Here is a 287,683-nt window from a genome sequence, read left to right as displayed (position 1 = left end):
AAAACATTAAGACAAATATTTAGAACTGCCCTTGCCTGTTGGCGTTCAGTCATACTCCTTTTAGCTTTGGCCTGAGATGGCAGCCTCTATGTACTTTCTGTCCGGCCTGATTATAGGTTGTATGCAGTAACTACTGTCATTTTTAAACAGAAAAGGGGAGACTATCTACCCAAAGAGAGGAATTTCCTTCTAACTCACCAAAGAAATTATAGGTGAGGACTTTTATAATGCGGTAGTGGCCTCAGGTGTTAGTTTCACCAAGTGCAGACCTTATACCTAGAGAACCCACAGGCTTTTCTTTGGCCATTCTCAACATATAATCTACTTATGAGAGTCTTAACCCTGCCCTGCCCTGCCCCATTTAACCTCATGGTCCTTTTCTTAGCTACTTGCAGTTAATATTCGGTTAAACAAAGGCATGGCCAGTGATGCAAGCTACTCCCAGTCTCTGAGAAAGAGAACTGAAATTCAGCATTTGTAAATTGACAGTCTAACAGACCCGGGATTTTGAGTGAACTTAACACACAATTCTGAACATGTATTTGCATGTGGATTGGGAAGGAAATAAATGGGACCTTGGAAATAATGGGACTATTTTTCCTCAGAAAGCATTTTTTCATCAAAAATGTGTTTCTGATAGAATCTTTCTGTTGGCCAGCTTTAATTTTTTTCCACTCCTTTTCTGATCCCACACTCCTTTAGGAACCAAATGAATATAACCCGACTCCTCATTCATCGGGGATGTCTGTTTAATATTAAACAATATCTAACTGACTCTGCAAATGCGGGAACTGAGATAATCACTTCCATGTGCACACTTCTGTGTTCAAGTAGACAATAATAGCGAGGAGCATTTACTGCCACATAATACAGTCACACTTGCAATATAAACTTACAGAAGCCGGTTAGTGCCCTCAGAGTCTCCTTTGGAAGCTGCCATCAGGTGAATGCTATCCCATAATACCAGTAGAAGGCAGGTACCGTGTTCACCTGATTTAGGACCTACGAGGAAATCAACAGCAATTAGAGAGAATCAGTCAGATGTAGTGGAAGAAGTACTAGCCTAGAAGTAAGGATACCTGGATTCTAATAAAGGCTCTATTCCTAACTTTCCTGTGTGACCTTGGGCAAGTCACTTAACCATGTTATGGCTGTTTCCTTATCTATAAAATAAGGGTATTGGACTAGATCTCCAAGGCTTTCCAAAAGCTACAACATTCTGTGGTACTGTAGATTGCCTTGCTAATTCATGCTGCTAAAGTGATAGCAAATACCACATGCTTCAGCCTGGGTCTCTTATGTTGCAGTTAAACAATAGAACTATGTAAGATGATGCCAAAAAAAAGAAGAAGAAAACCCTCGAACAAATGAAGCGAATAATACTAGGGAATGTTGATAAAACTTGTGGCAGCCTTCCAATTCCTTCACAGTTGTTTTGTTTTTGTTCTAATGTTCCTTTTCTGTTGCATATTCCCAGTTTTCATCTTCCATACACTCTGTATGTAAAGTTTGGTTTTCATTAAGCTGTGGCCAGTATTTGCTACTAGAACAGAAATACACTGTCACACTTGCTAGAATAGAACTGTACTTGGGCCTCTTCTTTCCTACGAAGTGGTGTTGGGCTTTATAGAGTTTACTTCATAAATGGCACAAGATGTCAGAACCCATGCATTTTAATGGCTGGGACTACTGAGTGGGCCTAAGCATTTGCAGGTTGCAGAGAGAAAAAGGCAAAAGTGATTACATGCTATTAGCATTAAGGAGTGTTGGCCAATCCACTTGTTGGGAACCAAAGATAGCATTTCTGGTGACAACTCCCACAGGGATTGGCCAGTTGAATGAGCATGCTACTGGAAAGAGGATAAACTGGTAGTGGACAGTCCCAATGCCCTGACCACAGCAGTGCCAACCAGCCCTGAGTGTGAAATTCAAGTTCGGTGTGTGTGCTTGTGTGTGGTGTGTTTTACGGACCCGCATATACTATATTCATTAGTGATGATAAGACCTTTCACAGAATTCTGTAACCATTAGTGGGTTGAGTTTTAAATCTCAGTACATCAGCAAGGAAGAGACAGATCACAGGGTAGTGATGGCTACTGGGATTATACTCATAATATCCAGACGAAACAAGTTAAGGAGGATCTGCATTTTCATTGTTTATCAGAATTGTTTCTCATTTGGCTGTGCTTTTGTTAAAATGTGTTATCTGTAAACCCATGTGTAGTGAACTTCTTATGTAACTTTGGATTAAAGGTATTTATGGTCTTTCTGTTTGTTTGATTTTTAAGTAAGTTATTTCTTTTGTAAACCTGCTGATGGTACGGTTCCATCCTTCTGACCTCAGCATCCGATCTTTTTAAGGACTTTTGTTTCCAATATTGTTATTTTAAATTGTGGTTGAAGCAATAGAAAATTGAAATATGGATTGTGCATGACTGTGTCTTGAGTGTAAAAATATTGCAGTTTGAAACTTGGACCTAAAGTATTGCAAATAAAAATGACAAACATCACTGAGCTGGTGCTCCTCTCTTCTGTCACCTTTCCACCCACCCCCTTGGCATTGGCATTTACCTGCTTTACGGGTTGGAGGGTAGCATTCTCCCGCAGGTATCAAGACAGGGAAACGTCCAGCCTTGTGAGCAATATGGGAAATGTCCTGCAGATCCTACCACTAAATAACTCAGGTCCAGAGTCTCCATCTGGTTTCTACATAGAATAGCTCAGAGAGACAAATGTGTAAACTCAATGCAGGGCAAAAGGTAGATGAAGGGAAACTGCCGAAAGAAACCGTATGTAATAAATAATTTGTTTTTGCTCATCTTTCTGCTTGGAAAATTCGGAACAAGTAAAGCCATCTCCATAATGTTTAGTTTTTATCTTACATGTAGAAATCAAGGGCCACAGTTCACAGGAGAAGTTCCAAAACCATGTTACTGAGAACATTCATTCATTCATTCACTCTTTCATTCAAAAAGGATTTATTGAGCTCCTGCTGTAGGTCAGGCCCTGTGGACTTTTCTGAGAAAGATAACTTTTCTTTTAAAAACAACCTCCAAGTGTGACTAAATGACAGTAAAGTTCATTGAAAGCAGCTAAATGAACATATTGGAGTCAGGTTTGTCAGAAACTGAGTCCCCCCGACAAGCTAAAAACACCAGGGGTTTAGCAACCTGGAGGTTTGTTACCCTGGTAGTACTTGTACAGTGGGGCTAGTGTTCCTTCTGGAGCTTGTGTATATAATTTGATACCTTTGTGTAAGTGGACACCCAGTGGTACTATATTTCCTTCGAACGTTTTATATATCTTACCAAATGCTATTTGGTTGTTTTCAGTTCACTGGATTTACACGCAAGCTTTATTTCTCTCACTGACTCTCTCCATGTTGAAAGCAAAAGCGACATTTCTGTACATGTGAATGGGCAACTAAGCGAGAATCCCAGTCGTTGGCCTTTAGCCAAGCTCTCTACTGCCCATGCGCATGAATTCCTATGTTGCCTCTCCCACTATTAGCCTCATGGCCTTCCAACTTGGATTGACAGATTTCCTCCATTTTTCTATCCCTATTAAAGTAGAAATACTTTTTACGTGTTAGCAGGTTAGCAGTATCTTCCATCAGAAGAGAAAATTTCAAAGGCATTTCCCGTTTTCACAACAACTTAGAGGAACAGTGTCCCAAACAATGATAAATGTCTTACTCTGCAGCTCAGCCCTACTAGCTCAGTTGCTGGAACTCTAGCCTCATCTAAGTCCCTGACCTCCTAGTGAAGGGGGAGGGGTAATACCCGAAGAGCCTCCCACATCGTGGGTGTTCTCTACATCCCACGCAGCCCTGGCCTCCAGACACCTGGGTGGTATCTGGTGGCTTTCCACATACCTGCGTCAAGCACCACTGCTGTCACTGCCTTCTGCTAATCCTGTACCCATGCCACTTTCCCATTGCTACTGTGCTTGCCACTCTGCTGATCTATATCTTCAATAGCCACACCAGTCCCTGGTGCTAAGAGCCTCTGGGGAGGGCACTGGGGCGACTCATCGACTTACTTGCAGTTTCATAGCAGGTTGCTTTTTACTGGGTTTCTTTTTTTAATTTTTATTGAAATATAGTTGATTTACAGTGTGTTAGTTTCAGGTGTACAGCAAAGTGATTCAGATATATATATATATAATATATACATATATTCTTTTTTTTACATTCTGTTTCAATATAGGTCATTACAAGATACTGAGTATAGTTCCCTGTGCTATACAGTAGGTCCTTATTGGTTATCTATTTTATAACTTGTTTTCTTTTCTATACCTGACAGCAGAAGCCCTTCCCATGAAATCAGCTGATTCTGCTACATCTTCGGACCCCTTTGGGTGGTTCTTTTTCCATTTCTGTCGCCTCACTGAACCAGGGAACAAGTCTGGCCTTCGTTTCCCCCCTCCCTTCTTGGGGCTCGTCAGGTCAACCTGTGCATAGCCTGGCCCCTTTCAGGCCCACCGCTTTCCATGGAAGTTAATTCACAGCATCTGCTGGAGACATTCCTTTATAAATTCACCATTTTCTTCCAAGCAGCCCTCCTTGGAATAAAAAGGAAATTGGCAGTTTGGTTCCATTCTACGTGTACTTTAATGTTTTCACTAGAGTACCCTCGTCCTGTTTCCTAGGGATATACATTCCCACAAAGTATGAAGCAACAGACTCTGTTACCATTGGGGGAAAATGGGTAAAGCGTGCATAGGAATCTCTCTGTTTTAGTTCTTACAGCTCCACGTGGATCTGCAATTATCTCAAAGTTTCCAACAAGAAAAGCAACAAGCTGCGTGATACCTCCCCCGTGACATTTCAGAGGTCATGGCAAGGAGATAGGTTGCTGGCTGGATATCATGTCCCAATCCATTTCCGCCACCAGCTGCTAATTACCCTGGTATCAAGAAGTTCCTCCCTAACTTAATTCCACCTGTCCCTAGTCCTGCCCATCTGAGGTAGTGAGAATTCCCACTTTCTCTTCAGGCACTTCCGAGGCCTCCCTGGGGAAGCAGGGAACTCAAATCTAATTGCCTGTGAGTTCTTTTCTGTGAGCATGGGTTGACCGGCTCCTCAGCCTACGGTGTCCCACGAGAACAAAATTCATAATGAGAAACTTTTAATTCTACAACAAGTAAAACTGAATTGCTGTGCTTTAAAATACAGGATGGGAATGTTATGTTCCAACAGTGTTATAGGACAGAATAAACCCTTGATGTGTCCTGAAACCCTGCTGTAGGCACAAATGAGAAGCCCTGCTATGTTTCCCACAGACTTTAGGTGGTTAAAATCTCCTTCATATTTAAATGGCTGTGTGACATAATTCCTAAAAAATTTGAATCTCACTTGAATGAGATACAGTTATTCCTCTAGCTATTCAAGTAGAGAGAAGGGATTACCAAAGTAGTCCCCTTCAAGACGATCTTAATCTCTGGTCATATCGGTCCATTGCTACCTTCAGCAATGATTGTTCTTCTAATTTTGGGTGTATTGTGTTTGGGAAGGTGTTTTTCACCTGAAGCACAAGTGCGTATGTCCTAATCTGCTTTCGGGGTATTCCTAGCATAAGACTTGACTGTGGAAAAGACAATATTGTCCCAGTTTGCAATATAGCCTTCTAAATCCTTTGGATAAATACTGTCTAGATTCCATACGTTATCATCAATCTCACCAACACGTCTAGCATCAAAACGATGCGGCTACCACACAGTGTGCAGACCCCCGTTACCAAATCCCGAACAATAAAGGTTTTACCTGCCACACTGGGAGACAATCTATCTCAAGAGGTTCATGTAAGAAGCTACATTCATGAATTTTTAAAATTCCATCAAAGATACCTCTCCCGTGACAGTTACATGGATGATGTAACTCTGATGTAACTCTTAGAGTGATGTGTTTATTGATAACACAGGCGTGTGTATTAATATCAGAGTAGCCTATGGTACCAGGATAAACATCTGGAATCTAAAACATTTCCCTTTCATAAGATGATGCTCGTAAGAGGATCAAAAACATCAATTCCAGAATCAGTGAAACTCTTCGTTTAGCTCCACGGTACACTCCTATGATCTTTTCTAACTCATTGTATCATTTTGAAGGTTATTAACACCTACCTTAAGCCCTCCTTCAAACTGTGTATGGATCATAGCATTTTATAGGCTATTAAAGAAGTCAAAACCTTGATGTCATCTGCACTAACATCTGTACTATAAAGGAGGCATTGTTGGCTGTGCTGGGCCTTTGCACTCTCTATGACCTTCTAGGAATCACTGTTCCTCAGATGGGAAAGCTGAGGCTCAACACATGGCCACAGGCTTAATGAGCCATAAGGTGCCACGTGCCCACTTTAGTTGGCCTCACTTTCTCAGGCCTTCAGGTTTTCCACCATCTTTTCTTTCACCATCTTGGCCTCACAATCAGAGGCTCCCCACCACACACACACACACACACACACACACACACCACACACTATAAAGAATAATTCCCAATCACACACACACACACACTATAAAGAATAATTCCCAATCACACACACACACACACACACACTATAATGAATAATTCCCAATCTCACACACACACACACACACACTATAATGAATAATTCCCAATCTCACACACACACACACACACACCACACACTATAAAGAATAATTCCCAATCACACACACACACACTCTATAAAGAATAATTCCCAATCACACACACACACACACACACACTATAATGAATAATTCCCAACCATGTTGTTCTTCGTCATTGTCATGGGTGCCTGGCTACACCTGACGTGGCCCGTCCAGACCGAGTACAAGTTTTGCTCCTCAGACTCGAAGTGTTTAAGAAGTAAAGGAATGAACCCTGCCTGGAGGGGCACTTACTTTTCCGGCCGGCATGTGGACAGTGGCCCAGTGGCTTTCCCTTAATTACCTATTGGCTGGAGTACACACTGTGACCCACTGTGATAGGTTCACCCCATTTTTCTCCCTGTCTATGGATAGGGCAACCATTTGGGGCTCACCAGGGAGGCCCCCGATTCTTCAACATCACTCAGCATCCCTTCCTGCAGCTCCTGTCATCATACTTCAACATTGCTCTGGTGCTTCTTCCATTCAAGGTTGCTGCAAAATGCCTTGGGGGGTGGTAATCTGCGTGTTTCTAGTAGTTTCTACTTTAGTCTAGATCTATATTATATCAGCTTCCTAAATTTCCATACCTTCCACTTCCTCCCCCATAGAAGTCTCTGGGTAGTGGGTTTCCCACCAAAAATAAAATAATGAGAGTAACATCATCACTCCTAGTAGGGTAGCACCCCAGTACCAAGAATGCTCCATCCTGGCCCCCACCATGTCTTTTGCTCTTGCCGCAAATAGACTGGACCAGGTGCTGTCAATTCACTCGAATCTTGTAAATTATGGATCTCCCTGAGGTTGACATGGGATTATGAATTTAGATTTCAGGGCTACAATTGCATTTCACTTTTCTTATCTAAGTGTTAGTAGCAATTATAAAAATAGGATAAATACACATGATGGGGCTGTGAAGAATGAAGAAGTTGACATATCACAATGCTCATTTGGTCACAAAGTAGGTACTCAACAAATGGTAGTTATTATTATTATTATCCTTTTAAAATATCCTGGCCAATTGGAGCACCTTCAAGAGTAACCACTGCCCTATCTTCTTTATCTGAACCTAGGGGCAGGACAGGAATAAAGACGCAGATGTAGAGAATGGACTTGAGGACACAGGGAGGGGGAAGGGTAAGCTGGGACGAAGTGAGAGAGTGGCATGGACATATATACACTACCAAATGTAAAATAGATAGCTAGTGGGAAGCAGCCGCATAGCACAGGGAGATCAGCTCGGTGCTTTGTGACCACCTAGAGGGGTGGGATAGGGAGGGTGGGAGGGAGACGCAAGAGGGAGGGGATATGGGGATATATGTGTACATATAGCTGATTCACTTTGTCGTACAGCAGAAACTAACACACCATTGTAAAGCAATTATACTCCGATAAAGATGTTTAAAAAAAGTAATTAATAAATATTTTGTGGGGACACAATTTGAGATTATATAAATACCTGTTTCCCCACCAAACTTTCCCCTATTAGTTAAAAAAAAAAAAAAAAAAAAAGAGTAGCCACTGCCCTGAGTGAATTTCAGCCGGCAGTCCAAATGCGGAGAAGTGTTTCTTCCATAGTGCAGTAGCCATTGTTAGAGACCTTCTAGTCCTACGTAGGACCAGACTGGGAGGGCCCTGGTTGGTGAAGTGTGTAGACGGTGTGAGCATGCACCCCATTTTTTCCCCATCTCCATCCAAAAGCAAGAAATCTTTGCTAACACTGGTGGCTTGCGTCTGGGGATGGCATCCAGCTGTGTGCCTCACATTTGTATTTCCAGTCCTTATCCATCTTTAGCTGAAATAACCAGTTCTTTAATAGTTACCAAATCTTTTCCCTTCCTATATTGCCAAATCCATTCCGTAATACTCTTAAAGCCATAAGACAATACTCTTGGGGAAAATCCAGCTATTTCGATTTATTTTTAGCCGGAGGCATTACAGCATCCATATAATGCATTGCTGACCCATAACTGAACCATGCAGTTAAAATTGGGCAATCTCATTGTATTTAAGTTATACTTCAATGAAACTGACTAAAAAGAAACAACAGATCTTCCTCGACTTATAATGGGGTTACATCCCCATAAACCATTGTAAGTTGAAAGCATTTTAAGCTGTAAGCTGAAAGAGCATTTAATACACCTAACCTACCAAATATCATAGCTTAGCCTAACCTACCTTAAACGTGCTCAGAACATTTACATGAGCCTACAGTTGGGCAAAACCACCTAACACAAAGTCTATTTGATAATAAAGTGTTCCAGGTCTCATGTAATTGATTGAATACTGCACTAAAAGTGAAAAACAGGGGGCTTCTCTGGTGGCGCAGTGGTTGAGCGTCCGCCTGCTGATGCAGGGGACACGGGTTCGTGCCCCGGTCCGGGACGATCCCACATGCCACGGAGCGGCTGGGCCCGTGAGCCATGGCCGCTGAGCCTGCGCGTCCGGAGCCCGTGCTCCACCAAAAAAAAAAAAAAAGTGAAAAACAGAATGGTTGTCCGGGTAAAGAATGGTTGTCAGTGTATCAATAGTTTACCTTCACGATCGCATGGCTGACTGGGAGCTGCAGCTCACTGCCACTACCCAGCATCACAAGAGACTAGCCTGGGAAGAGATCAAAATTCAAAATTCAAAGTATGATTTCTACTGAATGCATATTGCTTTTGCACCATCGTGAAGTCGAAAAATTGTAAGTGGAAACATCATAAGTCAGGTACCATCTGTATATGATTTTGAGTGTGAGAGTGTGTGTGTGTGTGTGTGTGTGTGTGTATTTGTGAATATATGTATATAAAATCCGACCACCTTTACCACAACCAACCTGATCCAAGGCATCTTCATCTCTTGCTTGGACTGTTACAGTGGCCTCTTAACTGGTCTCCTTGCTTCTATGCTTGCCTAACTATAGTCTCAACGGGACATTCAACATAAATCAGAACTCGCCAATGGTTTCATATTCCTCTCAAAGTAAAGACAAAGTCCTTATAATGACTTACAAGGCCCTCCACTGTGTGTACCCCCCCCCACTTTTCATCCCCTTCTATTCTCCCCTTCACACGTTCTGCTCCAGGAACACTGGTTCCTTGCTAGTTCCCAAACATTTCAGCCATGTGTTTGCCTCAGAGCCTCTGTGATGACTGTTCCTTCTTATTGGAAAACACTTCCCTCAGGTAGCCACACATCTCATGTCTCACTTCCTTTAGGTCTTTGCTCAAATATTTCTTTTTCAACGAGGTCTACCTGATTACCCCATTTCAACTGCTTCCACCCCCCCACCCAGGATTCCTGATATGCTTCCCCTGGTCCTTTTCCTCATAATATCTATCAACTTCTTTCATGCTCTACCATTTCATCTATTTCTTCTATCTGTTGTCTGACTCTTCTCAGTTGAATGTAAGCTCCACCAGGGCAAATATCTTTTTTTTAATTCCCTGAGGCATCCCCAGGCACACAGCAGTCATTCTGTAAACCTTAGTTGACTCAGTGAATGTTGGCTGTTCCTTTCTTCTCGAAACCCTATCTTGTCTTGGTACTGTGACCACTCTTTCCCGATCATTCTCTTACTTCTCTGTTTTCCACTTCTCCAGTTCCCTTTTCAGAGTCCTACTTCCAACCATCCTTCACAGGTAGGTGTTTTCCCAGGATTCTTTCATGGTTTATTTTATTCACACCCAAGTCTCCTATCCCCACCTATATCATAACTCCCAAATTAATATCTCCAGCCCATATGTCTCCTCTACACTTCAGATCCTAATTGTAAATACATCTACCTACTTGAAATCTCCATTAATGTGTCCCAAAGTCACTCGATACTCAAACTGTTGCAAACTGAATGCATTAGCTCGTAGTCACCATATCAGAGCCTCTCCCTGTGTTCTGTCTCCCATAACTACCCAAGTCAGAAATCTAGGCATAATCCTTGAGCTTCTCTTCATTTTTATTTACCCCTACTGTCTCCTCAGTTACCACGTTCTTATGATTCCTCCGATTAAATATCTTTTAAACTACCCCTTACTCTTTATCCCCAGTATTTGGGGAATATTGCAGCAAAATAAATAAGGAAGGCCTGAAGGAACCAGTCTCCTAGTTTCCATTCTTGGCACTCTTCTGATTCACACTGTGCTAGTGTTTGTTCAGAAAAGCAAACCTGACCATGTCATGACCCTTCTTAAATCCTTTGCATAGACTCTCTGGCACCATCAGCATGGACCCCTTGCTCTCCATTATATGCCCTTCATGTGGATCCTCATATCAAGTTCAAAAGCTTGTCTAATACTTTCTAAACAGAAGCCATGACCCCTGCTTATAGATCCATGGAGAGATATGGGAACCACATAACAAAGTCACATCAATAAATCAAAATTAATGATCCCTATGCCAGTAGGGAGTGGAAAAAAATGCTGAAGAACATTGACTGTAGTTCGTGATTGCAAACTCTCCCTGTATGATGATCCCATAGGAGAAGCATATGAGGCCAATGATATAATTAGTTCTGAGGCTGAGAATGCACAGACTGATAAAGAGGGGAGGGCAGCTTTGTACTGGGCAACATTCAGAAGAAATCACACCGTGTTCTCTATTTTGTAGTGTTTGGATTTGCCCTTCCAATTGCTGCAAGCCAGCCTCCATCCAGGAAAGTAAGCTGATTCTCCTCTCTCCTTGATGCTCAAGAAGGTATAGTCCTTCAGGGAGAACAGACTTGTGGTTGCCAAGGGGGTGGGGGTGGGGGGAGGGATAGAGTAGGAGGTTAGGGTTATCAGATGTAAGTTATTATATATAGAATGGATAAACAACAAGGTCCTACTGTATAGCACAGGGAACTATAGTCAATATCCTGTAATAAACCATAATGGAAAAGAATATTAAAAATAGAATGTGTATATGTATAACTGAATCACTTCGCTATACAGCAGAAATTAACACAACATTGTAAATCAGCTATACTTCAATTAAAAAATAAATAAAAAAATTTTTTAAGAAAGAAGGTATGGTCCTTGGCCAATAACCTGGATGGGTTCAATATATTCAGAATCCTTGGAAATGGCCTTATAGTGGTCTAGAGATAGACACACAGAAATTTTCCATTATGGAGTAAAATGGGTTCTTTACACAATTGTCACTGAGACCTTTATCCCAAAGGTTTTACCAGGTGAGAGGTTTACCCTAAAATCCAAAAGTATGAGTGTTGTTGGTTTGTCTATAAGTCCAGCCCTGGGACAAAAGGCAATGCCCATCTCTGGGCAGAGCTCTTCTGGAGAGTTGTACTGTGCCAGACAGAGTCCAGGTTAGCTGGGATAAGAACCCTGGCACAGACTACAGACTTCCCTTGTGACCCTTGACATCTGTAAGGAGAATGTGGGAGCAACTCAACAGCTTAAGAAGGTCCAGAGAAAGGAGGTGAGACCCCTCTGCTAGGTCTGGGAAGCAGGTTTAAAAGGGGTTTGGACAGATGTTTTCATACTCTCAGTGGTCTCAGGGCATGGGAGCACTGGGACTATCAGAGGCTCTGGAGTTAGAACAACTTTGTTTCAAATCCCACCTCTGCCACCTAATAGCCCTATGAGTTTGATCCAATTTCTTAACCTCCCAAGGCTTTCACTTCATCATCTGTAAAACTGGAATTGTTATACCCATGTAAAGTGTCATGGTAAAGATCGAATGAGACCATGTTGTGGGGAAATGCAGGGCACTGGACTTGGCAGACAATATGCTCTTGATAAATGATAGTTTTCCTCTACCCTTGCACAGCATGGGACTATACAACAGGGAGTCTGCAAAGCCAAGAATTCTCAGGGTCAGAACTGCCTCTTTTTGATATGCCCCACTTCTAATAGCAAGGTCTTTGTTTCTGTTTCTAAAGAACCAGTTAGAAACAACACGGGGCTTCCCTGGTGGCGCAGTGGTTGAGAGTCCGCCTGCCGATGCAGGGGACGCGGGTTCGTGCCCCGGTCCGGGAGGATCCCATGTGCCACGGAGTGGCTGGGCCCGTGGGCCATGGCCGCTGAGCCTGCGCGTCCGGAGCCTGTGCTCCGCAACGGGAGGGGCCACAACAGTGAGAGGCCCGCGTACCGCAAAAAAAAAAAAAAAGTAAAAAAAAAGAAACGCCACAAGAGGGAGATGGGGCACTTGCTGAGAGGGGACCTTAAATGAGGTTAGTGCACCATTTTGTAGACAAATAATATTAGTTTTACTTTAATCTAAAAAGTAATGCATGTCCCATGTTCATTTTGATGTTGTTCAATTAAATGCTATTTAACATTGTTAGATGGCAATATTACCCAATTTGATCTACACGTTCAAAGCAATCCTTGACAAAATACCAGCTGGCTCTTTGCAGAAATTACAAGCTTACCCTAAAATTTATATGGAAGTGCAAGAGAGCCAGAATAGCCAAGACAATTTTGAAATGGAAGTACAAAATTGGAGGTCTCCCATTCCTGATTTCAAAACTTACTACAGAACTACAGTAGTCAAGACAGTCTAGTATTGGCATAAAGACAGACTTATAGATCAATGGAATAGAATTGAGAGCTCAGAAATAAACCCATACATTTGTGGTCAACTGGTTTTCAGTAAGAGTGCCAAAACTATACAATGGTGGAAAGAATAGTCTTTTCAAGAAATGGTGCTAAGACAACTGGATACCCATACGCAAAAGGATGAATTTGGACCCTTGCCATACATCAACATACAAAAATTAACTCAAAATGGGTCAAAAATGTACATGAAAGAGCTGACACTACAAAACTCTTAGACGAGGACATAGGCATAAATCTTGTGACATTCGATTAGACAGTGGTTCCTTAGATATCACACCAAAACCATAAACAACAAAAGATACAAAAATAGATACATTGGACATCACCAAAATTAAAAACTTTTTTGCTTCAAAGAACACCATCAAGAAATAGAAAAGACAACCCACAGAATGGGAGGAACTATTTGCAAATCACATATCTATTAAATGGATTAGATCCAGAATATATAAAGAGAAACTATAACTCAATAATAAAAAGACAACCCAATTAAAAATGGACAAAGGATTTGAATAGACATTTTTCAAAAAAATATGTACAAATAGCCAATAAGCACATAAAAAGATGCTCAACAGGCTTCCCTGGTGGCGCAGTGGTTGAGAGTCAGCCTGCCGATGCAGGGGATGAGGGTTCGTGCCCCAGTCTGGGAGGATCCCACATGCTGCAGAGCGGCTGGGCCCATGAGCCATGGCCGCTGGGCCTGCGCGTCTGGAGCCTGTGCTCCACAGCGGGAGAGGCCACAGCAGTGAGAGGCCCACGTACCGAAAAAAAAAAAAAGATGCTCAACATTCTTAGCTATTAGAGAAATGCAATCAAAACCACAATGAGATATCAACTTCACACCCACTAGGATGGAAATAATTAAGAAGACGGATAATAGCAAGTATTGGCAAGGATGTAGAGAAATTGGAAACTTTATACACTGCTGGTGGGAATGCAAAATGGTGCAGCTGCTTTAGAACACAATCTGTCAGTTACTCAAACAGTTAAGCATACAGTTACTGTGTGATCCAGCAATTCCACTCGTAGCTACATACCCAAGAGAATTGAAAATATATGTCCCCACAAAGACATGTACACAAATGTTCACAGCAGCATTATTCACAATAGCCAAAAAGGGGAAGCAACCCAAATTTCCATCACCTGGTGAATGAATAAATAAAATGTGGTATGTCCATACGATGGAATATTATCTGGAGATAAAAAGAAATGAAGTACTGATCCATGCTACAGTACAGATGAACCTTGAAAATATTGTGCTAAATAAAAGAAGCCAGGGGCTTCCCTGGTGGTGCAGTGGTTGAGAGTCTGCCTGCCGATGCAGGGGACATGGGTTCGTGCCCCGGTCCGAGAAGATCCCACATGGCGCGGAGCGGCTGGGCCCGTGAGCCATGGCCGCTGAGCCTGCGTGTCCGGAGCCTGTGCTCCGCAACGGGAGAGGCCACAACAGTGAGAGGCCCGCGTAACGCAAAAAAAAAAAAAAAAAAAAAGAAGAAGCCAAACACAAAAAGCGACACTTTGTATAACCCTATTTACATGAAATGTCCAGGATAGGCAAATCCATAGACACAGAAGGTAGATTAGTGGTTTCCTAAAGCGGAGGAGAAGGGGATTAGGAGGAAGTGGGGAGTACAGGGTTTCTTTTTTGGAAGTGATGTAATTGTTCTAAAATTGATTGTGGTAACGGTTGCTCAACTCTATAAATAAACCAAAAACCATTGAATTGTACACTTTAAATTGGTGAGTTGTATGATATGTGAATTATATTTTTACTAAAGCTGTTATGATAAAAAATGATACATGTCCAATATAAAAACACGAGAAAATTCAGAAAAGAAACTCCATTCACATTAAAAAAAATTTTTTCTGTTTCCCAGTTGTCCTCAGGATTGGTTAAGTCAAAAATGCCTATCCTGAAATATAAGACCTCTCATGATTCGTTCCGTTTACTGCTTGAACGTCATCTTTCATCACTCCCACATTGGCACCATATGTTTCAACCGCAACGAATTGTTTTTCTCCAAACATTCCATGCTCCCTTGCAAGTCCCTGCACTTGCACACGTCATTCTCATTGCCTGTCACTGTTGGTCCCTCCCTCCTTCATTTAGCCAATTGTATTCATCCATCAGGTTTCGGCTTAGACATCACCTCTTCCAGAAGGCTTTCCCTGACCCCAGGGATTGGGTGTACCTCCTTGGTGTCTAACAGTTCTCTGTGCTTATTTCTATCAAATCATTCACCCCATGTACATTTTTTTAATTAAAGTTAAATTATGAACAAAGCTTCCAAGATCTCTGGGGCAATATAAAAATGTCTAATAGTCATGTCACTAAAGGTCCAGAGGGAACAGAAAAAGAAATTGGTGCAGTAAGTAATTTTTGAATAAATAATTACTGAAAACTTCCCCAAATTTGATCAAAGACATATATTTACACATTCAAGAACTCAGTGAACTCCAAACTGTATAAACATAAAGAAAATCACTCCTAGACAGTTAATAGTACTGCTGAACACTAAAGATAAAGAAAAATTTTGCAAGAAGATAGAGCAAAATGAAACATAATATATATAAAACAAGAATTTGAATACTGTGGATTTCTCAGCAGAAACCACAGAGGGCAGAAGAGAAAGGAATAATGTCTTTAAATCGCTTAAAGGGAAGAACTGCCAAACCTGAATTCTATATCCAGCAAAAATATTCTTCAGGAATGAAAGCAAAATAAAGATATTCTCAGATGAAGAAAAACTAAGAGAATTCATCAACAGATCTAAAAGAAATGCTAATGGGAGTTCTTCAGGGTGAATATAAATGATACCAAAGAGAATCTTGGAACTTCAGAAATAAAGACACAAAACAGAAATAGTAAGTATAAAATACTATTTTCCTCCCCTTAAGTTCTTTAAAATATGTAGGACTGTTGAAAGAAAAAATTATAACATTGTCTGGAGGAATTTTTAATCTATTCAGATATAATACCTATGAGAATGTAAAAGATTAGAAGGGGATGGTAAAGTGGTTATAAGGCTCCACTTCTTAAAAATTTATTTATAGTAAAATTCAGTTGAGTTTTGAGAAATGCATACAGTCGTGTAACCAACGAGACAACTAAGATACACAATAGTTCCAAAATTATGAACCTAATCATTACTCCCCAAATGTTCCTCTGGTCACTTTGTATTTCTTTCCTCTCTCCCCTCCCCACCTCCCCAGGCAACCAATGAGAAGTTTTATGTCACTACAGAGTAGTTCACATTTTCGAGGTTTTATGTGAACAGAACCAGGCAGGATGCACCCTTTTTTTTCTGCCTTCTTTCAGCCAGCATAATTATTTTGAGAGTCATTTATGCTGTTATCAGATAATACATATTGATACGTATTAGTGCACTGGATTCCTTTTGGGAAGACGAAGTCTACTGACACTTTATATGTGTGCATACGTACATATACGCATGCGTATGTAAGTTAGAGAGGTAAAGATTCTGAGAGAAACGTTTGGTATTTGTACAGTTCTTGGTACAATATTATGGATACACAGCTGGTACAGATGTAGCGAAGATGTTACCACTTTCTGGGGGACAGCATATTTTTATGGAAAAGTTCAAGGTTTAGGAGTCGAATAGACATTATTATCTGATTAATAATCATTATATGATTACTGACTAACAACCTTGAGTTGTTACTTATTTGTTATTTATCCTCTCTGATATGTGTGATAAATGTTATTTATCCTCTCTGTTATAAGTGTGATAAATATTATTTATCCTCTCTGTTCCTTCATTTCCTTATTTTTCAAAAATAGAGATAATAACAACACTTCATATGGTTATGCGAATTAAAATGAGATTACATATATAAAGCATTGAGCATGGAGTCTGACACATAGCAGACAATCAAAAACGTGTTAGTTCTTTTTCTTTTCTACTTTTTTTTTACATCTTTATTGGAGCATAATTGCTTCACAATGGTGTGTTAGTTTCTGCTGTATAACAAAGTGAATCAGCTATACATAACATATATCCCCATATCCCCTCCCTCTTGAGCCTCGCTCCCACCCTCCCTATCCCACCCCTCTAGGTGGTCACAAAGCACCGAGCTGATCTCCCTGTGCTATGCGGCCGCTTCCCACTAGCTATCGGTTTTACATTCAGTAGTGTATATATGTCCATGCCACTCTCTCACTTTGTCCCAGATTACCCTTCCCCTTCCCCGTGCCCTCAAGTCCATTCTCTACGTCTGTGTCTTTATTCTTATCTGGGGAGAAAATTTCTCATCCTTAAAAAGTGGCAGAGCGTTTGAGCTTAATCATAATATCATAGTGCCATCTGGTGACCATATAGAACTATTACATTATCTGCATCAGAGACTTCATTTCTGAAAAAGTTCTACCACACCTAAATGCCTGTCTTTAAGATGTCATCTCTAGTGTGTTCTGGCTTAGTATTGCAGGGACAGGGAATGAGGACTGTGCTTGAGGTCAGTTCTGCTGAGCTTGGAGATGCCTCCCCTGTCTGGGCATCCTGTCCTGTCAGGAGGAAGAGCTCAAGGAAAAAGGAGAGGAGTTTCCCTCCTAGTCTAACCCTAAAATGGGCAGATGACAAATTAAGTGTGGAAGCAAGTGAATGAAGTCTTCACATCCGTTCTGCTCTCAGGGATATGGTGGGAGGGAGGATGATATCGTCTCCTGTTGGAAGGCCTGCCCTTGAACGATCTGGCCACTGTAGCTTTGGCCTTGAGTCCAATCTCAGAGGGGTTTCAAAATCATGTAACCCCTGATATCACACAAATACCCCTAAATATGGACTAGAAAAGGACCCCCTCTCCATTCTACCAGCCCCTCCCCCCCCCCGGATGAATACAGCCAAGGGCTCTGCATCCATCAGACTTAAGCCTGGGCTCCGGTTGCAGGAAGTACCCCTCCTCCCACCCCCACCTCTAACCGCTCGCAAAGGAGTCTCAGCAGACAGCCACTCTTGCCATCTCTCCTGTGCCACCAAATCAAGTCAAGACTGGTCAATTTATTAAACGTGAACTTTATTGTGGTTTGGATTATGTAAGGCAGTGTGGTGAAGGCACTGCAGAAGTTAGACTGAAAAACATGGTAGGAAATGGAGCGAGCTAAGAAAACTACAAAATTTTTTAAATGATCGCGTGCTGGACTAGACTAAGTATACTACAACTATGTCATTTTATTCATCATTGCAGAAGCGTTGAAATATTCTAGGAGGTGGAGCTTGGGGGATGGGGAAAGGCTTCATGGAGGAGGTGGCATTTATGCTGGGCCTTGAAGGAGGGGTAGAATGTTGACAGAGGAGATGGAGGGAAGAACATTTCAGAATGACTGACTCTAGAGAAAATTCTATAGAAGGACTGAAAAAACAAGAGGGCAAACAAACACCCCCAGGGAGTGAACGCTCCCAACTGGGAGAAAAGCCTGAGGGGTCTCAAGCCCCCCAGGTGGGGTCTTCAGTACCAATGATATTAGGAGGCACAGGACAACGGGCTTGTTTGTAAACCTAGCAGCAGCAGGAGGTTTCACATTTGCAGTCAGGGGCCCCAAACTGGCGAGACTCTGCCTGGATGGAGTCTCTCGTCCTTTTATCCTGCGTGGTCCTCATTCATCCTTCCTCTTGCCCGCTGACTGCCTGAACGGTAGTTCGTGCGCGCCCACGTGCGCGTGTGTGAGTGTAGGTGTGTGTGGATGCGTGGGGGACGGAGGCTTTGTCTCCCACTGCAGCTTCTTCCACTTTTCCCTCTTGTGGCACACAGCTGGCTTCCATGGAGCTGGAGCTTGGGCCCTTCCCACTGTCTGAGCCTCACGGAACTCCAGCTCTTGATTAAGCACCTAGGAAGCTTCCTCAACATGAAGGTAAAACCTACTGTGGGGGGTGACTTGGGTCAGGGCAGGACTACGCTTTCCAGAGGTGGTGGTTGGTGGTGGTGGTGATGGCGGTGCCGGCGGTAAGGGCTGGGGATGTATAAACAGGCTGTGGCTGCTGGGTAAAAGGCTGCTGGGACACCTGTAGTGTTCAGTCAGGAGCTGGGATGTCAGGCTAGACCTGCTTGGCCTTGATCACCCCTCCGCCTTCCTCAACATGCCCTACAGGGGAGACATTTTGGGCACCTGAAAACAGCTAAGACATCGGTAGGGTATCCAGGCTGTTGTCGTTGTCCTGCATGAATCTCACCCCCGGAAGCCCCAGAGATCTTTCCTTGGCCAACATCTGTCTGATCTCCAGATAGGACTGTCACCTCCCCCTGTCCAGCTGCTGGAGGTATATAGGTTACGTAGCTACTTACGCTACTCGGATGGGGAGGTATGGGGAACTTATCAGAAGAAAGGCAAAGTTAATTACTGTGAATTTCTTTCTTTCAAAAGATTATGAATCCTAGATAAGATCTAGCATCTGACAGAAAATAAAAGGATGGGAAAGCTCTGTCAGGATTCCCTGGAGCTGGAGACTTAGAGCTCAGTGAGATCATCACTGGAAATAACCTTGAAGCTGATGTGGCCTTGTTTAACTTTGGCAGTTGGGCCACCCTTCTTACGCAGGTACAGGGACTTCAGATCACGGCAGTCACTGGGGTCAGCATCCAGAGTGACCTGCCCCAAGAACTGATCACAGAACTTTCGTCTGTTCCAGACCTGGAGAGACAAGTCAAGAAAGTGAAGATGAGCAACCTTCCGTAACATTGGACTTTGCCGAGTGGCATCTAGAACCTAATGCCGGGCTTTGAAAGGTCTGTGTAAAAACCAAGGGACTGTATTTCCTGATACCTCTCTGGCTAAGGGGAAAGTACCTCAAAGAGGAGAGACGAAAAGCCACCAGTCAGAGTTCAGAATCAACCTTGATCTATGAGATGGCCGCCGAAAGGCAGCTGGTCAGAAGCATTAAGTCAGAAAAACGGCCAAACCACAGTGCTCCATTCTGAGCCGCAGGGCGAGGGTCGTGTGAATTGGCATATACTTCCCCACATGGGATTTACAGTACCTGTGTCAACATGTGTATCTGCCAGCATGCGGGCTTCTGCCCACAATGAAAGAACAGAGGAGAGGAGATTTAGGATGGAGATTCATGAGGAAGCCAGTGATTGTGCCTGGTGGGAGGTGTCTTCCAGTACAAAACAAACAGACAAAAAACCAGGATAGGGCTTCCCTGGTGGCGCAGTGGTTGGGAGTCCGCCTGCCGATGCAGGGGACGCGGGTTTGTGCCCCGGTCCGGGAAGATCCCACATGCCGCGGAGCGGCTGGGCCCGTGAGCTATGGCCGCTGAGCCTGCGCGTCCGGAGCCTGTGCTCCGCAGCGGGAGAGGCCACAGCAGTGAGAGGCCCACGTACCGCAAAAAAAAAAAAACCAAAACAAACAAACAAAACAGGATAAGCCTTGCTCCGTATCCTAGACATCTGTGAGGCACTTGGGATCATCCAGTATCTGGTACTGAATATGAGCCACGTGAGGGTCCCTGTTCACATCCTTACCTGCACTATAATAGGAATGTCAGTGGTCCTTCTGTAGAAAATGGCCTGGGTGTCAAAAATGGCATGAACAGTATTCTTTTGGACAGGAGAACGGACTTCCTCCTTTCCACACTTGATGACCAAATATGGGTTTACAGCTGGAACAAAGTAACATTTATTTTTAACACAGTGATTAAAAGTCCTCTTTCTAGATAGTCAAGACACTATTTCACTAAGTCTATTCTGGGACTTTTAGCATCACACCTGGGTACTAGAATGACCTAGGACTTTGGTTCCTATTTCCCTTTTCTTTTCTATACTTTATATAGGGATATAGAAATGAATATTAGATAGGCCCTTGCCCCAAGACTTTTATATCCCATTTTCTCTTTTTTTAAATTGAAGTACAGCTGATTTACAACATGGTGTTAATTTCTGCTGTACAGCAAAGTGATTCAGTTATACACATATACATTCTTTTTAAAATATTCTTTTCCATTATGGTTTATCACAGGATATTGAATATAGTTCCCTGTGCTATAGAGTAGGCCCTTGTTGTTTATATATATCCCATTTTCCTATCACGGTTGACAGCCATTCTGACTTTTCTACACGGAAAACGCCACTGGAGAGAATCATGTGTGACCATCTTTTCTAACCATATATGCAATAAATGAAACTGATTTTGCTTTCCCAGACACCCCTGCAGTTCTTACTTTCATTGGCATACTTCTTCTCCAGGCCCTCGGCACTGTGCACTGTGATCTGGGTGACAACCTTGGGGTAGCCACGAGCCAGATTCCAGCAGGACATCTTGGGCATGTCCAGAGTCAGCTCCCTGGAACATCAAAAAGAAGACACGTCATCCATGACGAATGCCCTTTGATGAGGAGATAGGCTCGCCAAAGCAGACCCTGTTGTTGAAAAACACGAAATGCCAAGTGACCTAGCCCATTCCTCCTCCGACATGGCTTATATTTTATGAGTATGTTTTCCTTTCCCCTTGCTTTAAGGCCCAGCAGATAAAGATCAGAGTAGGCAGGGCTGGGGTGAAAAGGTAGCTTTGGTGACCCAGCACTCAGAACGTAATAGAGGAGCAGTGAGGAGTGCCAGCTGTTTAAGAGAAGAGTCAGCCAGAGAACAGAAGATAAAATATAAGTGGAAAAGCTTAGGCTATAGGCCTGTTCTCCTTAAATGGCAGCTCAAAGCGCTGAAGCTCTGACCTCCGCAGGGAACTTCTCACAACCCACACCACTTTGAGAAATCTTTCTCCTGCCATCACTGCAGTTAAATCTGACTTGCATAAGTTGTCCCTTTGAGTGTCCACCTAGGGGGAGAGGGCCAAGAGGGTTAGGACTGGAGGCAAAGCACAGAATGGGAGTTGGCAGGGCTGGCCAAGGAAAGGGCACCTGAGCTGGACGGGCACTTCAGAGAAGATTCTCAAGAGAAACTCGCTGGTGCGGCCATGCTGGAACATAGTTGGGACAAGCACGTAGTTGCCCTTCTTCAGGTACTTGCTCAGAAACACGGTGCGCGTGTCAATGTAAGTGGAGGTCCCCGCACGCTCCTGGATGTACAGGTGGTGGAGGCGGAATTTGCGATTCATCTCCACCTGGAAATGCAAGAGAAGGAGATGCTCTATTGCGCTCAGATCATAGTTTTTGCGTTTGAAGAGCCTAGCTCTTCTACTTTCTTTATCCCTCGACCTTTCTTGATTCCCCTAACCCCAAGCCGTCCTAATTTTGACACTGTTTGCCATCATTCTCTCTGCTCCAAAGGCCCATTCTTACCTTGAAGAGCTCAAAGCCGATGATGTAATTGTCGGGTCTTCCCATGCGGCGGTAACTGCGCAGGTCTTTTTGCTGCAGAGACATGATGACCTTGTGCCCATCCTCGGGCACAGTGAAGATGTACTAAGGGAAAGAGGCCAGCAAGGAGCTTAGTTAGCACTTCTGTTTCAGACGAGCCAGCTCAAATTTCAGGGAAGAAAACTCTACCTTGCGAAGCAGAGACTTGGGTCATGTTCTGGGCTTCGCCATTGACTTGCTAAATGCAGATCCTAATGTTTGCTTCTCCCTATGGCATTCAGCATGTGTTGAGAGAGCCAACTTCATACCTAGGCCTTTGATGCCAAAGGGGGTATGCTTTGTTTTAATAAGTTCTTGGGAGGATCTTGGGTTTTTTAAAATTGTCCCCTTGTGGGCTTCCCTGGTGGCACAGTGGTTAAGAATCCGCCTGCCAATGCAGGGGACACGGGTTCGAGCCCTGGTCTGGGAAGATCCCACATGCCATGGAGCAGCTGGGCCCGTGTGCCACAACTACTGAGCCTGCGCTCTAGAGCCCGCAAGCCACAACTACTGAAGCCCGCATGCCTAGAGCCCATGCTCCGCAACAAGAGATGCCACCGCAATGAGAAGCCCGCGCACCACAAAGAAGAGTAGCCCCAGCTCGCCGCAACTAGAGAAAGCCCGCACACAGCAACGAAGACCCAACGCAGCCGAAAATAAATAAATACATAAAATTTTTTTAAATCTTATAAACTGTCCCCTTGTTTTTAAAAGCTGTACACAGGAAAATTTGAGAATCAACAAAGACAGAAAGCATCCTTGCTTGACTTCACCTGACACTGCAGCATTCCCCTAGGCTAGCCTCCTATTGCCAGCCCAGATGTGTGACTTGTGGAAGGGGCCGGATCCATTTCCTTGGTGAATTGATGCTTTGCTATCACCATTTTAAGGATGCCGCACTCCTTTTCTAGAGACTTCCCAAACATCATCTGCGGAATCATGGTGCCATTGGGAAGTAAGACTAAAAGACATCAGATTTCTCTCGCTCTCCCCCAAACCTCCCACCAAGAAACAGGAAACAGATGCAGAAACATGAGCTCACGAGGCCCCCATCAGTTCATCCTGCACAGACACTTAAACAGTGAAGCCAAACAGCCCATTTCCCCAGTTTGGTATATGTTCCTGATAGTTAAAGCATTTCTAGGGCTGTAAATGAAGGGGGGTGGCAATAGGAGCTTTCTTTTCTTTAGGGGCAATTAAGGTGGAAGGAATGGAGAAAACTATGAGTTAAGTAAATCAGCCCACCAGCTTTAGTATCCTTCAAAGTGGCTGGCCAATGAAGCTCATGGAAAGAAAAGACACACTCGTGTAAGGCTGCAATACAGTCAGAAGTCTTGTCTCCTGTGGTTAGCTCATCAGCACATTTGCAGATAAAACCATCAAGGTTATTATAGGTTCAGGCTTTGGATGTTCGGATTTTTTGCTTTGGGGTGTGCCTGGGCTTGACCTCTAATGTGTCATCTGGAATAGCATTGTAATGGGAGATGGATGGAACGGGGTCGTTGACAGGGTAGCGATTCAAATCCTGAGAAGAATGACCTGGTATTCTAGATGAGAAAAGGGAGGCCTAATGATGGGGTTCAGAAGAATCACCTGCATGAGAAAGAGGACACATATAGTACATGCGTACCCAAGAGAGCAATTAGGCAGTAAAGAAATGAAAAGAATTGAGAAAACGTCAGGGAGCAGGTCCTTTCTCTCTAATGTGGGACCATCACAAGGAAGCAGGGAGTGTCAAAGCATACCCAGCAATATGGTCAGGAGAGAGGCAGCCAGAGGAGATGGCTTGGATTTGATAATGTCACCAAGTCACGTCTCTACAGAGACACAGTCTGCTTTACAGGCATCTGAGCCAATCCCTATGCATCTTGGTTGATGAATATTACACAATAGCTGCAAATGGGAGAACTGATGTCAAAGAAATACTCCAAGGTGAGACCTGGCTTCCTATTGCCTTGATAACTTGAAGGCAAAGAAAAAGAATTTGATTTAAACCTGGGGATTCTGCAGGAAGGTATCACGGTTGTTATAGCAGCCTCCTGAACGGTTCATCAGCGGGTCATCATCCACAGTCCAGCATCCCACCACCGATTCCAGCTCCTTGCGGCCAAAAATAGGGTTGTTCACATTGCGGCAGACATTCAGTTCATGGAAGTTGCGGCAAAAGTCCTCCAGGCTCATCCTGAATGGAAGGAAAGAAATGAAGATGATACTTAATACCTACCCCTGCAGTTCCATGTGGAAGCCCCAATTCCCTTTAGCACAGAAAAACCCTACTCACCAAAACTCTCCATCATCAGACATAACAAGCCCCAGGTTCTTGCGATCTGCTGCAGTCAGTTGCTGCCACTCTTCAGAACTAAAGGCAAATGAACAAAGGGATAAGCCATTATGTTTGCCATTGACTTCCTACAGTAAGCAGGATGCCAAAGGAACAGAATACATGAGGACTGGGACAGTTTTGTCTCACCACCAGCTAAGTCACAGGCCCCATGTCACTAAGTATTGACAGCCCACTAGCGGTCTGGAGGGATGGGATTGGGAGAACGTATAGGGCTTTGGGGATGCAGCAATCAAAGTGGAAAGCCGCTCACATCTCACTCCAGGGCCCACTCCATTCTTGTCTTCCCAAGGGGTTCCTCAGACGAATCATGTACAGCTTCTCCGTACTGAAGACCTCCACGAGTCTTTCTCCAAGACGAATCTTGCGAATATCAGTCATGGTGTACGTATGGCCCTTCAGTAGACCCCAATCAGTTTCGACTTCTTGTTCCTCCTGACTGGGAAACTGAGAGCAAAGAAAGATACATAAGGGCACAAGAATTGGGAGATCCAAGGCTTGGCTCTCCCTCTTCTTTGACTGGTTTACCCGAGTATGGTTGAAACTAGTTCTCTTATGCAGATAGAAATTTGATCCTGCCGCCTAACTTGACACAAAGCAAGCCAAGGAAAGGAAATAAAGAATTTAATATAACAACTCAAACAATTCAAATGACCCACGGTAGTACATTGATGTGAAGAGCATTGAAATTTGTTGGGGTTGGGGTTGGTTAATTCTTTGAGCAAACAGCTATAACTGCCACACCCAGGAGCAGAGGCAGGAGGAATCATTTAGCAGAGACTATTTCCATCAGCTCGGATGCTACATCGGCCTCCAGTGGGATGACTGGTACAAAAGGAAAATAGGTTAAATCTCCTTAGCCTCTGCGCCAGGGCTCAGTGCCTATCGTTAGCTTTCCGAGTTTCATAATGACTTGTCCTGGATCTCCAGGGTAAGGGTGATGTTCTCCACTAAATGTCACGGTCTCCTCTGCCGGAAGTGAGCGAAGAGTGGTTTGGGTGAGTACAAACCTCAATGGAGCAACAGATCAGACCTCCTTTGGTAAATGTTTTGTACAGTTCTCCAAACAGCTTGTACTTCTCCTCAACGAGCTCAGTGTATCTTCCCTTCTGCATGTCAACAGTTTCAGCCAATGTGCCAGTGAAGTCCACGATGATATCAGTAGTGGTCAGACCATCGAGGGCTTCATAACACCCAAGCAGCCTGGGGGCAAATATGCAAAGTTATCTTTGCAAAAGTATTTTTCCAGGTCAAGGACATCTTGTCCCCCCAAGTTAAAACAGTCCTTGCCCAGCCAGCCTTTACTGGCTAGCTTTCCTCTAGGTACAAAATGAGAGATATTTTGAGAATATAGTCACATTTCTAGGTTTAGGCTATGTTATCTAGGACGGTCCATGCAGAAACTTCTTTCTACAGGTAAATATTAGACACGGAGAAAATCTGCGGCCATAATGCCATGTGATCTGTAGATCAGCAGCAGGAAGAGGGCACCTGGGAGCAGTAAGGGCTTAATGGAAACTGGGACAGCTGATTTCTTTCTCATCTAGAATTAGGGAGGGCCATTCCCAGGTGCAAAGCAATGCCTTGGATCTGATTGATATCCTACCCAATTTAAAGCCCAAGGCTAAGCTGGGAGAGCATGAGTTCCCAAGGATGAATGTGACCTTCCTTTCCTTGTGTAGCCTGACCGCTGACTGGCCAACACCCCTCCTTACTTGGCATAAGCTTTTTCCAACAGAGCATTCCAAAACTCATTCATGGAGGTGGAGAAGGAGAAAACGAGATCTCCATTGATGGTGGGCAGCAAGTCATCAATCACCACCTCGGTCCATTCTCCAAAATGCCAGAAACGGAAGCGAAATATCCCAGCATATTTATCTAGTTTTCGAGGGTCCCATTCCTGTTCCTTATGGTTGGGAATTGTCTGGAAGTATAAGAACATTCAATCAACTGTTATTCACCAGACCATATCCAAATATTGAGATTACAATTGACTTCTGACAAATCCCATGTGGCGACAGGAAGCACACCAAATACATTTGGTTTGGGTCTAGGTAGGAAGTCCCTGGTAGGGCATTTTTTTCTGCAATTTTTGCTCCCCGAGTTCAGTTTTGCTGAGGATAGTATTACCATGCTTGCCCTGAATACACACAGGGTGACTGGGGGCAGCAAGTTATGGGTTAAATTATTTACCACAGTTAATCTACAAACTCGATCATGAGAAACTGTCTACACAAACATATTCGTGGTTGCATACTTAACCACATAAACAAAGGCATTTTAAAAAGCAAAATCAATCAAAACACAAGGTCCCCTGTGGTTTCAGTTTTCAAAGGTCCATCCTAGAGAGTTCGTGCAGATTCTATAGACTATAGATTTTATTCACACCTTGAATAAAATTATATTTGGGAAAGTCTCCTTTTTAAATACAATTACACATTCATCTTCGAAAATTGTTATTTTCTGAAGAAAATGCTCTAATTTTTCCCAGGTCAACACTTCATTGCCTTGAACTCTGCCTAAATGCCAAAGGGATTTTTGTACTCTTATAATTTATTAGAACCTTTTCAAGCATCTAGTTCCACCTTTCTCACCTTTTCTTTTGTTCACATCTGTCAGTGACTTCCTGGCCCCCAGTGGCTTTTTACCCCAGTAGGTACTGAGAATGCAAGTATGCAGAGCTACTGAGTCAAAGTACTGCAAGTGACAAAAGATCACCTAATATGTGCGACAAAGCAAATAGGGTAAAATGTTAATGGTAGAATCTAGGTGAGTAAATGGGTGTTGACTGTAAAATTCTTTCAACTTTCTGTATTTGTGAAAATTCTCATAATAAAATTGAGGGAAATCACCTTCAATCATGAATACTTCTGACTTCAGGGATTAAACAATCTGAGACAGTTACGAGCTGACTTTTCCTAAAGTTACTAAAGAAGACAAGAAGGTGGAAACCGAGGGAGGTCGGTACCTTTGTCCAGTGAGACTCCTGAACAGCCAGACAGGAAAACGCAGAGACCATTGGCTTGTGCCCCAGTCTCCCTTGGGTCAGCTGGTGGTTACTGATATTGCCCACAATCAGACGGGGGTCATCGCAGATGTCCTGTGGATACAACAGTTGGTTCTAAGAGCCTGGGAAGTGTTCCCCATGGGTCAGTGTGAGCCCAGCTAGGCAGGACAGACTTCACAGATGAGGTAAGGTGGAAAGATTACCAGGACTTCCACAGGTAGGAGAAAGGAAAGGTTGGGGGGTTGTGGAAACAAACACAAAGCAGTAGCTCATCAGGACACAGGAAAAAGGGTCACGTGGGAAGGCGGCAGGAGAAATGGAAGGAGAGGATGCGACTGAGACAGGATGAGACGTGCTGGTGGGAGCCCTCAGACATAGCTATCATTGAGGTTTAGAGAGTTTTCACTGCAGCAGTGAGTTTGTAAAGAGAGAACGAGGGATTAGCACATTACATTCTGAACCTATTTGTCAGGATGAGATTTTCTGAAGCGCCTGTGCTCAGATGGGTGATTGCACTTAAAAGACAAGACCTGATAGAGGTGGACATTAATGCTTCTCCCTCTCCAGAAAAATGAGTTAGGAGACCTTATACATGAAGCCCTTTCCTAACATAAAGCAAAGGCAACAGCGGTGTCCACGCAACAAGATTTCCCCACATCTTTGGATGAATACAGATGGCAGCAGCACTAACAGCAGGTGGTAATAGACCGCGTCTAGGAGCACTTCAACAGATACTCTTTTCCCACAGGGGATGTTCAGAACCTGGACAGAGTGGAGCAAGTATTTGTTTGAGGCGTATGTGTGTGTCTTTCCCCAACATATCATTAGCTGTGCCATTCCCACTGCAAGTAGGAAAATGAGGCCCAAATAATACAATTCCAGCACAATGTAATGGAGGAATTTTCAAAGTATAATCAGTGCCTAAAGGAAGGATCCCCAAAATTTCCCTGGTGGTAGACAAAATAATTTGAATAGTGGTGGTAATGTTCACGCTGAAGGCTTAAGAATGACTAGAGTTAGCAGTTGGACAAGGGAGAGGGATGGAGGCGTAAGGAGTAGAGAGACAGTCATGGACAGAGGTATAGTCACATACATGACACCACATAATTGAAGACACGTTTGCGTGACTCAGAGTATCAGCCCTTGCAGAGTTCAAAGGCAGGAAATACCAATGAAGTCTTGGGTAGATGGAGACAGCTTCGTGGAGGAGGCCGTTGGCCAGTACCTTGACATTTTGCTTACCCAGCAGAAATAAATCCTAGTCTCAAATGGAAAGAAAATCTAGACATATATCCTTTAAAAAATTATTAAATAGAGACAGCTATATTTTTCTGGTTCTCAAACCTCTTTTTTTTAATGGACATAATTCTCCTTGATGAAGGGTCTGGTCTACAGAATGAAACATTCCATATATTCTTTAAAAGCCAAAATAACTCTGGAAAGGAATAGGCATTCTGGGCAAGGACAATTCCAAACTGAAGATTAATTGGTCATTCCTTCGCCAAAAGGAGAGTTAGGTGGGTTGCCGTCAGCTTTGGTTTTCTGGTCTTTTTTTTTTTTTTTTTTTAGATGCATGTCTGGTGTCTCATTACTTTTTTGTCTTAGTAGAAGACTTCTATCTTACTAAATTTTTTCATGCGTTGGGAGCTGCCTGTTTTTTCATTTATTGAACATAAAGCAGGTGTGTTGGGTGGATTCAGTCCTGATATCCTTTCTCTTCTGATTGTTTCTTTGCCCTTTCTAAGATGAGACGAAATACAGTTTTTCCTTTCTGAGTCAGGCGTTACCATTTTATTTGTAGCAAGATGTAAAGTTATACAGTGATTTCTGGGACTTAGATGATGCATCTAATAGTTTCCAAGCATGAAAAAACAATAAAGTGAACATTGATATGTGGAAAAGTGTGTTTTTAGATTATTGAGGCAAATTATTTGCTGGTTTTATGTAGAGTTATTAGTGGTTGGAGTTACATAAGTGTCTTGATTTTCCACAAGGCTTTAATTCACAGCAGGGATCTAGGCTCAGCAAACACTTTTGGCATGTCAACTTCTATTTAAGACCTAAAGGATCATGTAAATAAGCAAAAAGACATGGAAACAGAACTCAAATTGAGGAACTGGATAATTATTCTCCTGTCGACTAACGTGAATGTGATTTTATATATATATATAGTGTGTGTGTGTGTGTGTGTGTGTGTGTGTGTAAAGCTGTGTGTAATCATGGGAGAATATACATTTGGGCAAAAAAACACCTTATTTTCCATTTCCTCTCATAAACTGGCCCATGCCCCAGTTTTACTTCACCACTCTTCATACATGATAGATGGCTATTTAACAATGTGTTTTTAAAAATGAGTTAACAGTCCATAGACTGTCAAACCTGGAAGGAATTTAGAGACTATTTTGTCAACCTGTTTATTTCACAAATGAGGAAACAGGCACAGAGAAGGGCAGTAACTTGCCTCTCCTGTCATTTAGCTAGTTAGTAGACCTAGGACTAAAGTTTTAGGTTCTTCAGTTAGAGAAGGAACCTCTAGACATCAGCTGGTTCATCCTTTTGCCTTTAAGTTGATCAATGGTCACCATGCAAAGGATAATACCGTGAAGCTCTTCAGGGGTGGAGATGCAACTCATTGTCTCAGTCATCCATCCCAGTGTTTTATGTCTCTTTGCTTAATGCTCACCTAAAAGCTCTCCATCATTCTGGAAGACTGGCTTAACTCATGTCTTAGCTTTTGGTTCTAGGCTAGATATCACCAATGTGCTTTAATCTCCTCAGTTTCATCCACTAAATATGAATCAAACTCTTATGTATGTCAGCACCGTGATGTGAAGCACGGGAGAACATTTTTATTAAGCCACATTTTTTTTTTTACCTCTTTAAGGAAGTGAAAGACTAGAAATAGCTAAGGAGGTAGAAAGGGTAACGGGTAATGAGCCAATGCAAATCTAACAGCCAAATGGACTTTTTGGTGACAAATTTGAAAACAATGAAATGGATATTTATTGAATTTTCCCCTAGATTTAGACAACTGGCTATAATTCCTGCAGGGGTGAGGAAGCAAGGCTGGAGACATTTTCCTGTAAGTCAAAGCTGGGATGCAGAGTGCAGATGGGACACTTCAGCCCAAGCTCTGCTGAAATGGTAGGGAGTGGAGTTGGAGGAGAAGTCACAGCTCACATAGTCACATATTTGGGTGGCTTGAGAGGTAGGGAAGATTGCTGAACCTCTAATGGTTCCCAGCTGTGTTGGCCTAGTCGACGTGATCCTTAAACTGGGCTGTTTGTCAAGGCAAAATAATTTCTTGGGGGAAAACACACAACTAGGAAGTCAAGCACCAAGAGTAAATCCAGGAATGGTCTCTGCAGACCCCTATTCCTGAGCCAAAGCCTTCTGCTGATACAAGCAAAGCAGCATCTCTAGGAAGTATGTTCTCTTAGCTGAGCATTGAGAGATCCTCCTATTGTCCTTACCTCATCTCCTTTCCCAGAGACCTCTGGGTGGGGGGAGGGAGGCATACAGTTATAAGTCTTGGAGCCCCACGCATGTCACTCTATGTGGCTCTCTTCGCACCTACCACATCACGTATTTAGCAATTTTTTTTTTTTACACAGGTGAAATTTGCTGACAATAAACATTGAGGTCCAGGGTAAACCTCAAGAACCACAGTAAAATGAAAGGCTGCCTAGAAAACCAGCAGCCGGAAGAGTGGAGGCATTTCAAAAGTGCTATGGGCAGTCTAGCAGTCCCATGGGGATGAGGACAGTGTGGACACTTACAAGTGAGGCCAGCCCTGCAGTAGGTACATTAGGACTAAGTCCAAGGCTCTAAGTCGTCCCAGAAGGCCCAGGGCTGCCATCCAGGGCCTGAGGGCTTTAACAGCTAGTCCAAGCAACCATTATCTTATCCTTAGAAAATCGTACCATCTCCAGACACGGCATTTATAGGTGGACCTCGGCTCAGGGACCGATGTTGAACCACCTGCACAAGGAGTCAACTTTACTTGCTGGGGAGTTTTGCTTCTGCATGACGATCTTGTCATTGGTAAAACATTCTCTTCCTTCCTAACCCCTCCAAGGAAAACTCAATATGGAACCATAGAATAATATCTTAAGCCCAACTTCCACTTCCAAACTGGACAAGCAAGTCACTACAGAATTATCTTCTTCTTTAAACCTTCAGACTTCTGCAAGGGGACTCCAGGTGTAAATCCCAAACTGCTTTATTGGGAAAAATGTGTATATCCGTGCAATGGAATACAGTTCAGCGATAAAAAGAAACATACATGCTGCCACATGGATGGTCCTTGAAAATCATGCTAACCTAAAGAAGCCAGTTACTTTTATGATTCCATTTTAAGTGAAATGTCCAGAATAAGCGAATCTAGACAGAAACCGAAAGTACATTACTGGTTGCCTGCGACTGGGGGGAGGAGGGGTTTACTCCCTGCAAATGTGTACAAGGGGTTGTATTGGGATGATGCAACTGGTCTAAAACTGGATTGTGGGGATGTTTGCACAACTCGGTAAATTTATTTTAAAAAATCATTGCTTTGTATACTTAAAGCAGCTGAATTTTATGGTGTATAAATTGTACTTCGATAAAGCTGCTAGCGTTTTTTAAATTCAGAATCTAAAATAAATAGGACAGATGGCAAGAGTATTGGCCTATTCAACTCTTTTCGATTGTGTCAACAGAGAAAAACACTTAGGACCATTCACGTGGAGGCACATGATCTCTGGGAAGAAAAAGAAATTCATGAACAGTCTAGGCCAAAACTACTCTACAGAGGTGTCCCATTCAGCTGGGTGTTGGAAATTTCTATTCGCACAAAGAGAGAAATATTTTCTCCTTTAACGGGGTCCCTCATATGCAATCTCTCTCTGCTTCTAATGTCCCCTCTCAACCGATCCCTCCCATTCCTCCCACCTTTGCTTTAATCCAGAACCTCATCGGCCTCTTCTCACCCAAGGTAGTGAAAAGACCTGGGCAAGGGCCATGGTAGTGGAGGCTGAACTCAGAACTTGACCAGGAGAGCTGCCAGATCTTGTGCAGGTGCCCTGGCTTCCTCCACAGCTGGCCGTGCAATCCCCAAAAGGCCTTGCTCCATTTTAGCAGGAGAATAGCTGTGTCTGACTCGAAGACACGATTGTAGCTGGGTACGACTCAGTCAGGAAAAAAGCCAGAGGCGGGTAGGAGGGGAGAGTCACTGGAGAAGAGATTTTCTGTGGGAATTTGGTGGCTAGATTTCAGCCTAAAAATCCTACCTGCCGTCTTAGGATCACACTGTAACTCAGGGGAACTCAGCTCTTAGAATCTGCTAAGACTTTATATGTTGAAGGTCCAGGAGGACAGGAAAGCTCAGGAGGACAGGTATCAGGCAATATAGCTGTGTACCCAGGAAGCTAGGCCGGTAGCTGGGGTCATTGGACCAATGGAGGTGTTAAGGAGAAGGATCTTCCTCTGAAAGGTATGGGCAGATGAAGGGGCACCAAACAATTGCAAAACACCCTCACAATCCCTGCCCATCTAAAGCAGCTCCTTAGGGTGCAGCAGGGAAGTGGCAAGTGGGAAGAGGGGAGCTCGATCCTGCCCTAGGATGGTGGCGCTGGACCGCAGTTGGTTGGTTTGATTAGCAGTGGTGTTTACAGACACGGAGGCTTTGCAACCCAGGAGGGAAAGAGACAGAAAATATCTGGTTAATCGTGCTTCTTCCATTTTAGAGACTTCAGAAACGAACCCTGTTTGAGTATGAGGCGAGGTGGCATGCCAAGGGACAAGATGTCTGTAAGCTTCCCTGAAGATGAGGATCTCAACCTTGCCAATGAGGCAGGTGAGTCCAACGACCCATCTGGTCTTCCTGAGCCAATTTAGAGAGGCCGTCTCTTGGCTTTACTGATGGGAGGCCAGAGAACTTTGACGTGGTTCTTGCCCCTAGGCTTGGCCTCCACTCTGGCTGGAGAGGAATCTCCGGCTTTTAGAAGAGACTCAGATGGTGGTCCGGAACGTTGTTTTTCCCCCTACTCCCCACAAGAGTCCCCCGCCCCAACTGCTCCAATCCACCATGATCTCCTTTTCTTCAAAACCCTCTATGATTTACTGGCTATATGCCTGAAAATAGCATTTCCTCTGTGGAGCAGTAATTTCTTATTTAACTCTTCGACAGCTCAATATCCATCTCGTCAGCTGGAATGGGAATCCCTCACCCCAGGCCTCGTCTGTATCTTGCACAGAGGCTGGCATAGAGTAAGCGCTCGATGAATGCTTCTCAACTGACTCTCTCTTTGGGCCTAATTAAGACTAAGCTCAGAGTATGCTCGCAAAAGGGAGAGTCTGGATCAATTAATGGGTGTACAGCATCAACACAGTGAGGGGGAATGTGAGAACTTACTGGAGGGAAGCTACCTATTTTACCAAAAGAGACACGAGCAAATCTATCTCCCTGACATGGCAGCATGGTAGAGTAAAAACTAATACAGGCTTTGGAGTCAAACCTGGATTCAAATCCCAGCTTGTTAGTAGTCTGACCCTGGGAAAATTCTTACCTTCCCTCTGAGACACAGTTTCCTCATCAATAAAATGAACATAGTATCTACCTTTATTTTTCACACCAGGATAAAAGAATTACATCAAAGTGGTTTTTAAAGATACCTACCTTACTAAGCTATAGCAAATTAGGATGAAATGAAAAAATGTATAGAAAACTCCAGACACAGTATCTGGGCCCATCGTAGGCATGCTCTAAATGCCTCTGCCTCGTTCTACCCCATTCACTCTCTCTTTCTGACACTCCCTCACCTTGGAAGGGGTATCGCTTGCCTCAGAGGCAAGATGGATTATTGCAGTGGTTACTAAGTTTTTTTCCTTCCCTGCTAATTCATCTAGGACTCAATCCACAGAATTTGGAAGATGAAGGCAAAGACAAAGGACGGAGCCAAGATGGGGGAGGGAGGATGTGTCTAAAGGCGGGCCAATACAGGAAGCACTGTCGGCTTGGTTCACATCAGGAGAATGGCTTCACGTTGGCTTGCGATTTTACTGCCCGTCAGATCTCCTGCCACCTCGTCCAGGACCTCACCCCCATCCATTATTCCTTCTTTCTTCTGTGTCTTTAACCTCTCCTTTACTATTTCCTCCTTAGCCTATAAATATGTCCTATTTGTAAAAGACACCCTCCCCCAGAAAACCTCCCTCGATTCCCTGCCTTCTTTTCAGCTACTTCTGCCCTATCGATCTCCTTTCTTTCATAACCAACCATCAACAAAGAGTGGCGGCCCTCATTATCACCATCCATTCAGAAGAGTGGCTCCCAAACAGCATATTTCTATTTTCTCCATGCATTTGTTTTCCAGATTTGTATTGCAGGTCAGTGATCTACAGGGATGTCAACGACTGGAGGCACAGAAACTGAGCAGCAGTGTAATCTTCCTTCTGATGGAGAGAACTTCTGCAGCTCTTATATTCTCAGCGACTATCATACTTTATGGGCAAAAATGGAGACATGCCCTCTGAGTCACATAGAAAACAAGAGCCTTGACGCGACCCATGTATCTTGGCACCCCCTGGTGGCAACCTACATAAACCGAAGTAGCTCTTGTAAGAACTCCCTTCAGGAGTTCAAGCTGTGGAAATTGTTCATTGAAGAAAGCGAACCTTGAGTTGCTGACTGAGATGGTTAATAGTGCATAAAAAAGGTACATCGTGAAATAGGATCAGAAGGTTTTCAGGATATGGTGAAAGTCCAAGAATTTGCATTTCATAACAGCCCTTGATGGCTTATATACCTGGTCACCCACTTTGGGAAGGAGCCCAGGTTGAATATCCTTCTATCTAGTCGTACCCTTTAGATATAACCAGGTTACTGTTTATTCTCCAGATTCCAACATCCTATCATTTTGTACATTGACCTCCCACTCATGTAGGACTTGTAAAGGGCTTCTGAGACTTGCTTTAGAGACACAACATACAGATGTTCCACAGAGAACCATAGTAACTATGAATAGGCGGTGAAAGATATACGATCTTACTTGGATCCCACTTTGCTAATTGTGGGAGAATACAGACGATGGTATCCAAAGAGCAGCAAAGAAGTCTCCCTCCCCCAACTCAAACTCCATCTTGTTGAGTTTATTTCATTTATGCTCACCATATAAGTTTTTCTCTTCAGTGGTCTGAGATTATCTTGAAGTTGCTGTCATAGGTAACTCAGTAAAGAAACAAGAGTATAGTTGCTTTCTGAGTCACCGTATTTACTCAAATGAACTTCCAAAAGAAAACAAGCATGGTATATCTCTTTTTTGTTCTTTCTAAATGACTAAATCTGATAAAATGTGACTAAAATTCAAGATTCCTCAAGTTAGAGCCAGAAGCACAAATCCATAAAACTTCCCAATTTTAAAGCTGTCTGCTGGGAATTCTTAGGGCAGTGAAAATATTCGGATACTATAATTATGGTTATATGTCATTATACATTTGTCCAAACCCATAGAATGTACAACACTAGGAGTGAACTCTAATGTAAATTCTGAACTTTGTGTGATTATGATGTGTCAGTGTAAATTCACCAGTTGTAACAGAGGTACCACGCTGAGAGGTGGCATTTGATAATGGGAGAGGCTCTGTATGTCTGGGGACAGGGAATACATGGGAAATCTCTATACCTTCCTCTTAATTTTGCTGTGCTCTAAAAATATAAAAAGGATATTATGCTATAAAAAAATAAATAAAGTTGTCTGCTAAACGGGTCTATACGCAGTGGGCTGTGTGAGTGAAGTAGTGGACCAAGTAGATTTATGATGAAAGAGATCAAGAGGGAAACAGAAATTGAAACAACGAAGTTACCTGGGGACGTTTCCACACCACCTTCCCAGGAAGCAGTCGGTTGTAGAAAAGTGAATCATTCTCAGGCAAAAAGGTTGGATCACAGAAAAGTCTACCATCCCTGATGCATTCCTGCTTCAGTTCCTGGTACTTCTGGTTTTTGAAGAGCTTCAGAGGAGGACCCATAATGTCAAACTATGTCTAGAATGAGAAAATTGTTGTTATTGAAGGAAGAAGTTCTCAAGTCTTTTAAAGATTCCCTGAGATTAGACAAACAGTTGTCATCCCAGTGATTTATTCCCAGAGCTGGGCACCTCAGTTTTAGCTTTAAAGGAAAAGTCACCATTTTCAGGGAAAGAAGGGCCCAGGGTCTGCAGCAAATTCGTCTGGGGGTTGGGATAAGGCATCTAAACCATTTCTGGGTCTCAGTTTCCTCATCTGCCAAATGGGGTAATATGGGCCTTAACAATCTTATTGGAAAAATAGATAACAAACGTTAAGATTGCTAGTTAAACGTGAGTCATTATAATTTAAAGGGCAATCTTCCATCTTCCACTGGCAGGGAGGAGTTCAAGCACAGAAAAATTCTAAATTTGAAGAGAAAGGGGGAAAATCGCTTTACTACATTCAGAATAATTTGGTGCCCTGAAGGGCCACACACTTTGTGCTTGAGGAGAGAAGCAGCCCCTTTCACTTCTAACAAGCCCTTTTACACAATTCCTTCCCTTTTATCATTAAAGAGGTTTGCGTTTTTATTACTGGCCAGGAAGACTAATGCAAGAAACAGAGCTCAGCAGATGGCCTCCGAAGACAAGGAAAGATAGAAAGATTGTATGTGTCTGTCTTCTTCAAAGTCTAGTGTGCAATCATTGGCCCACTATAAAAGGCAGACTCCGAAATTCAGTTACACCAATTAGGTGGATTCTTATCCCATGTCAATACACTGTTGCTTTCTTTTCTTAAAAAAAAACACAACGAAACAACTCTCACACGGCTATACAGAGAATTAATATAGTGGCTCTTCAGGCAATGTCTATCAGAGTGCCCCACACTCAAATGCCCCTGACAACTGGTTTTTATGAGGATAATTTGAAAGGTAAATTTGATTTTAAACAGCTTTGGGGTGATAATAGGGTTTTCAGTGACTTTGCTTGATTCACAAAGATAGATTTGTAATGATTTTAATGATCTTCTGATGACAGTCAATGGTAAATAGAAGGGTGCTGTAAAATCTATATGCACCAAGTATATCAAAAATATATTCTAAGGATAACGGTGTCTATATTCTATGATTACATGAGGGTTGAAACAAAAAATCTGGCTAAGGTCAGAGTGTCTGCTAAAAAATGGATGAAATTTGAAAAAAAAGGCTAATTAATTAGCACTTTAAAGAATATCTGTGTAGGTAACACAGCTCAAAACTCAGTTAATAATGAGGCAGTTGTTATTTTATAAAAAGTGTAATATTAATCAGACCTGTCTACTATCTTACTTCCTGTTCCTTTAGTATTACATTGAAATGCCTTACCGGTAAAGAAGTCTCCCCATTTGAAAACCATAAAAAAATTTAATTCGATGTTATTTGCAACCTACAATATATGTAAACAAACTTACCCTTTCTCTGAATCCAAGGAATAAGAAGCTGAAAATAACCAGTTTTTCCATAGCCTTGTTTATTGGCAATTGTTTTTCAAATGGAAGGCTACAGGAAACTGCAAGTACTGAAATGCTTTCAGTCATCAGATTTAAGTCTGTCCACGGGTTTTAAATATTAACGTGTATTTCACTGTGTTTGAAGTCGTGGACAGTATCAGTAATAGTTTTCCATTAAGCAGCATCAGAGCCAATCTGAATGTATGCCCAGGCTCCTTTCTGGGGCCTTTTACAAATGGACCCCAATTTTTACATGTGCTCAAACTTACAACAAATCCTACCGTGTCTCTTGCTTTTCCTGGAAGGTTGGGTGGATTGCCAGAGGCTGGGGACTGCAAATGGGGGATCGTCTGGGACAATTAGGATATTTAGTTTCCCAGAGCCTCCTAGTTCCTGAACATTTTGGATAAGTGAGCATGTCCTGTTCTTGGGAAGGCCCGCTGCTGCTGCCAGTCTACCTTGTTACCTAGTCAAATGCCTGCAAAGGGAATCCCTATTATATAAAGAGGCCTGTCTACAGGTAGAAACAGCATCAATTGAGAAGAAAATCAAGTTTGATTTTCAAAACCGGTATGATTCCAGTCGACTTTATCAGAGACAGAATGTACAGCTGGTGCAGATAATTCAAGCTTTTCGGGTGAGGGCACACGCATTTTGGGGGCACACAGAAAATAAGGAATAGCGAGCAATAGCCTCAACTTTGACAGGCATTCGTTAGAGCACAATTGCAGTCCCACGCCCCGTCGGACTTGCAGAGTAGAATTGCCCCCGATTTCTGACTGGGTAGCAGAAAACTATATTCCATTTGCTGTGACCTTGGTTTCTTTGCGCCTCAATTTTCTCAACAGGGGAGTGGGGTTATTTATCTTGCCCTCCTTACACTGTGGCTCTCCCTAATGAGATGGTTAGTGTACAGGTGTTTCGAATAAGCAGAAAGGGCTCCATAAGTGCAAGGTACACACTGTAAGCCCTCGCACTGCCTGGCACAGAGCTAGGTACCCAGCAGTGGTACCATTGTGGTACCATAGTGGTACCATTGTGGAATGGATGAATGTCTTATGTAGAAAATGAATGTTTGTGTAGCAATTTATTGTTTGAAGGGTGCATTTCAGCTCATGTTCCCTTCATGGCAGCCACGTTCTGTAGATGTTATCTGTGCCCTTCATTTTGTATCTCCAGAAACGGCAGCTCAGACAAGGGGCAGCTAGAAAATGGCGGAGCTGACTCAAAGCCTGGTCTGTGTTAACACCCGATTTAGTGTACAGCTTTCTATCACACCACACTGCTTCTTTTGCTCACTGCCTTCTTAAAGAAGGGATTTTTTTTTTTTAGCTCAAATGAGGAAAACCCTCCAAAGCAAACATGATACCTAACTTGGAGGCATTCTGCCTAGAATTCATTGCCGTGGTAGATATTGAAAAGGTTCTTTATTTCCATGGTTTGATGAGCATGGGAGAATCCAAACACTTCACATCTCAGGATTCATCAGTTAAGTCTCAGAAAACTTTTGGAAACTCAGAAATTTGTCTTGAGTTTGTCATCAACAACTTGCCCTGTCAGGGTATAGGAGAGTGGAGAAGGGAATGTTCCTTCTTTGCTATCTTACTGTACCCAGCTGTGAAGACAAGAGAGCCTTTAGGTTAAAGACCACATATAGGAAAGTCAGTAAACAGAAGCAAAGCTGGGGTTTTGAGTATCAACCAAAGAAGGCCTCCAGCTAACAAAGGGAACGTGCACATTTAAGAAGGGGGACCTTGTGTCCTGAGGGCTAGTATTATGGGTGGTTGGGTGAAAAAGAGTGTGCAGTTTTGTATTGAGACAATGGTCTTAAGAAGTACTGTTTGAGTGGGGATCCTTCATCCAGAGAGAATGAAGAAGGCCGTGTGAACCAAAGCTAGTGGGAGGGGTGGCTCCAGGGTGTGGTGAGTTAGGAGTTGCCAGGGAAAGTTGAGGGAGCCTGCCACGTGGAACACGAGGCCACAGTTAGGAGAGGGGGCTTTTGCTACTCACCGGACTAGAAAGTTTGGGAAGCTGGACAAAGTCTTAAGAGGAAAATCACTTGTTCTTTGCCTGTGGGTCAGCCTTAGAGTAGAAACCAGATTTTGCTCTTAAAAATGAAATCTGCCTCAGTTTACTCAAGAGAATTATGATCTGATAAGAGGAAATCCAGTCTGTGGTTTACAACCTGCTTTCCATTGCGGTGAGTGGGAGGGCAGGGGACGGCATTTAAGGGGGAGAGAGGGAGAGAACAGGGCCCCCGAGAGTGTTGTTCCTGGCTGGTTTCTCCTTTTCCCCAGTTTCCCCCTTGTATTCTACTTGGGACAAAATCGGACGTCAAAGCAATTGGGAGTTTGCAGAGCAAAGTGAATACAGAAGACTTAACTCTGCCCCGGCATGACGTAGCAGCCACTTTCACCACAATCGGGGGTCTCTATCCTCACCCCTGGGGGTGGTGTGAGGAGAGAAACGGGGCTTGGAGAAGGAGAAGTAATCAAAATTCAGCATCCACATTTTACCCAGAGAAGAGTTGCTTTCCACGTCTACACAGGTAGAAGCATGGCCACACCTTAGAGAATGCATCTACCAACGAACGTATGGTTCTTCAGATTCAAATTGTTGGCCAGATATTCTGAGGTCCGAAAGGGACCACAAAAGTCCTCTGATCCAGCCTTATATAGAACACATCTACTCTGCCCAGAGAGAAGACCCTGTTCAAAGAAATTCCAAGAAAAAGAGTGCACAATTTCCTTTAATTCCATTGTTGCAGAACTCTATCAAAAAATGAAAAGCAATTCAAAATCATGAAAAGAGCACACATAGTCAGGAGATCCAATCCCAAATACCATCATTTAGTGTAGATAACATCTCTGTCCCTCAGTTTCCCCATAAGAGCAATGGGAATAAAATGGCTGCCCCATATACACCTCAGGGTGTTACTGGGGAGAGCTAACAAAATTAGGAATGTGAACATGCTTTTTAACTATTAAGGATAAGACCAATATAGGGCAGTAGTATTAGGAAGCGCTCGTTCTAAGCAAGTTAAATCCCTTTTCTGTCCTTAGTGGAAAATGAGGAGATTTGATCACATACTTTAAGTAAGACACACACAAACATTTGAAAGACCAATATAAAATGGCCCCTCTGCCATTCAGTACCTCCTCTCTCTTCCACCTCTCCATTTTGGCTGACTTGCCCCACTACCCCTTTTATTTTTCCCTCTTGGCTGGAATAAGCCCATCCTATAGGTCTAATTTTATAGCCCTGCGAAAATCTAATTCCAGTTTTTCTAGAATGTTACATTGGACGGACTCTTAGAGATAGATCACTTAGTCCAATTCCTTGCTTTTACAGGAAGGTGAAGGGACTTGTCCAAGGTTGCACAGTTAATGACAGAGCTAGCACTAAAACCTGGACCTCCTGACTCGTTTTACCACAATTAAAAAAAAAAGCTGGGGGAGCATGCCAACACAAAACCTCAAGACATTGCTTTTGAAAATTCTTATTGTCCTCTTCTTACAAGAATGCACTTAGGAGTTTTGTTTTTGAATTGCTGTCAGAAGGTGAGATGATTTCAAATCAAGGCTAATCAAAGAAACACTGTTTTGGGGTCACAAAGGGGCTTTTTCTGCTTTTAATTTAGGGACTGAAAACTCCCAAGGATACGGAAAGCCTGCTTTTTAACCTATTCCTGACTACACAAGTGTTTAGACTTCTGCCTCGCCTGCTAAGGACTCTAAGGATAAATAAAGAATGCTATTCAAATCCAAAGTATTCATAAACGCACATGCGCGTCTGTGCACACACACTCACATACACACAAACTGCAAGAGGAATGCAAGTTAATTAGCCGTCCCCCGTAGAATCTTTTCCTAAATTCCTTCAGACTATAAAATGTCCTTAATTTCACAACAAATATTAGCAAATGAGGCATTAGTCAAATTTCAATAAAAACATTAATTACAAACCAGGATGCTTTATCCTGAAGCCAGAAGTGACTGTCAGGATGGCAGAATTTGTTTAATTTTCCTATGTGCTTGTCACCATATTTCAAGCTCCAAATCCTCAGAACCAATTTTTAAGTGCAATGCTCCAATCCTTTTGCCACCGCGTTCTCACCCCAGCCTGCTCTGGTCAAGTAGTCCAGCTAAGCCCCCAGAACAATGTAGTTGCGGTAGGGACGGATAGAGCCCCCAGCTGCAAATCTAAGTTTACACCAATGCAAGAATCAGAGAAAAACAAAACCAGGCCAGCCAGGGGCTGATCATGAAATAGCCAAGATCAACCTGTCACCAGGACAGGAAGATCCCGGCTCTGCAGACAGGACAGACTCTGCTGCCATTCCCTCCTGTGCAACAGTGTACCACTTATGGACCCCACTTCCAGGGCTTAAAGACCTTTTGCACACAGTGTGGCTCCAAGATTCTGCCTGCATTTCAACAATTTGCCTACAATTGCGGGTCAGCAGAAGCTAGAATAAAGCCCTGAAAATGGGGATTCTCCCCCCCTCACACTCGCCTCCCAGGTTTGTCCTTCCTTACCAGGTATTTTAAGTAACAGGAGACCAAAAAACAAAACAAAACAAAACCCTAGCAGATATCACCAGAAAAGTCTCATGGCCAGACAACCACAATTACCCCTTGCCCCCCCCCCAAATAAGCAATCCAAAATTCCATTAGTTTCGAAGTTTCCAAACTGCTATTACGCACACACATTCTATCCAGACAAACCATAAAATGATAGCTGCGGAGTTTACCTATAAAGTGCAAGTTCCTTCATTTCATTTAGACTCTAAGTTATCCAGCAAATAAAATTGCAGGATGAGTTTGCGAATGTCCTCTCTCCTCACCTGAGTTATCCAAGGAGCCTTGTTGCTGCTGCTGCTGCTGCCGCCGCTGCCGCTGCCGCTGCTCTTAGCCAGGTAACCCCTACAAAGTCTGTTCAGTCAGTGCGGCTGAACAAAGATTCTGGCTTTCTTAACCTGAAAACTATTTGGGCTGTACCAAGCTCTGCTCACAGGGGGAGGTGCCTTGCAGAAAATTCAGGAGTCTTTGCCCCGCCTAGCAGTCAGAAACTGATCCAGAGTCATGAGGAAAATCTGGAAAGCACCCCTACCAGATGTGCAGACGGGATGCCCACTCCAGACCCACCCACCAGCAAACTGAAAAACCCAGGAAAACACGTTCCAAAGCTCTTTCTGTTCCAAGGAGAAATAGGACTTTTCAGGGAGGGGTCTGAGAGATTTCTGACTTTTCTGTCCCAGAGTTAATAGGGCAGACCTGAGCATGACTCGAGAGAGGACGTGGAGAGAAAACTCTTGAAGCGCTGGCAGAGTTCTTGTGGGCTCGGCCCTGTACACGGATCTACACTGGTGATGAGGACTTCAGCGAGTGGGTGGGTGTGAAAGAGGAGACGGTGGGGCACAGGCAAGAAAAGGTTGCTTCGTGAAGCAACAGGTTACATCTGGCCAAGGGCAGAGAGAAGGGAGCAGTAAGAGGAAAGTGAATGGAGTTTGATTGCACGGCAGCTGTAAGAAACCTAATTTCTAGCGATGGGGCTGTGACGAGTCTGCCTGACGATGTTAGGTGAAAAGCAGAACACGTAACTGGGTGTGCACTGAACAGCCGACCAAGGGGCTTCAGCGAGATACTCAGACCCCTGGGAATACTATGCCGCACCCCCATCACGGTCCTGTTCCCTGAGACATTCCCTGGGACACAGTTCCAGGGACTAGATTCTCAAGTTGTTTTTTTTGTTTCAATTTTCAGAAACGGTGAGGACTCCCATGGTCTCATTCCCCAGCTCTCCCAACCAATGTGGTGGTAACCTTTGACCTGAAATTACCACCCTCTGCCCCATCCCTGCGCCAAATCTGCTGCTGGCTAGTTGAGGAGAGAGACAGAGGGAGAGAAAGAGAGACTTAGAAGGAAAAGAAGTGTGCTTGCCCTACTCACTGGCCCCAATATTTTCATGAAACAGATCTGAGCAGTTCTCTTAACTCTGATCTCTACGACCTCCTCCTTGGCACTGCACCACAACTCCCTCTGTGCCTTCTCGCCCTCTATGCCAAGATGGAAACTGAGCAACAGGTAGGGGGCAACACAAAACACCAGAACCCGGGAGAATGAGGGCTCTCAGTATTGGCACCTGATTTGGTTCCTGAGTGACAGATTTCTCAAGCAAGTATGCCCCGTATTGTGGGCTTTTGGCTTTGAAACCAAGGGAGGGTGTTTTGTCTGGGTTCATCAGCCATCTTTTCCACGTCCATAACTTTCAAATGAGTCGGGCATCGTTGAATCTGAGATTTAGAAGAAACTTTAGAGGTTATATCTACCCTCCCGCTCAGTGCAGGAATATCATCCCGATAATCTGGAAAGCCCATCCCTCTGTAAAGCAGCTTGTTCCACGTTTGGACATCCCCTAATTGTTAAAAAAAAAAAAAAAAAAAAAAGTATTCCTGGGCGTCCCTGGTGGCGCAGTGGTTGAGAGTCCGCCTGCCGACGCAGGGGACACGGGTTCATGCCCCGGTCTGGGAAGATCCCACATGCCGCGGAGCAGCTGGGCCCGTGAGCCACGGCCGCTGACCCTGCGCGTCCGGAGCCTGTGCTCCGCAACGGGAGAGGCCACAACAGTGAGAGGCCCGCGTACCGCCAAAAAAACCAAAAACAACAACAACAAAAAAAACGTATTCCTTAGGTTGAGCAAAAAGTTAGCTTTGCATAAACTATTTCTAATTCCTCTTTCACATGACAGATATCTGTCATGTCAGCCCACGTCTTTTGTCCTTCAGGCCAAATATCCTCAGTTCATTTAAATCATGCCTCATGGGACATGGTTTCCAGATCTTCCATTCGGGTTGTCTGCTCAACGTGGAGCTTGTAGCTCAATTAAGACCCTCTTCTGTTTCTTGCACGAACTACTATTATTTGCCTGATTCTATGCTTATACAATTGACTTTTATTTTAGCCTAGGTGCCGGGCCTTACATGCATCCTCCATAACCATCACCTTGTTTATTTGTCGTATTTATTTTTAAATTAAATTAAATTTTATTTTATTGTTTTGGCCACGCACCAGGGATCTTAGCTCCCCGACCAGGGATCGAAATTGCGCCCCCTGCAGTGGAACCACAGAGTCTTAACCACTGGACTACCAGGGAAGTCCCACTTTGTTTATTTTTGTATTTGAATTTACCTCTCTTATGATTTTTCTAGATCTTGAGTCTCTCATCTAAAATACCATATTCTTTATACCAATGTTTCTCAACCTTTTTTTTTTCCATTTTTACACCTCTAAGGAGCCTTCTAAGACATTTTTCTCTAATCTCTGCCTGTGAAATTTTAATAATACTGATATGCTGTGTATATGTTTATTTACTCTCTACAGGTCTGGGCTCTATGTGTAAAGGGTTTTTTTCACTCCTCAAGAAGCAATTTTGCCCTCTTGGGGGCGATATCGCCTCCATTGAAAGTGCAGCTCTGTATCACCAAGTTTCTTTTATCTGCATATTTGATCAACTCGACTAATAAAAATATTGAATGAGAGAGAGTCCAGGACAGAAGACTGCAGCATGACCTTAGAGCCCTCCCCTTATTAAAAATCATTTTTAATAAGGTTGTTCAAACTTGAAGCAATCCATATAACTTCTGCTACCAACCAGCTCCAATTTTTCCACCTTCTCCACGAGGATACCGTAAGACTTTTTCAAACGTCTCACTGAAATCCAGATACATTACACTATGGTATCCCCTTCATCTACCCTTTTAGATATCCATTCAAAAAAGGAAATGGGCTTAGTTAAGCATGACTTGCTTTTAGTGAGCTCATGCTTACCCCTAGTGATTTCCGCTCCCTTTCTAAAGCCTCAAAAATGATCTGCTTAATAGTGCATTCTATGCTTTTGCCAAAGACCAATGCCATGCTCACTGGTCTGCAGTTTCCAGGATAGACATTTTGCACTCTGCAACACCAGCCCCCTCCCCTTCAATCAAACTTGGAACAACGTTTGCCTGCCTCTTTGCGTCTCTTACCTATTCCCTTTGCCATAATTTCTCAAAGGTTACTAAGACTGGCTCTGTGATCACATCTGCACATTCTCTCAGTAGCCTCGGATGTAATTTGTCCGGGCCTGGAAACTTGAACTCATTGAAGGCAACTAAGTACTCCCTTATTATCTCCTCATCTATCTTGGGCTTTAATTCTCTTTCCAGTTCAAAGATCATGCTCTTTGATGGAGAGGTTAAGTAACTTGTCCACAGTCACACACCTAGTAAATTGGCAGAGCTGGAATTTAAATCCAACCGTGTCCAACTTTAAACTCTGGCTCTTAACTGGCATGCTATCTAGCTTCCAAGTATCAAATGAGTGGTATGGCCCACGAGTGCCATAGGAGTTCCAAAGTGGGAGAGAGCTCTTCCAGCAAGAGTAGTCAGCACAGGCTTGGTAAAAGAGGTGAAATTTGAACTGCATCTTTAAGCATGAGTGGGATTCTAATAGGAAGAAAGGAGTGATGTGTGCATTTGTGGTAGGGTGATACAGGAGACTGAGGAGAGCATCCCAGGCAGGGGAAATAATAAATAATCGCCACTTTGCGTCTGCCTCATAGTACATTTGGTTGATCATTATGAACACTGAGTGACCACAAGTGGTCAAGAGATAGCCAGGGTGCCCCTGCCTTCTCTCAGTAAGTAACGATTCAAGCTCTGTTGCTTACTAGTCGTCCTATACCCTCGGGCAAGGAACCATCCTCCTGTGCCTTGCTTTCCTGCTCTATAAAATGGGAATAATAATGAGCCTACTTTATAGAGGGCTGCTGTGAGGATCCAATCAGCTAGTTAACACATGTAAATTACTTAGAGCACTGCCTGGGGTACAATTGGGGCTCAATACATATTTATTACTGTCATTGCTATTATTACTGTGATTCATTTATTCATTCAACAAGCACTTACTGAGCTTCTACTATGTGCCAGATACTATGTTAGGTCCTGGGGATATAATGGAGAGCAATAAGAAACATGATCTCAGCCCTCAATGAGTTAAAGACCAGCCATTCATTTATTTTGTGGAAGTTTTCAGTCTGTGCTATTTTTTTTTGTTTGTTTCACATTCCGGGTAAAGTGGTACATTTGACTTATTCTTTTTTTTTTTTTTTTTTTTGCGGTGCGCGGGCCTCTCACTGCTGTGGCCTCTCCCGTTGCGGAGCACAGGCTCTGGACGTGCAGGCTCAGCGGCCATGGCTCACGGGCCCAGCTGCTCCGTGGCATGTGGGATCTTCCCGGACCAGGGCACGAACCCGCATCCCCTGCATCGGCAGGCGGACTCTCAACCTCCTTCAAAAGTTTGCGGGGATAGTTGTAAGAATCGTTTTGATTCAGTAGCCCAGGATTGGTAGAGCACATTGGTGGCTACTCTGTCCAAGATGCTATAAGATTCTGGTTAATTCCATCTCAACACACACCCAGGTCTTGGAGTCTGTCCTTTTGCATCCTCCAGCTGCATTCCTCGCCCGATCTCCTCTCCCATCTCGGGCATTTTCCACCCCTAGGTTGTAAAATCGACTTCCCCTATGGGGAAAATCCAGCTGCACCCGGTGTGGAGTGTGGTACGGCCGTGGTGTGGGGCAGCATTTGGTTTTGGCCAGCTGACTGCAGTCCCTGCTTCTTTTGACTTTACAATCCCCCAAGGCCAGTGAGAGTGTGAACAGAAGCCACGGAAGAGGTTGGACTGTCAGCTTCCAAACCAAATAGCCTTGGGCCAGTGTGGGGTGGAGTTCAACCAAGACTTTGGGAGGGGGTAAATTGGATGTCTTCCCTGTTGGCCTGGTTAACACAAAAATAGTCTTCACTGGGCTGTCGGCAGAATTTCCTTTAATTAGGGGAAACAGCTCATTTTCCCTGTCAACTAAAGGGCTCTAGTTTCTTAATATTAGTCAAAGGAAACCTCTGTCCCTAGTAATAGAAATAAATGGTTACGGTGGTTCCTAATCTTTGACTATATCACATCTGTACCCCTCTGTTTGGTTACCAAGGCCCTTCCTCCACCATGGGATGTCATTTTAGCCATTTCCTGTGATTGATTTCCCCACTACTCCTTGGTGCTGGTCTAGCTGGCCTTTGTGTTCCAAATCTCACGGCTGGACGTTTTCAGGAACATCACCACCACTGATGGGCGCTGGGGTAGGGAACTCAGGGTTGGGAAGGTTGGGTGGGGATGATTCTTTGGATGCAGCTGGCATTCAAAACTTAAGCATACATTGTAGCTGAGTGTCTGCCCCAGAGAACTGAGCACTGGGTACCAGGTGAGGGTGGGCGAGGCCATAAGCAGAAGGCAAGACAAGAAGTCAGGAACTGAGGCAACCCAGAACTCAGGTCAGGAAGCATGGTTCAAGCCTCCCCCTGCCCCCATGTTTTTACTCAAGATGTCCCCCTACTGGGACTGTCCTTTCTCACTCCTCCATCTATCCAAGTCTGGCTTATCCTTTGAGCCTCCAACCTTACTTTCTCCATGAAGCCTTCTTCCTCCCTCACTGATCTCCAACCTCTCTGACCAATCATCTCACTTTGAGTCCGTGTCCTATCCCACAGGGTTCTTCGTAATCATTCTCCAACTGTTTCATGTGTGTACTTGGGTTTCCTCAAACTGCAAACCCCTTGAGGACAACAGCTCTGGCTTTTGCACTCCCCACAGTGTGGAGCACAGGGCAAGGCCCCAGGTAGATGTGCAGTGAATACTTGGCGATGGATTCCAGAGACACTCGGAATGCAAGTCAGTAGCAACTTAGCAAGGCTCCCTGAGATGGACCCATCACGCACTCACAGAAAGTGCTTAGAAAATCAAGCAGAACTGTCTTCTGGGATTTCAAAACTTGAGAAGCGGGGGCAGTCTGAGGGGAATGATAGTATTGGGCTGGCCAAAAATTTTGTTCAGGGTTTTCCATGAGATGGTCCAGTAAAACACGAACGAACTTTTTGGCCAACCCAATATCTCTTTGGCAAAACTACGTATCCATCAACAGCCCTTTGAGTGCCGGGGAAAAGCTCATAGAATTAGAACAAAAAGGGTGGAGGCAGCCTTGAGCCGTCATTGAGCCAGAGAGTGAAGGAAAGATTGGGAGGGGGTTAAAACCAAACAGAATTATGAAAGTTTTCCAACATGGGGTAAAGGACTCTTTTTCAATCCCAATAAAACGTCATTCATCTGGGCTCTACTAATCTAGAATTTTTGCAAAATTGGACTAAGGGAGACTATAGCTTGTTATAGGCAGATCTTGAAAGAAAAGAGCTGCTAAACTAATTAAGCCTCCCCAGTGTTGGGAGAGGGCGTGAGGGACGGGACAGGGTCCTGTTTGACTTAGTTTAAAGAAGTCTTCCCAGTTCCCTCCTAGAGCTCTTTAGAAGTTAAGCTAATTATAAGTCCCAGTTGTACACTCATTCTTGTCCTATTTTCCCCTTGTTGCAAATACTTAGGAGTATTCAAACTGCACTATTAAAATGTACAGTTTCAACTTTTCACTATTTTCGATTCATTCCCCCTCCTCAGCTGGTGTCAAGAAAGAAGGGACTCTGGAAAGCCCCAAAATACTGGGAGCTTTCATGTGCTATCTCATTTAATCTTCACAAAAGCAACTCTGCACAGAGGTTTCGCTTTTCCTGGTAAACAAAGATAGTGGAGATGCTGAGTGGAGGGTGGGGTGATGATGGTGGAGGTGATGGCTGTGGAGTGTTAAGTAACCAGCCCCAGGCCACGCAGGAGGGAAATAATGGAGCCCTGTTATTATTAAAAAAAACAATTCTCCCAACTCCAAAGCCCTATAGCTTTCTCCTGGCCTGTGTTGCCTCTAAATTGAAAAATAAAACCATTGACTGATAGGAGATTCAAAGACTTTTCCTGACAAATCTTGCTTTAGTAACTCATTTAAAGTGACCATGAATTCATAAGAACACACAGTCAAAAACAGAGGTGACATTCATAATAGCCGAAACCTGCAACCAGCCCAGATGTCCTAATTTTAGAACTGGAGAACAGATTAGTGTTTGCCACTGGTGGGGAAGAGGGTTGCAGGAGGGATGTGGGTGCAGTCACAAAGGGTAATACCACGAAAGATCCTTGAGGTGATGGCACTGTTCAGTATTTTGACTGTGGTGGAGAATACATGAACCCACGTGTGATAAAATTGTAGAGAACTAAATGCACACACAGATGGGTATAAGTGAAACAGGAAATCTGAATAAGATCTGTGAATTGTATCAACATCAATATCCTAGTGGTGATATAGTAGAGTTTTGCAAAATGTTATCATTAGAAAAAGCTGGGGAGAGGGGAAACGGAATCTCTCTGTACTATTTGTTAAAACTGCAGGAGACTCTTCAACTATCTCAAACATTTCAATTTTAAAAACAAAAGGAGTGAAATCATACGGTATTTGCCTTTCTCCATCTGACTTATTTCACTTAGCATAGTACTGTTAAAGTCCATCCATGTTGTTGCAAATGATAAGAATTCACCTTTTTTATGGCTGAGTAGTATTCCACATCTTTTTTTTAACATCTTTATTGGAGTATAATTGCTTTACAATGGTGTGTTAGTTTCTGCTTTATAACAAAGTGAACCAGTTATACATAAACATATGTTCCCATATCTCTTCCCTCTTGCGTCTCCCTCCCTCCCACCCTCCCTATCCCACCCCTCTAGGTGGTCACAGAGCACTGAGCTGATCTCCCTGTGCCATGCAGCTGCTTCCCACTAGCTACCTATTTTACATTTGGTAGTGTGTATATGTCCATGCCACTCTCTCACTTCATCCCAGCTTACCCTTCCCCCTCCCCATGTCCTCAAGTCCATTCTCTAGTAGGTCTGCGTCTTTATTCCCGTCCTGCCCCTAGGTTCTTCATGACTTTTTTTTTTCTTTTTTTTTTTTAGATTCCATATATATGTGTCAGCATACAGTATTTGTTTTTCTCTTTCTGACTTACTTCACTCTGTATGACAGACTCTAGGTCCATCCACCTCACTACACATAACTCAATTTCATTTCTTTTCATGGCTGAGTAATATTCCATTGTATATATGTGCCACATCTTGTTTATCCATTCATCTGTCGATGGACACTTAGGTTGCTTCCATGTCCTGGCTATTGTAAATAGAGCTGCAATGAACATTGTGGTACATGACTCTTTTTGAACTATGGTTTTCTCAGGGTATATGCCCAGTAGTCCCACATCTTCTTTATCCATTCACCCGTTGATGAGCACTTTGGTTGTTTCCATATCTTGGCTACTGTAAATAATGCTGCAATAAACCAGGGGGTGCATATATCTTTTCAAATTTGTGTCTTCATATTCTTCGGATATATACCCAGAAGTGGAATAACTGGATCGGATATGCTAGTTCTATTTTTAGTTTTTCAGGAATCTCCATACTATTTTCCATACTAGCTGTACCAATTTATTCCCACCGACAGTGTATGAGGGTTCCCTTTTCTCCATATCCTCTCCAGCATTCTAAAATTTTTTTCCTCTTTGATTATAGCCATTCTGACAGGTGTGAGGTGATATCTCATCGTGGTTTTGATTTGCATTTTCCTAATAATTAGAGATGTTGAACATCTTTTCATGTGCCTGTTGGCCATCTGCATATATTATGCTGAGTGAAATAAGCATATATTGTGCTAAGTGAAATAAGTCAGAGAAAGACAATTACTGTATGATTTCACCCTTAAGTGGAATTTTAAAAAGTAAAATAAATGAACAAACCAAACCAAGCAAAAACAAACATATAGATACAGAGAACAGAATAGTGGTTCCCACAGGGGAAAGGGGTGTGGGGAGGGCTAAAGGAGTGAAGGGGGTCAACTGCGTGGTGACGGATGGAAACTAAACTCTGAGTGGCGAGCACACTGTAGTGTATACAGAAGTAGAAATACGGTGTCGTACACATGAAACTTATGTAACGTTATAAATCAATATTACCTCGATTTTTTTAAAAAGAGATTATATGTAGTGGGGAGGTTTATATATGCATCAGATATATTCTGTCTAATCAGAAACCATTTTTGAGAGATGGAGTACCAGTCGTCTGGTAGAGCTGAGCAATGTAGCCAAGACTTGGAGGTGGCAGGGCTCTCTCGGCTCAGGGAGAAAGTTCACACAGGTCACTGAGCCTGACTGACTACAAAAGAATGGGAGTGTGGTGTGAAATTCACAGGAACAGATTTCATGCTTGGGGGCCTTTCATTCAAGGCCATAACTTTGCAGGTTCCTCTGCTCTTTTCTGGGAGACTGAACCCTGCTCCCAGAGAGGTGACTAGGTTGGGCCTCAGCCCCAAACGGCTACATCATTTGTGAGGCCCAGTGCAAAATGAAAATGCAGGGCCGCTTGTTCAAATTTATAAGTCATTTCGCGATGGTGATGGCAGAGCATTAAGCCAGGCCCGGGACCTCTCGAAGCACAGGGCCTTGTGTGACTGCACAAGTCCTGGCCCCAGCTAACATTTCTGCTAAATCCCCCAGCTGCAATGTCTAGAGAATACGGACGAGCTCCCACTGGCCAGCCCCTCCCTGCTGGTCTGGATTGACTGGGATGACTGAGGTCTAAGTGGCCCTTTGGAACCTATTACTGTGAAGCCACAGTGCTGGGCACTTGTAAAATCCCTGCTGACTGATCTAGAGCAAAAGAGGGAGGAGGGTGGAGTCCAGGGGGGGAAGGCAGGCTGGAAAACCCTGGGTGCCCTAAGGGTAGCTGGTGGGTGAGAGGTAGATCAGGCTGGTAACCTGTACGATGAAGGGAGCCCTAAACTAGGGCCTGGAGGCCTGGGCTCAAATGTCAGCTCTGCCACCCCTGGGCAAATTAACTGATCTCTGAGTGTGTCCGTTTCCTCATTGATAAAATGGAGATACTAACAATAGTACCTACCTCATTGGATTGTCATGAAGATCAAATGAAATCCTGGATAAAAGCACTGGGAAAACTCTCACGGTGTATAGAGATGCAAGACATGTTTATTACACACACATCGCAAAACCTCTCCTAGCAGGTGGTGACTGACTTGCTCTAATGCCTAAAATGAGACATAAGGTTAAAATTCATGGCCCAGACTTCTGGCTTTGGCCAAAATAGAATAATACCGTTCTCCCCTCCTTCCCTCCCAGGTCCTCCCTCCTACAACTAAAAAACACTGGACCTACCACAACAAACAAACATAGGAAGACTGAAAGGTGAGAAGAAGGCAGGCAACCTAAGGACCTCAGGACTTGAGGAACAACACAGCCTTGAGTCCCCTGGGTTTTCTTATTTCCTCCCCATATATTCCAGATAGGACTCTGCAGAAACCCCAACCCAAAACTTCCAACAGGCACCAACCAAAAATAGTTCTAAGGAAAGCCCATTCCTCCTAGTCAAAGGCCTAGGAAAAGGGTCATCTAATAATATAACACCTTTTGGGGGGCACTTCCCACCCTACTCCAACTAAACATCAATGGAACAACGGCACACCACTCCCCTGGGGTTTCAGTGGAGCTGAGTGGGGAGCTGATCTTCTATGCCCTGCTACCAGCCTAGTCTAGCTGTGCTGAGTCTCCACGCCCATCCTGCAGGGAGAAGACTGAACAAGGCAATGTGAGGCGGGGTTAGTTGGCCTCAACGAGCAATTACAAATTCTTCTGAAACAAATGAAAAACATGGGAAATCCCAGGAAAGAAATAGAAAATGTAAAGAAGAACTAAAGGTAAATTATAGAACTGAAAAATACAATAACAGAAACAACAAAAATACTTACTGGATGGGCTCAATAGTAGAGTGGAGATAACAGGATAGAATCAGTGAATGTGAAGACAGATGAATAGAACTTACCCAATCTGAAAAGCAGAGAGGAAATAGACTGAAAAAAAATGTGAACAGGGCCTCAGGGATCTGTGGGACAATAGCAGAAGAATTAATGTTTGTATCATTGGAATCTCAGAAGGAGAGAATAAAGAGTGTGGGGCTGAAAAAATATTTGAAGAAATAGTGGCTAAAAATTTTCCAAATTTGTCAAAAGATATAAGCCTACAAATTAAAGAAGCTGAGTGAACCCCAAACAGAATAAGCCTAAAAATATCCAAGACACACGATAATTAAACTTCTGAAAACTGGAAGTCATGGTCCAAAGGACAGAGTAGGTTTGGGGAAATTCAGTACAGAAGATCTTCAGGACTGTCAGTCTCCCCTTTCTGCCTCTTGCCAGGAAAGGAGAAATCTCAATTACTTCAAACCCTAGCTTCCTCTGGTCTCTATCCCCAGCCCCACTCATCAGATCTACCATTCAGTGATTCAACAAACATGTATGAGCACCTAATAGTTGCCAGCCACTCACCTAACTGCTGGGGAGACAACAGTGAACCAGCCAGAGTCCATGCCCTCATGGAACTACAATCGAATAGATGGAGACAGACACACAGAGAATGTGTTGGGAAAGAGAGTAATTAAATAGAGCAGTAGCTATTTAGATATACACTTTTCCCAGAAAAGGATCTGGGACATTCAGATCATTCATTCAATGTTTATTAAGCACTCGAGCACTCACAGTATCTGAGAACCTGCTGGACCTTGAAGAGAGAGACCATAGTCATTCTTGTAGGACAGGATTTCTCATCTTTGGTACAATTGACATTAGGGACTGGGCAGTTCTTTGTTGTGGGGGCTGTTCAGTATGTCGTACCATGTTCAGCAATATTCCTGGCCCCCTACTGACAGGATGCCAGTAGCATCTTCCAAGTTATGACAACTAAAAATGCCCACAGACCTGCCCAAAGTTCTCGTAGAGGGCAAAACCAGCCCTGGGTGAGAAACAGTGCTGGAGGAAAAACTGACAAGTGGACAGAGAGTTGATATAAAATATGTTCACTGCTAGCATAGAGAAAGCTCCCTCAGCTCCCATTGCTTACAGGATATGATTGAGATTCTTTAGCTTCAAAAACCAGGCCCTTCAGAGGTGGCCTCACTCTCCATCTCCAGCCATGTTTCCTGTTGTGTGGCCAAAGTTTGCACTACACGGTGCTCTAATCATCCTCAGAACATGGCATGACTTTCCCTTTCCCCAGGTCTCTCCAAGTGCCCTTTTCTCTACCTTGAATACCTGACCCCGGCCAGCGACCTCAAATGGCACAGCACTCATCTTAAGCCTTTCTCCGAGGTGTTTACCCCACTTTGAGGATAGGGACTGTGTCTAGTTCACCTCTAGCCCCAGAGCCTGGCATAATGCTTGCTCCTTGAAGGCATGCAAGGATATGGAAAAGAGAGAAGATTTGACTGGCCCTAGTTCTCAGATCGCCTCCATGCTTCCTGGAAACGAAACAGTCACATTCGTACAACCAGGCTTGTTAAGGGTGAATATGTGTGGGATGTATTCACGATGATAGAGCATGGGAGGAGGATTCATGGGACGAGGAATTTGAATTGGGCCTTGAAGGATAAGTATGGCTTTGATAAGATGAAGGGGAGGAAGGAACAGCTAAGGGATGGGGGTGGGAAAAGATAGTGGAGCACAGCACACTGACCGGACTGTGAGAAAACCAAAGCCCAGAGAGTACAGGCCTGAGACCTGCCTCGTGGTGCGCAAGAGGTCTTCTCCCACCTTGAGGTCTGGCTAAATCTTGGCTCCTTTAAGCGGGCAGCAAAGGGAGAGGGTTATAAGAGTGGTGGGAGTTCTGGACTAGTGGAAAACATTGGGAGTAACAGGTTTAGAGAATGAACACGAGCACACTGCCCCCCAAATGAGCTGATATTCCAAGCACAGGAAGCAAATTCTTCCTTAGCACCTCTGCTTCAGCTGATTTTGACGGAACGTGTGTCATGCACAGTGTGCTTCCTGTATATCATCATGCTTAGTTTTCACAACACTAAGATGGGTCTTTCTGTGGCAGAGCTGAGATTCAAATCCCGGCTTTTGGGTGGAAGGCCTGGCTACTTCCATCGTGCCATACTGCCATGGTTAGCTGGGCCCAAGTTTGGGGTCTGGAGGCAATCTTAGTGAACTTCTTCCTTCATTCCTTCCCTTTCACCCTCTATAGAGCTCTAATCCTAAGTAAGACACCCTCTTCAGAAGAGCATACATACCCTCAGGAACAGGGCATGCACAAACACTTCCAAGATTGGTGAGGGAATTATACGCAGATACAAGGATTCCTCTGGAAGATTTCCAGGCTGGTGCCTCATCCCTTTGGAGCCCCTTGCCCTAAGTGAAGTTCAACTGTGAGCTGTCAGACAAAGGCCTATGCCTGGTAGCTTTCTTCATGCCTTGGTGCCACTTGGCGGCTCTGCCCCAGCACAGGGACCATGGGAGACGTCAAGTTGGAGATGTCAACAGTGGGTGACGTTGCTGCTCCCTCTGACAGAAAGATAGTATAGTTTTTCCTATTTAACAGAATCCTACTTGGAGAGTGAAACTTCCTAAAGCTAGAGAACCATGGGAAGAAGGTCAGTAGCCAAGACACAAGAGCACTAAAAAAGCCAAACACTTATAGTGAGGATATCAGTTTTTGAAGGCATCTAAGGTGCTTACTCCAAGTCTTGGTGAAGGTTCCTGTGGTCCTGAACTTAGAATTACTCTTCTGAAGGCTGACTTTTCATACAACTGAACCCATCAGCTCTTGGGAGGAGGCAAGTGTGGTGGGAATGAAAGGGGGCACCAGGGGCTTCCTAAGCGGCCAAGAGGAAATGTGATCTGGGGACTCTCTTGTCATGCGGACCCCCAGCAATGAGCTCTTGCTTCCCTTGAGGCGAGGGGCAGCGCCTGTCCCTCAGTAGGGAAGACCCTAAGCCTTCTGTAGTTTGTGACTCACAGAATGTGGGTGCAGGTGGTGGGGTGCATTTCTCCTTCTCTCTCCCCTTTCCAGAAGCTGAGGAGTGATTGCTGTCTACCAAGTGGTACTTTGTCCAGCTTGGCCTTCAACCAAGATAGTGCTTCCACTTTTCATTTCCAAACAGCCCCTGCAGTCTGGCCTCCACCAGGAAGTCAGACCTCTTCCTTTCCCAACACTCCTACAGACATTCACTCTTCTCCTCCACCCCAGGGGCACTTTGCTTAAGCTGCGTATTTCTGCTTCTCTGTCAAAGCTTTTCCCTATAGAATCTTCAGCCCAAAGAAACAGGGACAAACCCTCCATCAGCCCTTAATGCCTCTTGGATCATGTCTAAGGCCCTGGAACAGAAGGGAGCAGCCCTGTGCCAGGTACCTTACATGCATTATTTAATTCAATTTCTCCATTAGCCCAATGAGGTAAGTACTGTTCATTTCCCCATTTTAGATGAGGAGACTGAGGTTCAAAGAAGTTGAATGATTCAACCATAATTATGCAGCTAGTAAGTAGCAGGACCAGGATTTGAACCTACATGCTTCATTCATCACACTTTTACTATAATTGTCTATTTTATTTTCTACATCCTCCAGTAGATTGTGCGTTTGTAATTTTTGTTTTCATTTTGCAGAATTTAGAATTGTCTGGAACTTCTTCAGCAGTAGATGAGACTTGAGCTGGGCCCGAAAGGATCATAGTGTTTTGAGAGAAAGTAGGCATTTGGGGAATGGGGTAGAGAGATCTGCAGCGTTTCAGGCCCGGAGTCAGCCAGATGGAAATGTGGTGTGTGTTGGGGATGAGCTCCAGGAAAGAACAGTGAGGTGGATTGGCGGGGCTGGGTTTCAGAGTTCATGTTGGCAAATAATGGGAGATCACACTGGGGATAGCCTAAATCTGGAGGAGTGAGGAGTTTACGTGAGTTCCCCAAGCTGGTATTTGTAGACACAGGAGGCTGCCTCGCCAAATATAGTCGTAGACAGTCATGGATTAGTTGACTGGGGCAGCTGGGAAGGCTTCCACTGAGAATGGGTATAATAGAAACTTCTTTCGTACCAAGCTCCTCTGGGATGGAGACAGTGAGCAAGGGCCCACCTAGGGCAAAATGGCGTGCCACGGGTCTCCTCGCCTGCACACTTTGCCCTCCTCCCTTCTCTCTCTCTCTCTCTTTTTTTTTTTTTTTTGGCAACACCGTGTGGGTTTGTGGGATCTTAGTTCCCAGACCGGGGATCGAACTCGGGTCCAGAGCAGTGAAAGCCGAAGTCTTAACTGCTGGACCACCAGGGAATTCCCATCACCATCCTTTCTCTTTGGATGGCAATAGAGCCATCCTGCCTTCTCCATGCAGAACTCTCACCTTCTATCACTGGCAAAGTCTCACCCAGGACCGCCTTCTCTATGCAGTATCTTTTTCTCTTACTTTCCTCCATCCAAACCATATCGTTTTTTTCTTCTGGGCTCTATCATGTTACAAGCGTAAATCTGAAAGGAAAATGCTCAGTAGATGTTAACGGTTGGTAATGTCTTAATCAGGTTTTAATTTGAATGGGAGCTTACAATGCTTTTGCTAGAAGCAGGGGTTATCAGGGGACTTCGGGCTGAGAGAAAAGGGCGATGGGGATGGGGTGAGGATGGGGGTAGAGGTGGGAATTTGAGAAGGGGGTATTTGGGTGACCTTTGCATAAGGATAGTCCTGGTTATTTCTTAAATATTTGAAAAGAGGCTCTCCCCATTCCCCTCCCTGCCCCCTCCACGTTCTTCCCACCTTGTTCCTGCATTCCAGTATCCTGCCAGGAATAACTGTATTAATTAAAACAACCCTTAGATGCAGAGAAAATGTCCAATTTGGTTTGGGGATAGAAACTCTTCCTGAGTTGTCAAGGACCCCACAGAACTGAAGCTGCTGCTATGAGAGCTCATGTTCACAGCTCCCTTGGACACTAAATTTAACAGATGGGACACTTCAATCCAGGCCACAGTTGTCAAAAACCACAGTTTAAATCAGTCACAGACAACTGTTTCATTCCCCACACTTGCCTGGGTGTAACAACTGCAGGAATGCCTCTGCTTAAATTACACCCAGTGACACCACAGGGAGAGACATGTCTCGGCCGCATTCATTCTCTGTCCTTTCTGAGCTTCTTTTATAGTAGGGGTCAGTGCCCTTTCCAAAATGGGGTGCCAGGGCTCTGAACCATGCTCTTTTATCGGCCCGGTGCATGTTGGTGTATATATTCAATCATGCCAAGGTGGGAGGGTGATGAGGTGGGAGGGTGATGAGGTAGGAGGGAGAGGACAGAGCTATACTGAGTGTTGCAGAAGGGAGTGGTTAGCCAAGGGTTAGCCAGAGACATGGCAGCCCCGGGTGATGGCTTACAAAAATAAATGGTGAGAAGCGGTTCTACCTGTGGCCCGTGACCTGTGTGCCTATAATAACCAGTCCATGCTTCATCACCGGGTGTCCAGCCGCAGGGTACCAGCTCCTGCATTATGGAATCCATTCATGCGTGCATCCACCCAGGCATTTACTGAGTAACTGCTCTGTGCCATATGGTGTGCCAGGCACTGGGAACACAGACATGAATAAGATAGTGTCTGCCCTTAAGGAGCTCACAGTCTAGTTCCCAAGAGTTCAACTATTTACTCAGCCTAGAATTCACTGTAGTTCATTCCACTAGCACTTGCCGGTGCCGGACACTGCACTGCGCTGGTTGGTGGAGATGTAGAGTTACAGAGAAAAATAGGACCAAGTGGTTGACCTCAAGAGGATTCCAGTATAGTAGCGTAGACAGGCACATAGACGTGTCCACTTGTATTCCATGTGGGAAGGGACGTTTGGCTTAGATGACGCCCTCTGACCAAAGATCCTCAATCCAGAGGGAGCGTGACTTAGAACTGGGGAGCAGAGGATCTGGGGGAGGCAGACTTTGTCTGCGACTTGTCCTGTCACAGTACCAGACATCTAGGTAGCGGCTTGGTAAACATTTGTTATTTTTGTTTGGGGAACAATCTCTTTCATCACTCCCTCTGCATGGGGAAAAAAAAAAACGGAACACTTAAGCTAGTGAAATAAAACAGAGAGGCCTCCTGATGAACAGATTCTGTTCTTCTTGTGGTTCATGGGATGTGGAGCCTCTTCAGCTGATAGCCATCCTGTCAGAGCTTCCACTACCTTGTACCGGCAGTTCTCAATCTGCAGGTCTCTAAAGGGAGTAACTGGTGTTCTTAAGCTATTTTTTGAAATATTTTTTAAAAAGTCTCCTAGAAATTGCACATACAGCCAAGACAAAGCCACAGAGAGCTAAGTACAATATCACGTTTCTTTGCTTTTGACTGCTTGGTGTGGTTATCTCACGCGGATCAGAAGCACCGAGTGAGTCAAAAATTGGGAAAATGAATTATTCCATAATAAATATAGCTTTGCTAGATAAAAATTTTTCCAAATGTGAGGCCCACAGGGGAAAAAGTAATAAAAGGGATCCTTGGTGGTGAAAAGGTTGGAAATCACTGGCCTCTACGTCTGGATGCCAAAGTTTGGCTGCAGATTCAAAGCCTATGACCACAGAATCCTGGGATTATTGGCATCTGACACCCCTGATGTGGTTCCTGTTGGAAAAGCAAACATGCTCCCTGCCCAGCTTTCTAAAGTGTTATACATTAACCAGCTTACAAAGCACCATTCACGGGTGGACAGGGTTTTTTTGGATCGTGGTTTACTGTGTTTTTGTACCTGCAGTGAAAGAACATTTCAGAGGAAGCATAGGCTTGCCTGAAATCTACAAAGCTATGCTATTGCTGGACAAGCCCAGAGCTCCTTGTAACTTACAGGGCTGGAACAAGCTGTCCACACCTTTCTCCTCGTCAACAGCCTTCATCCAGTACCTCTGAGAATGCACATTCCACGAACACACTGGAAACAGGCTAAGAACATCCATCGGGTGTAAGCGAAAGAGGAGGGACTCTGCAGGCTGGGGAGGGAGGGAGGAGATTTGGAAGTGGCCTGGTCAGAGAATCATTCCCACTCTTCCCATTGTCTGAAAAAGTTTTCTGGAAGAGGCTCAGAAAAACAGGGGAAAGTGGAGCTGAGGTTTCTACAGAGAGAAGGAACTCCCCGAAATATCGATTCCAGCCCACATTTAATATTTTTTAAAGACTGTAATTGTGATAAAATATACTTAACATAATATTTACCACCTTAATCATTTTTAAGTACAGTTGGCCCTTGAACAACACAGGGGTTAAGGGGTGCTGACCCTCCGGGCAGTTGAAAATCCACCCTCCATATCCACAGTTCTGCACCACAGATTCAACCAACTGAGAATCATAATACTATAATATGTATCTATTGAAAAAAGAATCCATGTATTAAGTAGACCTGACAGTTCAAACCCATGTTGTTCAAGGGTCAACCGTATAGGATTCAGTAGTATTAAGTATATTTACGTTGTTCTGAAACAGGTATCCAGAAATTTTTATCTTTGCATGACTGCAATTCTAGACCCATTACACAACTCCCCTTTTCTCCTGCCCCCAGCCCCTGGTAACCACCGTTCTACCTTCTGTTTCTATGAATATGATTATTTTAGATATTTCATAGAGATGAAGCACACAGCATTTGCCTTTTCATCACTGGCCTCTTTCCCTTAGCATAACGCCCTCCAGGTTCATCCATATTGTAGCATATGTCAGAATTTTCTTCTTTTTTAAGGTTGAATAATATTCCGTTCTATGTTTATGCCACATTTTGTTTATCCATTTGTCTGTCTGTGGACACTTGGGTTGCTTCCACCTTTTGGCTCTTTTGAATAATGCTGCTATGAACATAGGCATGAAAATATCTCACTGAGGCCCTGCTTTCAATTCTTGTGGACATATACTCATAAATGGGGTTATGCATCATATGGTAATCCTATTTTTAATTTTTTGAGGAACTGCCATACGGTTTACCATAGTGGCTGCAGCATTCCCAGCAGTGAGGCACAAGGGTTCCAATTTCTCCACATCTTTGCCAACACTTGTTATTTTCTGGGTGTTTTTTTTCATAGCAGCCATCCTAATGGGTGTGAAGGGGTATCTCACTGTGGTTTTGATTAATAATTAGTGACGTTGAGCATCTTTTCATGTGCTTCCTGCCCATTTGTATATCTTCTTTGGAGAAATGTCTATTCAAGTCCTTTGCCCATATTTTAATTGGGTTATTTGGTTGTTGTTGAAGTGTAAGAGTTCTTTATGTATCCCGCATATTAACCCCATATCAGATATATGATTTGCAAATATTTTCTCCCATGCCATATGTTGCCTTTTCACTTTGCTGACTGTGCCCTTTGATACTCCAGCCCACATTTTTAAAAACAAGGAAAATATGATAAAATGAAGAAAGAACCCAGCAGGAATGATGCCTGGGGGCCTCATTAGGTGATTTCTCCAAGTCCTTTGAACTCTGTGTTCTTGAATTCCAGTCCTCCTGGTGATGTTCCCCCCAAGCTCTTTGTACACTGCTTTGCCTTTACCCCGTTAGCTCCAAACTGCTTCCAGAGAGAACGTGCCCCATTCTAAGTACCACCTGTCTTCAACACCCCATAACTTTCTTGCTGCTTCCTCCATGCCTGTGAGATGTGCCTTTTCATCCTGCAGCATCTTCAGCCTTGGGTCTTGTAATACAGCATCCTCAAATACACTTGCAACCTCTCCTGCCCTCCCAGGCAGAGACGAGTTTAAACTCTGCTTTTGTGGCAGCCATAGTGGTGGGACTGAGCGTAGAGGCCATTTGATGGAGGTATCAAAATTTCTCTGAGAAACAAGGTCTAATGGAAAGACCATCAAACCATCACTTCCTGGCCGTGTGACTGTTGACAGGTCACTTCACCTCTCTGAGCCCCCATTTCCTATCTGTAGGCATGAGGATAGCACCCCGACCCTGCTGGGATTTGATGAGCCTTGCTCGGGATAAAGCATGTGTGGTGCCGACTCAGTTCCTGGCGCATCTCTGGAGAGCTGGGCCGCTGGTAGTTTCTCCTTCTGGGCCCAGACCCTTCATCCAGAAGGAAGCTCACCCAGCCAGGGCCCGGTCCACACAGAGGCTGCACAGCGCTGAGGGGCGGGAACAGAAGTCCCTCATCCGCTCCTGGCCTCTGGTAGCCCTGTGCCCCAAAGAGCCCAGGCTGCGTGAGAGGCTGCCACTGCCCAGCAGGAGGCCCCCAAATGTCCCTCCCTCGGTGTCACCTTTCAGGGGCCCTCAGCTCTCCCTGGCCTGGAGTTCTTCCTATCCTCTGACTCACTTCCCTCTAACCAGAAATAAAACCTTTTCTCCCTCACCTTCCCACAGATTTCATCCTTTACCAAGCCCTGTAGATTCCCTGTCCTGTACCTCGGCACTGCCATTACCCTTGTCCGAGCTGTTATCAGTTCTCTCCTGGATCAAGGACGTCAATGCCCCGGGCAAATGCTCTCCTTATCTCCTGTTCCTGTGTCCCTCCAGTCCAGTCTCCACAGGGCAGCAGCAGAAATGATCTATCTACAACTTTTATCTGGTCATCTCTCTCTCCTGCTTAAAACTTTTAAATACCTCCCTGGGAGCTCTTCAAAGGGGAAGTTCAAACTGCCTAACGTAGCCTACAGGCCCCGTGTGTTCTGGCCATACTGGATTTCTTTCAGTTGCTCCAACTAACTTTTCTCAGGGCTTTCACATATTCTTTCCCCTAACCTGGAACATTCTTCCTCCCTCTGGCTTTTATTCATCTGCAAGTTTCCGTTAAGATGTCACTTTCTCTGGGAAGGCTCTCCTAACTCGTCCTCAGGCTGAATTAGGTGCCCCATACGATTCCCCTGCCGTTTTGCATTTTCTCCCATCACACTGTGTTATCATTACTGTCTCCCTTAGCTAGACTTGGAGCTCTGTGAAGTCAGGGGCCATGTCTGTTTACCCCCTAGGGCCCAATACAGTGCCCAGCATGAAGCATGTTGTATGTTTGTCAGATGAATGAATCCCGATTTCCCTTTGCAACGCGGTCTTCATCCACTCACTCCCCTGCCCTCTACACCCCTCCACCTCACTGAAGGACTTTCTGATCCCCAGATACACTGGACGTGGATCAGACCCTTTGCCTTTGTGCAAACAGGTCTTTCTGGCTGGAAGGCCCCTGCCCCCGCCCCCCAACTTCAAACAAACTCCAACTTGTTGAAGCCTCGGCTCAAGTTTCATCTCAGCGAAGCCCGTGCCTGAAGGGGACCATTAAAATAAAGATTTACTCTAGGCAGGGTAATTCTTAGCTCATTCTTCATCATTAATGCTTTATTATTCTAACTCCAATATCTAGCAGCCTTCATTAGCCCACCCCAGCAGTCAGACTGCCCCTCCTCTGGGATCTCCCATCTCCTTGCAGCACCTCCATCATGGCGCTTACCCAAGGTTTTGGGTGATGGTTTTTTGTTTGTTTGGTTAGTTGGTTGGTTTAATTTAGTTTAGCTTAGTTTTGTTTTTTTTTTTCCTGGAGGAGGTAGGAGGACATTGTGTGACCTTAACCCTCCTGGCTCCTTGTAAGGGGACCTTGGCTCATTTCTTCAATTAAAATGAGACATAAATTCTGTCCCCTCCCCCATCCTTTGTCCCCTCCCTGCTAGTGTGTCCACTCATTACTGAGACAAACCAGGGCTGCTTCCCTTTCAGGAGGCATCATTTTTCCAATTAGCCTTTGATTGGAAACAGTACCATTACAGCTGGGCTGCTTTTAGTGACTGCTGGTGATAGGCAGCCTGGCCATGTGGAAAGACCACTGGCCCAGGAGTCCCCAGTGCTAGCCCATCTCTGCCTCTACCCAAGTGTCTGAATGGGTAACTTCCTTTCCTTCCCTGGGCCTCAGTTTCCTCCTCTTCTGAACGATGAGGAATTTGAATGTAATGTTTTGCTACTTAAAGTACGATCCGTGCACCAGGAGCATGGAGTATCCGTGGGTAACTTGTTAGAAATGCAGAATCTGTGCCCCACCCCAAACCTTGTAAATCAGAATCTTCTTTTTAACAAGATCCTCAGGCGATTCAATCCACAGTAAAGTTTGGGAAGCGCCGGGAACTTCGCAGATGAGAGAATCACTGAGGCTCTTGTTAAACATAGTTTCCCCGGCCACTGTGCTGGAGCCCTAATCAAGTGGGACTGGGATGGGGCCCCAGAACTTGTATTTGTGACAAGTATCCCATGTAACTCACATTCCTGAGGAAGTTTGGGCAACATTGGACAAATGGTTTATGAGGGCCCTTCCACCTTTGACATTCTGCAATTCTGTGTGCAACTGGTTCACTACTGAGGATAGTAAATAGTGGTACATAATGCAGACCCCTAGGACTTACCCTTCTTTAAACTGGGTATTTTTAGAAGCATCTAGGGTTGTGCAGGTGGGGGGTGGAGGGAACGAAGAGGGGTTACAACAACTTAAGCCAAGTCTTCTTGGTTGGAGAAAATCAGTAGCCTCCGGGGTTCAAAGAGAAATTACCTACTTACTCAAGACTGTCTCCTTGAAGCAGGCTTGATACAATCAGACTACCTGAAAGACCCTCTTGGAGCACTGAAAAGGGAGGATTAGAGATAGACGGGGCAGCGTCTCTTTCACGCTGGCGATGGGATCGAGGAGACGGGGCCAGAAAAGTTGACAAGGAAACCTGGGGAAAAAGCCTCTCCCGGAAGAGAGTCACATTTTCCAAACCCTCATTGAGGATGTGTGTCCTGACAAGGGATGTTTTCCCATTTGTTGAGTGTATTTATATAAAAACTTTAAGAAAGGTCTAAAAACGAAATCACATTTAGTTATATGTTTAACAAATCACCTTTATTTGGAAAAAGAAAAAAATTACCTAAGATCAGGACGGCCCTGGAAAGTCCAGGATAGGAAGTCGCCAGTTTTTCTCCATGTTGGGATTTGTTTTTCTTATAAATATGCCTTAAGTTCCGTTGCTGGTAGGTTTTGGCTACGTCTGAGATTTAGACAGGTGGAGAAAATGTGGAAGGGCATTCAGAGGGTATTTTTCTGGGCAGAGAAAGAAGGGTAGACTCTGTCAGCAAGAGTGAAGTGTGAATGAGCACGGCACAGCCAGAGCCCGAGTCAGGGGAGGAGCTGGATAAGAAGGAGGCTGCTGAACTGTCCAGAGCAGAGGACCAAGTCTGGGCACAGCAGAAACTAGGACAGAAGTGCACAAGTCGGGGCTTTCCCTTTTTCACATTATCCCATATACCCAGTCCAGCCACCAGATCCTGATGCTTCTATATCAGTAGCTCCCTCCTCTCTACCTCCACTGCTCTGGCCTTAATTCAGGTTCTTTTCATGTCCCCATCTGGACTCTTGCAACAGTTGCAAAGATCCATTCTCAATACGTCTTTACATATGCAAGCTTGTTCTCAAGCTTGAAAAGGCCGTCTTTCTTCAGAAAACTGAATATAAAGAGATCTTATCAAAGTTAACAGCCTAGTTCTACTGGGCAAGATGCAAACTGCTCTAATTCAAACGGCCCATGAGCTCCTGTAGGCTACTTAGATCCTCACTGAGTCCTGGTGAAAAGGAAGTGGAATTCACAAGAGCAGGGGTTCTCAAACTAGAGAGGTTCTCAGAATTCTCCAGAGAGCTTATAAAAACAGGAATCGCTGGGCCCTACCCCCCCAGTTTCTAATCCGGTGTAGGACCTGAGGATTTGCATTTCTGGCGAGTGCCTGGGTGGTACTGATGCTCTGTGAGCACCTTGAAGGTAGAAACCCTGCGTTATCTCTATATCCCCATGGCCTTCGCATAGGGTCTGGAGTGTGGGAGGCTTTCAGTAGCCACTGTTGAAAGAAGGAAACCATAAAAGAGAGAGAGAGAGAGTAGTACTCCTAGGAAGAACTTCCTTCAAATACCAAACACCTTTTTTCTTTCAACTTAGCTCATACTGGTTTCTCCATTTCTCCATTCTTTTAGTCTAAACCAGTGGTTGCCAAACTTCTAGAGTTCACAGATCATCCAATTCTAAGAAGAAAAGAAATATCGACTTGATCTGAGCCTCTCCTAGGTTTACTCACTTTTTCATTTGCCTTGTTAGGACATTAAAAGACAAACACACACGTGTCTTCTACCATGACCAACATTTCATAAAAGAAAGAGTATTTTAATAAGAAAAATGTTAAAAGGCTAAGATCGCAAAACAAAAGATAGTCCTTTAAATGGAGTACATTTCTTTCTATGAAAAACCACACGATATTTCCTTAGTTTTCTCTTTCCACCATAATCTGGTGAACGTTTTATTACAGATTACCATTAGGTGCTGTACCAGCATTTGGGAACCACTGGTCTAAACCCACCCAAACTATAATTCCTCCCAGAACGCTGTGTACGGGGCCTATAACCTTGCCACCTCAGGTAATTTTTGGTTCTCAGGGAGGGCCATTTCTCACGCTATTCCGTCTGCTTGGAATGCTCGCTGCCCACCTGGAGAGCCCTTAATCTGTTCTCAAATCCTGCCAGTTCCGTGATGTTTTCCTGACCTTCATCTTCCTGGGACATTAATTGTACCACACTTGGTGTTTCCACAGCACTCGCTCGTTTGCACTGGGCTCATTTATTAACAGGTCTAGACTAAAACTCCTGGAGTCCTAAGACCAAGACCTCGATCTCGCAGATACCTTGGCAGGGAACCTGGAACATAGTCATTTCTCCAGAGATGTTTTGATAAAAACCATGAAAAGGAGCCGGACTTGATCTGATGCGCAATAGACAACGATCATAAGTTCCTGGTCAGAGGAATGACACAATCAAAATGATTCTTTAGAAAGATTTTACTTGCAGTGGAGACCAGGATAGACCAAGGTGGGAGAAAGTGACATCATGAGAAATCAGTGATGAGAAGGGCCTGATGATATTGGGAATGAACACTGGCCTGGACAGTCTTGTTGTTGTATCTAACTTTTCTTTGGATTAGGAACACTAAGAAGTCCTCCCCATATACTTTCATTGTCTCCACCAGAGTGATGGTCACGGGGCTAGTTGATAAAATACTGTATGGAGGAAGTATCCGCAATCATCTTAGTCCTTGCGAATACCTAGGCTGCTGGCATCTTTGCTTCTCCAGATACAGGTCAGATGGGAGCTGTAGGGTTGGCCTGCACAGTGAAGTTGGCCAAACTGTTTTCCAGGATCTCCGCCTCCTCTTTCTGTGCCCTTTCCTCCCTCCCTATCCATCAACCTCTTCACAAGCCCTGTACCTTGTGTTCTGTTAATGAAACCCTATCTGAGAAAAATATTCAATTTATCACTTACGCCTGAAGGTGACATGATACGTAGGTGTTCCCTCTCCCAGAGAGTAGCTGCACATCAACCTACGGAGGGAGAAGAGCTACACTGTCCAAGGAATTGCAGGCAGCAGGTAGAGGTATTTTCAAGGAACCCACATGGAGTCTTTCTTGGGCCACTGAAATCACAGTACTAGAAGTGACCACCTATGCCGTTGGCACAGACTGACCTTGGCCAAAGCATGGTAAGCATAAAGAGTTCATTTGATTCCTGCTCAACTCTGGAAGGGAGATCTGAGATCATATATGTTGCAAATGTGCTGTGCTGTTAGTTACGGTGTTTCCATCATACATTGATCCTCAGCTTCCTCATCTATAAAATTAAGGGGTCAGATAAAATATAATATAAGGTCTAAGTTTTTCTGCCAGCTTGGAAATTTTGTGGTTATATGATCATCGGTTCAATGCTTTAAAAAAAAAAAGAGAGAGAGAGAGAGAATGTCAGCCAGAAATATTGAAATCAAATTTTATTTTTGGAAAATGACATTACACACATCTTGCAAATGTACACAGAAATGAGAATGAAATGAAGAACAGAGCTTGAGAGCCAAAATGATTGCAAGAGCAGCTCCGTGGCTGCCCGGTGTTGAACGCTGTGAATCCGCAGCACTCACAGTTCACAACACGTTACACACATGGGGAACTTCTCTAGACTTTGAAGTCCTCTGACCAAAGAAAGCCCTCATCAAATTGCGGAGGGAGGAAGAGGGATATTAACAGGCACAGGAGATGAAAAGGGTCTGCTCCAGCTGGCTTACACGGGCCTCGCCAAACCTACCAGTCCAAGTGGGAACAGCAAACCATAAAGGAGGATGCCTTCTTGGAACACTGCTTTTGAATCACAGCCTAAGAGCGGGCTAGGCATTGCGTGGGAAACCAACAGCAATGCGTATAAACCCAGGTCCTTGTCTTTTCTGGCTATAACTATTCTAAAGGGGCAGCTAAAAATCCCTAAATATCTACTGTCTTTCTCTGTTTTCCTTTTCTGTTTTAAAAATAGTTATTGGTCACTGGTCAAGCAGAGCCTTCTGAGGACCTCTGAATATTTCAAAAATTCTGCAAGGATAAGGGACATCTTTGTTCACTGTCTTTAGATGATATGTGATTCTGAGAACTATTCAATTCTGCAGTGTCATCAGATGGCCAAAGAGGCTCCCAGGTTGCCATGATTTTTATGCAAAGGGGAGCCGGGTCTTTGATCACAATGCCAATCCTTGGGAAATGGTCAATAACTACTGAGAGAATGTTGAGAAATATCTCCCCCCCCTCTTTTTGGTTTGTTTGTTCTTTGCTGACTTGACTTGGCAAAAATTATTGGCCCCTAAATCAGTTATTTACAACCGTAAGACACCTGGGAGCAGCGGGAGGGAGAAGGCAAGGGAGGGAAGAGGGACCACAAGGAAGAATATATTCTTTTCAGAGGTTAAAATGAGTTATTTAAGAAATGTGATGCACAATACCATGCATTTACTCTCCAAAGCTAGTCACTAGCAAGCTAACGGCTCTAACACTACAACCACCAATTACAGCTGTTTTGCTACAGTAACTGAGTTCTAACTACAGCTATAGGGCAGAAAGGGTGGGCTGTTTCCATTTTAAACTTTCTCCCTTTGAAAATGGCCATAAAAGTGTTTTCTGTACAAGTTTAATGGCACAAAAAGGTGACCGAAAACGTTTTAAAGAACTTACCACACATGAGAGATGTGAAATTCAATCAAAACATGCATTAGTTGTGTACAAGTCATAAGGGATCATTGGCTTCAAGCTGCAATGTCTTACAGGACCGTACGTTGGAGACATTTTGGTATAACCTCTTACTTGCTCAAATCCCTTCAAGAGAACTTATAAAGAAACGGCATTGGAAAGGGCATTCCATACGGCATCGCTAAGCAGTGACATTCCCAAGGGCTGTGCACCCTGTTGAATAAATTAGAACCTACAAGATGGCTTCTTTAGTTCCATTAATTACTCTTACATGGACTGCCTGCACAGGATCATGAACAGTTGGCGTCAATAGTAAATGTTTAGGTGGATTTAGTAACAGAAGGAAAAATACAATTCAATTATGTGACTATTTCTTTTTATATTATGGAATTGCTAAATACCCTTAACATTTAAACCAACCCCAATTGCCTATCAGTTTAACTTAAAAAAATTCAATATTTGGTAAGCCTTATGTTTATAAGGTTATTATAGAGAGCTTATTGTGTAACAGTAAAACTTTAAACAAATTGTTCCCCCACCCAACACCAAATGACAGGAGAAATTACCTGTGGTTTCTCACTATATTGTATTGCAGCTTTTAAAGTTATGAGCAAATTAAACAAAATCAATTCATAGTATTTAGCTGATACGAATTCATAGGTGGATTCTGTTCAGCTGATTATTTCTCTGAGCACACTTCACTGCTCCACAAAATGGTGGACTAAAAGGAACCGCAAAGTGTTCTGTACAATGCCTGGAAGGCAAAAACCCAAAGATACGTGAGTTATAGGGAAACTGCTTGTGAGGATCTGCTTCGGGGAATTACAACTGAAAATGTTGAAGAAAGGGCCAGGATCGGATTGATTCCCACCAACAAACTTCTAACGGGACTCAGGTAGGATCAGGGCTCGTTGAGTCTGGAAATAACCTCTCGTCACCAAGGCAAAATCACAGGGCTAAGAAGAGGCATATGTCCAACACCTAGATGAGGAGGAAGGAAAAAAATTAAAAAGGGAGAGAATAAAAGAGAGAAGAATTGCAGAGGACAAAGGAGAGATGTTTGTACTGTGGAAAGAGAGCGTGATAAAACAGAGTATAAAACTGAGAGCAAATATGGTGAAGTAGAGAGAGAAAGAAAAGACTAAGAGATACACAGGGGAGGTAAGGTAGAGAGTGGCAAAAAGCCATTGATTTCCTCAGGTTATTAACCCATAAATGAAAAGTTCCAGTGCCTCTAAGTCTTTGTCTTAGTTTACAAGATGTTTGCTCTGACTTCTGTTGTGCTATCTGTCCTCTCCCAATTAGTCTGTCGTTCTCATCTGGAGCAGGAAGATGCCTTAATTCCCAGTGAGAATTCCATACTCCCCTAGCCCCGGGCGACCAATGTAAGACAAGACTGCTTCTGATTCCAGAAGATGTTGAAACCTATAGACTAAGGAATAAAAAGTTAGGCAGTTAGAAGGGGTAGGGGCTCAAGAGTCTTGTCATATGATAACCGGTGTCGCACTGCCTAGGCCACAGTGGGAGGCCTGCTTGGATCCGTAACAGAAAACAAGCAGGAAGAAACACCAAGAGGCCAAGTATAAAGACCACACTAGATCTTTGAGGATGGAGATAAGCTTGGGGACCAGAAGAGGAAGTCACCCTCTCCTGAAGAGACAGGAGGAGCAAAATTCTTTAGCCAGACATACTGAAAGACCGGCTGATGGAGAAGGAGCCTTCTGGTCTCTGAAAAGAAAAAGTGGAGGGGGCTGGGAGAAGCTGTCAAGTCTCAGTCCACAGTAGGTGGCCCGCTGGAGCCAGTGCTCTGTGCATTTTCCTCCCTAAGGATGTATCTTGGCTGCTGTATGGCGAGAACCTCCAGCCTTGTATCTACTAGGGAAGTGACTTCTGCTAGCCAGAGGAAGAATAAAATTGGGAATTCATTTTTAAGAAATGATTTGTGTTCTCTTGGTCCATGATAATAGTGCTTAGGGCTGACTAAGGGTAATCCATTGAAGGTTAACAGCACTGGACTGGGTCTGGGCCACCAGAAGCCAGAGAAAATGTTGGAGATGTACCTCCAGCCAAAAGGTAGGCGAGAGGAATCAAGGCAGTATTCTTGCTCCAGGTGGTCACAACTACGAAGAAGAGGAAACCCTGCATGGAATCGCAGAACAGTGGATGAGGCTACAGATGGGGTCTCCTTCTTGGGCAGAGGCAGAAGTGTGACAGCCTCAAAGTTTCATACCAGGAGAGAGACCTAGGAAGCCCAGCAATTGCAAGGCTCCATGGCTACACAGGTCTCAGGTCACTTCCGGCATATCAACGGCTAGGCCTTTATTCTATCTAGTTTCCTGGTACTAAAACATAGGACTCTAACCCCTCCCCAGTCCCAGATGAGCTTCAAAACAGTGATGGTTTACTTAGGAAGCCAGCCTAGGCCTCAAAGCCAAATCTCTTCATGCAATGAAGACAATACATGAGTGAGGCCTGGTCTTCGAAATCCAAGTGGCCCCATGTGGCCAAGGACAAGTTCCAATGTTTTTTTTTAAAAGAAATATCCATGCTTTTTATTCCCATGGCAAACTGGACAGTGAAGGAGGTCATTCAAACCCCACTGTCCCAGTGCATCAGTCTGGGGAAGTCTGTAGGCATAGATGTTTTTGAGGTGCGCTGAGCTTGGGGAACATTCTCATCAGTGTGCTGGAGCTCATCTTGGAGAATTGGGCATGCTTGTGCCCTTGGTAGATGCATTTTTAAAAAAGGATAAGCTATTTAGAAAAAAATCTGAGGGGGAATGGGGACATGTCCATCCAGAGTACTGAAGGGACTAAGAAGTAGACACAATTTTGTCCAAGGTAAGCACTGGATTGCTGGTCTAAGACTTGGGTTGGGTGATTCAAAGAAGGATCTAGAGGCTCAGACCCCTTCTTCTTGCCTTCTTCTGATAACAACACATCTCCTTTGAGGTTCCTTGGTTACTTCTGATTGAGGAGGAAAAGCAGGAAGGAGACAGAATTTCCTGAGGAGTGGGGTAAGCCCAGAAGGAGGTCTTTTGGAACTCAACTAACGAATACCTAGTTCCCAGGAAGAACCTTGCTGTGAGGAAAACTACGTCTTCAGACCTTGTTGCCCTGGTTTCTGCCATGGAAGGCCACAGGAGCAGTGTACACAAGAAGATAAGTATGGTGTGTACAGCACATAGCTTGCTATTTTAGTGCAAACACAAGGAGTCAATGTTTAACATCAGCCAGGGTACATTTCAGTCACAAAGCCCCTTGCTTATACCTGGAAACTGTCCCCATCAGGGCAGGATGGCTATGGGGACATTGTGGATGAGGGCAACCATGGTAAGGTCAGGTTATTTTCTCTAGTTTGTCTCACTCCCATATTTTAAAAGAAATCATTGCCAGTGAATGATAGCCTCACTCATTTAAAAAAATACTTCAAAGTCATCTCAGAAAGTCAGGATGAACAAAGCTATTATTCTTCCCTCCCTTCCTCTCTCCCATCCTTCTTTCCCCTGCTCTAGGAACAAGAAACATTTCTCTCAGCCTACAAAGACCAACCAGTACAAGATGAGATGAAGTGAGCCGACAGGGGACACCAGTCTTCCCCCATCCCATCTGAACAGGGAAGGAGCTCCGGGGGCTGTTCTGAGGGCTCCTCAAGGTAGGGCAGTGATCCCCTGTGTTGGATAGACAAGGTCAGCAATCCCACTGTTCCTGTTGGTCCTCAATGCCTCCTTCTCTTTGGGGACATCTGCAGTCCATGTGGATGGGAACCATGTGAATATAGGGAGAAAGAGCCGTATTAGGTTGCTGGGTGGATTTCCCACTGAGATCAGGGCAGCGGCACATGGCTCCAAGATGCAACATGACCCTGAGAAAGAATTCTCAGGAGCCTAGTGGAAGGCAATACAGTTCAGTGGGAAAAGGCCTTGGAATAAGAGCCAGGAGATGTGGGTTCTAATTCTAGCTCTGCCCCTAGCCAGCTGTGTGACCTTGGGGAAATTACTTTACCTCTGCATCTCCGTTCCTGGCCTGAAAACGAGGAATTTGGAGTAGATGATATGATCTTAAGGTTCCTTCCAGCTAGAAAACTCTATGATTCAATCTAGGCTAACACTAAAGTCCTTAAGGACACAAAGCAGTCATGCTAATGGCTATCCTTTCCAAAACAGTGAAGAGAAAAGGAACTTTTCTCTCAATTTACCCCTAGTTAACACTACTTATGAACTTGTTCAGCCCAGCCCCATATATACATTTTCCCTTTCTTTGTCCCTATTTCTATTTCTGTAAGGAAGAAAGATCAGGAGGTAGGAACAAGCAACAGATGGATTGTGTGTGTGTCTGTGTGTGTGTCCTAGAGGGAGGGAGATTGGGGCGGGGGAGTGGCGGCAAATCCTCGCTGAGTAACGTGCTCCTTGCTGCCTGTGCAGAAGGTAACACAGTGGGACTTTCGTAGTAAAACTGGGTTGGATAAAATTGAGAACCAATGACAGGGGTGAAGGTGCTCAGTAAGAACCAGATTTCTTTTTGCCTTGAAAATGGGCCAATTTAAAATGCAATTGTTAAAGGCTTGAATTTTGAACTATACCAAACTCCCCTAAAGTGGCAGTACAGAAACATTTCCTTATAATTGATTTTTTTAAAGGTAGAAATTCTATTATTTTTTTAAAAGGTAGAAATTCTATTATTATAGAAGACAATAATAGGAATTCTTTGATTATTATAGAAGGTTGAAAGATCATTCTAAAGAAAATACGGCCACTGAATATTTTCTAATGGTACTTATGCCACAAGCAGGGGAACAAGGGAACACTCAGAGGTGTAGCATGGACATGAGGAAATCTGAGTTTCTCCTCTGGTCCTGCTCTCTACCAGTAGGTCATTTGGCTGCCTCAGCCTGCATTTCATCTTAAATTGAAGGAATTGGACTAAATGAGATCTGGGGAAAGATTGTGGGTGAAATCTTTGGGGAATCGGGCCAGCAGTTTAGAAACAGACCTCCTACCACTCTCTACATCCTCCACCCCAAGTACCAATTTTTCCCAATTAACTACAAATTGCTCTGGCAGGCACTAAGCAAACCTTGAACTTCTAGAAAGAAGCAGGGGGTAAGTACAATGGGCTTCTTAATGGTTTCTAACAGCCTACAAATAAAGGAGAGGGGCAAAAAGAGATTCTCATAATTTTGGGTTCTCCAATGACCAGTTTTACCAGGAATCAATACTACCAACATCTGGGCTTTCCTTGAACCAAAACTGTTTTATGTAGCTAAGGACACCTGAAGCTTGTCTAGGGGCATCTGATCTACCCCTTCCATCACAAGTTTCCTCCTACCCAGTGCACATCAGCAATGCCACCAAGTTGTCACTGATCCATGTCGGGGTGTCCTGTAATATCTCCTAATTATGAAGCAGCTGCACACACACACACACACACACACACACACACACACACACACACACAGAGCAAGCTCATTCTAGTTAAAGTGGAGGAACAAATGCAAGTCATTCAATAGCCAAACGGCAGCTTGGCTTCAAATGCTGCGCCTTTCCAACTATCTGAACAATTACAAAGAAATAAGGACATCTTCATATCTGCTAAAAGCAAACACAGAACTGGCATGCATGGCTTTCACTTAATTTAGTTGCCTTTGCTATTATGGGCTATGATTACAGACAAAAAGCAGTGTTATGAACCTGTACCTCAAAGACTGAGAACTATTTCAAATGATCAGTCCTTAGCAAAGAGAAATCCTTTCTAGTGTTAAAAACAAGTGAAAGGACTCTCTGTCTTCAGTATGAAATATCAGGATTATAGATAAAAAAGAGCTGCTTAAAATATGCCATAACATTTCATTTAAAATATAATCAGAATGTCTGGTCCACATTGAAATTACTAATGTAAGCGTAACTGTTAAAAAGTTATCAAAAGACTGATTCTATTGAATTGGCCTCTGCTATTCATTTTGTTTTTTCCTGGAGGTTTCTGTTTGGCAGTGACAGCATGATTTCTAAACTACGTTATTCTTCTGCATTTTTTTTTTTTGGTAAATTTTCTGCATGTGTTTTTTAGACAAAAGAAAAATCACCAGTTTATAAAAAAGGAGCCTGAAGAGTTTGCTCCTGAAATATAGACACGAGGTTTTATAAAAAGGATATTGGTTTCTTGCTATAAAAAGCGACCGAAAGGTGTCAGACCTGAAAACAAATTCTCACAGTGTTTTCAGTGTTAGCTGTTGACAAGGCATTCAATAGAACAGAGATAGATGGATACCGTACGGTTTGTGTTAGACAGCCTCCTAGAGGAATCAGGTATATGGAAGCCGCTCACCCCCAACTCTTATTAATTGCTTATTGATTCTAAATTGCCCCAGTGGAGATGTTGACAAGGAATTCACTGTGCTGTATAAACACTACTGAAATGTCTACAGTGTTTTCCAATTTTGCCTGGTTTCTTTAAGGTAGCCCTGCACCGGGGTCCTAAGCATCTGGTGTCAGAATGACAAGTTGCTGGTGTTTCTCTCTCCCCCTTGACAGCCAGAATTGGCGCTAAACAACAAACTGGGGGTTCAGTCGGGAGTGAAGAGCCAGGCTGGGGAGCTGCCTTGCCGTCTTCCAAGGATCCTCCAGCATTCTTGAGATGGGGAGACAAGGGGCACTTGTATTTGTCACTCTTGGATTTGCCAATGAGTTTTCTTCCCCCACACACACATCTTAAGTGCCATGTATGTAAACAACTTTCTACAGAAGGAAGACTGTCATGTATGAGCAAAGTGAGACGGGGAAAAATAATGCAGGCGCCTAAGTATTCAATAGAAAGGTCATGGACTAGCACATTTCGCATCCTTGGAAAGTTACCCCAAAGGATGGTTATCAATCTATCTCTTATAATTGGTAACTGTGGATCAGTGGCCCAGATGACAAATCACAGGAAAATAAACCCAACATATTACAGTGTGTTTTTAAAAGTAACAACAACAACAACAAAATAAAAACTTGAAAGCACCAATAGCCCTGTTGGACACTTGAGCAGAAGTACCCTATTGTAACGGTAAGCTTGTACTCTGGACTCTGAACATTCTCCTCCTTCACATGGAATCACCAAGTGAGTCTGAGTCATCCAAGGACAGAGGCAGGTACAGGTCCTGTAAGAAGATAAGAGATAAAGTTAACTCTCCTTTTCTTAACATCTTGGGCTCTGGAATGGGCAAGATTATACGGATGCTTTTTCAAAAACTAATATTTTCTATAATTTTTATTTTGAAATAATTATAGATTCACAGGAAGTTGAAGTACAGGGAGGTAGCCTTGTACAATGTACCCTTCATTCAGTTTCCCCCAGTGGTAACATCTGCAGTTTTCCACGCACTCGTGTGTGTGTGTGCGTGTGTGTGTGTAGTGTAGTCCTATGGGACTTTACCATGTGTATATTTGTGTGACCATCATCACAGTCGAGATACGGAACCGTAGCCTTGCCAAAGGGCTCCCTCGTGCTACCCTTTATAGCTACATCCACCCCTACCTCATCCCTAAGCCTTGGCAACCAATATTCTGTTCTCCACCTCTACCATTTTGTCATTTCAGATGTTATACAAATGGAATCACACAGTACGTTACTTTTGGGGATTGGCCTTTCCCATCAGTGTAATTCCCTGGAGATTCAGCAAGCTGCTGCCTTTAACAGTAGTTCACTCCTTCATATTGCCAAGCAATATTCCATAGTGTGGATGTACCACAGTCTGTTTAACCATTCATCGGTTGACGGGCATGTGGGATGATTCCAATTTTAGGCTTTTACAAATAACACAGCTATAAACATCCATGTACAGGTTTTTGGGTTAACATAGTTTTCACTTCTCTGGGATAAATGCTCAAGAGTACAACTTCTAAGTTGTGTATTATTGCATGTTTAGTTTTGTAAGGACTGCCATATGTTTTCCAGAGCGACTGTACCATTTATATTCTCACCAGAAAAGTATTAGTGATCCAGTTTATTCACATCCTCACCAGTATTTGGTGTTTTCACTACTTTTTATTTTAGCCAGTCTTGTGGATTTGTAGTGATACCTCATTGTGGTTGGGGTTTTTTTTTGCAGTACGTGGGCCTCTCACTGCTGTGGCCTCTCCCGTTGCGGAGCACAGGCTCCGGACACGCAGGCTCAGCGGCCATGGCTCATGGGCCCAGCTGCTCCGCGGCATGTGGGATCCTCCTGGACCAGGGCACGAACCCGCATCCCATGCATCGGCAGGCGGACTCCCAACCACTGCGCCATCAGGAAAGCCCTTCATTGTGGTTTTAATTTGCATTTCTCTGATGACTATGACGTTAAACATCTTTTCACGTGCATAGTTGACATCTATAATTCCTCCTGAGTTCAACTGAAGAAACAATTCCTCAGAAATGTTTCTTCATGTCTTTTATTCATTTTCTAATTGGATTTTTCTTATTGTTGAGTTTTAACAGTTATTTTCATATTCTATATATGGCTTTGGTTAGATATGTAGCTTGCAGTCTGTGGCTTGTCTTTTCATAACTTTTGCATGGTCTTTGACAGAGCAAAAGTTTTTAATTTTGATGAGGTCCAATTTATCCAATTTATCATTTTTTTCTTTTATGGGTTGCACTTTTGTTGTCAAATCTAAGAACTCTTGGCCTAGCCAAAGATCAGAAGATTTCCTCCTATGTTTCCTTTCTAAATGCTTTACATTTACATCTATAATCCATTTTTGAGTTAATTTTTACATAAGATATGAGGTTTGGGTTAGGGGTCATTTTTTTGCCTAGGGACATCTAATTGCTCCAGCACCATTTATTGAAAAAGCTATCTTTCTTCCACTGATTGACTTTTGTACCTTTGTCAAAAATCAGTTGTGGATGTATATCAGTTATGGGTTCATTTCAGGCCCCCAGAGAGCTGCCAGGCCCTGAACAAGTGGCTAACCCAGAAAATGTACCCCATCACCTAAGTCCAATTTATTTCTTAATGCTTCCAGTTCCCACCAGGAATTAGGATTCATGGCTCCAATACTGCCCCAAGCCTTGTCTGTGTCTTGGGGAGATGGGATGATATGGCATTGTTTTTTTCCCACCGTTCCCAGAGCTCTATTTGGAGATCCTTGTGATTACTCCTGGACTTACTTCACCCATTGTCTAAATCAGAGCTTTTCAAATCTCTCTCTCCATCTCTCTCTCGCTTCTCTTTTAAATTCTCTATTCAAATGAAATTTTTCTTGGAAGCCAAATATATGAAATAAATAAAAGTGTAGTTGTTTTGGTTGAACCAGACATGGGGGAGGCAGAATCTCACCCATCCCCAAATGAAACACAGTTTGAGAACCACTGTTTTCATTTACATTATCAGCAAAATACTAAAGGAAACTGGAAATGTTAGGGTCAAGTCTCTGGATATTTAAGAGACTCTCTTTGGTAATGGAAACAGAGAACTTCAGTAGCAGATAGCCCAAGAAAATTAGAGAATGCAGCTTCTCCTTGAGGTAAAGGAAAAAGTGAAGATGAGGAAGGGGGACAAGAATGGGGAGGAGAGGGACTTACTTATCTAACACAGAATGCTTTTTGTTGAGAAAGAAGGGGCAGGAAGTCTGTTAGGCCGCTTAGAATGGAAAGAGAAGTAAAGTGTATTCAGAAACTTGAGGTCTTACTCCTGGTTAAGTAGTACTGTGACATTGAATAAGTCTTTGAGTATTGGTTTCTTCATCAAGAAAATACAGAATGTACAATCTGTAAGGTCTCTACCAGCTCTGAGGACTCTTAAAGAAAGACTGATTCATTAAAAAACACAACAAAGGCAACTATAGCAAATAGATACATTTCTCACCAACCCATAATCCCTACACTGTAAATCAGGGGTTGGAAAACTTGCTCTGTAAGGGGGTAGATAGTAAATATTTTAGGCTCTCTTTGCTGGTCACATATGGTCTCTGTCACACAGTTTGTTTGTTTGGGTTTTGTTTCTTCTACAATGCTTTAAAGATGTAAGAAACATTTTTTACTTCAGGGGGCCATCCAAAACGACCAGGCCATACACATGATTTGGTACTCTTGCTCTAAACTACCAAACAACATTGCTTAGAAAACTGATAAACAGGTAGGAAGTACAACACTGACGAAACAACAGGAGGACAATAAAAAACACACATAAAATTGAATTGAGGCAAAGTGGCATACAATGGAGTTGCATCTCTGAAGGCATTCAGTTCTCCATAAATTGAGTAAAGTGAAAATTGAACATAGTCAAAGTATCTTTGAGCTCTAGACTTCAAGAATAGTGGAGAAAGACTCTGAAAATCTACTCCTACATAAATACAAGTAACACTGGAAAAAATTGTCAAAATCAACTTTTTCAGAACTCTGGAAATTAACCAAAGGCTTGCAACAATCCAAAAAATGTTTATTCAAGAAAAATGGCCTAATCTCAGTAAGAATACCGAAATTTGGGGTGCTTTAACTTGCCCTATTTCTATTCTCCCTCTCCCCAGCTCCAGGGTATCTCTGAAAACCAACAGCCTCACAACTACAGTCTCTGAAAAAAACCTAGCAGCCACTGGAGGATGCAGAATAGGCTTGGAGCTCCCCCAAATGCCCTATTCCCAGAGAACTGTCACTATTTGACTTGTCTGGTAGCTCCCACTTGTGGGGCTCTTCTTTATTTGACCTGACTCAGAGCACACTCACTGTGAACAGCCTTTTCAGGGAGCATTAATCAGCTGCAATTGTTTAAAATCACAGCTGCCTAACGCGGGGGAAACAGTTGGGGCAAATGAAGCTGTTCAAAACCTTAAAAGGAAAAGCTGGAGAATTCATGTCCATAGGGGCCTTTGAAAAGTTCTGAAAATATTCCCAGGAATCTCTAAGGCCAGGCACATGTTCAGGACTGGGTATATTCTCAGAAAAGACCTGAGAAGTTCCTAATCTCTCACCTCTGGTTGGCCTTGAGGCCCTGTGCAAACAGCAAGTGAAGCCTGAGGCAAGCTGCCTGACGGAGCATTGAAATCAGGCTCCAACACACACACACACACACACACACACACACACACACACACACACACACACACACACACACACACACACACACACACACACACACACACACACACACACACACACACACACACACACACACACACACCCCTTCAGCAAAGGCTGGGAGACTTATTGGATCAAAGCATTTAAGGAAATCTAGGAAAATTATCCTTCAAGAATGAAGGAGAAATCAACACATTCCCAGATGAACAAAGAAAGAGCTAGCAGACACGTCCTATAAGAAATACTAAAGAGAATCCTTCAGGGAGAAATGAAATGACAGTAGACAGCAATCCACATAAGAAATAAAGAACACTGGTAAAGGTAAATACATAGGTCAATACAAAAGAAATTATAAATTAATTTTTCTAACTCTTTTCTTCTATTATCCAATTCAAAAGACAACTGCATGGACTAGTAATTATCAAGATGTGTTGATGGACTTATTATGCATGAAGATGTAATTTGTATGTGAATAGGAGCACAAAGGGGGGGAGGAACAGAGATATATCAATACAATAGCAAAAATTTTATATAAAGTTGAAATTAAGTTGCTATTAATCCAAAGTAGATTATGTTGAAATGTTAATTGTAATCCCCAGGGCAACCACTAAGAAAATAACTCGAAATAAAATTAGTAAAAAATACAACAAGGGAATTAAAGTGGTATACTGGAAAAATATCTAAGATAAAAAGGGCAGAAATACAGGAGTGAAGGGACAAAAAGAAGACATAAGACATATAGAAAATAGCAAATGGCAGATGTAATTCCTAATTTACCAATAATTACATTAAACGTAAGTAGATTAAGCACTCAAAGGAAAAGGCAGAGATTGGCAGAATGGATTTAAAAACATTCAGCTCTATGTTGTTTGAGACATAATTTACATTCAAAACCATAAATAGGTTGAAAGTAAAATGATGAAAAAGATTTACCATGCAGTTAGTAACCAAAAGAGAACTGGAGTGGCTATACTAATATCAGAAAAAATAGATTTAAGACAAAACTTGTTACTAGAGACAAAGAAGGACATTTCATAATGATAAAATACAACAATTAAAACATATCTGTGCCTTAACAACAGAGCACCAAAATACATGAAGCACGAAATGACTGAATTGAAGTGAGGAATAAACAATTCAACTATAATGGTCGAAAACTTCAATACCCCACCTTCAGTAATGGATAGAATAACTAGGCAGAAGACCAACAAGGAAAGAGAAGACTTGAATGACAGGCACTACAAATAATTACACGTCTAATCTACTCCATCCAACAACAGCAGAATACACATTCTTCTCAAGGTCCCATGTAATGTTCTACATGACAGATCATATGTTAGGCCATAAAACAAGTCTCAATAAATCTGAAAGGATTTAAATCATACAAAGTATGTTCTTCAACTACAGTGGAATTAAATTAGGAAGTAATAACAGAAAGATATTTGGGAAATTCACAAATATGTGGAAATTAAACAGCACATTGCTAAATAATCAATGGGTCAAAGAAGAAATCACAAAGGAAATTAGAAAATACTTTGAGATAAAGGAAAATGAAATAACAATATACCAAAAGTTATGGGATGCAGCTAAAGCAGTGTTCGGAGGAAAATTTATATGAATTGTTCAGAATATGCTAACTCACAGAAACAGAGAGTAAATTAGTGGTTGCCAGGGGGGTGGGTGGAGGGGGAAGAGGCTGTGACTACTGATGGGCATAGGATTTCTTTCAAAGGTGATGAATATATTCTTGCACAGCTTTATCATTATTCTAAAAACCACTAAACTACGTGCTTTAGAAAAGGTGAATTTTATCTCAATGTTATTTTAAAAAATAGTACTTTTGAAAATCTTTTACATTGACAATTGAATACTTTTAAAATTTTTTTATTGAAGTAGAGTTGATTTACAATGTTGTGTTAATTTCTGCTATACAGCAAAGTGACTCAGTTATACATATATATTCTTTTTCATATTCTTTTCCATGATGGTTTATCACAGGATATTGAATATAGTTCCCTGTGCTAGACAGTAGGAGCTTGTTGTTTATCCCTTCTATATACACCAGTTTGCATCTGCTAATCCCAGACTCCCACTCCTACCCTCTTCCACCCCCCTCCCCCTTGGCAACCACCAGTCTGTTCTCTATGTCCCTGATTCTGTTTCTGTTTCATAGATAGGTTCTGAATACTGTTTATATGATTCCTGAGCAGGTAACCCTATATTGCAATATGCATGTATTGGTGCATAGTGTATACAGTAATATTCAGTAAATAATGATGTGTAGAAACGTAAGAGGCGGTTTTGTAGCAATTTTGCTCTATGACTATATTGTGACCAGTGATGAATTCCATAAGTTAAACTTACACATAATGCAAGTCCACTGTAATAGAAACAGCACAGGATTAAGAGCCAGGAGACCTAGGTCCTAAGCCTAACTTCCCCTTTCAGGGTCTTTGCTTCCGTATCTGAAAATTGAGGAAGATATAGACTATAACATCTTTAAGTTTCCTTCTAGCCCTAAAATTCTATAAAATGTAACTTGGATCATTACATTTTGTTTTTCTCTAGTTATACCAAAGCAAGGGAAAGGAGGCAGGCACTACCAAGTTAGTGAACTCCCTGGGCATTTTTCAGGCAGCACACAAGGGCCTTTTCATTATGGAAGCCACTTTGGGTCCCACCGCACTGAACCACTGGGCTTCAGCATTCACCCCTGTTCTGAGTCATTCATGTAACAGATCCTTCAGTGTAGCTGGTTGGTTAGTGGAAATAATTATCCGAGAAAGACTGTTCCAGACTGTTATCTCAGAGGAAGAGGGGACAGGCCTGGGAGTAGCATTGGGAGGCGACTCCACTTGCAGCTGCTGTGACTTGGAATGGGTGGGGTGAGGCACAGGCTATGGAGAAAATCCAGAGGACTAGGCCTAGGTATGAACTTCCGTACTTCTGTCCTCCATCAATTTATTTAGTATTCAAAATATATCTTCTTGTATGGGTAGAACAATGTTCAGGAAAAGGAATTATCTCAACATTCTGTTTTTGTTGATTGATATGTATAAATACAGAAACACACATATTGCTTAACAATACAAATAATTTGCACCTGAAATTCATTTGCTTGGTCCCCTGGAGCCCTACAGAACAAAATGTTTGTAACAAATACAGCTGTGCTGGCGATACTATTGCGTTAGAGAAAACAAAAACTTGGTCTCTGGTCCAAGAAGCTTATAGTCCAAAGGAAGTCAGAGAGAAGTTTTGAGAAACCTGGCTTCTAGTTTGGGTTTACTTTTTCCCAAATGTGCCCTGTGCTTTTCTGATGGTGTGGCTTTGTTCTCGCTGATTTTTTTAAAAGCTGGAATGCCCGCTCTCTTCACCAGCCATCAAAAGCCTACCCAGGCTTCAAGGTCCCACTTAAATGTCACCTAGTCTATAAAGCTTTCGTGTCTCCCACCCTCCCACAGTCCGACGTCTTTCCTACCCTCCTTTGTGTGCTCCTGCAGTTCTTTTTTCGCTCTTGATTACACTACCAAAATCCACTTAGAGTGGTGTCTGTGATGTAAGTTTCAGGACCCTGCTTTATTCATCAAACTATCTCTCTAAGCAGTTACAGGATGACAGAAAAAAAAAAAGTCTGGAAACACAGAGGGAAATGTATATTTAAATAATGTTAGTTTTGCTTTCAAATAATATGTCAAATATATTTTCCTTCAATCTCCAGGCAGCTTGGCAAGTGAAATGCCTCCAAATTTAAAGCCATGAGGGCAATCACTAATCTGGAAAAAAAAAATTTAATAAATGAAAAAGCGGCCCTGTGTTTCTAGGCATTTTGAACATCTTTAATATGGTGCCTTCTCTGAATTGTTGAATCATACTGGGGTTGTCTTTAACCTCATCACCTCCTTTTTCTCATCTGTAAAATGGAAATGCTAACCTGCCCTATCTCTTTCACAGGGTTATCGCTAGGGTAAATGAGAAAACGGCTATGCAGAAAGATAAAGCAGTTTAAAAATGCAAAATGTTGTTCTCATTAACTATACAAGGATTTACTTCGTGTCCATATTGCAGCACTTGAGTATGCGGACTTTGGCTAACCTCATTGCAGCTGCATTAAAAAGGATTCTCCATGAGTTGCTTAAGAGGAGAAGCCAAGAGGCTGATTACAGCTTAGGGCCCTGTCACAACCGTCAAAATTTACCAAAGGGATGCTGGGACTTCACGTTTGTTTCCAATTGTGCAGGAGGAAAGTCATGGCCTCCGCCACCTGCTTCCTGTCTCCACCATGACTCATACCTTTCAGGTCCACTTGGATGGAAGTTCAGGTGATATCTGCTTAGGCCCACTGCCCAAGGACCTCGATGGTGCTAAGGCTCAAGTAACTTTGTGAAAGGAGGAGCAAGAAGCTGAGCCGGAGCCCCAGGGGGACTGAGCCAAGGTCACAACACACTTTTTAGCTTATTCAGAAAAAGCAGTTCATCCTCCATCATTGGTGGTATAAGCATGAGGCTACTGCCTCCTGATAGGATGCACTGAGTGAGATGCAACGTCACTTCTATGACATTTCTTGTCCCAAATGCACAATCTGTTAACCACAAGGGAACATCAGACAAACCTAAACTGAAGGACATTTTACCAAACAACTAGCCTGTGCTCTTCATTTCTACAATATACTGTCTTGAAGATTTTTTTAAAAGACTCAAGAACTTTTCTAGATCAAAGAAGACTAAAGAGACATGACCACTGAAGGCAATGTGTGATCCTAGATTGGATCCTGGACCAGAAAAAAATAACGCTCTTGGGGCAATTGATAAAATTTGAATATGGACGGCCGAGTATATAACAGTACTGAATCAGTGCAAACTTCCTGATTTTATAATTGTACTATGGCTATGAAAGAAAATGTCCTTATTCTTAGGAAATACCTACTGAAGTATTTAGAGGTTAAAGGGCATGATGTCTTAAACAATTTCGAATGGTTAAAAAATTTCATAAAGTGTGTGTGTGTGTGTGTGTGTGTGTGTGGAGAGAGAGAACACAAAAAATGAAGTAAAGGGGAAAAAAATAAACAACTGGTGAACCTTTATAAAGAGTATACAGAAGTTCTTTGTACTACAATCTTACAACTGTAAATTTGAAACATCGAAGTAAAAAGTAGGGGACTTCCCTGGTGGCGCAGTGGTTGGGAGTCCGCCTGCTGATGCAGGGGACGCGGGTTCGTGCCCTGGTCCGGGAGGATCCCACATGCCGCGGAGCGGCTGGGCCCGTGAGCCGTGGCCGCTGGGCCTGCGCGTCCGGAGCCTGTGCTCCGCGGCGGGGGAGGCCACAGCAGTGAGAGGCCCATGTACCGCAAAAAAAAAAAAAAAAAAAAAAAGTAAAAACTTAGTGAAAATTATACCAAAATCCAAATGTTTTTTAAAGTTTGCTCTAGAAAATTATATAATTTATTATTTAATGTTTGTTTGCTTAACTGCCATTAAAAATGGGTAATTTGAAAAATAAAATGATACACTGAAAACTCAATGATACAAAGAAAATAGGCTCTGACAAGGCTGCCACCTGTAGCTTGTTCTGGTTCTTCAATGGTGAAATTCGTTTTTAGAACTGAGTCCAAAACAAGAACAAAACAAAACACACACACACACACACACACACACACACACACACACACACACACAGCCTGCAAACCCAACCAGATGAAACGGTTTAACAATGCACTCACCTCAATGGGCTTATGGATGGTGGGGCCTCAGCCTAAATGAACTGAACATGTCAATTACAAAGCAGAAGGACTCAAGTGTGCAGACCAAATAAATGCCCAGGCTGCCCTCAGCCCTTTGGAGAAAGTACTGGTGGAAGGTGCTGGGGTAGGTCACACTTCCCAGAAGGAAAGTATGGGCAGAAATGCATAGAGCAAAGACACAGTAAGAAACAGTGGAGCATCCCCAGGAGGTTCTGTGTGGACAGTAGAACAAATGAAGTAGGCTACTCCTCGTCTTGGAATGTCCACGCTAACAAGGTTTGCTGCTCAGAAGAATCACTGAAAGCTGACTGCAAAAGCAATTTTCATCCATCTCACAATCTCTGGGTACCGTTGGTTACACAGACAGTTCAGCAGATCTTCCTTTGGGGAAACCAAATAGCTCAACAGAACAATTCGAAGGTTCTGGTCAGGGTCAGTACCAGAAGGTAAAGAAGTCATTAAAGGAATGGAATGGGCATTAGGAATGATGGAGCAGGTAATGTTCAAGTTAACCAGGAAATTAAAAATCCTGATGTAGAGAAAAGGAAATGAAAATAGGTGTCAGGCAGCGCTGTGCTGTTAAATGTGTAACAACCGACTTCCTGTGGGAGAAAACAACAACCTGGATTTGTAGTATTTGCTGAATTCTATGGTGTAAATAAATATTCCCATCATGGCTGAGCTCTAGGTACCAACACGATGTCACCGAACACAGAGTTGGGAAGCGATGCACACAATCAGCTCTCAGGAGCTAGTGTGAACTGGCTCCAGCAAACCACTGGCAGCAACCTGGGTGCCAGTCTTACGTCTGCTGCTACCTAGCTATGTCACCCCAGTAAGTAACTTCATTCTGGGTTTCAATTTTCTTGTCTGGAAAACATCAATCTCACAAGATTATTCAGAGAATCAAATGAAACGAATTTATCTCCATCTCAGATCTCTTGTAGCTCTTACCCTCTATGGTTCTGTGATGGAGTTGGCCACATTGGTGGCTTTTTGCCTTTCTCCATCTCTCGCCAAGTCTTGTGAGCTGGGAGAAGACAAGAGAATCCTAGAGGAAGCTGCTCTAGGGTGTGGTAATCAGAGCAGAAACCACATTCACATGGCCTCAGAGATGAGGTTGAAGGCAATGGCCACTCCAGATTTTTGATACAGGAGAGATTTCTGGGTGGGAATCAATTTGGAAAGCGGGGGTAGAGAATTTCTACACCTCTATTATTTTAACGGTATATTTATTGGGGATGACTTAGAGGTGTAAAGGGTGCCCAGGGCCAATGCAATGTATATATGCCCTCTCTTCCTACACTGTACCAGAATCTGCCTGGTAATGAAGAATATACAATGAAACTAGGGTCTGTTCATACTTTGATGTCCTGTGACTCTAAAGGGAGTAGCTTAGGGCTAACTTTCTTTATGTCATTTATTGGAGCCTGGGGCCATAAGTTGCCCTCAATGCCCTCTTTGCTGTGCCCCTGAACTGCAGGGACAAGTGCCCAACTCAGCCCCTGAGCCATCATTTGGTGACACTATTAGCTCAGAATGGTTATTTGGGCCCTTCATACCTCTTCGTTTTGGTTAAATATAACCAGAACTAAATAAACTGGGGGTCAGAAGAATAAATAAAAGTGACTGGAAGCTTAGCCCCTGCTGGGATTCCCAGCACTTCAAGCTAATGGACCAGACAAAGGGAAATTCTGGCCTGGATGTGCTGCTGAGGTAGACGGAAGAGAAAACCCTCACCAGCCATTCCAAAAAGTCCAAGTGCAAAGGGGTTTAGTAAGGTATAAGAGACATAATACCTTGTGCTTCCGGAGGCTGCCAGGACTGGTGGGCGTAGAGATGGGAGACTGCTTAGACTTGGGGGTAGAGAGCTGGCTGCTGGAGGTTCCGTTTGCTAGCCCAAGGCAAGAGAAAAGGAAGGGGATAAAAATCAACAGCATACAAAGGAACACGTTATCCTTCCCCTCCGAAGACACTAAGAACATTCAAACGAGCTATACAGACAACCAAGTGATGTGACTGAGTAGAACAAAGGTGAAAAGAAACACATTCCTCAGAAAGGCAAGAACTGCAATGCTCAGTTAATTAGATCCCCATACAGTGCAAGGCGGTAATCCACCCACCCATTCCCCCGTGTGCTTCCAATTACAGGGGTCTGGTTCTTTTCAAATCTTTTTCATATTCATTCCCAAGTTTGACCCTAGCAACATCTCTGGGAGGTAGTCTGGGAACATATTACTTTGTTTCAATTTTATATGTTAGACAAAATTGAGGCACAAAGAGATTATGCTGCCTTACCTTAAAGGGGAAGAAATATGGGTAATTTGGACCAGGGCACATCCCCTTGGGTGACAAATGATGTGGCAGCTGCAGGACAGCCCCATTGTCTCTCTCTCTCCCCTCTCTCTTTTCCTGCTCATCTTTCCTCCCACTCTCTCTTCCCTACTTCATTCCGGGTGCAAAGAACAGAAGGGGAAAAAAAGAGAGAGGGAGCTAATTAGGAAGAAGAATGAAAAAGAAAGTGGAGGAGAAACAGAGTGCGAAACATAAAGGGAGGTACCTACAGCAAAATGGGCGGAGGAGAGAATCGAGAAAGAGGGAGAGAAGATCAGGAATGGAGGAGATGAGACAGGAGACAAAGATTCTTGGGGACAAGAAGAAGGAGGAAGTTTGAAATCGGGAGAAAGGCTTAGAGACAGAAAAAGGATGACGGTAGCCAGAGTCAGGGTGCACCCGCATTTGTCTCTAGTCAGTAAAATGCTGAAAATGAGATGGTTTAGTATTTAACATTTCCATATTCCACTGTGTTTGCAAAATTGTCTCATAATTCCCTTGCTGACTAGATTTTTTAAAGATCCAATCGTGTAAAGAAATGTGGTGCACTGAAATAGAACAATTAGCAGCTTTCAAAGGGGATTCATGTTCAGACATCTCATCTAAAGTTAATCTCTTTTAAAATCTAAGGACCTACATTGTTCATCAGATATTCTGAAATGTGCTTTAAAAATAAGGGCAGGGCTTCCCTGGTGGCGCAGTGGTTGAGAGTCCGCCTGCCGATGCAGGGGACACGGGTTTGTGCCCCGGTCCAGGAAGATCCCACATGCCGCGGAGCGGCTGGGCCAGTGAGCCGTGGCCGCTGAGCCTGCGCATCCGGAGCCTGTGCTCCACAACGGGAGAGGCCACAACAGTGAGAGGCCCGCGTACCGCAAAAAAAATAAGGGCAAATATCCCAAGGGTGTTGGTGGGGTGGGGGGAGGAGAAGAGAAAGAAGGAAGGGACGACAGGAGGGGGGTGGAAGGACATTGAAAAAGTTAAGCAGGAAGATGGCCTGAGGGTGTTGCTGTTAGTCCCACAGGTAAAGCTTAAACTGGTGTATCATGAGTATTTCCTGAGGATATACTTTCTCTGCACCACTTATGGTAATGTTTCCCTAGGTTCTGGAACCTGCGTATCAACTGTAGAGATGAAAGAGACATCAGTGTGGTGGTTGGTGAGTTTATCCAAGTGCAAGTGAGCTGAAATATGGGCACTAGGAATCCACCGTCTGGCCTTGCCTGTGTATTCACTCATCTCTAACCCACTCACTGAGGGGCCTTTCTCCCTGTCAGGGCTTCCTGGAAGTCATTCATTCAGTTGGCCAGTAGCTACAGAGTACTTTCTCTAAGCGAAGCCAAGTATTAGACGTTGAGGTTTCAGAGATGAGTAAGTCACTGCCAGTGGGGTGGCCGGTAAGAATACAGTGGGAATAAGTGCTATGACGAGCCATACAAGGGGTATTATTGGAGCCCAGTGGAGAGGCTTTGAAATCAGGGGACTAGGAGTCAACACCTGAAAAAAGTCTTGAGCGGTGCCTCTGGAATAGACAAATCCATAGAGACAGGAAGTAGATCAACGGTTGCCAGGGGCTGGCCAGCAGGGGGCAAGGAGGAATTAGGCAGGGCAGGATGGAGAGGTCTGTTAATAGGTACAGAGTTTCTTTGAGGGGATGAAAATGTTCTGGCATTAAATAGTGGTGACTGTTGCACAACTCTATGGCTAAACTAAAATCCAGTGAATTGTACATTTTAAAGGAGTGAACTGTTTGTGATGTCAGCTATATCTCAATAAAGCCATTGAGACAATGACTTGGATCTGGTTAGGCAGAGAGGATAGAAAGGGTATTCCAGACTGCAGAATTACGCCAGCAGGGGCAAAGACATGGTGGTGTGAAAGAATACAGCATGTTTACAGGAGTGCAAATAGCTCCAAATGGCTCAAGCGTAGGATGCCAGCAGTGAATTCTGAGAGATGAGACTGGAGTTGAGGATAAACACCAGACCCTGGGGGCCTTTTGTGAAGTCTGGGTTTGATGTGTGAAAGAAATCTGGGAGCGATACCATCAAATTTGCACTTAAAAACTATGACTCCAGATGCAGGGGGAAGACTGGTGAGGTGGTGTGTGTGTGTGGGATGGTTAAAGGTAGAAGCAAAGAGACTGGTTAGAAGACAATGCATTAGTCCAGGTGAGAGGCGGTGACGGCTTAAATTAAAGCACTGGGGAGGGAGAGAAGGGATCGGGAGAAGACAGAGGCCTAGAGGCCAGGCAAGTTTGGAGCGAGCGTGATGTGCACGTACCATGCAATCCACGCAAGGAGGAACATGACCTGTGCCAAACAGCACACAGACTGGGGGAGCTAGGCTCTGCCAGGGCACTAGGCTTTCTGGTGAATAAAAGAGGCACTTTGGAAAAGGCAAGAGTCTGTGAAGCCACAGTGAGGCAAAGGAGTCATTTACTCTGCAGGAAAAGGAAGGAGTGCCTGGGGGTCTCCAAACAGGACCTGGCCTCTAGTATTCAAGATGGAGAGCAATCTTTGGGATCAGTGTCAGCTGACATAATGAACGTCTTCCAAAAGACCCCTGACCCCAGCCAGGAAGTCTAACAGATGTAGGCATCCCCAGGTAAGTGCTGTCATGTTGGTCCACATGGTCACTGTACCTTTCGGGAACAATAGATTCTAGTTACCCAGCATTTGTCAGCCACGCTACAAAAGGATGGCTACTATACTTCCAGTGTGAAAGCTGTCTTTTTCACCTACCCTCTTATCTAGCTTCTTATCTGAGAATGAGCCCACTGGTCTTGGCAAAATGTGGAAAATTATTAACCAAAGCTTATCTGTATGGGAGTCAGTTTCCACTTATTGGCCATAGATCTGCACATACAGGTTTCTTTTGCAATTTCTAGTTCTTTTATCAATATTCTCTGCAACTCTCTCATCCGCAAACTTTACGGGGAATACATAAACACATATTCCATGTATACCTCTCTCTATTCTCTGTATGTCTGTATATGTTTATATATGTTTCACTGCCACTCCCCCAATCAATCCATCCCCAGATCAATCTTAAGTTGCTTATAAATAAAGGATTTAATTTTGTCATCAACATTCAATAAGCGTTTGGAAAATCAGTTTTTCACAATTTAACTACAATTAATTTAATTGTTGAAAAAAACGTAGACACTTTCCCAGACTTCCCTGATGGAATCAAACCCAAAGATGGACATAGAGAAATGAGAAAATATAGACACGTACAGGCAAATGTCAATTCCTTACAAGCTGAAGGAGCAGACTACATAAAAATATATTCTCATATGCATTTCTTCTATGGGTTCTGTGGGAAAAAAAATCTGGGAGGGCGCCATTTGATTTGAATTCTGAAGCCAATTCGTATAAATGTCACGTAAAAGAAGTAGCAGGGAAAGATGAAAATAGGGTTTGACGAACTGTGCATAGCCTTGGATTGGCAAATCCACATGGAAAGCTGTCACAGTTCATTTTGAGAGTGACTGGAAATAACACCGGTTTGATAGCCCTCATTTTCCTTTACTGTGCTTTACCAAACATCTTTAGTTCCTGTCTCTGATGTTCCAGTTCTCAGCTGCAATTTGAGATTGTATTGGGGGAGTCTTTGCCCTCTTTTACTCGTCTCTCTCATTTCCCTCCTCAGGACCACAGCACTGCCTCACTGCTGTCACCCTTTATTTATTCATAGTCCAAATCCTTTTATTTCTTTCTTCTCATTGTGCAGTTCACTTTTTCCCCTCTACAGCAAGGTACATCAGGAACTTCTCAATCTCCTAGGCTGTCTTATCAGTCTTATCAATAAAAACCAGGATAATAATGCTTATTGTGTGTCTGTGATAAGCTAGGCACTCTTTTCTCTCTTTCCATTCTCTCTCTCTCTCTCTCACACACACACACACACACACACACACACACACACACACACACACAGAGCCTCACCTAGTCGTATTCTAATTTCTGTTTGGGAAATAGAGGCTCGCTCCAGTTAGGGGTAGCAAAGTCAGGATTTGAACACATGTCTCTCTGATTCCAAAGTCTATGTGTGTTTTGGTTTGTTTTCAGTTTTTGCTACATTGCTCTTCCTTTTTTACATGATTTGCTTCTGGGACTCCTACTTATGACAACTTTCTGATGGCGGGTAGGAAGGAAGGAGAAGGTTTGTGACACAGAAAGAAAGAAAGAAATAGGAGCAGGTAGAAGCAGACACCAGAGCTTATGCTCATCTTCTAGACTTTTATCCTACTTGACCTAGTTTAGATTAGAAAGTGATTAGCAAGAGCTATCTTCCATTCACCCTACCAACTGGGTTTCATAGAAAATGTCATGAAACAATAGCGGACAGAGCAGCCAGGCAGACATGTAACTACCCTCACGCCACATGCCTCTGGGAAGATGGTATCTGTGCCCTGTCGCTCCCCTCAGGTGTGCAGCACAATTGCCAAGCTTGGCCTGGCACAGTCTTGGCTTACTACCTTCCCTGAATGATTACACCTGCCCATTCCCCGGCGCTTGTTTTTAAATCCTTGGCTCTATCAGAATGGAACAGGACAAGCCCAAACAAAAGATGGCGGGTAAGGTAACTAGGATGAATTAACTAGATTTGCAGGGATTTAAATGTGTAGGGGAATACGGGTTCCCAGGAGTGAGGGACAAGGCGGAGGGAGTCAGTTCCCAAAGAACAAGGAGAAAGTTCAGTCTCTTGCATGGGCGGCCAAGGGCAGAGTATGGTCACCAGCCTGGCAAGTTGATGCTGAGCTCTTAGACTATGGATTCCCTTGTCTGGAGGCTGGACTGATCCCTGGAAATCAGGATGCAACTGTGTGTAAAGTGGATGTAAGTAGCCCCAGGTACAGTGATTAAAGAATTGTCTGGGCAATGAGTTAGACGAGCCACCATACTTTCTGGGTTCAAGTTTGCATGGCGCAGGAAGAAAAGGGCCGGTTTGACATATGTTTTCACCCAGCCTTTGACTGGAGAGCAAACTGATTTAACACTCATTCAGTTGGCTCTGGCTTTTCCCTCCCATTCTAATGCCAACACTTGAGCTCAACTCAAAATCAAGTCTACTGGTTTTGGTTTGATGTCTATTTTGAAATATTGCTCACTGAAAATAAATAACTCAGTCTACAAAAAAAAAGCCATGACAATAATTTCAGAGCCACCTTAATAATTGCAGATGTATTTCTACAATTATTTCCAAAGCATTTTGCAATATATGAATTCACATGATTCTCCTGATAACCCCAAGAGATGGTAGCCAGGAATTAATAGTCTCCTTTTAATCACAAGGATATAGAGGCTCAGAGAGTGTAGGACTTGCTTAAAGGGTATAAACTGCTTCTTCTCAATGGATGGTGGACTTGAGGGTTTGCTCACAGATTCATTTCAAAATTCCCTCAAAGTTAGCATATCACATACCACCATGACCTTTTAGTGACTGGTTCTCTGTCTTGTCTTTTCTAATTCCCTAATGCCTTGCAGAGGGAGATCTCAATATACGATTCAGCAGCCACTTCCTCATTTCTTTCTCATTTTGAGATGCTCTAAGTGTTCCTTCATTCCAGTCCAAAGACACCCTGGTTCCTCCCTACTTATACAGGGAGGTTTCCTGGAAGGCCATCCAAGTAGAACCAAAGTGGTTTCAACTTACTTTAGAACAAGGCCAAGAGACAGGGCCTGTGGTTTTCACACATTCATTGCAAAGAGCCCTTGGGCGGGGTGTGTGGATTGGTTTGGCTAATTGCTTCTGCTCAGTGGAAATCCTTTGTCCCTCTCCCCAGAACCATCCAGTAGGGAAGCAAGAACTAAGGGGCCCTGAAACAGTTCTTCACTGATTTGATCATAGGGCCAGTTCTCAGACCAAATTCAATCATAAGTTGTGAGATACCCTAAGTTCAGAAGTTGGAATTTGAACTTTAAATCTATTCCCTACAGAGTCTTAAACAGCATGCAGTGGTGAATCTTTCAAATAGGGGAGAGAAGTAAGAGTTTTCCCTGTTGCGAAACAAATAGGTGATGCTGGAGAGGGTGTGGAGGAGAGGGAACCCTCTTGCACTGCTGGTGGGAATGTAAACTGATACAGCCACTATGGAGAACAGTGTGGAGGTTCCTTAAAAAACTACAAATAGAGCTACCATACGACCCAGCAATCCCACTACTGGGCATATACCCTGAGAAAAGCATAATTCAAAAAGAGTCATGTACCACAATGTTCACTGCAGCTCTATTTACAATAGCCAGGACATGGCAGCAACCTAAGTGTCCATCATCGGATGAATGGATAAAGAAGATGGGGCACATATATACAATGGAATATTACTCAACCATAAAAGGAAACAAAATTGAGTTATTTGTAGTGAGGTGGATGGACCTAGAGTCTGTCATACAGAGTGAAGTAAGTCAGAAAGAGAAAAACAAATACCGTATGCTAACACATATATATGGAACCTACAGAAAAAAAAATGGTTCTGAAGAACCTAGGGGCAGGGTTTCCCTGGTGGCGCAGTGGTTGAGAATCCGCCTGCCAATGCACGGGACACGGGTTCGAGCCCTGGTCCAGGAAGATCCCACATGCCGCGGAGCAACTAAGCCTGTGAGCCCCAACTACTGAGCCTGCGCTCTGGAGCCATCTAGGCACAACTGCTGAGGCCCGCGTGCCTGGAGCCCGTGCTCTGCAGCGGGAGAAGCCACCACAATGGGAGGCCTGCGCACCGTGGCGAGGAGTGGCCCCCGCTCGCCGCAACTAGAGAGAAGCCCACATGCAGCAACGAAGACCCAACGCAGCCAAAAATAGAAATAAATCAATAAATAAATTTATATAAAAAAAAGAACCTAGGGGCAGGACAGGAACGCAGATGCAGGCATAGAGAATGGACTTGAGGACACGGGGAGGGGGAAGGGTACGCTGGGACGAAGTGAGAGAGTGGCAATGGACATATATACACTACCAAATGTAAAATAGATAGCTAGTGGGAAGTGGCCGCGTAGCACAGGGAGATCAGCTCAGTGCTCTGTGACCACCTAGACGGGTGGGATAGGGAGGGTGGGAGGGGGACACAAGAGGGAGGGGATATGGGGATATATGTATACATATAGCTGATTCACTTTGTTATACAGCAGCAACTAACACACCATTGTAAAGGAATTATACTCCAATAAAGATTTTAAAAAACAAACAAAGAAAAGAACAGATATGTGTACCCAGTTGTGTAATATTTTGGCACAGATCAGTTTCCCTCAAGAAGAGGACGTCTGTAAGAAGGCTGCTGGATGTGCCAAGATTATTTTCTCAGGCTTGACAATGCTGACAACATTTATTTCCAGTCGAAGGTGGTTCTGCTGGGAACATGTTTCTGGTGGAGCATGCCTGTTGTCAACACTCACTCCCAATTTTATTGGGCAGGAACTAGAAGAAACTACACTGCTCTTATTTGTGGAAAGAACATATGCTTTGGAATCAGTCAGGGTTTTAAATCCTGGCTTAGCCATTTCCTAGATGTGTGACCTTGGGTGTAACCTACCCTCTGTGAGCCTGTTTCCTCAACTGTAACATTTGAATTAGAAGAATGCATATGTCAATTGTTGTTGTTCTGAGGAGTCCATGAGAGACTACATATAAAATGCTTAGCCGGGTGCCTTAGCAGATAGGGAGGGCTCAGTAATGACATCTCCTATTGCTATTACTACTGCCATTATTAGAAATGGAAGGAATTGAAGCACCAAGTTAGGAAATCCCCTTCCACAGGGGGTGATTTACCAACCTATGCCAGCTGAACACTAATTCTTTCGCTAGCAGGTCAGGCATTAGAGGACTGAAGTTTTCCCGAGTGAAGCCCATAATTCTGGTTTTTGCATGTTATTGCTGTGCTCCCCAGAACAGTCTTCAGCTGTCGGCTCTTCTCTCTTTTTACTCGCTCAGCCTTACCATGGGGGCAGGAGTGATCACTGAACTCAACGTGGAAGCACTGAAGGTACTGGAGCAGGAAAGTTACACAATGGCCATGTTTTAGGATGAAAAATGTGGTGGTACCACAGCAGATGTGTAAGTGGACAGAGATTCGAAGCAGAGATACTGTGTAGGAGTGTGTTGAGTAATGCAGGCATCAGGTGATGAGGGAAAGGAAGGGACTTCTGTGTGGGAAAGGTGAAGATGTTTCAAATGTTCAACAACAGGAACAGCATATGGTAGACATGAAGGATTAAAGAGTGGGAAGAATCAAAGATAACGCCAAGGTGTTGCGCCTGGGGAATAGAATAGAATTGATTCTACTGTCAGGGAGCTGGGGAGAGGAGATGTTTTTGACTTTTAGACACGTTGCATTTGGCACGTATAAGCGGAATTGTCTGGTAAGCATTCACGGCACTGACATCCGGAAGGAAGGTTGGGGCTGGAGACGTAGAGTTAATGGTCGCCTCTCTGTACCCCGATATGCTATATCCATCACCACCTCTGCTCTTTTGTTCATGCTTTCTCTGCTGCCAGAAATATCTATTTCCTTATCAATTGAAGTCTAATTCTCTTTCAAGCCCCAGTTCTTCCAGGAAGCCTTCCCTTAGCACCCTAGCCTCCAATGAACTCTCTTTCCCACAAACTCCAGTACTTCCAATAGCGCTTACTGCCTGTATCTCTCATGCACTTGGCATTTAAACAAACCATTATCATTAAGTCTTATTTAGCATCACAGTGCAATGGTTACATTGTGGACTGTGGAGCCAGATTGCCTGGATTCAAGTCCCAGCTCTACCACTTACTAGCTCTGTGATCTTGGACAGGTCACATTGTTCATATGCCCTAGTTTCTTCATTTGCAAATGGGGATAATAGCACCTACCTCGTAAAGTTGTTGTAAGGAATAAACTAGTTAATACACGTAAAGTGATTAGAATGGTTGCTTGGCACATATGAACTATGTAAGTATTTGTAAATAAAAATTTTTGTTAAATTTTATATGCATACTGGTTCCCCAAATAAATCATGAGCTTCTTAGTGACAGGTACTTCATCTTATCATTTCTTTTCCTCATAGCACCTAGCATTACTAGTTACTCCACCAAAACTTTGGGGAATCAGTTGTATTTAAACACAAGTCCCTGGACTTCCCTGGTGGCACAGTGGTTGAGAATCCGCCTGCCAATGCAGGGGACACGGGTTCGAGCCCTGGTCCGGGAAGATCCCACATGCCGAGGAGCAACTAAGCCCACGCGCCACAACTACTGAGTCTGCGCTCTAGAGCCTGCGAGCCACAACTACTGAAGCCCGCATGCCACAACTACTGAAGCCCGTGTGCCCTAGAGAAGCCACCACAATGAGAAGCCCACGCTCTACAACGAAGAGTAGCCCCTGCTCGCCACATCTAGAGAAAAGCCCACGCGCAGCAATGAAGACCCAACGCAGCCAAAAAACACACAAGTCCCCGGCTGCAGCAGGTTGCTAGGACTGCTACTGCAGGGAGATGGGTTAGCACGACCGCATCCCATGCTGTGTGGAGTGCTCGGGGACTGGGGTGGGGGGTGGGGGGTGGGGGGGGGCGTGGCATTTGACTGCTTGCTCCAACCATTTACTAAACGGCTCTCCAATGGCAATGGAAAATGCCTCCAATGGCAATGGAAAATGCCTTATATATAGGACAGTTCTTCCACTTAAACTAGACGTAAGCTGTGGTTTTAGAAAGAATCAGAGTGGGGGAGGAGGCAAGGCAAGTTTTTTTCTTCCCATAGCTTCGCCAAGGGCACCACTTCCCCTTGGACTGACTGTAGGGGAGCTGATGGAGTGTCTAGGACTGGGCACTGGAAACAAAGGTGCTTAATTACTCATGGCTTGCTCTATGCTGCACAAAGAGAATGACACAGATACCACCCCCCTCTCCCAGTCTCTTCACATCCCTTGCCTGGAGGTGGGGGAAGGTGGAAGGAAGCAGAGAAGCAAGGACCATGCAACAGAGACTGTTTATTCACCACTCTGGAGCTTCCACACCCTGATTTAAGGACAATGCAAGGACCGCCTACCTGGGAGTCAGGAGAGCTGGGCTCTCGTTCTTGAGGACTAAATAGATATCGGGAAGACTGAACGATTTACTGAACCTCTTTATATCTTAGTTCTCCAATCTAAAAAAAAACTGGATAATTTTCCTTTCCCAATTTAAGCCATGGTGCTATTATGAGTGACGACTGAGATGACAGGTTTGGAAATATTTTGCAAAGTGCAGAGCATTTACTTCATGTAAAAGATCATTACCTGGAACTTCTCTCAGATGCAGAAGAAGGGTATTGTGCTGTCTACTAGTCATATGTGGCTAGTGAGCATTTGAAGTGTGGCTAGTCAGAATTGAGATGTGCTGTAAGTGTAAGATACAGTCCCATTTCAACAAATGTAAAATATCTCAACAATTTCGTACATTGGTTACATGATGAAGTGATAAGATTTCAGATATATTCAGTAAAATAAAATACATTTTCAAAGCTAATTTCACCTGTTTCTTTGAGCTTAACTGTGGCTACTAGAAAATTTAAAATTACATACAAGGCTTGCATTTGTGGCTCGCATTATATTTTTATTAGACCGAGCTGGTACATCCAGACAGTCACATTCAGGAAAGTCAGAACATCCAGGTCCCTCCATCTTAGGCAACCCAAAGCAGCGTCTTTGGTTCAGAAGAGGACTCCCGGATACTATTCTCCCATGGGCACCCTCACCTGGCTGTTTTGTGGCCCTTGACCTCCCCTTTCAAAAGCTATGTATTTTGGTAGAGAAGACGTTCATTCTTGGGCGTTTGGGAACAGGGAAGATTTGACTTTCAGGAATAGGTGCACATAGGTTGGGGGAAGGAGGGTGGAGAACATCGGGTTGCTGCAACAATGATATACTATTGAAGAATAGCAAACTAATGATCACATTACAATCCTCTCAAGTGGGAATTAGCTTCCTTGGAGGCTCCTTTAAGAAAAAAAAAACAACAGAAAGAAAAAGAAAAGATTCCTTCCCAGCAACTAGCTGACTTTGTCCTTTTAATTCAATTCAATTCAATTCAATTGGGAGGTAGCTGCATAAAGAGAAAAATTAACACATTAATGGCTAAAATGGAAGTCGAGAGACACAGAAATGTCTTCCTTTAGTTCTGAAGCCAGGCTTACCTTTGCCCATCAAATGGCAAGTCCTAGGTTAATCAAAAGGGAGCACTGCACAAACTTCCTTCAAACATTCCACAGGAGCCTTCTGGGCTCCGGTTTCATCTGCTTACCACACAATCCCTTGCCCTACTTTAAAGACAAACCTGGCTAATGGGACTTGGATTCTCAGAGTCTGTCAGCTCTGCCCAGTGAGAATGAGAGCTCCTTATAGCAATATCGTATAGACAATCAAATCCTTCCTTAACTCAAGTTTAGGGCTTAGCAACAGACATTCCCTTTGGGGGCAAACTCAGTACTGACAGGAGTAGGGACTGAACGTGAAGGGAATAAAGTAGAAGGACTTTGATTTATTCATGGGCAGAATGGGAAAGAGACAACTTAAGGAATAAGGAACAAAGAATCAAATTATGACGCAAATTACAGACCAAATAGCATCAATTTCCTAAACCTCAAGTCAAACTGAACCCAGATATTAACTGAACCATGAATTGGACCAAATATATATATTTTATATATACATATATTATATATATAATATATATATATTTGAAAAGCTAGCAAACGTGTTCAAACCAGAAACAAACCTATATATTTTCTAATGAACTAGAACATCAAAATATTCCTTTAACTGAACCTGAACTGAGCCAATGTTTCATTTGGTTTGAATCCCGGCTAAAGAGGAAGATTTTTGGCTTTCGTTTGCCATCAAAGGAAGGTAGTTAAAATTCCCTGGAAATGGGCTATCTTCCACAACCTTTAGTCACTCAGGTTGAATGAAGAAATGTGGATCCATCCACAAGTCTCAGATCTAAGACGGACTGACACAGAATGGAAACAGGGCGGTACTACCGTGTACTACAAAAGAACAAAGAATTTCAGCCCCACACAGTGCCATTATTCTTTGGTTAAATGTATATTCATCTGTATATGTCTCTTGCTAACAGCTCAGAAAACCTTGATACTTTATGAAACAATTCTTTCTTTATGTCTGTAAGGAGAAATTTAAGCTAATGCAAAATTATGCATTGTCCATAGCTCACCCTTCTTGTTACCTGATTCTGATTCTGTGGAAGCTATTTTACAACCCTGGAAATCCCTGATAACAATGGAAAATGATTTTTGTCTAGACATGCAAAATCTGTCTTATCCAAAATGGAAACCAAGTCTTAGACAAGGTAAGAAACTTGTCCCAAGTCACAAAGCTGGGAAGTGGTATAATTGGGTTTTCCTAGAGAGATGTCTCTCCCTCCTCTTCCATATCCTATCTCCCTACACCTCCCAGCTTGAGATGGTCCTGAGTGAGGAGGGGGTGGAAAAGGGAAAATGGGTATGTCAAATCCGAACCTTACCTAAAGTCCTGTTTGCCTGAGATCAGCTTTGCCCCTGTGCGATGTTCACTGAGTGGATGTCCTAGACTTGGCCCTAAACTCCCATGGCATGGGCAAGGTTGTGTTACGTGAATCCTTTTACCCTTTGGGGCTGAAATCTTGTGGAGGTTCTAAATACATCATCTAAGATAAGCTCAAATGTTCCGGAAATTGCCATGAAGGTTGGCTAGACTAGAGTTTGACTTCATTTATGTTCATGAACTATCTGAAATGAAGATTTAATTTCTCTCTACTGAGGATACCACTTTAGATTTTTTACTGGTAGGAAACTGGGGCTGCTTGTAATTCTGATATCTGCCAAAGTAAGGTCCCATTTTCCTACCTCAAATTGGTTACTTTGTTTACCTTGTGTGTGTGAATACATCCTCATTCCTTCTTTTAGCAAGGGAGGTCTGAAGGAATAAGAATAGATCTTGCCTGCCCAAGCCTAGGTTGGGATCTATTATCACTCCTTTCAATTTGACACATATTCATTGAGTCCTAATGCATTCCTTCTCTGTCTCCAACATCTTAGAATCAGTGAAGTGCATACATTTTAGAAGGGAAATTCTGCATGTAGTATGTTGGAGATCAATTATTTGACACATGTTTAAACTGTGTTTAATTACAGGTGGTTGGGTTCATGTGTTCTGGGTAATCCAATTGGATACAATCTGCAAAGAGAATTGATTTACTTCATACTGCTGCCACTCCAGCATTTCTAATTAATGGGTTATGTGATGGTTTAAAACTAGGTCCACAAATTCTTTGATATTCCTCCCTTCCAGAAGTGGAGGCTGCTTCCCCTCCCCTTGAATGTGGGCTGGCCTTAGTGACTACTTCTAATGAACAGACTAAAACAGAAGTGACAGTGTGTAGCTTTGGAGAGTAGATCATAAAAGGCACCACATCTTCTTCCTTATTCACCCTCTTGAATTGCTGTCTGTGGGGAAGATCCTGCCAATGGCCATCTTGGAAGTGGATCCTACAGTCCCAGTTGAGCCTTCAGATGACTACAGCCCCTGCTAATACCTTGACCTCAACTACATGAGAGATTCTGAGCTGGACACAACCACCCAGCTAAGCCACCCCAGAATTCCTGACCCACAGAAACTGTGAGATAAAAAAATGTTTGTTGTTTTAAGCTACTATGTTTCAGAGTAATTTGTTTTATAGCAAGAGATAAGTAATACAGGTTAGAAATCCCAGAAATAGCCAGTGATACTTCTGAAAAAATGATCAGCTAAGTGGTTATTTCCAGACTTTAGGAATCTTGATCAACTGTTTAAAGTCCGTTTTTTGGGCAAGGCCCTGCTTAGAACCTTATAAACAATTTCATTCTCAATCCAAGTGCTAAACTCTAGGTCTTTGTAGTTTGAGCAATATGAATTTGCTTAGATAGATTCATGTGCTGTTCTGTACGCTTAATCAAAATATCACCAAACACATGCATTTTTTATTCCTTCCGCAAATATTACCTACATACTTATTGGGTCTCTAGTACCATGCTGGGTGAAATAGGTGCTCTTATGCATCTATTCATTCACAAGCATTATTTGAGCATCTACTAGGACCCAGGTACTGTGCTCAGCACTGAGGATACAGAAATGAACATGACACCTTGCCCTTGAGGGAACCAGCATTTAGTTGATGAAGTAAATACATACAAGTAAATACATACTTTACAACACAGTTGTGGTGAATATTACCCCAGAGATATGAATACCGTGCTATGATGTTGTGGAGAATGAAACAACTATTTCTATTTGAGGTGTTGAAGGATGAGTAGGAGTTTTCAAGCAAAGAAGAGCGGCAGGTTTGAGGGATGGCATTCCAGGTGCGGGAGAACAGGGTATGCAAAGACATGGAAGTATGAAAAGCCTGAGCTGCCTCCTCACAGTTGAGTTCCTTCTGCTCGAGAATAAAGAGATGGCCGGTGATAGGCATGGTAGTGTGAGGCCAGCAGGACGGGCTTTTTTTTCCAGGCCACGGGCATTTCAAAGCCAATAGGCCGCTCAAGCTGCCTCCAATTGAAGAAGTGATAAAGAGTGCTTTTGCTCTCTGCCCCAAGGCTCTCAGGCTAGAAGAATTCTCATGGTGAACCCTGAGCTTTGGGAGGACAAATGAGTAAATCTTCTGGAGCATATCATTTCTTTACCATGAAGGACTCAAACTGTCCGTGCATGAGTCTACCAAGCTTCTAAACTTGGCCTTCTCTGCCCTTTTGCCTTTTAGATCAGTGCCACTCAAGCTACGTGTGCGACACCTTGTACCAGCATGTAAACCAGCACGCTGCTGCCTTTAGCAGTAAAATCAAGCTGTGAAGTAAATGGTTTGCTCAGTGGCACGATTTACATTTGCCACAAGCTCCTAATCTCATCACACACTGATAAATACTTCATGGGTCAGCAGTGATCCCTAGACCACATTTTTTAGATTGCTCACTATCCACTAAATAAAATCCTCTATGACAAATGTCTTTATTTCCTTTCAGAGCCTGGCCTATAGGTCCTTTACTCCTGTGAGAATGATACAATTTATTTTGTTTCCCTTTTGGTTTTGACTTCTAAAAAAATTCCAAGTCAAATTTGAAGCTCAAGGGCATCCACCATGCGGACACTTTGAGGGAGGTGGCTTTTTCTCTACATTTTGGTTTTGATTCTGATTTTCTATCTCAAATTTACGTTTGACTTGATTATTTCATGGACTATGCACTGGCTGGATGACGTTGAGAATGATGGCAATGAACACAACCATGACAAACAGCACTACAGCAGGCATGGCAAGTGGGTCAGATTTCTGGTCTGCATCCATTTGTGTAGAATCGGTGTTGTAGCTGTGTCTCCATGACTCCAAACAAGTTGAACGGGTTAGTCTCTGAACGGATAGAATTGGTCTCATGGAGACACAAATGGTGTTCATGAGGAACTCATTCCTCTGCATGCAGAGGGTACTGGCCTCTGTAAATGAAGTCAGCGTGCACAGTTAGGAGAAGAGCACTCACCGTCTTGGTCGTTACCTGAGTCAGCTGGAGACTTGCTCCGGCGCATGGGGCCAGGGCTCTTAGCTGAACTCTTCTGAGGTGTTGGGGATGCCTTTGGGCCAGCTGTGGCTGATGGGTTTCCCTTCATGACTCGGCATTCTGGTGGAAAAGGACACAGACGGCTTAGTAGAGCCGGGGAGAACCAAGACTCAGCATCTCACCAACCTCTGGAAACTGCAATAAGCACCACATACCAAAGCACCTTAGGGCTCAGGACTACAAGGTGGTTCTCACTGTTTGAAGGAACGATGGCTCTGGAGAGGGAGGCATGGGAGAAACTTTCAAAAGTCACCTGGGCTAAGCCAGGTGTTTACATTCCTGAATCATGGAAACAAGGGAAGGAGTAGAAAAGCAGTTCGGGCAGGTAATTCAATAGTCAACTCAATCACTTTTGGATAACCCAGTCATGTCTCAGAATAGCACCTGTTGACATAATCAATTAATTTCCTTGGAGAAGAGACTGACAGCTCAGAGGTTGCAGCCACGCAGATGAAACGTTCATGAGTAATTTAAAGGAGGGGGAGGGAGCTATTATTTATTATTCATCGCATGCCATGTATTGTAATAGGCATATTAAGGACGTCATGCCATTTTATAAATAAGCACTACCACCACCACCACCATCTTGCATTTACAGTTCTTTTCGATTTTCAATGCACGTTATCATAATCTGCTATGCTGGTTTAATGAATAAACGGACCAGCAGTGACTATGCCACTCAGAACTTACAGAAAGCTCCTGGGTGTGTAGGAGAGTCTGCCAGATGTTCCTGCTACTTCCCCAACCCCAATTTGACACGTTCAGAGCACCCTTTCTATGCAGGTCACTCAGCATCCCTACAATGGTAATTTGGGGGCGCTGATTGTACTAATATATTAGGAGGACTATTATACTCATTTTGTTGATGAGAATACAAAGAGCTTAAGCCTCTTGCTTAGGGTCACAAAGGAAGAAAACAGCAGAATAAGGATGAGCAGTCAAGTCTCCCGAGTCCCAGTCTAGAGCTCCTTCCACTATACGTTGCCCAACCTCACGTGATCATGCTCAAAGTGGAACCAAACAGCTAGGCGCAGGGTTGTCTCTCCATTGGACACCTCCTTGTCACCTTCTACTTAAAGATACATTGAAAATATCAGTTACTCAGAAAGATTAGGTCTTTTCTGGTAAATTAAGTTTTTCAGGAAACGGAGTTAAGCAGAAAGCTCATTTTTGTTTGTTCTACTTCTTGTTTTGATGGATAAACTTTAGTGATTACTGTCCAGAGCTGAAGATGTAGAAGATACAAGAAACTGGACACAGCTCGAGATCTGTTTAGCTATTTTCTGGTCATCTGCCTCTTCTCAAAGTGAACACAGCAGAAATGCCACCCCTTTCAGGGTCCCTGTCACTTGAGTTGTTTGTAAACTCTATATGAGTACAACTTGATTTGTTTTTTCCCACACTTTATTCCTCAGTATTGGGAAATATGTTTTGAATGTGTCTTTCCATCGGGATCATACCCTAGTCCTGTGGCTGTGTGAGCTAATTCACCGTGAACTTACACGTGGAGCTTGGACTCAAGCAAAGGGAGATGGGCAGATGTTCACCTCCTTCCTGAAATTAACAATCTTCTGGAATCTTGAGCCACAAATCAGGGGGAATGGGGCAACAAGCCAGAAGGTGGGAAGAGGGAAAATGTTTGACACTAACAACACAGTGGAAAATATTTCTAAAATGGAACCATCAACATGGGCCAAATAGCTGGAGGATGTTGACTAGAAAAAAAAAACATATGCATACAATATTCAAGTTCTGAATCCAAATGTTCCTTTCCGTGGTCTGATTGAGCCTGTCAGCCATGTGACATAATATATGGTTCAAGAAATATGGTCACTGTTGGGGCAGGTAGTGAGTTTTATTGAGTCTGGAGGCCAAACATCCGAGATATGCAATCAACTTTCACTTAGAGACTCATGTATCCAACTATACAAGAGAAAGGGACCATGCATGGATGTTTTCCAGGCCATATAAGCCCATGGAAATCCTAAGGGATAGAAGGAACGAGAACAATGGAACAATAAAATTCAGTGGTTGTCCTTACCATTTTCATCCAGAGAAAAGTCATCCTGAGCATAACGAAATTTTTCAGGACCGCAGGCAATAAACACGTCGTCATCACCAAAGAAATCATGGAGACAGGTTACCTACAGAGAAAGCGGAAACATTGACTTGATATTTGATGGTCTTGTGACAATGAACTTCATGCCATGTTGGCACGGGAAAAAAGTTTCACATTTTAGCCCCCAGGGATCTCCTTTTTCTCAAAATACCAGGCTCACAGTCTGCACCACAGCCCCTCGTGAGTAAAGATATACTGAGTGCCATTTTCTTTCCATGTTGCATGTGTGGTATCTTGTTTCCATTTCACCAAGAGTAACTTCAAGACCATGTCCAAATGGAATGTTCCCCTCTGAATTAAAGTCAGCAAGCAGAGGACCCTACAAATGTCACCTTTCCTCAGAGCCTCAAAGACAAGAGTGCTGCTAGCCCAAGTCTGGGGGCAGGGGTGTAGGCCAAGGAAGATGAGAAAGACCTTCTGCAACCTGAGATGGACAGACTCTGGCTGACCGAGACGTGGAAGTCCCTCTCTCTGTCTTCACGAGTTTTGAAAGAAGGACACCAGTTTTTAACCGCTTTCGACCCACAAAAATTGGACTTTTTGCTAAAAGTGAAATGAGCACCTGGTAGTAGCCCAGAATACCATTCCTCTCTGAAAAGAAGGAGGGGAAAACCGTCCTAACCACTTAAAATTTATTCAAGGGCAATGGGTCCCTGTAGGCTTGAGGGTCTGCTGGAAAAGTCGTGTTCCCAGGACCCTTCCCGCCCTCTAGTGCCCTATGCATCACGGCTTGTCCACAACAGAGAGACAGTCCTCCCCAACTCCTTTTCTGCACAAAGAAATGAGGGTCCCTGGGAAAGTATGCTGCTCCTGCAGTCTCCCCACCTCTCAGCTTTCCTAATTACATTTGATAATTAGTCCAGCACACCAGGGAAAGCCCAGGAGAAACCATAGAGTCAAAACATTCTTTTTTTTTTTTTTCAACGGAGCACAGGCTTCGGACGTGCAGGCTCAGCAGCCATGGCTCACGGGCCCAGCTGCTCCGCGGCATGTGGGATCCTCCCGGACCGGGGCACGAACCCGTGTCCCCTGCATCGGCAGGCGGACTCTCAACCACTGCGCCACCAGGGAAGCCCAGAGTCAAAACATTCTTATCCCAATCCTCAGCTTGAAAGTGTTCAAAGCTTCTAATTGTTCTAAGCTACCCATTCAAGCTTCTAGTAATGACTTTCCAAAGGCACCGTGCTCACAAACTAACAACTGGGTGCAGAGATCAATATGTTACATTTGAAAAATGTTTGTATTAATAACATCATCACCCACCCAGGGTCTATTCAATCCCTGTTCCCCCAGCCAAGATGATTGCAAGCCTTACACAGAGCAAGAGATGCTTAAACATTATCCGCATTGTCTCAGCCTCCCAATCACCCAAAGGATGCCAAGGGAAGAGAGGGAGACTTGGAGGGCTGCTGGGTTCACCCCTATTAAGCCTCTTCCCATCCCTGGGTCCTGACCTCATCAAATAGGCCACCATCCTTCTTCAGCCCACTCATCCTCACCCATTCATTCCACAATCACGTAATAACAAACAGAGCTACCACTAATTGAATGCTTACTCTGAACAGGCACTCTGCTAAGTACTTCCAAATCTGTCATCCCATTTTACTCTCGCAACAATTCCTAGAGGTTGGCATTACTGTCATCACTATTTTACAGATGAGAAAACTGAGGTCCGGAGACAGTAAGTAAATTACTCAGGTGGAAAGCGATGAAGCCAAATAAGTGCAGATCGATGTGACGCCAAAGCCTGTGCTTTTAGCCACTCGGTAATACAAAGCACTTACATATGGTTCAGGCACTCGGGAGACAAAGATGAGTAAGACTCAGGCCATGACTTCATGGAGCTCATAATCTGATGGAATGAGATACACTGAAACAGAACATTTCAGTATCATGTCGTGAGCGCTAGGAGTATCTGCAGGTGCCTTGCGAGCTATTTAGTACCACCTCCAAGTGACCCAGTCCCTAACTGGCATGTTAGTTCAATAAGCAGCCTGCATATTGCCCTGGTAGTGGATCCAACGACAGAGGCTACATACATGGCTTTGAACCCTTCTGCAGACGCCCACTGACATCTTGGACCAATACAATTTGGAGCCCCTAACTATGATACATTGTGTGCCACTGAACTGTTTATCCCTTGCCACCTCTTGACCCTGAAGGTCTCTGCCATGCTCTGTGTTTGAGGTTGCCCCTGACTCTGACTGGCTTCATTTAGTTTTAGTCATGAGTGAGGGAAGCCCCTCCCTTGGGCATCCCTCCACTAGTGGTCTCTAGCATTTAGCACTCTGTTTCAAAACCTGCCTGTATTTTCATGAATACTCACCTAGTCCTTCCCATTAAATCACAGCTCTCCTGAATGTAAAGACCAAGTTTATCGCTCCCTATATATCTTCCTGTGGTTCCTGGTAGAGCACTTAATCGCATAGTGAGAATTTAGCCAGGGTTGTTTTTGCCTCAACTGAATGTAAAGAAAATAAGGAGGCTTTGTAAGGCTAGGCTATACAAAGGCAGAAAAGTAGAAACAAGAAAGAAGAAATCAATAGCGGCAGACAATAGGACCTAGCATTCGAAGGTTTTGAAAGGTAACACAAATATATAAATTTAGGAACAAGAAAGGAGCAATGACTGTGAATTCAGAAGTTATCATTTTGCATAACTATGACAATTAGTTTGAAAACAGATGAAATGGATCATTTTTAAAGGAAAACATCAATAAAGAAATTAGCTCAAAAAGAAATAGAAAACCTCAACCAACTACTGGTCATAGAAGGAATTTAGTAAATACTTCAAACAGCAACCCTTCCCCCAAAGGTACCAGCCCATTAATTTTGGAGGTATTTGTGGAAATCACTTCCCAAGAAGAAAAAACAAAAGCTCGAAAGCAGCCATGGCAGTGACATGCCACGCTATCCTACTGTAGGACAACAAAGCCGTCACAGATTGCTCTGGGGGTTGCTGTTACAATGACCCACCCTCCTCCAACTCCAAGCCTCTCTGCCCCCGCCCAGGCTTTGGGAAAAGCCTTTGGATAACCCCTTCTCTGGGGAGCTTCTAAGAAAGGCAAAGCCCCTATGCTTCTGACAAATTCACAGTGGTGTGGCTGGCTTCAAACACATTCATTTTGCAATCCAGCTGTTCAGCATCAGGTTTCTTGTGTGACCCCACCCCACATGTTACTGGTTCCCAAATGTAGACGAATTCATATTGTGCATGTGGATACCCAGGTTTCCCAAATGCCTTGGATACTGAGACACGGCAGCCCTCCCCTGCTTTGTTACAGAGCTGGGAAAATAGAAAGCCCTCCATCTTAAATAGGAGGAACCCAAAACACAGAATGTCAAAGTGGCTGAAGGATACACGGATGGATCATGGCACAGTTGAGACTAGCACTCAGGCGTCCTGATTCAATTCGGGACAAAACAATTCAATTGCCTGAGAGAACGTACCTTCCTAATCCCTGATTTCAAAGGCTTGTTTACAGCTTAGGCAGGAGAGTCACCTTTTGTCCTCGTCAATGCCTGATACACATTAGAACATTTTATTGGACTCAAAAAAGATAACATCTTTATGGATCACATTTTAAATCTATGGATGAGAAAACTCCTATTCATTACCGTAACTGGTAACTGAGTATGCAGTAGAGAAGGAAGACAAGGACGAGGGGAAGGAGGAGGAAAGGAAGAAAGAGGAAGAAGGAAAAGAAAGAGAAGAATGGAGTGTAAGACATAATTTCCAAATGAAATTCACACTCACATCTGCTTTTTAAAATTCCACTCAGTTAACACGATACAAAATCCACCTTAGGTTACGTTGCAAATACATAATTTTGCAAACCATTTTTTTGTGGTAAAATTTCTGTCATGAGGTGGCAACGAAAGTGGTAAAAATAATAATCATTATGATACCACTTACAGCATCCTCGGAGATCAAGGGTCTTGCTGACATCAGCTTTTGTTTGAAACACACTTGGGTATTTAAGTCAGAGGAGAGAACACAAAAGCATGACACCCATCTTTGTAATTAATCAAATGCCCCCACAAAATAAAGTCAATCAACTCACGTGAACACTGAACCGTTTACTCAATGTTCTTCCTTTAAAAAAAAAAACAGCATGAGCTGGGGGAAGGGAAGCTAGCTCGGTTATGCATTAGTGCGAGCAATAGATTATATGGACCATCCAGTGGCTTAAATGTCGAAGTACAAATGGGGAAAGAGAGACAACAGATCACTGTGTGTGGCAGTCCATTAGCTGCAAATGGCAAATTCACTCTGTGATTTGATTTAAGCTTGATTAGATTCTCCACCCACATATTACAGATGCTGGCAGTGAGTTCTCATACGTGTCTGCTGCTGGTAGATTCTATATTTCACTGTCTAACTGTTCAGAAAGAAATTTAAGTAAGGTCTTGCTTGTATATCTATGAGACTCACTTCCAACGTGCAAAATACTTTCATTGAAAGTTCAATTCCACTAATATTCATTCATCAAACACTTGCTATGGCAAAAGAACTATGTGAGAGATACAGAAATGTACAGAAAAAGGCCCCTGTCTTCCGAGTTGACAGCATAATAAGGAGTCAGAACCTCACAAATAATTGGAATGCAAGGCATACTGTTTTTAGCACCATTACAGAGGCATAAAAAGCAAGAAGAGCACAGGCGACAAAGAGAAGAATTCTACTCATGAGAACTGGGGAAGGCTGCACAGAGAAGATGACACAAAGTGTGCCTCTTGAAGGGCGTGTGGGATATAGGTTGATGGAGACAGGAGTAAAAGGGATTCCAGGTAACTGCATAAATAAAGGAAAGGAAGCAGGAACGTGCCTTTTTCTTAATAGCCCTGGAAGAAGAACTGCATCTTGTTGACTATAGTCACAGAGATTCTAACTCTCTATAGCACAACTGCCCGGACCCATTCTGCCAGCCTTCTGCACAGACAAAACATACAGCTGTCTACTGGTGGAATTCAGGGTGAAGGGAAGGGCAGAGAGTGTCTATGGGGAGAGGAGTGGCCCCAGGGGCGCAGAAGAGGGAACCTTGTGGCAAGGAAGGCAAACCACACTGATTTCCCCGTCTTGCCAACAGTGCGCCCCGCCCTTAGTGTGGCTGGCAAGCTTTGCAAAATGAGTTCATGAAAGATTCAGTAAACATTACGGATGAGGCTTTTTCTAAAAGTTACTGCTACTCTCATTCTGGAACATTTCCTGCCTGCGTGCCCTGGATGGGCTCCGGTCACAGGCTGGCGCAGGGTTGGCGTGGTGAGCGGAGACAATGTTTCCTATCTCTAGACTCCTGTATTCACCTACCTGCTTGACAGCTCCATTTGGTCATCTGACAGGCATCCCGGATTTAATATGCCCCAAACCAAACTCTTACTGCTCCCTCTCCAAATCCCACTTCCCTCCAACTTTCCTCATCTCAGTCACTGGTACCACAATTCCGCCAGCTGCCCAAACCAGAAATCTGGGAGTCATTTTTTTTTTTACTAGAACTCACATTTTATCTTGTCCATTGTCACCCTCCTAGTCCAAGTCCACCCCTACACATACACTCACACTCTTCTGCATACTGTAGTCATAGTAGTATTGTACTTTATAATTTCAAGCAGGCGTAGCACCCTTCCGCTAAAAACCCTCCAAAGCCTGTTAACCAGAGGCAGAATGAAATCCACTTTCTATCTTGGCTGTATATTATCCAATCTCTTATGCCACATATGCTAGCTAGCTCCAGTCACACTGGCCTTCTTTCTGCTTCTCAAACACATCAAGACCTTTCGTGCTTCAGAGCCTCACTCTTGCAGCTCCCTCTACATAGAAAGCACTCTTCCCAGAGTCACAGGCCTAGCTGCGTCTTCCCCATCAAATCTTCACCACATACTGGGGGACGTCCCTGGTGGCCCAGTGGTTAGAACTCCGTGCCTCCACTGCTGGGGGCCCAGGTTCAATTCCTGGTCAGGAAACTAAGATCCCGTAAGCTGCACGGCATGGCCAAAAACAAAAACCCCCAAACAACAACAGCAACAAAAATAAAATAAAGTACCGCATACTGTATTTAAGTCTGAGCAACCCTCAATTTACATGCCATTGTTGCTTAGAATTTCAGATCTTTTATTTAACCCCACAAATTAGTCATTATTATTTTAATTATTTTATATAGTTAATATTACTTGAGTTTATCTACATATATATTTACCAGTCTATTTGATCACCATTTCTCGTTACACCATTTCTCTGGGGTCATTTGAAAATTAGGAACATGTTTGACCTTCCCACTCTATCTTCCATATCTCAGTCTCACCTTCATATTTTCCATCTTCTTATCTCTTAGGGCTACATTCTGGAAAACATCTTCAAATCTACCACTTTGCTCTTTCTTTCTTCAGATGTATTTAATTTGCCGTTTGACCCACTCAAAGAGCTTCGAATTTCAATGATAATCATTTTGACTTTTAGAAATTCTATTTCATTGTTTTCCCCAAATTTGCCTAGTCACAGCTGATAGTCTCTTTTTCTCATCCCATTTTGGTTACACGTTTGGTTTATTTAAATAATCCATACTAAGTTATTTTAGGTCCTTATCTGATCGTTGTAATATCTTATGTCCTTGAGAATCCAAACCTGTTGTTCTCGCTAACTCTCCCTCATGGTGACTTGTTTCCTTTTGTGTTTGATCATTTTTAAAATGATGAGCTCACATTTGATTACATTAAATCTTTGGGAATCCTCAGGGGTCTAGGCTGGGGATGCTTTTCTCTGAAAAAGACATGAATTTGTTTCTGCCAGGTGCCAGGGGACACTAACGATGTGGGGGTAGCACCTTTTTCCAGCTCTGGTTCCCCTTGTGACACGAGTAGTATGAATCTGAATTCCAGACCTGTGTCAGAACAAGCTTTGGGATGCAGATTCTCAAGAGGATACTTGCAGTAGCACCAGTCACAGCAGCAGTAACAGTAGTACTCTTGTTTATTTTGTTTCCTACCTGGAGTCATGACAGAGACAAACAAGTTTACAGGTAGGTTTTTGGTATATCCCCTTTTAAGGGTTCTGGCTTAATGTGGAGGTTGCAGCTTCAGGTCCCTCACTTTTCAAGGACCTTGTGTCAACTGAAAAAAAAGACCCCAAACCCTGCACAACATAAAAAGCTTGAGTCAAGTTTATTCAGTATCTTACTGAGGACTATAGCCCAGGAGACAGCCTCTCAGACAGCTCTGAGAAATTGTTTTCAAGAAGTAAGGGGGGGGCGGGTTATACACATATGTACATATGTGATTTTGGTGAAGGAGGTACGTGCAACTAAGCACACATCTCGGTAGAAGGTTGCTGCTAGTCACGAGGAACAGATAGATACCTTAGTTAATGGTTTTAGTGCTTTTCTAAGTATAGAAAGATGCAAGAATCCAGTTTCATAAAAAAAAAATCTTCTCCTGAAAATATCTATCTGAAGGCCTGTTCTGCCAGTTTTCCCAGAGCACTGAGTACCTCATTCTTGATCTCTGTCATGAACTCCTTTCAGGGTGGGTTGAAGGTCAGCAACTGAAGTGGCTAATGACTCAATCCTTGTAGGGCCAGATGATGAGTGACATTCTTTAGTTGGCACTTGCATGTCCTGCACTTCTGATAATATCCAAAGCACAGGGCTCCGATTATGGGTTTTGCCCTCAGGGAAGCTCAGGCCTTTACATACTGCCTGCTGCTCTAGTTTCAACTTCTGGTCCCTCTTCTCTCTCCTGCCTTTCTTTTCCGGAAGCTTAGAAAAACATTGAGAAATGTTTGTTGCAGGTTCCTCAAAACACTAAACACAAAATTGCATATAACTGGGTCCCTGGACCCAATTTTAACATGCGAGGGTGTGTGTATGTGTGAAGTGGTTTCTCCACACCTCTAATAAGCGAAGCTTGGATACCAGCAGGGTGGCCTACAATTCGACTCAGTTCTGACACTATCTATCTGGAGATAGCATCAGATTCCACGGGTTAAGGGTTCAGTCCTACAAGACTGCCCCCCACCCTTTAGATCAGTCACAAGCCTAGGTTGTTGTTACCTGTACTTCTGACCAACTGGCTATAGATCAGAGGTTACATTTCTTCCAATTGGAGTAAACAGAGCAGACTTGTTTGGGATCCTCTAATGTGGGGGAACCAGCAGGAGGACACTTTGACCCCATCAATGTCTAACCCCACTTCTTAATAACCATCTAAAGATTTCCACCTTGCTGGGACAACTCTTCCATCTCCGTTTACTCTTCGTTTCGGTCCTATTGATATTTGCTTTATTCACCTTATTTCTCATAACCATTTCAACATTTCCACCTTGCTGGCAAGAGTCCCGTGACTCTCCCCTCAGCCCCTCCTTATTCCCTTGTTAATTAACCTAATGTTTTTATTAGAATCTGTAAGACCCCCTGAAGGGAGGCTGAGGCAGCAAATTCCATAACGCTTCCAGAACTGTTTTTTTATGTTTTACAGTATTGAGATGATAAGGGGTGCCCATGTGAAAGTGCCCTGGATAACAGGCATATTCAGCAGGTGACTATTCCGGTCATCACAAAGCCAGTACTACATGGCTTGCATACAAGCGTCAGCTGCTTCCTTTGGGGTGTTCTGCTTGACATTCATATACCACACTCCCTGGTTTCAGGAGTTTCTTGGTTTTGCCCTCTCCCCATGCTAACTTCTTGGCAACCAGAGGTCTTAAATGTACTTTGTGTTGTCCCTGAACAGTTTTTACCTCGGCGGGGGCTGGGGGGAGGCAGCTGAAGTTCTGAGTCACTGAAATCTGCTTTTGGTCTAGCATCAAAATCTGACACACTATTCTCTTTTAGTTTATCTATTATAGATCACAATACCCAAGGGAGTGACTATTTTGTCTCGCTCTTATCAGTTTACATTTCCTTACGCATCCAGTGAATTAACTCCCCAGGAGTTGGAGCCATCACTAAATTCCACTGGTAACTTTTACCTTTAGGAAGTGATGGCAGCATAGCTGCTGCTTCGTACTGTGGGTGACCATGTGGCCACACAGGAATCAAAGGTTCATCATTCTCTGTCCTTTCATCCTTTCTCTTCCAAACCACAAGTTTCTGTGAGCCAGGGCTAATCCCACTTCATTGACACCAGTCGTCAATTCCAGTGTGTGTGTGTGTGTGTGTGTGTGTGTGTGTGTGTGTTCACGGTGAGGCTCCCCAAACCAACAGATAATTCTGGATGCCCAGCTGGATGCCCTACAATTCAAGTCTGACACTATCTACCCAGACATAGTGTCAGATCCCACAGGTTAAGGGCTCAGTCCCACAAGACTGCCCCCAGCTCCTCCATTTCAGATGCCGGTAACAAGTCCAGGTTCTCACCTGTACTTCTGACTGTTGGGTTATAAATCAGAGGCCCCCAAGACCTCTTCTTTTAAGTTTGATTAATTTGCTAGAGTGGCTCCCAGAACTCAAGAAAACCATTTACTCACTAGATTACTGGTTTATTATAAAAGGATATAAATCAGGAACAGCTAGATGGAAGAGATGCTTGGGGCAAGGTATGGGGAAAGGGCACGGAGTGTCCATGCTTTCTCTGAGTCAATCTCCCTTGCTCTCCACGTGTTCACCAACCTGGAAGCTCTCCAAACCCTCTCCTTTGGGTTTTCATGGAAGTTTCATTATATAGGCATGATTAATTAAATCATTGGCCATTGGCGATCCATTCAATCTCCAGCCCCCTCCCCTCCCAAGAGGTCTGGGTGTGGGGCTGAAAATTCTAACCCTTTAATCACATGGTTGATTCTCCTGGCAACCAGCCCCCATCCTCAGGCGCTTTCCAAAAGTTACGTCATTGACATAATAGAAACACCTTTGTAGCTCACATCACTTAGAAAATTCCAAGGGTTTCTGGAGTTCTTTTGCCAGAAATAGGGACAAAGACCAAATATATATTTCTTATTATAAATCACAATATCACACCTAAAGACCCAGCGATTCTACTTCTAGGTATATATACCAAAAAACTGAAAGTAGTGACTCAAATAGATACCTGCGTGCAATGTCCATTACGGCATTATTTGCAATAGCCAAAAGGCAGAAACAATCCAAGTATCCACCAACAGATGAGTGTATAAACAGAATGTGGTATATACATACGAGTCACATTGTAGTAATGTATTCATACAATTCAACCACAAAAAGAATGCAGTTCTGGGCTTCCCTGGTGGCGCAGTGGTTGAGAGTCCACCTGCCAATGCAGGAGACACGGGTTCATGCCCCGGTCCGGGAGGATCCCACATGCGGCGGAGCGGCTGGGCCCGTGAGCCATGGCCGCTGGGCCTGCGCATCCGGAGCCTGTGCTCCGCAATGGGAGAGGCCACAGCAGTGAGAGGCCCGCGTACCGCAAAAAAACAAACAAACAAACAAACAAACAAAAGAATGCAGTTCTGATACATGCAACTTGGACCTTGAAAACATTATGCTAAATGAAATCAACTAGACACAAAAGGACAAATATTGTAGGATTCTACTTATGTGATATATCTAGAATAGACAACATCACTGAGACACAAAGTAGACTAGAGGTTACCAGAGTCTAGGAGAAAGGGGATTGGGAGTTACTGCTTAAAGATTACAGAGCTTCTATGTAGGACGATGAAAAAATTCTTGAACTGGGTAGTAGTGATGGTTGAACAACATTGCGAAGGTAATTAATGCCACTGAATTGCACACATGAAACGGTTAAAATGACAAATTTTTTGTAATATATATTTTACCCTAATTAAAAACATTAATAATGTAATATACCCAAAACCATTGAATTATACTCTAAATGGATGAACTTATATTATGTGGATTATATCAATATATCAATAAAGCTGTTTAAAAAAGGGAAATGTAAAGAAAAATTTTGCTATAATTTATCCAGGATATAGTTGTATTGTAGCAGGAAGACGTTTTAGAAAACTTAGTCTCCCATATTGCAGAAGCAGAAGTCCAATTTCACCTATTCAGTGAGGTCTTCCTTATCTCCCAATCTAAGCTAGAACCACCACCACCACCATATAAGATCCAAGAGAGTAGAACCCTCCTCTGTTCTGTTCACCATTGTATCTCCACTAAGTCTAAGTCTAAAAAGTCAAATATTTAAAAAATCTTATCATCACCAGTAATAACAAGAGTAGGAAGAGTCTAAGAACCATAATAATTAAAACCGTCTCATAATTAAGGATATTACAGTATAATAAGATTATTCCAGACCACTAGTGATCATTGTCTACTGTACCACATATTACAGAAAGTCAAAAGAGATAAAGGTTGACTTGTTTACTAAATTCTAGATCTGTTTGTTTCCTAACTGTATGCATTGAAACACACGTCCACCCCCTCCCCAACTAAAGACCATTTCTTTAAGCACCTAAGTTACCCTACGGGTTTTGTCCTTTCTCTCTCTTTCAGCCATCAAGGCATGCACTTCTTGAAGGCACTGACCGTGATTTGCCTCATGGTACCTTAGGAAACAGTGTTGAGGGGCCGATCGTGCAAGGAGGGATGGATATCCTCTTCCCACTATCTTGCGCCACCCTCTGGAAATTCTCTGCCCCTCTGCAAGCTAGTTTATTCCTATAGCAAGTCATGTTGAGGCTGACGCCCTCTGATCTCCAGCACTAGATCTGATTGGATCTCTCTTCTTCTTTTCCTGGTGAAGAGTGACTAGTCCTTAGAAGCTCTTCTCATAGGTTTCTAGGAAATAAAGTATCATGTGAAACTCCAGGAATAAATCACATTTCTTTCAACTGATTCCTTCCACTGGTCTTAGACTCAAAGCCAGTGGTGACTTTTCTTCCCACTTCATTCTAGAATTTCCCCCAGAAAACCCAGTTAGACTGAAATCTAGGCAGCCAGATCTCAGCTGGGCTATTGTCCCTCAAGGTTATTCTTTTCAACTTTTAAAATAATTTTTCTTTGAGTGGTGAAAGAACATAATAACCCCACATAGCTTTTGTTGTGTTGCATTTGTCAAGTGATCTCACCTCCATTACGTCATTTGTTCATTAGCCCCATGTTTTATTAATGAAGCATGAAAGATCATTAAGATTAAGTGACTTGTAAAAGATCACATTGCTAGTTAGTTACAGAGCCGATACTGGAATTCCAGACTGCTTTTATTCTGCCACACCGGGTGCCTAAGCTATACAGCAAAGGTACTCATTTCCTACATGGGGAGACCGAGGTAAGGAAATACAGTAGGGGACTCTGGGTAGTATGAAAATACCTGTGACCCGGGAAAGAGGGCCATAGAAGGGAAGATGGGAAGGAATAAGACTTTTCACCCTATTTTACCAGGAGCTAGTGTGATTTAATAACCTGAGCAAGGCTGTGCCAGCTCCCCTAGAAGCCTGGCAACCCCTCAGTACTCCAGGGTGTTTCTTCCTTAGCTTTTCTTTGCCATTTTCCGAGAGTCTCTGTGTTAGCTCCCACTGGGGGCCTCACAGGGATGAGAACAGCTGCAGAGGCGCTGGAGTTGGACTGCTGAGTCCATGCCCAGGACCGACACCTGCCCCTCCACAGAGCCCTGGGGACAAGTTGGCTCAGAGAAACAGGGACGAGACAGAACTCCATTCATCAGAGAGAACTGGGGTGGAAAAACCCTGCCTGATCCCTTGGCACCACTAAGCTCTATGGTTGGCCCTGAGCCCCACGCAGCTCGATTCTGTTTGGTAGGGTCAGTTAAAGAAGCAAGTATGCTTATAGGGCCCAATGCAGTTATCAATTGCATTTAACCGTTATCTGGTATCTACTGTGCACAAAGTATAGTGGGAGTATGGCTTTGGAATTCAGTAGAGGAAGGAAAGGTTTGTTTCTAAAAAATGGGGGGAGTTCACCTCTACCTTGGTTCTAGGTTAAACCCTGCCTTTGACTTACTGTGAAATCTTGGATAAGTTGCTTTCTCTCTGGGCCTCAGTTTCCTCTGCTGTAAGGTGAGGATGCTGTTCTAGAGCCATTTGACGTCTAGGTCTCTTTTCTGTTACAAGCCCTTTTGAGAATTTGATGAAAGCTATGGATTTTCTTCCCAGAAAAATGCATATGTGCACACAGATAGCTAATTTTGCATATAATATAGGGAGTTTAAGGATTTCCCTAAAGCCCATCTATAGATCTTAAGTTTAGAACCTCTGAACTAGTTGATTTCTGAGGTATCTTCTAGCTCTGACAGTCTATAAAACATTCCAGGTTGGACACGGTTAATAAACAGAGACACCAAGGCCAGAATGCTGGCAGCTGTCATGGAATCCCAGAGGCTTAACTGTACCCCCCTTCCCAGGCTTCCTGAGACTCCAGTCCAAGGGAAGCAAAAGGATGTAAGCTCATTCTCTGCAAACTTAGTCCAAAGGAAGCAAAGGGGTGCAAACTGATTTACAGCAAACCAGAGACTGGAGTGTGCATCAGACAGTTGCCTCCCAGGCTGCTGGAATTTAGCAAGGATACGAACTTCGTGAGAGACAGTAGGCACGAGAGTCATGGCCTCTAAACGTTCCTCAATGGTTGGCTGCGGATAGGACAAAGAAAATGGACTGTCCAATTGATAAGGAACATACAGCTTGATTATAGATGTTCAGAGGTGGTGACTCAGAAGCTAATTCTCAACATGATTGGACAGAATACTAATGGCCATAAACCTCCTGCATTTCGTTACATAATGTCCCCTCCTTTACAAGTATATATTTTACTACAATAGAAACGTCAGCAGAGAAGAAAAGGAAGAGATTTGGTGAGTATATCAGTCAGGGTGCTAGTAAAAAACACATGACATACTCAGAGTAGATAAATTGAATAAAGTTTAACAAAGGCAACTGATTACAAAAGTATGGGCAGTGTATAAAGAAACCATAGGAAATGCTTAAGTATCCCAGGACTAGTAATAATGGGGTCCATTACCACCCTTACGCCTGAAAGAGAGAGGAGAGGTAGCAGATACCAGAAACCAGAGGGAGGAGAGAACATGAAAATTATACGAAGAGAGCTTCCTGATAGGAGCTGTGACCTTCAGTGAAGGGATGTCCAGCATCCTTGCAGGCAGGGTACCAGGGAATAAATAGCCTAACCTCACTCCTCTCCTCCCTGCCAGTGCTTCCCTTTGGCCAAACACAACTGGAATCCTGAAGACAAGGTAGCCTGTTGGTATGGGTCAGCCTCCAAGGGCACAGAGCAGGGTGGAATAGGGTAGAAAGTAGATAGTAGATCTGGAGAGGAAGGCCTAGAGAGTAGGTCTGTCACTGCAGGCGAGAGGAAGGAACTGTTGTTATAGCCTTGACTTTGACATCTATCCAGTGGATATCGTGACACTTGGGTAAGAATAATTGAAGAGGCGTGACTACAATTAAGCAATAATATTAATATCATTTTGCATTTGTAAAAGCTTTTACCTGTTTCATGCTGCTTTCACCCCACTGTATCTTTTGAACCATATAGTTACCATGGAGACAAACAGGTAGTTCTATTTTACACATGAGGAAATTGAGGTTTAGCCAAGGTAAGGTGATTTGCAAGATCAAATGTCTATAAAGAGGGAAAGAGACTAGAACTTGGGTTCGGACTCCTGGTCTAAGGCCATTTCCACTATATCCTGTTGCTTCTTCTATAGCATGTTTCAGTCCACAAAACTGTTCTGACAGGCCTTCAGAGGACTCCTACTTCTGACAGACATGCAAAGCCACCGCAAGAGCAACAGTGAGGAAAAAGAGTGCACAGAATTCTTCCTCATGTTTTTAAGAAAGGTGGTAAGAAAAAAGGCTGAGGTGGAAGACAGATAAGTGGGTACAATACCTTTTGCAAGTATTTCCCAGAGCAGAGGTTCTTAGGCCCAGTTCCTGCCAGTTCCTGGCCTCTGGGTATCCCACCTCATCAGCTATATACTTGCATTGTGAAGGATATGGTTGAATGAAAGTAGGAAAGGAACGGAAATGAAGAAATTAAAGTTCAAGATAAAAAGAAAACAGAAACTTAACATGTCTTTTAGAACTCAATTGCAAAAAGTAAAAAGTATTTTCACATTTGTCCCGAGAATGAAAACCATGAGGAGATCTGCCTTTCAGTTTGCAATTAAGTAGGATTTCCAGAAAATTCCAAGGGTTCACTATTCTTAGGAACTGCAGTAGTGCCTAATGGGAGAGGTGAGCCAGGCACTAGATGTGAGAGAACACTTGGGAAGGATGGGATTACCTTCCCAACAGATGCTTACATCTGCTACCTTAGATTTCCTGCTCCGAAAATAATTCAGAAGTCTGTGGACCCTAGAAGGCTTGCGACCAATAAGCTTTCACAATCCATAGCTTCTAGAGCAGTGGTTCTCAACCCCGGGTCCATTTTACCTCTCCCTAACTCCCCAAGGGACACTGAACATTACCTGGAAGCATTTTTGGTTGTGACAACTTGGATGGATGCTACTGACATCTAGTGGGTAGAGGCCAGAGATGCCGCTAAATGTCCTGCAATGCGCAGAACAGCGCCACACAACGAAGAACTAACTCTGGACCAAAATGTCAATGGTACCAGGGTTGAGAAACCGTGCTCCAGGACATCTCTCGACTGTCAAGATAGCACCTTTGCTGTGACCACGACTCTCCGCTCCCGACCTGTAAAGATGGCTTTCTTACTCCCACCTATGGATCTCAGGCTGGCCACTCCCTAGAGTCAGCTCCATTTTAGCAGGCTTCTGGGCGAAAGCAGACTTTTATCTCATTTTCTAAAGCAGTATTGTTGTTGTTACTGTTGTCCATTGCTATTCAGTTTTTGACCCTTGGCCTTGCTTTAACCCCAGTAAGAAGCTTATTTCCTAATTCCTAACTGCTTTTTTAGTTAATGACTCACAGCCTGCCTAGACCTCTGGTTTTTGCAAAGTCCTTGGCTCTTCCAGTCCTGGCATCCATCCCAGGCTCTGAGGTCCAGCTTCATCCATGGTTTCAGTACAACACTGCCTTACTCATTCCATTCTGGGACACCAAATAGGGTTTGGACTGGTAATTACACTAGATCTGCTGCCTCTTGAATCTGTGTGAGAAGGTTGCCAGCCCCAGGAAGGAAAGGACTCAATAAACTATCAGCCAATACAAGAGGTCCTCCTGCTGTGACTGTCAAAGAAAGCTGAGGAAGAGAAGATGCATTCTGGGGCAATACATTTCAGAAGACTTCTGTGTCAGCTGGCTTAAGCAGAGACAGAAAGATGTCCTGCCCAACGTTGTTATAAATCTAGTTAAGCGCACACTTCATATTTGAAGGAAAAAAAAGCTGAGGATAAATTGATACTCCACAGTTGAGATAATGTCTGACTTGGCCATTTCTCAAGTGTCAGCCTCATAGGCCTAGAATGGAGTATAAAGAAGGAATTTGAAACAATATAAAAAGTATGAGGATTATAACCATGAAGGCAGTAGGACTATCTGCTGTTTTCCTAACAAACGTCCATTCCTGAATTTTGAGACTTGGGACTGACTTCTAGTTCTGGTTCAGTCACACATTGCTATATGATCATGAGCGAGTCACTCAAATACTCTATACCTCAGGTTCCTCATCTGAAAAATGGAACTAATACTACTCTGACTGCTTCATAGTAGGGTTTTTTTTTCCAATTTAGAACAAAAAGAGATAGTGCCTATGAAAATGCGTTGAAAAGTATTAGTGCTGTATGAATGCAAATTATTATAATTACTTTGCAAAAGCTGTATGACCTAAGGGGAAATGAGGTGGGCCAAGAAAAGCTGGTAAAGTTTATTTATTTTTTTCCCCTTTTTTAACATCTTTATTGGAGTATAATTGCTTTACAATGGTGTGTTAGTTTCTGCTTTATAACAAAGTGAATCAGTTATACATATACATATGTCCCCATATCTCTTCCCTCTTGCGTCTCCCTCCCTCCCACCCTCCCTATCCCACCCCTCTAGGTGGTCACAAAGCACCGAGCTGATCTCCCTGTGCTATGCGGCTGCTTCCCACTAGCTATCTATTTTATATTTGGTAGTGTATATATGTCCATGCCACTCTCTCACTTTGTCCCAGCTTACCCTTCCCCCTCCCCGTGTCCTCAAGCCCATTCTCTAGTAGGTCTGAGTCTTTTCAACTATACTTCAATAAAAAAAATAGAAAAGCTGGTAAAGTAAATCAGGTTTTGGCAAAGAAAGACAGACACACACAGACACACACACAGAGGGAGAGAGAGAGAGAGAGAGAACCCAATACAAACTCTCTTCACCATTTCATAGCACCCAAGGCCTAGAAGGAAAATCCACCGTCTTTCTCTGCCGCTACAGAACACTTTACTTCCACATCCTGGGCATAGTAGTGCCTATCTTCTTTCATAAAATCCCTGCAATAAAGGACTCTCCAACATTACTTGGTAATGCACTCCAGAATCGATCTTTTAGTCAAGAAATTGTTCTGAATTTGTTTACTTATTGAATAGCATTCACTGAATGCTCATGAGAATGGTAACTCTCATGGAAAGCCACCATGGTAACTGTCAGGGATACAGAAAGAATAAGACGCAGCTCCCATCCTCAAGGAGCTGCTAGTCTGGTGGACATTTCTTGGTTGAGTCCCTTCTGTAACGATTTAATTCTCTTCTTGCATCTGACCTACATTTAATGGTCTGAAAAATTGACTTTTGGACCTTGTTTATACAATCATCTAAACTGCTTAGCCATTCCAAGTTTTGACTCATACCAATTGCTTTTTGAGCCTGTAAGATTGCGAACTTACACAATTAAATTAGTTTCCCTTAAGAACGGGGGAAATCATCCAAGTCAAATGTACTGGCAAGGAAGGCCAACTGGTTGCTGGGAAACGATCAGTTGAATGCAAATTTCTGATAAGCTAAATCATGCTAGAGTGTTCAGAGCTTAATCTGCATCCCGCCCAGGGTTGGAGGTACTGCCTAGAGAGGACCATAACTGAACCCTAAGGAATAAAGCTCTAATGGTGGATGTCTCGTGTTCCTTAAGATCTGGCGAAAGATATTTGAGGGCTTTTGATGGCCCCTTCAAATCACTCTCTTCATGTAAACCGTCTCTAAAGTTCTGTTTCCACCTTCTTCTTGCCATTCATCTTCCCGTTACGCCAATCATCATTGTTTTAATGAGCCAAATTGGTTCAAAGTCAAATACACAAAGAAGTAAGGCTGATGTCTGTACTAAATGAGAGCTTCTATGACAACCCTCAAGGAGGCCAGGAGACAAAATGCTTCTCTGAAGACATCCAGGAGGAAGAGCTAGTGAAAGTCCTGTATTCTCCCCCTCCTCACAAAAAGCCTTTCTTTCCTCCTCTTCAAATCCATTCCACCACACAGAGAGCCAGGACTAGTGGCAAGTTTAAGCAGGAATGCAAATTGAGGGATGTGTACAGGAAGACAGAAATAGACTGTATAAAATGGCAGCCAGTGTGATCGCCTGGAAGGAGCTCAAATCAAACCTTTCCACTGAGAGCAAAGCAGCTCGTGTTTACATTTGTCCCTTGCATGAGCTGCTGGGATCAGCAGTCAGGCTTTTGATGGTTTATAGCAACAGGACACAACCCCTTGGAGGGCTGAAGGCCCACTTCTCACTGTACCTCTTACCAAATAAGTGGTGAGATCCACACTGAAGGGACAAGAACCTGAGCTAGACTGAACCTGCATGACGAGATTTCCCAGTGCCAGTAAAAACCAGGCTTGCCGCAGCTTCTACAAAGCAACCCACAGTACTGGGTGGGCTGCAGTCATAGCAACGTCATTTTCTTTGCATGTACAGTAGATCAAGGGTCATTTAATTAACACATAGTTGGAACAGAGAGTTTAGATGAATTTCATTTTTCAGTTATTGAAGGTTAGCCTTTTAAAAAATTCAATCATACTTTGGTTCCAATCTTGTTAAAGAAAAGGCTTTAAAAAAATAATAAGACCAAACACCAGATATTGGCTATACGTCATTCTCTTATTAAGGTAGAAGATTTTTAAAAATTATTGCTACATCTTCAGGATCATGTCTTTGCATCCTCCCAGTGTCTAGCACAGGACTGGGCACATGGTAAATTCACAAAAAAATCGGTTGCTTTTAGTATCCTAATGAATCATCATTTTACTGTATTTTGTGTGTGTCTACACAGCTGATATCCTCTCTTTTTCACATATAGACAGCTGAAGTGTATCTATTATTAATCTAATATCTGCAATTTCTTGAAATTGTTTTGTTTATTATCTCTGTCACTAACAGTCACTGACCTAGGTCCTCATCCGGAACTCAAGGGCAGATGTGCATTCTTCTGGTCATTTTTGTGCTGAGGTTACACTTTAGCCATCCAAATTCAGCTCAGAGGAGACAAACTAGAGCAAGAGAAGAACATGTAGCCAAGAGAAGGGGAAGGGAAGAGAGACAGGAAGAGCCATCTAAAATGCTTGCTGGGCCATGGTTCAGAGAAAACTGCCTCCCTAGACTTGGCTGTCTGTCTAGGCCAGGCCTCTGTCAATAACACATTTATTGGCCATCCTGACTTCAGCCTCTGATTTGCCCAATTCAAATAGACTTTTTCCAAGAAACAGCTCTCCTAGTCATGGCCCCTGACCATTACAAACAATGCTGTTGAAAGGTCCGAGTGAAAGGGGCCATTTTCTCCAAATGAGTCACCACCACCTGGAAAGTTCTTGGAAAATGGAAGAGGCGCCAAAAGGCTAAAGACAAGGAAATGTTGTCCTACTTTTTTGAAAAGGGGAAGAAGTATATCTCAGAAAATATAAACCAATAATTAACTCGATGCTGATACCCAGGAAAAAATATCTAAAAAGGGTTATTAGAATATTGTTTGTGAACACTCAAGAGAAATTATGATCAGTAGACACAAACAAGGGTTGACACAAGCCATGCCCAGCCTATTTTCCTTTTGATAAAGTTACTAGACATCTCAGGGTACGGGTGCAAAAATACATTTAAAAACATATTTTGAGTACTGACTATGCCCTGGGCCAGGGTTGGCAAAATACTTGTCTCCTGAGCTCATGGCAGAAGTCATTAGCTCCTCACAACGCTCTTGCCACTGAGTTCCTACCCGACCTCACAGTCTTCCTCCGTAGGTAGCCACCATAGTCCACCTGCCATCCTAGGCTCAGGTCCTGGGGATGCAAAGAACACATAAGACCCTAAAGGAATTCATAAAATAACAGAGGAAGTATGTCAGTTATTACAATTCTATTGTATAGAAATGGGACCTGTCAACACTGCTTCAAGAATGAGGAATGTGGACCCAGTAACACATCACAGAGGAGGTGACAATTGAAATGGGTCTCAATAGATGAGTAGGAATTCTCCAGGTAAGGGAGGAGAAGAACCATAAAAAAAATGTAAGTCTGAAGTTTTTGAAATTAGGTCTTGGTTATACATTTGTTGGCAAATTGAAGAACTAGGGGTTGAATGTCAGTACGAGTTGGAGTCTTACTTGAATGGTCCTGCCAAAAGAAACTGATTGATGTTGGATGTTGATGTTGGATTGATTGATTGATGTTGGATGACATCAATTGATGTTGGATGTTGGATGACAGAATCAAGATTGGTGTTGGATGACAGAATCAAGATTTAGAAAGTTTTTTAAAGGAAGGACTAATGGGCCAAGACAAAAGATTTCTAATGCTCCTTTGAGTTCTAGGAGAGAGTACATTTAATACATTTAATAAATATAAAATCTAGTAAATACAGATTTCCAAAATTCAACTGTATCAGATGGAACAAAATGGATATTAACAGTGGCCCTGGGATTTTAGTTGACCCTAATATTTTTTTTAATATCTTTATTGGAGTATAATTGCTTTACAATGGTGTGTCAGTTTCTGCTTTATAACAAAGTGAATCAGTTATACATACACATATGCCCCATATCTCTTCCCTCTTGTGTCTCCCTCCCTCCCACCCTCCCTATCCCACCCCTCCAGGCGGTCACAAAGCACCGAGCTGATCTCCCTGTGCTACGCGGCTGCTTCCCACTAGCTATCCACTTTATGCTTGGTAGTGATCCTAAGATTAATATGAGTCATTAAGGTGGGGTGGGGTTAATAGTAAGGAATAGTATGACAGTGTAAAGATCTCTGGAATGGAAATTGAGACCCAAGTTTAGTTCTGTCAGTTTTGCTAAGTAACTGTGTGATCTCAGTAAGTCATTTCTCATCTCTGGGCCACATCGTATTTGAAGGAGTTGGACTAAATGCATGGTTTTCAAACTATGTTCTTCAGATCCTCAGGATTCTCCTTGGGCTGGCTACCTTGGGGAACAAAAAGGAAGTTGAAATGATAAAGGTTCTATAACCTCTCACCCTCCTTTCATTTCAACAAGAGAAACTTCACTCTTAACTGTTTTAAGGATTAGGGTTCTGCCTAAGAGTTCATTAATAAAAGGATTCCACTGCAAACAAAATATTTTAAAACCATTTAGCTCTAACATTGTAATCTATAGTTTCTGTATGTTCTGCAATGGTCAGACAACATCTGAACTCTCTTCCACTCTGGACATCACGTTTTGAGAGGGACATTTACAAAATGGAGTGCATTTACAAAAAGATGACTCTGGGTGGGAAAGGTATATATATTGAAGATGACAGAGTTGCTTATCTTGGAAACCTGAAGATGTGGGGCGCATGATAAACATATTCAAATATTTGAAGGGTTATCCTGTAGAAGAAGGGTTTATCTTACTCTGTTTGGCTCTAAAAAACTGAACTGAAACTACTGGACAAAAAAACTCAGAAGAGATTTTGACTTATAAGAAGCAACTTTTAAACATGTAGGCTTACAAAGTAATGAGAATACAATAGGGTAGAAAATGAGGTATAAATTTTGCAAAATAAAAGAAAAAATTATCACTATTTTCATACTGTATGATTGTCTACTCAGAAAATTCCAGAAAATTAACTAAAAAAGATTTGCTCCAGAAAGATAGTTCAGCAGGGTGGCCACATACAAGATCAACATACAAAAATAATAGTTTTCCTGTACTCCAGAAATAGCCAATTACAAAATAAAAGTTATAGTAAAAGCATTCCAGGATATCTAGGAATAAATCTGCAAGAAATGCATTGGACCTACTTGGTGAAAACTATACAAGTCTTTATTGAAGAGAATAAAGATATTTTCATTTTAAAAATACTATAAAAATGTCAAATCTCACTAAACATAGATATAAAATTCAAAGCAATCCCAATAAAAGTCTCAATTGAACATTTATGAAAACTCACAATCTGATTCTAATGTACAAGAATAGCGAATGATATTTGGAAGGAAAAATCCTGAGAAGTGGGGACTTACAACATCAGACATCAAAATAGACTAGAGTATTTTAAACAGAGTAATATTAGGCCAGGAACCGAGAGAAATAAGTCCATATAACAGAGATTATAGATGAATTGATAGTTAAGATGAAATTTCTTATCAATAAAGAAAGAAGCAATTAGTTCATAAATTTCATTGAGACCTTGCCTATCTATTTGGAAAAAAGGTAGACCCCTCCCCCCAGCTCACACCAAAAACACATAAAAAAGAGATGAACATAGAAGAAAAAAAAACCAAGAATGTTTGAAGAAAATATAGAAGAATGTTTTTTTATCATCTTTGGGTAAGGAAGGCCTTCTTCAGCAAGACCCAAAGCACAGCAGCCATAAGATAAAAGAATAATAAATTTGCTTGTTTGTTTGTTTTGCGGTACGCGGGCCTCTCACTGCTGTGGCCTCTCCCACTGCGGAGCACAGGCTCCAGACGCGCAGGCCCAGCAGCCATGGCTCACGGGCCCAGCCGCTCTGCGGCAGGCAGGATCCTCCCGGACCGGGACACGAACCCGTGTCCCCTGCATCGGCAGGCGGACTCTCAACCACTGCACCACCAGGGAAGCCCAAGAATAATAAATTTGATTATGCCAAAATTAAAATATTTTAATTTTCTACAAAAAAGACAGTAAATAAATCTAAAATACAAGCTATAAGATGGAAAATATTGGCAATGTAGTCAGCAAAGGATTACCTTCCAAAATACATCATATAAAAATTTTAAAAAGAACAAATCCAATAGAAAAATAGGCAAAGTAAATCAGCAGGTAATTATTCCATTAAGTAGTTAATTAATTTTAAATGACCAAAAGTCATGTTCACTCAATCTTGATAGTACCAGAGCAATGCAAATTACAGCAGTAATTACATATAATTTTTTACCCATAAGACTGGTAAAAATCTAAAAGATTAATAAAAGTGTTGCTGAAGGTATGAGAAAACAGCACTCTTAAACACTGTGGATAGGAATATACATTTATAAAGCCTTTTGGGAGGGAAATTTGTCAGAATTATCAAAACAGAAAATACACATAATCTTTGATTAGGTAATTCTCCTTCTAAGCATCTATCTAATAGATGATATATGTACAAAGATGCTTATTGCAGTATTGTATGTAATTGCAAAAATTGGAACCAACCTAAATATCCACCAACAGGGGACTGTTTAATAAACTACAATATATCTGTACTAGAGAATACTATGCAACTGTTAAAAGGAATGCAGTGGAAATATACGTATATGTACTCGCATGGAAGAGTTCGAAATGGTACAAAAGCAGAACACAGAAAAATGGAGACTGTGATCCTATTTCTTTATGATGAAAAGGTATATTTATAATCTCCACCTCCATCTTTAATGTATATACCAGGGTTTCTCAATCTTGACACTATTGACATCTGGGGCCAGATCATTCTTGTTTTGTGAGGAGCTGTCCTGTGCATTGTGGGATGTCGAGCAGCACCCCTGGCTTCAACCAACTAGGTGCCAGAAGCATCTTACCTCCAGCCACGACGACCAAAAATGCCTCCAGACACTGCCAAATGTCCCCTGGGGGGCAACATCGCTCTGACTGAGAACCATGGATATAAATGTATAAAAAAGGGGCTAGAAGGAACAGTTAACAACGGTCACCTCTGAAGGGAGAAGGGAGGAGTGGAAGAGGGGAGAACAGGACTTTCACATATTCTCTGTAGGCTTTTGGATTGCTCGAATCACCTAAAAATAATGGACTAACATATTCTGTGTTTTTTTTTTTTCTTAAAGACAATAAAAAGCAATGAGTTTCTTGATCCAGAGATGTTCAGAGTTTCAAAGATCACTGGTAAGAGAGTTTTTACCTTCCATGGTAGATGAGACTGGGTGATTCCATAATGTTTACTCTTCGGCCCTAAAATGTTTCATGCTTCTAAAAGGGGAAATTGTCAGTATCTTTAAAATAGCTAGACTTTAAACTCTTGCTCTCATTTTTATACATTTTGAAGTTTGGTTTTATTAATTTCACCTAAGTTCCTAAACTGTTATTATAAGTCCAATCTTCAGGCCTATTGGGAACTATCTCCTTATAAAATGTGAAAAATAAACCAATCCCAAATACCCAACTAAGGAAAGAAACAAGTTATTTTCCATCAAAGGTTCACTCGTAGCTTCTTGTTTCCTCTATAACTGACTTCAAATCATCTGTACATTTCATTTACAGTAAAATTTACGGCTACAATACACAATGCTAATCCAGGGTTTACCCATATCATAGCTGACTTGTTTTTGTCCCTCAATGAATGATGGCAAACATAAGCATGAAAATGAAATTAGTGATACCCAAGCCAACTGCTTTATCTACGTCTTGAGTTTATAGGATTAGCAATGGTCTCCCTGGAAATCTCTGGGTTTTATGAGTAAAAGTTATTCCAGTTAGTAGCAACTGTGGAGCTGATGTGGTAAAAAGCATTCATGATTTCAGCTTGCTCCTCATTTCTGCATCAGGATCCTGGGTCATATGGGAGAGGCTGGGGGTTCACTTAGAATCTTATTTTTGCTGTCGATGGGCAGAAATATAAGGAAGGCCTTGCAAGAATTCAGGGTAATAGATAAGAGGTCAAGAGAAGGATTGTGGGAAAAGAGCAGGGTTTGAAGAGTTAAAATGGGATAGGTGAGAAGAGGTGGAGAAAGCATCACTACTTCAGTTCATAATAATTCTCTAGAATCAATTGGAGTCAAAGTTTGTTCAAAACGCCAACTCTGTTCCATTTCCAGCATCTTTGCATCACCCTTCATCCTTTTCTCCTTCCACGTCAATTCTCTTTGAAAGGCACTGAGTGATATATTGGCAGATTCCAGGAGCAGTTATGATACAAGAAATGTACTGGTATGTCCTTGTTTCAATTTTAATGGAAATACAGTCTCCAAGCTACTCAGTTCCCCCGCCATCTCAGCTCCACAACTTACTGGCACAATTTTACCCCAAGGTCCCAAGGAGAGAACAGTGGCTTTGAGATCCCAGGAAAATAGTAAACTATCAAAGGTAGGATTCATTCCCCATCCTAGATGAAAGCACTGTTGGCAGGTTCAGGGGATAGCTGTGGCTAGGGACAGCCTTATACAAAGGTGGACTCACATGGTGAGATGTCTCCCTGTGGTAAGAGTAGAGAGATGGTGAGATGCCCTACCCCTCACAAATGCCTCTTCCCGTACTCCCGCCTGAATACCTGGCTTTTCTTCATTTTAAGAACATCAGAGCCACAACTGTCTGGTTTTTCAGTCAACAAATTCTATTTAGCACCTATGTGGCATGCTAAGTGCTGGAAATATACTGGTAAACAAAAACAGACACGGTTTGGGCACCCATGTTGCTTACAGGCTGGTAGGGCAGACTGGTATTGACCAAATAGTCACCCAAACAAATGGAAAATTACAACTGTGGTAAGGCTACCAAGGTGAGATACATGATGCATACACAAAGGAACATAATTTAGACTACTTGTCTACCTATCTACCTCCCTACCTCACCCCCCACCCCCACTGACTTAGAAAAGACCATCACCATAGTAGTTGATGGTCAGGAAGAACTTAACCCGCCTAAACTCAGACAAAGGTGCAGAAGGCCTTGCCCTTCTCCTGATACCTCTTTGGAACTGGTGAGAATGGTCTGCTCCATCACAGATACAAGCCAACTGGGAGAATGATAAGGCAGGAGATGTCCTGCGTGTGTGAGGCAGAAGGGTGGCAGTTAAGCAACATGTTGGTAGCAGTGATTTGAAATGTTTTATGTTCACAGGCCTCTGGCAAAGATCAGGGCCCCAGGGGACACAGGAGCAGGGTGTATGGGATGGGGCAACCAAAAGAGATGGAGGGGACCAGAAAGGCCAAGGGCCAGTTTGGGTTGAGTCTCTGGAACCCACTTGCGATCCTGAAATTCACTAGGACTAATCAATCATCTTCTTCACCACAAAGGGCCATAGCTTACAAGCACTCAGGTTTCAAATAATGCCCAAGAGTCTTGAAGAAGCCTTACATCTACTTTGGGCGGGGGGGCAAGAAGCTAGTTGATACAACTACTTATTTGGAGTGGTCACGATCACCCAACCCATCTTTGGTTTTCGCATGTGGGCTAGACAACAGATGTTCTTAATGAAGATTAACTGAAATTTAATGGTCCTAATTGCCATTTGCATGGGCAGCAGATAACATTCAGTTCACACGCTGCCTTTCATGGTCCTTTATGCTTCATCACATATCAGATTTGGATTTGACTAGAGCGAATCTGACTGGCAGTACCTGCTGGCTATTCAGTGTCAACATGCTGGCACTGCAGACTCACAGTCCAGGGAAACACAGAACAGTGGTGAGAATGGGCCTGGCTAATTTGTTTCCTAATATAGCTGCTTTCTTGGGTTCTCAATGATGGCAAGAAAGGGTCATTTTGGTCTGGGTGGGACTCAGGATCTGTCTTAGGTAGGATGGGCAGACAAGACACTGGGTAGACTGACTTCCGTGTTTTTATACAACCTGATTCTGCTCTCTTCTGTTTTAAAAAAACTATTGGAAAGGTCTTATAATACGTAAGTGAGCAAGGGATGTGAACACCACTGAGGAGAAGATATGACAGGTTCAACAAATACATGAAGAGGTGCTCAATCTCAGCAGTAACAAGGGAAATGCAAAGTAAAACAAAAGAAAGATACTATTTATCAACCATCTGATTGGCAAATGTGAAAAACAAAGTAAATATCAAGTGTTGGTGAGGTTTTCAGGAAATTAAATTTGTGGACTCTTTGGAAGGCAATTGGTAGTAGCTGATAACATTTTAAATGTGTGTTTTTCATAACCCAGCAATTTTCATAACCTTACCCACTTTTGGAAACGCTGGCAAGCATGTTCAAGGAGACACGTACAATGCAGCACCTGTCATAATGGCACCAGACTGGAAGCAAACTAAATGTTCAGCAGTAGGGCAACAGATAAACTACAGAATACTATACTGTGAAACTGTAAAAAACAATGATATAGTAGATATATTTCCATAGGTGCACATAATACGTATAAATGTGTAATAAAACTCTGAAAAGTCATATCCACAAAACTTGTTACGTCTAGGAAGGGGACTGAGGTGGAAGAAGCTAGGTTGGCCAAGGATGTCTTCAGTCTTATCTGTAATACTGTAATATTTTATGAGCAGAATGTGTTCACATATTATTTATGTAATTAAAAATTAATTTAAAAATTTAAAGGCAACATAGTTGTATTAGAAAATTTATAAACCAGAGAAAAGAAAAAAGATACATTATTCTGCCACCCAGACACTCCCCTGTTAAAACTATGACGTGTATCCTTCCAGTCTTTTTTTAATATTTCATACAGTTGTGATCTATAATTTGTATCTTGTGCCTTTAATACAGACATTCGAATTGGATAATTCTTTGTTATGGGGGGCTGTCCTGTGTATTGTACGATGTTTAGCAGCATCCTCGACCACTATCCACTAAATGGCAGTAGCACTCCTGCAGTTGCAACAATCAAAAGTATGTCCAGACATGATGAAATGACCCCTGGCAAAATCACCCCTGACTGAGAACCACTGATTGAATACATCATTAGCATAAGGTTATGATATGAATCTTCATAACCTACCCCATGTTTCCAAACTTAATGCCTGTGTGTTGTCTCTATTCTACTCTCAGATTCTGGTCTGTGCATCTCAACCCTGGCCTTGATAACCTGACCTTGCTTTCTGACTGCTCCTTTACTAGGTAAGTTGACTTGGGATTCCTTAACCCGGAACTGTACTCTGACTTATCACCACTAAAGCAATTAGACAGTAAAAGCCAAGCCTCTTCCCCTGACATCTGTGGACTAATGTTCAGATCATGGGTCATGGAACAGGGATAGTAATCAGGAAACCCAATAAGACTGTAGAAAGTAATCAGTCCAGAGACACAGCTGTGGGTCAAAACCACCGGGCTAAGGGCCAAGGCTGAGAAGAGGAAGCCAACTTGATCTCACCCCAGAATCAGCTCTCAGAACAATCAGAAGCACGGTTGCTTGGCTAACAATGCTTCCCTCTTCCTGTCTGTTTTATGTAGACATTTTCCAGGCTCCCAGGGCATAATCAATTCAGAGGCCATGGAGGGGATGGCATCTGCCTGATGAGGTCAAGAGACAGAGTCCCCTATGCTTATATGCCAAATCGATAAGGAGAGGTTAATGCCAGTAGTCAGGCTTACTCTTTAAAGACACGTTTTCTGAGCACCACATATCAAACACTGCTAGGTGTTGAGGATGCCAAAATGACTCTGGAATGATTTAGTCTAAAATCTATTTGCCACATAATCGCCAGAGAAAAACATCCCTCAGGAATCGAAATGTAAAAATAGTGAGAGCTCCTTTCAGTTTGAGCCCTTAATTAGCCCACGTATCACTAGCCATGCTTATGCTCTCAGTATTTCACTTTGCCTTCTACAGGGTATTGGGAGTGAAAATTGCATTGTGAGGCTGTGTGGCTCGGAGACCCCAATTCAAAGAGAGGACTGAGTTCATTTCCAGAGCATAGGGAGGGTGGTATCAGATTTCGTCCTGTTAGCTTGCAACATGGAAATTAGAATTTCCTGCTCCCTACACTGCAAAAATGCTCGTGTGGCCCAGGTTTCTGCAGCTCTGAGCTAAGTTGGAGGTACCTCCTCCTGCGTCACTGTCTGTCAGGCCCCTCACTCCGGCGCCCTGAGGGAGTAGAGCTAGGCTGAGCACTTTATTTCCTCAGGGGCTGGATCACTTCCCTGCCTGCCCATCTGGCCTTTTCCTGACAAGATGTTCCCTGACAATTTGAGATCTGCAGACACAAAGAAAACAGAGCCAAGTGAGACTGACCCTGGTGTGAAATCTGGAGAGATGATAACATCTCTTCTTAGCAGGAAAGGGAACATGGCAGGATATCATTATGCCTTGTCAATAACCCACTGTCCTCTAAAAAGCAAGATGAGTTCAATCGGAGGAGTTTTCACAATGCTTTCTTGAAATTTGGGGTTTTATGGTACCCAGGGTCAGTCACAGGCCAGCTGGCGTCCAATAGAGATAATTCTTTGCTGTGAAATACATATTTAAAACCTCTACCGAATGCCTATTTTCTTTGTCTTCTAGTAGTCTTTCCTTTGTCCTGGGTTTCTCTGGCACTAATGGGGCCTAAGGGAGTGACAAATAAAAAACAATGTGCTGTGTAGTAAGTCACTCAGTGGCCCCTGGAGGCAGATTCACAATACTGGGTCCCAGTAATAGCCCCTTCTTAATTTATATTTCCAAGTCCAAAAATTACTGGTCACGGTCACAGATAGAGGAAGCCTGGGGCAAAACTGAGAAAAAGACCAGTTTTTTGGGGTTTTTTGCGGTACGCGGGCCTCTCCCGTTGTGGAGCACAGGCTCCGGACGCGCAGGCTCAGCGGCCATGGCTCACGGGCCCAGCCGCTCCGCGGCATGGGGGATCTTCCCGGACCGGGGCACGAACCCGTGTCCCCTGCATTGATCGCAGGCGGACTCTCAACCACTGCACCACCAGGGAAGCCCCGACCGGTTTGTTTTGTTAGCCCCCAAACTCCTAATTGTCATTCCCTTCCCCCAGTGCTGGGCCATTCTCTTCCTGAGATGGACAAAGGATCATGTCCTACTCCCAAGACCCTTTATTCATAGCAAGATGTAAACATTGATAATAGCTAAATGCGCTATTTTTCCTTCCAAGGCATTTCAAGCCACAAGTTGGAGGGTGGGAGAGAGCTCTTTACCACGTTTAAAACCGTACTACTTGTGTGTTCAACTAGCATGAGCTCAGCCCTAGAAGTAGGGGTTCTAGGTCCCAGGCCCTGCCATTTCTATTTTCTTAAACAGATTTATTGAAGTGGCCCCGCTATTTATGCTTCAATCGTGACATGCCAAACTATTAAAATTACAGTGGGTTCATGGAAAGCCCCTGTGGAGAGACAGGGGTTCTCCCTCTGTGGTTGTGGAGCCTTTGGCCACAAGGCTATATGAGATAATTGTGGTTTTGACATCGCCTCTTCCAAAACCATAGTCTCCATTTCAATGGGCAAAAAAATCCATTTTTCTCAGGCCTCAGGTCCTGCAGTTCTCTGTAGGAAGCAACATGGTCCCAATGGCTTGATCTAATTTAAAGAGCTTCGAGAACCACAGGGACAGTGCCAAACCCTATGCTTTATTAATTATGCCACGATTATTTTATCTTAGGGGACCTGGCTCTCTTTGTTCACTGCATTCAAATATTTCCTGGCTGCTGTGAATCTAGTATTGGACAACTTGATAACAATTGGATTCAAGAGAGTAGAAACAGGTTTATGGAGAGCTGAAAACTGAAGAATCCCAATTCCTACCCTGTATCTCTTGTTTCAATGTCTCCTTCCCCGTTGATGGAACCATCCCTTCTCCCCTCCCATGCGGTTCTCCAGGGTTCCCCCAGTTATCTCTTAATCTGTATCTCCTAATTTAACCCATGTATTTATATATCTTTATAACAGCTTTATTGAGATATAATTCACATGCTATACAATTACCCATTTAAAGTATACAATTCAATGGGTTTAACATATTCACAGAGTTGTGCAACCATGACCACAATTTTAGGACACTTTCATCACTCCAAAAAGAAACCTTGTAACTATTAGCAGTCACTCCCCATTCCCTCCAATCTCCCCAGCCCTAGGCAACCAACCAATCTACTATATACAGTTCCATATATTTTAATAAGAACTTTTAGAAAACCTGCATTATCCAAGGGGGTGGTCCCCAAAGGGGTGCTTTTCAAGCATGTGGCAGGTCCATGAAAGGGAACATGTGGCGCAGTGGTGGTCCCATGGCTGGTACACCTCAAATCACATAATCTATTAGCACACATTTCCAAGAGTCAAAGGTAATGCGAAGAGGTACACTGACAGATTAAGCCAGCACAGCTGGATAATTCCCCTCTTTGGCCCAGTTCCTTCTCCTAGGTCTTGGGTCTTCAGTCCTTACTGCAAAGCTTCCTTTCTGACAAAGGAACAGGTAAAGTACCCTCCTACCACATACCACGCTCACCGTGTGCTATATAGATTTCTAACTTACCACAAAGGAGACTGAGAACAAGAAACTTTCTAAATGATCCTGCTGCCATCCAGGGGTAAGAAGTATATCCTAGGAGGGTGCATCCAATTTAATGCTACCCATTCAAATGGAAAGATGCTGAAGGGCATTCTTTTCTGGCCTTGAAGAGGTTCACAACAGTGGTCCGCCCCAGTAGATACCTTCCTTTGCTGCTCTAACAGCTATCTACAGAGCTATGGATAACTTGTCAGTTGGTTCAGCAAACACATTTTGGGCATCTATTGATACTTTGAGCTTGGCACTGTGCTGAGTCCCAGGCATATGAAAATGAATAAAACAGCTTCTACAAACCCAGCCCTGGTGCACCTGGCTTCTACTGAAAATTCTGTCTATTCTCCAGAAAAGTACCCCAGAGCAAAATGCATCTCTCTTTTTAGCTATGCTTAGTTCCTGAAATTATCACCCCAATTAATCTTTGGTTTAAGACTTCGATGGCCCTGCTAATTGCAAGAAACACATTAATCTATTTTCAGCCATTACTCTTTAGTAGTCTCTCAGAATAACCAAACCCTGAGTAGAGGCTTGAGAGAATGGAACTCTAAATAGGCAGCATGTGGTAGAGGGATAAAGAGGGAAGTTATAGGTCCTCGTTACTCCAAGTGTGGCCCATGGAACAGCAGTACGGGCATCACCTAAGGGCTTGTCAGAAGTAGGAATCTCAGACCTCACCTCAGACTTCCTGAATCAGAAGCTGCACTTTAACAAGATTCCTATGTGACTCATACGCACTGTTGAGAAGCACTGGTCTATAGCAGTTTCTCAACCTTAGCACTACTGACATTTGGGACCAGACGATTCTTTCTTAGCAGGGGTGGGGGAACTGCTCTATGGACTTTAGTATGCTTATTAGTATCCCTAGTCTATACCTACTGGATGCCAGTAGCACCCCGTCCCCCAAGTTGTGATAACCAAAACCATCTCCAGACATTGCCAAATATCCCATTGCTGGGGGTGAGGGTGGTCACCTCAGACTGAAAACCACTGGTCGATAGCAGGCTTTACTAATCTTCAGTCATTTGAGTACCACCTTTATAATTTTTGCCATCTCCACATATACTTTTCTTAAAAATGACTATTTTTTGTCTATAGAAATTAGCCTCATCCTTAGCGGTAATACTGATGAAGTACTAGGATTGGTGTTGCCATTTTTTTCTAATACATCTAAACTATTAGAATTTGAAATGCTTATCTAGGAAAGCCATAAAAATACCATGCTCCACAGGTGGAACGTCTACCATCTTTTAGAAAACCCTGGACCACAGTATATTTCTGGAGTAGGGCAGGCCCAAGGCATTGGGAGCATCTAGGTTGCCAGGAATGCTAACAGGATACGTGGTGCTTGGAAGTAGAAAGGAGCCATTAAAAGCAAATTTATTTTTTCTACTCAACTTTGTTTCTGGCCAGGCCAAGTTAGTAGGTTTAGATATTAGAACACTGCACCTACCTACATTTTGGAGATTCCAGGAGTAGCTATTTTGACTTGATCTAGCATATGGCTCTAATTTCATTTCCCTCTGAACTACACTGGTGACTACACTGGTTCCCAAAATGATTCCACTATAGTCTGACACAAATTTCACATAACCCTTATTTGGCCATATGTCAGTCTAATTAAAGAGGCTCTGCTTCTCCTGGCAGAAATGCCTTCCATATGCAGGGGAGATACAATCCCATCCATGAGTTACATCAATGATAAAAAGACCCGCTTCACTGCTTCTCAGCTGAATCGGCAGCCTGTGGCCCCTGGCACATTGACTGCAGAAGGAACTATTTTTATAGCACTTTAACTTATGGGTCATTTACAACATGAGTTCCTTCCCACATATATGCCATTATAGATCCATGAAACTTGAATAGGGGGGAAGAGAGGGAGAGGGAGACAGACAGGGAGAGGGAGGGATGGGGCAGAGAGAGGGGGAGAAAGAAATCCTGAGTAGGGTTGGCAGAAAATATATGCTAAGTGCACTTAGGAGAGCCCACAGGCTGAAACTCTGGGATCCTGGGGCTTCCGGTCCTCTAGAAGAAACCTAAATAATGCTTGTTGATAACAATCCCAGACAGCTCCTTACAAACAAGAGGCTACAAGAAAAAAGCTTAAATCCAGGCAACATTGAGCTCTCTTTTCCATGATCCCACACCCCGTGCTCAACCCTGTCTGGTCTACCACTCAGCCTCTCCAGCAGCTATTAAGTGGAGGCCTAGATGGGGCGGAACCTGGGGCAATGATCTAGTGGATGGGAGCGGGTGGGAGAGGCAGGTGGCTTCCACCTATAATTTAGCTGACACTGTTCATTACAGTTCTTCCTAGTGCTGCCTTCAGTTAGAGGAAATGTTTGAAGCTAGGGGTAGAGGGTAGGGAGTGGAGATATACAAGTGAGAAGGAGGGTTGGGCTATCACTGACTGACGTATCATCAGGACACTTTCAGTTTTGGACCCAGGGACACATTGTGAATTGGCTTTGAGAGTCCCGGGTACACTGTGTTTGTTTTAAAGGCCCTTTAGATTCACCTTAGGAGTTTTTAAAAAAACCCACACCTGGGCCCCCTACTCCAGACTAATTTACTTCTGAAGCTCTGAGGGGATCCTATGCAACAGTATTTTTTAAAAAGCTCCCCAAGTGATTCTAATTTATTTTTCCAACAGTTTATCATGAAGATATTCAAACACACAATACAGTCTGTATTACCTAGAGTCTACAATTAGCATTTGCTATATTGCTTTATCATATACCTGTCCCTCTATCAACCCATCTTATTTTTTGATACATTTCAATAGGTTGTAGACATCAGTACATGTCACCCTTAAACACTTCTGCAAGCATATAATTAATTAGAGTTCAATATTTGTTTCAGGTTCCTTTTTATTAGATAACATTTACATACAGTGAAATGTATAAATTGTAAATGTACCATTTGATGAATTTTGACAAATGCAGACACCTGTATAGTACAAACCCTTATCAAGATACAGAAAAACCCCTCGTGCATCTTCCCAGTAAACACTCACCCCACCCCTGAGGGTCAATCAGTGTTCTGTTCGGATTTTTTCCAGACAATTTCAATTTGTAGGTAAGGAGGAGAACTCCTTAAGGAGAGACACACGAATTCCAGCTCCCCAGCCCTTTGTAATTGAGGCAGCAGAGCTTGTCGGTTAACAGCTCTGGAGTCAGCTAGCTTGAGGCCAAGTCCAGCTCAACCAATTGCTATTTGTGAGATGTTAGGCAAGTTAACCTCTATGAAGCCCTGTTTCCTCACCTATAAAATAGGGATCATAATAATAGCTATCACACCAGGTTGACTGGAAGACCTAAATGAGATAATATAAATAAATTAGTAATAAAGTTAACGTTTATTAAGTTAACATGCTTACAATTGGCTAGACACTAAGCTAATTGCATGGATTATCTCATCTAATCCTCCCTACAGTTAGGAGCCCCATGACAGATAGGAAAAGGGGCTTAGAAAGGGTAAGTACCTTGCCTAGAATCACACAGCCCATAATTGGGAGAGCCGGAATATAATCCCAAAGTGCTTTGATTTTAAAGACCACACTCCCACGCTGTTAACCACCACAGCTCCTTCTCTATGCCTGACACACATAGTAAGAGCTCAAAAATGCTATATATTTATTACATGCACATTGTATTATATATTATATATATTTACCTATTATTTATAATTTGTTCAGCTACAGAGTCCAAATCAAGACACGGGACCTCTGACCCAACGACACAAAATCTTAAATATCTCAGCAGCCCAACATTGCTGGTCCACACCTTGGCGTGAGCATTTGTATCTGTTGTGTTCCTAATAATGCCCTTTCCATGGTGACTTTGAGAAACACCAGCAATAAGACCAGCCACTGTCCTGAACAACACACAAAGCTCCCAGTGACAACATCCCTCTGGAAGAAAGAACTAGGGGAAGCGCTTTTTTTCCCATTAACACATTCAGCTCCCTGGTGCTCTGTTCTGCAGCTGTCTGAGTGCTGCAGTCACTCAGACAAAGGGCTTGTTGGAAAATCAGTGACATCATCCGCTTCAGCTCTGACAGACTTGCCAGGAGCTGCATGATTAACATCTCCACAGAACCAGAGAACGGGCAGGGCTCACTCAAGCTACAATGTGCTACTCTTCCTTCTAATGAAAATCCCATTAAATTGGACAATTATCGATACCCCATTCAAGGTGGCTTTTTATGCTCATCAGAGCCCATTTTCTTCCTAAGTAAGGCAGCATCACACAGAGCCATCTTACCCTTCAGTCTCCCTTATTGGGCCACTCATTTCTATCAGGCTAGATAATACTAGTTTGTTGGCAAGTGGAAGAGAGTGGCATGCTCTGGGCAGGGCAGCAGATCGGTGTCTAGTAGTAAACTCTGTAGCTGAGGCTTAAGAGGAAGCACGGTGACAGCTGAAAACAGAACAGTACTTCTTTTGTCACCATCAGAAAACCTATGAATGGCTGGTAAATCAAGTTCAAAGCTTTGGGAGCTCCGTTCAGCCGGCAGGCAGCAAAGAGGGTGGGAAAAAGACGAGGAGGGGTGCTAAGACTTCAAGCTCAGTGGCTCCTTTGGAATCTCAGATTGCCAGGCTTCTTTTAACCATGTGAAGGCCATTAGGGACGCTGATAACACAACGAAATGAGGTTCTCTGTTAGGAAGGTCAGTGTTCCATTATCACAACACCCATGGAGCTAACATCCCCAGAGTAATCATTACTATAATTTGATACTATCAGCTACTGGACTTGTGGCCAAAACACAGCAAGGCTGGCTTTTCTAGCCATTATCCTTCTATTATCCTTCTAGTCCCAAAGCAGCTGAGCATTCCATTTGGGTATAAAGCTGTAGGAACACAGGGACCAAGTTCAAGCCACCAGAAATACCTTCCCTGGTTTTCCTGATTCCACAGGAGAGAGAAAAAATAGTTGTTTGAATTTTGACCAACAATAACTGACTCGGTCCTTTAGCAGATTTTGCCTGTGTGGATACTTTGACTCTCAACCTAAGGAGTCAACGTATCTTAGGAATTGCTCTGGTCCTCATTCAGGGTTATTAGTACACAAAAATGGTGTTTGCTGAGCCAAGAAATGGGAAGAATTGCTTGTATTTACTCTTATTTCTAGGAAAAATTGTGGTTACTGGGACACATTTGTTGGACCTGCTAAGAGCTAATATTAGGCAGCATCGACTCCTGGCCAGAAAAAGACCAATCCATCACGCATGGCCCAACTGAATCCAGGTCCCCTCAGAAGTAAAGTAAATTTTTTAAATCAATAATAATATTAATAGATGCAATTTTTGAGTGCCCACTATGCACCAGGCACTCTATAACAGCTATATCTAATTATCACAAGAGCCTTGGGATAGTGTCTGGCATACTGTAACTACTCAGTAAATACTATGTAGTAAGTATCATTGTACCCATTTTACAGATGATAAAACTGAGGCTCAAAGAGGCTTAGTAACTTACTTAGGGTGACGATCTATAATTGAATGTGACACTTTAAAGAGCTTTGGCATTGGATACATCCTGCCTTGTTCTCTCCTAGACAAACCCAGGCTCCTTAGATTAACAGCCATGGGCTCCCTGCATCTGTCCTTTTCCTACTTTGATCCCCTGATTGTAGAGTCCATAAAATTACACGGAAATTTGAAAGTAGGTGCCTATGCGGGATACACCACCACTATGGACACAAAGGAGTTTGCTCCCAAAGTTATTAAAGTAGAGCCCATGACATAATGAGAACCCCAAAGGAGGTGAAGAAAACCAAGGCCCATTGGGCAGGATTGGAAGGAGTGTTAGGGTTAGGCTAACCTCCTCTATTTATCTGGATCCCACCGTCCACCCACTCAAGCATAGCCCAGAGTAGATTTAAGAAGCTTTCTGTGAATAGCCTATGCAGCACTAAGGCAGCATCCTTGAGTTTCCTTACCCTTCAGGTTGACTGATGGTTAAGATGACTTGTGAGTCCTACTCTTGATTGCTAACTTCATATTTTAGTGTTCTCCCCACTCATTTATATTTACAGTGCAGCACTTGGAGAATGATCTGTTACTCTTAAGTAAATACACACTTTACATTACTTAGAGTCCTCTCTGTCAGAATAAAATGTAGTTACCCAGGCTAGAAGCACCTTTCTCTTCTACTCCACTAGAAAAGCACAAGGGAAAGACACTGGCCTGTAAAACAATATGATTGCCTTGGTCATCTTGACTAAGTGGCATGATGTGATTACCAAATTCATTAGGTTGTCTCCAGTGGGAAATGAAACAAACAAAGGATAGACTACTACAACAATCCAACTTCCCTTTCTTTGCCTGCACTTCCCACAAAGATTTCCAAAGTTAGGATTGACAACAACATTCAGCACCATGGACAACACCACTGGATGCTACTTACTGTGAGAAACGGGCTATGGGGCGCATCTTAGCTCCCTGAGTTTTTCTTCTTGATACTGCTTGCCTCCCTTAGTAACCAGGTATTTATGAAGACAGTGGAGTGGTGTTCTATACTGTTCTATAGGAAGAACCAGGAATGAAGCAGGGGAGGGGCTTTAGGAAACAGGGTTTTAAGGAAAAATCACAATTGAAGACAGCCGTGCTTCAAAACAACTTAAGTGGATTGAAATGTGTCCTTAGCCAGTTATTCCTGCATACCAACACTCCCATAGACAGAGCCTTTAGTCTAGTGATGAGATGGAGCATGCATGCAGCAGTTGGAAGCCTTGCTGACCCTTCCAGAAGCCTTCACCTTGACACTGGCCTCTTGGCAAAATGGTCCTTAGAAGTCCTTGTCAAAGCTGCCTAAGGAGGAGAGGGGAATGTATGAGAAAATAAGAGAGGCTACAAGGACAAATAAAGGTGGAAATATAACAGAGACTTCTGTACTATGAAATAGAGCCGAAACAAACTAATTTGGAATAAATCCCTAAGGAGGGTGGGAATGAGGAGAACATGCCATTTCAAATAACCAGCTGGCCACTGGGTCTTGCCAAACAGTAAACAGAACCAACAAAAGCGAGAGCTGAAAGGGTCCTTACAAATTCTCTAGCTCAGTGGTTCTCAAATGTGAGCTTGCATCAGAATCAACTGGAGGACTTGTTAAACCAGATTGAGGTCTCCACTCCTAGAGTTTCTGATTCAGAAGGTGTCGTGTAATCTGGTAATCTGCACTTCTACAAATTCCCAAGTGATGTTGATGCTGCTGATGGAGGAGGGGGCACACTTTGAAAACCATGCTCTAGTCCAACCCCTTTTGGGGCGAAGGAAAGGCAACTGAGGCCCTAAAAGAGCAGTGGCTTGTCCAAGATCATACAGACGGTTAACAGTCCATCCACCGAGTCCTACAACCTGGGCCTCCTGATTTCCAATCATGTGTTTTTATTTCAGAGCACCACAGTCAGATTTAGCCACTGTAATAGCATCTGATAGAAAACTATGAGGGAAGGTAACAGCAATAGAAATGGATTCAGCCTTTTCTTTGCTTCAGCTTCTAGCATACTTGTCAAAGCACTGCCAAGCCAGGTCTGAGGCTTGACTCTCCATAACGGCACCAGAATGGGTCTGTCTCTACTTCTATTACTCTTTTGGTATCAATCCCACACAAAATTCACACCAAATCGATCGCCTACTAGGTAGGGTTGCCAGATTTAGTCAATAAAAATCCAGTTACATTTGAATTTCTCATTGTTTATCTGCAACTCAAATTGTACCTGGGTGTCCTGTATTTAATCTGGCAACCCTAATCCTAGGAAACTGCTGGTCAATTTGAAAAAAGGGAGTTACCTTCTCAGCTCATGGTTCAACTATGCCCTCCCCAACCCAGACGCTAAGAGGCTAAGAAACAAGTGACTCCGCCACCTCCCGCCTCCACCTGCCGCCTGCCAAGCTTGTTGGGGCTCTATTGAGCCAGAGTAGAAAGGCTGTGATTTGAAGAGCAGCAAAAAAAAAAAAAAGCAGCAGCAGCTGAGCTGGTATCCTCCAGCATTTTTCATTTTTATGAAAAGTTTGATTCTGGTTTCATGCCCTGTGATTAACCAAAACAAGAGGAAGACAAATAAAAATTCTGTACAGCTGTTTCACACTGACAGACCTGACCTTCCCAGCTGAGGGTTCTTTGTGCTGGGAAATTGTTACCTAGCAACTAGGCCTTGCAGCTGCCAGGCTCTAGACACTGAAAGCATGACTTACAGAAAAGAAGCCAGGAGAAGCAGGGTGGGGTGGGGACTGCTTCAATCCGAGCTTTATCCTAGGGTCTGATACTATATTCCAGTAGGAGAAGATAAGCAGGAATCGAAGCCCCTTCCTGTTGTGATTCATTTGCCAGTCAGGCTGCTTGAGTCAGCTTCCTGTCACCTCCACCTGCTCTAGCAGTTAAGCCTGGTAGGGTTGCGGGAGGAGTGGGACTGAAGATGCTTCCCAGAGATGTCAACTATTCTGTGTGGTACACATGGCTCTTATTCTTTGGCAATGGAGCACATGTTCAATAATTGGGCATTTCTTTCCTCTTCTCCTCCTTCTTTTCTCTCTCTTTCTCCCCCTCTCTCTCCCTCTCCCTTTCTCTCCCCCTCCCTCCCTCTTTCTCTCTCTTTTTAAATTACAAATAGAGGGACCCTCTATCTGTATTTTTTAACAGCAGAAGGTGAAGGATTAGCTCAGTGGGTTTCAAATATTAGCACTTAGATGAGTCACCTGGCCAGCATCTTAAAATGCAGAGTTCTGAGTCCCACCCACTAGCAAATCTGATTTAGTAGGTTTGGGGTGGGGTCCAGGAAATCTGCATTTTTAACAAGCTCCCCACATGGATAAAGACTATGCACAACAGAATACTGATTTATGGTGTCTTTTGACATAAAAGTTTTTCTTTTTCATTTTCTGTGTTCAAATAACATTCTTCACACCAAACAACAATCTCCCTTAACAGATAACCATCTTCCAGCTTCATATGTCCAATTAGGTAGTGGCCCAGTTTCTGTCTCTGGGCATGGAGAGCCTCTTTAGGGGGCATTACTAGCTTGCTCTACTAGTATACCCACAGCTGTCTGTGTCTAAGCACCCATTTTGTCTCTGTTGACTGCACTGCGCATTCAAAGACTTCATGTCGGTTACATTGTTATTGCGTTATTCAGCTCACATTCCTTTAGCAACAGCAAATGCGTAAATTCGGATGCAAAACATAGACCCCACATGCTAACTCCATCTCAGCTGCTCCATCCCACTCTCATAGATGCTCGTGTAGTAGTTTTCTATTGCTGAATGACAAATTTAGCAGCTCTAAACAACACCTATTCATTATCTCTCATTTTCCAGGGATCGGGAGTCCTTGCACAGCTTAACTAGGACCTCTGCTCAAGCGTTTCACAAGGCTGCGATCAAGGTATCAGCTGTATTGCAATTCTCACCTGGGCTCTGGGTTCTCTTCCAAGCTCATCCAGGTTGCCATCAGAATTCAGTTGCTTGTGGTTATAAGACGGAGGTCCTCATTTCCTTGTTGACAGTCAGCCAGGGGCCACCCTCAGCTCCTAAAAGCCACCCGCTCAACAGGCACCGTCCCACGATGATAATTTACTTCTTCTTCACAAGCAAAAGAAAAGCTTCTCTGACTTCTATCTCTGACCTCCAGGCCCTCCAATAATTTTACTTCAACTCTGTCATTCTGTGTGACCACTAGGAGATTTTGTGCTTAAAATTTAAAACACTAAAGCATTGCAAACTGTGATGTATAATATTTTTAGTCGATAAGTATGCATTGTAATTCATACCTGAACTGTATTACTGAACTTGAATATTTTAAAAATAGAAACTACCACAACATCAAATTTAGAATATTCTTGTTACCCCCAAAAGAAACTCCATACCTATTAGCAGTCACTCCTCATTTCTCCCCAAAACTCCAACCCTAGGCAACCACTAATCTATTTTCTGTCACTCTGAATTTGCCTATTCTGGACATTTTATATAAATAGAATCATACAGTTTTGTGCCTAGCTTCCTGAACTTACCATAATATTTCCACAGTTCATTCATCGTTGCAGTATGTATTGGTACTTCGTTTCTTTTTTTGACTGAATAATGTTCCATTTTATGAATGTAGCACATTTCGTTTATCCATTTGTCCATTGATGGGCATTTGGGTTGTTTCCACCTTTTGGCTATTATGAATAATGCTGCTATGAACATTTGTGTGCAAGTTTTTCTGTAGACATATAGTTTCATTTCTCTGGGGTATTCACCTAAGAGTAGAATTGCTGGGTCATATGGTAACTCTGTTTCCAGACTGTTTCCAAAGTGGATGCATCATTTTACATTTCCACAAGCAGTCTGTGAGCGTTCTAATTTCTCTGTATCCTTGCCAACACTTTCTATTATCTGTCGTTTTGATTATTGCCAACCTAATGGGTATGAAGTGGTATCTAATTGTGGTTTTAATTTGCATTTCCCTGATGGCTAATGATGTTGAGCATCTTTTCATAGGCTTATTGGTCATTTGTATATCTTTTTTGGAGAAATGTCTAGTCAAACCCTTAGCACATTTTTAATCAGAGTAATTATCATTTTTTACCACTGATTTGTAAGATTTCTTTACATATATTCTAGATGCAAGTCCCTAATCAAAAATGATTTCCAAGTATTTTTTCCCATTTTATGAGTTATCTTTCCACTTTTTTTTTTTTTTTTTTTTTTGCGGTACACAGGTCTCTCACCGTTGTGGCCTCTCACGTTGTGGAGCACAGGCTCCGGACGCGCAGGCTCAACGGCCATGGGTCACGGGCCCAACCACTCCACGGCATGTGGGGTCTTCCCGGACCTGGGCACGAACCCGTGTCCCCTGCAGAGTCAGGCGGACTCTCAACCACTGCGCCACCAGGGAAGCCCCTCTTTCCACTTTCTTGATGGTATCTTTTATCACACAAGCTCCCCCCGCCCCCGCCTCAGGTTTTTTTTTTTTTTTTTTTGCCATGCCACATGGCTTGTGGGATCTTTCCCCGACCAGGGATTGAACCCGGCCACGGCAGTGAAAGCCCAGAATCCTAACCATTAGGCCACCAGGGAACTCCCTAGCACAAGTTTTTAATTATGATGAAGTCCAATTTTTCTTTGGTTGCTTGTACTCTTGGTGTCATATCTAAGAAACCGTTACCTAATCTAAATTCAAGATTTATATATATGTTTTCTTCTAAAAGTTTTATATATATATATTTTTTTCCCCTTACATTTAGACCTTTAATTCATTTTGAGTTAATTTTTTGGATATGGTTTTAGATAGGGGTCTAACTTTTTATATTTTTAATTTTTTCACGTGGATATCCAGTTGTCCAAGCATCATTTGTTGAAAAGAGTATTCTTTCCGCATTGAATTGTCTTGGTGCTCTTTTTGAAAGCAATTGACTATAAGTGTGAGGGTTTATTTCTGGACTCTCAATTCTATTCCATCGATCTGTATGTCTGTCTTTATGCCAATACCACACTGTTTTGATTAATGTAGCATTGTGGTAAATTTTGAAATTAGGAAGTGTGAGTCCTTCCATTTCGTTCTTCTTTTTCAAAATTGTTTGGCTACTCTGGATGCCTTGAGTTTCCAAATGAATTTTAATATTAGCTTACTAATTTCTGCAAAGAAGCCAGGTAGGATTTTTATAGGGATTTTATTGAATCTGTAGATCAATTTAAGGACTACTGTCATCTTAACAATATTATGTATTCTCTTTCTCTTTTGAACTGGTTTATAATATCTGGTTCCCTCATTGATTATGAGTTAAATAAATAAAATATTTAACACATGTTCATTTCTTTATCTGTGCAAGAGTCCAGACTTTACCCTTTTTTGAAAAATATCTTTCGGTACCTGTAGTTTAGTTAGAGTAAGCATATTTCCTCCCTTCATAGACGCAGAAACTGACATCCTGAGAGGTTAAGTGTCTGGCTTATGGCTTGCATTGCAACCTAATGATAGAGCTGCTACTGAAACCCAGGTTTTCTGACTCCCAGTCAAAGATGTTTACATCAGACCACACGTTCTTCCTTTGTTTCTTAATTTTTTAAAAAAATTTAAATGGCATAAATGATGTTGTTGAAATAATTCTGTTAGGTTTCTGCTTGGAACACAATTCCTTTTTCCCCTTTCCCCTTCTCCAAACTCTTTATTAACAATAAGAAATTTTTACTGTGCCAATTCGATGTCCTTACGTTTTCAGCTATATGTTTATCATAGATGAATTTATCAGGTTTGAAATATTTGTGTAGCACTTGTTTCCTGGATCAAAAGAGATCTGGAGAATCCAAAATCTGGTGCTAAGTATTGGACAGAAGACAGTGTTGAATGAAAGTACCAGTGAAGCACAGTCCATGACACAGGGAACCCCATACCAAATGGGGAAACTTTAATCAGAATTTGGGTGGTAGAAAATTATCTGTGTGTAGCGTTATGGTGTGAGGTGCTTGTGGTAGGCAGTGGGGAAGCTGGCATGGAAAAATGCAGAATTGCCCTCAAGATTCAAGCAGGCAGCCATTGTTCTGCCTATTACATGAAGAAGACAGCCCTTTCCAGAACCTATTTCAAAATCATCCTCTTTAGAAAACAAGCTTATCTTATCCTTCAGTTTTGTCTGTTCAAGCAAAATATTTCATTCTCTAGCATTTACTTGCAAACAGGAATGTCTGTGTTGAGACGTAAGTCCCAGTAACTGTGGTTGTCCAAAGTTGAAACTCCTCAATACCCACTTACTCTGAAAATTAGGCTGTGTGTCAAAAAAACAAAATTCAACAGAAAAGAAGAGGCCTCCAGTTTCAGTTTGTATTAAAAGATATAAAGTGCTTATTTATAATCCATTCCAGAGGGCTTTCGATGTTGCAAGAATATTATTCTGTTTTCCTCATGTAGCTATCTTATGCAAGCCTTTGATTCTTGAAATGTACATGTAATCCAACTTCCTGCCAGCAGTTGATAAGGCTTCTGATATACAGAAATTCAAAACAGAGGAGTTTAGCTATGTCTCTCTGACAGTTGCTGTATGCTTTAATTCAAGCAGATGAAGAAAAGCTGGACAGGTTTAAGATTTTTAAAGAAGGCTTCAGCTTGTTTCACATCTGTGCTTGTAGTAACCTAATTAGCATGTAGTGAATATCTGAAATGACTTTTACTTGATCAGTCAGCATGGTATGGGGCAAAGAACACTGACCTAGGAGTCAAGAGATCTGGATTCTAGTTATGGCTCCGCCATTAATCAGTTCTGTGACCTTAGGTGAGTCCCTTCACTTCCCTGAATATCATCAGATCCTGCATCTATCAAATGGAGATAATCATATCCACGTAGGCTATCTCACAGAGTTGTTGTGACGATTAAAACAGATGACGGAAGTGAAAGAACTTCTAAAAGCATGAAGCACAAGACATTTGTAATTCACATCTTTCATCTTTTACCAGTGGAATGTCTGCTACAGCTTAAGGACTTTAGAGAACTACTCCAAAATGCAAAATGTAAGAAAAAGGGGCAGGATTTGCTCAGAACCATACATTTGCAACATACTTTATAGTTCACAGAGCATTTTCACATTCACTATCTCATTTAAAAGATCCACAATAACCTTATTCATTAGGCAAGGCAACAGCGAATTCTTCAAGGGCAGAGAATTACTCATCTTAATTATTCCCATCACCTAATGGAATGCCTGGCAAAATAAGTGTCTGTTGAATTAATGTGTATTATTTCTATCCCCATTTTATAGATGAGAAAACTAAGTTCCAGGGAGAGTAGGGACAGAGCTGAGAATTGAACTCAAGTTTTTCAAATCCACCGCACCACACCACTGTACCTTACTACTAGTGTTATTTATAGTAGCGGTTCTCAGACTTTGGTAAGGATCAGAAGCACCCATCAGGATTGCTGGAACCCAGATTGCTGGGCCTCACCCCAGAGTTTTGGATTCAGTAGATCCAGGGTGGGAAGTGAGGATCTGTTTTCTAATAAGTTCCCAGATGATTCTCATGTCGCTGGTCCAGGGACCACACGCTGAGAACCAATGCCTTACAGCCTTGTTTGGTCTTCTGACCAGCAGAATCAGCACCACCTGGGAACTTGTCGGAACTGCAAAAGCTTGCATATAAAGTAAAGTTTGAGAAGCACTAGAGAACCACAAGGTCAGCTCTGGCTGCACATCAGAATCATCTGGGGGAGCTTTGAAATATATAGATTCTCAGGCCCCTCCCTGCAGATTCCGGATCCCAAGTGATTCCGATGCACAGCCACTTGTGGGAAACATTGCTCTAGACTAGTGATATACCACTATATTTTTATCACAACTCCCCTACTTCCCCCTTCCCCACATCTTATCCTCCCAGCAGTTTCCCTGGGTGGTAAATGAGCCCAGCAGAGATGCATTTTACTGAGGTCCTGGAAGGCCTTTAGCAACTGGTAGTTGCCCATATAAATGGCCTAAGCTTTGATTTTTGTAAAAACAATATTCTAAATACTGGGGTATGCTGCGGGATAAAGCGAGTGCAAGACAGAATCTGTTGGGGAGATAGACCTATCACACATTAGAATATTTACAAAACAATGAATGATAAACTCCCTGGCATTCTCAGTATGATTTATACGGAAACAAGATATGCGAATCGGAATAGTCAAGAAAGCTTCACAAAAGATGTGGACAATGGAACTGCATAAAAATTTATCTTACATTTTAATTGCTTTTTTCCCCTAGGAAATCATTCAACAAATAGCCTCTCAGACAAAGAATAAATATAACTCAACAACAGGAGCTAAACGGGAAATAGAAAATGCACTTAACACCCGACCTCACACTCTTGTATAGAAGGATGAATTACAAAGAGTGGATCTGATTAAATAAGGAAAGGGTAGGAATGGGGAAATGTATTTTGAAAGGAAATTACCCTGACTCTTCATCCCCTGCAAAGTGAAGCGTCTTCAAGCTCAATGCAAGCCGAAGTCTCTCAAGCCAGGAGCAAGTGAAGGCCCTTCTAAGAAAAAGGGCCTGATACCATGCTAAAACCTCATTCCAAACTTCATTCCTCTGCCTCCAGGCATGACCATGCCCCAAACAGATGATATAGGCTGGAAGTACGCTAGAACTAGGCTCAACAGTTCCCCCTGCCATGAACTCCTACATTTACACTACGCTTATGTTTCTTCTTGAAAAACTTGTGAATTTTCAGGGCAACGTATGCCATCTTTCTTTACCAATAATTCAATCTAATAATCCATATTCTAGTTTTTGGAATGGAACATTTACTCATTTGCTAACTCAGGGAGACCTGGAAAATCAAAATAATGTGTTACGTTCTTAGGAGCACTTTCACAGCTATTTTGATATCTAAGGTCCTTTTTACCTCTGAAGTTTCGTGATCTAATATTATCTTTCTAATGGCCCTGTGCGGTAGGTTGAACAAGGTTCCTTAACCCTGGGAAGGCTCTGGGCCTCAGTGTATTTATCTATAAAATGAGAGGGTTGGACTAGAGCAATGGTTTTCGATCTTGGGTGAACACTGCCTTGCCCAGGAATATTTTTTAAATACTGATACTGATACCTGAGCCCACTTCCAAGGATTCTGATATCATTGGTGCGGTGCCAGGCCTGAGCTGGGGGCCTTCTAAAATTTCTCCAAGTGTTGCTAATGGGCAGCCAGGACTGAAACCCCCTGGACCAGATGAGGTCTAAGGTTTCTCCCATCTCTGACATTCTGGGTCTGGATGTCATTTGCATCACATGGATGAGGGTATTGAGGCACAGAGAGGTTAAATGACTGCCAACAGTTTAAAATTAAGTCAGTTCTAAGGTGGGAGATAGAGCCTATGTCTTTCTACTTCAAATCTTAGACCTCTGTTTCAGGCTGCCTTTAGTTTACCTAATGTCCAAACATGTATGGTACTTAAATTAACACTGTGTATCTTTATGTATAGAAATCCAGCATTTCAGAAACATTACCCTTGGGCTATTGGCTTCCTCTTTTTTTTTTTTTTTTTTTTTTTTTTTTGCGGTACGTGGGCCTCTCACTGCTGTGGCCTCTCCCATCGCGGAGCACAGGCTCCAGACGCACAGGCTCAGCGGTCATGGCTCACGGACCCAGCTGCTCTGCAGCATGTGGGATCTTCCCGGACCGGGGCACGAACCCGTGTCCCCTGCATCGGCAGCCGGACTCTCAACCACTGCGCCACCAGGGAAGCCCTGGCTTCCTCTTTTGAGTTCACTATACCCTCTCCTCCATTAGAAGGCCTTCCCAAATTTGCTTCCACCAGGCCCTCGTCTAAGCGTGCACACTTTCCTTCAGTACTTGCTACTCACTAAGTCATCCTCCACTCTTTCGTTCATTCAACATATTTACTGAGCATATACCACTGTTCTAGGTCCTGAGAATATGTCTGTGAACAAGACAATGCCCATGGCCCCAACAGTTGTTTTTTTTTTTTTAACATCTTTATTGGACTATAGTTGCTTTACAATGGCGTGTTAGTTTCTGCTGTATCACAAAGTGAATCAGCTATACGTATACATATATCCCCTCCCTCTTGCGTCTCCCTCCCCCCCAACAGTTTGCGTTTTATTCTACAAGATTTAAAACTTTATTCTAGGTATGGAGCATGTCTTCCTAACTAGATTATAAGCACCTCAAGACTAGATACTCTGTTTTCTAGTGCTTGCATAGAGCACCCCAAAGTGCCTTATACACTACAAATAACAGACGTGTCTCTTATTTAATGATTATAGAGGACTGTCACAGTCAGTTATCCTTAACAGAATCGACTATTAAGAAAACCACCAATAAAATTGGAAAGATTGGGCATTTTGTTTATTCTGTATGTTATAGGTAATTAAAATTTACTGATATCTGAGATTCTTGCCAGTGTGGAATAATTTCTAGACATCAACAGGAAGCAGCTTAAGCTTGCCTATCTGGGATCTTCCAGATTTGAGTTATGTAATCATAGAATTTTAAGTATAGAAAAGACTAAAGTGTATAGAATGTTTGCTTTGTGGAGGGAACTTTTGGGGCAATCTATTCTACAAAATAGAAACTGAGATCCAGTGAGGAGCAGTGGCTTATTCTAGATTACCCAGCTTTTTAATTGCAGAGCAAAAGCCTCGGGGTCCCTTGCCCAAGGCTCTTTTCCATTATTCCTTCCTCTATTTCATGGGTTAGCAAACATTGTCTGTAAAGGGCCACACCTTCAGATTCCAGATTGAAACATCAACTCTTCACTGGGTCTCCTGCCTGCTAGCCTGCCCTGCACATTTCAGATTTTCCAGGTCCCACAATCACCTGGGCCAATTCCTTAAAACAAATCTCTTTATATATACATGCATATATATGTATATATATGCATATGTATGCATATACATGCATATGTATGCACATATATGCACATATATGCATATATATATCATATTGGTTCTGTTTCTCTGAAGAACCCTGGCTAACCTAGGCCATATAATAAATATACTTGGCTTTATGATCCCAACCGGTCTCTGTTGCCTATTTTCCTTCCTTTTTACTTTTAAACCTATAGTTTGCAGACCCTTGAGCTATTGTATTGTGAGTAGTGGAAAATCAAGTTCTCTTTTGTATTCCAAAGGAAAGTTTCCTAGAGACTGCAAACTCTGATCAACCTTAATTCTTTCTAATTATATTTCACTCTGATTATTCTTGCTTTGTACCCCCACTAGCTCTGCCTTTTGTGTGAAGATTTCCAGGGTCTGTATCTTTGCATTTATGCTGTATGTGTTACATACACAAACCCAGCTACCCCACGCCATTCTGTTCTACTTCAGTCCAGGACTTGACAAGGGCAAGGGCAGTATGGAGCAGATGCTGTCAGCCTTGAAAGCCACATTCAGCTGGGGGGATGGAAACATATTGATTTAAACAGAATTTTTGCTTTACAAGAAGGGAGGGAGAGAGATTGCTCAATCTGAACTCAAGGTCTCAGCAAGGTCCCTGTGGGGTAGCCAAACTCCATACCACTCAGTGAATTGAACCAGAGCCAGGACTGTTAAGCTAAGTGGGGGGCTAGGAGGTTTTTAGCGTGCTCAGTAACAGCTGTTTCCTCTAGAGTCTGAGTCCTAGCCCTAGTCCCAGTTGGAGGAAAATCTGAAAGCAAGGGTGGCTATGTAAAGTAAACCCTATGGAGGGGGGACCCTTCTAAGCTCTCATCTTCTACATCAGTTCTACCCAATTCCAGCCACCATCAATTTCCAGATGGGGCTTATTGGTAAACCTTTAGCCAACAAACTCTTCAGCACCCAACATAACGGCAGTGGTAGCATGCAGAACCTCATTCCAGGGTGGGGTGGCTGTTGCTAAGGAAGATTCTGGTTGGAGTTGAGATAGAGGTGTCTATATTGACTACCACTAAAAATAGACATGGGGGATTCCCTGGCGGTCCAGTGGTTAAGACTCCGTGCTTCCACTGCCAGGGGTGTGGGGTCCATCCCTGGTCGGGGAACTAAGATCCCACATCCCGTGGGCCGGCCAAAAAAATTAAAATTAAAAAATAATTAACATGGATTAAAGCCAGCCCCAACCCTGTTTTCTCTGGATGAGCTGCAGTAATCTATCTCACTGTTAATCAATTTCCACGCCCCCTTTCACTCAGCTGCCTTCTGCAGTGCTGCCGGCTAAATGACAGAAGCAGTTCCAGCCTGGAAACGAATGATGCCATTCATCAGTCCCAGAAGTCTCTCCTTGAAGATGCTGAGGAGGCAGATTCTTATTCCCAACAATCAGTTTCCCAAGCCAGAGAAAATGCTAACTATGGGCAGCATTTTATCATGCTTTGTACAGTGGGTAAAATACGTTAGAACTGAACTGGGAGAAGGGTCCTACTTGGTCCCTCTCAATTATTAGTTGGCAGGTCTAAGAAGCTACTGCTCTCTTGGACTGAATCCTCCTCAGTCATAGCATTCTCATTCACTGCTTAGCTCAGGTGAGCTCACAGTGCCAGCCCAGGAAAGAGCCCATTATATCTAGGGTTGATTATCCATTAGGTACAGAAGGCGCAGTGCCTAGGGCCCATCATATTTTTATAGATCCCTGAACATTATTTAATTTCTTGTAAAACCAGAAAAAAAAGAACTTTTAGATTATAGAAAATGTTTAAATATGTAATATTAATATATTCATACCAACACGTGGCAATTATTTTTCAAGTGGAGGAAGGGGTCCGCAGAGGCAAAAGTTGCCTAGGGCCCACAAAAGTCATAATGCTTCTGTAAGTGTATCAACGATCACTGAAGATCTGAAATCTAAAGGGTAGGATAGCCTACTGGAGAACCCACACTTTCAATCAGAGGAGTCCCTGGAAAAGCACAAACATCAATTCCCAGCAGGCGACAAGCCAAACACTTGAAACTCCAAGCAAGGCAAGGCCCCATCCTCTTTGCAAACAGCGAGAGGAAGTTCACCTATCAACGGCCATATTAAATAAACTGTGGCGGCAAAGACTGCCAGAGGGAAGCTTTTTATCAAGGCTGTAATGTCTCTGGTGAGTAAGACCAGAAATGTCCTGACATATAAATATTTATATACGGCTTCATCAGATGAGACAGCCAGTACTTAAAAGAAACAGGGGCACAGACATGCATATGCAGACATAAAGAGGCTTCAGGAGGTACTGGTCTCTGGCCCAAAACCTCTTTTAAAGGATATTATCGTGCTGGGTGAGCCATTCAACCCCCTAGGGTCCGCCAAATTGTTGCCAGCTGGAGAAGCACGGACTTGGTACAACAGAAAGTGTACAGCCTACGTAAATGGCAAGCACTACTTACGGCAGTTAAGTCTAATTAGTAAACCTGTCTCTGATTCCTCCAGTGAGCCTCTGCAGCATGGAGCCGTGGAAGGAGTGCTGGTTTATATAGGACTAAATCTACTGTGAAGGTTCTAAACCTGGCAATGGAATTGATCTTGCTGCCTCTTTATCACTATGGTTAGAGAAGCCGAACTTGAATGCCTGTGACCAAAAGGATTCTCCTAATCTCTTACAACTTTGGGGGACTCTTGAAACATCTAGACAAATCTCTCCTTTTGGTCAATTTCTTCTTTTCCCTCTAGAATCTATATCAGAGATAAGTGCTCTCAAGCCCTACCCTGAACATGGGTAAAAAGGTGTTCCCTTTGTGGTGACTGTGGATACTCTATCTACAAAGGCCCTCATGCCCCAGTTTATCACCCCTGTCAAAATGCAATGGTGCCTGTTTTCTTTCCATTTAGTTATTCCTTTGGGCCTTGAAGCCTTTTTTCTTTTCAAGCTTCTCTAATTAAAATGCAAATAAATACCCGAGGCAGAGGCCAAGGATTCCCAAAGTGCTTTCTACCATATGGTCATGGTTTGTTTTTTTAAAAAAAATAGGTTTGGTGTTCAAACAAGTTTGGGGAACACTGGACTAAGCAAAACCAAGCAGGTTTTTCTACAGAGGGCTTATAGGAGTCTTTTTCCAAGAAGGGAATGTACTATGCAATGTTACTAAACTTATTTGATCAAAGAACATTTGATCAGACTAGTATTACATATAAGACAATTTGGGAAATGTGCTCTAAACTGATAGGAGCTAACATTTTAGAGAAGATTGATTTGTTAGAGCCTTACCAACTGAAACCGTGATCTAAGATGAAGGCTCTGAAAAAATCAGATCAAAAAGGGTCTGACTTATCTGGGGATAACACTTTAAGTTATAAGGTAGGACAGAGCACATTGGACAAAGGGCTAGCTCTGTATATTAAAATGCATACATGACATAGGTTATATCAGAAGGGCATTTTGGTGACCACATATAACACAGGAGCTGGCAGAGAGTAAAGCCTTAGGAAAATGAAACACTGCACAGGCAAGTTATGATAGATCTGGAGCATGGGGAACTGCCAGAAAACATCAAATCCCATAGCCTGACCCACTCATGACTCCATCTGCCTAGGTATCTCTGAGGGCCTTCCTGAGTCAGCCCCTGCCCTCTGATTGATTGGAAAATTTTGCCTCCTGTTTCCAGCAATAGTGACTGCTCAAATTACCTGGATTGGACTGGTTTAATAACCTAAATCACCATTTGAAACAGATATTTTCTGTCACATTTGATGCAGCTGCACACTCCTGTCTCAAAACTATTCTCTTAGCCTCTCTGGACACATCGTCTAGTTATCCACAGTTCTCTTTAACAATTCCTGGGCTCCTCCTACCCATATGCCCTTAATGCAAATCTCCCCCATGGTCTTTTCCTGGAACAACTTCTCACATGAACCCTTGGTGAGCTCATCTACTTGCCTAATTTTAACCACAACTGTTTGCAGGTTATTGCAAAATCTGTATCTCCAACCTAGAACTCTCTCCTGATTCCAGACCCATATATACCACTACATCTTGGAGACTCCACTTAGATGTAACAAGGCATCCCAAGTTCAATATATCTAAGCTCTGCTTCTTGCCCTGGATTTCCCTACTCTACTGAATGGTTCTACCATCCACCTGTACATCTCAGCCATAAACATCAGAGTCACCTGACTCCCTCACCTATGGTAGGAAAAATTCTAAGAATGATCCTTGCCCTTGTATAATCTCCTCCCCTTGAGTATGGTAGGAACCTGTGAATATGATATGTTATTTCTATGATTACATTATGTTACATGGCAAAAGGGGACATTTCAGACGTAAGCAGGGCTAAAAATCAGTTGACTTCCGGTTAGTCAAGGGGGAGATTATCCAGGTAGGAGCAATCTGATCACATGAGCCCTTTAAAAGCAGAGAGTTTGCTCTGACTGGTGGCAGAAGGGGAAATTAGAGAGATTCTGAGCATGAGAAGGATTTGATGTACCTTTGATGGCTTGAAGATAGAGACAGCCAAGAATGTTGGTAGCCTCCAGAAGCTGAAAATGGCTCCCAGCTAACCATCAGCAAGGAAATGGGGACCTCAGACCTACAGGTCAAGGAACTGAATTCTGCCGAAAAAACCTGGATGAGCTTGGACCAAGATTCATCCTCAGAGCCTCCCAATAAAAGCTCAGCCCATCTGACACTGTGACGTTAGCCCTGTGAGACCCTAAACAGAGAACCCAGTCAAGTCTGCTTTAACTCTGACCTACAGAACTGTGAGATAATAAATGGCTGGTGCTCTAAATGGCTACATTTGCAGTAATTTATTACACAGCAGTAGAAAAATAACACACCCTCAAATTCTATGTCTACTACCACTGCCTGGGTTTAGATCCTTCTATTTTCTTTCCTATACTACCACACAACCTCCTACCTGGTCTCCCTACTGGTTTCGTCTTCCTCAAATCCAGAACAACAGAGTGACTAACCCAAACTGCAAATCTGATCATGTTATTCCTCTGCTTAAAATCCTTCAGTGGTTTCTATCCCTATAGGATAACATCCAAGCTCCTTAACATAGTTTACAAGGTTATTCCTGAATCCTGCCCTTGACTTCCTCTCAGATTCACCTTCTGCCATGTCTGCCTTGCACCTTATCCTGTAACACAGTTTCTCGACCATAGCCCTACTGACATTTTGGGTCAGATAATTCTTTGTTGTAGGGAACTGTTCTGTGCGTTGTAGGATGTTTAACAGCATCCCCGGCCTCTACCAACTAGACGTCAGTAGCACCCCACCCTCATTTATGACAACCAACAATGTCTCTAGATATTGCCAAATGCCTCCTGGGGGGTGCAACACTGCCCCGGATAAAGACCACTGAGCTAATAATACAGAACTACAGTGTCTCCCTATACCCAAGCTGGTTGTTTTTTTTTTTCCTCAGGAGCTAATATCACAAGTCCTGGAAAGGGTAGAGTCTGTGGTATCAAGAATAAAAGTATTGTAAATCTAGAAAAAACAGATGCTCTCTAATAGATGGACTGGGGGTCTGGTTTTAAAGTTAAGAAGCTTTGGGGAGATAGCTTGAAGATGGTGGAGGAGTAAGACGTGGAGATCACTTTCCTCCCCACAAATACGTCAGAAATACATCTACACGTGGAACAACTCCTACAGAACACCTACTGAATGCCGGCAGAAGACCTCAGACCTCCCCAAAGGCAAGAAACTCCCCACGTACCTGGGTAGGGCAAAAGAAAAAAGAAAAACCAGAGACAAAAGAATAGGGACAGGACCTGCACCTCTGGGAGGGGGCTGTGAAGGAGGAAAGGTTTCCACACGCTAGAAGCCCCTTCACTGGTGGAGACAGGGGGTGGCGGGGGGGAAGCTTTGGAGCCACGGAGGAGAGCGCAGCAACTGGGGTGCGGAGGGCAAAGCGGAGAGATTCCTGCACAGAGGATCAGTGCCGACCTGCACTCACCAGCCCAAGAGGCTTGTCTGCTCACCCGCCTGGGCAGGCGGGGGCTGGGAGCTGAGGCTCCGGCTTCGAAGGTCAGATCCCAGGGAGAGGACTGGGGTTGGCTGCGTGAACACAGCCTGAAGGGGCTAGTGCACCACAGCTAGCCGGGATGGAGTCCAGGAAAAAGTCTGGAGCTGCCGAAGAGGCGAGAGACCATTGTTTCGGGGTGCGCAAAGAGAGGGGATTCAGAGCACCACCTAAATGAGCTCCAGAGACAGGCACAAGCCACGGCTATCAGCGCAGACCCCAGAGACGGGCATGAGACGCTAAGGCTGCTGCTGCAGCCACCAAGAAGCGTGTGTGCGAGCACAGGTCACTATCCACACCTCCATTCCCGGGAGCCTGTGCAGCCGGCCACTGCCTGGGTCCCGTGATCCAGGGACAACTTCCCTGGGAGAACACACGGTTCACTGCAGGCTGTTGCAATGTCACGCTGGCCTCTGCCGCCGCAGGCTCGCCCCGCATTCCATACCCCTCCCTACCCCCCCGGCCTGAGTGAGCCAGAGCCCCCTAATCAGCTGCTACTTTAACCCCGTCCTGTCGGGGCAGGAAACAGACGCCCTCAGGTGACCTACACACAGAGGCGGAACCGAATCCAAAGCTGAGCCCCAGGTGCTGTGCGAACAAAGAAGAGAAAGGGAAATCTCTCCCAGCAGCCTCAGGAGCAGCGGATTAAATCTCCACAATCAACTTGATGTACCCTGCATCTGTGGAATACCTGAATAGGCAACGAATCATCCCAAAACTGAGGCGGTAGATTTTGGGTGCAAATGTAGACTTGGGGTTTGCTTTCTACATCTGTTTCTGGTTTTATGTTTATCTTACTTTAGTATGTAGAGCTTATTATCATTGGTAGATTTGTTTATTGATTTGGTTGCTCACTTCTTTTTTTTCTCTTTTATATATATATCTTTTTCCTTTTTCTCCTTTTGTGAATGTGTATGTGTATGCTTCTTTGTGTGGTTTTTTCAGTATAGCTTTGCTTTTACCATTTGTCCTAGGGTTCTGTATGTCCGTTTTTTTTGTTTGTTTGTTTGTTTTTTTAACTATAGTTTTTAGCACTTGTTAACATTTGTGGATTTGTATTTTCATTTGGTTGCTCTCTTCTTTCTTTCTTCCTTCCTTTTATTTATTACTTTTTAATTTTTTTATTTTTAATAACATATTTTTTATTTTAATAACTTTCTTTCTTTCTACCTTCCTTCCTTCCTGTCTCTCTCTCTCTCTCTCTCTCTCTCTCTCTCTCTCTCTCTCTCTGTCTCTCTGTCTCTCTCTCTCTCTCTCTTTCTTTCTTTCTCTCCCTTTTCTTCTGAGCTGTGTGCCTGACAGGGTCTTGGTGCTCTGGCCAGGTGTCAGGCCTGATCTCTGAGGTGGGAGAGCCGAGTTCAGGACACTGGACCACCAGAGACCTCCCAGCCCCATGTAATATCAAACGGTGAAAGCTCTCTCAGAGATCTCAATCTCAGCGCTAAGACCCAGCTCCAATCAATAACCAGCAACCTAAAGTGCTGGACACCCTATGCCAAACAACTAGCAAGACAGGAACACAACCCCACCCATTAGCAGAGAGGCTGCCTAAAATCATAATAAGGTCACAGACAGCCCAAAACACACCACCAGACACGGTCCTGCCCACCACAGAGACAAGATCCAGCCTCATCCAACAGAACACAGGCACCAGTGCCCTCCACCAGGAAGCCTACACAACCCACTGAGCCAACCTCATCCACGTGGGGCAGATACCAAAAAAAATGGGAAGTATGAACCTGCAGCCTGCAGAAAGGAGACCCCAAACACAGTAAGTTAACCAAAATGAGAAGACAGAGAAATACACAGCAGATGAAGCAGCAAGGTAAAAACCCACCAGACCAAACAAATGAAGAAGGAAATAGGCAGTCTACCTGAAAAAGAATTCAGAGTAAATGATAGTAAAGATGATTCAAAATCTTGGAAACAGAATGGAGAAAATACAATAAACGTTTAACAAGCACCTAGAAGAAGTAAAGAGCAAACAAACAATGAGGAACAACACAATAAATGAAATTAAAAATTCTCTAGAAGGAATCAATAACAGAATAACTCAGGCAGAAGAATGGATAAGTGACCTGGAAGATAAACTAGTGGAAATAACTATCACAGGGCAGAAAAAAGAAAAAAGAGTGAAAATAATTGAGGACAGTCTCAGAGACCTCCAGGACAACATTAAATGCACCAACATTCGAATTATAGGAGTCCCAGAAGAAGAGCAAAAAAAAGGGACTGAGAAAATATTTGAAGATATTATAGTTGAAAACTTCCCTAATATGGGAAAGGAAATAGTCAATCAAGTCCAGGAAGCACAGAGAGTCCCATACAGGATAAATCCAAGGAGAAACATGCCAAGACACATATTAATCAAACTATCAAAAATTAAATACAAAGAAAAAATATTAAAAGCAGAAAGGGAAAAGTAACAAATAACATACAAGGGAATCCCCATAAGGTTAACAGCTGATCTTTCAGCAGAAACTCTGCAAGCCAGAACGGACTGGCAGGACACATTTAAAGTGCTGAAAGAGAAAAACCTACAACCAAGATTATTCTACCCAGCAAGGATCTCATTCAGATTCGACGGAAAAATTAAAATTGCTTTACAGACAAGCAAAAGCTAACAGCATTCAGCACCACCAAACCAGCTTTACGACAAATGCTAAAGGAACTTCTCTAGGCAGGAAACACAAGAGAAGGAAAACACCTACAATAACAAACCAAAAACAATTAAGAAAATGGTAATAGGAACACACATATCGATAACTACCTTAAATGTAAATGGATTAAATGCCCCAACCAAAAGACTCAGACTGGCTGAATGCATACAAAAACAAAACCCGTATATATGCTGTCTACAAGAGACCCACTTCAGGCCTCAGACACATACAGACTGAAAATGAGGTGACGGAAAAAGATATTCCATGCAAATGGAAATCAAAAGAAAGCTAGCTTAGCATTTCTCATATCAGAAAAAATAAACCTTAAAATAAAGACTATTACAAGAGACAAAGAAGGACACTACATAATGATCAAGGGATCAATCCAAGAAGAAGATATAACAATTGTAAATACTTATGCACCCAACATATGAGCACCTCAGTACATAAGGCAAATGCTAAAACCCATAAAGGGGAAACTGACAGTAACACAATCATAGTAGGGGACTATAACACTGCTCTTTCACCAATGGACAGATCATCCAAATGAAAATAAATAAAGAAACACAAGCTTTAAATGATTCATTAAACAAGGTGGACTTAATTGATTCTTATAGGGCATTCCATCCAAAAACAACAGAGTACACTTTCTTCTCAACTGCTCATGGAACGTTCTCCAGGATAGATCATACCTTGGGTCACAAATCAAGCCTTGGTAAATTTAAGAAATTTGAAGTTGTATCAAGTATCTTTTCAGACCACAACGCTATGAGACTAGATATCAATTACAGGAAAAAATCTGTAAAAAATACAAACACATGGAGGCTAAACAATACACTACTAAACAACCAAGAGAGCACTGAAGAAATCAAAGAGGAAAAAAAATACCTAGAAAAAAATGACAATGAAAACATGACAACCCAAAACCTATGGGATGCAGCAAAAGCAGTTCTAAAAGGGAAGTTTATGGCAATACAATCCTACCTCAAGAAACAAGAAACATCTCAAATAAACAACCTAAACTTACACCTAAAGCAATTAGAAAAAGAACAAAAAAACCCCAAAGTTAGCAGAAGGAAAGAAATCATAAAGTTCAGATCAGAAATTAATGAAAAAGAAATGAAGGAAACAATAGCTAAGATCAATAAAACTAAAAGCTGGTTCTTTGAGAAGATAAACAAAATTGACAAACCACTAGCCAGACTCATCAAGAAAAAAAGGGAGAAGACTCAAATCAATAGAATTAGAAATGAAAAAGTAGTAACAACTGACAAGGCAGAAATACAAAGGATCATGAGAGATTACTATAAGCAACTCTATGCCAATAAAATGGACAACCTGGAAGAAATGGACAAATTCTTAGAAAAGCACAATCTCCTGAGACTGAATCAGGAAGAAATAGAAAATATAAACAGACCAATCACAAGCACTGAAATGGAAACTGTGATTAAAAATCTTCCAACAAACAAAAGCCCAGGACCAGATGGCTTCACAGGCGAATTCTATCAAACATTTAGAGAAGAGCTAACACCTATCCTTCTCAAACTCTTCCAAAAATATAGCAGAGGGAGGAACACTCCCAAACTCATTCTGCAAGGCCATCAGCACCCTAATACCAAAACCAGACAACGATGTCACACAAAAAGAAAACTACAGACCAATATCACTGATGAACATAGATGCAAATATCCTCAACAAAATACTAGCAAACAGGATCCAACAGCACATTAAAAGGATCATACACCATGATCAAGTGGGGTTTATTCCAGGAATACAAGGATTCTGCAATATACACAAATCAATCAATGTGATACACCATATTAACAAATTGAAGGAGAAAAACCATATGATCATCTCAATAGATGCAGAGAAAGCTTTTGACAAAATTCAACACCAATTTATGATAAAAACTCCCCAGAAAGTACGCATAGAGGGAACTTACCTCAACATAATAAAGGCCATATATGACAAACCCACAGCCAACATCGTCCTCAATGGTGAAAAACTGAAAGCACTTCCACTAAGATCAGGCACAACACAAGGTTGCCCACTCACACCACTATTATTCAACATAGTTTTGGAAGTTTTAGCCACAGTAATCAGAGAAGAAAAAGAAATAAACGGAATCCAAATCGAAAAGAAGTAAAGCTGTCACTGTTTGCAGATGACATGATACTATACATAGAGAATCCTAAAGATGCTACCAGAAAACTACTAGAGCTAATCAACGAATTTGGTAAAGTAGCAGGATACAAAATTAATGCACAGAAATCCCTTGCATTCCTATACACTAATGATGAAAAATCTGAAAGAGAAATTAAGAAAACACTCCCACTTACCATTGCAACAAAAAGAATAAAATACCTAGGAATAAACCTACCTAAGGAGACAAAAGACGTGTATGCAGAAAACAATAAGACACTGATGAAAGAAATTAAAGATGATACAAACAGATGGAGAGATATACCATGTTCTTGGATTGGAAGAATCAACATTGTGAAAATGACTCTACTACCCAAAGCAATCTACAGATTCAATGCAATCCCTATCAAACTACCACTGGCATTTTTCACAGAACTAGACAAAAAATTTCACAATTTGTATGGAAACACAAAAGACCCCAAATAGCCAAAGTAGTCTTGAGAAAGAAAAACAGAGCTGGAGGAATTAGGCTCCCTTACTTCAGACTATACTACAAGGCTACAGTAATCAAGACAGTATGGTACTGGCACAAAAACAGAAATATAGATCAATGGAACAGGATAGAAAGCCCAGAGATAAACCCACACACATACGGTCACTTTATCTTTGATAAAGGAGGCAAGACTACACAATGGAGAAAAGACAGCCTCTTCAATAAGTGGCGCTGGAAAAATGGACAGTTACATGTAAAAGAAAGAAAGTAGAACACTCCCTAACGCCATACACAAGAATAGACTCAAAATGGATTAAAAACCTAAATGTAAGGCCAGACACTAGAAAACTCTCAGAGGAAAACAGGCAGAACACTCTATGACATAAATCACAGCAAGGTCCTTTTTGACCCACCTCCTAGAGAAATGGAAATGAAAACAAAAATAAACTAACGGGACCTAATGAAACTTAAAAGCTTTTGCACAGCAAAAGAAACCATAAACAAGACAAAAAGACAACCCTCAGAATGGGAGAAAATATTTGTAAATGAAGCAACTGACAAAGGATTAATCTCCAAAATTTACGAGCAGCTCATGCAGCTCAGTATCAAAAAAACAAACAACCCAATCCAATAATGGGCAGATGACCTAAATAGACATTTCTCCAAAGAAGATATACAGATTGCCAACAAACACATGAAAGGATGCTCAACATCACTAATCATTAGAGAAATACAAATCAAAACTACAATGAGGTATCACCTCACACCAGTCAGAATGGCCATCATCAAAAAACCTAGAAACAATAAATGCTGGAGAGGGTGTGCAGAAAAGGGAATTTTCTTGCACTGCTGGTGGGAATGTAAATTGATACAGCCACTATGGAGAACAGTACGGAGGTTCCTTAAAAAACCAAAAATAGAAGTACCTTATGACCCAGCAATCCCACTACAGGGCATATACCCTGAGAAAACCATAATTCAAAAAGAGTCATGTACCCCAATGTTCATTGCAGCTCTATTTACAATAGCCAGGACATGGAAGCAACCTAAGTGTCCATCATCGGATGAATGGATAAAGAAGATGTGGCACAGATATACAATGGAATATTACTCAGCCATAAAAAGAAATGAAATTGAGTTAATTGTCGTGAGGTGGATGGACCTAGAGACTGTCATACAGAGTGAAGTAAGTCAGAAAGAGAAAAACAAATACCGTATGCTAACACATATATATGGAATCTAAAATTTAAAAAAGACTGGTTCTGAAGAACCTATGGGCAACACGGGAAGAAAGATGTAGACGTACAGAATGGACATGAGGACAGGGGAAGGGGAAGAGTAAGCTGGGACGAAGTGAGAGAGTGGCATGGACATATATACACTACCAAATGTAAAACAGATAGCTAGTGGGAAGCAGCCGCATAGCACAGGGAGATCAGCTCGGTGCTTTGTGTCCACCTAGAGGGGTGGGATAGGGAGGGTGGGATAGGGAGTGTGGGAGGGAGACGCAAGAGGGAGGAGATATGGGGATATATGCTTATGTATAGCTGATTCACTTTGTTATACAGCAGAAACTAACACACCATTGTAAAGCAATTATACTCCAATAAAGATGTTAAAAAAAAATATGTGCAGGGCTTCCCTGGTGGCGCAGTGGTTGAGAGTCCGCCTGCCGATGCGGGGGACACGGGTTCGTGCCCTGGTCTGGGAGGATCCCACGTGCCGCGGAGCGGCTGGTCCCGTGAGCCACGGCCGCTGAGCCTGCGCGTCCAGAGCCTGTGCTCCGCAACGGGAGAGGCCACAACAGTGAGAGGCCCACGTACCGAAAAAAAAAAAAAAAGTCCACACAAAAACTTACACATATGTTCTTAGCAGCATTAGTAATAACAGTCAAAAGATGGAAACAACTCAAATGTCTATCAAACAATGAATGGATAAATAAATGTGCTATATCCATATAATGGAATGTTATTCATCCATAGAAAGGAATGAAATCCAAATACATGCTACAACATGGATGAGTCTTGAAACATTACGCTAAGTGAAAGAAACCAGTCACAAAGACTATATATTGTACGATTCACTTGCATAAAATGCCCAGTAAAGGCAAATCTACTGATACAGAAAGTAGGTTAGTGGTTGCTTAGGGCTATGGGAAATAGGGGGTAGGAGAGTGGTAGCTAAAAGGTATAAGATTTTCTTTAGAGATGATGAAATGTTTAAAAGTTGACTATGGCAATGGCTGCACATATCTATGAATACACTAAAAAATCATTGAATTATACACTTTGAATGGGTGAAGTATATGGTATGTGAATTATATCTCCATTAAGCTTTTACCAAAAAAAAAGTAACCCAAGCAATTCTTGGCATCTCCTTACTCCTCTGCCCCAATCCTGCTTAACACTACCCTGAAGGGATAGGACATGGAAACAAGCAGGTTTGGATGGGTGTGGGGTGAGAACATCACGAGTCTAGAGCAAGGGGGGCACCGCCAAGGAACTTTTCACTTCTCTTGAGCCCTCTAGTTTTTTCCTACTTAGTGAGGCTTAGCCAGCCTCACTCTTGTAGCTTTGGATTGAGTCACTGTTCCAGAGCACCTATATAGGAGAAACTTCTGTGCCATTAGTTCACATCCACAGTTCTTGGAAGTTCTAGAAAACTTCAGAGAATTTGGCTGCTAACTTTTGATGCCAAGGTACTCGCTGGATATATGGGCCACTGCTATTTCTAACTCTCAGATTAAAATCAAATTTTTAAAAACCTGTCTTATCTTTTCAACAAATGGTGCTGGAAAAATCAGATATACATTTGCAAAAAAAGGAAGGAAGGAAGGAGGGAGGGAGGAAGGGAGGAGGGAGAGAGGGAGGGAAGGAAGAAACAAAGAAAGAGAAAGGAAGGAAGGAAGAAAAGCAAAACCTTGACCCTTACCTCATACCATACACAAAAATTAATTAATTGGATTTCACCGAAATGAAAAAAAATTGCTCTTGAAAAATTAAGACAGCCGTTAAAAAGATGGAAACACATACTACAGACTGGGAGAAAATATTTGCAAATTACGTATGTGATAAAAGACTTGTATCCAGAATATATAAAGAACTCTTATAACTCAATAATAAGAAGACAATTCAATTTTTTAAATGGCAAAGATCTAAATAGACAGCTTAACAAAGAAGATACACAAATATCCAATAAGCATGTGAAAATACATTTGATATCATTAGTTATTAGGGACATGCAAATAAAAAAAAACACAATGAGATACCATTTTATACCCACTAGAATGACTGATAAAAAGATAGACAATAACAAGTGTTGGCAAGATGTGAAGAAACTGGAATCCTCCTACATGGCTAGTAGGGATGTAAAATGGTGCAGCCATTTTAGAAAATAGTCTGGCAGTTTCTCAAAATGTAAACATATACATACCATGTAACCCAGCAATACTATTCTTAGGCATTTCCCCAAGATAAATGAAGACATATGTCCACATAAAAATCTGAACATGAATGTTCATAGCAGCTTTATTCCTAATAGCCAAAAGGTTGAAACAACCCAAATGTCCATCAAATTATGAATAAATAAATAAAATGTGGTATATCCATACAATGTAATATTATTCAGCCACAAAGAGGAATGAAGTAGTGCTATGCTACAACATGATGAACCCTGAAAACACGCTAAATAAAGAAGTCAGCCACAATAGACCATATATGGCATGATTTCATTCATTAGAATTCCAGAATGAGCAAATCTGTAGAGACAGAAAGTAGATAAGTGATTGCCTAGCAATGGGGGGACTGGGGGATTGGAGCATGATGTCTCAAGGGTGCAGAGTTTCTTTTCGTGGTGATGAAAATTTTCTAAAATTGATCCTGGTGACGGATACACAACTCTGTGAACATACTAAAAGCCATTGAATTGTACACAAAAGGGGTGAATTGTATGGTATGGAGGTTATATCTCAATGAAGCTATTTTTAAAACTATATTTGGAGACAACGCATTTTCTTCCACTTTGAGGGAATGGCAATAATGAGAAAGATGAAAGTAAAGAACTAAGAACAAGAGGCCAGTTACTTCAATGGTTGCTAATGGAACCGCCTGCATCCCTGGATCAGTCCCCACTTAATGATCCTCCTCAGTTTACTCAAGAAATAGCTCTGATGCTAACCTCTCCCATTGTCAATAATTCTTTTCAGCACTGAAAATAGCACCACTATGTTGAAGACACCTTAATAATGGCACTGTTAAATGCTTGACAGTTAGCAGGCTGGCTTTCATCTTGCCTTGTTTTGTGATTCCTCCACCCTCTGCTTCTCATATCATCCACATTGGAAAGAAAAGGCGTTCAAATCAAAATTACAAGTTTGAAAATATACTTTGGTCATGTCATCACAGGTGTCAAGAAAGATCTGAATATAAGACCTGTGCAAATACCTTTAGGGACCATCCTAGAAAACAACATATCCACCAAGGTGATTACTGTATCAGGTTGGAGATCCTAGGAGCATAGAGAGGTGGAGGGCATTGAGAAGAGTAGCAGCTTAGTGAAAAATATCTAAACAGAAGCAACACTGTAAGATGAATACTCTGTTAACATGGAGCCAGAAGTACTCTTATAGGTCATGTACTTATCTCAAAAACAGCTCCAGAGAAGAGATGTGATTGGCCCCCATAACACATAGCTAGTTGAGAACACAGTGACGACGAGAACTCAGGTCTTTGAATCCCAGTTTAGGGCTCTTTCCATATGCTAATGTTGGATATTGATAGACTAGTCAGTGTGGGAGACTGGAATACTGTGCCAAAGCTTTTGAGTGAAAGGACCAAGCCCCAGCTCAATCACTGCTCAGAGCCAAGAGCATCTCATCAAGAATAAAACTCCGGGCTTCCCTGGTGGCACAGTGGTTGAGAGTCCACCTGCCGATGCAGGGGACACGGGTTCATGCCCTGGTCCGGGAAGATCCCACATGCCGCGGAGTGGCTGGGCCCGTGAGCCATGGCCGCTGAGCCTGCGCGTCCGGAGCCTGTGCTCCGCAACGGCAGAGGCCACAAGAGTGAGAGGCCCACGTACCGCAAAAAAAAAAAAAAAAGAATAAAACTCTAAGATGATAAATTACTGAAGAAATAACCAATCACCAGACTACACTTGGTCTTTTCTTTCCAGAAGAACAACAGTATATTCGATGTTTGGCCACTTCCATCTTTCTTTTTTTTTTTTTTTGGCCGTGCCGTGTGGCTTGCAGGATCTTAATTCCCTGATCAGGGATCAAACCCAGGCCACCGCAGTGAAAGCGTCGAGTCCTAACCGCTGGACCACCAGCAAATTCCCTTAAGCCTTCTTTTAAAGCATAAAATCTACCTCAGTGTGAGACATCTTGAAGTCTATATTACATATAGCAAGGTAGTTTGCAAACTACCTCCTTTCAAAGAGCCCAGCCTGCTTCCCTTCTTTGCTCTTTTCTACTTCATGTTCAAGCCAATCGTCTCAAATCCTGTCTCCAGGAATCAAATCTGTGGAAGGTTGAGGAGGGGGAACTTTTGGTAATGCAAACATTACCTTTCCAGCCTTGGTTTTCTCAAGCGAAGGTCAATGATAAATGACCTCCCTTTTGGGGCATAATTTATGTCCACGTGGTCTTTTCGATTGAGCCAAGGTTGACTAACAGGACACAACACTAGGAGGAGAGAGGGGATGGCTCTGGGAGACCTGGAGGCCAGGGAGTATAAGTAAGACCAGATGTGGCTGAAGGGGGCAGAGGTGGGGGGCATGGAGAAATACCGGCTACACAAACAAAATAAAGTCACATCCACCTTGGGAAATGCACTCAACATTTCCAAGGTTAGATCCAACTTGTCTTCCTGTGTTTTCTGCAATTACCTTTGTGCTTCCAGCACCCAGTTATTTAGTATAGCAAGATGGAAGGGGCAAGTCTTTCCTGGAATACTTAGCAGCAGTTCAAACATCCTTCATGCTCTCATTTTCCTATTCTACCATCTTCTGGTTCAAAACATTTCTTAAAACTCCTGTTCTAGCTTCCGAGGCTATGGGTAATCTTGGAATCAGCTTAAACCTCTTTTGTTATTCTGAGACCTAAAATCCCTGGTTCAAGTAGTTAGTACTAGAAAGATATAGACAGAAACACAAAATAAATTCATCCAAATGAAGACTGGCCCAACAAAGCTAACACAAATCCTAAAGGCCATACTTATCCCTTAGGCAGGGATCTTGAGGCAACAGTGAATCTCTGCACAGAACCTGAATATGGGCAAAACTGAGAATAGAGATGCCAATAAGTATAGCATGAAAATGGATGGTGTGAGGACCAGCTGTAGCCCTGTGTAAGACGCCAAAACGCTAAACGTCTGTCATTAAAGCTCTGCATCTCTAAAAAACAGAAGCACCATGCCCTGCGCTTTACAGAAATGAATTTAAGGCTAGACCATGTATCTACTGAGGCACTACTACCAAGTGAACCAGAAATCTGGGTTCCAGTTTTTATGCGTCCATTACGTTTAAGCATAAAGGTCCATATGTGACTTGATTATAGAAATTAATAGTTGGATAATTTTGTCAACACACTTCAATCACTCCAGCTGCCAAGGAATCAAACGAACAACTTCACCTGAGAGTGAACCAATATGCAGCATCATCCAACTCTTCATCGTGTTTTCCCCGACCTCCTAGAAATCCACTACAGCCCGTGGGAGTAGCCAGAGCGCTACTAACTACTCCTTATTCCATTAGCAATTGCTTATTGAGGTGAGGAATAAACTGGGTCCTCGTCCTCCTAGTGATGGTTAGCTTCCCTGCCTACACAGACCGCAAATATCTCTGAGGAAACTGGTCTTCTATACCGGCAAAACATAAGCCCTGAAAATATCAAAGGCTCCAAAAGCACATCCGAACAAAATAAAAACAGAAAGAGATGAGAGCCACGTCCACAGGTTTCTTGTCAATCAGCATAAGTCAATCAGTCAAATGGTATACATGAGAACAGAAGCAACAATAAATCTGGTATAATCAACTGGGCTGTTTTAACTGATCATTATTTAAACGACGGGGGAGAGAACGACTTGATTTGGTCTGTTTGGGATCCAGTTAGAGCAAGACTGAAACCAAGGGACGGCCTTGACTTCACGATAAAAACGTTCCATAACAAAGAGCCTTGACCATACTTTGTCCTTTCTGCCTGGTGCCACATTTAGCCAAAGACAGGCATGGAATCTCATCCAAGCAAGTCCGAGCCATTGCAACACATGTGCCTTCAGCCTGCACAGAGGAAGATCATATTCCCAAGCAGTAAGAATACCCACCAGTAATCAAAGTGACTGACAGGTGTTAACATTAGGGCTGTCATCACTAGAACTGGGAGATGGGCTGGGCTCCAAAATTTTGAATTTGGCACCGAATTTCAGTATACTCAGCACCTATTCTGTAATTAGTAGGTTTTGTCCTTGCACCCCCAAATTTTGTTATTTAATGTCCTTGCCGTAACCACACAACAATGTTTGATTTGTGGGTTACCCCATGCATACCAGTGAGGTTAGCGTAGTTAGCTCCTAATCATTCAGCATATTCTGTAAACAGCATTTCCTAGTGTGCTCCTAGAGAGTGTGTGTATGTGTGCGTGTGTGCGTGTATCTGTGTATTCCATATGTTTGTGGTTAAAAAAGACTGGGAAATCCTGGGTCTAAATTAAATGGGTTTCCTTTCTGCAGGACTTCTCAGAACATTTAATGTGCCAATGGGCAATGTGAATCTCTCAGAAAGGCATATAATTTGCAGCATTTCACAACTTTATTTGACCACAAAACCCTTTTATGAAGAGCTCCTGGGGGTGGGGAGATGGGGACAGTTCTCAGAATACACTTTGGGAAAAACTGCTTTCAAAGTCTGCTCTCAGTGACTTCCAAGTGAGTAATAGATCGGAGCTGCCGGGGTGGAATATGCACTCCTTTGGAAGCCCCCCTATGTCTTCTGATAGACCTAAGGATAGTGTCTGGGACATTGAAAACAGAGGGCTTCTCAGAACATATCAGAACAGCTACCTGGGCCACGTGAGAATCTCCTTATGTCAACAAACATTTATAGAGCATCCACCATGAATCAGGAGCTAAGCATTAAAAAACAAACAAACAAAAAGGTTAAGATTACTTTAACTTTGCATGGTGGAGACAGAGAAGTTTTCAGAAATAACATGATATTTGAGGTAGGGCTTAAAAGATGACCCCCGGGGTCAGGGTAGGCAGAGGGAGACATTTTAAAGAGAAGGAACATGGACTTCCCTGGTGGCACAGTGGTTGGGAGTCCACCTGCCGATGCAGGGGACACGGGTTCGTGCCCCGGTCCGGGAAGATCCCACATGCCGCAGAGCGGCTGGGCCCGTGAGCCATGGCCGCTGAGCCTGCACGTCCGGAGCCTGTGCTCCGCAAACGGGAGAGGCCACAACAGTCAGAGGCCCGCATACCAGAAAAAAAAAAAAAAAGAGAAGGAACAGTATGTGCAGAGCCAGTGATGCCTGCTCCCTCGAGCACTCCTCCCTGACGTGTCTGTACACACACCATATCATACTCTGGCATTTCCTAACGTGTTCCCCAAAGAAATGGGAACCAATCCTTGAAAGGAGTTGGAAAGCTTGCTGTAGGATGAAAATCCACCCATCACTGGACTGGAGCTTGTTTACCTAAGAGGCGGAGGTGTCCCTTTATTTATTATTAGGAACAATCACAGAATGCTGAGGTATGGTACATCCCACAAAATGCTGGAAATTTGTGGTAAGAATGATGAAGGTAAAGTAGGGGGAAGAGTGCTAACATTTATTAATATATATGTAAACTGTCTGACAATTTACATATTTTCTCAATGATGAATTGTATGCATATGTATTTACATTGCGTGTTTTGATTTACAGAGTGCTTTCATATCCGTGATTTCATTCGATCTTCATGAGAATCCTGTGAACATGGGTAGGGCAGGTGTGATTAGCCCCTTTGTACAGAGGAGAAGTGTGAGCCTCAGGACAGGTACGTGGTTAGCCCAACGTCACAGAGTAAGTGGCAATACCCAGATTAGAAACGAAGTCTTCTAAATCCCAGTCTTACGTCCTTGATTTGTATTTCCCCTGTACTTCTTCAAGAGGCTGAAGGTACAGGGAAGCAGAGTTATACCTAACGTTAGAAAAATCTTTCTAAAAATCACAGCTGTTCAACAGTGAAATAGGCTGTTTTATGAAACTGAAATGATTGTAGAGTATATCCTTGCCATAGGAGGGAGATTAAATGTCATGGCTTCTAGAGTTAGGGTCACCCTCAACTCGAAGATCCACTGATCATAAAATTCCTAGACCCTACTTCTCCGAGGTGAGGTTTACGATGATTAATCCTGTTCCTGGACAGCTCCTGTTCATCATACACTTGGTCCTCAAAAAAGAGATACTCTTAGATGCTTAGGAGTTAGAACCTTTCCCATCGCAGATAAACCCATTGCTGTGGTACAACAAACACAGATCACATACAACCAGTACCTCCAGGTTTCTCTCAGATCACAAAATGGTGGCGAACAGATAGAAGCCACACATTTAACCAAATTACCACGTATATGAGTTTGCATTTTCCCAGAAACTTAAAATCTTGCAGCACACAGTATATATCAGAGATTATGGGAGGAGGCACAGTTCTGCATTTGAACACTCAGCATCCTGATATGGTGAATCTATTTTTTTTTAAGAATCTATATAGTTGTTCAAACACCAAAGGTATTTTAAGAGGTAGAAAGTATGGACTGATAATAATCCACACTTGTCTTATCTGATGAGGGACCAGGATTCTCTTTACAGCCAAAGAAACCAGCCAGTGTTCCAATTCCCTTGGAACATTTTTTGTCATATATTTACAGCTCCCTGTGCTCAAGAGAATGGTGCATCTGTCTGATGGAGACGCCCGGCTGCATTCTTTCCCAGATATTAATATAGGTGGCACTTTAGTAGCATAGCCAATGACATGAAGAACCTGATTTGGAGAGAAACAGATGGTACCATCTTTCTTGGGCTAATTTTAGGATCCTGAAATAGTCCCTTTCCACACAAACCATCAGTGGAACCAGATTAAGACAGCTATGTCACATGGGAAAGGGAGACAGAAAAAAATGTGGTCTAGTGTGAGGCAAAGACAACGAACCAGAAACCTCAGTGCTTCCCTTCGTCATAGAATATGAGGGTCACTTCCACCTCTTTTCATCAGAATGGATGCTGAATACCAATGTAAGAGTATCTAAGAAGAAATGAGTGGGCAAATCTCATTTCTAGTCACATACATTGAACGATCCAGGTTGCATCATGCACTAGCTAAATTCATATTCCAAGGAGTTTGTAGGACCTAGGCTCCAACACATCTTTTCTTAGCAGATAGGGAAGCTTGTAAGTGACCATTCTACCTGGCAAGTCAGAAACAGATAGAATTTCAAAGCCTCACATTCCTGGTCCATTGCTTTGTCTGCTGCAAAGACCTTTCTCCCAAATGAGACATAATATATCAGGTAGGGATGACGAGAGGTAGAGGAAGAGTCTCCCAACCAGAAATGATGTCCGAGGTGTCAGATGGTCGGCCAAGCATTTAGAACAAATGAGAAGAGGTATAATCCGGGGAAGAAGCACCTACCTGTTTTCCATCCAGAGTGTAGAGTTTTTTGACAACCCCGGTCTCTAGTTTGATGGCTTCAGTGATATCAGTGAGGACTTGCTCAAAAGAGTGGGCTGTCTTCTTGTTCAGAAGCACACGCACAGCCTTCCGAGGCTTCACCCCACTGCGGATGATGGTCACCAGCTTGGGGCGCACAAAGTCCTTGTTCTCTCTGGCCTGGGCACTGTTGCTGCTAGCCAGGGACTGAGGGGCTTTCATATTAGCAGATGTCTTCACGTTGACAGACCAGTTGGGATTGACATTCTTGGTGTACTCCACCTTTTTGAAGAAGTTGTCTGAGGAGCAAACATAGCTTTCCCCTAAGGGAAGAAATAAGTGGAGATTAGTTTAACAGCAGGTATATGGACTATTCTAACCAAACTAAGACACACTGACCTCGAAGTAGGACTTCTGGAGAAATGGTGATGAAAACAAACTTCATGTGCAATTCCTAATTAGGCCCTCTAACAACTGGGCTCATTCAAATTCAAGAGCAAGTCATCGGCAAAATATTGAAAAAATCCTGTAAAGCTAAGGGTCCCAAGGATAATGAACATACCTAAGTATGATCTAACAAGCGGGGTTCTCCAGTTTGATATGATTTCATTTGAATTGAAAAGTTTACATTAACTCCTAGGATGTGTGTTAATGTCTAGGGGCATTACTAGAGCGTTTTTAACATGTCTCTATTTCTTAAAGTTCCTGTCCTATTTCTGGACTCACAGCCCTATTTGTTATATTATGAACTGAAGAGAACTTTCAAAATCAATACATTTTTATTCCAAGTCAAAGTGACCAAAGTCACGTTGTGTATTGGGCATACAGTGCAAACTTGCCCAGAAGCCCGATTGTACTTTGTACAGAGTATATGGCAAAGCAGTAGAATGCTAAAATGTGAAACGTGCGTGTGTGGTGAATGTATGTATGTGTGTATCATTGTGTCTTTTACCCCCATACCCAGGTGGAGAAACTATCTAAATAACAACCTGTAGACACACACACACACACACACACACACTATTCCTTGTGTCTGCAAGTCTAGCTCTTGCTTGAGAAATGCTCTCCCCTGTTTCCACCACCCACCCCTCATCTTTCCATCTTCCTGAATGCCACACACCAGCTCGGTGTACTCAGGGCCATCTTCACCAGTGCTCACCCTTGGCTGCCACAAGTAATGAGGTGGAGATGTGAGAATACACCATACAGCCTGATTTATGGATTGGAGGGATCTAGTGTAATTTTCACATTTACCATGGGCTAGAGGAAATGACTAGTACAGCGGAAGAAATGCAGGGGCCAGAGGCAAGAGGAGGGGATTAGACACCTGGGACTAGAAGCTGGAGAAAAGAGGAAGAGAGGCTCAGCCTCGGGGAGAGACTATTGGAAAAGGTTGAATTTTTTGAGTGAAACACATTAGCCTCAAGGTATACAGAAGTTCAGCCAGAGGTTGAGATGCAGAAAACCAGTGTGACTGAATCAGGCTTAACTCATCAGTAATAACGCTAAATCGATCAATCAATCAATCAACCCGAGCCCGTGCAAAGAAAGCATCAAACACAATTATCATCTGAGGGCTCTTCTTCCTTCGGTCTCGGCAGGAGAACCGAGCAGAGACATTCACAAACGCCGGGGCTGATGATTCACTCCCTGTGCAAATATTGATTGCTTTGCGGTAGCACCAAAGCCTTTAAGTCGGGTTAATTGATAAATTTCTCAGTTAGTGCTCAGAGAAGATTCAGTGAGATTCTGTAGGGCACCTTTGAGGACATTTATATGTGTGTGTGGAGCGGGAAGGTAAGTGGCTTGTAACGTCTGCAAAGTGGCTTCCAACACTGCTCTGAGTCCCAGATGCTGCTAGTGTTCTGTCTTGACAAGGGGACCAAGGCATGGTTTGTAGATGAGCACAGGCCCTCACTCCTGCACCTGGTGCATCCATGCACAGCCAGGATGGGGCGATCAAAGACCGCAGCCTAAAGAAACCCTCATTTCTCTGGCTGCCACTGGCTAACCCAATCCTACACAAGTGATTAGAGGATGTGATCTTTAATTTTTGACTTAAAGGATGAAGGGACCCTTTCAATTCCCCCATATATTCACAGCCAGTATTCCCCATACCCTAGAAATGGCACTCTACCAGATGCACGGGCACCTTCCACGAGGTCACTGCCTCTGAGTCAGATGTTTTCCGTAATCTGTCATGTACTTTGAAACTCTTGTCAGACAACTGGTGGTGTGCAAATGTATGAGGCTATATATTTATGATTTCACTCATCCACAGTCTCCTCCGGAGAGTCAGCTGCGCAGCCCTATTAGGACTCTGGACTTTTTTTGCTCCCATCTCTTAAACCTCTTAAGCCTCTGAACTATGAGTATGATTAACCATCCCCCATGAAAATGAACATGATGGCAGACAGCTATAGTATCATATGGCACCCAAGAACTTTTCAGAGGGCCCAGCTCTCAGGCAAATCTATGTTGAACACTTTCCAACAGTACATTTTAGTCTCTCCACTCTCTTTCCTTTTGGCCCCAATATGAAGTAATGGAAAAAGAGCAGCTGATGTGATGTCAGTCACAATGGGGTTCCCCAATATTTCCTAGTTGTGTGCCCTTGGGCAGACTGACCTCCCTTGGCTTCAGTTATTTGTCTGCAAAGTGGGGATGATGATAACGATACCTACCTCTTAAGGTTGTTCTGAGGCTCAGAGCAGGTGATGCATGACATGCAGGGCTGAGCCCAGAGTCTGCTACACAGTAAGCACTTGACAAATGCCCGCTATCGTTGTTATTAAGACCCTAATCTGAAGGAATAGAGAGAGAACAAGAAAAAGAGCTAAGAGGGAAAGGAGGAAGAAAGGGTGGAGAGAAAGGAGATGAAAAGAGGAAGAGTAGAAGCTGAAGGAAAGAAAAGCAGCAGCAGCAAGGGCAACCATCTTGGAACTGAGCTATAATCATTATATAACATGAGCACTGCCCGGGACCCAGGCTTCAAGGATCATATTTCCTGCTGGCTGAAAGGAGGCCTCCGGTTGCGTCAAAGGCCAAATGTGGTAGCTTCATGGATAACACCTAGCAAAGCCACTTGCTGCCTCTGCTGGTGCACACTGAGGGCAGAATATCTTTTAAGACTATCTTTTTTTAGAGCAGCTCTAGGTTCACAGCAAAATTAAGGGGAAGGTACAGAGATTTTCCATGTGCCCCCTGCTCCCACACATGCGTCCCCCGTTATCTGTATCCCCTACCAGAGGGCAGGATGTTTGTGGTGGTTGAGGGGGAGTCAGATAGACCTGGATTTAAATCCCAGGCAGGCATTTACAAGCTGTATGACATCAGGCAAATCATTTAATCTCTGAGTCTCAGCTTTTCTGTCTACAAATTGAAGCTATTGCGCTAGGTGACATCTAAGGCCCTTCCAGCTCTTAAGGTCTATAAGAAGGAATTTTCATCTCTTTTCCATCTCAAACAGGCTCTAGGAGATAAAGTTGTTACGGTACTTACATGTTAAAGAAAAGAAATAGGGGCCCACCCCTGAGGACTCTCCCCTCGTACTACTGGAAAGACATCAAATGTGCTGCTTCTCTCGACCAAAGCTTCCTGGTTCTGTGTTGCACCTTTACACAGCTGGGCTCCCATCCTGCCACAGCTTCCAGGGGCCATTTCCCACTCATTAGAAGCCTAGAAGGAAAGCTGGCTTCAGAGCCAAGCAAGGTGACAATCTGCTGGAATCGACAATCTGCTTCAGGGCGAGGGGGTAAGGAAATGAAGTCATGGAAGCACAGCTGAAAGGGCAGGAAGGGAACAAGCTATGGGCTCAAGATGATTTAATGTCTACCTCCCTTCACTTTCAGGAAAGCTCCGTTTTCAAAAACATTAAACATGTTTATAGCTGCTCAGTGCAAAAGCACTTCTGCCTGGGCTTTCTCCTCTTTTCCTGGGCTTTCTCCCTCAAGAAGGAAAATATTAAATGGTGGTTTATTGTATTATCAGGTCTATTAGTGATGTATCACTCTCCCAGGTATCTTAAAATCCTCCTCTTTGGCAGTGTGCTTGCTTTAGTAGTTAGAGGATAAATTAGTGAGAAAGTGGTTTCATCTCATTGGAACAAATGGGCTATGGCAAAGAAAGTGGATCATAGCTGGTGTCACCATACAGATCTTCCAACAAGACTGTCACAGTTGTAAATATTCTGTCCCATGGTCTGCATAATAATGCTCAAAAGGACACCCCTAAGATTGATCTGGGTACTTACATACAAGGAAGTGGGGAAGGAATTAGACAGTACATGAAGGAAGAATAATTCTCCAATGGAAGACTAAACAAGACAAAACGAAAAGTCACTGGTGGATTTCATTCACTGACCCACTGGGAATATAGCTAATACATATATGGCCATATTCTGTCTGGCTTCACGAAGACTGTTCGTGTACCCAAGGAGCTGTGGGAAAGCTGACATCAATAACCTGACTTTGGTCCAAAATGGTTCCCTTAATACTTTCAGTATCTAGCAGCAGACAGTATAGACTAGAGGCATTAGACAAAGGAGTGCCACAAGCCCAGAGAGATTATTAACCAATTGCTTTCTATTTCATTTTATTTTAGGCTAAATACTTAATAATGTGGCCATTTGGAAACATAGTATGTTCTATGCTCCATCATTCCTTTAAGATCTACAAATCAAAAAACAAAAACAGGGATTCCCTGGTGGCGCAGTGGTTGAGAGTCTGCCTGCCGATGCAGGGGACACGGGTTCGTGCCCCGGTCCGGGAAGATCCCACATGCCGCGGAGCGGCTGGGCCCATGAACCATGGCCGCTGAGCCTGCGCGTCCGGAGCCTGTGCTCCGCAACGGGAGAGGCCACAACAGTGAGAGGCCCGCGTACCGCAAAAAAAAAAAAAACAAAACAAAAAAAAACAAAGGTTTAGGTATTGCTAGGAATTCCCACCATTGTACATAGCTGAAGGGGACCGTCAAGATCACTTAATCTAGTACTTCCCAACTTTAAGTGCTCATAAGACTCACCTGGGGAAATCTGTGAAAACAGGCTCTGGAGCACTAGCCCTGAAAATTCTGAGTCAACAAATCCGGGGCGTGGCCCAGGAATTGATATTTTTCTAAAGCTCTAAAAGATTCTGAGAGGCAGCCAGGTTTGGGAGCCACTGGCTATTCCAACCCTTCACTGGCATCATCATTTTTTTTAATTGGAGTGTAACTGCTATACAATGTTGTATTAGTTTCTGCTGTACAACAAAGTGAATCAGCTATATGTATACCTATATCCCCTCCCTCTTGGACCTCCTTCCCACCCACCACCATCCCACCCATCTAGGTCGTCACAGAGCACCAAGCTGAGCTTCCTGTGCTTTATAGCATGTTCCCACTAGCTATCTATTTTACGCATGGTAGTGTATATATGTCATTCCTAATCTCCTAATTCATCCCACCCTCCCCTTCCCCACCCCCCGTGTCCACATGTCCGATCTCTACGTCTATGCCTCTATTCCTGCCCTGCAAATAGGTTCATCTGTACCATTTTTCTTATTACTATTATTTTTTTTACATCATGAACAATAATAGTACCTTGTAGCTGTAGTTTTACCTTGTCGATGTGTTTCCATATTTATCATCTAATTTTATCCTCACAATCACTCTAATAGATAAAGAAGGCAGGTATTACTAGTCTCATTTTACAGATAAGAATATTACAGTAGATATACAAAATGTGGTCTATACATACAATGAAATATTATTCCTCAAAAAAAAAAGAAATGAAGTGTTGATACATGGTATAGCATGGACAAACCTTGGAAACATTTTGTAAGTGAAAGAAGCCAGTCACAAAAGACCATATAGTGTATGGTTCAATTTACATAAAATGTCCAGAATAGGCAAATCTGTAGAGACACAAGGTAGATAAGTTGTCACCTAGAGCTGGAGAGAATACGGGAAATGGGCAGTGACAGCTAATTGGCACAGGGTTTCTTTTTGGGGTGATGGAAATGGTATAAAATTAGATTATGGTGATGGTCTCACCACTTGTAAGTTTTTTAAAAGTCATTGAACTGTACACTTTCATTGAACTGTACACTTAAGTTGGTGTATTTTACAGTATGCAAGTTATACCTTAATAAAGTTGGGTTTTTTTACGTTGTTTTAAAAAGAGAGAACATTAGTCACAGTGATGATAAGGACAAACTTATAGTCATGTAGCTTAACCAGCTATAAACTAGGATGACTCAAATAGTACCAGCCACCCTTTATTGAATGCTATCATGTTCCAGGCAGAATACTAAACACTTCGTATCCATTGTTTTATTTAATCCTCAAAGCGGTTATTCCCACTTTACAGATGAACAACTGAGGCTCAGGGAATCTAAATGGTTTCCCCCGAGTTCACACAAGCTAGCAGGTGGCAGAACTGGGATTTGAACCAAATCAGATTCCAAAGATTTCTTTTCCTATTATAATCTTCTGCCTCTAAGATGAGAACCCAATGCCTCTGACTCTTCACCCAGGGATCTCTCCAAACTTTTTCAATTTGAAGTCTCTTGGGAAGCAACATGTATGAATTACTATTTTAAAATCTTTCTTTTAACCTCTTCCAAAGGTGAAAAAAGTAAAGGACTTCTGTCCTCCATTCCTACAGTTGCAAAGGACAAAAAATAGGAGAGAAAAAGACCCTTTCTCTTTATCCTCTTCATATCTGTACCTTTTCCCATCTGGCTCTGTGGTAGTGGGATATGGGTCACATTTCTCAATGCTGCCCCAGAGATACCCCAGAATTTCCTTGACTGAATGGGCCATACTCAGGACTGAAAGGGCACTGAGGGCCACTGCAGTTTGTGGTTGTACGTGACTTGTGGATAAATGCAACTGAGCCTTATTTACATTCTGCATAGTCCAGAAATTCACCAGGAAGTACTACTACTGCACCCGGGAGTGGTAAATAAGAGGAGTCCAATCTAGCAGGACTCAAAAGGATCAAGAGAAAAGGAAGCTGCAGTCTTCAAAATTGTATTTATTACCTATATTGAGCTAAGATTATCACAACACACACCCCAACACACACACACACACACACACACAGAAATCCAGGGAGGAAAATCAATATCAAGGGCTAGTCCTTGAGCAAGACATGTTAAAAAATGGATTTGGGGGAGTGGGCAATCTGGGCATGACACCACTCTTATATCAGACACAAGAACATTCTAATCCTTGCTCCGAATACAATGTCACTTGATTCAGAATTCTGCCCGAGCATGTATCGTGGTCTTTAAAAGATCGCAGCTAGTGGAAACGATGAGGACATACTGGGTGATTCAGGGTGCTTTGTTTATGAAAATTCTTACAGAGAAACCCCTCCAGTTTGACTGAGATGTGGATTTTCCAGTGACAAAAGACACACACCCTATCGATTACGCTGTTGGACAGCTCCCTCAGCCTAGCTTCAAGTCCTTCAAGTTTGCCCTGACTCTCCTTTATTTTAAGATATTTGCTAGGATGGCCAATCCTTCAATGTTCAGAAGAAGCCTAGGATTAACCTCCACCTGGCCATCCAGCACCTGATCAAATAATCTAAGCCTCCTCAGCATTGTTTCTCAAGGTCAGCTTGAAGAAAAACCTCAGACTTGAATCCCGAGACCCAGATCCAGTAGCCATATGGACACTGTCTTATAAGTAACTAGCCCCAAATCACTCAACCTGACTTGAGAAACAGCAGCTACTTGCGAGAATGTGGTCTTGTACAAGGGAAGCCCTCATGCTCCTTTGTCTAGAAACACAAGAAACCTAGAAGCAGTGAAGCAGAGGCGGGGCACTCCCATCCATACCAAGTCCTTTAATGTGTTGTTTCTCCTTCCTCGCCGGCTGTTTCAGAGAGATCTGCCTGTTCTAAACTCATCTTTGCTTGGGGGAATGGAAAGAATGAGGAGGGAGGGCTGGAGCGTGGGAAGAGGTTTTGGGGGGAACATTTTCATTATCACCACTCCTGAGTGCTGTCCTTTAAAGTATTGTCAGGTTAAACCGATCACATATATTACACCCAGTAAAAGGTGGGGTAGGGAGGCATCCTCAAAATACTTGATTTGATAAAGTAAAATATTAAGACCATGTCCCAAGATCTATTTTTCTAAATGATCACAAAAGAGACTTCATGGCTGGGCAAGTTTTGGTAAGAGCTGGGATCTTCCCTATATTTGAGCTGGGTACACAGGTTGTCAGGATTCTCAGCAATCTTGTCATAAAATTCGATTGCAAAACCAAAATCTGACAAGGATTTAAACAGATTTAGGTACAGTGAGTCAGTTCCTATTCTAATAGGGATAGTCTTTATTAAAATACCAGACATACCTACAGCTTTTTTTGGTATTTCTCTCAATGACCTCAGCCTTAGGGACACACCCTGAAGTGGGCTTTTTAGAAGCAACAGCTGAGCAGTGACCACTTACCTAAAAGTATAATCCTCTGTGAATACGTCCAGGAAGTCCAGCTTTTAGGGTGCATATTTCCATGAGTTGCAATTCACAAAGAGCCTCTCAGCAGTTCAAAGGATATTAGCATATAATATTTTCTCTCTGTTAACCCAACCAATCTTCCTTGCTCATTTTATACCCCTAATGATTTTACGGTCTGCCTCAATAGTGCTATTTAGAGTTAACTATGAGCACATTCTAGAGTAAATGACACAATTCAGATTTTTCTTTGTATACCGAGGGGTAAACACAATGCATTGTCATCGCCAGCCACACTTCAACGCCAGCCGAAACTGAAGACCATGAAGGGTAACGGCTAATGATTCTGCCAATGCCTCTAGAATTAGAAGTCTAAGCAGCAACCTTGTGTTTTTACAAACACATTTCCCAATTTCTTTTAATGAAATGTACCCATAACTAACGATGCGCCACCTCCCACTAAGGGCCACCACCCACTCCTTGAATTACCTTCTTCCAGTTCATCCATGCTTCCGATTTTCCTGGATCCATCAATGGTGTAAATGTAACGCACTCCCTGAGGCAGGTTGATGTTGTCAGACAGAGATCGTGTCAGGTCAGCCAGCAAGGCGTCGAAGCTGCGAAAACGGTCAGAGGACACAGCGTACACAATCCCCTTGAAGTAGCGGTCCCCATTGCGGTAGAAACGTACCTTCTTGGCTTTCTTCTCGTTGCTCAGTGCCTGCAAGGTTCGGGTTCGGTAGAAGCTACAATGGGCGCTGTGAGTGGGGCTAGGCAGCCCATTCATCCGTGAGCCTCTCATGTTCCTGGATGTCTTATCTCTTTCATCAAAATGTCCAAAATCAAGTTCCATATTTTGGTGGAACCTCAGAGACCTGAGTGTTGGAGAAAAGGGTGGGGATGAAAAGAAGCAGAGAAAAAGGGGTGAGGAGGAAAAAAAAAAGAAAGGAATTCAAATATTAGCCAGATCCAGATCTGCAATCTGCTGCCTGTGAAAAGAACTGGTTGAAAAAAGCCCGTGACCCATCTGCTGCTTGCCCCTGACCTGCAGGAATATTGATTTTAATAGAAAAGAAGGAGGGGCTGGAGGGGTGCTGCTGGCTGTGGGCACTGGGGTGAGAGATGGGGAGGGAGGCACTTCTGGCACTGTTCCAAACACAGGAGAGGGAGGGATTTTGAAATAGCTTAAAATCCTGGGACTTCCTGACACTGGCTCCTATCAAATTGTAACTTCAGGCTAAATACATTAAAACTGGCATCTGTTTCCTCACACATGCCCACATGACTAACGCTTGTAAATGAATCCATAGCCCGACAAAATCCCCCTTGAAGGGAACAGAAGGACCTAGCCAAGGTTAGCATCTCTAGCTCAGGAAGCAATCTTTGCATCTTAGTAAAATGACTATGAAGGGGAGTGTTTTAATTTTATCCCAAACCCTCTTTCCTACTCTAATGTGTGCATCCCCTCCCCCCCCAGAATAAACTGGAATTCTCCTTTAAAGGGACGGCCTCTAGGGAATAGCTGGAGTCTTTGTGCTATTCATCAAACCCCTTCCCCACCAAGCTGGTGCAGCTATCCGAGATTCACAAGAAATAAGCTGAAAAAAAAAAGGGATTAGAAAAATCAGTTATTTAACGAGTTATTAGTTCTGCTTTACTCCTGGTATCCGCCCCCCCTTCTTTATGTGCTCTACCCACCCCCACCAATGATGCAGCCCCACCTCTTAATGGAATCATTTAATTGTTGAAAAATTCCCAAATGAATCCTTTAACAGCATATGGGACCTTTAGAAGCAAGCACACCTTTCATTGTTCTGGGCTTCTACCCTGAATGAAGGGGCATTTTTCCCTCACAGCAGGCAATTCACCCCAAATTTATCTATTGCCCAGGTGTGTTAGCTGAGGCAAAAGATGGTCATCTGTCAGATTTGCTTTCCCCCTTTCTGCTGAAAGAAAGGAAAGAAGGAAGGAAGGAAGGAAGGAAGGAAGGAAGGAAGGAAGAAAGAAAGAAAGAAAGAGAGAGAGAAAGAAAGAAAGAACGAGAGAAAGAAAGAGAGAGAGAAAGAAAGAGAAAGAAAGAAAGAAAGAAAAGCACAATATGAAACCAAATACAACAGAAGCCCCAAACGCTAGCAAAGGTAGTGACAGCCTAGGAACCAAACTATTAACATGCATCGCACAGATGGGGATAAAAGGACTCACAAAGCAAGCAGGGCTCAGCTGCTACACACTGCCACATTGAGATATTTGCAAGGGACCAGGAAGACAGGAGATAAAGACTGGTGCCTAGCAGGTTTGCCAGGCTCGCTCCCTCTATTCTCCCAATGTCACCATGACCTGTGCTGAGCTCAGCATTGTCTCTGTCAGACAACCTGCAGTGTAAGAGACCCCACCTCCTCAAGACAAGTAGCAAGCATTTCCCCAGGCGTGCCAGCAACGCTTGGCTTTGCTTTAGAATCTGGGGTGCTGTTATTCTAAAATCAACATCACAGTGAAAACAAAGGAACATCAAACTCACTTTTCTAAAGGAATATCCCAGGTAGAGGCTTAGCAAAAAATCTGATAGAATAAGGCCAAAAAAAAAAAAAAAAAAGAGGGGGGAGACCAGAGGGAAAGAGAGAGAGAGGACACACCGAGAGAGGCAGAGAGAGAGAGCTTTGCCTTGTGCTTTTCCCGTTTGACATCTGTTACATTCTCCCTGAAAATCACTGGAAAGCCCCACTCACCGGTTTTCTGCTGGTTGGGTGGAGATGCTGAGAGAAAGAAAACCAATCTCTCTATGCCTTTGTTGTCTGAGCTCCAAGCAAGAAATTCCTGCCAGGGTGGATAGATGCCTTCTAGGTCCTAGTGCCTTGATCAGATTCTCCCCTATAACTCAAGCTCAGTGAATCTCCCCCAACCTCCTTTGATTAATTACATGCTTTTTTTTTTTTTTTCAACTCACCGGCTGCATTAACAGCTAGAAAGGTTTCATTTATAACCAACAGGAAATTGCAGGGTAGCAAAAAGATTGCACAGGCAAGCTCAGAATGCTCTAATGAGCAACGTGCTAGTCTTTTCTTCTAGGGAACTGCCAATTTCACTTGGCCAAAACCTTGGCCTAATCTGCCTGGGGGCCAGACTCACAGTCAAACCAGGCTTCTTAGAAATTGTAGCTCTCTTCATTTAACCTTGAGAGAAAACAATCAAATATGCAAATTCTTTATGGCATTTTAGTTCATGCATCCAACAACTGGTTGTTTGGAAATGAGGTTAGTGGAGTAGACTAAGAAACAGTAGGAAAGGGACAAGACAAGGGAAAGTCATTCCGGAATTTCATGGAGGATGAAGTTGAAGACGGATCCCAAAGACCTTTTAGCTTGGTGTAATAATTTTGTTAATGGGATCTGCAGCGTTCATCTTTGAGAATTTGAGACTTCGTATCTAACCCAGAGACTTTTCTGTGTGAAGTGAGTCTGATGGCTACAAGATAAATATTAATAGCTCTTTCCTCAAACTGCCTATTTGTTACTAACTGGCTTCTTTATATCAAATATGTTATAAAGGGCAAGGAAGCATGCATATTGAATTCAAGAAATCAGGCCAAATTATAAGCCAAAAGAAGAGTAAGGCAAGGGTGGGCTACCATATTCACAACAGAGGCTACATGCATTAATATGTAGCAGTATTGAACTAGTCATGGTTCAATTTTTGCTTGGCTTCCAGGAAGCTCAGAGCTAATAGCATGCTCAGGAATTATCTTATGTCTGATTCCTAATATAATTAACCCTACTTTTTAGAGATAATGCTAGATGATTTATAGTTAAGCTCTTGCTATACACGTATTTTACTGTAAGCTGCCTTAAAATGGGATTAAATATATGATTTTTCTTCTCTGGAAGGTGATAGCTCAGCAAAGCCTGAGCTATCTATGTTAGTGGGGTGTTCAGCGTCAAGTGTGCAACCTGCCCAGTCAAGTCCTCCCTACACTTTTCTGCTGCTCTCCTCTTTTCTAAATAAGTACCTCAGGGGACAACATGTGTCTGCCCTGTTTTCTTCCATTTGTTTCTGCCTTACATTGTGGCCACCTCTTGAAAACTCAGGGTTATTCAAGTCAAGGGCAGAAAAATATCAAGAAATAGAAGCAGAGAAATATGGAAATTCCAACCAATGGCTGCAACATTTTTGTCCAGCAAAGCCAATGTCTTAAATTTTTTTTCTTTCACATAGTAAGCTTTCTGTAAATACACAGCAATTGATTTTGCATCAGAACTCAAAATCATTTTATTTCTGGTGAAGATATAAGAATGGATGGGATGATAAAACTTAAACATGAAGGATTTGGAATAGATCTTAGAGAAAATTTCCTCATGATCTAGGCTTTTTAACACTACTGTGAAAGCAAAATGTCTTTAGAAGACAGTCTAGGATAGATGGCTTTGTTTACCTTATATATACCAGAGAGCAGAGGGTGAACAAGATCAATGTTTCCCAGTGTGAGGTATGTGGGTGTTAATAGGTATTCTTTAAAAAGAGAAAAAAATTCTATGGTCAAATATGTTTGAAAAGTGATGGGCTAAACAAAATTTGTTTTCTTTATCATAAACTTTTCAGGGTCTTTAATATACTTAAAACATGGTACCAGTCTCCGAGAAGGCAATTTAGTATAAAGGGCTTCCTGCTTTTTTTTTTTTTAACTCAGGATCTTTTTTTTCCCCAGAACATCTCATAGACTTATGTTCTGTGGGAAAACCTTTTTCAAAAACTGGACTAGGTTATCTCACCAACGTAATTCTTCTCAAAGAATTCTCAGCTACTAACCAAAACTTTTTCTCTCACTTCCTCAGAGGAGAAGGATCACTGGCAGAAGTGAAAGGCTCAGGCACAAGTCCAGGGGAAAGTACATCTTTCTGTATGGAAGTCAACTTTGAAGATCAAGGGAGAGTCACGATTGAGGGTTCAATGGCGTGAAGGGATTGAAGGATAAGTGCAGCAACCCCATTGTGGGAAATGTACCAGTAAGATCTTTTGAGTAATTACAATGTGCTCAGTACCACAGGAAAGATGCAGAGTAGATAACATCAGTCACTGCCCCTGAAGGACTTGAAGATTCACTGAGGAGACAGGACAAGAATATGTATCTTGCAAAAAATCATGAAGGAGAAGGGCTGTGGTCTGGGTTAATCAAACTCAGGTTTAGGATCAGGGTCAGGAAACAAGACCATCATCCATCATACACACACACACAAACGCACACAATCATTAGTTTACATTACCTATCAGAAACACAGTGAGTAGCATCTAGAGTAGAGTGGGATAAGCGAACAGGAAGTGAGGTTGGAAATATATACAAACGGTTTATGGGGGCCAGAAAACTATAAAGTGCACAACAGAAGCGGTGAATAAACGTAGAGCCAGACCATGTTCATGAATGGCAAGATGCAACGTTGTAAGGGTATCAGTCCTCCCCAAAGTAATCTATATAGATATGAAAAAACTCCAGTTAAAAACTCCAACAGGAGGGCTTCCCTGGTGGCACAGTGGTTGAGAGTCCGCCTGCCGATGCAGGGGACACGGGTTCATGATCCGGTCCGGGAAGATCCCACATGCCGCGGAGCGGCTGGGCCCGTGAGCCATGGCCGCTGAGCCTGCGCGTCCGGAGCCTGTGCTCCGCAACGGGAGAGAGGCCACAACAGTGAGAGGCCCGCGTACCGCAAAAAAAAACCAAAAACCAAAAAAAAAAACTTCCAACAGGAGTTTTTGTGAAATTCACAAATATCAGGTAAGTATTACCTTTTATTATGCCCCAAATAGTCACATGCCACCTCCCTCACTTCTTTCGGCTTTGCCCACGTATCAGCTTCTCAACAAGACCAACCCAGACTATTCTATTTAAAGTCAGAACCTTCCTCCCAACCCAGCCCTCCAATTTTCTTTTCCCTGCTCTATTTTTTCTATAACACTTATCATCTTCCAGCATATTATATAATATGCCTATTTATTATGCTTATTATAAACCTACCCAAAGTAGAATATAAGCTCCACAAGGGCAGGAAAATTCTGGTAGCTTTAATGAAATATAATTCATAATGCCAATGGTAATATTTCGTTTGCTTTCAATACTATACGCAAAGTGCTTAGAACAATGTCTAGCACAAAGTAGGTTTGGGTATTTGTTTAACTGGATAAAGTAAAGAAAACATGGACTCTTCAGGAGATGATATTGGGACAATTAACTTTCGTATGGAAAAAATTAAATTAGATCCCCAGTTCACACCATACATAAACTCCAGATGTTTTAAAGACCTGCATATAAAGAACAGGACTTGAAAATTATTAGAATAAATTGTAGGAGATTCTCTTTAATTCCTTGTGACAAAAAGACTTTCTTAACCAATATGCAAAAAGCAGAAATCTTATAGGAAAATATTGGTAAACTTGATTACATGAAAGTTTAAAGCTTCTGAAGGCAAAAGATAGCATTAAAACATGAAAAGATACGTAACAGACTAAGAAAAAGATATTTGAATCTTATATAACTGACATAGGATTAATTAATTAATATTAATTATATATATATAACCTATATATATAATAACTAAGAAAAAGGCAAAACTCCAATAGAAAAGAAATGAACAAAGGATATGCTCAGGTTGTTCATAAAAGAGGAAACCCTAATGGCCAATAAACAGGTAAAAATATGCTCAACCTCACACATAACGAGGGAAATCCAAGTTGAAACAGAAATTGCATCTTTTACAAGCGTTAGATTGGTGGAAATTTTTAAAGTATGGCATCCCAAGTATAGGCAAAGACAAAAAGCACCTGGAACTTTCATACGCTGTTGGAGGAAACATAAATTAGTACAATTTTGGAGAGCAGTTTTTGGTAGTAGCTAGTATAGTTGAAAATGTATATCAACCTATGATCCAGAAATTCCATTTCTAGATATACATCCCACGGAAATTCTCCCACATGTGTTCAAGGAGACAGCTACAAGGATATTCATAAAAGCATTACTGAAATGCTGAAAAGTGAAAACAACCCAAATGCCTATCATCAGCATACTAATTTGATTAGTGGTTATTCATACAAGGGATGTTATATACAATGAAATAGAATAGATGAGTGCTAAGTGTAAGTGGTGGTGCACAGGTTTCTCTGCAGCCATAAGTTTTCATTTCTCTGAAAACTAAATGCCTGTAAATGTAATTGCTGTGTCATGTGATAATTGTGTGTTTCATTTTATAAGAAACCACCAAACTGTTTTCCAGAGTGGCTTAATATTTTATATACCCACCAGTAATGTATGAGAGATCCAGTTTCACTGCATTCTCATCAGCATTTGGTATTTTTATTTTAACCATTCTAATAGATGTGTAATGATATCCCTTTGTGGTTTAAATTTGCATTTCCCTAATGTGTAATGGTGTTGAACATCTTTTCATGTGCTCATTTACTATAACTGTAGAGCTTCTTCAGTGATAAGACTCTTTGTGCCTTTTGCCTATTTTCTAATTGGATTGTTTGCTTTTTTAATGTTGAGTTTTGAGAGTTCATTATATATTCTAGATCTGAGTCTTTTGTCAGATATGTGGGCTTGCAAATACGTTCTCTCAGTCTATAGCTTGTCTTTTCATTCCCTTAACATGGTCTTTCATAGAGTAAAAGTTTTTAATATATTCATTTTTTTATGGTTTGTGCTTTTGGTGTCATGTCTCTTCATGAAGCCCAGATCCTGAAGTTCTCTCCTATGTTATATTCTAAAAGTTTTATAGATGTATATTTTATATTTAAATCTATGATGCACATTGAGTTGATTTTTGTATCAGGTGTGCGATATAGATTATAGTTCATATTTTTTGTCTATGGATATATAATTGCTCCAGCAACATTTGTTGAGAAGATCCTCCATTGAATTGCTTTTTCACCTTTGTCAAAAGTCAACTGACTATATCTTTGTAAATCTATTTCTGTTCTATATTGAATAGCAGTGGTGAGAATGGACATTCTTGACTTGTTCCTGTTCTTAGCTGGAAAGCATTTAGCCTTTCATTGTTAAGTGTGACATTAACTGTGAGGTTTTTCTGTTTGTTTTCTGGTAGAGGTACTGTATCAAGTTGAGCAAGTTCCTGTATTCCTAGAGTTTTCCGAGGTGTTTTTTTTTTTTTAAATCATGAATGGGTGTTGAATTTTATCAAATCATTTTTCTACGTCAATGATTTGATTGTGTGATTTTCTTCTGTAGTCTGTTAATACAATTGATTACATAGATTGATTTTCAGAATGTGTACAATTTTGCATGTGTTGGCATATTTCTTAATGATTTTAAAAATTTGGAGTCAAACATGAACTAAGGTAATTTTCCATATTTCTTCAAAATAATTCTTAAAATTACTCAGACAAGTAACTTAAGCAGAGTGTTAGCAATCAGGTAATCAGGAAAGTATTTGGCGGAGGAGCATATAGCATATATAGGCAAAAAGGGAACAAGTTAGAAAGTGCAGTAGTACTCAACTCTGGCTTTATAATTGAATCAAATGGGAAGCTTTTAAAAAATACTCTTGACTGTGATTTAATTGATCTGGTATGGTTTTGAAGCATTAGTATTTTTTAAAGCTACCCTGGTGATTCTAATGTACAGCCAAGGTTGAGAACCACTGGCATAGTGGAAAGAAACTAATAAGGTAGACTTTGGAGTCAGATCTGATTTCAAATCCCAGTTCCACAGCTTATTAGTTACATGACACTGAGCAAGTTAGTGGAGTCTATTTATAAAATGGGGATAGAGAAATAAGCTCATATCCTCCTTGAGCCACTGCTATTTACAGTTTCTTCACTTGCTGTATCCTACCTGACACAACAGAAAAATGATTCAATACATAGTCATGCTTGAAATCACTCTTGGTGGCCCAAAAACTGAGAGGACTCCTTAGAAGATGAGAAGTAGATCTGTTTTGATTAAAGAAGGAAACCACAGCTCAGGACATGCATGGGAGAGCATTGGAGAGTATTCTTATAGGTAATAAAAGTACCCCAGGAGTTCTCCATGCCAAAAGGTAAAAACTATGAAAAAGGAGTGGTCTTAGAGGCAACTACTCAGTATAGCGGGAAGAAAAGCCAGAAAAGTCAACTCCTCTCTATCCTTTATCCCACTGCATGGACCAGCAAGCAGTAACAGAGGGATTTGTCTTCAAGTGAAAGCAATGAATAAGGGAGCTTAAGACAGTGAGATAGTCTAGTAACATGGGTGATGGGCAATGGCAAAATAAATTGGGAGTATTAATGAGAAATAGAGAGGTACACAGATTCATCAAGGTACCCTTATTATGGCATGTTCTCCACCTCACCCACTCTGATTGAAAACAGCAGATACATATTTTCCCTCTATTCTCTGAAACAAGTTGCATAAACAGAAGGAGCAGACAGTCTAAAACAATCTCAGCTACAGAGAGAAGCATATAATAAGAGAATCACCAAACATTTAAACAAAGCAATGCCATGAAATAGAGACAATATACTCAACAAATGAAAGGACTTTCATTAGATAAGTAGAGTCCTCAGAACATGAATATAAAATAATAACCTCAGAATGATAAGGAAGGATATTACATCTATGAAAGAACAAGTAATTATAGAACAATAATAGGTAAATATGAAAAATAAGAGATTTTTAAAAATAAATAACATAGGTGAAGTTAATAAATGGACTGAACTAAGATTTGTGATGGATAGAAACAGAGATGAAACCATAGAGCTGGAAAATTGGGCTGAGGCATTCACCCAGAGCATAGTATAAAGGATAAGGGGATGGGAAGTAGTAAAGAAAATGTGAGAGGCATGAAATATAAACAAATCAAGAAATTTCCACATTTGTCTAAAGGGAGTTCCATTGAATAAAAATGGAGAGAATGGAAGGAATCAATATTTGAGGAATAAATGGCAAAACAAACAAACAAAGAAAAAACTCCCTAGAATTGAAGTCATGAATCGTCAGATTGAAAGGGCCTTATAAATGCCAAGGAGGATAACCTATTTTAAAAAAAGAATAGTAATTAAAAAAAAAAAACCTCTAAACCTGGACACACCACAGTGAAATTTTAGCGCATCAAGGATAACGTGAAAATACTAAAATCTTTCAAAGAGAAAATAAAGACCACCTATAATGAACAAGAATAAGTTTTACTTTCCATTAGCAAAATCAGACGCAGGACAGCAATGGAGCAATATCTTCAAAGTGTTGAGTGAAAATAATGTTGAACCTTGGATTTAATACAAAGCCAAACTATTATATGAGAGAGACGGAGAAATAAAGGTGTTTTGGACATATAAGAACCCAGAAAACTTACCACCCCCAAAAACTCTCGGAAAGAATTAGTAGAGAATATACGTCGGCAAAAAGAAAAATAATTTGTATAAAGCAATGATGTTAAGGAAATAAAGCTTAATCATTTATGTATTATTTATATAATTAAAATTAATTTTAAACTATAAGATGTAACCTATCTCCATCTGGGAGAAAGTTTGGCAAGTGTAAGATCAGTGAAAGGTGTTACCTATAAATTTTGCTTGAACTGAGCAAAATATTGTGTTCTCACTACATCAACAAAGGGAATGTGAATCCTTAATGTAGTTTTTCCACAAGTTTAGAAGAGCATGAGTGGTGCCTGTGGTCACTGGCCTAATTTAAGTCTCAGGAAACAACTTCTAGAAAGTACTTTCTCATCTATAGCCAGTCCCAGGGATCATTCCTGAATTAATATATTCTTGTATGGATCAGAGTGAAAGAAGGAAAAAAACTGACCTACACCAGTATACTCAAGCGATTTCATTCCACAAAATATTTCCTGAGTTTTCTTCTATGCACCAGGCTCAGTGCTAGGTGCTGAGGGGTGCAATGATAAAAAGACAAAGTGGAAGTGGAAGATCCTGCTCTTTTTATTCTCAATGAAAATCTTTCTTAGAAGCCCCTCAGCAGACTTTCCTTCAGGTCATATTGGCTAGGATTAGTCCCACTTCCATGCAGAAACTTATTACTGACAAGGGGAATGAGACTACTGATTGGCTTCAATTAATCATGATTCACTTCCTCTGCATAAGAAAGAGTTCAGCCCCCCTCCCCATTATGGCTACACAGAGGAAGGTGAAAAAATTGGAGTTCTGTTAGTGAGGAAGAAGTAGAAGGTACCAACAAGGTTTGCTACAGTATTGAACATTTCTGAACCTCTTAGTGGGGTCCTCACCATGTATTTTTCCTCAAAGAACTATTGTGACTGTTAAATGAGATAACTCTTGTTGTGTTCAATAAATGTCAGCTATTAATGTTGTGGTTGATGTTGTTATTTGGCTTTTAATTAGTTATCTCATCAATAGCTGGTTCTTTCCATTTTTCCCTTATGTCCCCCACAGTTTGACATCAATGCCTCATTTCATGGCCAGAAGATGGCTACAGAAATTCTAGGCATCTCATGCAGATAATGTTTCTGATCTTCAGTTTCTCTATCTGTAAAACAGATATATTCATATTTACCTCAATGATTCATTGTGAGGACGAAATGAGATCATTCATGTAAGAACTCAATAAAGTTAGCTACTATTGTTGTTGTTACTGACATCAATACCCTCTTGACAGTGGATAGCATAATGTCAAGCTCAAGGCAAGTGCTCAACAAATGGTAGCTCTTGTAAATAAACATGTGCATATCTGTGCAAGAAAAGGCTGGGAAATCTCCCTGACCTTGGGTTAAGTCAAACCTTCTTACATACAACATCAAAAGCAGAAATGACCAAAAAAAAAAAATTAAAAACATTTGTGCTTCAAATGATACCATCAAGAAAGTGAAAAGACAACCCACAGAATAGGAGAAAATATTTGGCAAATCATATAGCTGACAAGGAATTTGCATGTAGGATACATAAAGAACTCTTGCAACTCAAAAATAAATAACCCAATAAAAAATTAGCAAAGGATATTAGAGACATAGCTTCAAATAAGATACACAAAAGGCCAATAATCACATGAAAAGATGCTTAACATCATTAGTTATAGGGAAATGAAAATCAAAACCAAAGGAGCCACTAGGATGGAAGAATCATAAAGGCAGATAATAAAAAATATTGGACACCTGAAACTAACACATTGTAAATCAACTGTACTTCAATAAAAATTTAAAGAAAAGAATGTTGAGAAATTGGAACCATTATGCAGTGCTGATGGGAATGTAAAATGGTGTAGCCAATGTGGAAAAGTCTGGCAGTTCCTCAAGTGACTAAAAGTAGAGTTACCATATGATCCAACTCAACTCAATATGATCCAATTCAACTCTTAGGTATATACCCAAGAGAAATGAAAACACACGTACACAGAAAAAGTTGTACACAAATGTTCACAGCAGCATTATTCATAATAGCTAAAATGTGGAAATAACATAAATGCCCATCAACAGATGAATGGCTAAACAAAATGTGTTACATCCATGTAATGTAATATTATGCAGCCATAAAAAAAGACAAATACTGATACATGTAACAACTTGGATGAAATATGAAAATATTATAAGTGAAGAAAGGCAGACACAAAAGGCCATACATTGTATGTGTCCATTTACATGAAATATCCAGAATAGGCAAATCCAAAGAGACAGAAAACAGATTAATGGTTGCCAGGGGTGGGAGTGGGGGAAATAGGATTTACTGCTAACGGGTATGGGGTTTCTTCATGGGGTGATGAAAATGTTCCAAAATGGATTATGATGATGACTGCACAATTCTGTGAATATACTAAAAAACACTGAATTTTACAATTAAATGGGTGAATTTTATGGTATGTGAATATCTCAATAAAACTATTTTTTAAAAAAGAAAATGGACCCAGCCCTGTTAGAAATACAAAGATGAATAAAACAGTTCTTGCGTTATGGCACTCACATTGATAAGGGGAGCTAAAAAGTGCACAAAAATAGCATTCCTGACTCCATTTTATGTTCCCATCCTCATTTTCCTTTCATTCCACTTTTAATTTACAATATCTATTTGTATTCGATTTATTCTTACAAAACACTTCAAATCCTTTCCGGAACAAGGTGGGGTATTAAGTAAACAAATGACCTCAAACAGTGGAGATACAGGGAAGAATGTGTTCAGTGTCATAAAAGAGTGCTATGGGAGGAAGTAAAGAGCATTTTACTCTTTAAAGTAAAGGGGGAAAACAAGAGTGCCTTCCCTCCCAAAGCATCTTGGTGCCCCTGCTCTTCCTATCAGCCATGAGAGAAAGAAGTCAGACGTCATAAAAATGGATCCCAGAGGGACATGAGCAGAGCCTGTCAGTAGATGTATGTGCAAATGTGATAAACTTTGAGAACATGGATTGTGTTAAAGATTCCATTCTCTGGCGGTTTGGGCTCTGCTGGACTGTATCACGAGCTGCAGCTAACCTAGTGGTAACGTGAGGAAAGTGATGCAAGCCTCTGGAGCTGGAATGTGCCTGCAACCTGCACCTGACCAGCAATGAGCATGTGGAAACGTGAAATTCTTGGACCATTAAGCAGGCCTACTGAAGAACAGCCAGATACTGAGAGGTGAGTTTTCAGCACAGCAGCTTCAGGCTGAGCTCAGCTGTTGGTGCAGCAGGCACTGGGCTCTGTGCTCAGACACTGTCAGAAGCATTATAATTAAACTTCCCTGCCTCCCCCTGACCAAGGCTGACAGCTGTGAGAGCAGAGCTGCTAGGAGAGGCACTTATATTCTTGAATCAATTCTGATCCAGGAAGGGGGTGGGAATCATTCCACCTCCACAATTTCCACAACAAAGGGCACTTCTATTCCTGGGAAACCCATGAGCCAGAGATGCCTAAGGCATCTTGGACGAAGGAAGTCTTTCTTCACATTTGAAAAAAGATATGGGAGTTTCTTATAAACTTCTATATACATATCTTATGATCCAGCGGTTCAACTATTAGGTATTCAAATTAAATAAAAACGTATATCCAGAGAAAAAAACTTTCATATGATTGTTCACAGAAGCTTTATTCATAATAGCCCAAAGTGGAAACAGACCAGGTGTTCATCAAGATAAGAATGGATTAGCTAACTGTGATCTATTGGCAAAATGAAATACTACTTAGCAATAAAAAGGAAGGAACTACTGATACATGCAGGATGGATGAATTTCAAAAATACGTTAAATTAAAAAGTCTTACACAAAAGAGTAAGATTCCATTTATATCAGACAAAAAAATCAGAACACTGATTACTTTGAGGGCAATTGGGGACAGGGAATAACTGGAAGGGACACGAGGGAACTTTTTAAGGTGATGACTATGATGTATCACTTCATAGGGATTTAGTTTCCAGAGGTGCATGCATTTTTCAAGACCCAGTGAATGCACATCAGAAAGAAAAACTGAATGGAAAATAAAATGAGACATAAGTGCCGTGTTGAAGGGAAGGGGAGATGTGGAATATTATCAGATTTAATTTTTTTAAATGTCAGTCTGAAACAACCGATTAAAAATGGCAAAAATCTTGAACAGACATTTACTAAAGGATATGCAAATAAGCACATGAAAAGATGTTCCACATCATTTTCCATTAGAAAAATGCAAATTAAAGCCACAATGGGATATCATTGCACTCTTATTAGAAAGGCTAAAATTAAAAATGATGACAACCCCAAGTGCTGGTGAAGATTGCAAGCAACTGGAGCTCTTGTATATTACTGGTGGGAATGCAAAACTGTACAGCCACTCTAGAAAATAGTTTGGTAGTTTCTTATAAACTTAAACATTCACTTACCATAGGACTGAGTAATCCCACTCTTAGGTATTTATCCTAGAGACATGAGAACTTCTCTTCACACAAAAATCTGTGTATGCACCAAGAGTGGTTTGTTTCTGCTTTATGATGTCTGGGACCTCAGTTGGAAAGTCTTGAATGGCTAGCGATGACTCGGAGGGCTGAGGACTGGAAGCATCTAGGGGCTTCTTCACCCACATGCCTAGCATGTGAACTGGGATAACTCAAAGACTGCTTAGTGGAGATTATAGTTAACTATAGCACCTACAACGGCTTCTCCATGGGAGGGTCCAGAGAGGGAGTATTCCAAGAGATCCAGGTGGAAGCTGTGTGGCCTTCTCTGAGCTAGCCTCAGAAGTCATACAGTGTTACCTCATCCACATTCTATTGATTACTACAAGTCACTAAGGCTAATCCCAGATTCAAGGGGAGAAATATTTGACTCGACCTATTAATGGGGGAGTGGCAAGGCCACACTGCAAAAGAGCATGTAGGATAGGAGATACTGTTGTCTCTACCTTTGAAGAGTATAACGTGCCATAGTGAACAAAGAAATTAATCTATGTACGAGTCTAAATAGCCATTGATTATAAAATCCAACAATAATAATAACAAATAATTGGGGATGTTAAAAATAAAATGGAAATAAAATATTAAATAACAATACATGAAAAAACCTATGCATGAATGTTTATAGCAGCTCTATTCATAATCTCCAAAAACTGGAAACAACACAAATGTCCTTCAATAAGTGATGGGTAAATGAACTGGGGTACATCTATACAGTGGAATATTACTCATCAATAGAAAGGAATGAACTATTGATACATGCAACAACTTTGATGAATCTCAAAGGTATGTTAAATGTGCTGGAATTAGTGATGATTGCTACATTTTATAAATATACTAAAATATACCAAAACCCCACTGTATTGTATACTTTAAAAGGATGAATTTTATGGTATGTGAATTATATTTCAACTAAAAAATGGGAGAAACATAATTTTTAGAAAAAGTTAAATCATGGCTCTCAAACAAATATAAGGCACATAGGCAGATGTTATAACCAGTTCAAAGGAAAAGTGAAAAAAGCACAAATTCATATGAAGGAATTGAATTGCAAATAAAGGCAAAACTGGTTTTTCCACAGGCAGGAGGGAAGCCAATCAAAACTCTCCTGGATAAGACAGAGTTGGAATATCTATCAGCTACCTACAATTTACAAAATAATTTCCCTCTTTGCAAAATTGCTCAAAGACAATGAACAGGCCTGAATCAGAGAGCCTGGAAGAGTGTGCTATAGATAATGCATAGTTTTCCATTAAAGGACAAGCTTTTTTCTACAGTGTGTTATAGCTCATAGAACTGTATGCTTCCCAAGTCAATGTTACTTTATGCTAATTGAAAAATTGTTTTAATTAGAATTATTACACAGTGACTTCATGATAGTAGATGACCAGAACAGAAATGGAACACCCAATAGGAGCCTGTCACAGTTGTCTACATCAAACACAGTGGAAGCCAGTGTTAGGAAGGAGCCTGTGGACATTGAGAAAAACTGATTTGAGTTTGTGAGGGTTAAATCACACATTGAAAGTAATTTTTAATACAGTCAGGCCTGCTCAAACAGAGGAATTTATGAGTTGAAAGGAAGTGCATCCCAGGGACATGAATATTCCTTTTTTCTGGGTTGAGGGAATGCTAGGGTCCAGTGCCATCTCAGGGGACTGACCACTAAGCTAAGGTCCAGTTCACCAGGCCACCATGTGAGAGACCATCACTTTCCCCACACCCATTCCTGCAACTGAAATATCCTAGGGTACTTCCTCAAATGAGAAACATTTATTAACACACACAAAAGCAATGATAGCAGCTTTATACATAATAACAAAAAACTAGAAATAGGGTGGGTGTCCATCAATAGAAGAATGGATACACTGTGTTGTACTCAATGAAATACTACTCAGCAATAAAAAGGAATTAACTACTGATACATAACAACAAGAATGACTCTCAAATGCATTATACGGAGTGAAAGAAGCCTTCTATAAAGAGTACATACTTGGTGATTCCATTATATGACAGTCTAGGAGAGGCAGATCTAAGTGATGGCACAAAAATATCAGAACACTGGTTACCTCTGAAGGGCACTGAGGGCAGGGAATGACTGGGAAGGGGCATAAGGGAGATTTCTGATGCTCCTTTTCTGTATCTGGACAGAAGTTTGGATTACACACTTGTATGTATATGTCAAAACTCAGCCAATGTACCACAAGATTCATACTTTTTGTTGTATGTAAATTTTACATTAAGAGAAAAAAACCTTAGAAAATTACTTAACTCTAGTTAATGACATGCATACTGAAGTGTTTAGGGAGAAGTGTACCAAAGTCTTAAACTTACTTTGGCTTCAAAACGATAAATGCAACAGATCAATGAATGTATAAACAGGGTGGCTAGATGGGAAAGTATGTTATAAAGCAAGTTCGACAAAATGTAAATTGTAGAATCTATATGATGGGTATGCAAGCGTTCACTGAAAAATTCTTTCAGCTTTCCTGCGTCCTTGAAAGTTTCATAATAAAATGCTGGAAAAAATTTAACTGGAATCTTCCCCTCCTCCCTCCAAAAAAACAAAAGCAACAAGAAAGAATCCAAGAATCCAACCCAGCAGCACTCATTTAAAACTGAAACACACCACATGCTTTCAGCCTTAAGTAACAACAAGGTGAAATAAGAAATTAACCAAGGGCAAAACCTGGCGTCTTTCAAATGAATTTCAGGGCTTTGATTTATTGTTTAGGAAGGAGGTAGGTACTACTTCCTCAAAAGAGAAGAATCAGCATTTGTAGAAGATAATAGGGAGCCAGGTGCCTATTTCTGGATTCATTTGTAAAGCTGTGTGGGTGAGTTGAGTGTAAAAAAAAAAAAAAGAACAGAGAAAAACAAGCGCAACCATACCCCGGGGGCCTTTCTCTCATTCCCTAGGTTATGTACAGTGTATTTTTTTTAACATCTTTATTGGAGTATAATTGCTTTACAATGGTGTGTTAGTTTCTAGTTTCTGTTTTATAACAAAGTGAATCAGTTATACATATACATATGTTCCCATATCTCTTCCCTCTTGGGTCTCCCACCCTCCCACCCTCCTTATTCCACCCCCCCTCCTTATCCCGCCACTGGTCACAAACCACCTAGCTGATCTCCCTGTGCTATGCGGCTGCTTCCCACTAGCCATATATATATATATATTTTTTTTTTTTTTGCGTTATGTGGGCCTCTCACTGTCGTGGCCTCTCCCGTTGTGGAACGCAGGCTCCGGATGCGCAGGCTCAGCGGCCATGGCTCACGGGCCTAGCTGCTCCTCGGCATGTGGGATCTTCCCGGACCGGGGCACGAACCCGTGTCCCTTGCATCGGCAGGCGGACTCCCAACCACTGCGCCACCAGGTAAGCCCTGCCACTAGCTCTATTTTATCAGGGATGTAGCAAAGGACTTCATGCTCCCTCTCTGAATCTTCCAAATTCTATCCCTGTCCTTTTCCCTAGATTGAAACCTGAAATCCATTCACAGATCCTAGCCTTAAGATAAGGCTTTGATCCCACCCAGGTGCAGGAAAGACTAGCGTAAACGCAAGATCTAAAGGCAGATACAGGGATGTGCTGTGGTGGGGTGAATGAGAGTCTAGTAGGGAGGCTGCTTAAGTAACACGGGAGTCTTGAGGGAAGGGCTAGAAGAAGAGCGAGGAAGGAAAAACCACTTTGATGATCCCCACACATCTGCACAAATAACCCAAATAAATACACAAATAATGCAGTTCATATTAGACAAATTCAAAAGTTGTTTAAAGCCCAAAGGAAAAAATAAATCCAGCAATAATACAATCACCCAGAGCTAGTATATTTCCATCCAGAATTTTTTTTTTATTCATTCTGAGTTTTTAAATTTTATTTTGAGATAATTGTAGATTCATATGCAGTAGTAAGAAAAAATACTAAGAGGTCTCATGTAACGATTTCCCACTTTTTCCCCAAAGCTAACATCTTGCAAAACTATAGTACAATATCAACACCAGGATATTGGCATTGATACAGTCAGGATACAGAACAGTTCCATCACTGCAAAAATCCCTCATGGTGCTCATTTATAACCTCATTCACTTCCCTCATATATCCACCCACTCAACCTCTGGCAATCATTAATCTGTTCTCCATTTCTACAATTTTGTTATTTCAGGAACGTTATATAAATAAAGCATATAGTATGTAACCTTTGGGGTTGGCTTTGTTTTTTGCTTAGCATAATTCTCTGGAGATTCATCCAGGTTGTTTGTTTCAATAGTCTTTGTATCTAAAGTGAGTCTCTTGTGGAAGTACATAGTTGGATCATGGTTTCTGTTATCCATTCTGACAATTTAATCTTTTAATTGTAGAGTTTAATCCCTTCACGTTTGAAGTACTTGCTGATAAGGAAAGGCTTCTGCCATTTATATACCATACCTTTTGTTCCTCATTGCCTCCTTTACTGCCTTTTTGTGATTCATTTTCTTTCTAGTGTACTGTTTTGATTCCTTTCTTGTTTGTTTTAATGTATATTTTGAAGTTGTTTCTTTAGCGGTTACCTTGGGGATTACAATCACCATCTTAACTTTATAACAATCGGGTTTGAATTAATAACAACTTAGTTTCAATAGTGTAAAAAACTACTCCTTTACAGTTCCATGCTTTCTTTATGTTGTTATTGTTACATCTTATATCTTTGCTCTTTGTATGCCCAGTAATATAGATTTATAATTATTGTATTAGATACCTTTTAAATCATACAGAGGAAAAAATAGGAGTTTCAAATGAAAAAATAGGAGTTTCAAAGAAAAAAAAATGCAATACTATTGGATTTTATATTTACCTACGTAGCTACCTTCATCCTTGAATAAATTCCATAGTTTATGGTGTATAATTTCTTTTATATTGATATATTGCTGAGTTCTATTTCTTAACATTTCAAGGATTTTTCCATCTATGTTCATGAGGAATATTGGTCTGTAGTTTTCTTTCTTCCTTTCCTTTCCTTCCTTCCTTCCTTCCTTCCTCCTTCCCTCCCTTCCTTCCCTCTTTATTTACTGCTATAACTTTCCCTCTCAGCACTGCTTTAGCTATTTTCCACAAATTTTGATATGCTGTCTTTTCATTTTTACTCATTTCTATATATTTTTTCTTTCTTTTTGTCCCATGGATTATTTAGAATTATGTTGTTTCGTTTCCAAGTATTTGTTGCTTTTCCTATTATCTTTCTGTTATTAATTTCTAGTTTGACTCCTTTGTGGTCAGAGAACACACTTTGTATGATTTCTTCTCTTTTTCTCTGGCTGTTTTCAAGGATTTTTCTTTCTATTGTTTTCATTAGTTTAATTATGATGTATCTTGGCATAGATTACTTTGGGTTTGTCCTGTTTGGAGTTCACTTCTTGAATCAGTAAGTTTATGTTCCTTGCTACATTTAGGAAGGTTTGAGCCATTATTTTTTAAAGTAACTTTCCAGCCTTGATCTCCTTCTCCTTTGCTTCTGGGACTCTGAAGCAAATGTAAGACCTTTTGTTATAGTCCCACATGCCCCTGAGGCTCTTTTTTTCAGTCTTTTTTCTCTTTGTTGCTCAGATGGTAATTTTTACTGTGCTATTTCCTAGTTAACCGAATCATTCCTCTATCCACTACATTCTGCTGTTGAGCCTATCCAATGGAGATTTTTATTTCAGTTACTGTATTTTTCGATTCCAAAATATCCATTTGGTTCTTCTTTATATCTTCTATTTATTTGCTGAGATTTTCTGTTTCTTGGCTGAGGCTTTCCTTTTTCAAAATTATTTGATTCAACAAAATTACAATGAGGTATCACCTCACACTGGTCAGAATGGCCATCATCAAAAAATCTACAGGAGGGCTTCCGGGAAGATGGCGGAAGAGTAGGACACGGAGATCACCTTCCTCCCCACAAATACACCAGAAATACATCTACACGTGGAACAACTCCTACAGAACACCTACTGAACGCTGGCAGAAGACCTCAGACCTCCCAAAAGGCAAGAACCCCCCCACGTACCTGGGTAGGGCAAAAGAAAAAAACAGAGACAAAAGGATAGGGACGGAACCTGCACCAGTGGGAGGGAGCTGTGAAGGAGGAAAGGTTTCCACACACTAGGAAGCCCCTTCGCGGGCAGAGACTGCGGGTATCAGAGGGGGAAAGCTTCGGAGCCGCAGTGGAGAGCACAGCAACAGGGGTGCGGAGGGCAAAGCGGAGAGATTCCTGCACAGACTGGGGTTGGCGGCATGAACACAGCCTGCAGGGGGTTAGTCTCTTTTGTTGGTTCTTTCATCTTTCCCACACACCCTTGCCCAAAGCAAACTTGCTAAGTGTCCATCATCGGATGAATGGATAAAGAAGATGTGGCACATATATACAATGGAATATTACTCAGCCATAAAAAGAAACGAAATTGAGCTATTTGTAGTGAGGTGGATAGACCTAGAGTCTGTCATACAGAGTGAAGTAAGTCAGAAAGAGAAAGACAAATACCGTATGCTAACACATATATATGGAATTTAAGGGAAAAAATGTCATGAAGAACCTAGGGGTAAGACAGGAATAAAGGCACAGACCTACTAGAGAATGGACTTGAGGATATGGGGAGGGGGAAGGGTAAGCTGTGACAAAGCGAGAGAGAGGCATGGACATATATACACTACCACACGTAAGGTAGATAGCTAGTGTGAAGCAGCTGCATAGCACAGGGAGATCAGCTCGGTGCTTTGTGACCGCCTGGAGGGGTGGGATAGGGAGAGGAGGAGGGGGGAGATGCAAGAGGGAAGAGATATGGGAACATATGTATATGTATAACTGATTCACTTTGTTATAAAGCAGAAACTAACACACCATTGTAAAGCAATTATACCCCAATAAAGATTTAAAACAAAAAATCTACAAACAGGGGCTTCCCTGGTGGTGCAGTGGTTGAGAGTCCGCCTGCCGATGCAGGGGACACGGGTTTGTGCCCAGGTCCGGGAAGACCCCACATGCCGCAGAGCGGCTAGGCCCATGAGCCATGGCCGCTGAGCCTGCACGTCCAGAGCCTGTGCTCCGCAACGGGACAGGCCACAACAGTGAGAGGCCCGCGTACTGCAAAATAATTTAAAAAAAATCTACAAACAATAAATGCTGGAGAGGGTGTGCGGAAAAGGGAACCCTCATACACTGTTGGTGGAAATGTAAATTGATACAGCCACTATGGAAAACAGTACGGGAGGTTCCTTAAAAAACTAAAAATAGAGCTACCATATGACCCAGCAATCCCACTACTGGGCATATACCCAGAGAAAACCATAATTCAAAAACACACATGCACCCCAATGTTCATAGCAGCACTATTTACAATAGCCAGGACATGGAAGCAACCTAAATGTCCATCAACAGAGGAATGGATGAAGAAGATGTGGTACATATATACGATGAAATATTAATCGGCCATAAAAAGGAATGAAATTGGGTCATTTGTAGAGACGTGGATGGACCTAGAGTGTCATACAGAGTGAAGTAAGTCAGAAAGAGAAAAGCAAATATCGTATAATAACGCATATATGTGGAATCTAGATAAAGGGTATAGATGATCTTATTTGCAAAGCAGAAATAGAGACGGAGACTGGGATTGACACATATACATTATTGATACCATGTATAAAATAGACAACTGATGGGAACATACTGTATAGTACAGGAAACTCTACCTAATGCACTGTGGTAACCTAAATGAGAGGGAAGTCCTAAAGGGAGGGGATATCTGTATGCGTATGGCTGATTCACTTTGTTGTGCAGTGGAGGCTAACACAACATTGTAAAGCAACTATACTCCAATAAAAATTAATAAAATAAAATTGTTTGATTCAAGAGTGTTCATAATTATGTTCTGGAGTGATTCTATAACAGCTGCTTTAAAATCTTTGTCAAATAATCCTAACATCTCTATCTTCTCAGTGTTGCCATCTATTGATTGTCTTTTTTCACTCAGTTTGACATATTCCTGGTTCTTGTCATGATGAGCGATTTTCAGTTGAAACCTGGACATTTTCATATTATGTTCTGAGTCTCTGGATCTTACTTAAACCTTCTGTTTAAGTTGACTTTATTTGACACCATTCCAGTGGGGGAAGGAGAGAGTGCCACCTCATTAGTGGATATAGAAATCCAAGTTTCCCACTTGGCCTCTGTTGACATCCAAGTTAGGGAAGCACTCCTCATTTTTGCTGTGTGGGGCTGGGAGTTCTTGTTCTCCATGCAGCTTCAATTGACATAATGTTAGGCATGGTTTCATTACTCTCCACTAGGCCTCCTCTGACACCACCCCAGTAGAGAATGTGAGGGAGACCTTGCTACTGCTTGTGGGCATGGAAGTCCAGGTCCTCCAGGTGGTCTCTCTGATACCACAGTGGAAGGAGGGCTCATTACTGCCTGGTGGGAATGAAAGTCTGAGCTCTCTAATTTGACCTATTCTGTAGGGGATGTTCATTACAGCTTTGCAAGGTGAAAGTCTGTACTCCCTACTTGGCCTTTGCTAGTGGGAGTGGGGATGAAGCCATGGTTTTTTCAGTGGTGTTTGACTGGAGTAGAACAATTATTTTATGAATGTTTTCTATCTTGTTAAGCTGTTCCTTTCCTGTTCCTTTGTCTAGAGAGAGCAAGCTTTTGTTGGGCTTTTTTTTTTCTATATGCATTGGTGTTTCTGGGTTGCTGGCTTCTTCAGCTTCGAGTCTGAGAAATATGAGATAAAAAGAAAACTCAGGGAATTCACCAGTGTAACGCTCTTCAGGTCCTGAGGTGCCTAACCAGTCTGCATTCTTTTTTCAACCTTTTAGAATTTTGCATGCTTGTTTTATATACAATGCCCAGGGTTTTTAACAGTACTTAGTGGGATTAATGGGAAAAAAATATGTCTACTCCATCCTTCTGGACCTGATTCGTGTTTACATTGCCCTAGACTCTTTCAGTCATCCAGTGTGACAGCCAGTGTTATTTCACACAAGGACCACAGGACTGAAGAAGTAATAGATCATAATCAAGAATATCCTTGGGCTTCCCTGGTGGCGCAGTGGTGGAGAGTCCGCCTGCCGATGCAGGGGACGCGGGTTCGTGCCCCGGTCCGGGAGGATCCCACATGCCACAGAGCGGCTGGGCCCGTGAGCCATGGCCGCTGAGCGTGCGCGTCCGGAGCCTGTGCTCCGCAACGGGAGAGGCCACAACAGTGAGAGGCCCGCGTACCGCAAAAAAAAAAAAAAAAAAAAGAAAAGAAAAGAAAAAAAGGTAAAAAGAATATCCTTGATTGTAAACCAAGGAAGGAAAGAAACACAGCTTGATCTATTTGCATCTGTGTGTTGTTATAGACAGAACCAATCCAAGAGTAGTCACTCTCATCATCACTGCCCTCAAACTGATCAAGCTCTGTGGGGATGGGACACAGAATGAATTTTTTTAGAAGGGACAGGGAAGAATCAAGATGGATACAAAGACAGGAAAAGAGCAGTGACATTTAAGTGGTAATGCCAAAGGTAGCCCCCTTCAATAAGGAGAATTTACTTTTTCTCAATCTTTTTACAGAGTACAGCACAGACAAGTCCCCTGATAGGCGCTGTCCCTTCCACTCAGATTGCTGCTCCTAAGGCTAATTATAAGCTATTCTGGAACTTACACTGGTCCAGGGCATAGTCCAGAGCAAGCAGATACAGGAAGATTGTGAGCACAGGCCTATGGTAAATCCAGCACTAGTCCAAGGAGGTTTCATTGGTCCAGGAGCTGTCTGCGTTGTCAGGGACGGGCATACCATAGAAGATTACACCTAAGCTAAATCTTTAAAGATGAATGGGAGTTTTCTGGATAAAAGGGTGAAAGGAGCCAGGTCCTAACTGGCTGCATGAGAATCCTCTGAGAACCTTGCTTTCTTAGTCTGCTTGGGTTGCCATAAAAAAATACCATAGACTGGGTGGTTTAAATAACGGAACTTTGTTTTTTCACAATTCTGGAGGCTGGTAGCCCAAGATCAACATGATAGGTTTCTGATGAGAACTGTCTTCCTGGCTTGTAAACGGGTGCCTTCTTGCTGTGGGCTCACATGACCTTTCCTTAGTGCATGCATGCAGAAAGAGTTATCTCTTCCTTCCTCTTCTTAAAAAGCCACCAATACTACTGGATTAGAATCACTCTCTTACGACTTTATGACTTCTGTTAACCTCAATTTCCTTCTAAAAGCTCTATCTCCAAATACAGTCACATTATGGGTTAGGGTATTATTGTATGAATGTTGAGGGGACACAACTTAGTCCGTAGCACTTGCTAAAAATGAGAATTGTGAAGCCAGCTGGACGCCCTCCCCCAGAGATTCTCAAAACACCATGTTATTTTAATGGAAAGCTAGGATTAGGAAGAGAGTGGAAGATGTCAACAAAATATAGGAATATAGGATACTACAGAGGGATGGCATGAACTTTAGAGATATTGAAAATTAATAGGGTGTTTTGGTCACCGATTCCAAAGTGTGTGTGTGGGGGAAGGGTTCTCCCACACCACCAAGCAATTCTTGGACACCAGCAGGATGCCCTACAATTCAACTCAATTCTGACCTATCTACCCAGAGACAGCATCAGATCCCATAGGTTAAGGGTCCAGTCTTGCAAGACTGTCCCCATCCCCCTCTTCAGATGCCAACAGCAAGTCCAGGTTGTCACCTGCGCTTTTTTTTAAAAAACTTTTAATTTTATATTGGAGTCTAGTTGATGAACAATGTTGTGATAGTTTCAGGTGTACAGCAACGTGATTCAGTTATACATATACATGCATCTATGCTTTTTCAAATTCTTTTCCCACTTAGGTTGTTACATAATATTGAGCAGAGTTCCCTGTGCTATACAGTAGGTCCTTGTTGGTTATCCATTGTAAATATAGCAGTGTGTACATGTCAGTCCCAAACTCCCTAACTATCCCTTCACCCCAGTCACCTGTACTTTTGACCAGCCAGCTCTAGATCAGAGGTCTCGAGGACCTCCTCCTTAGGTTCAATTAATTTGCTAAAGCAGCTCACAGAACTCAGAGAAACATTTGACTTACTGGATCACCAGTTTATTATAAAAGGATATAGCTCAGGAATGTCCAGATAAAAGAGATGCCTAGTGCAAGGTATGGGGAAAGGGCACAGAGTTTCTGAGCTCTCTCCACGTGCACCACTTCCTCAAATCTCTATCTGCTCACCAACCCAAAAGCTCTCCGAACTGCATCATTTTGGACTTTTATGGAGGTTTTATTACATAGTCATGATTGATTTAACCATTGGCCACCGGTGACTGATTTAATCTCCAGCCCCTCTCCCCTCCCTAGAGGTCAGGGGAGTGGGGCTGAAAGTCCCAACCCTCTAATCCCTTTCTCCTGGCAACCAGCCCCATCCTTAGGTGGGGTCTAAAAGTCACCCCATTAACATAATAAAAGACACCTTTATCATTTTCCTCACTTAGGAGCTCTGTGTCAGAAGCAGGGATAAAGACCAAATATATATTTCTTATCATAAACCAAAAGTAGCACTATATAGTTGAGAAGTCGAAACTGATACGTGAGATAATGGGTGTCTGTTACAAGAATTCCATTAAGTGTTAGCTCGGCTGATACAAGCACTGGTGGTGGCAGGAGGAAAGGAGGATTCAGTGAATCAACACGAGGAGGTGATAATGAGTGTAGTATGATTCCTGGGAACTGGGGCCTGTCTGCCTGACAGAAGATCTTTACATAGGAGCGGGGAGAGACAGTTCAGCGGATTAGGGTGGAGCCAGATATAGAGTAGACTAGGAAAATCAGAGAGAAGTATTTGTACTTGCGGTGGTAAATTGATGGGTCACCACTTGTTGAAGGGACCACATGAAAGAAAAGCCAAGATGCAGCCATATTGGGTTTTTGCCCTCACCCCTCTAATAAGCTGGCTGGCAGCTGCGACTCTCCAGGCATGGTGGGTGAAATATGGTGAAGTAGAGAGACATCTCTAAATGAGGGTCCATACCTAGAGAAGTAGTGGGGACAGGAGTCTGAAACAAGACTGATGACAACCTAAGAGCTCCAGGATTAAGGAATCAGATTTAGAAAAATAATCTCTCTAGAGGAAAAGGGTAGTGATGCAAAGATACAAGAAATAGTAAGATGAGGTCTATTTTATATATAATGATCCACCCCAAACCAGAAACTTTGGGGAAGCTATTGATGTCTGATTTCATAGCTCATGTTCCCCAAAATGCTTAGCACACAGCCTCATGCACTGATGATGTTCAACAAATTTGAGCATAAATAAAAAGATTTGTTTCTATTTGGCTTTTGCTGGTTTGTACAATCTTAAAGCTCCTAGAGTAGGATGACTGAATAAAATAAGTCCATCATGAAAATGGTTATTGAGCATCTACTATGTGCAAAGCACTGCTATTGAGCTAGTCAGAAAGAAATCTTTGTTCAGGGGTGATGCAAGACCTTAACCAAAATAGCTGTTAGATGTCTAATACTGTGTACCTCTAGGATAGGCTACATAACTTCATCTTCCTAGAAAGATTAATAACACCTATGATTTCAACTTTCTTGGACAAATACGATCAAGAGAGGCAGTATTGCCTAATGGTTAAGATCACAGACTCTTGGGTCAGGCTGCCTGTGTTTAAACCTTTGCTATGTCAATTACTTATAGTTTGACTTTGGTCAAGTTACTTACCTTCTCTATGCCTACTTTTACTCAATTATAAAATATGATAATACATAGTATCTACCCCCCAGGACGTTGTAATTCACAAATTAATGTAGGTAAAATGTTTTACTAGTTCCAGGCACATTGTATGCTTTTGTTAAAAAGTTACCATTATTATTGTTACTTAGCCCTTCTGAAACAATTGGTTATTTATTGATATTGGTTATTTATACGTTAGTTGCACATAGTCCCTGAGCAACAGTCTTATTGACTATAAATATATTGTTCTTATAGCTTTATGATAACTGCTACTGTCTCTGTTGCTCAGTTAAGAGAAACACTGAGAGATTGCTATTTGCAGGCTTTGGGGTCAGATTGCCTTGGTTCCAGTCTAAGGTCTGCTTTATACTAACAGTGCGAGCCGAAACAAGGTATTTCAGCTCAACTGAGCCTTCGGTTTTCTCACCTATGACTCAAGGATAATATTATACACCTCATAGGGCTGTTGTGAGGCCTAAACTGGATGAGTGTAAAGTGGCCAGTGGCCGGCACAGAGTAAGTGATCAACAATAGCTAAGTGGCATACACTGTAACTCTTGGGAGGGAGAGAAGTCAGGGACTGAAACTCCCTCCTCCCACCCAGAGTAAGAGCTCTGGTGTGGATCAGAGCCACACAATTAGACCACCCTGCTAGGGTGGAGTATAGAAAATATAAATAGAACCGGCTTAAGGCAAACAAACCCTTGCTTTCTTTTGGCTCTCTTGGAGCCCTTCTATTCTGCATAGCTTGCACTTTTTATTCCCTCTGATCCCAGAGGGCTGGTGCAGTATGGCATCATTCCCTAGCTCTTGGAAATTTGAGCAGGACCAGGGTGTGGAGACAGAGAGTAGGTGGCTTAGCCCATCTAGGTCTTATAAAAAAGAGAGGGGTGATGAGAGAGAGAGGGAATGGCAGAACACTTTCCCTATGGCCTCATTTACTTCCTCCTTTTAGGCCAGGTTCTAAGATCCAGTGATGGAAGATATGGTGTGGGCCATGGAGAGAAGGACCAAAGAGCGTCCTCAGTATCCTGCTTAGCTTGCCCTCTTGTATGAGCCCCATGCAGGATGGGAAAAGGAAGTCCTTGGCGGCATACACGGTCCAATTCAGGACTGAATAAAGAGTGTTCCGTCGGTGATATCTATCTCCTGAGTACCGTAGAGGTTTTCTAAAATGGCCACAAATTCATTGAAACTCCTCCTTGAGTCAAGGTGGCCCCGTAACTGCTTCAACCAATACAATACAGCAGAAGTGACACTATATTACTTCTGACGTTAGGTCACTAAAAAGCCATGCAGCTTTTACCTGGTTCTTGCAGGATAATCTCTCTGAGGAAAGTCAATTGCCCCTTAAGAAGTTCAATAACCTTGAGATTGCCGTGCTGGAGAAGCCACATGTAGGCACTACAGGCAACAATCTCTGTTTATCCAGTCTTCCAGCCATTCCCACCAAGGCACCAGACATGGAAGTAAGGCCATCCCATCCATCACCCAAGTACCTTGAGTGCCCTCAACTGACACCACAAGAAGCAAGGCTCCCAGCGAATGTCCCAGTTCCTGAGCCTAATGGGAATAGGCCATGAGCATAATGGAATTGTTGGTGTGCCACTAAGCTTAGAATGGTTTATGATGCAGCACCTGTTACTGAAACAAGTACTTAGTTAGGGTCAGCAGATGGTTAGCTGAGGTTTGAGGGACCCACGACACCCCCACCCAAATCTCTCTCTTCCTGTAGAATATGACCCTGGCTTTGTGGTGATGCTTCTCTTCCACCTCATTTTAGCTCATTTAAAAAAATAAGGCCATGGCCAAACACTAAGTGGTGATAGAAGCAACTTGACCTGGTCCAAGAGATGGGCAAGCAGAAAAAGAAAAAGAAATACTGGGGGTAAAATTAGTATTTCCTAGGTAATTTTGTGAGAAGGAAGTGTCAGGTCGACCGGGATCAACTTCTGAATCTGTCCCTAGCTATCTTTATCCTGAGAATTTACCTCTGCCTGCTCTGGCTCCAGGGGGACAGCCACAAACGTTGGCTCCTCCCACCATCAGCACAGCTGCCCTCTCCTGTTGCTTCATGTGGACTCATTCTGAAAAACTGCGAATGGTGATAATCATGACCATCCCATTTCAGAACCCTTGGAAGGGCCAGTGAGGTTGGCGCAAACCAAAAGGAGGAGCTGGAAATGGCCAAGGTAGCCAATGTCTTACCACTTGGGTTTCTGATTGTAAATTTTGCTGATCTGAAGTCGAGGTGTTTTCGAAGAAGCATCCAAGATCAGGTGTCCACTGTTAATTAGAATCCTAGAATTTAGAGGCATAAAGACCCTCAAAGGTCTTCTAGTTCAATTCCCTCATTGTACCCATGAGAAAACTGAAGCTCTGAAAGGGGAAGTGATTTGGATAAATGTTTTAAACCAGAAAGTGGCAGAAGCAGAAAGAAAAATCTGGTTTTCCAAGTCCTAATCCAGAGTTATGCCTCACAAACTTTCATGTGCACACAAATCGCTTGGGGATCTTGTTTAACTTGAGATCTGCCATGGGGGTATGAGATTCTTCATTTATAACAAGCTCTCAATTGATGCCAGTGCTGCTGGTCCTTGGACCGCACCTTGAATAGCAAGGCTGTTGGGCATAATTAGTGGGAGAAGCCAAGAAATCCTCTTTCTCTTGAAGTGTAAGCATCACAATCAATGTTCTGTCATTTGTGTCTTTTACCCCATGAGTATTTTTCATTGGCCATCTCCTTATATTCCCCGTTCCTTTTGAACATTTTGCCACTTGCCTTGGTATTAGCACCAGGAGATGATGAAATAAACATGTACAAGAGAAAAGATAAGAAGAGATGTGATGGCACGGCTAAGTTCATTTTGCTTCTCCTTAGTGGCTTTCTGCAAAAGGTTTGCTGAAGGTAGAGGTAGAAATTGGCTCCAAAACAAGTTTGGGGGTTATTTCTGGATTTCCTGTCCCCTGTATTCATGGAAAATCCAGAGCATGCAGTATGAATATATAATAGTGTGCCCAGTTTTCTTGTGTGGTTTGTGGAAACTGGTAACATTGCTTTACAGCCGTACCACATATATTTAAAGGCTATAGCTATGCAATGGAGTTTCTGTCCAAACGATTCAGAAAATTGCTTCAATCCTTTACTTTGTCAGTAGAGTTTTGGCTGGTACTTACAGAAGACGTAGACAAAGAACAGAAACTTATGCCTTCTATTTATGCTAGTGACGACCTTCAACTTAAGCAAGATTATTTCCCTTCCCAAATTTAGAAAATATACGCTCACATTGAAGCTGGTTCTAAATCTTTTCAGCTCTGTGACCCCTGTGATCTTAAACAGTTCACCTACCTCTCTGGAACTCAGTTCCCTCATTTTACAAATGAGGGATGGGACTACTTCTAAAGTTCTAATAGTCCAATTACTGTCTTCAGGTGTGGATAGTGGTCACTGACGAGCGAGACAATGATTAAGGCCATGAAAACATCTGCTTCAAGCTTGTCCTCCAGGTTCTCCTACTTCCTAACTTCCTAGAAAAGAGACACACACACTAGAAAGATTTTCAGCCACAAGAATTGAAACAATGCCTTTTCTGTTTATACCTTAGTTACCCAGAAAAATAAATAAGCCAGAACACTTCTCTCAGACATCCAAAAAAACAAAAAAACGAAAGAGGAGTTCTGGTAACCTGAGGCTTCCCGGCTCCCCTCTGATGAGCTTTTCCTGCTTGTGTCCTTTAAGCTTGTTGGTGACAGTCATGTTTTCTTAAGAGGTGTCAGGAACGATCTTGGTCCTACATGAAATGCCAGGAAATGTTTAGCAGTTCTTTCAAAGGAGATTCATATTCAAATGCCTTTGCCACCAGTTTGGAAAGACAGCAGAGAAGGAAATGTCAAGCTACCCCCTTACCTTGTAACTTAGACCTTGGGGAGTCCCCTTGGTGAAGCAGTTCTGTGACTGCCTAGTGAACACAAGCCCTCAATGTTTTAAGAACTGACTTGAATGCTTCTGGCCTCAGAAGAAATTAAAAAGCAATATTATATTATAAAATATGGATTAGCCCAAACGGAACTGCATCATTTCTCTATAGGTCCTCACTTCCCTATAGGTCCTCACCCTGGAGTTAGACACTACCTGATTTATTTGTGCTTCTCTGGTGGTTTTTTGTTTTTGTTTTTGTTTTTTGTATCCGGCTTCTGTAATAAATCAGAAAGACATTCTAAGTCGCCACATTATTTCACTGGGATCTAATTTTACGGAGAGCAGGGTTTCTCAGTCTCAGCATTATTGACGTGTGGGGCTTGGTAATTCTTTGCTGTGGGGACTGTCCCGTGCATTGCAGGATGTTTAGCGGCATCCCTGGCCTCCACCCACTATAGGCCAGTAGCACCTTCCTCCCGGTGTGACAACCAAAAATGTCTCCAGACACAGCCAAAGGTTCCCTGGGGGACAAATCCACGCCTCCTTGTTTCAGTCCGTCTGGCCCCTATACAAGAAGCCCACCTTTCAGTTAGAGGTTATCAAAGAAGATTTCTGTGCATAACATGGAATCTGCTAATGGTCTTCCTCCTCTGCTTGTTGATGCCCTCACCCATCAAGGAGCCTCTCCAAAGAACCAGGTCAGATGGACAAAAATCTTTCATCTTAGCTTGACACTTTCGTCTGCCGCGTGGGCTCTCCCCTGCAAGTCCTGTGCAACAATGACAAATAAACCTTGACACAGAGCTGAGGTCTGGTCTGTTCAAGAAAACCATTGCATCCGATTTTGAGTTTTTGGTTCTGAGAGGCATTGGTGGCTCCTGTGTTTCAAACAGAGATAAGAGACAGGAAGGAAGGAAGGGAGGGAGGGAGGGAGGGAAAATAAAGAACCAAAGAGAGAGAGAAAAAACAAAACAAAACAGAGAGGGTGTCTGGTCTATCCTTCACATCTAAGGAAGAAGAAACCGAAGCCAGCTCAGGCAGACTTGGCCATAGGATGTTTTAAAATATTCACATAAGGAAATTTCACACTGCAGCCTGTCAGTACTGCCAACTCTAGTCATGAATTGTCCATTCCATTTGAGACTTCTGTTTACTGGAGTTATAAAAGGAGAGGCACTTCTAGATAAACATCTTATTCCAGAGCATGGTAGGAAGGAACCAGAGCTGAAACCACGCATTATCAGTGTGGCAAAGCAAGCTGATAGCTCAGGAACCTGGGTTTTCGGCCTACGTCTTTTTCTAGTCGGCAGTGTGATCTTGGACAAATCATCTTTCTATGGCCTTGTTTCTTTCATCTGGAAAATTACAGAAAGTTGGACTATAAAATCTCTAAGTTCTCTTCTTCTAAGACAATACCCCAAAAATTTGGTTCTTAAAATTTGCTGAAGAGTACCTTGGAATTTGATTTCCAAGCAACTAATGCCGCCATCTTGTGGCCAAAAGAAAGCTTTCTTTTTGTTATAAAGATAAATTTCTCCTTCAGATAGGGCACAAATGATGATTTGCCTTCGCTCAGTACATTTTCTATCTATCTATCTATCTATCTATCTATCTACCTACCTATCTACCCATACATCCACTATATTTTTTATTTTCTTTTAAAGCATAACATTCACAAGGGTGATAAATTTTGACAAACTGAGATCATGAAAGAGAACATTGCCAGATCCCAGAAGCTCCCTTGTGTCCCTTTTCAGTCACTACCCCCCACCCTACACACACGTACACACAGACATAATGAATTTCACAAATGTAATGTTGAGCAGAAGGAACCAGATGCACAAGTTACTACCTGCTCTCCTTCCAAGGGTTACCACTATCCTGATTACTAATAGCATAGATTCGTTTTGCTTGATTTTGTACTTTATATAAATTGAATTATGCACTATGTACTCTTTTGCATCTCGCTCCCTTTGCTTGACATTATGCTCGTGAAATTCATCCATGTTGTTGCGTGTAGCTGTAGATCATTCTCATTGCTGTATAGTAGTCCTCAAGAGCCTTTTAAAAAATTATTCTGTCATCAAATTAAACTTTTTTTTAGTAAAAATGTAATTATGGGCATGATAGAAAATTTTTTAAAGTTACTCATAACTCTCCACCTAAAGGCAACCATTATTAATATTTTGCTGTATTTCATTCCAGTATTGTTTCTATACATATTTTTCAACATATTTAATATAGCTGTATATAGGATCATATATATTTTTATTACATTAATACTATAATGTAAACACTTCACTATGCTGTTAAAAGTCTTCATGGATATCATTTTTAATAAATAGCATTCTCTTACCGTTAGACATTTGGGATGTTTTATTTGTTTATTTTGTTTTGCTTTGTTTTCTGTTTGTTTTATTTTTTACTATTAACAAACACAATGAACATCCTTGACCACAAAATGTTTTCTGTTCTTCAGGGGAGTTGCCTTGTAATGAAATATCAGAAATAGGACTATTTGGTCAAAGCTTTTAGCAACAGGAGACCGTTCCAGTTTGTGCCTAGAATGCAGTGATAAGAGACTGGGGAAGGACCTGGCTCATACCGAGCACCGAGTAGTACCTAACCCAGATATTGTGCTGCGTGCTTTGCTGACGTTCTCTCATTTAGTTCTCACAAGAACTCTAAGAGGTACCTGTAGTCTGTATTCTGGAGAGAGAAAATTCAAGGCTCAAAGAGGTAAAGTAACTTGTTCAAAGGCACACAACGAGTAAAGCGGCAGAAGCAAGATTTGGACTCATGTCTGTCTCCTACAAAGCTTGTGATCTTCAAACTCTACCACACTGACCCCCAGAGTGCAATTTCAATAATGCAATTGAAATGCATCCTCTTTTTCCAGTTATCTTCTCCACAGTCCTGTCACAATTCCTAATAACCTGCACATGTTCTCTGGACAGGGGAAAATTACACACATTTCAGCCTTCACACTGAACCGAGGTATCAGAGTGGCTATGGCCTTCTAGCTGGCCTAAGAGATAGAGGTTAGGGACCAAGAGAGCGTGAGCAATGTTTCTCACCTATGTTCATACTTCTTAAATTTCCTCTAGAGGGAAATGGGAGTTTCTTTGTTTGTTTCCTCTCTATTGAAGTATCTGAGTGTTCTCTCTTCTTTGCCCCGCCCCTGTGACTTTTCTCCAACTTGAATATTGTCTTGTCGTAGCCAGCTGTTGCACTACTGAAGTTCTTCTGTCCCTCCGCTCTGCAAATGCTAAGGCCTCACTGCTGGATTTCTGGATGCCCTTCTTGTTCATTCTTAGCTACTTTCTAGTTTCCCTATTCCTCCCTCCTCTTCACCGCCTGCCAAGTCCATCTTCTTTATTTCTCCCCATCTCTTCTTATTCTCTGCTGCTGCTGCTACTACTACTACCACCACCACCAATAGAATCTTAGTTGACCTCCGAGGTTACTTGCAGCCACTCTGGGAAACAGAGAGGAGAGTCCTGAGAGAATGAAAAGGGAAAGAAAACAAAGATTTGTGCTTGGGGCCACGAGCAGCCAAAGCTTCAACCCAAATGTCTGCCATGAAGACAAGCGTCAGCCTTCTTCACTCTCATTTAGGGCCGAGGTCTGAGGGAGATGTCAATATGTCCTGCCTTGTTCTGAATTGCCCAAAAAGCAAGGCCTTCTAAGAATGCTGTACTTCCTGCTCCTTCAAACTGACACCAAAATAAAACTCCCTGCAATGCCCTCATCCTAATGCTAAAGTCTACACGAAGTTTGGGGGACTGACGGACACAAGGCTGATGGATGTCAAAATCTTATTGGTTTCAGGGCTTCCCTGGTGGCGCAGTGGTTGAGAGTCCGCCTGCTGATGCAGGGGACACGGGTTCGTGCCCCAGTCCGGGAGGATCCCACATGCCACAGAGCGGCTGGGCCCGTGAGCCATGGCCGCTGAGCCTGCACATCGGGAGCCTGTGCTCTGCAACGGGAGAGGCCACAACAGTGAGAGGCCCGCGTATCGAAAAAAAATAAAATCTTATTGGTTTCAAATCTGGTACAGGAGCAATTGGATATCCATATGCAGAAGTAAATGAACTTCAACCCTTATCTCACACCATAAACGAACATTAACTCAAAATGGATCATAGACCTAAATGTAGGAGCTAAAATTATAAAAGTCTTAGAAGAAAACATAGGAATAAATCTTCATTACCTTGAGTTAGGCAATGGTTTTGTAGATATAAAAGCATAAGTGACAAAAGAAAATGAAAAATTGGACTTAATCAAAATTTAAAACTTTTATATGCCAACAAATTAGATAACCTAGATAAAATGGACAAATTCTTAGAATCAAATTACCAAACTGACTCAAGAATAAATGGAAAATCTGTACAGACCTATAACAATTAGAAAGATTGAATCAGTAATTTTAAAAAAATGTCTCAACAAAGAAAAGGACGAGATGGCTTTACTGGTGAATTCTACCAAACAGTTAAAATAGAATGAACACCAATCCTTCTCAAACTCTTCCAAAAAATAGAGGAAGTGGGAACACTTCTAAATTCATTCTTTGAGGACAGTTTTCCCCTGATGATATCCAAGCCAGGCAAAGGCATCACAAGAGAACTACAGACAAATATGCCATATGAATATACATTCAAGCATTCTCAACAATATACTTGCAAACCAAATCTATCAGCGTATTAAAAGGACCAGAATAATTGAGATTTATCCCAGGAATGCAAGGGTGGTTTACATAAGAAAATTAATCAATGTAATACATCGCATTAACAGAAGAGAGAAATAAAATCACATGATTTTTTTTTACATCTTTATTGGAGTATAATTGCTTTACAATGGTGTGTTAGTTTCTGCTTTATAACAAAGTGAACCAGTTATACATAAACATATGTTCCCATATCTCTTCCCTCTTGCGTCTCCCTCCCTCCCACCCTCCCTATCCCACCCCTCTAGGTGGTCACAAAGCACCGAGCTGATCTCCCTGTGCTATGCAGCTGCTTCCCACTAGCTATCTACCTTACGTTTGGTAGTGTATATATGTCCATGCCTCTCTCTCGCTTTGTCACAGCTTACCCTTCCCCCGCCCTATATCCTCAAGTCCGTTCTCTAGTAGGTCTGTGTCTTTATTCCTGCCTTACCCCTAGGTTCTTCATGACATTTTTTTCTTAAATTCCATATATATGTGTTAGCATACGGTATTTGTCTTTCTCTTTCTGACTTACTTCACTCTGTATGACAGACTCTAGGTCCATCCACCTCACTACAAATAACTCAATTTCGATTCTTTTTATGGCTGAGTAATATCCCATTGTATATATGTGCCACATCTTCTTTATCCATTCATCCGATGATGGACACTTAGGTTGTTTCCATCTCCGAGCTATTGTAAATAGAGCTGCAATGAACATTTTGGTACATGACTCTTTTTGAATGATGGTTTTCTCAGGGTATATGCCCAGTAGTGGGATTGCTGGGTCATATGGTAGTTCTACTTGTAGTTTTTTAAGGAACCTCCATACTGTTCTCCATAGTGGCTGTACCAATTCACATTCCCACTAGCAGTGCAAGAGGGTTCCCTTTTCTCCACACCCTCTCCAGCATTTATTGTTTCTAGGTTTTTTGATGATGGCCATTCTGACCGGTGTGAGATGATATCTCATTGTAGTTTTGATTTGCATTTCTCTAATGATTAATGATGTTGAGCATTCTTTCACGTGTTTGTTGGCAGTCTGTATATCTTCTTTGGAGAAATGTCTATTTAGGTCTTCTGCCCATTTTCGGATTGGGTTGTTTGTTTTTTTGTTATTGAGCTGCATGAGCTGCTTATAAATTTTGGAGATTAATTCTTTGTCAGTTGCTTCATTTGCAAATATTTTCTCCCATTCTGAGGGTTGTCTTTTGGTCTTGTTTATGGTTTCCTTTGCTGTGCAAAAGCTTTGAAGTTTTATTAGGTCCCATTTGTTTATTTTTGTTTTTATTTCCATTTCTCTAGGAGATGGGTCAAAAAGGATCTTGCTGTGATTTATGTCATAGAGTGTTCTGCCTATGTTAATCCCCTCTCCTTTTGGGAGGTCTGAGTTCTTCTGCCAGCGTTCAGTAGGTGTTCTGTAGGAGTAGTTCCACATGTAGATGTATTTCTGGTGTATCTGTGGGGAGGAAGGTGATCTCCGCGTCTTACTCTTCCACCATCTTCCCCTCGTCCACATGATTTTAATTAAGGCAGAAAAAGTAATTGATGGAATCCAACCACCTTCTCTTGATAAAAATTTTCAACAAAATAAGAATAGAAGGGAACTTCCTTAGCATGATAATGACCATTTATGAAAAACCCACAGTAAGGACCATACTCAATGATGAAAGACTGAAAATATTTCCCTATGTTCAGAAACAATACAAGGATAACTGCTTTCACTACTGCTATTTAAAATGTTGAATATACTAGATGTTTTAGTCAGATCAATTAGGCAATAAAAGGCATCCGAATTGGAAAGAAAAAAGTAAAAGTATCTCTATTGCGGATGACATTAATATATATTATGTTTTATATATCTATAACATTCAAAAGAATACACACATACACACACACAACCTACTAGAGGCAATAAGCATATTCACCAAAGATACAGGGTACAAAAACAGCAAAAAAAAATTAGTTGAATTTCTACACACCAGCAATGAAAAATCTAAAAAGGAAGCTAGGAAAAACAATTCTATTTACAATAACATACAAAAGAGGGAAGAGATATGGGAACATATGTATATGTATAACTGATTCACTTTGTTGTAAGGCAGAGGCTTACAACAAAGGGTGATAATGAAAGTGTTTTGGAACTAGATAAAGGTGGTGGTTGCACATTTTAAATGCACTAAATGTCATTGAATTATGTTCACTTTAAAATGGTTACATTTTATGTTATGTGACTTTCGTCTCAATAAAAAAATTTAAACTTTTGTGTTTCAAAAGATACCATTAAGTAAGTGAAAAGACAACCCACAATATGGGAAAAAATATTTTCAAACCAGGCAAACATCCAGAGTAATCAACTTTTACAACACAACAATTAAAAGACAGGTAATACAATTAAAAACACAATGGCCAAAGGATTTGAAAAGATATTTCTCCAAAGAAGATATAAAAATGGCCAAGAAGCACATGAAAAGATGTTTCCCAGTAACATCACTAGCTAGTTGAGAAATACAAAGCTACACTGAGATACCAATTTATACCACTAGGATGGCTAGAATTTTAAAAAACCATGGAAAATACCTAATGTTGGCAAGGATGAGGAGAAATTTGAACACTCATACGTTGCTGGTAGAAATTAAAAATGGTGCAGCCCCTTTGAAAAACAGTTTGGTAGTTCCTCAAAAAGCTAAACATAAAGTTATCACATGACCCAGCAATCCCACTCCTAGGTATATACCCAAGATAAATGAAAATACATGTTCACCAAAACAATGTGTACATGAATGTTTCTAGCGGCGTTATTCATAGTAGCCAAAAAGTGGAAACAACCCGAATGTCTATCAACTGATGAATAGATTTACAAATTGTGGTATATCCATAAATAGAATATTATTCACCTTTTAAGAGAGAGTTAAAGTCTGTAAAACCTTTCCTGATTCTTCCCCACTCTGACTCCAGGGTTCATTGAGCATTCCCTTCTCCATGCTCCCTTAGTATTCCATACATGTATCTATAATGCTTTGTCATACTTCTTTAGAAGTGAAACCATCTACCACCACACAGTTTATTGTCTACATCACTTGCCTTTACTATTCTGTCTTTATCAGCATAACTTTACTATTTCAGGAAATTGTTGCCTGGAAAGGTGAAAGTTGCAAATAAACTTTATTGTACATGCCAGGAACTTACCGAGAAAATCATCAACTCCTCAACAGAAATCATCAACCAACAGTTTACACCCCAAAACTCTCTTAACCCGTCTCCTCAAAATCTTCAACTGCTAGGTCCACCAACCTTAAACTATTGCATTGTGATCCTTACCTAATCATAACCAAGTCCCCTTCCCATTGAAAGACGCACATTAAACAAGACTTCATAATCTCATAAATATCCTGACTTCACCCTCACCATTTATAGATGCTATAAGTCTCTGCTGAGCTAGTGCTCCCCCTTACATGGAGAGAATAAACTCAGCTTTGTCTCATCAATGGGTTGTTTTGTTGATATTTTGAAGGAATCAGAATTCCACACTTGTTTACATATTTCTCTCTCTCTACTAGACTTTGAATTCCTTGAGACCATAGACTATGTTTGCTTCTCTTTTGATGCTCCACATCTAGTATACTTCCTGGAATATTGTAAGGATTTAAGCAAGAGTTGTAATGAATGAATGAAAGGTAAGCAAAACTGTAGACTGCTAAAACACTTGGGAAGCTATTGAAATAACACAGGGTAAAAAGATCAAGGCTTAAATGAAGGCAGTCCAAACAGAGAATAGGGTTGAAATACCTTTAGAAGGTAGAATTAATGAAACTACATAACATATTTTATGTGGTAGGTAAAGGAGAGGACAGAATTAAAAACTGACTTTGAGGTTTCTGTCTTGGATGACTGGGTAGATGCCACCAATAATTCTTTTGATGTTGCTAATGAATTTAGGAGGAAGAAAAATTGTTGGGGCAAAATAATAAAGTCTATTTGGACATTCAATTCAAACTCTATAGTGTTTTTATACTTCTATATTGCCATTCCGACTAAAGAGCACTGAACTTGGAGTCTAGAAGCCTGGGTTCTGGTTCTGGTTTGACTAATTGTAGCCACTTCACCATTATGTCCTTGCTTTGCTCTCTTCTTTAAAATGAAACTAACTGATCTTCATGTATCATTCCCACTATAATAGTCTTGGATAGAATGATGATTTACACCATGTCTCTTGTATGATCTGAAGTAAAGATATACAAGAGAACAGCAGAGGGCATCATTATATAAAACGTACACAGAACAAAAAAAGCAGTCTGAAGACTGGCTCAGCGTTTTCAGGTGGTAATGGATCTTTGTAAACGACCTTATATTTGTATAATATTTTACAAAACTAACAAAATAAGTTCACATATGGGTTTTTAAATATGTGATTTGTCCTCACCATAATCATGTGATCTGCACTGGAAATAGATTATCCTATTTTATGGATGAGGAAACAAGCTTTGAGAGGCTAGTAAGTTTTCCTGGCCCATAAAGCTAGTAAAAAGCAAAGAGGGAACTAAAGTCAGATCTTTCAACTCTTCTGTTTCAATTCACTGTCTTGATAGTTGACCCAAAGACCATAAAGAGGGTTGGAATGGTTTAGTTAAAACTAAAGATGTGGGCTTCCCTGGTGGTGCAGTGGTTGAGAGTCCGCCTGCCGATGCCCCGGTCTGGGGGGATCCCACATGCTGCGGAGCGGCTGGGCCCGTGAGCCATGGCCACTGAGCCTGCGCGTCCGGAGCCTGTGCTCCGCAGCGGGAGAGGCCACAGCAGTGAGAGGCCCGCGTACCGCAAAAAAAAAAACCAAAAAACTAAACATGTTAATCCTCTTTTCTGTGTGGTGAATGATTTATATACTGCACATAGGTGTACTAAAAATATGGCTTCTTTATTACTGTAACTGGTCTAATCTTGTTCAGGAGCTCCCACCCCGGTGGAATATAGGTGGTATAGAAGAAAGTTTACGTATCCTCTTAGAAACTGGAAGATGGATAGACAATTCTCAGTGCCATCCCTCTCTGCTTGCCTCTGCTAGTGTTTGCTGCAGGATGGCTGGTCTGGTCTGGTTTCTGGCCTGGTATGTATGGCATGCAAGTGGTTCCATTTACCTTTTTGACATGAAATAGCATCCACTGCTACTGCCTTATTACACCATTGCCTCTAGACATTAAGGTCCCTTCCTTCAGTAGCCTTGTCCAACTTCCAGGCCTCTGTTGGTCCAGTGGTCCTATCAGTATCTCCATGATCCTTCACTGAGGCACATGATAGGTGGGTCAGTTTGGGTCTTTCAAGGAGCAGATGTCAAGGTGGGTTTAGATGTATAAGATATTTACTGGTGGAAATGCCTATGAGGGCTAAAAAGGAGGGAGCAGGAGTAATCAGGGAGAGTCTTGAGACCTTAATGCAGGTTTTACCTTTGTAGAAAGAGAGAGGGAAAGGAGGCTTGGGTAGAAAGACTCTCAGACTGTAGCACCATTCTGAGAAAGTTTCAGCCAGGTCAATGGAGAATCTCGAAGCCAAAGTTACACAGTAGAGGAGCCCTGCCTCCCTCAGGACCGGGCCAGCTCTAGGATACCTGTCATACTCAATCACTGGCTAGAAGCAGCCTGGGAGAAGCATGGATTTGGTGCCAATGCAATGTTGTATCCAGAGGGATGTAAGCTGGGGCTCTTCCTACAAGAGGTTCTCTTGAAGAAAATTTGAGAAGAGCATTGACATAGCTGCCACTGTAGGGGAAACGAACAACACATGCATAGACAACTAAATGTAGAATATAATATCAAGTAGTAATAGGCGCCAGACAGAAAATAAAAATCAGAGTAAGGCCATAAAAGGTGACTTTTGCCAGGAAGGAGAAGAGGAACTCCTATTTTAGATGACTGAGGGTCATATGAGTGGATGACCAGTTGGGAGGGGAGTTAGGGAGACCAGTTAGGAAGCTATTACAATAGAGCTGGCAAGAAGAGGTGGCTTGACTAGGATGGAAGCGGTGGAAGTGAAAAGCGGCAGTTAGATTTGTGATATGTATTAAAGATAAAGCTGTCAGAACTTGCTGATGGATCTCATGAGAAGTAAGAGGTAAACAGAGGAGCCCATGATGATTCCTAGGCTTGGGGATTAAAAACACTCATTGAGATCAATAAGAAAGAAGGTAGGGTGTTTGGGGTGTTAAGGCTGGAATCAAAGGTCTGTGCAATATCACCATGAATATTCTAAAAACGATTGAATTGTACACTTTAAATGGGTGAATTGTATGGTAGATGAATTATATCTCATTAAAGCTATTATCAAAAAAAAAAAAGAAAGAAAAGAAAAAGTCTGCGTTAGACCTGTAAGATGTCTCTTAGCCATCCAGAGAACACTTAGATACATGAATCTAAAGTTCAAGGGAAAGAGGTTAGAGCTGGAGATACAAATTTAGGAGTCATCAGCATGTTGATGGCATTCGTTCTGTTATCTATTGCCATGTTTAAAGACATCCCAAAATTTAGTAGCTTAAAGCAATGATGAATTATTATTTCTCATGATTCTATGGGTTTCTCATGACTCACATGGCTGCAATTATCTGGGAGCTCAGCTGCAGCTGGGGCCTTGCTGCTGTCATCTGGGGCATCCTTAGTTCTCCTCCATGTGGCCTTTCTCTCCCCACGTGGTACCTCATCGTTTACTCAAGGAGCATAAGCTTCATACATGGGAGCTGGCAGAAGCTTCTAGTTCTCTTATAGACCAAGAATTGTCACATTCTAATTTCACCCTTTGTATGGGTCGGATCAAGTTACAAGGCCAGCCCAGATTCCAGGAGGAGGAGAGATCGATTTCACTTTCTCATAGGAGGAAAAATGTGCACATACAATAATGGAAGGAATTATGGGCTATCTTTGTAGATAATGCACCACAGTATTTACAGTCATGAGACTGAAATAGATCACTAAGACAGTGGGTACAGATAGATACCAAGGTATGAGGATTGGAGTCTAGGACACTCTATTGATGAAGAGGAACCTGCAATAAAGACTGAGAAACAGTATTATGTGAGGTATAGGAAAACCCGGAGATAGACCTAGGTTCAAATCCTGGTGTTACCTTGGATACCCACTAGATCCTAGGTAAGTTTCTTAACCTTCCTAAGCCTTAATATCTTCATCCATGGTGGCATGGACATATATACACTACCAAACGTAAAATAGATAGCTAGTGGGAAGCAGCCGCAGAGCACAAGATCAGCTCGGTGCTTTGTGACCACCTAGAGGGGTGGGATAGGGAGGGTGGGAGGGAGGGAGATGCAAGAGGGAAGAGATATGGGGACATATGTATATGTATAACTGATTCACTTTGTTAGAAAGCAGAAACTAACACACCATTGTAAAGCAATTATACTACAGGAGGGAGGGAGACACAAGAGGGAGGAGATATGGGGATATATGTATATGTACAGCTGATTCACTTTGTTATACAGCTGAAACTAACACACCATTTTAAAGCAATTATACTCCAATAAAGATGTTAAAAAAATAAAAATAAAATGAGGATAATAATAGCATCTACTTTTCTATTCGTTTTCTTTATCACAAGGCAGAGAAAGAATGAATTAATAAATAAATGAAAAAATAAAATTGTCCTTTGGATCAAGCACAAGGAAGCCATTGGTGACTTTGGAAAGTGGAATACTGGGAGCACAGGAGAAAGTGACTGAGGGATGTTGTATCTGTAAAGAAAAGAAAAGGCCAGGGCTAGAGCAGAGCAAAATGTCAATTGTGAAGTTTTTAAAAAATATAGTAGGGGCTTCCCTGGTGGCGCAGTGGTTGAGAGTCCGCCTGCCGATGCAGGGGACATGGGTTCGTGCCCCAGTCCGGGAAGATCCCACATGCCGCAGAGCGGCTGGGCCCGTGAGCCATGGCCGCTGAGCCTGTGCGTCCAGAGCCTGTGCTCCGCAACGGGAGAGGTCACAACAGTGAGAGGCCCGCGTACCGCAAAAAAAAAAAAAAAAGTAGAAAAAAAGGAAATCTTGTCATTTGTGATGACTCAAGGTCCATTATGCTAAGTGAAATAAGTCAGAGAAAGACAAATACTATATGATCTCACTATCTGGAATCTAAAAAAAACCAACCAAACAAACAAAAAAAACACAAGTTGAGCTCATGGATACAGAGAACAGATTGGTGGTTGCCAGAGTCAGGGGTGGGTCAAATGGGTGAAAGGAATCAAAAGGTACAAACTTCCAGTTATAAGTCCTGGGGGTGTAACGTACAGCATGGTGACTATAGTTAAATAATAGTCATATTATTCGAAAGTTACTAAGAGAGTAGATCTTAAAAGTTCTCATTACAAGAAAAAAAATTCTGTGTGTATTGTGATGGGTGTCAACTAGACTTATTGTGGTGATCATTTCACAATATATACAAATATCAAATCATTATGTTGTACACCTGAAACTAATATAATGTTATTTGACAACTGTATCTCAATTTTTAAAAGATAGTAGATATTTGAATATGTTTAAAATGCTGATGAGAAGGAACTAGTAGAGAGGGAGTGGCTGAAAATACAAGAGAGGGAAGGAATAACAGATAGGGCATTGTCTTCAGAGTGTAGAAAGGATGGAATCCATGCAGAGGTGGGATGATTAATTTTGGACAGGAGGCAGGACTCCTCTTCTGCAAAATCAGAATGGAAAGAGATAAAGGAGGAGTGTAGATATGGATAAACTTGTAGGCAGTATCTGCTTTCTTAGTGACTCAGAAAACAGAAAACAGGTCCGTGATGAAGAGAGGCTGGCAGTGAGGCAGAGACTAATAAAGGCTGAAAGTGTATGGAGAATGAAAGACTGCTGAGAAGGAGGGACAGATCCAAGAGTGGTTCCATGTTGGGGATTCAGGTAACTTGAAGATCATGCGGCACCAATGGGCCTGCTGGTGTGGTTGTCTACAGAGCTCTGCAGTCCTCGGGAAGGAGCAGAGATGGCGGATCCAGGTTTGGGATTTATAGGACAGACACTGCTAATTTCAATGCTGCCTTTTAGAAAGACTAGGAATGAAAAGTCAGTTAGGAGGTATGTGCTGGGCTTAAATTCTTCTTCTTAGTAATAACCAGTGACCTAGAAATGCCCAGGAACTGAGGAAGAGGAGACTGAAAATTTCTGAGCACCTACCATTTACCAGGGCCACAGGATACATAGGGGCATTTTTTCACTTAAACCTCACAACAACCATGAAAGGTACAGAGAATTATCCTTGTTTTACAGATGAAAGTGAAGGCTCAGGGAGGCGAAGGAACTTGCCTGAGCCTGGGATTCTTGTTGTTCCCTTGGGAATGTGAAGGCAGACGGAATATTGATGGGGCAAAGTGCGCATTGGGGGTGATTAGCTTTATGACATTATTTTGAGTCTCCACACATACCGCGTGTTTGGTGTTCCTCTGGGAAATAACCGAGAGGAGGCCAATCAGCAGCCTCTCTCTGCCTGGATGAGGGGAATATGCTCATTTATAATTCTGTCTTTTAAGATACCAGTATTGCTGCTTAGAGACGCCATCTAGCCTTACTCTCTTTCTCATTATATTTTCACACAGGAGACTGTCTCTTCGTTTTGCCAGCACTAGCCCAGACCTTGTCTTTTTAAACCTCATTCAAAGGCTCCTCCGGTCCCCTTTATGGAATGGTCTCTCCTAAATTTTCCTTTAACTAGGGTCAGAATGTCAGTTCTAATTGTTATATCTTTGCATCTGATTAATGACATCACTGTTTCCTTTCCTTGCCAACTTCCTGACTTAATTACAGAGGGAGCCTCTCACATTTTAGAAATAGAGAAACCAAGACACAGTGTGAGCCCAAACCAGGTTTGTGGGATGTTTGCTAGTACCAGGTCTCTGTTGTGCATGATCAAGCAACTGAAAAATCCTGAGTTAACTTCCTGCTGGAGCATCCCTTGGTCTCTAGTGCAGGGTTGAGAGTCAAAATAGGTTACCACTTTTATTAGTCTTCCGTAACCAATTAGCATGAATAATGGCTTAGCCCTGGAGCCCCTTGCTGAGCTAGGCTTTAACCCTTTAGTTGCTGGATCACGGGGAGTACAGTGCAGGGCAGGAGGGGATGGGCCAGCCAGGGAGGTGAGTGGAGGTTCTAGAGCAGTAGCTACTTACCAAACAATATGAAAGGATTTCAAGGCTTTCACACCTGGAAGAGTCTCATGAAGACCTGCCTCAGTGGTTATAAATGTTATCTAGGTGTGTTTATGGTCAGAAGGCAAGCAGGTTGATACTTTTCTCCTAAAAACGACATGAACAGTTTTTAGACTGTTCATTGTTCCATTATGTCCATTCTCCCTTTCTTCCAAAGGTAAAGGATTATTAGTTGGGCATGTGGCCACTAAGCTTAAGAGTACATTCCCCAGGCTTACCTGCTGCTAGTCGTGGTCATGTGATTAAGCTACTGCTGATGGGATGCAGCTAGAAGAGATATGAAGAACCTTCTGTTCAAACTCTTAAAGGAAGAGGGCATCTCCTCCTTCTTCTACTTGGTTCTTGGACGTCGTGGAGAGCCATTTTGAGCCAGGTGGACAAGGGAAATACCCTAGGATTGGTGAGCCACAGGATGGTAGGAGTCTGGATACCTGGAAACCTCACGCAGCAGAACTGCCATGCAGACGTGCAGCCTGCACTGCCTACCTCCAGACTGTAATGTGAGAAATACACTTTTATTTGTTTAAGCCATTGTCAACTTGGGTTTCTGTTACACACAGCCAAAACAATATCCCAAATAGGAGGGTTTTATGGGTTTCTCTCTTTGCTATTCCTTTTTAAAAGTTTATTTATTTATTTATTTGGCTGCGTTGGGTCTTCGTTGCTGTGCGCGGGCTTTCTCTAGTTGTGGCGAGTGGCGGCTACTCTTCGTTGCAGTGCATGGGCTTCTCGTTGCGGTGGCTTCTCTTGTTGCGGAGCCCGGGCTCTAGGCGCACGGGGGCTTCAGTAGTTGTGGCACGTGGGCTCAGTAGTTGTGGCTAGTGGGCTCTAGAGCGCAGGCTCAGTAGTTGTGGCACATGGGCTTAGTTGCTCTGCGACATATGGGATCTTCCCGGACCAGGGCTCGAACCCAGGTCCCCTGCATTGGCAGGGGGATTCTTAACCACTGTGCCACCAGGGAAGTCCTCTTTGCTATTCTTTTGATTCACCTGAACCACATATATGTATATGCATTCCTTTCTAACTACCGAGTTGAGAAGTGATGCTAGAAAGGCACAGGTGCTGAGATCTAATACTGATTTAAGGTCCATTGTACCCTCCTATTGGGTGATGATAAGGCCAATTCCTTTTCCACTCAATGTCATTTCTGAGGTGTACATTAGGTACCCTTAGAGGTTGTGTTGATCATTTAGATGACCCCACATACCTCTTTTAGATTAGGAAACTGATACTAATGTACCACCCTGGAAGTGGAATGGAACAGACTTTGACCTTAATTTCTATAGTCTATAGTTCAAGCATGGACAGATTCATATTCCCCTCGAGACTTAATATTCCCATGAGAAGAAGGTGATATGACACAACACATGAAGTGGTGGGAGAAGAAAGGGCGACCTGTTCAGCCAGCCTGGTCGAGTTAGCCCTTGGTGATCACTGGGTGAGAGGTGACACAATTGGAATGGAATGTCTGTTTGACTAAATTGGCCAGTGGGATTAGTGATTCCCTACATTAAATAGCAACCTGATACCTGTTAGATGTAATATTTACTTTGCTGCAGAGAAGCTGCTTGCTCCTTAAAATAATCTATCTTAAGTCACAATTAGCAGAACAACAACAACAAAAATGAGATGGTGAAATACCATAGAGCAAGATTTGTGCTCTCTCTTTGTAGAATTTAAGCTGCAATTTCAGAGATGATTATCAAGAGTTTATTGTAAGGTTCCAGTCAGGAATTATGATTTTATCAGCTAAGTCTAGAGAATCATAGGGCAGGAACTTAGCCCCCCAATAGCCTCAACAAACATTTTCCAGTTCCCTTAACATTTACTAAGCATTTGTACACATGTGATCCCCTTTAACGCTCACAACAGCCCTGTGAGGTAAATTCTATTATCCCCATCTCACGCATAATGAAACTGAGGTTTGGAGTGGTTAAACAAACCTCAAAATGATGTCCAGCTAGTACTGGGAGAGAGCCAAGACTTGGACCCAAGCCTATCTGCCTCTAAAGCACAAGCTGAAAGTTAAGTTCTGCACCTGAAGTTAATTTGTGAAGGACATGAGATGTGGCAGATCTCTACCTGCACAAGCTAGTCTACCTCTTGAGCCTTGAAGCTTGGAGTCAAGCAGTTCAGTGGAGACCTGTTTTCACGGAAATACACAATTTCTTATGATTCTTGAAATGTGAATGACAGTTTTCAAAGATGATATTTTAGTTCTAGTGGGGCTGCTGACGTGCTATGAAAAGTCCCCAAATCCAGCAACATGAGGAGACCGGGGAAAAGCCAAGTGTCTGAAAATCCCCAACTTAGATCATTAGCTAGCCTAGGAAGAAAAATGATTATATCTTCAGTTGTTTGGAGCTCACCATAGGGAGACAGATACCTGATTAATGGAAAATTTTATTACAGGAAACAGCTTCACTTCTAGGCACAAGGATCGCTTACATGTTTTCCAGAAAGTGGTCTTCTCCCTTAACAGTAATCTGCAGGGTCTTTAATGATCTATTCAGCACTGCTCCGTAATTCCCCATACTCTCATCTGAGAGCGAAGACAGGAAACCCAGTATTAACATGAACTCTAGACATCAGGAAAGGAAGGGAAACAAGCCTATTTGTTTTTTTGGTTTTGGTTTTGGTTTATTTGCTTTAAGGCAATAACTTCTGCCCATTCAAGTTGGAAGCAGGACCTGGGCCTAGGGAACTTACACACTGTATGCTTCATTAGTGATTTGGGGACTTGGGGTCCAAGGCGAGGGGACTAGGTCTCTTTCCTCTGGGACCTGATGAGAAAGATCTGTTGTCTGGGTACTTAGCTCAGCCTAGTGATTTAACAACAAATAACAGGGAAGGAAAAGGTCCCGGAGGGAGGCAAGATAGACTTTTCAAGAGTCTGAGTTTATAAGACAAGCCTCTGGGGCAACAATCAACTCCTATGCATATTCACCAGCAAACCCACATGCCAAGCCAGCGTCTGTGAGGAATACACAGCCCTACAGGTCAGTACCACGGAATCATTAAACCAGGGAGGAAATTATAAACACCAGTAATCAAATTAAACAAAAATAACCTTATTCATTCATTAATCAAACATTTGAGTGCGAGTTCAGTTTTCTCTAACCATAATGTACATCAGAATTTCTTTTCCTAATCAGTCCCCTGCCATGCAATGACGGCCCATTATCAAATTCCCTAAACATGGTTGCTAGGTAGTTAGAATTCACTGAGTCTGGACTTGGCTATTTTACTGTATGTTTATTTGGTGTATCAACTAAGATGCTCTTGGTTGTAAATAACAGAACAACTTTGCCTCTTTTCTGATCAGGTGGTTTGTTTTCTTATTGTTGAGATATATTTAGTGACACTTTTAAACTGCCAAATCAACCAACCCTGAAGCCTGCTCTGACTTAAACAGTAAGGTAGTGTATCGGTTTCCCATTGCTGCTGTAACTAATTACCACAAACTTAGAGGCTTAAAACAACACAAATTTAGTATCTTACAGTTCTGGAGATCAGAAGTCTGAAATGGGTCTTACAAAACTAAAATCAAGGTGTTAGCAGAGCTGCATTTCTTGTGGAGGATCTAGGGCAAAATGCATTCCTTTTTTTCAGCTTCTAGATGCTCATGGTCCCACATCACTCTACCTTTGTTTCCGTTGTTACATCTCCTTCTCTGGCTCTGACCTTGCTGCCTCCCTCTCATAAGGACCCTTGTGATTACATTGGGCTCACCCTGATAATCCAGGATACTCTTCCCATTTTAAGATCCTTAACTTAATCACATCTGCAAAGTACCATTTGCCATGTAAGGGAACATATTCACAGATTTCAGGGATTGGAGCGTGGATATCTTTGATGGGCCATTATTCGGTCTACCACAGGTAGTTTACTAGATTACATAACTGGGAGTACAAAGTCAGAGCAGGCTTCAGACTTCGTTGATTCAGCAGTTTAAAAGTGTCATCAAGTACAACTCAATAATAAAAACCCAAATACCTGATTAAGGCAAAGGACTCGAATAGACATTTATCCAAAGAAGATATATAAATGGCCAATAAGCACATGAAAAAGTGCTCAACATCACGCGTCATTAGGGAAATGTAAATCAAAACCACAGTGAGATACCATTCCACATCCATTAGGATGACTATTGTTAAAAAGAAAAAACAGCAACAGTAACAAAACACAAAATGACCAGCATTGGCAAGGATGTGGAGAAACTGGAAACATCGTGCATTGCTGGTGGGAACGTAAAATGGTGCAGTTGCTGTGGAAAACAGTATAGCAACACCTCAAAAAATTAAACATAGAATGATCCAGTAATTCCACTTTTGGGTGTATACCCAAAAGAATTGAAAGCAAGGACTTAAACAGATATTTGTACACTTGTGTTCATAAGTACATTATTCACAATAGCCAGAAAGTGGAAACAACCCAACTGTCCATAGACAGATGAATGGATAAACAAAATGTGGTACCTACATACAATGGAATATTCTGCATTAAAAGAAAAAGGAAATTTTTACACATGCTACAACATGGATGAACCTTGAGGACATTATGCTAAGTGTTATGATTCCTCTTATATGATGTTTCTAGAGTAGTCAAATTCACAGAGACAGAGAGTAGAACGGTGGCTGCCAGGGGCTGGAGGGAGGGAAAACTGGGGAGTCAGTTTTTAATGGGTACAGATTTTCAGTTGAGGAAGATGTGAAAGTTGTGGAGATGGATGGTGGTGATGATTGTACAATACTGTGAATGTACTTAATGCCACTGAACTGTACACTTCAAAATGGTTAAGATGGTAAATTTTATGTTTTGAGTATTTTACCACAATTTTTTAAAAAGATGTCACCAAAGAGCCAGATTCTTTCCATCACTGTACTCTGTTACCCAGAGGTCAGCCACAATCTAAGGCTAGATTCTCCTCGCAGTCATGAGAAATTTGTCAACAGCAATCAGAGCCACATGTTCGTTTTTGTTCACAACTAAGGGAAGAGTCTATCTCTTAAAAGCAAGGATAAAAGCAAGTTTTCCAAAAGACTCCAATAAACCTTTACCTGAATTTTAGGCAGCTTGTGTGTCTGAACCATAACTGGCAAAAGGGATGGATTTATCCTCAGACCAATCAGACTTACCCCTTGAGCTGAGGTCCATTTCCCAACTTGCCTGGCTGCAATTCAATGGAAAAGGGATAGAATGAGTCATGAGGAGTCAACCAAAATGATTACTCTTGCTGCTTTACAACTTTTGTAACAACCTCAATGCAAGTGCACAGACTTGGGTGCAAAACCTCTCGGCAAACTTCAAGCCATCTTTCCAACTCCTTCCCAGTTATCCCCTTCCAGTGCCAGCAACACTCCCCTGCATCTCAGTTCTAATGCTTTCCCATCCCTACAGCGACAGGAGAGGTCATGTCTATGGGGGACAGGGAAGTAGATGGGGAAGGCATCAGAAAAAAGGCCACATCTACATTTGTATCATTATCACCTGGGCAGTGCCTCAAGATTAGGGATTCCTGGATCCAACCCAAGAAGTGCTGAATCAGAACCTTAAATAAAAATTAAATTAAAATTGTTATCTCTCTTTCATGAATTTGCATTTTAAGAGGTGCTCTAGGTAATTCAGATGCTGATCCGTGGAATATACTTTGAGAAGCACTGGTCCTATCTTTGGTAAGAACTGTCTTGGTGCTATCGATACAGTAACAAAGATGATCTGGGTCATACTCTGGAGGTGTTCACAGTCTACTTGCGAGAACAGATACTTAAATAATTATGACAAGACCTGATAGGTGCTATAGTAGAGTCATGAATAGAGTTCTCTGAGGCTGATACTGCCTAAGGGAGTCAGGAAAAGATTCACAGAATATTTGGCTATAGTGAGATAGCATTACAGGATGTATGTACAGTGGGAAGAGAGGGAGAGGAAACAAAGGAACAATTTTAATAATTCAGGCTACCAGGAAGACTCAGTGAGTCCCAGATTTGGGTGATCGTGAGAAGACAGACATGCATTTGTGATTCCCTCATGGGATCTGAGTTCCCCACTTCTCAGAGCTTTCACATTTTATTGTATTGCCCTGAATGTGATTCTAGTGTTTAATGATACATACTTTTCACATACATATTTATGTACAAAGTTGTAGAAACAAAACCTCGTATAATATACTTTGGGATGGTTTAGTACATTTTCAAGTGTAGTTTTCACTATATGTAGTTAAACCTTATATTGCTGCCCTTAAACTGAATCCCACATCCCTATGCCTACTCTATCCTGGCACTTTAAACAACTATTCTAGAAGAGGAGTTGCCGTTATCCAGATGGAAAAGTAGGAAGAGTGATTCCAGACAGAGGGACCAAAGTGTCAGATCATGGAGCTACTAAAGAACATGACACGTTCGGTAAACAGCCAATCAGAAGTTCAGCAGGGCTCTTCAGCGGGAAGTAGCAGATGTGATCAGGCAGCTCAGGTGGGGACAGGTTATTAAAGACAAAGCGAAGAATTTAGCCCTTAAATGGAACAAAACTGGAAACCACTGAAGGAGCTTAAATAAGTGAATGACAAGATCGGGTATATGCTCTAGAGAGATCATTTATTGGCCAGGTGGTGATTACTCTAAAGCAGCAGAGACAGGGTCTCTCAGAGGTCCAGGGAGCTTCAGTCCAGTTCCATTTTACTGAGGCTCTTGGTATAATAAAGACAACAGATATGACAGAAGTCACCAAAAGTGTCTACTATTCTAAATGATTACGTTACATGAATTAACACTTTTAACACACACACACACACACACACAAACTGGATTGCAATTCTATTATCTCATTTGGAGATGTTGTAAATCTAAGTTGGAAACCTAGGCCACAACCTGGTTTTATTTCCAGACTCCACTACTTTTGAAAACTTTGAACAAGCAATTTCCTCTCTCTGACTTGGTTTTTTGACTATGGGAATACTAACTACTTTGTAAGGACTGGCTGAAAGAATATGTGTACAGGGTCTGGCATACTTGGGAGCTCAGCAAGTGTTTGTTAATATTTCTTCACAGTCTTTAAATATAATGAGCCTGTACCCATGTGCATTCATACAGGTGCCCCCATGTACATAAACACGTGCACTCAGATTCTGATATGCTGCCCTGGGGCCAAGGTTGGAAGGGGGATAGGTCCATCAGACCCTCCAGTGCCTCTCCCTGCTTCTATGTTGAGCCCCCATCACTGAAGAGAGAGTATAGCCTCTATCTCAGGTACTTACTCAGTAGAGCCCCCTGCCTGCACATTCACCTCTGTGGCTGAGTTATGCCATCACCCTATTCCTTCTCCCAAGAGTGTTTATGGAGCAATCTTAGCTCTGATTGTAGAATTAAAGAATGCCCTTTTTCATGTTACAGGGATTTCAGGTATCTATTAGTCTTTACCAGAAATCCCTCAGAAGTAAGGGGGACTTTCTCACTTCTCCTGACGTTACACCTAGGAGGGCTCTTATCCTCAAGTGCTTTTGGGGTACTTGCCCTTTTCCCCTGCTCAAAGATCAGCACTCCCTTTGGGCTCAGTGTTTTTGTCTGGGGCATAGAGACCCGTAACTCACAGCAACAATTCCCTAGCTGAACAACAGCAATAGTTCACAGTGCTGCAACAGGCTTCCTGGGTTCCTGTTAACTTTTCAGAGTCAAGTCATTGAGTGCATAAGACTTGGCACTCAGAAGCTCCGCATCACAATCAGGGTGATTTCAGAACACAGCATCAGCTAAATGGGTCCCTGGGCCTGAGCCAACCTCCCAGGGCTCCAGCTCCAAGATTCGCGTTTGAAGGATCTGTCACTTAGAAGTCCTTGGGGATGGTATATTTTAAGAGCTAGTAAAGCACTACTCTGAAAAGAAACTGGAAAATTATTCACCGCACTATGGCAAAAAAAATCTCCACTTGTCATCATTACATGCTGATAACAGATAATACTTGATTGTGCCCTGATTATATCCAAGCCTCCTACCAGTGGACATGGCAGAAGATAGGGATGAAAATATAAATGGCTCCCAGCTCCCATTCACTTCTAATTGTCCATTCTCCCTTTAAAAAGATGCTGCCATCGTTCTTTATATCCTGTTCAAACATGAAATGATAGGATTTTGTTGGCTGAAAAAGATTGCATGAGGCCATTTCATCTATCCCCTTACCTTTAAATAAATCTAGACTTAAAATCACCCCACATAGCTGAGTATCTAATCATTTCTTGCTTCAGGGTTTAACAATTTGTACTACCAGTAGTGTTTGCAATATCTCTATCCTAAATCCCTCCAGTTGCAATTTAATCTTCTGTTCTTTAGTCTTCAGTCTTCCCATTGAATATCTTCCAGTTGCTAACTGGTCATATTCCATCACTGTGGATTTTCTCCCCCATGGTGCTTGTTCATTTAAACATCCCTAACAAGCTCTATGCTCCAGCCCTTTAATTTACTCTGATAATCTTCATAAAAGCCTCTCCAAATCATCTTTGTCTCTCATGGATTGAGTGAATATGACCAACAACAACAAAAAAAGAAAATTCAGAAAAGATGAGAAAAGGTGAGTCTAAAGGGCACTTCTCCCCATTTCTGTTATTTATATCACTGATGTTCAAATGATATTTAGTGCTATTTTTATAGAATACATGTCCACAGTAGAAAACTTAAAAGCAACATAGAAGAATTAAAAATAAGGAAAAATGATCTCTTGTAATCTGACCACCTAGCCCCAAGAGTTAAGATTTCCTTTGTGTGTGTGTTTCCTGAAATTGGGATCATGCTATATTTGTTGCTTTGTTAAGGTTGTATTTCATGGGCATTTTCCATATCATTATCCACTCTTCCAAAATATGACTTTTTAATAGCAGCATAATTCTCCACCTTATGGATGTACCTTGGCTCACTTAATGATTCCCCTACCACTGGGCATTTAAATGGTTTCTAATTTCTCACCATTTATACATAATGCTATATCAATGTCCTTATACATAAATCTCTGACCACATTCCTGATCTTTTTAAAAAGCAGTATTGTGTGTGAGTGTGTGTGTGTGTGTGTGTGTGTGTGTGTGTGTCTAAATATATTTGATTTCCTGATACCTATCATCTGTCTTTCAGATGAGATCTCTGGATAATTTTCTATCAAATTCATATGTAGACTCTGAATAACAAATGAGTAATCCATGGCTTTCAATTCTTAAATATCTTCCCCACAACTATAGGATAAAGCTCTAATTCTTTAACAGACCTTCTAAGCCCCATCTTTTGACTCCATGCCTGGAACTGTATACTTTAGTAATTCAGACTGCTTCTAGTTACTTGCACACGTCATGATGCCTAATACCATTGACTACACTGTTCGCTCTGCCTATAAGGCTTCTCTCATCTTCCCCTCCCCCCGCCCTAATCCTAAGCATGCCTTCAAGGTTAGTTCATGTGTCAGCTCCTTCAGGCAATCTTTCTTGAATCCCCAGGTTGGGTTAAGTGCACCTCCAATGTGTACCTGTGTCACCTAATGTGTGTTTGTAACATATTATATTAAAATCTGGTTTTATTTCTACATCTGCCACTACACATTAAGCATCCTGAGGACAGGGATAATGTTTAGTTCATCCCTCAATGTGCAGTAGAGTAGGTAACATATGGTAGGTGTACTGTTGAACAGAACTGAGTACCTTTTTGTGCTCATACCTGTAATTGATGCTGGTAATTCAGGAAGAATTATTGAATGAAGTATCAAAATCATAATCTGGAAGAGATTGGTTACAGAATATGTAGTTACATAATAACTATAATTCAGTGCTGCAAATTACTCTGGATTGATGGAGGAAAGAGCAATGGATTCTGCTTGGAGCTGGGCTTTGGTCTGGTCCATACATTTCTTGTTTACTGCCTCTAAAGCACAGGAATCTCAAAAAGTCCCAATGATTCTTATCAGTTGGTATCTGTCTTCTTCTTAAATACGATAGCATTATAAGTTTAGTGTGATTTCTACTGTTGCCCCTGAAACTTCCGTACCTATAGTCAACCCAATCTGGCACTATTTTGCCTCCCCAGAAATGTCTTTTGGAATGTGGAACTAGCAGAAGAAAATGCAAACCAGATACAGGTGCCTCTGGACAGAATGAGTCACTTTAATGTTTCTGAGAAATACTGTACATCCTGTATTTCTCTTCTGACTCACCTCCATCAGAAGGAGAATGGCTGCTGTACAAGAGTAAGGCCCTGGGTCAGCCGCATGGGGACTAATGTTGCTTCCTTCTCCAGCATTAGTGTGATTCCCATCGCCAGTTAATTGTCAGTTAGCTCCTCAGGTGGCACAAAACCTAATGTTCAGGAGGAAGGGCATGGAGAGACCAGAGGCACTTGCCAGGTGGCTAACTGACAAGGCAGGACTACAGAAAACTGTGGGTTGCCAGTAAGAGGACACTACAAAGGCATTTCCTTCATCAGGGTACAGAGGAGTCCTGAATGGGCACTAAATGCCCAGTATGTTCCCAGGCCTGCAGAACGGCAGCTAAACCAACGCAGCCTTCTATCAACTGACTTCTCCTAGGAGAAGGCAGTAGCTAGAGGCCCAGGGTAAGAGAGGCAATCATTGACCCACAGGCCTCCTGTTCTTTTTGTTGTTGTTGTTGTTTTTTTCTTGCGGTACGCGGGCCTCTCACTGCGGTGGCCTCTCCCATTGCGGAGCACAGGCTCCGGACGCGCAGGCTCAGCGGCCATGGCTCACAGTCCCAGCCGCTCCGCGGCATGTGGGATCTTCCCGGACCGGGGCACGAACCCGTGTCCCCTGCATCGGCAGGCGGACTCTCAACCATTGCGCCACCAGGGAAGCCCAGGCCTCCTGTTTTAAGTGAATTGGCATGATCCCTTCAAGAGCTGTGGATGACCAGGGCCCTTGAGCAGATGGACTAGCAGCCAACCATCTGATTAAACTGATACTGGAGCCTCCACATGGAGAACAGATTTTTTTCCTATATGCTTTAAATACCATCTAGCTTTCTAGAAGGGCTGAATGCAGTGGAACAGGATTTTAACTATGACTTTGATACAAGCCGTCCCCAGCATACAAATGAAATGTATTCCACAGGTTTAATGGCTTGGAACTCAAAACACATTTTTTCCTATAGAATTAATGTTATACATTAATTAATGTTATACATTAATTCTCAGGTTCTCAGCCATCCCATTAAGAAACCTATTAATCCTCCAGTGTACCTGAATTATAATACTATAGTAGTAGTTGGAATGCTATATTCTTTTTTTTTTAACATCTTTATTGGAGTATAATTGCTTTACAATGGCATGTTAGGTTCTGCTTTATAACAAAGTGAATCAGTTATACATATACATATGTCCCCATATCTCTTCCCTTTAACGTCTCCCTCCCTCCCACCCTCCATATCCCGCCCCTCTAGGTGGTCACAAAGCACCGAGCTGATCTCCCTGTGCTATGCGGCTGCTTCCCACTAGCTATCTACCTTACGTTTGGTAGTGTATATATGTCCATGCCACTCTCTCACTTTGTCACAGCTTACCCTTCCCCCTCCCCATATCCTCAAGTCCATTCTCTAGTAGGTCTGTGTCTTTATTCCCGTCTTACCCCTAGGTTCTTCATGACATTTTTTTTCTTAAATTCCATATATATGTGTTAGCATACGGTATTTGTCTTTCTCTTTCTGACTTACTTCACTCTGTATGACAGACTCTAGGTCCATCCACCTCACTACAAATAACTCAATTTCATTTCTTCTTATGGCTGAGTAATATTCCATTGTATATATGTGCCACATCTTCTTTATCCATTCATCTGTTGATGGACACTTAGGTTGCTTCCATGTCCTGGCTATTGTAAATAGAGCTGCAATGAACATGGTGGTACATGACTCTTTTTGAATTGTGGTTTTCTCAGGGTATATGCCCAGTAGTGGGATTGCTGGGTCATATGGTAGTTCTATTTGTAGTTTTTTAAGGAACCTCCATACTGTTTTCCATAGTGGCTATATCAATTTACATTCCTACCAACAGTGCAAGAGGGTTCTCTTTTCTCCACACCCTCTCCAGCATTTATCGTTTCTAGATTTTTTGATGATGGCCATTCTGACCGGTGTGAGATGATATCTCATTGTAGTTTTGATTTGCATTTCTGTAATGATTAATGATGTTGAGCATTCTTTCATGTGTTTGTTGACAACGCTATATTCTTATTCTATATTAGTTGCTGGGGCCATGTAACATAGAAGTAAAGAGGACAAGAAAGAGGAAGAGAATTCTACATCCCTTGCTCCTCTCTTGGGAATAGTCCTGGCCTGCTTCAGGCAAATTTTGAAACATGCCAAATTGTTTCTGAAAAACACCCACCTTCTTTTTGGCACCTTTCCCAGGCAGGGCTCCAGTGCCTTTTAGGCTTTGTTAAGCCCCCAACTCAACAGCTCCCTAAACTGCTTTAGCATCTCCAGTCCCCTCCATGACTTCCAAATCTCTTATTCTCCCTCAGTCTCCATAAAATTACTATTTCCTCACAGAAGTCCAAAATTTAGCTCATCCAGCACTGTGCCAAACCTGTTCTGCTACCTGACCTTCCGGGCTCTGTCAATTGCAATAAAATTCCTCTTCAGCTAAGTTCAAAAGCACAGAGTCCTCTTTGACACCTTTTTTCCTCATCAGTCAAACATCTTGTTGATTCCACTTCTGGAAGGTCTTTGGTTATCACCATCTTTGTTTGAGATCTCATCAGTGTAGCTGACAGCTGTAGTTTTGGAATCAGATTATGTGATCTCTCACTTGAACTGTACAGAGGCAGCCTCCTGGCTTCTTTCATTACCTACCTCCTCCCTCTTCCCTTTTCTGATGGATGAACCTTCCTAAAGCATAGCTTTAATCACCTCCTCTATCCTTCTGCCCAAATCTACCAATGGTTCTCCTAACACCTAAGAGCTACTTACTACATTCAGTTTTCACAACCAAGATGAGGTAGATATCCTTATTCCAATTTTGAAAATCAGGAAAAATAATTTACTCAAAGTCACCAGCCTGATCAGTGATGCAGCCAAGATTTGAACTCAGGTTTGTGTCCAAAGACCATGGTCTTTTCACTCCACACCACATCCTAGCATAGCCCAACTACCTTATGTCGGCAATCAAGGTCTTCCATGATCTGGCTCCATTTTATTTCTCATCCTCTCTCACACCACTTCTCTTTCTATCCACTCTATTCCCAGCTAACCAGACTTCTTGCTTTTCCCCAAACCTGCCCTGGATTCTACTACCTTTGTCTATGCTGGGTGGTGAGTCTTTTCCTTGTAAAGGCCCAACTCAACTGCTACTTCCTCAACAAAAGCCTTCCCTTCTACTACCCGCTTCACCTACAAACACACTTGAACACTAGCCAAAAGTTCTCTCCATTTTCTGAGTTACCACAACACTAATTGTAGCCTGTATTGTAGTTATCTGAGTGGGGGTTATCATCCCTACTAGTACTTTAAATCCTTGAGGACAGGTACCCAAACTTCCTATCCTCAGTCCTAGTAAGTGGAGGTGTCCATAGTAGGGATTCAGTTAATGTTTAAGGAATGAATTATTAGTAGAAGTGAAGATTGCAAGGTAAAACAAAGCTGAATGTTATGATAAGGAGTTTCTATTTGATGAGAAGGCCCCCAGAGGATTTTGATCAGAGGAAGGCCATAACAAACGTTGTCTTTTTTGAGTAACCAATGAAGATTCAAAGTATAGGTTAGAAGAGAACTGTGCTGAATTAAAGTCTCAGCCCTGTTATGCATTAGCTCTGTGACTTTGGACAAGTCACTTCCTTAGTAACAGCTTTATTAAGGTATAATTTATGCACCACAAAAATCACCCTTTTAAAGTATAAAATTCAGTGTTTTAAAATATATTCACAGTGTCATACAACCATCACCACTATCTAATTTCAGAGTTTCATTACCCTGAAAAGAAACTCCATACTCGTTAGCAGTCACTCCCCCTTCTCCCACAAACCTGCCAGCCCTTGGGAACCACAAATCTACTTTTTGTGTCTGTGAATTTGCCTGTTCTGGACATTTCATATAAATGAAATCATATAATACACATTCCTTTGGGACTGGCTTCTTTCACTTAGCATAGTGTTTTCAAGGTTTGTCATGTTGTAGCATCTATCTGTATTTCATACTTTTTTATTGCTGAATAATATTCTATTGAATGAAGTGGGTATACTCATCTTGTTTACCCATTCATCAGTGGATGGACATTTGGATTTTTCCCATTTTTTGACTAGTATGAATAATACTGCTATGAACATTCATGTACAATTATTTTTGTGATCATATGTTTTCAAATCTCCTGAAAAAAAAAAAGAAGTGGAGTTGTTGGGTCATATGTTTACCTTTTTGAGGAACTGATGGACTGCTTTACAGTTCCCACCAGCAATGTGTAAGGGTTCAAATTTCTCCAAGTCCTCACCAATACTTGTTATTTTCTATTTTTGTTTTTGTTTTTTAATTATAGTTACTCTAGTCGGTGTGAAATGGTATCCTGTGGCTTTGGTTTGCATTTCCCTAATGACTAATATTGCTGAGCACCTTTTCATGTGCTTATTGACTATTTGTATAACTTCTTTGGTCAAATGTCTATTCAGAGTCTTTGCCCATTTACAAATTAGATGATTTGTCTTTTTATTGTTAAATTGTAATTATTCTTTATATATTCTGGATACAAGTCCCATATCAGATATATGACTTGCAAATATTCTCTCCCATCCTGTGGGTTGTCTTTTCACTTTCTTCATGGGGTCTTCTGAAGAACAAATGTTTTTTTTCATTTTAGTGACATCCAACTTAGCTATTTTTTCTTTGGTTTCTTGTGCTTTTGGTGTCATATCTAAAAATTTTCTAATCCAAGGTTACGAAGGTTAGCATCTCTGTTTTCTTCTAAGAGTTTTATAGTTTTAGCCCTTACATTTAGGTCTGTGAACAATTTTGAGTTAATTTTTATATGGTGAGGGGTAGGGGTCCAACTTTGTAGTTAGTTTTGAAATATGAAGTATGAGTCCTCCAACTTTGTTCTTCTCTTTCAAGACTATTTTGGCTATTCTGGTTTCCTAGCATTTCCTTAAGAATTTTATGATCAGCTTCTTAACTTCTACAGAAAAGAAAAGAAGAAAGGCAGCTAGGATTTTGATAGGGTTTATGTTAAATCTGTAGATCAGTTTGGGGAGTATTGCCATCTGAACCATATTAAGTTTTCTAATCCATGGATGTGGGATGTTGGGGCAGGTCATTTAGCCTCCCTGAGCTTCATCTGCCTTATATCTCAAATGGGAGTTATAATAGCCATTCTATCTGTCTCACAGGGTTGTGAAGATTGCACGAGAAAATTCTTCTTAAAGGAATTATTTATGACAGCATTATAGGAATCACTATGGCCTCTTGACGTGATAACTGTGAGGAACACTAAAAACATCAGTTTATTAAACTGATGTTTAAACATTATTTATTAAACCAGTTTAATTTCTTTACAGCCACATTTTCTTTTTCTAAAGTGCCTATTATGTGGCTTGTGTCACAGTAGGCTCCATGGTGCAGTATTAAAAAGTGCAGGCTCGGGCTTGCCTGGTGGCGCAGTGGTTGAGAGTCCACCTGCCGATACAGGAGACACGGGTTCATGCCCCGGTCCGGGAAGATCCCACATGCCGCGGAGCGGCTGGGCCCGTGAGCCATGGCCGCTGAGCCTGCGCGTCCAGAGCCTGTGCTCCACAATGGGAGAGGCCACAGCAGTGAGAGGCCCGCATACCACAAAAAAAAAAAGTGTAGGCTCTAGAGCCAGACTATCTGTTTTCAGTTCCCAGCTCTACCACCCCATTTGACCTTAGGTAAATTACTTGCTCTCAGTCATTCAGTTTTCTCGTTTGTAAAATGAGGATAATAATACTACCTAGTTCATAGAGTTCTTGCAAAGTCTGAATAAATTAATTCATATAAAGCGCTTGGAAATGTGCCTGACACAGAGCATTCAATAAATGTCAACCATCATTACAGCATCACATAGAAGTACTCTAGGGCCCTACATCCAGTGGCATTTATAATCAGATACGTATGACATTGCCTTCAGACCCTTGGTTTGCATGATTTGAGTAAGTCAAGCATTTACTTGGAGCTGGAGTGAGTATCCTCTATGAACCAGACTGGAATGGAAATTCTCACATAATAATCTGGAGTGGATATATGAATAAATCATTGCTTTTAAAATTGACATTGTGAAAAGTAAGGCCCTTCTTAGTTAAACAGAAAACATGTAGATCGCTTGGGATAATGGTTTCATGGGAAAACAGTGCAATGACATTGCATCATTTTTTTTCCCTTAGGAGTCTATTTCTCTCTGCTCCTAGGTTTAGCTTATTATTGAGGGAAACAACTAGGGGAGAGAGGCAGAGCTGTATATGTACATCCATGCTGTGCCTGTCTCCAGTCCTCTCAGACATAGTCTGATTCCTGATGGCCTCTGGTTCTAGGGAGATTGCTTTGGGTTGATTGCTAGTAAAGTATTGCCTGCTGCCAGTTTTCTAGAAGCTAGAGCTCAGGGAAGTTATTACTGAAACTTCTGCAGTTAGGAGCAGACTGGGAATCAGGGCATCCAACCTCATAATGACAGCCTGAAAAAGAAACAGAGCAATTTCTCTTGGAACCAAAGGATCAGGAGCCTTGTAGGGGCCCTCAACAGGCCATCCTAGTTCATTCCCTAGCCCCTAGGAAGACGTCTAGCGAAACCATTTAGGAAAAACTGCTGTGTAGCCCCCACCCCTGCACTCTCTGCTACGTAGTCCATTTCTTAACTCAGGGGATGTGGACTTTAGGACACTTGAGCATTTAAATGGAGTTTAAGGGATAAAGCCCTAAATGGGAAATCTTCCCTCCTCAAATCGCTCATTCCCCAGCATGGAAAACCTAAGAAACAAAAGGGCACGGGAGAGGGCTGCCCTGGTGACGCAGTGGTTAGGAATCCACCTGCCAATGCAGGGGACACGGGTTCGAGCCCTGGTCCGGGAGATCCCACATGCCGCAGATCAACTAAGCCCGTACGCCGCAACTACTGAGCGCACGTGCCACAACTACTGAAGCCCCCGTGCCTAGAGCCCGTGCTCCGCAACAAGAGAAGCCACCACAATGAGAAGCCCGCACACCGCAACCAAGAGTAGCCCCCGCTCACCGCAACTAGAGAAAAGCCTGTGCGCAGCAACGAAGACCCAACACAGCCAAAAATAAATAAACAAATAAATTTTTTAAAAAAAGGCCACGGGAGAAAAAGCCAAACAGCAACAGATGCCTTGTGTCAGCAAAGTTTTGCTAAGCAGAGTAACCTGGGTATTGGACGTAGGCACAGCCATGTGGAAGCAGAAGAGTGGGTAAAAGTCAAAGGCAATGGAAACTAGCAGAAGCCTTGTAGGCCAAACTTAGAGGAAGGCTCTGATGCTTCTATGACTATTTGAGATATTCTGATGAAAATGACTTCCTCTGTTTGCTGCTGACAATAATTCAAAATAATTTATGGAGCCAAAGGCTAGTAAGTACTGATGAGAGTTTAATGTGAACCTGAAAAGAAGTGTATTCGTTTCTTTTGAAACCTAGGATTGTACACTCAACCCCCTTGTTCTCCTCTCCCAAATTCTCTTCTCTGGTTGGCCACTGTTTCATTCCTCTCCACCAAGAAGTTCTTCCATCCCCCATGTTTACAAACCAGGCTCCCATTCTCCCTGCTTATCATTAAAATTCCTGGTCTTTATAGTGCAGATCCAACACTGGTGTAAAGCAACCTGACTGCATTAATTCAAGCTAAGGTAGGGATGACTGAAAGCTCTTGAATGATCTCAGGACTCTGCATTTTAAAAGAAGAACAGATTCATTTAATTTCATTTCTGATCCAGGAAAAATTTAAAACTAAGTGATGTGATGAATTTTTTTGGAAGGAAGGTTTGGGAAAAGAGGGGAGCTTCTTGGTGCCCTTCAGATCATACACTACTTTGCCCTTACTGCTTTGGCTACATACTAAATGTAAAGTCATCCATGACAGGGAATATTGTCACAGCTTCAAAAGCCCACCTACTCAGAAGCATAAGGCCTTGGGACTTCCCTGGTGGCGCAGTGGTTAAGAATCCGCCTGCCAATGCAGGGGACACGGGTTCGAGCCGTGGTCTGCGAAGATTCCACATGCCATGGAGCAACTAAGCCCGTGTGTCACAACTACTGAGCCTGCGCTCTAGAGCCCGCAAGCCACAACTACTGAGCCCACATGCCACAACTACTGAAGCCAGCGCACCTAGAACCCGTGCTCCACAACAAGAGAAGCCACTGCAATGAGAAGCCCTCGCACCGCAACGAAGAGTAGCCCCCGCTCACTGCAACTAGAGATAGCCCGCACGCAGCAACGAAGACCCAACACAGCCAAAAATAAATAGATTAATTTAAAAAAAGGAAGCATAAGGCCTTGAAGCATTAGATTTTAAATGAAAGTGAGAATCAGAGCTTTGGAAGTTGTCTATTGAGCCTCTGTAAAACTTCCCAGTTGATATCTCCTCTGAGGAAGCCTCTTCTCTCTGTGTTACACCTACAGAGCACTCTGACCAAGACTAATGATTGCTCTGTCTTGGTGTTTCTTTGCCGAGAGGACAGTAGTTAAGAGATTAATGAGAAGATAAGCATTAAGATGGAGTTTAAAATTTGGGATGCTCTAAACAAATTAATGGAGAAAGAGAGCCCCTTGATATAGGTCAGCCTCGGCCAACCGAGTAGACGGTGTCTTTCTTGCCCTGTCAGTTTCACAGTTGGTGAAATTCAGCGTTGGGTCAACACACACAGTTGTGAGATGGACATGCCTTGATCCACAAGCAAACCCACTGCAGACAACAGATTCTGCAGTGACAGATTCTGCAGTGAAGTTCCACCTGGCTGGCGTGTAACTGATTTGCAGATGCATGGCTCTGCTGGAGCTTTTGGAAACACACTCCTTATTCTAAGCTTTTTCCCTTAGGGTTTCCATCCCAACATCCTTGGCACCATTCTCCTCCCTCCCCTCCACAAAGACACACTATGCAGTTTGCAGGGGTGGTAACTGTACCTACTGTTAAGTATCACCATCACTCTGAATGACAGAACAGCCAAACAAGACCCAAGAGAAAGGGAAAGTTAATGAGATGAAAGATTGCAAAACTTCCAAAGCAGGCTGCCTGAAAACATTGAAAAGGTCTTTAATGCTGATGGATTTAGCTGTTTAATATCTTTAACAGGAGCAGTTATGTGTATTGTTGATTAATAATTGCTATCTTTATCTCTTTATTGACACCTATCCTGTTCTTTAACTTGCCCAGAATACCTACCCAAGTGGTTCTCAATCATGATTGTGAATCAGAATTACTAAAGGGATGTTTTTTTAAAATCTAGATGGCCCAGTCCCACCCCAGAGCTACTGAATAAGAGTCTCTGGAAATGTGGCATAAGTATTCACATTAAAAAAGAAAAAGGGGGCTTCCCTGGTGGCGCAGTGGTTGAGAGTCCGCCTGCCGATGCAGGGGACGCGGGTTCGTGCCCTGGTCTGGGAGGATCCCACATGCTGCAGAGCGGCTGGGCCCGTGAGCCATGGCCGCTGAGCCTGCGCGTCCAGAGCCTGTGCTTTGCAAGGGGAGAGGCCACAACAGTGAGAGCCCCGCATACCGCTAAAAAAAAAAAAAAAAGAAAAAGAAAAAGGTTTCCAGGTGCTTTTTGAGGCATAGCCAAGGTTGCAGACCACTGCGTTAGCCTCATCTGGACTAATTCTATCTTTACAACAACTCTATTGACGTTTGTATTATACCCCCATTTTACAGATTAGGAAACTGAAGCTCATAAAAGTACAGTGATTGGCCAAGCTCACACAGCTAGAGATGTGCGGAGCTAAGATTCAAAGCCAGGCCCATGACTCCAAAGGACATGCTGTTCACTTCATCACATTAATGAGCTATGCATAATTTTCTCAGGACTCTGATATAGACCTCTTGTAAACTAGATGTCTTGACCTTATTTAGAGTAGCTAGTTGCTCCACAGAACTCTTTCTCCAAGCAAACTTTTGTTCAGAATTCCAATATATAAAGCAAATATCAGTAGAACCCGGTAGAGCAAGAAAAAAGAAACACCTCCTCCATATCTTTGGACCTTGAAGCAGCTGCATAGCACAATTTGAAAAACACAGTTCTAGTCAACTCCCAGAATCTACTGATGAGGAAATTAAGGTCCAGGGAAGTAAATCAACTTGCCCAAAGTCACATTAGCATGTGGTAAATCAAGATCTAAAATTCAAGTTTCCTAATTTGAAGTTTAATGCTCTAACACACTTGACATGATAAAGATGGAAAAGAGCACCAAATCCAGAAAGTTCTAGAGAAAACCCCACGTATAGGAGAGAGTAAAAATATTTACAGTTAATATATCTCGAGTACTTACTATATGCCAAGAACTCTTACTGCTTTACTTATGGGTATACTCTGTTTCAGAGTACCTTCACCTGAATTAAACCTGCTTCATTTACATGTCTCTGAGTGTCTTTTGAACTAAGATCTCACATGCCATGCGGTAAGGCCCCCCAAAAAGTTTTTTTTTTAAATAAATAGTACACAATACAATGATTTTTCGTATATTCATAGAGTTCTACAACCATCCTCACAATTTAATTTTAGAATGTTTTCATCACCCCCAAAAGAAACCCCATACCCATTAGCAGTCACTCCCCATTCTCCCCTCCCCAAAGACCTGGCTACCACTAATCTACTTTCTGTCTTTATGAATTTGCCCATTCTGGACATTTCATATAAATGGCATCATATAATATGTGGTCTTTTATGACTGACTTCTTAGCATACTTTTTTCAATGCTCATCCATGTTGTAGCGTGAATTACTGCTTCATTCTTTTTTATGACTGAACAGTATGCCATTGTATGGATATACCACATTTTGTTTATCCATTCATCAGTTGATGGACTCCTTATTGTCTCTTGTTTGAATCACTGAAATAGCATTCTGACTGATGTTCTTACCTCCATCTTTCTCTTCACTCTTCCCAGTGCCATTAGAAATATTTTGTAAAAGTGCCTATTTGCCATCACTACCTCAGTGGTTCCCCATTCTAAGTAGGGAATCACAAATTTAACCTCCACTAGTGGTAAGGCAGGTCATGCAGAAGTGTGAAACTGTAAAATATCAAGACAATTTTGAGTGGGGGGTTCAGTAGTCAGTTGAAGGGTGCAAGCCCTGCTTAGAGACATTCAGTGGCTTCTATGTGGCAGGCAGTTAAGTATCCTGATTGTGATTTGTTTCTATGATCTAGTAATATAAAATTTCTCCAGAACTGGCCAAATCAAGGGACTTAAGATTTGATGCCAAAAGCTACGATTTGCTACAAAGGATAAGTTTTTATACAAGGTGAATTGTATTAGACACAGCCAAAAGGTTTGGTTATTTTGGTAGCAAGCTAGAAATACCGCTCCCAGGCCTTTCTGCAACAGCATTCATCCAATCAACCAGTTTGGATTGATCACCTACTATGTTCCAGGCACTGTATTAATAATTGCAGCTACCACAGTGAAAAAGGTATTCATGTCTCATGGAGGAGGCAAACATATATACTACTAAATACATTACAGTGTGTTGAGTGATATAACCAAAGTATGAACAAAGTGATTTGGTGAAGAGGTTTGCAAACTGCTCGCCACCGGTTTTTGTGAATAAAGTTTTATTGGCACATAGTCACACCCTTTCATTTACTTATTGTTTATGAATAGTTTTGTGCTATAATGGCAGATTTGCTGCAATAGAGACCATGATCTGCAAAGCCAAAAATATTTCCTACCTGGCCCTTTACAGAAAAAGTTTGCCAGTTCCTGCCTTACAGAAGCAAATTCTTTTTGGGTAACCTGAAAAAGCATCAAAGATGTCATTTAAGCTGGAATTTTTAGAATTAGTCTTACATATTCATGTGGACAAGAGAGGAAAGGAGATTATAGTCAGAAAGATCATAGGCAGAAGTTGAGCAGAGATATGGAGGCATAAAAAAGCAAGGCCCTTACTAAAATCCACTGAATTATATACTTCAAATGGGTGAATTATATATATAGTGTATGAATTATACATACATACACTGTATGTATATTTTTAACATTAATGTATGTATATTTTTGTATGCATATTTTTAACATTAATATACATTATTTATGTATATTATAACTTTACACATGTGAGTAAAGTTATTTTTTTAAAGTTACCTTCTTGCGAACTGGTCCAGTGTGTCTCAATGGAGCACTCCACTGAGTGGGACAATTCTATGCTGTACCTTACAAGTTGTTTAACCTCTCCAGTTCCCACCCATAAATGCCAGTTGAGTCCTCCATGCTCTGACAACCAAAATCAATACCACACATTTCCAAATACCCCCTAAGAAGGTGGTAACAGGCTCACTGAGAGCCACTGATAGTCCAATGTGGCTTGAGTACAGGGTATATGGAAGAAGCAGCAGGAAGTGACAGGCTAGGAAGTTTAAATGTTATCCAGCAGTCAGGCCTCCTCCACATCTATAGTTCATGGACTAAGATCTTTGCGATTGGGAAGAGCTGCTCTCCCCTCTAAAGGAGGTCTTTCTGCAACATCCCAAGGTCAGTCTAAGGCGGAAAGCCCAGAACAAGTAGATGGCTTTCGTAATTCCATCCCTTGCTATTCACCACCCAGCTGAATGCTGACCATCCTACCAGGATGTGGTCAATTGAAGTGAACAAATCTGCTGCAATCATATAGACACAGCTGAAATATGGGCCATTAAGCACACATTACCAACCGAGAACCTGCCCTTTTAAAATGCTATTGGCGTGCTGATAAGACATTTTAAATACTCAATAAATAAAAGGCACCTTAAGAATGGTATGAATGTATTTATACGTTCCAAAGTGAGCAAGATGTATTTTCATCATTGCTCTTAATCCTTGCAACTCCTTCCTTTTCCACATTTATTCAACAGGAATTTGAGAGAAGGCACGAAGAGGCATTCTCAGAAGGGAGTGGGTTAAGAGTATTCAAATAATAACACTTCAACATGCTAAGGGTATTGGGAGGTAGAAATAAAGATCTCTCTTCTCCCCAGCTCTCAAGGTCAGCCAATTCTAAGCAGCAGTAATGTTACCTGGGCCTTGATGAGAAAGGAATATGGGGATTTTGAACAAAATGACAGCCACACTGTTACATTGGTTGGGTCGTGTGTCTGAGAGCACTCAAGGACAAAGTTCCTTTCCCCAGCATATTGGAGAGGGAGGGTTAGTGAGGTTTTTAGCTGCTTCAGCGTTCAAGACCCTTTCCTGAATATGTTGCAGATTAGACTCCAATCAGCCTACCTTCTCTTTGTGCCTCCATCTCATTCACAAATTAAAACAACATTTTATGGGGTCCAGTTTACTTAAAATTGTTGTCGTTATTGCTTCATTGATTGCAAACCAGGAACCACCCACTTCTCTTAAATACAGACAGCTGGGCCATCTGTTCCCTATGAATCATGTAAACAGAGAAGACTTGAGAGAAGGATTTAAACACTTTCCAACCTGGTTCTGCCTTATTTCAAAAATGCAATGAACTGTCCAGACTTAACAGATGCAATGCTTAATATCTGCCCTGCCAACTTGATCATCTTGTATAACCTAGGGAGTTCTGGCTAGAACGTGAGTTCAAAGCCTCCAACCTAGTCACATTTGTCCTCTTCATTGAATTAAGGTATTTTTTATTATATAGGAAATATATAAACATGAAATAAAAATTCAAGCAGTTCAGAATGGTACAAAATAAAAAGTAAAATGTTCCCTGCCTGCCCCTTGCTCCAAGACACATTCCTTCAGACCTTTGACTTTTCTGTGTTTGGGACTTTTGGGGTTAATTCCATTAATCTAGTTCTTGGTTTCTTAACTGTAATCTGTATCTTTTGAGGCTGCCCACGAGGAAAGATGATGAATTTGGCTCCTTTGTCTTCTCTCAAGACAAGATGCAGCCGGGACCCTAATTCATTAATTCTATCTCCCCTTCTCTCTCCCTTGAAATTGTTGTTATAGTCTTTAGTTTTTTCATAAGTGAACTTTAAAATTCAAATAATATACTTAAGCCTTGATTTCTTAATCCATCCACTTGGTTTTTATTTTATAATTATACTTTAATGCAGTCAAACTTAATATTTTCCTTTTCATGGTGTAAACCTTTTGTCCTGTTGAAGAAATCCTTCCCTGCTAGTAGGTCACAAAAACATTCTCCTGTATTTTATTCTGAAGTTTTGTCTTTTGTAAGCCCCTAAACCATCTAGAATTGATTGTTGTATATAGTGTGAAGTAGGGATCCAATTTCATTTTTTCCATATGGGTAATTATTTATTTCAGCACTATTTATTAAATAGTCCAAGCTTGCCCCACTGTTCTGTAATGCTATTGTACTTCTGTTATACATCAGGTATTCTGTAACACTTTCAATATAAGTGTTGGTCTGTGTCTGAGATCTCTAGTCTATCCCACTGGTCCATTTGCTTAAAATGAATTGCATGCCTTGGAGTCCATGCCTTGGAGTTGCATGCCTTAGTTTCCTCAGCTTTAAACTGAGGATAGCAATATTTTGCCTTAACTACCTCAGAAAGTTGTTGGGAAATCAAATGGACTAATGCATGTAAAGATGCTTTGACAAATGGAAATTATGGAATCAAAACATACTAGCATCACTTAGTTAAACCCTTCATATTTATTGAAGCACAAACTGGGGTTTAGAACAGACAAACGATTTGCGCATATAGAAGGTATCATTATTATGCTCCTACAGTATGCTTCCTAATGCCTCAGCACACAGCAAAGGGCATTGTATCAAATCCTACTAAAATATCAAATCAAGGACTTGATCTACTAGGAGTGCCTGTTGGACACTCTTCATGTTTTCCCAAAAATGTGATGTAATATCTGAAGTTTGACATATTACTTCCGTAGGAGCCTGCGCCTTACGGCCAAATTCAAGGTTGAATGGTGCAAATGCAATTTTGCATAGGCCACCTCTGATTCAGCAGCAGAGATTGGTATATATCACAGCCACTTAACAAATGGCATCTATCCAGTTGGTACCTGTCACACAGCTATTATGTGTTAAAATATAAGGTGCAGTTAGGCAATTTATATCTATGCTTTATGTAAAACAAGAACATCTATTTATAGAAACTGGCCCATCTGCAAATTGGCAAACACACCTGAACAAGAAAACAAAAGTTTGATTTCAACATTAAATGGCAATTAATATAATTAAAAACTTTCATTTTCATTGAGTTAGAAAAAATGTGTCATAAAGGCTGCACTTGGGCAGACAGTCTACAAACAGCGAATAATTTTAGGATATGATAAATTTGGGTTATAAAGGCATTGTTTTTCATTTTTATTGTGAAATGCATTATTCACACCAAAGAGATTAAACATGCCTACAGTTTAAGGATTAATAATAAAAAAATAAAGCAACCACTCCTGTATCTACCATGCAGGTTAAAATATAGTAAATTACCAATACCTTAGAAGCCCTTAGTGTACCTTCTATAGTACCTCTCCACCCTCAGGGTTGACCACAATCCTGGATCTTATGTTAATTATTTCCTTGCTATTGTTTATAATTTTGACAACTATGTATACTTCTCTTAAAAAATGCATTGCTTAATTTTGCCTTGTTTTGACTTTTCTTTTCTTTCTTTTTTTTTTTTTTTTGCAGTACACGGGCCTCTCACTGTTGTGGCCTCTCCCGTTGAGGAGCACAAGCTCCGGACGCGCAGGCTCAGCGGCCACGGCTCACGGGCCCAGCCGCTCCGCGGCATGTGGGATCTTCCCAGACCGGGGCACGAACCCGTGTCCCCTGCATCGGCAGGCAGACTCTCAACCACTGTGCCACCAGGGAAGCCCTTGTTTTGACATTTATGTCATTCTTATCATTTTCCCCTTCATCAGCACTGGAACCTAATTGACCGAATCTTAGATACATCTTTAACTTAAATAAATTCAACTGTATGATAGGAAAAGAAAAGAAGGAAAAAGAAGGAACTAGCAGAAATAAATAGGCAAAGAAGAATGATCATTTAAATAGTATTAGTAATTCTGTCCCCCATCTAGAGTTGTCAAATAAAATATAGGACAAGTTAAATTTGAATTTCAGATACAAAAACAAAATTTGTAGTATAATTATTACATAGAACATACTTATACTAAAATGTATATTGGTTCTTTATCTAATATTCAAATTTAACTTGGCTTCTATCTGTTGTTATTTGCTAATTCTGGCAACATATCCCACCTCATTCAATGAGCCTGCATCCAGAGTGAATGGGATATGGAAAATGTGACTCTCTTGTTTCTTTTGAAATATCATGTGACTTCTATAGTGTGATAATTTCACAGAATTATGTGTAAATCCAGTGCTTAACCATAGGAATAGTAATGTGTTCCAGTGCTGGAGGCAAAATTGTCTTGTTGAAAGATATGTTGGTCTCTAACATGGTGCCTTCCCAGGTTGTTTTTTTAAGGTGATTTGGATTATGGAAAATTGTATCAGGAAGTGCATTCAGCTACTAATAACAGAGACTTAACTATAGCATTTTAAAAAACAAGAAATTACCCACTCATATGAAAGTAGTCTAGAGACAGGCAGTGCAGGGATGATATAATGGCCTTAAGTGTCAACAGGGACTCAGGCTCCTAATTCTGCTCTACCATCCTTAGTGCTGCTTCCATCCTTAAGGTTACTTCAAGGTTCAAAATGGCTACTAGAGCTCCAGCCATCAAGTTCACATCCCACACAGGAAATATGAGAGGTAGAGAGGGCAATATGGGACTCACCAGCAGTCTGTCCAATCTTAAATTGCTTTCCTGCAAGTCCCTCCTAATAAGGTCCACTTTAGGTCTCATTAACTGTCCCTAGCTGAAATGGAAGCTGAGAAATGTGATTTCTGATGAGCATATTACTATCCAGGAAAAATCTCTGTCACTAAGGAGGAAGAAGAAAGTAGATATTGGGTAGACAACAGTGTCACAGTGGGCTTCCCTGGTGGCTCAGTGGTTGAGAGTCTGCCTGCCGATGCAGGGGACATGGGTTCACGCCCCGGTCCGGGAAGATCCCACATGCCGCGGAGCGGCTGGGCCCGTGAGCCATGGCCGCTGAGCCTGCGCGTCCGGAGCCTGTGCTCTGCAACGGAAGAGGTCGCAACAGTGAGAGGCCCGCGTACCGCCAAAAAAAAAAATAGTGTCACAGTGATTTTTGCCTTATCTACTGAATTAAGAATCCAACTCCTGAGTAAGATAGAACTCCACTGTGACGACTTTCATGTGAAATTGTCAAAACTCTCATTCATTATTTTTTGATCATAAAGAATCAAATTATATTACCATGTTCAAAAAACAATGTATAAATCTGTCTATAACTTTAACATACAATTAATCCAGACTACTACTACACTGCTGTAAATAGGTAGCCCCTTCATTCAAATACGCACTTTACAAGTAATACTCTGTAATACTTAGGTATTAATGCTTGGCACTAATGAATACGGTCAATCTTCCTAAAGAACACTTTAGCTTTATTGACAAATCTAACATTGATTTTTATACCAGGAATCCATATTTAAAGGATCTTTCAAATAACCCAAGTTCAGGAAACATCATCGTTTCCTAAACTCTTTGGAGGGCAATCAGAGATACACTACTGGGCCATGCTTCTGGTCTGACACGGGTGTGTGTTGGATGCTACACTTATCTCCTTTGATGCACCCGCAAATCATCATACACATTTTGTGATTTTCCAGAATCCTTGTTTCTGCTCTGGGCCACCATTTGATCTTTTTACCTTCACTTGAAAGCTGTAGGAGGATGCACTATAAACAAAAGAAAATGCATTTTTCTTTTAAGAAGGTACAGGAAGGGGGGCTTCCGGGAAGATGGCGGAAGAGTAAGACGCGGAGATCACCTTCCTCCCCACATATACACCAGAAATACATCTACACGTGGAACAACTCCTACAGAACACCTACTGAACGCTGGCAGAAGACCTCAGACCTCCCAAAAGGTAAGAAATCCCCCCCCACGTACTTGGGTAGGGCAAAAGAAAAAAGAAAAAACAGAGACAAAAGAATAGGGACGGGACCTGCACCAGTGGGAGGGAGCTGTGAAGGAGGAAAGGTTTCCACACACTAGGAAGCCCCTTCGCGGACTGCGGGTGGCGGAGGGGGAAGCTTCGGAGCCACGGAGGAGAGCACAGCAACAGGGGTGCGGAGGGAAAAGCGGGGAGATTCCCGCACAGAGGATCAAGGCTGACCGGCACTCACCAGCCTGAGAGGCTTGTCTGCTCACCTGCCGGGGCGGGCGGGGCTGGGAGTTGAGGCTCGGGCTTCAGTCGGAGCGCCGGGAGAGGACTGAGGCTGGCGGCGTGAACACAGCCTGCTGGGGGTTAGTGCGCCACGGCTGGCCGGGAGGGAGTCTGGGGAAAAGTCTGGACCTCCCGAAGAGGCAAGAGACTTATTTTTTCCCTCTTTGTTTCCTGGGGCGCGAGGAGAGGGGATTAAGAGTGCTGCTTAAAGGAGCTCCAGAGACGGGCGCGAGCCGCGGCTAAAAGCGCGGACCCCAGAGACGGGCATGAGACGCTAAGGCTGCTGCTGCCGCCACCAAGAAGCCTGTGTGCGAGCATAGGTCACTATCCACATCCCCCTTCTGGGGAGCCTGTACAGCCCGCCACTGCCAGGGTCCCGGAATCCAGGGACAACTCACCCAGGAGAACGCACGGCGCGCCTCAGGCTGGTGCAATGTCATGCAGGCCCGCCCCGCACTCTGTGCCACTCCCACCCCCCGGCCTGAGTGAGCCAGAGCCCCCGAATCAGCGGCTCCTTTAACCCCGTCCTGTCTGAGCAAAGAACAGACGCCCTCCTGCGACCTACACGCAGAGGCGGGGCCAAATCCAAAGCTGAGCCCCTGGGAGATGTAAGAACAAAGAAGAGAAAGGGAAATCTCTCCCAGCAGCCTCAGAAGCAGCAGATTAAAGCTCCACAATCAACTTGATACACCCTGCATCTGTGGAATACATGAATAGACAACAAATCATCCCAAATTGAGGAGGTTGACTTTGAGAGCAAGATTTATGATTTTTTCCCCTTTTCCGCTTTTTGCGAGTGTGTATGTGTATGCTTCTGTGTGAGATTTTGTCTGTATAGCTTTGCTTCCACCATTTGTCCTAGGGTTCTATCCATCCGTTTTTTTTGTTTGTTTGTTTGATTTTGTTTTGTTTTCAATTCTTTTTTTCTTTTTTCCTCTTAATAATTTTTTTATTTTAACAACTTTATTATATTTTATCTTACTTTATTTTATTTTACTTTACCATTTTTCCTTCTTTTTTTTCTTCCTTCCCTCCTTCCTTCCTTCCGTCCTCCCTTCTTCCGTCCCTCCCTCCTTTCTTTCTTTCTACTTCTACTAATTCTTTCTTTCTACTTTTTCTCCCTTCCCTCCTTCCTTCCTTCCGTCCTCCCTCCTTCCCTCCCTCCCTCCTTTCTTTCTTTCTTTCTACTTCTACTAATTCTTTCTTTCTACTTTTTCTCCCTTTTATTCTGAGCTGTGTGGATGAAAGGCTCTTGGTGCTCCTGCCAGGAGTCAGGGCTGTGCCTCTGAGGTGGGAGAGCCAACTTCAGGACACTGGTCCACAAGAGACCTCCCAGCTCCACATAATATCAAATGGCGAAAATCTCCCATAGATCTCCATCTCAACACCAGCACCCAGCTTCACTCAACGACCAGCAAGCTACAGTGCTGGACATCCTATGCCAAACAACTAGCAACAACACAGGAACACAACCCCACCCATTAGCAGAGAGACTGCCTAAAATCATAAGTACACAGACACCCCAAAACACACCACCAGACGTGGACCTGCCCACCAGAAAGACAAGATCCAGCCTCATCCACCAGGACACAGGCACTAGTCCCCTCCACCAGAAAGCCTACACAACCCACTGAAACAACATTAGCCACTGGGGACAGACACCAAAAACAACAGGAACTACGAACCTGCAGCCTGCAAAAAGGAGACCCCAACGCAGTAAGATAAGCAAAATGAGAACACAGAAAAACACACAGCAGATGAAGGAGCAAGATAAAAACCCATCAGACCTAACAAATGAAGAGGAAATAGGCAGTCTACCTGAAAAACAATTCAGAATTATGATAGTAAAGGTGATCCAAAATCTTGGAAATAGAATGGACAAAATGCAAGAAACATTTAACAAAGACCTAGAAGAACTAAAGATGAAACAAACAACGATGAACAACACAATAAATGAAATTAAAAATACTCTAGATGGGATCAATAGCAGAATAACTGAGGCAGAAGAACAGATAAGTGACCTGGAAAATAAAAGAGTGGAAATAACTACTGCAGAGCAGAATAAAGAAAAAAGAATGAAAAGAACTGAGGACACTCTCAGAGACCTCTGGGACAACATTAAATGCACCAACATTCGAATTATAGGGGTTCCAGAAGAAGAAGAGAAAAAGAAAGGGTCTGAGAAAATATTTGAAGAGATTATAGTTGAAAACTTCCCTAATATGGGAAAGGAAATAGTTAATCAAGTCCAGGAAGCACAGAGAGTCCCATACAGGATAAATCCAAGAAGAAATACATTAAGACACATATTAATCAAACTGTCAAAAATTAAATACAAAGAAAACATATTAAAAGCAGCAAGGGAAAAACAACAAATAACACACAAGGGAATCCCCATAAGGTTAACAGCTGATCTTTCAGCAGAAACTCTGCAAGCCAGAAGGGACTGGCAGGACATATTTAAAGTGATGAAGGAGAAAAACCTGCAACCAAGATTATTCTGCCCAGCAAGGATCTCATAGAGATTTGATGGAGAAATTAAAACCTTTACAGACAAACAAAAGCTGAGAGAGTTCAGCACCACCAAACCAGCTTTACAACAACTGCTAAAGGAACTTCTCTAGACAAGAAACACAAGAGAAGGAAAAGACCTGCAATAACGAACCCAAAACAATTAAGAAAATGGGAAGAGGAACATACATATTGATAATTACCTTAAATGTAAATGGACTAAATGCTCCCACCAAAAGACACAGATTGGCTGAATGGATACAAAAACAAGACCCATATATATGCTGTCTACAAGAGACCCACTTCAGACCTAGAGACACATACAGACTGAAAGTAAGGGGATGGAAAAAGATATTTCATGCAAATGGAAACCAACAGAAAGCTGGAGTAGCAATTCTCATATCAGACAAAATAGACTTTAAAATAAAGACTATTAGAAGAGACAAGAAGGACTTTGTCTACATAATGATCAAGGGTCGGTCCAAGAAGAACACATAACAATTGAAAATATTTATGCACCCAACATAGGAGCACCTCAATACATAAGGCAAATACTGACAGCGATAAAAGGGGAAATCGACAGTAACACATACATAGTAGGGGACTTTAACACCCCACTTTCACCCATGGACAGAACACCCAAAATGAAAATAAATAAGGAAACATAAGCTTTAAATGATACATTAAATAAGATGGACTTAATTGATATTTAGAGGACATTCCATCCAAAAACAACAGAATACACATTTTTCTTGAGTGCTCATGGAACGTTCTCCAGGATAGATCATATCTTGGGTCACAAATCAAGCCTTGGTAAATTTAAGAAAATTGAAATTGTATCAAGTTTCTTTTCCGACCACAACGCTATGAGACTAGGTATCAATTACAGGAAAAGATCTGTAAAAAATACAAACACATGGAGGCTAAACAATACACTACTTAATAACGAAGTGATCACTGAAGAAATCAAAGAGGAAATTAAAAAATACCTAGAAACAAATGACAATGGAGACACGATGACCCAAAACCTATGGGATGCAGCAAAAGCAGTTCTAAGAGGGAAGGTTATAGCAATACAATCCTACCTTAAGAAACAGGAAACATCTCGAATAAACAACCTAACCTTGCACATAAAGCAATTAGAGAAAGAAGAACAAAAAAATCCCAAAGTTAGCAGAAGGAAAGAAATCATAAAAATCAGATAAGAAATAAAAGAAAACGAAATGAAGGAAACGATAGCAAAGATCAATAAAACTAAAAGCTGGTTCTTTGAGAAGATAAACAAAATTGATAAACCATTACCCAGACTCATCAAGAAAAAAAGGGAGAAGACTCAAATCAATAGAATTAGAAGTGAAAAAGGAGAAGTAACAACTGACACTGCAGAAATACAAAAGATCGTGAGAGATTACTACAAGCAACTCTATGCCAATAAAATGGACAACTGGGAAGAAATGGACAAATTGTTAGAAATGCTCAACCTGCCACGACTGAATCAGGAAGAAATAGAAAATATGAACAGACCAATCACAAGCAATGATATTGAAACTGTGATTAAAAATCTTCCAACAAACAAAATCCCAGGACCAGATAGCTTCACAGGCAAATTCTATCAAACATTTAGAGAAGAGCTAACACCTATCCTTCTCAAACTCTTCCAAAATATAGCAGAGGGAGGAACACTCCCAAACTCATTCTACGAGGCCACCATCACCCTGATACCAAAACCAGACAAGGATGTCACAAAGAAAGAAGACTACAGGCCAATATCACTGATGAACATAGATGCAAAAATCCTCAACAAAATACTAGCAAACAGAATCCAACAGCACATTAAAAGGATCATACACCATGATCAAGTGGGGTTTATTCCAGGAATGCAAGGATTCTTCAATATACACAAATCAATCAACGTGATACACCATATTAACAAATTGAAGGAGAAAAACCATATGATCATCTCAATAGATGCAGAGAAAGCTTTCGACAATATTCAACACCCATTTATGATAAAAACCCTACAGAAAGTAGGCATAGAGGGAAATTTCCTCAACATAATAAAGGCCATATATGACAAACCCACAGCCAACATCGTCCTCAATGGTGAAAAACTGAAATCATTTCCACTAAGATCAGGAACAAGACAAGGTTGCCCACTCTCACCACTCTTATTCAACATAGTTTTGGAAGTTTTGGCCACAGCAATCAGAGAAGAAAAGGAAATAAAAGGAATCCAAATCAGAAAAGAAGAAGTAAAGCTGTCACTGTTTGCAGATGACATGATACTATACATAGAGAATCCTAAAGATGCTACCAGAAAGCTACTAGAGCTAATCAATGAATTTGGTAAAGTAGCAGGATACAAAATTAATGCACAGAAATCTCTGGCATTCTTATACACTAATGATGAAAAATCTGAAAGTGAAATCAAGAAAACACTCCCATTTACCATGGCAACAAAAAGAATAAAATATCTAGGAATAAACCTACCTAAGGAGACAAAAGACCTGTATGCAGAAAATTATGACACTGATGAAAGAAATTAAAGATGATACAAATAGATGGAGAGATATACCATGTTCTTGGATTGGAAGAATCAACATTGTGAAAATGACTCTACTACCCAAAGCAATCAACAGATTCAATGCAATCCCTATCAAACTACCACTGGCATTTTTCACAGAACTAGAACTAAAAATTTCACAATTTGTATGGAAACACAAAAGACCCTGAATAGCCAAAGCAATCTTGAGAATGAAAAACGGAGCTGGAGGAATCAGGCTCCCTGACTTCAGACTATACTACAAAGCTACCTTAATCAAGACAGTATGGTACTGCCACAGAAACAGAAAGATAGATCAATGGAACAGGACAGAAAGCCCAGAGATAAACCCACGCACATATGGTCACTTTATCTTTGATAATGGAAGCAGGAATGTACAGTGGAGAAAGGACAGCCTCTTCAATAAGTGGTGCTGGGAAAACTGGACAGGTACATTTAAAAGTATGAGATTAGATCACTCCCTAACACCATACACAAAAATAAGCTCAAAATGGATTAAAGACCTAAATGTAAGGCCAGAAACTATCAAACTCTTAGAGGAAAACATAGGCAGAACACTTTATGACATAAATCACAGCAAGATCCTTTTTGACCCACCTCCTAGAGAAATGGAAATAAAAACAAAAATAAACTAATGGGACCTAATGAAACTTCAAAGCTTTTGCACAGCAAAGGAAACCATAAACAAGACCAAAAGACAACCCTCAGAATGGGGGAAAATATTTGCAGATGAAGCAACTGACAAAGGATTAATCTCCAAAATTTATAAGCAGCTCATGCAGCTCAATAACAAAAAAACAACCCAAGCCAAAACTGGGCAGAAGACCTAAATATACATTTCTCCAAAGAAGATATACAGACTGCCAACAAACACATGAAGAATGCTCAACATTATTAATCATTAGAGAAATGCAAATCAAAACTAAAATGAGATATCATCTCACACCAGTCAGAATGGCCATCATCAAAAAATCTAGAAACAATAAATGCTGGAGAGGGTGTGGAAAAAGAAAACCCTCTTTCACTGTTGGTGGGAATGTAAATTGATATAGCCACTGTGGAGAACAGTATGGAGGTTCCTTAAAATACTACAAATAGAACTACCATATGACCCAGCCATCCCACTACTGGGCATATACCCTGAGAAAACCATAATTCAAAAAGAGTCATGTACCAAAATGTTCATTGCAGCTCTATTTTACAATAACCCAGAGATGGAAACAACCTAAGTGTCCATCATCGGATGAATGGATAATGAAGATGTGGCACATATATACAATGGAATATTACTCAGCTGTAAAAAGAAACGAAATTGAGCTATTTGTAATGAGGTGGATAGACCTAGAGTCTGTCATACAGAGTGAAGTAAGTCAGAAAGAGAAAGACAAATACCGTATGCTAACACATATATATGGAATTTTAGGGAAAAAAATGTCATGAAGAACCTAGGGGTAAGACAGGAATAAAGACACAGACCTACTGGAGAATGGACTTGAGGATATGGGGAGGGGGAAGGGTGAGCTGTGACAAAGCGAGAGAGAGGCATGGACATTTATACACTACCAGATGTAAGGTAGATAGCTAGTGGGAAGCAGCCGCATAGCACAGGGAGATCAGCTCGGTGCTTTGTGACCACCTAGAGGGGTGGGATAGGGAGGGTGGGAGGGAGGGAGATGCAAGAGGGAAGAGATATGGGAACATATGTATATGTATAACTGATTCACTTTGTTATAAAGCAGAAACTAACACACCATTGTAAAGCAATTATACTCCAATAAAGATGTAAAAAAAAAAGTTACAGCTAGAGTCAAGTAAGGAGTTTGAAATAATTAGACCAAATTTAATTTTATAGCTATTTAAATATTCAATTAACTAGTGATTCCCTACATAATCAAGAGTTTGTTCTATGGAAAAACTGTACTGTGCTGCATAGGATGCCTGCTGGCTCCCTAATCCTCAACTTTTCCAAGTATAAGGGCCAGTCCTGGGAACAGAATATATCTTAGTCAGCTCAGGCTGCTATAACAAAATATGACTTTTCATTGTATCCTCACATGGTGGAGAGCAGAGACAGGAAGGAAACTCTCATGTTTCTTCTTATAAGGTCACTCACTAATCCCATTCACGAGGGCTGCACCCTCATGACCTAATGATCTTCCAAAGGCCCCACCTCCAAAAACCATCACACTGGGGGATTAGGATTTCAACATATGAATTTTGAGGGGACACATTCAGTCCATAACAGAAGGGCTGTCAACTACCCCATCACCTTCTCCCCCCTTAGCCTCCAAAACAGAGTCCAGGAATAGAGTGGTGAGTGTCACTGAAGTTCAGTGCTCAGCCCCTACTTCTGGATGCAGACTCACCAGTCTCCACAGGTGGCTTCACACACTATGTGCTTGGACTACACAGCTATATAACTCACTACTGTCAAGGGGAAAAAAATTAAAAATGGCATTTGCTTCCACATATTGTGTCTTTGATCACGGGATTCCCTCAGCCTGGAATATCCTTCCTTGCATCTTCTTTATCAAATCTCAACTCACTTTTCAAGGCCCAGGTCAAGGGCTAACTCTTCTGTGAAGCTTTCCCTAGTGTCCTCAGGCAGAACTAACTTAACCTTCCTCCACACTTTCAAGTCACTTTACTTAGCACTAAGAAGTCTGCCTAGCATGCACTTCATTCTGCTTTGTATTAAATATACTGACATGTTTGTCCCTTCGACTAGATTGCAAACAACTTGAGGTCTGGGAGCAGATGTTAGTTAACCTTTGTTCATGACATGGAATCTCTCAGTCCCTATGGCTTTTGGTTCAGAGTGGTCCTCATTCCATGATATTATTTGGGGAAAAGGTAAATAGTCATTCTTTTTTTTTTTTTTTTACATCTTTATTGGTGTATAATTGCTCTACAATGGTGTGTTAGTTTCTGCTGTATAACAAAGTGAATCAGTTATACATATACATATGTCCCCATATCTCTTCCCTCTTGCGTCTCCCTCCCTCCCACCCTCCCTATCCCACCCCTCTAGGTGGTCACAAAGCACCAAGCTGATCTCCCTGTGCTATGCGGCTGCTTCCCACTAGCTATCTATTTTACGTTTGGTAGTGTATATGTGTCCATGCCACTCTCTCACTTTGTCACAGCTTATCCTTCCCCCTCCCCATATCCTCAAGTCCATTCTCTAGTAGGTCTGTGTCTTTATTCCTGCCTTACCCCTAGGTTCTTCATGACATTTTTTTCTTAAATTCCATATATATGTGTTAGCATACGGTATTTGTCTTTCTCTTTCTGACTTACTTCACTCTGTATGACAGACTCTAGGTCCATCCACCTCATTACACATAGCTCAATTTCGTTTCTTTTTACAGCTGAGTAATATTCCATTGTATATATGTGCCACATCTTCTTTATCCATTCATCCGATGATGGACACTTAGGTTGTTTCCATCTCCAGGCTATTGTAAATAGAGCTGCAATGAACATTTTGGTACATGACTCTTTTTGAATTATGGTTTTCTCAGGGTATATGCCCAGTAGTGGGATTGCTGGGTCATATGGTAGTTCTATTTGTAGTTTTTAAAGGAACCTCCATACTGTTCTCCATTCACCACTGATAAAGTATGCATTGCAATGAAGTCACAACGTCCTCCCAAGACATAATCCCCTATGAACCAGTGTTACATTTAACAAAAAACCATCGTAAACTCCATCCTGAGGAATGTTTATATTGCAAGAACAGCAAGCCCTCCTTAAGACATACCCCTAGAATCCCACCTGCAGAAAGTATTAGGGAAAGTCTCGACTGTACTCTTTGGAAAACAGGAGCCAACAACCAGTAAAAGTTATGTCTATTACCTATGCCTCGACATCTGTTCTTACTGTCTCCATAGAAAGGAATTATTTTTAACATACGAAGCATAACTTTACCCATCTCATCAGCCAGTTTCACAATAAACTGGTGTCTAGCCTCAATCCCAGAGGTGAAGTTAGATAAGTAGCCACATATTTCCAACACACAGTTGTTGGGAGGAGCACTATGCTGATCTGGCTCTTATTCTGGTCTCGTAGGACCCAAGGGAGGAACAATCTACTCAATCATCAGTTGGGTTTCCTTCTTTCATTATTGCAGACACATCTGTGCAAATACCAAACTTCTAAAATCAGCACCTTGGATCACAGTTTAGTCTACCATCTGGGCCCAGTTGGGACTCCGGGAACATACATTTCAAAATGAATAACAGGGTATTCACCACTGCAGTCCTTTTGGCTGGATAGGGCCAGAGATTGGCCAGGGAGATGCAGTAATAAGAAAAATGCTCAGCAGTCTCTCTGCTTCTTCTGCCAGGCTACCAGACAGACCTCTGAATCCCCAGAGTGATTCGTACTCCAGGACACTGTGTTCTGAGAATAAAAATTGTTTAAATGTGGTAGGGTAGAAAGATCAGGGGATTTGAAATTTGCTAATTCCTGGCTCCATCATTTATGAGCTATGTGAACTTGGGATAAATCAATTAAACTTCTTGAAGTATATACCTATTTTTTTAAATGTAAAATGAAGTTAATGCCTACCACATAGGATTGGTGTAATGCATAACTGAGATAATGCAGAGCTCAGCACACAGGAAGCATTCATTGAATATTGTCTGTAATCTGTGAGTTGCCAAGAAAAGCTGCAGGGTAACAGGCAGTCCCTTCTGTTGGACATTTGGTACGTGCACAATATTTTTGGATTTTTGCATGTATTAATAGCTCACTTTTTTCTCACAATAACTGTGGACCTGTCATGTTGACTTCCTCCCAAAAAGCCCCACAGTCTTCACTCAACCCCAGTCCGAAATCTGAAATTCCCTTTAGTTCCAGCTTACAGTTCAGCTAAATCGCAAAGCCTCAAGGACAGCTAAACATTTATGCAGCATTTAGAAAGGTCCTGAAAGCTGGTTTTGATAAAGAAAAAGAAAATGAAAAAAAACAATGATGAAGATGGGCCATAGAAGATGGCAAACACCAAAGGGTAGGGATGGGTAAAGCCAGAAAAAGGAACGCTCTTAATATAATAAGTGTGGCCTACATCAAGACTCTTGGAGAAAAATAATAATTATTGAATAGTAACTATGTACCAGGCATGGTTCTAAGCCCTTTACATGGAATGTTTTATGTAATACCTGCAATAACCCTCTGAGGTTGTTACATTACTCTTCCCATTTTGCAGAGGAAAATACTGAGGGTCTAAGAGGTTAAGTAATTTTACAAGGTTTTTTATTGGCAGAGCCAGGATTTGGGTGCAGTCTGGCGAGCTCTTGAGTTGAACCTATGATTTTAAGCATCATATATGATAGCAGCTGACATTTGGTAAATGTTGATGGTAAAAGCACTTCACGTGAATTATAATAATCCTCCAACAACCCTTGGGAGCCAATGTCATTGTTAACTCCATTTGACAGAATAAGAGACTGTGGTTCAGAAAGTAAAGTTACTTGCCCAAGGTCACATAGCATATAAGTGACAAATAAGCCAAGATTCCAACCAAGCACTTTGGTTCTGTGGCCTGCATTCTTTTTTTTTAATTCAAGTATAGTTGATTTATAATATTATATTACTTTCAAGTATACAGCATAGTGATTGAATATTTTTATAGATTATACTATTTAAAGTTATTATGAAATATTGGCTATATTCCCTGTGTTATACATTACATCCTTGTATCTTATTTTATACCTAGTAGTTTGTACCTCTTAATCCCCTTCCCCTATCTTGCCCCTCCTCTCACCCCTCTCCCCACTGGTAACCACTTGTTTGTTCTCTGTATCTGTGAGTCTGTTTCTGTTTTGTTATATTCACTTGTTTCTTTTATTATTTAGATTTGGATCTTGCACTCTTAACGGCTACCTTACACCGCCTCTCCAGGTAAAACAGGTATTACTAACCACATCTAACAGATGAGAAACTGGTGTTCTGTAGTTGAGGTCTCATAGCCACCCAGCAGAAACAGATCCTAAATCCAGGGTCTCTGAATCTTTGCTTTTACTAGGCCATCTGACCACTTCCCATAGAGACTATTGTATGGCTTGGGATTTAGTTTGCAAGGCCTTTTACAGTTCTGCCTCTCTTAAATGGGTAGCTCAGATGCAGCTTCTCGGGCTTTGGTTATTCCACAACAGTTTGGTAGATTAGTTGCTGTTCTCTTCTGGTGTTCTAAAGCTGAGAATTCCTGAAGAGTTGATCTAAGAAGATTATAAAGAATAGCCCTAGAATGTTCTTTCCTAACCCTCTGCCTCTCCATCTTCAGGCCTTACAGGAAATACATTGGCAATTATCACAGGAAAACCAATCATTCAGCCAGCACTACCTAACAAATTGCCTTGAAACTATTTTAGAATTGACAGATGAGTACCAGGTCCTGGAAGGCAGATGTTCTTGCTTCCTTAATTGTTGCCTGACTTAAAGCATAAGGCAAATAATATTGAGAATCTTCTCTCTGAAATACACTACCTCCGACGGCAAAAGAAGCTGTACATGTGCCTATTAAATAGGCCTACTGAAACCTTGTTTGCTCAATATTAATTAAGAGATGCTAATATAACCCAGCATCTGTGAACAAGGCAAGAAGACATCTGTGGATTACCAGGACAAGTATTTCATATTTTTATAACCTTTTTAATAGCTTAAGTAGCTCAAGGTACTTTTATAAACACTGGAATTTAGCTGTCTAACACCTCTAGGATATGAGAAAAAGGTGAATGTCTAGTTCTTCCTATTTGAATAAAAAAATTGAGATGCAAAGCTATTAAATAAGACAGGTCTCCAGATTCTTAATTCACTGCTATGTCCTTAAACTAGTGGTTCTACATAGCAGTACTTATTCTAGGCAAAAATATGAGGGCAAAATTTGTTTTTTGGGTCCTTCTGCATTTTCCTTTATCCACTCAGCAATCTTCATACCCTTTCTGTAAGGGCATGCCCTTTTGTAATCCTCTCTTCCCCCACTCAAATGGCCTAATGCTAAAAGATTTTTATTATGGCTTCTAATATGGACCAGAGCCATACTCTATGTTCTCCACATTCCCCACTTGAAAAACTACCTGGGTCCCATTCCAATAGGACTTCCTACAAAGTGTAATGTATAAAAGCAACGAGATGACCTTAAAATCCCAGTTCTGGGAAAGTATATGGCACAAACAAAATGCCAGTAGGTAAGAACAGATGTAGGAAGATGTAAGAGTGGAGTGATCAACTGTCCCAGTTTGCCCATTGCTGAGGAGTTTCCTGGCACATGGGACTTCAGTGTTAAACCCAGGAAAGTCCCAGGTAAACTGAAACAAGTTGTTGACCCAAGGAATATGGTTTATAGTAAGCAAACAACTAAAAAAAAACCCAAAACACTAAATGTTCATCAGTAGGGTAATGGTTGAGTAAATTAAGGGAGCCATTTTGTAGAATATTATCCAGCTATTGAAAAGAATGAGATAAATCTCTATGTATTGAATAGAAAATATTACTACAAAGAATTATTAAATTAAAAATCAAAGTATACTGTACAATAATATGTCCAGTATGATACCATTTTTGTGAAAGTTTTTTTTTAAAAAGGCAACGAAAGTGGAAAAGTGACAGGACCAGATTTGCATATTCGATCCAATCCTAAAAATGAAAAGAGAGTAATTTGGCATTTAAAAATCCAATTTTGTATTGGATAACACAGGGATGATACACACATTTGGAAAGGTCATTAGGGCAATTATTAATAGTCGTTATTACCTCAGGCCTAGGAATTTTGAAAAATGTATCCTAAATACCTGAAAGAATACAGTAAGAATTAATGTTATTAAAATCACTATACTACCCAGGGCAATCTATAGGTCCAATGGAATCCCTATCAAAATACCAATAGCATCTTTCACAGAAATAGAACAAATAATTCTCAAATTTATATGGAGGGCTCCCCTGGTGGTGCAGTGGTTAAGAATCCACCTGCCAACGCAGGGGACACAGGTTTGAGCCCTGGTCCAGGGAGATCGCACATGCCATGGAGCAACTAAGCCTGTGCGCTACAACTACTGAGCCTGTGCTCTAGAGCCTGCAAGCCACAATTACTGAAGCCCACGTGCCTAGAGCCTATGCTCCGCAACAAGAGAGGCCACCACAATGAGAAGCCTGCTCACTGCAACTAGAGAAAGCCCGCTCGCAGCAACGAAGACCTAACACAGCCAAAAATAAAATAAATAAATTTAAAAAAATTATATGGAACTACAAAAGACCCAGAATAGGTCCAAAGACCCAAAACAATCTTAAGAAAGAAGAATAAAATAGAAGGTATCATGCTCCCTGATTTCAAACTATATTACAAAGCTACAATAATCAAAACAGTATGGTACTGGTACCAAAACTGACAATCGAACAGAATAGAGTACAGAAATGAACCCACACTTATATGGGCAATTAATCTACAACAAAGGAGGCAAGAATATACCATGGGGAAAAGACAACCTCTTCAAAAAATGGTGCTGGGAAAACTGGACAGCTACATGTAAAAGAATCAAAATGGACTACTTTCTTACACCACATACAAAAATAAACCCAAAATGGATTAAAGACATAAACATAAGACCTGAAACCATAAAACTTCCAGAGCAAAACATAGGCAATACGCTCTTTGACATCAGTCTTAGCAACATTTTTTTAGATATGTCTTCTCAAGCAAGGCAAACAAAAGGAAAAATAAACAAATGGGACTACATCAAACTAAAAAGCTTTTGCACAGTGAAGGAAACTAGCAACAAAATGAAAAGGCCGCCTACTGAAGGGAAGAAAATATTTGCAAATGATATATCCAACAACGGGTTAATATCCAAAATATACAAAGAACTCATACAACTTGACATCAAAAAACAAACAACCCAATTAGAAAATGGCCAGTGGGGCTTCCCTGGTGGTGCAGTGGTTGAGAGTCCGCCTGCCGATGCAGGGGACGCGGGTTCGTGCCCCGGTCCGGGAGGATCCCACATGCCACAGAGCAGCTGGGCCCGTGAGCCATGGCCACTGGGCCTGCGCATCTGGAGCCTGTGCTCTGCAACAGGAGAGGCCACAGTGGTGAGAGGCCCGTGTACCGCCAAAAAAAAAAAAAAAAAAATGGCCAGTGGACCTGAATAGACATTTTTCCAAAGAAGACAGATGGCCAAGAAGCACATCAAAACATATTCAAACATCACTAATCAGGGAAACACAAATCAAAACCACAGTGGGATATCACCTCACACCTGCCAGAATGGCTGTTATCAAGGGTCTTCCCTGGTGGTCCAGTGGTTAAGAATCTGCCTTCCAATGCAGGGGATTGTGGGTTCGATCCTTGGCCGGGGAATTAAGATCCCACATGCCATGGGGCAACTAAGCCCACATGCTGCAACTACAGAGCCCACACACTCTGGAGCCTGCATGCCACAACTAGAGAGAAGCCTGCACACCACAACGAAGATGCCATGTGCTGCAACTGACCCGACACACCCAAAAATAAATAAATAAAATACATACATATTTTTTAAAAAAAGAATGGCTATCATCAAAAAGACAGCAAATAACAAGTGTCAGCAAGGATGTGGAGAAAAGGGACTCTTCATGCATTGTTGGTGGGAATGTAAATTAGCGAAGCCACTAAGGAAAACTGTATGGAGGTTCCTCAAAAATTAAAAACAGAAATGCCATAGGATCCAGCAATTCCACTCCTAGGTATTTACACAAAGAAAGTGAAAACACTTATTCAAAAAGACATACGCACCCCTATGTTCATTGCACCATTATTTACAATAGCCAATATATGGAAGCAACCTAAGTGCCCAACAATAGATGGAAGGATAAAGAAAATGTGGTACACACACACACACACACACACACACACTGGAATATTACTCAGCCATAAAAAAGAATGAAATCTTGACATTTATGACAACATGGATGGACCTAGAGGATATTTTGCTAAGTGAAATGTCAGACAGAGAAAGATAAAATACTGTATGATTTCACTTATATGTGGATCTAAAAAAAACAAATGAACAAACATAACCAAACAGAAATAGAGTCGTAGATACAGAGACCAAACAGGTGGTTACCAGAGGGGAGGGGGTTGGAAGGAGGAGAGAAATATGTGAGGGAGATTAAGAGGTACAAACTTCCAGGGACTTCTCTGGCAGTCCAGTGGTTAAGACTCTGTGCTTCCACTGTAGGGGGTGCGGGTTTAATCCCTGGTCAGGGAACTAAGATTCCACATGCCGTGTGGCCAAAAAAAAAAAAAAAAAAAAGGCACAAACTTCCAGTTGCACAATAAATGAGTCACAGGTATGAAATACACGTTGTTGTACAGTGACAGATGACAATTAGAGTTATCACAGTGATCCTTTTGAAATGTATAGAAATATCAAATCACTGTTGCGTACCAGGAACTAACACAGTGTTGTAGGTCAATTATACTTCAAAAACAAACAAACTCATGGAAAAAGAGATCATATTTGTGACTACCAGAGGTGTGGAATGGAGGGAGGGGGAATTGGATGAAGGCAGTCAAAAGGTACAAATTCCCAGTCATAAGATAAATAAGTACTATGGACATAACGTACAACATGATAAAGATAATTAACACTGTATGTTATGTTATATGTTATATATGAAAGTTAGAGAGTAAATCCTAAGAGTTCTTATCACAAGGGAAAAATTTTTTTTCTATTTCTTTAATATTGTACCTATATGAGATGACAGATGTTCTCTAAACCTATTGTGGTCATCATTTCATGATGTATGTAAGTCAAATCATTATGTTGTACAGCTTAAACTTATACAGTGCTGTGTATCAATTATTTCTCAATAAAACTGGGGGAAAAAAGACAACTGAAGTAGAAAAGTGACATAAGTAGATTTGCATATTAGATCCAATCCTAAAAATGGAAAAAAAACACTTGACATTTAAAAATCCAGTTTTGTACTATATAACAGGGATGATCCATGCATTTGGAAAGGTCATTTGGGCAATCATTAATAGTCATTATTACCTCAGGCCTAGGAATTTTGAAAAAATGTATCCTAAATACATGAAAGAATAGAGCAATCTAGAATAATTTAGAATTACAGTGTCACACCAGAAAACATGAATGTTCAAAAAGAAATGAATAGAAGAAAAAAGAATAATAGAATGAAAGCAGACAGGCATTATTTTCCATTTTTTTTGAGTGGCCTAAAAAGAAAAGCCAAATGCAATTGCTAGTGATGGAAGTAGATAGAAAGATTAAAAACACAGAAGATAATGCTTAGCCAGTAAATAGAAACTTTGAATAAATAAAGTTTAGAGCTGTTTGAATTTCATGTGGTGTAGATCTTTGATATGAACAAATTCACTACATGATATATATGAAAATAAATAAAAGTGATTAGAAAACTGTTTCATTGAGTGCAATACAGTCACTGCAAAAATTGTGTTTTGTGAGTGAAATACGTTATAGAGGTAGTCAAGACTTTGGGGACTTGTCATTGTCTCAGAACATATTTCATTTGAATGTTAAAGGTCATCAATATGCAAAAAGAAAGAAGAGTAGAAATTAACTACACCAAATGTGTAAGGATGATTCTTACTGATTAATATGAATACAGAATTTTTTTTTTTTTTTTTTTTTTTTTTTTTTTTTTTTTTTTTGCGGTACGCGGGTCTCTCACTGTTGCGGCCTCTCCCATTGCAGAGCACAGGCTCCGGACGCGCAGGCTCAGCGGCCATGGCTCACGGGTCTAGCCGCTCCGCGGCATGTGGGATCTTCCCGGACCGGGGCACGAACCCGTGTCCCCTGCATCGGCAGGCGGACTCTCAACCACTGCGCCACCAGGGAAGCCCGAATACAGAATATTTTAACTTTAAATACTCTTCTATGTTTTCCAACTTTATCTACAAATGAAATGCAGTCCTTTTATAATCAGAAACAAAAAACATTCATTATTAGTTTCTATCCATCTCTGGAGGGAGCATGTGGAAAAGGATTGTGCCAATGCAATGTTGGTGGGAGCATAGTGTAGGGGAACAAAATTTGCCACATGTCTCTTTGGAATGCAGATTATTTCCAAACTGAAAACAATCAAGGCCCAAAAGACTCAGGAAGAAGAACCTTTGACCTTCCCCTTAACTGCCTAAAGAATGTAGATAGAGAACCTATTTCAGGAAGGGAGATATTACCATAGATAACTATAGTAGAACTAGGTGTGGTAGATAGGGAGGAACCCAGCAAAGTCTGTTTGTTAAAATTCCTCTCTGGGTCCCATTGTTTCTGTAGGGCCCAGCAAACATTTGCTTATTTTCCATCTCCCTGTGAATTGCCTTCCTCCCCTCTGAAGTACTAAACCCCACCCCCCAAACATCCTCTTTTGTCTTTAGCTGAAGATGGTATTTAAGGTGAGGGCTTCAGCCTTTTTGGCAAGTTACTCAGTTCTCCTAGGTCTCTCCCGTGTATACATGTTATTAAACTTTTGTTTGATTTTCTCCTGTTGATCTGTCTCAGGTCAATTTAATTCACAGACCAGCCAGAAGAACCTAGAAGTGTAGAGGAAAAATTTTTCCTCCCCAACATAAACTGGTGACCCCATTTTGGAAGGCAATTAGCTGTATCAATGAAGCATTTTAGCTTGAATATCTTCAATCCAGCAATTTCACTTTTCTGTGCAGAGATCTGTATATATAAGGACAATCATTGCAGTGTTATAATATCAGAACTTTGAACAACCCAGTGTGCATACATGGGGTATTGGTTAAATAATTTAAGCTATATATATATTAAGGAATAAAGGGAAGACATTTAAAAGAACAGGTAAATATGTAACTAATGACATGGAAGGCTGTCCATAGTATGTGGTTGAATGACAACAAATTACAGAACAACATACTTGTAACCCTATTCCTTATATGTGTACATGTACACACACACATGTATTTGCATATGCATAGAAAAAGTCTAGAAATATAGAAATGAAACTGTTCTGTTAAAACAGTGGTTACTTCTGTAAAGGTGAGGGGAAGAGCGGAGAGAGACTTCACTCTACATATTTGCATATTGCTTAAGATTTTTGTTTTTAATCATAAGCATGTATTATCTTGTTAAAAAAAGGGTTTTATCCTGAAAAAAAAATCATTACACACACACACATAAGCAATCAGATAAATTTTTTCACATTAAAGTGTTAGAAGTCGATTGGAACCATAAAATCTGACCTGAGGGGGCAGACGCAATTTAGCTGAAGGTCTCTAGAGATACAAAATCCTACCACCAAGGAATGAATGAATGAGTGAATGGTATTTTAGATTTGGCACAGTAGAAAGAAGAGAGGAATAGTTTTGGGTGAATTGAGGGCAAGGGGTGTTCCTAGTGTTCCCACATTATATCACAACACATGAGGAGCAACTAGCATATTCTCTCAAATGGTTTAGGGAATCACAGACTATGTTATAAAATTTATCTTCAGGGCTAGTTCCAGGAAACCACTCTAAAGGCTTATGTACTAATTCCATCCAGGTCCGTAAATGATTTCCAGGATAACCAGTAAAGTCTCATAACTTGGCTAAAATTTCCATTGAATTGAACCCAGATATTTGAATTGATAGCCCTATAACCACATGGTTTTTTGACATGTACATTCTTCATGGAACATTATGCTGTGAGTTCCTATTAATTAAATTTAACACAAACAACACTAATCACCCCACCACCTTCACTCTCCCCCACAAAGGAAGAGAAAATGGAAAAGAAAAAAGATGGTTTTAATTTGCTCAGACATCCTGGTTTTGTTGAAATGATTTTAAATCCTTTGTTTCTTAATTCATACTTTTCCCCCAGTAATTAAAGTATGGCAATAAATAGGATGAAACCTTTTATATTACCTGACAATGACAGGGTCAGGCTCTCAGTCTCATATTCATCAGCCTGAGCTGGGAAGCAGCAGCACGATGGGGGAAACCCATCTGTCTTTATTAAGGCTTGGCACCAAAGGAGCACAGAATAGAGAAAAGCTCATTTAGTAAATGGCAGTTCCCATTCTACAAAGTGACAGAAAATTTACTGCACTGTCAGCAAGAAAAAAAATAATCCACTCAGAGAAAGTTTTTAAATTAGGGAGATTTAAAGAGAAAGCATTTTAGAGATATTAGAAAGAATAAAAATTTCTTCCTAATAATACATAACAAATTAGAAAAAAAATCTTCTCCAGGTCATTGTTCATGTTGCCTTTCCCTCCTCTAACACCCTTACCTTCTAGACCTATTCCTATCTTTTCCATCATTTAAAGCCAGAAACAAGCCCCAGGTCCACCTGAAGCACTCCCTAATTTCAATCCAATCTGATTTCATCTTCCTGTTGCCAGATTTTCTAATGGGCATAATTTAGCATACCAACAGTTCAGCACTTTACTATGTATCTTCATTCTCTAATTGTTTCACGTACTGGTTTGCTTTGCCCAACTAGGTTTCAAGTTCCCTGTGGACAGAGACTGTCTTAAATACTCTTGGAGCTCCCTTTAGCACTTAGCAGGGGGCTAGGCAAATAATAAGTGTTCAACAAATGCTTGATAATGGAATTTTTTTCTGATCTAAATCCCATTATCCATGGTGACCATCTTTATCGGACAAGAACCTGAAAAAAACTCAATAGTTCAATTTCTTAAATAATTCAGAAGTATTTATCAAAGTAATACACACACAAGGTTAAAACAGAATACAGGAGGGCTTATGATGCAAAGCAACAGACTTCTGCTCCACCATGTCACATCCCGTATTTACGCCCTCCAGGACAACCCCTTCTACTTATTTAGCTGTTTCTTCTTGTAGTTACCTCCTATAATTTGAAAAGATACATGCACCCCAATGATCATTGCAGCACTATTCACAATAGCTAAGACACAGAAGCAACCTAAATGTCCATCGACAGAGGAATGGATAAAGATGTGGTATACATATACAATGGAATATTACTCAGCCATAAAAAAGAATGAATTAATGCCTTTTGTGCAACATGCATGGACCTACAGATTATCACACTAAGTGAAGTAAGCCAGACAGAGAGACAAATATCAATGAAATTGCTTATATGTAGAATATAAAAAAACCAAAGACTCATAGACATAGAAAACAACCTCATGGTTACCAAAGGGGAAAGGGGGGGAGGGATAAATTAGGAGGTTGAGATTAACAAATACACACTATGATATATAAGGTAGATAACCAACAAGGACCTAGTGTATAGCACAGGGAACTATACTAAATATTTTGTAATAACCTATAAAAGAATCTGAAAAAATACATATATATATATACATATATATATATATATAAAACTGAATCACTGTGCTGTACACCTGAAACTAGCATGACATTGTAAATCAACTCTACTTCAATTAAAAAAAAGAAGTCCAATGTCAATATCATTCTCATTTCTTTGTAGGTTATTGTTTTTCTCTCTGGAAGCTTTGAGGATATCTTTACACTTTGTATTCTGAAATTTCATAAGAATATACTCTGAAAAATTCTCTTGTATTATTTCTTTGATAATTCCCTCTACTTTGTTCTCTCTTGAATTCCTATTAGTCAATGTTGGATCTTCTGTGTTTTCCTTCTATGTGTCATGTTATATTTTCTATCTCATTTTCCTTCTTTTAGTCTTGTGCTACTTTCTTTGATACTTCCTCAACTCTATATTCCAAATCTTCCCTTGAATTTTATCTCAGCAATCTTTTATTTAAATATCTTTAAATAAATTTAAAATAGCTTTTAAATAAATATCTTTTATTTCAAGATATCTTTCTTGTCCTCCTTTTATTTATTTTCAAATATCCTGTTATATAAATGCAATGTTTTCTTGAATCTCTCTTAGTATACTAATTAGGGTGTTTTGCCTCTCCTCTTTTTTTCTCTCTCAAGGGTCCTTGATTTTTTTCCTATCTGTTTATCATTCTTTCATGTTGAAAGTTTTCCTTAAATATTTGGTGATCATTGATTTTTTTTTGTTCACATGGAAGAATGAGGCATTAAAAAAAGTGATTGGGAGCTTCATATACATGAATGGGGAGCTAGTCATTTTGTTGGAGGATTTCCTAAATGTAAAAATGTGGAGGCCTTTTCTCTTGGACCTCTCAATCTCTTTAAAGAATAACACTCCAATTTTTTGGAGCTCATGGAGGATATTTCTGACCACAAGGTATTCTGTTCACCAGATTGGGGGGAATAATGGGGGACTCTATTAAAAATGCCTTAATTTATTCCCTCCCCCCTTATGCCTTACGACTCACTCATTCTCTTTTTCAAACAGCATTTATGCAGGGAAGGGTGCCTTTCTCTTTCACTGTATTGCCCCTCTGCAAGTATTGTAAACTGTGACTTCTATACTACTTTATCAGTTACTACACCTCCATCTGTTTTCCAGCTTTCATCCAACTTTCATCCACTAATGGCTCCCTTCCCATCCTCTTCATCATCATGAATTTATATCTTTTGTATTCTTTTGCTATCTTGGGGTGTAGAGGTAATATATGCATGTAATCTGTCTGCCATCTTTAACTTATTGAAATACATAAAACTTTTTTTTTTTTCCGGCCATGCAGTGCAGCTTGTGGGATCTTAGTTCCCCGACCAGGGATTGAACCTGGCCTTCAGCAGTGAAATCACCGAGTCCTAACCACTGGACCACCAGGGAACTCCCCATAAACCTGTTTTGACTACAGTTTGAGCTCTCACTTTGCTATTTGTTTAATTTCTTCTGGAAGTATAGCACTAAAGAGCATCATACTCATTACTGTGATGATATCCAACTGATTAGTGACAAAAGCCCATTTTACAGGTTACTGAAACATTAGAACAATGAACTTCAATATACTCCCTTCTTAAGCAGAATTTTCTTTTATTTTTTCAGCTTTATTAAGATGTAACTGACATATAACATGTGTCAGTTTAAGGTGTACGATGTGAGATTTTATATATATATATAAATGAGTACCACTATAGGATTAGTTAACACATCCATGACTTTATATAGTTGCTACCTCCCATGGTTACTTTTATTTTTTGTGGTGAGAATTTTAAGATCTACTCTGTTAGCAACTTTTTAAGTATACAGACAGAGTATTGTTAACTACAGTCACCATGCTATACATTACATCTCCAGGACTTATTCATCTTATAACTGGAAGTTTGTACCCTTTGATCCCTTTCACTCACTTCCCTCACCCTCTCGCCACCCAACACGCACTGGCAACTACCATTCTACTCTCTGTTTCTATGACTTCGGGTGTTTTTAGAGTCTACTTATAAGTAATATCATCAGCATTTGTCTTTCTCTGTCTGACTTATTTCACTTAGCATAGTGCCCTCAAGGTTCATCTATGCTGTTGCAAATGACAGGGTTTCCTTCTTTATATGGCTGAGTAATATTCCTATATATATTATATACATATACACATTCATCCATCAGGGGATACTTAAGTGTTTCCATGTCTTTGTTATTGTAAATAATGTTTCAATGAACATGGGAGTACAAATCAAGATAGTAATTTCTTTCCCTTTGGATATATACCCAGAAGTGGAGATTTCTGGATCATATGGTAGTTCTATTTTTATTTTATTTTTTGAGGAACTGCCATACTGTTTTCCATAGTTGTTGCACCAATTTACATTCCCAAAAATAATACACAATGGTTCCGTCTTCTCCACATCATTGCTAGTGCTTAGCTCTTGTCTTTTTGATATTAAACATACTAATAGGTGTGAAGTGATATCTCACTTTGGTTTTGATTTGCATTTCCCTGATGATGAGTGATGTTGAGCACCTTTTCATGTACTTGTTGGCCACGTGTATATCTTCTTTGGAAAAATGTCTATTCAGATCCTTTGCCCATTTTTCAATTGGATGATTATGACGATGATGACGATGATGATTTTGCTCTTGAGTTGTATAAGCTCCTTATATATCTTGGATATTAACCCCTTATCCTATTAGATGGCTTGAAAATGTTTTCTCCCATTCCATAGGTTGTCTTTTTATTTTGCTGATCATTTATCTTGCTGTGCAGAGCTTTTTAGTTTGATGTAGTCCCACTTTTTATTTTTTATTTGGTTGCTTGTGCATTAGGTGTCATATCCAAAAAGTCATTGCCAAGACCAATGTCAAGGAAATTTTTCCCTATGTTTTCTTCTAGGAGTTTTATGGTTTGGGGTCTTACATTTAACTGCTTAATCTATATCGAGTTAATTTTTGTGAGTGGTGTATGATAGGGGTCCAGTTTCATTCTTTTGCATGTGAATATACATTTTTCCCCAAACAATTTATTGAAGAAGAATCTGTCTTTTCTCCTTTGAGTATTAATGGCTCCTTCATCAAATATTATTTGACCATATATGTATGGGTTTATTTCTGGGCTCTTGATTCTGCTCCATTGGTCTATGTATCTGTTTTTATGCCAGTATCATACTGTTTTGATTACTAGAGCTTTGTAATATAGTTTGAAACCAGGAAGTGTGGTGCCTCCAGCTTTGCTTTTCTTTCTCAAGATTGCTTTGGCTATTCAGGGTCTTTTGTGGTTCCCGATGCATTTTAGGATTGTTTTTTTCTATTTCTGTAAAAAAACAGCAGAATTTCTATGCATAGACCAAGAGTGTCTGATATATTTTTTAAAACAATCAGTTCATTAGGGACCTATCTGTCTATTCCCACAAGGCAGTGGCTCTTAACCTGGGGAGCTTGTTAAAAATACATATTCTCAGGTTTCAGCCCTGCAGAAGGTCTGGGATAGGGCCGAGATTCTGTATTTTGAAAGAGCTCCTTGGGTGACAAAGCACAGCCTGGTTAAGAGCCAATGACCAGTGGAAGGCCAGCAACAGCAAGTCTGGACCATTCCCATTCCCTTTTCCTCCTTATTGCAACCTTTAGTCTTGCTGACTCCAAGAGTGCATGGCAGACGTTAAGGGGGTAGTTGTTGCATGGCTAACCTAGCTTTCCAAACCATGGGGAAAATAAAAATCCACCAAGGAATCAATAAAAAAAATTGACAGATTTAATCTGTGCTGAGTAAACTCATTTGACCAAGGTCATCGGTGTGAGTGATGAAGATCAGAACAGTACTTGGACCAATCACCATATGTAGTCCAAACCAAAGGGTACTATTATCTCATTATAGATCTATAACAATAAGGTAAGAAATTACATTATCACAGTGCTAGGGCTTAGCTACCAGGCGGGGAAAAACCCCTTCCTGTAAGGAAGAAATAAGCAAACTCTGAATTTGAGCAATGCGTGCCAGGCTTTATTGGGTGGAAGGGTTATTTTTAAAAGGGAGAACTAGACTTGTAATCATGACAACCCAACATTATTGATTCACTGTCTTATTTTTAAGGTCTTGCAAGCCCTTCTAGAACTTTGACATTTTCACCCCCAAGGGAATCAGAAGTGAGCCAGAAAGAGCTGCTGACTTGCAAAAAGTAAGAAGTAGCTCTTAGACATAGCTTTAGTACCAGGGCAGGAGGATGATACAGTGGTTAGGAGCATAGGTTTATATTCAGGCACACCTGGGTTAAGATTTTAGGCTCCCTCACTTACTAGTTGTGTGATCTTGAGCAAACTGACCTCTGTAAAGTTCAGTTTCCCCTTCTGTAGTTTCTAAAGTGAACCAAGCTCTGTCAAGCTTTGGTGCCTCTGTATAGGCAGCTCCTTCTGTCTTGAATAGCACTCACCTCCTTTAACCCTGACCAACTCTTACTCATCCTTCAGGTCTCAAATCAACATTGCCACTTCCAGGAAGTCACGATTCCCTAGAGTTAAGTAATGCTCTTCTGTGTCTCCTCCCCAAGTATCCTAAGCACATCTTTAATCATAATAAATGTATGGTAATTGGTGGTTTGTTTGGGGGTTTTTTTTTGCGGTACGCGGGCCTCTCACTGTTGTGGCCTCTCCCGTTACGGAGCACAGGCTCCGGACGTGCAGGCTCAGCGGCCATGGCTCACGGGCCCAGCCGCTCCGCGGCATGTGGGATCTTCCCGGACCGGGGCACAAACCCGCGTCCCCTGCATCGGCAGGTGGACTCTCAACCACTGCGCCACCCGGGAAGCCCTAATTGGTGGTTTTTAAAAGTTTGTTTCTTCCACACATAAGGAGGCAGTAAGCTAGGGCCCATGGGTTAAATCTGACCCATGACCTCTGTTTGTTTAGACCTCAAGAATGGTTTTGCATTTTTATAGAATTGGTTGAAGAAAGAGGAATTTGCAACAGAGATCTTAAGTGTCCCTCAAAGCCTAAAATATTTACTCTCTGGCCCTTTACAGAAGAAGGTCAGCATTTGCTGACCCCTGCCATAGATCATAAACAATTTGAAGGCAAGGACTATTTTTCATTTCACTGTATGTCCTATTCCTAGCACAATGCCTGGCACATAAAAGCACTCAGATATTCATTGAATGAATTAATATTTATAACCAATATTTTTTAAAGCATAATTAATGATAGAATCAAAACACAACTTCATTTTGTCTCCTAATGTGCAAATAAAATATACTCCTTTGGGATAAAACTTCTCTGACCTTGGATAGAAACTTGGACAAGTCACACGATTTTCCTGTTCATTCCTTCAAGAGTAAACAGTCCTAAAATCACTCAAAGTCACAAAACACAGTCTTGATTCAGTAATCAGAACATATTCAGTCCAAGGTATTAATCAAATTCTTTAGGCTTTACTTGGAAATAAGGTCCCCCCTCCCCCTCCACACTGAGGCCTGTAGGTGGTGGTTCTCTGCCTTTGGAGAAGTGGGGGATGATAGGTTTTCTTCTTTCTCTCCCCACTTGCCAGCTCCTATTTGGACCCTCACCAGGGTGGAAGCAGGAACAGGGAAGAGAGGTAAAGGGATCGGTCTTTTCTTCCTTGGTAGAAGAAATGGCTTCCCACTCTCTGGGTCTCTGGCTCTTCTCTGGGTTCTTTAAATGTTCCCATCATGGAGGACCCCTCTCCTGCAATTTGGGAGACCTGGGTTTATAATTTATATTCAGGTTGGTAGTTTACAACTCTTTCCTCCACCCCTAGGAATCTAACAGTTATCTCCAGCTTTTTTTTTTTCTGGGGGGTCTCTACACCCCTCCAGGTGGCTCTATTGGACAGGGTCTAGTGTGACCCCACCTTAGCTCTCTCTCTTGCATGACACCCTTTTGATTGATTCGCAGGAAACCCTCAAACATCCCTTGCCTGATAAATTCTGGGAATGCTGGCCAATCCCAAAACAGTCAACCCTGTCTTCCTGCCAAGGGCCACGTTAAGCTTTCTCAGAATGAAGTGCAGCTCCAGTTCTCTGCTCCTACTGCAGAGAACAAATGTCAAGCTCTCTGATGGTCTGGTGAAACCCCTCTCACTAGGGTTGAGGTGAAGGAGGTAATACCTCCACTATTCCAACACTCCTGTAGAGGTGGAATGGAGTCTTAGCCTGGCAACAGATCTCTACAAAGAAATGTTTGCACAAGTTTTCCCCCCACTCTCCTCCACAACCTGACTTCTTTTTATTTCTTGGAACCTGTTCTGGAGCATTTCCTTTGCAAATTCTGTATGTCATGATCTGGCTTTGGAATTTCCCATCTACTGTAGGGCATCTATTATGTCTTCCTGGAAACTTGCATTT

General features: G+C 41.9%; 2 protein-coding genes across 5 annotated transcripts; both read right to left on the bottom strand.

Moving 5' to 3' along the window:
* Nucleotides 1–19,632: 19,632 nt before the first annotated feature.
* CAPN6 (calpain 6) lies at nucleotides 19,633–43,230 on the bottom strand. The gene is made up of 13 exons (XM_030835710.2): nucleotides 43,142–43,230; nucleotides 36,664–36,843; nucleotides 27,784–27,915; nucleotides 26,531–26,739; nucleotides 25,826–26,018; nucleotides 25,069–25,262; nucleotides 24,756–24,833; nucleotides 24,470–24,656; nucleotides 22,418–22,540; nucleotides 22,037–22,239; nucleotides 21,344–21,465; nucleotides 20,649–20,785; nucleotides 19,633–19,815 (listed from the first exon to the last, which is right to left on the bottom strand). The coding sequence occupies exons 2-13, from the start codon at nucleotides 36,826–36,828 to the stop codon at nucleotides 19,633–19,635; spliced, it is 1,926 nt and encodes a 641-aa protein (XP_030691570.2). The 5' UTR covers nucleotides 36,829–36,843; nucleotides 43,142–43,230.
* Nucleotides 43,231–68,878: 25,648 nt separating this feature from the next.
* On the bottom strand, nucleotides 68,879–189,013 carry DCX (doublecortin). 4 transcript variants are annotated; one of them, XM_030835731.2, is made up of 7 exons: nucleotides 188,886–189,013; nucleotides 186,649–187,034; nucleotides 177,692–178,032; nucleotides 106,861–106,963; nucleotides 104,742–104,879; nucleotides 88,703–88,797; nucleotides 68,879–77,267 (listed from the first exon to the last, which is right to left on the bottom strand). In XM_030835731.2, the coding sequence occupies exons 2-7, from the start codon at nucleotides 187,010–187,012 to the stop codon at nucleotides 77,211–77,213; spliced, it is 1,098 nt and encodes a 365-aa protein (XP_030691591.1). In that variant the 5' UTR covers nucleotides 187,013–187,034; nucleotides 188,886–189,013; the 3' UTR covers nucleotides 68,879–77,210. The 4 variants fall into 4 exon arrangements, with proteins under 4 accessions (XP_030691591.1, XP_030691592.1, XP_069900803.1 ...); XM_030835732.2 differs by having other exon boundaries at nucleotides 104,757–104,879; XM_070044702.1 differs by lacking the exon at nucleotides 88,703–88,797.
* Nucleotides 189,014–287,683: the final 98,670 nt, after the last annotated feature.

This window comes from Globicephala melas, chromosome X, assembly GCF_963455315.2.
Source record: "Globicephala melas chromosome X, mGloMel1.2, whole genome shotgun sequence".
NCBI lineage: Eukaryota > Metazoa > Chordata > Mammalia > Artiodactyla > Delphinidae > Globicephala > Globicephala melas.
The sequence above is the reverse complement of the archived record's forward strand: the minus strand, read 5'-3'. Positions and strand labels throughout refer to the sequence as shown.

Coding starts and splice junctions, on each gene's coding strand:
- CAPN6 (XM_030835710.2), bottom strand. CDS start 36,828: ATGGGTCCTCCTCTGAAGCTCTTCAAAAACCAGAAGTACCAGGAACTG. Junction 26,019..26,530: donor TTGGAAAAAGCTTATGCCAA/GTAAGGAGGGGT, acceptor ATTTGCCCCCAG/GCTGCTTGGGTGTTATGAAG. Junction 19,816..20,648: donor ACATTCCTATTATAGTGCAG/GTAAGGATGTGA, acceptor TTGTCTCTCCAG/GTCTGGAACAGACGAAAGTT.
- DCX (XM_030835731.2), bottom strand. CDS start 187,012: ATGGAACTTGATTTTGGACATTTTGATGAAAGAGATAAGACATCCAGG. Junction 88,798..104,741: donor CTCAGGTAACGACCAAGACG/GTGAGTGCTCTT, acceptor GCCTTGGGCTAG/CAAACGGAACCTCCAGCAGC. Junction 77,268..88,702: donor GCAGCCTCCGGAAGCACAAG/GTATTATGTCTC, acceptor ATCTTCTTACAG/GACCTGTACCTGCCTCTGTC.